At 43.5% G+C, this 288,358-nt stretch overlaps 1 protein-coding gene across 1 annotated transcript; it reads left to right on the top strand.

The window, feature by feature from the left end:
• The first annotated feature begins 265,331 nt into the window (after positions 1-265,331).
• ADRB2 (adrenoceptor beta 2) lies at positions 265,332-268,649 on the top strand. The gene has a single exon (XM_077472755.1). It carries the CDS (start codon positions 265,704-265,706, stop codon positions 266,922-266,924), a length of 1,221 nt encoding a protein of 406 aa, XP_077328881.1. The 5' UTR covers positions 265,332-265,703; the 3' UTR covers positions 266,925-268,649.
• The last annotated feature ends 19,709 nt before the right edge of the window (positions 268,650-288,358 follow it).

The following is a 288,358-nucleotide window of genomic DNA, read 5'->3' as shown; positions in this document are numbered from 1 at the left end:
TTGGATGAGTGTTGTGAATTAAGCTAGCTCTCTATGTAGTTCCAATTGTGCTTTACACTCTGACGTCTGCTTATTGATCCCACTCATTTTCCTTTGTTTTCGCTTAATCAAAAATTGTAATGCTTCCAAACCTTTTCATTAAAGAATTTATACCACCCATCCACTGAGTCTTTATCAAGGACACTGTCATTGAGAGGGACTTCCCACCTAAGTCTTCTTCGGACAATTTGTTCTTTAATATATTGCTCATAAGATCCTACCACAGGCTCACCTTCTTTTCCAATATCCTGACTGGGCGTCATATGACATCCTCAGGATATTAAGCGGATATGAGCCCCCGGCTTAAGGTCCACCCTGTCTTGCATGTCACCCTGTTGAAACCTGCTATCCCAGATCCTTTCCCTGAATGGAGTACTGGTCCACCGGAGCCTGTAATGATCAATGGTGAGGAGGAATTTGAAGTGCAAACAATCCTGGACTGCAGGAAAAGATACAATCAGATTCAACATTTGATTAAATGGAAGGGTTATGGGCCACAAGATAACTCTTGAGAGCCTGAAAGCAATAACCATGCCCAAGAATTGATGCAATCTTTAGAAAGATCCTATGATGTGAAGTTAGCCCAGTTGGGCATCCGGAGGCTGCCCTTAAGGAGGCAGTAATTTCAGAAAGTGCCCAGTGGAAAACACAATGCTGCTGCCTGAGTTGGTGCACGTCTGTGTGTGCTGGTGCGCGTGTGTGCTCGTGTGATTCTCTGAGCCAAACGGCCTATTTAAACAGGATATGCAGACAGGACCAGTGCTGTCTGATCTGCAGCTTCCTGTGACCCCTGCTCCTGTTAATCTGCTCCTGTGATCAACTTCCTAAATGACCCAGCTTGCCTTTGGACTTCCATTGCTTTCTGCCTGTACCTGACCCCGGCTCACCTTTGACTTTGATCTTGCCTGCTCCTTTGAATACCGCATTCTCCGACAGTTACCAACCCGGCCTGTGATCCAACCTACTTGCTTTTTGCACTTGCTCCAGCATACCCTGTCTGTGCGGAGATCTAGTCTGCCTGCAGATCCTGCCTGTATCCACACCCCTTTAGACTTATCAACTATATGCCAGCCTCTGCATCTGGGTGTGTTTGTGTCCAGATATTGGGTGATCCAGTTTCCAGACTGTCTGCTGTTCTGATCCTCCTCCCTGCTGGTCCTCATCCCTGCAGCATCAGGAATCTCGGAGTGGCCTTTCTAGCAGCTGACCCGCCAGGCACCCATACCATTCTGCACTCCCATGCCACCTGTTTGCTCTACCAGAGGCCAAGAGTCAGATACATAAGGGAGGCCTTCCTCTGCACTCATCTGTCAGGCCTTCCTCGGGCTCATCTGTCAGGTACGTAGGACAGTGTATGAGAACTACAGCTGCAACCACTTAGTCTATGAGACATCTATTTCTATATAAACTGATTTTTATTTGGGCTTTTTTTACACTATATTTTAGTTTATTTTATTTTTAGATTGTATGTTAACGGCACATTTTATTGAATAAGCGCACCACTCCCCCCTTCTTTTTTAATTTGTTTATGCAGTGATTTTGAGTACACTACTAAGTGGTTGCAGCTGTTCACATTCATTATATATTTTTGTTGAGTTTATTCTGATTTTATATTTCACTATATCCATTGGAGTTTGATGTTCTATTTTCACTTTTAACTATACATAGTAGCATGCAAGTTTCATCCCTATAACACATATCACTTTACCCCTGCACCACTTGTGCTGCAGTTATGGATGTTTTTACATTTATTAATAACTGCACAGTTAATCTAGAAGAATTTGTTTCCACTAATTCTAATTCAGAAACTGGAGATATGGAAAGTATTTTTAGAAAATGTGGCCACCTTATGGAAAAGAAGGTGAGCTTGTTGTGGGATCTTATCACCTATGAGCAAGTTATTAAAGAACAAATTGTCCCAATAAGACTTAGGTTCCTCCTCACCATTGATCATTATAGGCTCCGGTGGACCAGTACTCCATTCAGGGAAAGGATCTGGGATAGCAGGCTTCAACAGGGTGACATGCAAGACAGGGTGGACCTTAAGCCAGGGGCTCGTATAGGCTTAATATCCTGAGGATGTCATACGACGCCCAGTCTGGATATTGGATATTGGAAAAGAAGGTGAGCCTGTGGTGGGATCTTATCACCCATGAGCAATATATTAAAGAACAAAACTGTTCGAAGAAGACTTAGGTGGGAAGTCCCTCTCAATGACAGTGTCCTTGATAAAGACTCAGTGGGTGGGTGGTATAAATTCTTTAACGAAAAGGTTTGGAAGTATTACAATTTTTTGATTAAGAGAAAACAAAGGAAAATGAGTGGGATCAATAAGCAGATAGCACAGTGTAAAGCATAATTGGAACCACATAGAGAGCTAGCTTAATTCACAACACTCATCCAAAAACTGAATAGGGTGTTGGAACAAAAGGATCATGAAGTGAAACAGAGAAAAAAGAAAAATATCTGAGAGATACAAATGACTATAAGCAGGACCAGGTACTGTATTTAAATGACAACTCCAATTAAAAGATGGTAATCTCACATCTACAAATACCACACCTGAAAGAAAGGTTTGGATCACCTCTCCCCAAAGAGATCAAGAACTGAGGACACGGATTCGTACTCCTCGCTTGGAATTTAGGGGTGATCATCAAGCCCCAAGAATCCTTAAACCTTGGTGGCAAAATAAGGGAAACCAAAAACCTTGGTTTAAATCACCAAGAAGACCGAATGGTTACAACCATGGAAACCAATATGGAAACTATGGGAACAATAGTGGTAATTACCATGGGAACCAATATGGCCCCAATGGTAACGGACAATAAGGTAATAATTATGGAAATAATAATGAAAATTGGTATCAGAACAGAACTTGTAATAGACCTAGAAACCCATAACCCAACTATTACAACAAATATGGGAACCAGCCGAATTAATATGATGATTCAAGGAGAAGCCCAATTCCTACCCATAATAGTTTTGAGCCACTAAGGAACTATTATGAAGAAGGTCCACGAGACCTTTTTTAGACCAATGGAGACATGAAAGGTCTTCCAAATCAAAGAGGGGCTGTCGAGCTGAACGCAAGGCTCAAAAGAAAAAGAGACCATTAGGAGAGGGTGTTTTTAACCTAAGTGGATCTGAACTAACCCTAAACTAATTAAAAGTACTGGACACTCTGAAATAAGGTATACAGGTACATAGTTTTTATATAGAATATACGCTGGAGCACATAACTTCATGGAAGATAAGGGACACTATTAACCACTTCAGCCCTGCACCATTTGGCTGCCCAAAGACCAGAGAATTTTTTGTGATTCGGCACTGCATCACCAAATAGAGATTTCTTTTGGTGGTATTTGATCACCTCTGTGGTTTTTATTTTTTGTTTTTATTTTTGTTTTTATTTTTTGCGCTATAAACAAGAAAAGAGCGACAGTTTTGAAAAAAACACAATATATTTCACTTTTTTAATAAATATCCCAAAAAAATATATATAGAAACATTTTTTTTCCTCGGTTTAGGCCGATATGTATTCTTCTACATAATTTTGGTAAGAAAATCGCATTAAGCATTTATAGATTGGTTTGAGCAAAAATTATAGCGTCTACAAAATAGGGGATAGTTTAGTTTTAGTTTGGCATTTTTATTAATATTTTTTTTTTACTAGTAATGGTGGCGATCTGTGATTTTTATCATGACTGTAACATTATGGTGGACACACTTTTGGCGCTATTTTGGGACCATTCACATTTATACAGCGATCAGTGCGATTAAAAATGCTTGAATGTTTGAATAATAAAATAAAATGTTTTTTTAGATATTCCTATTTCCAATATAATTTTTTATTATTATTATGCTCTTGTAGACCTACTATACTTACCATACATATTCATATACTACTTCCAAGCTTATTAATACCTTTTAATTATATGTCTAATTATCGCTTATTCATACATCCGATTTCAGACACCACTGTTCGCTGACCCATACACCAGCACTGCCAGTACACAGCGCTCACCCTCACACCCAGACATTTTCCACTCCAACCGATGCTGCTAAATACGCCTCCTCAGCACCTGTGGGGGTGATTTGTGCCTCCGACTCACCATGTGCCAGTTGCTGTTTGCTGCGCTCACTGCCAGGGTCGGTAGATATGCTTGGCCAATCTATTTTTTAAGCACTTTATATATTGTATTTATTCCCCTCTATATAGAGTGTGGTTTACCATATCTGTGCATTTTACAGGAATCTGTCTCATCTGCTCCTGATGAGTGGAGATACATCCACGCAGCGCGTTGAGCTATACTGGATGCTACAGTGATATCTATTATGTCCCAATGATGTCATCAATATTAATTGAGTATATTGTGTTTATACTATGAGATTATAGACACAGGTACCAGGCATGCCGCCTAAAGCCGCGTACACACGGGGCGGACTGTCTGGCCAACTTAGTCCGTCAGACAATCCGACGGACAGTCCGTCATACTTTCGAATGAACGGACTTGCCCACACACGGCACTTTTTGAGCGGACTAATACGGCGTACTAAGTCCGCCATACTATCCGCCCTACTTTTGAAATGAACGGACTCGCCCACACACGCAGAGGAAAGTCCGCTCATTTCGAGCGCGTCTCCAGGTAGGCGGGGCCCGCGAAGGAGACGTCGCTGGCCCCGCCGCCTGGTATGGACTTAAAGGGGAACCCCAACGCCGAACAAAATCGGCGTGGGGGTCCCCCCCAAGTCCACAACAGACCCTTGTCCGAGCACGCTACCCGGCCGGCCAGGAAAGGGGGGCGAGCGAGCGCCCCCCCTCCTGAGCCGTACCAGGCACCAAAGCACCTTGTCCCCATGTTGATGAGGACAAGGGCCTCTTCCCGACAACCCTGGCCGTTGGTTGTCGGGGTCTGCGGGCGGGGGGCTTATCGGAATCCGGGAGCCCCCTTTAATAAGGGGGCCCCCGGATACCGGCCCCCCACCCTATGTGAATGAGTATGGGGTACAATGTACCCCTACCCATTCACCTGTAAAATAAAAGTACAAAAAAAACACAACACATGAGATAAAATACTTTGTTGCACAGCTCTGGGGGTCTTCCGTCTTCGGGGGTCTTCTCGCCGGACTCCTCCGCTATCTTCTTGTAGCTCTTTTGCTAGCGGAGGAGTCCGGCTTTCTTCCTCGCCGCCGGCCTCTTCTCCCGACTTCGGGGGTCTTGTCCCCCTCTTCGGTTCTTCTGCCGGGCCACTGCGCCTTCTTATAGCTCTTTTACAGGCGGTGGCCCGGTCTTCTGTCGCCGCCGTCACCGCCGCCTTCCGTTCTTCTTCTTCTTCTTCTTCTTCTCCAGGAGATGTTGCCTCGACGATCTCTCCGGCCGGAATGCCAGGGACGCACTGCGTGGCCACTTATATAGGGACAAGGGGCGGTGTCACATGGCTTTATGCCACATGGGTTGGTGTCACATGGTGACCCCGCCCCCTTACGATGTCATAGTCCCCATGTGACATCAACCCATGTGACCAACCCATGTGACATAAAGCCATGTGACACTGCCCCATTGTCCCTATATAAGTGGCCGCGCAGTGCGTCCCTGGCATTCCGGCCGGAGAGATCGTCGAGGCAACATCTCCTGGAGAAGAAGAAGAAGAAGAAGAAGAACGGCCCCCCCTTCCCCAAGGCACCCCCCAATGTTGAGGGCACGCGGCCTGGTACGGCTCAGGAGGGGGGGCGCTCGCTCGCCCCCCTTTCCTGGCCGGCCGGGTAGCATGCTCGGACAAGGGTCTGTTGTAGACTTGTGGGGGGAACCCCACGCCGATTTTTTTCGGCGTTGGGGTTCCCCTTTAAGTCCATACCAGACGGCGGGGCCAGCGACGTCTCCTTCGCGGGCCCCGCCTACCTGGATACCCGCTCGAAATGAGCGGACTTTTCTCCGGGCGGGAAAAGTCCGTTCATTTCAAAAGTACGGCGGACTGGCACACACACGGGCGGATTGTCCGCCGAAATGAGAGTCCGACGGACAGTATTACGGAAATTCCGAAATACTTAGTCCGCCAGACTGCACGCTGAAAAAGTCAGCTGAAGCCCACACACGAGCGGACTGTCCGCTGAAATGTGTTTCAGCGGACTAAGTAGGCCAGACAGTCCGCCCGTGTTTACGCGGCTTTAGGCACGCCGCCTTAGGCACTTGCAGGCCACACTACTGCCCTATGTACCATCTATTGTTTATATATGCATCTTGATTGATGCGTTTTTACATATACCTTGATATTATTATGAACATATCTTGTGCTAAATAGATGTACATGTAGGTATATATATGATTTTATTCTTTATATTGGAACAAATTAAATTAAATACTTTTTCTACCTCTACCTCCGCACTTCAGCCGCTTCATTTGAAGTCCCAACCTCCTTTTTAAATTTACCTAATACCGTGATGGAGGCGCTAACCCGTGCCTCATTTAAAGTCCCAAACTGTTCTTTATTTAGTTGTATTCATGCTTTATAGGAACAGGATCATTTCTTTTTTTTTTAGGGTTACAATCGCTTTAACTTGGTATCTGTCTCTTGCAGCCCACTTTGCAGCAATGGGGGTGGGAGAAGCAGAATAGGGAGCTAGTCAGCTCTACAGTATAAGAAGCTTGCTGATAGGAGGAGAAAGCAGAATGACAGAGATGAGCTCATTGGTGTTCTGCTTCTCCCTTCATTGTCCAATCACAGGCCAAGAGTGGGGAGGATACCTGTAATGCCGTATACACACGATTGGATTATCCAGCGGACCAGAGTCCTCCGGACAATCCGCCCATGTGTGGGCTCCGGCCGACTTTTTCTTCCCAAAAGTCCGGCAGACTTAGAAAGAAGTCTTGACTCAAAATTGTCTGCCAGACTTGGCATTCCAGCGGACAATCCGCCCGTCTGTGGACTTTTGAAATGAACGGACTTGCCCACACACGGAGTAAAGTCAGTTCATTTTGAACGTGACTTCAGGTAGACGGAACTAGCGAAGGAAGTGAATGTCTCCGGCTCCATCGGCGAGATTGACATCTCGCTAGTCCCGTCACCTGGTATGGATTTAAAGGGGAACCCCTACGCAGAAAAAACGTCATGGGGGTCCCCCCAAAGTACATAGCAGACCCTTATCCGAGCACGCAGCTCGGCTGGTGAGGAAAGAGGGGGGGGAAAAGCGCCGCGCCCCCCCCTCCTGAGCTGTACCAGGCCGCATGCCCTCAACACACCCCAAAGCACCTTGTCACCATGTTGATGAGGACAAGGGCTTCTTACTGACAACCCTGGCCGTTAGTTGTCGGGGTCTGCAGGCGGGGGCTTATCAGAATCCGGGAGCCCTCTTTAATAAGGGGCCCCAGATTCCGGCCCCCCACCCTATGTGAATGAGTATGGGGTAAGATGAACCCCTACCCATTCACCTGGGGGAAAAAAAGGGTCTTCTTCCGTCTTCGGGGGTCAGAGTCCCGGAGGATGCTGGGACTGTGACATCATAAGGGGCAAGGTCATGTGACATCACCCAGTGACCCCGCCCCTTATCCCTATATAAGTCGCTGCACAACAAGTCCCTGCCATTATGGCCAGAGAGAGCATCGTGTCAACATCGGAAGAAGAGAAGAAGAAGGAAGAAGAAGCAGGAAGAAGTAGAAGAAGCAGAAGGCGGCGGCGACAGTGACAGAAGACCGGGCCAATTCTAGTAAAAGAGCTGGAAGAAGAAAGCGGAGGCCCAGCAAGAAGAACCAAAGACCCCCAAAGTCTGAAGAAGACCCCCGAAGTAGGACAAAGACCCCTGGACGGCAGCGGCGATGAAGGAGAAAGCCGGGCTCCTCCCCTATTAAAAGAGCTAGCAAAAGAGCAGAAGATAGAGGAGTCCGGCGAGAAGACCTCCGAAGACTTAAGAAGACCCCCGGAGCTGTCTAATAAAGTATTATAAAAACATGTGTTGTGTTTTTTATTAACACTTTTTTCCCCCAAGTGAATGGGTAGGGGTACATTGTACCCCATACTCATTCACATAGGGTGGGGGGCCTGAATCTGGGGGCCCCTTATTAAAGGGGGCTCCCGGATTCTGATAAGCCCCCCGCCGCCAGACCCCGACAACCAATGGCCAGGGTTGTCGGGAAGAGGCCCTTGTCCTCAACACGCCGTAGGGTGCCCCCTTCCCCAATGCACCCCCCCATGTTGAGGGCACGCGGCCTGGTACGGCTCAGGAGGTGGGGGTGCTTACTCGTCCCCACCCCCTTTCCTGGCCGGCTGAGCTGCGTGCTCAGATAAGGGTCTGCTATGAACTTTGGGGGGACCCCACACCATTTTTTCGGCATAGGGGTTCCCCTTTAAGTCCATACCAGGTGATGGGGCTAGCGAGGCGTCAATGTCGCCGATGGAGGCGGTGACATTCACTTCCTTCGCTAGTTCCGTCTGCCTGGAGTCACATTCAAAATGAGCGGACTTTACTCCGCGTGTGGGCAAGTCCGTTAATTTCAAAAGTCCGGCAGATCCCCACCATAGTCCGACGGCTTGTCCGCCAGACCTAGTCCACCGGAAAAGTCCAGTCGTGTGTGGGCAGGTCCGCTCGTTCGGAAAGTCCGGAGGACCTCCGCTGCAAAGTCCTGCAGGTTTTCTGCCGGACTAAGTCCGCCGGATAGTCTGATTGTGGCATAATGCCCCGTACACACGAGCGGACTTTTCAACATCCAAAGTCCGTCAGACCGAGTCCGTCAGACTATCCGATCGTGTGTGGGCTGCAACGGACTTTAGCTTCGCAAAAGTCTGACGGACTTTAGAAATGAAGCATGCTTCAAATTTTCCCGACGGAACTCCGCCGGACCCGGTCCCCTTCGAAAAATCCGCTCGTGTGTATGCTACTCCGACGGACTAAAACCGACGCTAGGGCAGCTATTGGCTACTGGCTATGAACTTCCTTATTCGAGTCGGGTCGTACGTCATCACGTTCGAATCCGTCGGAGTTTAGTGTGATCGTGTGTGGCCAAGTCCGTTCGGCCGAAAAGTCTGTCAGAACTCCGGCGGAATTCCGGCGGAACTCCTTTGGAAGTCTGTCGGACATAAGTCCTCTCGTGTGTACGGGGCATAAGTGTTCCTGAACTTCAGAGAAAATCAGGGCTCATGTCCTGCCAGAACTATGAGTTAGCTGTGAGAATCTTAGGCCGCGTACACACACGCGGACTGTTCGCCCAACTTTGTCCGTCAAACAGTTTCGTCAAACAGTCCGCTCAAACTTAGCATGGACGGACATGGCCACACACGACGGACGAACAGTTTGCTGAAACCGTGCGCGATGACGTGAACGGCACGTACGACGGGACGAAAAATACGACGTCCTATACACTGCATTATAACTTTTGGCGTGTAAATCCTTTCTGAGCATGCGCGGAACTTAGTTTGACGAACAAGCCTACACACGAGCGGACTGTTCGCTGAAACAAGGTTTCAGCGGACAGTTTTTCGGAAATTCCGTAAAACCTTGTTCGTCAAACTGTCCGCTGAAACTGTCCGCTGAAAGCCCACACACGAGCGGACTGTCCGCCCAAACACTGTTCAGCGGACAAAGTTGGGCGAACAGTCCGCCCGTGTGTACGCGGCCTTAGAGCCTTATGGACAGAAATACAAAGCTTTTGGAGAGTAAAACATCTCTCATATATTAATTTAATTTGTGTATTTAGGTGTTTGCCTGGGGTTAAGCTTTACATTATCAGCTTACTGTCATTGTGCAGTGTATGAATTAGACAGAAAAGTATTTTGTTTACTTGTAAGTGGGCTGAAGAACTGATTAGAGAACTCACTGGTGTCAAACTATCAAAGCTCTCTCTCAGAGCCAGGGTAAACATGAATGCATACCCTGTTTATGCCCAGAGAAGGTTCCTTTGTGAATGGCATGGTATGCCACTATTGCTTGCGTGAATTTCAGTAGTGGTGTTCAGTCACATGTCTTCATGCTGACATTCCTTATGCCTGATCTGGAATGTCTGCTGTCTTTTATTTCTTTTGCATTACCAGCCTGCCTTCTGTGACTCTTCCTGGCATCCATGCCAGCTTTAAGGCCACCTGCACACATTCTCAGAATAAATAAAGCTTAGAGTCACTTAACCGGTTCTTTTCCACAATCCTTTTGGGAATCCACAGTTACTAGTTGCTTTTATGAAATCATACTAGAAGAAGCTTAACCCTCTAAAGACCAGTGCTTGTTTGTTTATTAGGGGATCAAGGTGCCCTACCAACTGCTGTCTAGAATAGATCATAGGAAGTTTACACAGGATTCAATAACGTAAAAGAAAAATACAACCTTTCTGGATGAGCAGAGGCAGTAAAAAGACATTTGTGACAACATCTTTTACTCAAAACAACCTTGCTTAAAGGGTAACTCCACTTTTGTGGGGAAAAAATAGCAAATCAAATTTTTCTTTGTAGCATATATAGTTGTGGCTGAAGCCATATTGTTATCGAATGTTATTAAAAATTACCTTTCCTTTTCAATCAGCAGCTCTGTAATTTTATGGAATTGCAATGCAATATGGCTATCTGGAGGTATTCTGTACACAGATTGTATACAGAACGCCCCCCAGAAACATAATTCCCTGCTAGAGTGATTGACCAATTTTCCCAGAAGTCTGCATTTAAAGCGGGAGTAAACCCGCTGACTTTTTTTTTCTACTTCTGTAAGGGAAAAGGCATAATGAGCTAGTATGCCCCTCATACTAGCTCATTATGAGATACTTACCTTAGAACGAGGCGCCAGCATCTCACTCAGTCCATGCCGAGGGAGCTGACATGTTCCCATGTGGGAGTTTTCTTCCCGGCAGGGTCTGGCGTCTGCCGGACTTTCAGCCGAGAATCCCTGGAGCGCATGTGCCGCTGAAGTCAGCGGCTCATTGCGAGGGGAATATCTCCTAAACCGTACAGGTTTAGGAGATATTCTTTTTACCTACAGGTAAGCCTATAATAAGGCTTACCTTTAGGTAAAAAGAATATCTCCTAAAAGTTAAAAATATGACTACACAACCACTTTAAGATACAAGTCAGACATCAAGCATCCCCTGCAACACAAATGTCATTTTTGGTTAGATACTTCCAATAAGAAATTACATCTAAAGGGAGACCCTTTAAAATTGTTCTCATTAGAGCCCTGCAGGTGCAGCAGCTGATTTCTAACTATGAAACCACTCCTGTTAGATTCACTTTCCATGTGGACACAGACAAACACACAGGGATTTCTTAAGAATAACAAAAGGTAGGAATCTGCAACAAGATTTGTTAAAATCCTTGTAAAGAACAGCACGGAGCCGGGACCAAAGGGTAGGCAGAGGGCTGGCATGAGTGTAGGGAACTGAGCGCAGGGATTGGGCAAACAATGGTAGGGGGCGGAGTCAGTGCGAGGATGCGAGCACGCTATATGCCCCAGCGTCAGTTGGCGAGGTGAAGATTTAGGGAGGAACGTGGCGTCGTCACTGGGGGATCTCATGCAGCAGATGCGGGGCGCGGCGGCGGCGAACGGTGATCGGTGGCTGCGGGAGCAGGTGGAATCTGTCCTTGGGGGCAAGCGAGACAGTGGCAGGACATCCCTGGGGGAATCGTTTCTCCCCAGACTCCCCCAGGGCTCCTCCTCATCGCCAGGCGGGGAAGGCTGGCGCCACCACCCACGAGCCTCCAGCAAAACGGCCGGCCCTACAGGCAGAGGCGGCCTCAGGGCACAACTGGGACGGTGGCGCAGCACCTCACGGCCGTCAGCCAGACCGGCGACGGCCTCAGGCAGACCGGACATGCTGAGGGAGGAAGATTCGGGCCTTGCCCCTGGTGCGGCCAAAGCGGGGGCGGGGCTCCGCCGGAGGAGACGCACAGACACCGCTGCTGGGCCTTCTAATGCGCCTAGTATTGCTGACAGGCTTCTGGAAGGGTGGCAGGCAGCACCCAGCACACCGGTGCGAGCAGAGGAGGTCGGCGGCAAGGGTCGGGGAAAAGCAGCGAAGGAAGTCGGTCACGGTGCGGAGAAGGGGACGGCCCAAGCGCAGCTCGCCAGCAGCCCAGGCAAGGCCACCAGGACGGCTGTCGCGAGGAGATGGCAAGGAGAGACCAGACCGGTCCGAAGGGGAACTGTCCTTGTCAGAGGAGGAGGTACCGAGTGGCGTTCGGAAGAGGAACGGTGGCTGGAGGGAATTCTTCCAGGTGGCCCGGCAAGTCTTCTGGGGTCATTGGGGTGGGAGGGGCAGGAGGGGCCGGGTAGTGGGGGGGAGTGGGACGCAGGGGTTTCTCGCGGCGGGGGTGTCCCCCCGCACACCCTCCCTCTGGCCCAGCGGGTCATTAACTGCACCCCAGCGGATGGGGGGTTAGCGGGCTTCCTGGCGGGGCTAAAGGAGCTGCTGGGTAGGTTTGAGTCGGGCGGTGCTGGGCTGGGGGGGTCAGTTGGGGGCACACACCATTCCCGGTGCGGCAGGTGTAGCGCTGCCAGTGGACGGGGAGACACAGTGGTAGCGACTCCGCCAGCTGCATCCGCAGAGGTTACAGGTCCCGGCACGGGGGACTTGGTGGTGGCTGCTACATCCGCTGTGCCACCGGGGTCCTCGGGGGATAAAGCGGGGGCGGCGGGGGACACGGGCAAAAAACAGGACGTGGTCAGACTGGCGGGTGCAGCGCGGTGGGAAGTGTATGTGTGCTTCGAGGGGCCGCTGGGAGCACATTTAAAACAGGAGGTTAGGGAGAAGATCTGGAAAGGGGAATACGTGGAGATATTTTCTCTGTTGCCCCTCTGTTGCCCCTGGAAAAGTTCAATTTGGACAGGGTTAAGCCGGAGGACAACAAAAAGGAGGACGAGGAGAAGAGGCGATACCGGTTGATCCCGCGGACGTTCCAGAACTGGCTACAGGCGTTTGCAATTCTCACCAGCGTGATAGGGGAGAAGAACCCGGAGCATTGTTCAGCACTTTTGTGCTACTTGGACGCGATCGGGGAGGTGCACAGAGTCTACGGGGGATTGGCTTGGCTGAGATATGATGAACAAATTCGGCAACGGAGGGTGATCCGAGCTGCTCTTCGCTGCGATCATAAGGACATCAGCCTTTGGATGCGCTTGATGTCATCGTCAAGGGTGCCGAATCAGGGGGGGGGGGGGGGGCGATGGATCAGGGGCTTCCGGTCAATCAGCTGCTAGAAAGAAGGGAGCCTACTGGCAGTACAACGAAGGGAGTTGTAGATTTGTGGGGAGCTGCAACGAGTGCTCCGGCTGTGGGGGAGCCCACCCGGTTTCTTGGTGTTTCAAGCAAGTAAAAGGCAGGGCTGGGGAGCCTGCAAACAAGAGGCATGACGCCGGTGAGGCTGGAAAGGATGCGTCCTTTTCTAGATCGATATCCAGATAGGGAGGCAGCTTTGATTTTGGGACTGGGGTTTGCGGAGGGGTTTCGGATCCCGGCAGTCCTAGAGGTGGCCCCTCTGGTGTCAAGAAATTTGCGGTCCACCATGCTACATCCGGAGGTGGTTTTCGGTGAAACTACAAAAGGAGGTTGCGTTGGGGCGGATCGGGGGCCCGTTTTCGGATATGCCCATACCAGATCTGGTGATGTCGCCTTTAGGGGTAGTACCCAAGAAGGAACCGGGTAAGTATCGGCTAATCCATCGCCTGTCCTATCCAAAAGGGGAATCAGTTAACAATGCCATCGACCCTTGGCTGAGTGCGGTGTCCTACATGTCCTTTGATGCGGCGGTGTTTTGGGTAAGGCGCTATGGTCAGGGGGCATTGATGGCCAAAACTGACATCGAGGCGGCCTTTCGCTTGCTTCCGGTACACCCCGAGAGTTTTCGGGTCTTGGGCTGTCATTAGCAGGACGAGTACTATGTCGACAAGTGCTTGCCCATGTGATGCTCCATCTCATGTGCGTTTCAGTTCCTTCGTGGAATGGGTGGTCAGGGACGTCTGCGGGAGTGAATTCGGTCATCCACTATCTGGATGATTTCCTGTGCGTGGGTCCGGCCTTGTCGGTGGTATGTGCGGTGCTGTTGACAACGCTGGAACGAGTGGCGGAGAGTTTTGGTATCCCTCTGGCCCCTGAGAAAACCGAAAGGCCGACTACGGTGATCAGTTTTTTGGGCATCGTGTTGGATTCGTTGAAGGCAGACATACGCGGGTTGGTGGGCATGCGTAAGGTACAGCTCAGGACTCTTCAGTCTGTGTTGGGGAAATTGAACTTTGCATGTCGGATAATACCCATGGGCAGGGTTTTCTGTCGGCGGCTGGCGGCCAGCACGGGGGGGGGGTGGATTCCCCGAGACACGTTGTGAGATTGTCGAAGCATCATCGGGAGGATCTACGGATTTGGCATGTGTTCTTGGAACATTTCAACGGGAGGGCGTTGTGGATGGCTGGGTCGGTGAGCAACTTCGATTTGGAGCTCTATACGGATGCGGCTGGGTCCATGGGGTTCGGGGCCTTTTTCCAGGGAAAATGGAGTGCGGACCCCTGGCCCGCCTCCTGGAGAGCAGGTGGGTTGCTGAGGAACATGGTGCTTCTGAAGCTCTTTCCGGTGGTGCTGGCAGTGGAGCTTTGGGGGGAATCCTTCAGGGACCAGAAGGTTCGCTTTCATGGGGACAATTTGGGAGTGGTGCAGGTCCTCAATCGGGTATCGGCGGCGTCACTGCCGATGGTGAGAATGCTGAGGCATTTGGTCCTCCGATGCATGCAATTGAACATCTTTATACATGTGGTGCACTTGCCTGGGGTTGAGAACGTTGTAGCTGATGCACTGTCTCGCTTTCAGTGGGGCAGGTTCCGGGAGCTGGCACCGTTGGCGGATGCTTACGGGGTCCCCTGCCCAGAGGAATTGTGGAAGATTGCATTGGACGAGTCTCAGACTGGATCAGACGGTCGGTGAGTGAAGGTACTTAGTCGGCATATGAGAAAATATGCGCGGAATGGGAGGCTTTAGGGTTACAGGTGGGGGCAGAGTTCGGGATCGTCGGTTGATGGTACTATACTTTGTGTCAAGGAACTTGGAGAATGGCGTTTCGATTTCCCGCATGGGGCAAAAATTGGCCGGTTTGGCGTTTTGGTTCAAACTGAGGGGGGAGCAAGACTTCACAAAAGATTTTTGGGTGCGGCAAGCGGTGAAGGGTTATTGGAGGGGATGACAGGTAAAAGATAACAGGAGACTGGTGTCTTTTGATCTGTTGGGCAGGCTTTGTGATCGGCTGAGGGTGGTGTGTTTTTCGGTATACGAAAGAATTTTGTTTAAAGCTGCGTTTGTTTTGGTGTTTTTTGGTGCTTTCCGGATAGGGGAATTGGTCAGCCCTTCTAAGAAGGGGCAGGGAGGGTTGCTTTTAGAGGAGGTGACCTGTATGGGCGACCGGTTGAAAAACAGATCAGGCTGGCAAGGGCAAGGAAGTTGTGGTGTTCGCAATTCCTGACTGCAAGCTTTGCCCTGTTTTCGTGTTACGTGAATTCTTGGACATTCGGCCGACGGGTCCGGGCCCATTGTTGATACATGTGAATGGGGAATTTTTATCGAGATATCAGTTTACAGGGGTTTTTAGGAAATGCCTAAAGGCATTGGGTTTGGAAGGGGAAAAGTTTTCCTCCCACTCTTTCAGGATTGGGGCCGCGACGGAGGCGGTAAGGTGGGGGTTGGATGAGGAGTCGGTGAAGAGGATTGGCCGCTGGGAGTCTAGGAGGTTTAAATCGTACGTTCAGCTGGAATTGGTGGGCATTTAGTTGGGGCTGGAAGTTTTGACATGGAGATGTGTTACAACTGTACAGTTACTGTTATTTTGGTATGTGTTTTTTCTTTCTTTCAGGTGCTCCATCTGGGTTGGTCTAGATAATGGGTCACTCATACGTCTGCTGGGGAGCTAGGAGGGGTGATATTAGGCCGGAAGGTAGACAACTAGGCATTTCCAGGCTAGAGGCGTGCTTGAAATGGTTTGGTTTCCCAGGCATGCTTTGGAGCAGGATGGTGCAGGAGGTGCCCCGTTTTGTGGGGTTTGACAGGCCCCCGGATGTTTTGGTTTTGCACGTGGGGGGTAACGATTTGGGTCTCCGCACTAAGTTGGATATTACGTGGGACATCAAATATGATTTCCTGCACCTTCGTGCGGCCTTTCTCGGGGATGATCATAGTGTGGTCAGACATGATTGCCAGGACCGCGTGGAGGTTTGCAAGGTCAGTGGACAGGATTAACAAGGCCAGGAGGAAGGTGAACCAGGAGATCAGCCGTTTTGTAGTGCGTAATGGGGGGTTGGCGGTCAGACATTTGGAGTTGGATATAGACACCTGGCGGTACCTGAGAGATGACGGGGTGCACCTTAATGCAGTGGGCATTGATCTGTGGGCGTTAGGCCTCCAGGATGGGATTGAGCGAGCCTTGAAGGTGTAGTGGTGCGCTCAAGGATAAGGTTTTATCCTTGCTTGCTATGGCGGGTGTTGGTCGGTGCAGGTAAAGGAAGATAACCCCTCCCCACAGAGAAGTTGATGTGGGACCCATTGGAGATATGGGCTCATTGCTGATATGCCATATAGTGATGGTTGATATGGAAGCTGGTGAATGGGTGCACTGCGGTCAAGAGTTGGGTGTCTTTGAGCTAGCATGTCAGCTTGAGGCCTAGTTACAGTAATATGACCGCAGTGCCTGTTTGATTGATATGCTAATGGCATGGGGAGGGGGAATGTCCTGCAGAAGACCAACGCATTCAGTTGTTTCAGTTAACTGATGTTTTATTTATGTTTTGGTTTTTATATGTTAATTATTATTTTGATTAATAAAGGGGCTGCTACGGCCACTAATTACTCCAAAAGAAGGTGTGGTCTCCTTTAATGGGAAGGGGCAAGGTATGGAGTGGGGTGGTCTTTTCAGAAGCAGTGCAACATCAGTTATACTATAGTCATGTACATAGATTACCCAGAGGAGAATGTTTTTTTCTCATCAAAAGTGCAGTTACTTTGTAACATGTCAGACACTGAATTTACCCTCTGCTCAGTTATCAGTCACACTAAACATCACAACTCATTTAACCCTCTCGTCCCACCTTTAATTGACCCCCACTCCTCCAGAACACACAGTATGTTTTAAAACAAGCATCTACTTTGGCCATGAACAGTAATGACTTTCCTAAGTGCATGTTCAGAACTAAAAACAAACTATTTTTTAGAACGACCTAGTGCATGTAGAGATTATTGGGAGTGTCAGAATTTAGTTACAGTAACTCCCTGTCCACAGCGCTCCTACCGGACTAAGCTGCAATTTCTATTGCTGCTACCAGTGAATGGAGGAGTGTCTGTGTGGGGAGGAGGAGAGAGAGGATAGAAAACATCTTGCTAGGGCTGCATTTGCAGCCACAACTGCTTTGGACAGCATTGGACACTGTGAGTGGCTGCTGTGCAGCCAAGGAGAGAAAACAGACTGCTGGGAGCTGCCTGGAACTATGGAGGGTTGTAGTCCACATGAGACAGTGGCGGGTGGCAGGCAGCGTGGTGCAGCGGCTTGACTCCGAGTGTCCTCTCCTCCATGGCAGCTTCAAGCTCCTCCCCTCCTCCTTGGCTTCCAATAGGATACCTGACTGGTATCAAAACCCACTTCTGTGTCAAAACCTGCTTCCAGATTGGCCAGGAGGAGGATCAGGGTTACAACAGCGAATATTGATTTGCTGTTGTAACACAACTGGGGGGGGGGGGGGCTCGGAGTGCACTCTCTGCGACCTGAGCCCATCCTATATTGAAGCCTAATAGAGCCTCTGCCTCTAATAGGTGCTTCAAAAAAATAGCCCCTCCACATTGTAATCCATGCGCCAATGTCCTGAAAGGGGCCGACGCATGTAGAGGAAGTGGCGATGGACAGAGGGGGGGGTGGCGCCCCTGGGGCAGAGACTGGGCTGCTGAGTTGGACAGCTGCCTGCCCTGAGAGTTTGGTGTCAGAGAGAGACTGGGCTTCTACATCTGTGTGGAGGGCACAGTTGGAGAGATGCCGTGAACTGAAGGAAAGGAGTGCCACCGGTTCAATAAGACATCATCATAACAGCATTCTGCCACTGCCAGTGTCACCCATTTCTGATGTCAGAGAGCCAGATTAGACTTAACAACAGACTGAATAGTGGTGAGATAGCACAGACCACTACTTCCTTGTCTTAAAGGGACAGTGACACCTTGCCTTGGGATACAATTTGGATAATTACGCCTTGTACCATGGTTATCTACTTAAGCCATTCTGTATGCTGTATTGTGGGCAGTATTTCTCAATATAAAACCTCTTTCTTTAGCTTTAGCATGGCAGAGGGTGTGGCATTGTCAGAAATGTCATTGTTATCCAGAATCAGAGGACCCATACATCAGTGGCTCCTTCAAAGCATATGTGCAACAATACATTGCAGGTCAGGCAGTGTAAACTTTGTGAAATTAATCCAGGGAGTTGCATGAAAGGTGCACTTATCATGTAAGCCTTTAAGCTTCTAACAAGGTCCAAGTAACATAACTACATAATAATTGTTGTATATCCTAAAGCAATTGCCTTACTTAAATACTAATATTTGTTTGTGGAAATTAGATCTCACATTCACGTCTTGTTTATGTACACTAAAATTATGAAGTTTTCTTTGGAAGTTGGCGATTCTTATTTACACAAGGAATTTTGAAGAACGTAAGGTCTCAAGGTCAAAACACATTTAAACACCCCCCACCTCACCCTACAAAGTAAATATCTAAGACCTCTGAAGTTGAAGTTTCATTGCCAGAGTATGCCTCCAGAATGCCCAGTATGCTTAGAAACTTATGTTTTGGCCATGAAGAACAATAGCTAGTTTGAGTGCATGCAGAAGCTGTCATATTTTTTTATGGCCATACCTGATGTATGTGTACATTGTGTTTTATCAGCTCTGAGCAAGTGTAAAAATGTACATTATTATTTGTCCTATTTGAAAATGTACATTGAAGGAACTTTATTCAGGGCGTTGCATTAAAGGTGCATCTGTCATTTAAAGCTATAAGCCTATAACAAGTTGCAAGTTAAATGTAACTACATAATTGTTGTAAATCCTAAAGCAGTCTCTATACTTAAAATACTAATATGTGTTTGTGGAAATTAAATCTCATGGTCACGTCATGGGTTTGTTCATCCAATTCCCTCAAATGGGTGTACCAATATGTCCTTGGGATTCGGTAGTTCTGTGGGCTGCTGTCATGACCCCAGTATCAATCTTTTCAGTCTATGCTAAATAAAGTAAAAGTAATCCAAGTGACTAAATAGCTGCTGGATCACTTTTACATACAGTGGAATGGGGTCTCCTTTTGCCTCCTTCTGGCTCTCCCGTCTCATCAGAGGGTTTTGGCTGACCATTCAGTTGGCTTACAATAGAGATGAATGATAATCCCTGATCATCTCTTTGATCTAAGAAACTGGAAATGACAAGTATTTTGTCACTTCCGGTTTAAGCCTAATCTAAGCGGTCTGTTACCTGCTTGGTTTGATCAGATGCTTTTAAGGGCTGAGAAAAAATCTGGGATCTAATAGACGGTTGATGGATCAGTAAAGAGAACCTGTTACTGCCCATGCTATCACAAAAGAATGTTGTTCAGTTGTGATAGCAAAAATTAAATTGAAATAAAACTAATAGCAAAATGTTAAAAAATTTAGAGCATCCCTTTCTCCCCAGTACTCATGCCCAAAGGCGAATATACACATAGGTGGACCATATTGCCACAAACATTATAGCGAGAGCAATAATTCTACCACCAGACCTCCTGTGTAACTGTAAACTGGTAACCTGTCAAGGCTTTTAAATGCTGCCTATGGATATTTTTAAGCAATGTAGTTTGCCGCCATTCCATGATTAGTGTGACATGTTAGGTATCTATTCACTCAGCATAACATCATCTTTTAGATTTTACCAAACTATTGGTATTATATTGTGTTCTTGTACAATAAAATTCATTAACCACTTAAATACAGAGCACTTTCGTCCTCCTTCCATCCCAGACCAATTTTCAGCTTTCAGTGCTCTCGCACTTTGAATGACAATTGCATGATCGTGCAACACTGTACCCAAATGATCCCAAAGGTGTTCTCAACTCTGTGCAGGCCAGTCAAGTTCCTCCACCCCAAATTCATTTATCCATGTCTTTATGGACTTTGCTTTGTGCACTGGTGTGCAGTCATGTAGGAACAGGAAGGGGCCATCTCAAACTGTTCCCACAAAGTTGGGAGCATGAAATTGTCCAAAATGTCCTGGTATGCTAACTCCTTAAGTTTTCCCTTCACTGGACCTAAGAGGCCAAGCCCAACACCTGAAAAACAACCCCACACCTGTTACATGGACATAGACAAACATAGGCACACTCCTAAACTTTGTGGACAGCCTTCCCAGAAGTGTTGAAGCTGTTATAGCTGCAAAGGGTGGGCTAACCCACTATTGAACTCTACGGACCAAGACTGGGATGTCATCTTCAGCATGCAGTCCGGTTTCCGATAATAGTGGTTTCTGGATGCGAATTCGCTGCAAGATCACTTTTATTGGCGTGGGAGAGGGCCCCCCCCCCCTTCTTGCAGCCCTGCTCCGCTTACTGGAGCCATCAGTATCGGCGGAGGCGATCTGATGCTTCTCCTTCCTGGGTATAGAGACAAGTGAGGGGAAGATGGCCCCCACTTATCTCCATACCATTGCAGGGCAGAAGTGATGTCAAAACGTCACTTCCGCCCAATACTCTTAAAGGGTCATTTTTTTTATTGCATTATAGTGTAAATATGAGATCAGAGGTCTCTTTGACCCCATATCTTATATTTAAGAGGTAATGTCATGCTTTTTTTCTATTATAAGGGATGTTTACATTCCTTGTAATAGGAATAAAAGTGACACCATTTTATTTTTAAAGAGCAGTGTAAAAAAATAAAATAAAAGGTAAAATAAATAAGAAAAAAAAATTTAAACTCGCCCTGTCCCATTGAGCTTGTGTGCAGAGGTGAACGCATACGTGAGTAGCGCCCGCATCTGAAAACGGTGTTCAAACCACACACGTGAGGTATCGCCGCAATTGGTAGAGCAAGAGCAATAATTCTAGCCTTAGACCTCCTCTGTAACTCAAAACATGCAACCTGTAGAATTTTTTAAACGTCGCCTATGGAGATTTTTAAGGGTAAAAGTGTGTCGCCATTCCACAAGCGGGCAAAATTTTGAAGCATTACATGTTGGGTATCAATTTACTTGGCGTAATATTATCTTTCACAATATAAAAAAAAATTGGGCTAACTTTACTGATGTTTAATTTTTTAATTTCAAAAAGTATTTTTTCCCCAAAAAAATGTGCTTGTAAGACCGCTACGCAAATACGGTGTGACAGAAAGTATTGCAACGACCACCATTTTATTCTCTAGGGTGTTAGGAATAAAATGTTTTGGGGTTCTAAGTAATTTTCCAGCAAAATAAACAGATTTTTACATTTATGTGAGAAGTGTCAGAATAGGCTTGACAAGTTAGTGGTTATATAAACTAAAAGTGAAGTTTTGTTTATAAAATACCTACTTATAACAGGAATGTTGTAGACCAAAAAGCCCGAAGGTCACCTTCTCCCCAAACCTCACCCTACAAAGTAAATATCCAAAAGTTGAAATTACAATGCCAGTATGCCCTGCATGCTTTAAAACTTGTGCATCCATCTACTTTGACAATAGAGAATAATAGCTTTTTAAATGCATACACGGCAATAAAAACAGACGCAGGCATTATTGTTTATTGACAGACCTGATGCATGTGTGGATTATTGAGAGCATCAGAGTTTATGGACGTTTTATCAGCACTGAGCAGGTGTACATTTTGTGTATGTTGCAGGCATGTGGTCCTATTTGAAAATGTACAGTGAAGGAACTAAATCCAGGGAGTTGCATTAAAGGTGCACCTTCCGTTTAAGCCTATAAGCCCATAACAAGTACATTTTAACTACACAATAATTGCTGTAAATACTAAAATTGTCACCTTATTTAAATACTAATATTTGTTTGTGGAAATTAAATCTCATGGTTACATTTTATGTATATATACACTAAAGCTCTGGGTTTTTGTATTCATAAATGACCTAGAAGATGGGATAAACAGCTCAATCTCAGTATTTGCGGATGCTACAAAGCTAAGCAGGGCAATAACTTCTACGCACAATGTGGACATCTTACAAGAAGACTAAACAAAATAATGGGGTGGGCAACTACATGGCAAATGAATAGTATTGATTAATGTTGAAAAATGTAAGGTAATGCAACCATCAAGTTGTTAGAGAGGGTCAACTTTAATGGCTATTTCCTGTTAGTCACTGCTGATGTAGCAGCCTTATATACTTGTATACCTCACAATTTAAGGATGATGGCACTACGATACTACGTTTCTAAAGATAATGGTTTAGCCATGGCCCAAAAGGATTTCATTATGGAACTTTTTAGAATTTGCCACTAGGGATGAGCTTGATGTTTGTCCCTCGCCACACAGCGAATATTATGGGGCGTTTGTGGGACATTTGAGCGCAATGGAATGCCCCATAAATCACTGTGAGATCACACTGCATTGCTGATTGATGATTGGCCAAAGCATGCACCTGACCTGCATGCTTTGGCCAATCACAGTACGCTCTGCTAAGGGAGCCATAATTGGCTCAGGGAGATGCCCCACACTATATAAGGCTTCTTACATAGCGGTTGTGTACAGTGTCAGGACGGAGATACATTGAGCTAGATTAGGCAGGCAGGTTAGTTAGTGGCGTGTAGGCAGTGCAGAATATATATTCTGCATTAAGTGTAGACTAGATACTTAGTATAGATTCCATATTCAGTCAGTGCAGGCAGTGTAGTTTATATAACACAGTGTATTGAAGTGGTTAAGGAGAACCCTGTGCCAAAAATAAAAATAAAAAAATGGTGTAGGGGGCCCCCCAAAATCCATACCAGGTCCTTCAGGTCTGGAATTTAAGGGGAACCCCATGCCAATTTCATTTTTAAAAATGACGTGGGGGGCCCCCAAAATCCACACCAGACCCTTATACAAGCATGAAACATGGCAGGCCACAGAAAAAAAAGGGGGGGCCCTCCTGAACCATACCAAGCCACATGCCCTCAACATGGGGAGTGTGCTTTGGGGTCCTCCCCAAAGCACCTTGTCCCCATGTTGATGGAGACAAAGGCTTCATCCCCACAACCCTTGCCCTTGAACTGGAGTGTTCTGAAGTTTTGCAGCTATATAATATCATGTTGTGAACAACTTTATTGCTGTCTCTCTAATTGTGAGTGATCTTGTGCATTTAAGTAAATTGTTAATACAATCGACCCAGTTTTCTGTGGACATATAAGGAAGTTTTTTCTTGACTATCAATGTTAATCAGATTTCAATATATCTCAGATGTCAATCTTGCACCTCTTGGTGATCTAAAACATATGTTTTCATAACATGTGCGTAAGCTTGTTTCTGTTATTTGAAAATATGAGTTGTAAAAGTTTCTTATTTGGAGGAATCTCCTGAGTTCATTTTTGGGGATCTTGTATTTGGTTTTTAGTGAAGAGAATGAGGTAAAAGTGGTGTTTTCTATAAGATATATGAGGGTGGTTAGGTTGTTGTTAATCCACCATGTGAATTCCCCTGTATCTTGGAGGATTGATAAAAATTTGGGATCTCCTATAAAAGAAGCGTGTGGGGGTGTGGTGGAAATACATTTAAATTCCTTATTGTGTAGCCTCCAAAGTCTAAAATATGGTTTGAAACTTTATTGCTCCATGAAAGACCAGCAATAGAATACAAAAGGGGTGAATCTTTTTTTAATTTGACCCATGGGATCTTATGGTTGTGGATATGCCATTGGGCTATTTGGGACCATCTGGCAGCTAAATAATATAATCAGAAATCTTATCTAGTTATCACGATTTTATTTAGTCTAACAGTCGTTATTCTGCCTAAAAATTATATATTGAAAGATTTCCATAATTTCATCATCATTCTTAACTTTTGCAACAAAGGTAGGTAGTTTTTAGAGGATAAATTATTAATATCCGGGGTGAGATAGATGCCTAGATAAGGGAGAGTCTCTATTGTTCACGTGGAATTGAATAAGGTGCGAATGGTATCTAATTGAGATTGGGGTATGTTTATTGGCATGCCTATAGATTTTGATACATTCACTGATAACCCTGACAGTGAAGAGACTGTTTTTAGTGTATGCTATAGGTTTGGTAATGCTATGTTGGGTTGTATAAGGAATGATATGTCATCTACATACATACTTAGTTTATATGTATTGTTGTTTGATGTGTAACCTTTGATGTCTGGGTGTTGTAATATTGCTGCAGCTAAAGATTCAATCACTAGGGTGAATAGTAAAGGTGAAAGGGGACATCCCTGACATGTGCCCTTTCCTACCTTGAAAAAAACCTGGTAACCTTATCCTGGTGGATGGGTTGTGATAAAGTGCATGGAAGGCATGGATGAATTCTCCTTTAAATCCATATTTTTGCAACACTATATTTAGGTAACTCCATGTTACATTGTCAAATGCCTAATTAACCACTTCCCTACCAGCTGCCTCAGTTTTACTGCAGCAGGTTTGCTCCCCTGGGTGTGCCATTGTAGCTATACGTCGGCTTGCTTTCAGACCACTAGGGGGCACATGTGCTCGGCGGCCGCGATGACCACCGGACACCCGTGATTGCTCCACACAGAGACAGAACGGAGATCTGTCAATGTACACAGACAGATCTCTATGCTGTCAGGGGATAGGAGACTGATCAGTTGTTCATACTAAGAATGAACAACAATTGGTCTCCTCACCCGGCAGTCCCATCCCACCACAGTTAGAATCACTCTCTAGGACACACAGTTAACCCCTTGATCATCCAATACTGTTAACCCCTTCCCTGCCAGTGTAATTTAGGAATCAGTGCATTTTTAAAGCACTGATCTCTGTATAAATATCAATGGTCCCAAAAAAGTGTGAAAAATTTCCGATCTGTCCCCCACCAGGTCGGAGTCCCAATAAAAATCGCAGACCACCGTCATTACTAGTAAAAAAAAATTATAATAAAAATTTCATAAATATAACCCCTATTTGGTTAACTACGCTATAACTTTTGATCAAATCAATCAATATACCCTTATTGCCATTTTTTTTTACCAAAAGTATGTAGAAGTATACATATTGGCCTAAACTGAGGAAGACTTTTTTTTTTTATTTGGGGGATATTTATTATGGCAAAAAGTAAAAAAATATTGTTTTTTTGTTTATAGCCTAAAGCAGAGGCAATCAATTACTGCCAAAAGAAAGATATATTTGGGGGGAAAAAATGACATCAATCTTTCTTTTGTACAAAGTCGCACTCCTGCGCAATTGTCAGTTAAAAGCAGTGCCGAATCACACAAAATGGCCTGGTCATTAAGGTGGCAAATCTTCCGGGGCTGAAGTGGTTAATATCGAGTAATATTGAGGCTTAATAACAGTACTGGTTAGGATTTGATATTTGCGTCCAGAATTATGTTCGTTATTAATCAAATGTTGTCAGTGATTTGTTTGCCTGGGATGACTCCAGATTGGTACAGGGATAGCAGAGAGGTTATTATCAATACTAATCAATTGGCTAACAATCTGCTAAAAATCTTGAGGTCATTGTTTATAACTGAAATTGGCCTGTAGTTTTGGGGTAATGTATGGTCTTTATTTGGTTTTCGGGAATAAGGACATGCTAGCTAGTAACATCTCTTCTGGAAACTGATCCCCTTTCAAAATGTTGTTGTATAATTTTGTTAAAATTGGGGTTAAAAGTTTTTGAAATTTTTTATAATAGCGGAGAACTCATCTGGACCAGGGGCTGAGCCTCTTTTAAGAGATTTAATAATTTAAAGAATTCCTTCTTCAGTGCATGGAGCATTCAATTTGTCTATCTGTGTAGGGATTAGTGTAGGTATAGGTAATTCGTCTAACGAAGCTAGTGCAGGGGGTGGGATTGAGGAAGATGGTTTGGAGAGGAGGTCTGAATAACATTTTGTAAACATGGATAGTATTTCTTGAGGGTGAGCGATCAGTTGGTTAGCATTATTTTTGAGTTTGTAGATGTGAGTGGGCTCACACAATTTTTTTTTATCTGTTCACATGTTCTGGTGCATGCAAACCAAACTAGGGAGTGTTCAGCTCATCCCTATTTGCCACCAAACATGACTATTTTTGGTTTAATAATAAGTTTTTCTTGCAAGAAAGAGGTGTGGCCATGGGAGTCAAATTTGCCCCTAGTTTGAACAATTTATTTATGGTCAAGTGGTAGGAGGGTGTCGTCTATGCCCAGGATAGAACAGAATTGGGCACAATATATAGACGGCATCCTCCTCTTATGGAATGGTGACCATGACTCACTGTGTGATTTCATTTAATTTTTAAATACCAATGATAGTGCGATTTCTTTATCCTATGAAACCAATAGAGATACAATTAATTTCTTAGATTTGGGGATATCAATCGTAAACGAACAGTTGGAAATAAAAACCTTTCAAACCTACAGGCCGAAATGGATACATTCCGTTAGACAGTCGTCACCTCAATGTGTGGTTGAAATCTGTCCCTCAAAGTCAAATGGTATGGTTGCCACGTAATTGTACCAACACTTCAAATTTTTGCCATCAAGCTCAGATTCTTAAACAGAGATTTGTGAAGAAGGGCTGAAGCACAGTTATGATTGATTCAGAAATAGACAAAGCTTACCATTTAGATAGAAATTGCTTACTGTTGGATAAACCCCATCAAGTGGATGATCCAAACAAATTCAAATGGCCTGTGATTGGAGGGGGAGTAGTAAATCACAGACACCCTTGGAGATGTTTGGATGCCAGGACGTGTCTCCATGTGGCTGTTCTTTGTTCACTAGGTAAGACGTTATGGAATACTATTGTTGCACTCAGATACTCTTCTCCTATCATTACCTGCATTGTTACTGTCTGCTTCAGTGGTGACAATATATAATTACACCACACATATTTATAAAGCTAAATATTCTTACTATTTTTACTCTGAAGGGGTTTAAATGATATGGCTATTATACATCACAATCTTATAGCAAGATGAACAATAGGGCCAGTTAATTATGGGGTTGTCTACATAGTTATAGTGATTGGTTTTGTATATTCAGACTTATTCATGTATATGTGTAGATACATATAAATCCTACTATAGATATTCAATGTATAACACATTTTATCATGTTTGAAGTCTCATTGACTTTCAAACATCAACAAATAAAGATAATTACTATATTGAACTAAAATAAAACATAGACATTTACATGCATACCCACATAACTGACCTATTGTCATGCATCTGTCAATTTTTCAGCATATACCAGCTGTACGTCTTGTCAGGGCTGGGCTCAGCCCTTCCTTCTCTGAGCTGGCTGCTCAGTTGTTGGTTAATCGCCAGCTCCTTTCGCTCCACAGTGACTCACCTGTTGATGATATCTTGCTTGTCAGTCCTGCATATTTAAGTCATCCAGCCCAGAAGATCTCTACCTTCGCCTTGGTCACATCTCTAGAGACGCTCATCTGTGTTCCTGTTAAAAACTTGCTTGGTTGACATACCTTCTGGCTCCGGATCCTGCTTGCTGTTCTACCACGCTCATCTCTGGCTCCCTGATGTTTTGGCTTGTCTGACTATCCGTTCCGGTTCCTGAACTCTGGCTATGTTTTGACTATGTTTACTCTGTTTACCTTGTTTTATTATTATTAAACAAATGAAATTTAACTGTACTTCTGTCTCGGGCTGATTCATGGTTTCTGACACAGCTTTATACTATTTTTGCACCAGTAACTTGCTCCCATCTGACACAGGTATGATATAATACACAAATTTCTTCTTATTTTTTTATTTTTCCTTATATATATTTTTTCAGTTTATACAATATACACATAGCAACAATTTTAGTCTGATGTAGTCTAAAAATCCTGCTCATTACTTTATATTCTCTACCTCCTTCATTCACAGGGCAACTCCCTCTATTGGCTTCAGTGTTTCTATCTATCCAATGCCCCCTGTGGGAGCCCAGCATCATTCACATTTTATCTTTTTTTCAACATCAGTGTATGCTGTCAAGACCAGTTACTTCAAACTGGCAAATTTTGGAGACACAGTTCCCCCTATGTTATTTGTTTTTAAATATGTCCATTGGAATGTTTAATTTGTGACACCATCACAATATACGTGAGTTTGCATAATATATATTGAAACACATAATGATATATTGTTGATTATTGTACATTCTTTTTTCTGACCTACTGTAACCACTATATTGTAGATTTGTGATTGATCTCTTCATAACACCCCTGAAGAAAGAGACATTGATACTCTGAAACGCATTGGGTGGATCACGAGAATCTCATTTGCAATCTTTGTAGTGACTCTGTATTTTGTACATAGCAACTGTTAATCATTCCAATATATTCTGGTTTTATCTCTTTGTTTATTATGTGTAATAAATTATACTTTTTCAAATAAATTATTCTAGTGCCTTTAAAGTCCACTTAGGGGATATCCTCGTTTTGCTAAGATAGTTTGGATGTGGCACCCCATTGGGACACGACCACCGATATCAATCATTGTGTTGTATACAGGTTTGTTTAATTATTATTGGTTATTGAGTGTATATTATTGCACAGTGCATGGATGTGAACTCATACCCTAGTTGAAATCTTTGTAGATGAAACGCATCATGTTTCTTGAGTCCTTTCCTTGCCATTGCACCTTTTTAAATTGTATGCTTTTGTGATCACAGATGAGATTTTTTACTTGATGCAATACATCTTGGAATCTATGTAAATCCCTTTTATTCTAAATAAACTCATAACCATACAGTTTTTTAATATGTGGAGGCTTTCTGTTGTTTTTTTGGATGCTGTTATCCATAAACCCACCAAATGGTTCTGTGGTAGAAGGAGATTTTTTTATCATCTGTGACAATTTTGAAAAAAAAAGCAAATATGTTTTACTTTTTGCTATACTAAAAATCTCCAAAAGGTTTTTTAAAAAACAAATTTCTTCATAAGTTTAGGACAATATATATTTTTCTACATGTTTTTGGTAAAAAAAATCGCAATAAGCATATATTGATTGGTTTTCGCAAAAGTTATATCGTCTACAAACTATGGGAAAGATTTATGGCATTTCTATAGCATTTTTATTATTATTATTATTTTTTTTACTAGTAATGGCAATGATCTGCTTTTTTTAACAGCACTGCAACCATGTGACAGAGAGATCGGACACTTTTGACACATTTTGGGACCATTGACATGTACACAGCGATCAGTGCTATAAATATGCACTGATTACTGTGCAAATGTCACTGGTAGGGAAGGGATTAACACTAGCGGGCAATCAGTGGGGTAAATGTGTGTTCCCTAGATGTATTCTAACTGTATGAGGATAGGACTGACTGGAAGAGGAGACATATCGTTGTTCCTACTTAGTAGGATCAAACCATATGTCTCCTCTCCCCTGACAGAACTGGCTCTCGTGCATGGCCAGTGGCAAAGGCACCCATCGGCCACGTGCAGGGTCACAACACAACAGAACATAATCAGGCCATTTTTTGTTTTTCAGCACTGATACTTTAACTGAAAATTGTGCGGTCATGCAACACTGTATGCAACCTTTGGCAGCTCTTAAAAGGGAAAGCCTTACCGGTACAGTGTTTCGCCCAGGAGAGACATTCTGCAGCAGTATATCTACATGAACTGGTCAGAAACTGGTTAAAAAGACATACAGCCATTCACTAAAATTGGAAGAGAAGTGGTTTAACTTAAGAGGGTTCTTTACTATCAGAGCGAAAGGATGTGGAATTCTCCACAAATAGTGGTATCAGCAGGGAGTGACAATAGTTTCAAAAAACTATTAGATGAGCGAGTACCTTAACAACCACAACATACAGGGGTATACGATATACTATTGACATAAGCACATACACACACACACATCATAGGTTGAACTGGATATACTGATGTCTTTTTTCTTTTTTTTCTTTTTTTTTTTGAATGTAACCCAACCCAAAATATTGCTGTTACAGTTATCTTTCCTGTAACAGCAATGAAAGTGTAAAAATTCCCTGCTCACCAAACCCCCCCAAGTCACTTTGACCACTCTGGTGAAAGTATGTAAAAATGGTAAAAAAAAGTGTTATTTATTTTATTTTTTTTAAAGCTAAACAAATGGATTTTTTTTTCCTTAATATATGGTTACCAGTCATTATCACTGGTCACCGCAACACCAATCAGATGCTGTACTTCACTGGTGACAGTGAAGTAAAAAAAATAATTGTAAAAAAAAAAAAAAAACTAATTTTATTTTTATTTCTTCATTTTCCAAAAAATGATTAAAAAAATACAACTTCAAAAAGCTCTCCATGCCTCTTACTAAATACCTCAGACTGTTTACTTTCCAAAATGGGTGATTTGGGGGTTTTGTAGTGTTCTGGCATTTTAAGGGACTTCAAAAATGAGATAGTTTGTCAGTACATCAGGATTGATCAATTTTCAAAAACATATACCATAGTTTGTAGACGCTATAACTTTCACGCAAACCAATTAACATAAAGACATGTAGCAGAATACATTTTGGCCTAAATATATCAAGAAATTAGATTTTATTGGACATGTTTTATAACAGAAATTTATAAAACATGTCGTAGATTTTCAAGATTTTCAGTCTTTTTTTGTTTTTATTGCAATAAAAAAAAAAAAACTAGTGGTGATCAAATACCACCAAAAGAAAGCTTATTTGTGTAAAAAAATTCTATAAATGTAATTTGCGTACAGTGGTGAATGACCGCACAATTTCCAGTTAAAGTATCAGTGCTGAAAAACAAAAAATTGCCTGATTATGTTCTGTTGCGAGCCATAAATGGACTAATGGATGTTTTGGAATGCAGCTAAATGTTGGTAATTGTAGCAGATGCCCTCCTTGGATTATAGCCAGGGACAGAAAGGGGTGACTGCTGCTAAAACAAATGTCATCAATGGCTGCAGGGTTGTCTTTAATATTGACTGGACCCTGAGCAAACATTTTCTTGGGCCTCCACTTGCTCTTAGACATACAATAAATAGCAGATAGACTCAAAATCAGTTTACTGAATCAGTTCAGACAGCGATTGTGATTGGTTTCCAGAGGTTACAGTGTATCATTACCGCTCACTGACTGGCTGCTAGAGGTTACAGCACACATTATGGCTCGCTGTTTATTTTCTAAAGGGTTACAGCACATGACTTCTGCTTGATGATAGATTGCTAGAGAATACTGTACATCAATACTGCTCACTAATTGGTTGCTAGACATTACTGCACATTATTACTGCTCACTGATTGGTTCCTAGATTACTGCATATCCTTACCGCTCAATGATTGGTTGCAAGAGGTTAGTCACAGCATTACTGCTCACTGATTGATTGCTAAAGGTTACAGCACATCATCTCCTCACTGTCTGCACACCATAAACTGGGGAGGTGAGGGGACCATTTATTGTTAATGACACCCTCATGCATCGGCTGTGATGTGCGTATTCACATACACCAAAATTCAGGTTGCTGTGGCACCATGTTTTTTTGAAGAAGGGCTCCACCTCCAATTTGCTTACCTCTGCGGAACAGGCTGATGTTGTGCTGAATGACCACAGTTGTAGGCAGGATTTTCAAGCATGCTCATTTACCTCTCCAGTGGGCAGCATTCAGCAGAAGTGATGGTAGATATGACCTCAGGGGGACATGTTATACATATGAATGCCGCCTCTATTTACATATCAATACAATGGTCCCTGACTTTTTAAATATTAATACTGCCGGTATTTACTTATCAATGCCGGTTATTTTCATATAAACAGAAAGTCTGCAGGTGACTCATCTTTACATGGCAATAGGGCAGAGCTGGCCAGCAGCAACAGAAATTTACAGTGAGATATCAGGACACAGCACGGGACTAAAACTTCACGGGATAAGTGAATTTAAACTGGGATATTTGACAAGTATGAAGCAGCTGCTTTGGGCCCCACAACAATGATGGGGCCCAGGGCAGCTGCCCTTTTTTGCCCTACCTTATAAACGGTCCTGTATGGCTGACTTATACATTTCAGACAACAAGGCTGTGCTGTGTCTTCACACACAAGTTTTGAGGTGCCCAGTTCTCATTATCATCACACCTTGGGTCTTCTAGTCAGAGTCTTCTTATCCAGTGTATGATCCTATAGACATACCTTTGTCTTCCCTAAACTTTTATTCAGATTTTTGTACACCCAGTTGTAATACTTTTGAATTATGTTGGCGGAATAATTTAGTGAAAAGCTGGCATTTTTAATTATTTAATGATCCAAAATGAATTACAAGTTTCTATGCTTACATGTCATATATATATATATATAAGAATCACCAACAAGTGGGACACAATTGTGAAGTGATACGAAATCTATTGGATTTTTGAAACTATTTTAACTAATAAAAAAAATGAAAAGTGGGGCGTGCAAAATTATTCGGCCCCCTTGCGTTAATACTTTGTAGAGCCACCTTTTGCTGCGATTACAGCTGCAAGTCGCTTGGGGTATGTCTCTATCAGTTTTGCACATCGAGAGACTGAAATTCTTGCCCATTCTTGCTTGCAAAACAGCTTGAGCTCAGTGAGGTTGGATGGAGAGCGTTTGTGAACAGCAGTTTTCAGCTCTTTCCACAGATTCTCGATTGGATTCAGGTCTGGACTTTGACTTGGCCATTCTAACACCTGGATACGTTTATTTGTGAACCATTCCTTTGTAGATTTTGCTGTATGTTTGGGATCATTGTCTTGTTGGAAGATAAATCTCCGTCCCAGTTTCAGATCTTTTGCAGACTTCAACAGGTTTTCATCCAGAATGGTCCTGTATTTGGCTGCATCCATCTTCCCCTCAATTTTAATCTTCCCTGTCCCTGCTGAAGAAAAGCAGGCCCAAACCATGATGCTGCCACCACCATGTTTGACAGTGGGGATGGTGTGTTGAGGGTGATGAGCTGTGTTGCTTTTACGCCAAACATATAGTTTTGCATTGTGGGCAAAAAGTTCGATTTTGGTTTCATCTGACCAGAGCACCTTCTTCCACATGTTTGGTGTGTCTCCCAGGTGGCTTGTGGCAAACTTTAGACAAGACTTTTTATGGATATCTTTGAGAAATGGCTTTCTTCTTGCCACTCTTCCATAAAGGCCAGATTTGTGCAGTGTACGACTGATTGTTGTCCTATGGACAGACTCTCCCACCTCAGCTGTAGTTCTCTGCAGTTCATCCAGAGTGATCATGGGCCTCTTGGCTGCATCTCTGATCAGTCTTCTCCTTGTCTGAGCTGAAAGTTTAGAGGGACAGCCAGGTCTTGGTAGATTTGCAGTGGTCTGATAGTCCTTCCATTTCAAAATGATCGCTTGCACAGTGCTCCTTGGGATGTTTAAAGCTTGGGAAATCTTTTTGTATCCAAATCCGGCTTTAAACTTCTCCACAACAGTATTACGGACCTGCCTGGTGTGTTCCTTGGTCTTCATGATGCTCTCTGCGCTTTCAACAGAACCCTGAGACTATCACAGAGCAGGTGCATTTATACAGAGACTTGATTACACACAGGTGGATTCTATTTATCACCATCAGTCATTTAGGACAACATTGGATCATTCAGAGATTCTCGCTGAACTTCTGGAGTGAGTTTGCTGCACTGAAAGTAAAGGGGCCGAATAATTTTGCACGCACCACTTTTCAGTTTTTTATTTGCTAAAAAAGTTTAAACTATCCAATAGATTTCGTTCCACTTCACAATTGTGTCCCACTTGTTGGTGATTCTTCACAAAAAATTAAAATGTTATATCTTTATGTTTGAAGCCTGAAATGTGGCAAAAGTTTGAAAAGTTCAAGGGGGCCAAATACTTTTGCAAGGCACTGTATATATAAACCCCGTTGAATTGTTTTATGCCAGTCTTATTGAGAAGAATTATAGTATAGTATAATGTTTTTAAAGGTAACTTGGTTTTTAAATTATAAACATCTTAGCCCTTGTACACACGGTCGGAGAATCCGTCGGAATGTGTCCTATCGGACCGTGTTGTCGGATTATCCGACTGTGTGTGGTATGCATCGGACTGATTCCGTCGGAATATCCGTCAGACACAATTTTCCAACTTGTTGGAAATATTTCCCGACCAACTGGTTCGATCGGACATACTCCGATCATGTGTAGAGAATTTTGATCGGACCAAGTGCCATGCATGCTCAAATCAAATTCCTACATCAAAGCTATTGGCTACTAGCCTGAACGTAGTCCCATCGTAACGAAATTACGTCATCACGTTCTGAATAATCAGGCTTTTCGACAACTTAGTCCGACCGTGTGTATGCAACAGTTTCGGACACAATCCGACGGACAAAATCCGACGGATTTGGTTGTCGAAATCTCTGACGGTGTGTACAGGGGCTAATACTTATCCGCTTTGTGCAATGGAATTGTACAGAGTGGCCCATAACCTTCTCATCTAGGGTCCCCCACTGATGCTCTCTGCGCCTCCTTTTCAGTGTCTGGCCCTAAAGCAAAATGCTTACTATGGGGGCAGACATGTGGGCTTGATCCCAAGTCAGGTTGTGTGCATCCATAGACAAACAGAGCAGCTCTTTCACCCCCCCCCCCCCCCCGCTTCTACCTCACAGCATTTGATTGACAGCCAATGGCTCTTGCTGCTGCCATATGCCCTGTGAGTAGAGGAAGAGAGGAGAGAAGAGATGCCTCCAGGCACATTGATGGATTGACTGAGACCTCAGGTAAGTATATAGGAGGTTGGGGGGGCATAGCAAGTTGTAAAAAAATATATTTATTTTACCCTAATGCAGGGAACCCATTGAAGTTAAAAAAAAAGTTTTAGCTTGAGAATAACTTTAACTTTCTGTCCCCCAGAAACAAAAGAGTGAAAAGAGGGTAGAAAATATTATCTTAGCCTTAGACCAGGGTCTGTCCCAAAGACTTTTTTGTAATTTCAGTGAAAGGCATTTTCAAGTAAAGTTGAAATAATGTAGAACTATACTTTAAAGCTGACATTTAAAAAGGAAGTAAACTCTGGTGGGTTTTTCTTCCTTTCTTCTTCCCTGCAAAAAAAAATAAAGGCATAATGTGCTAGCATGCATCGCATACTAGCACATTATGTGACCCTTACCTGCAAATGAAACCCGCTTCCTCCCCATCCATCTTCACCTATCATCCTTCCGGGGCTGCGGACTCCGGCTCTGTGACTGGCCAGAGCTGCATGATGTCACTTCGTACATGCACCACTTACATCATTGGTGCAGTAAACAGTAAATATCTCCTGAAAGGCTCACCTTTAGGCAATATTTACAGTACCTATAGGTAAGCCAATATTCTTTAAGTATGGATATTTTGGCATAGTTACATTGGTCCAATCTCCATTCTTGAACCAATGTATGTTGTATGCATGCATGTTTTGTACCTGGAGAATCCCCATGGAAGCTTGAAATCACTGCATAGTGAACACAGACATAAACATACCTCCACTTAGATTTACTGTATATACAGTGTTATCAATTAGCAAATGCATGGTTCAAACTTCATCTCAATACGTCTAGAATGAAAAAAAACTCAAAAACCTAATGGCAGCTACACCACATGATCACATGAAAACACTTAAAGGAATGAGCAGACGTGTCAATCTTAATAAATTAATGTTTTCAAAGTGTTAAAGAAGTTTTAACAGACTACTAACACTTTAAGGGTACAGGTAACAAGACCCACAGCAGGGTTTGGCTGCCAATTTTACTTACTAAGATTAGCAGATCTAACTGAAAATAACAAATGTCATGTTATTATTCCGCTATATTGAATGCTTTTGATGTCACTTAGCACTTAGACAAAATGCTTTCTAAATGCATTAAATGAACTTAGAATTTAATAATCATTTGTAGAGTAATTGCTGTATCCTAATGCCCCATACACACGATTGTAATTTTGGTCGGAAAAAACTCTGATGGTTTTCTCAACGGAATTCGCTCAAGCTTTCTTGCATACACACAGTCACACCAAATTCCGACCGTCAAGAACGTGGTGACGTACAACACATAGTTCAATAGCCAGTAGCCAATAGCTTCTGTCTCATAGTTGAATCTGAGCATGCTTGAGTTTTTGTGTGCTGGAATTGCATACACACGATCGAAATTTCTGACGAAAAGCTCTCATCTGTCTTTTGCTGGCTGAAATTCCAACCGTGTGTACGTGACATAAGGCCTTATGGACACTGGATGTTATATTAACATTATAAAAACACCAGTAGCTTTGCAGTGAGTTTTACAACATTTTTGTAATAGCGTTTCCTAGAATTTTTTTTTTATGCATCAAAAACATTAAAAAACACTGGTGAGCCATGTTTTTGAGCGTTTATCTGCGTTTTTAGATGTCAGACATTTTTAAAGCTGAAAAACGCCTATAGAACCCACTGACTTTTGGGATTTTTTTCCATCCCAAAAACGTCCAAGCCAAAAACAGTTGATAACAGCTTATGTGTGCATGGACACATAGGATAACATGCTGGAGAGTTAATTGACTGTGGAAAAAAATGTCTGAAGCCAAAAACAGCAGCTGTAAAAATGTCCAAAAATATCCAGTGTACATGAGGCCTGATACTTACATACCCGAGTCTTCTGATTTAGCTTTATTCAATTTCATTGGATCCTTCTTTTACTCCTTGTTTTTGTGTAAATGGCGATGCTCTTTTGCATCAATGTTTACCCACTTGTGTGTAATGCCTCATACACATGATCGGACTTTCCGGCAGACTTGGTCCGGCAGACCAGAATCCGTAGGACAATTCGATCGTGTGTGGGCTCCATCTGACTTTTTCTTCCCAAAAGTCAGACGGACCTAGAAATAGAAATAGAAATAAAACATGTTTTAAATCTTCCTGCTGGAAGTCCGCCGGACCCAGTTCCTATCAGGAAGCCCGTTCGTCTGTATGCTGGTTCGATGGACTAAATACGACACGCGGGCAGCTACAGCACCTGCCCGCAATAATGTTTCCAGCGCGATCCTATCACGCTGTTTCTCGGCTGCAGGATACTGTACATCTCACGGTCGCTGCAATAGGAAAAACAAATTTTCCTATTGCAGTGAGCGCGAGAGATAAGCGGCAGTGTCCCTTAGGTCTGGTATGGATTTTAAGGGGAACCCCTATGGCGATAAAATGGCGTGGGGGTCCCCCCAAAGTCCATACCAGGCCCTGATCGGAGCACGCAGCCCGGCCAGTCAGGAAAAGGGGTGGCGACGAGCGAGCCGACCCCCCTCCTGAACCGTACCAGGCCGCATGCCCTCAACATGGGGGGGTGGGTGCTTTGGGGAAGTGGGGTGCCCTGCGGGCCCTACCACCCCAAAGCACCTTGTCCCTATGTTGATGAGGACAAGGGCCTCTTCCCGACAACCCTGGCCATTGGTTGTTGGGGTCTGTGGGCGGGGGCTTATTGGAATCTAGGAGCCCCCTTTAATAAGGGGGCCCCCAGATCCCGGAACCCCATGAGTTAATAAGTATGGGGTACATCGTACCCTTACCCATTCACCTGGGGGAAAAAGTTTCAATAAAAAAACACACTACACAAGTTTTTAAAATAATTTATTACGCAGCTCCGGGGGTCTTTTTCCGTCTTCGGGGGTCTCTTCCGACTTCTCCACGCTTTACTGTTCTTCTCCCGCCTCTCTCTGGCCTCTTCTCCCACTCTCCAGTTCTTCTGCCGGGCTCCTCCGCTATCTTCTGCTCTTTTGCCACTCTTTTCCTAGCAGTGGCCCGGCTTTCTCCTTCGTTGTTGCCGTCGCCATCTTCTTCCTTCCTCTGTACTTCCGATGTTGACACAACACTCTCTCCCGCTGTATTGCCATGGACACGGTGCGTGACAATGTATATAGGCATAAGGGGTGGGGTCACCGGGTGATGTCAACAGGTGACCCTGCCCCTAATGATGTCACAGCCCCGAGGCATGCTGGGACTGTGACATCATAAGGGGCGGGGGTCACCAGGTGACATCACCAAGTGACTCCGCCCATTGTGCCTATATAAGTCGTCAGCACCGTGTCCACAGCATTACAGCAGTAGAGAGCATCGTGTCAACATCGAAAGAACAGAAGAAGGAAGAAGAACAAAGAAGAAGATGGCAACGATGAAGGAGAAAGCCGGGCCACCACTAGCAAAAGAGCGGCAAAAGAGAGTAGCGGAGGAGCCCGACAGAAGAACCGGAGACGGGGGAAGAGGCCAGAGAGTGTAAGAAGAACCTGCAGAGAAGTCGGGAGAGACCCCCCGAAGTCGGAAGAAGACCCCCGGAGCTGCCTAATAAACTACTTTAAAAACCTGTGTACTGTGTTTTTTTATTGACACTTTTTCCCCCAGGTGAATGGGTAAGGGTACGATGTACCTCATACTTATTCACATAGGGTGGGGGGCCAGAATCTGGGGGCCCCCTTATTAAAGAGGGCTCCCGGATTCCGGTAACCCCCCCGCCCGCAGACCCCGACAAGCAACGGTCAGGGGTGTCGGGAAGAGGCCCTTGTCCTCATCAACATGGGGACAAGGTGCTTTGGGTTGGAGGGGCCGCAGGGCTCTATATAAAGATGGCCTAGGCTATAAAAGGATTGCTAAGACCCTGAAACTGAGCTGCAGCATGGTGGCCAAGACCATACAGTGGTTTAATAGGACAGGTTCCACTTAGAACAGGCCACACCATGGTCAACCAAAGAAGTTGAGTGCACATGCTCAGCATCATATCCAGAGGTTGTATTTGGGAAATAGACGTATGAGTGCTGCCAGCCTTGCTGCAGATGTTGATGGGGTGGGGGGCCAGCCTGTCAGTGCTCAGACCATATGCCGCACACTGGATCAAATTGGTCTGCATCGCTGTCATCCCAGAAGGAAGCCTCTTCTAAAGGTGATGCACAAAAAAGCCGCAAACAGTTTGCTCAAGACAAGCAGATTAAGGACATTTATTACTGGAACCATGTCCTGTGGTCTGATTAGACAAAGATAAACTTATTTGGTTCAGATGGTGTCAAGCATGTGTAGCGGAAACCAGGTGAGGAGAACAAAGACAAGTGTGTCTTGCCTACAGTCAAGCATGGTGGTGGGAGTGTCATGGTCTGCATGAGTGCTGCCGACACTGGGGAGCTACAGTTCATTGAAGGAACCATGAATGCCAACATGTACTGTGACATACTGAAGCAGAGCAGGATCCCCTCCCTTCGGAAGACTGGGCAGTATTCCAACATGATAATGACCCCAAACACACCTCCCACTGCCTTGCTAAAGAAGCTGAGGGTAAAGGTGATGGACTGGCCAAGCACATCTCCAGACCTAAACCCCATTGAGCATCCCCAAATGGAAGGTGGAGGAGCACAAGGTCTCTAACATCCACCAGCTCTGCGATTTCATCACGGAGGAGTGGAAGAGTACTCCAGTGGCAACCTGTGAAGCTCTGGTGAACTCCATGCCTAAGAGGGTTTAAGGCAGTGCTAGAAAATAATGGTGGCCACACAAAATAGTGACACTTTGGGTCCAATTTGGACATTTTCACTTAGGGGTGTACTCACTTTTGTTGCCAGCGGTAGGGATGAGCCAAACGCCACCCCAGTTCGGTTTGCAGCAGAACATGGGAACACCATTGACCACTTACAGACCGGACTATTTTGCTGGTCAAAGACCAGACCACTTTTTGCGATTCGGCACTGCGATGCTTTAACTGACAATTGCGCGGTTGTGCGACGTGGCTCCCAAACAAAATTGAGGTATTTTTTTCTCACAAATAGAGCTTTCTTTTGGTGGTATTTGATCACCCCTGCAATTTTTATTTTTTGCGCTATAAACAAAAATAGAGCGGCAATTTTGAAAAAAACGCATTATTTTTTACTTTTTGTTATAATAAATATCCCCCAAAAAAATATAAAAACATTTTTTTTCCCTCAGTTTAGGCTGATACGTATTCTTCTACATATTTTTGGTAAAAAAAAAATCGCAATAAGCGATTATTGGTTGGTTTGCGCAAAAGTTATAGCGTTTACAAAATAGGGATAGTTTTATGGCATTTTTATTAATAATTTTTTATTATTTTTGTTTTACTAGTAATGGTGGTGATCAGCGATTTTTATTGTGACTGCGACATTGTGGCGGACACATCGGACATTTTTGACAAATTTTTGGGACCATTGTCATTTATACAGTAATCACTGCTATATAAATGCAGTGATTCCTGTGTAAATGACACTGGTAGTGAAGGGGTTAACCAGTGGGTGGCAGTGTAGGGGTTAAGTGTTCCTAGGGGTGTGTTACTAACTGTGGGGGGGTTGGGCTTTCATTTAGTGAACACTGATCTCTGCTCCAATCACATGGAGCAGAGATCAGCGTCACTAGTTGCTAGGCAGAATGGAGAAATGCTGTTTACACGGCATTTCCTCCATTCAGCCGTCCCGTGAGACGATCGCGGGTATGCCCGCGGCGATCGAGTCAGCGGGACCCACGACCGGACTCACGGGGGTCGCTCGCGATGGCAGGGCGGCATTGAAGATTGGACGTACCTGTACGCCAATATGCCTGCCCGTGCCATTCTGCCGACGTACATTGGCGTGTGCTGGTCGGGAACCAGTTAAAGTCTATGGGACACGAACATGAAAAATCAAAAGTGCTAATTTTAAAGGCTTATATGCAAGTTATTGTCATAAAAAAAAAAGTGACTGACCTGCCTCTATGGCCCCGTCCCCTCTGACACTATGGGAAAGCCACGGGGATGTCCACATATGTCAAAGGGGAGAGGGGTCACACGGTGATGTCTGAGCAAGAGAGGAAGAACATTTTGTGGGACAGTTTTATTTTTTAATGATAGGGGTACATTTGTAGCCCGTTACCGTTACCATTTCACACAGGAGGGGAGGCCGGAATCTGGGGGTCCCCTTGTTAAACGGGGCTTCCAGATTACGCTGAGCCCCCTGCCCATAGACACCCACAACCACCGGGCAGGGGTTGTGGGGATGAGGCCCTTGTCCCCATATTGAGGGCATGTGGCCTGGTACAGTGCATGGAGAACAAAGGACACTTTAGAGAAAAGAAAAAAATGCTGCACACCCCGATTAGTAATAGAAAAAAGGGAATTGTCCCCCAAAGTGGGGTTTTCTAGGCAGCAACAAATTAGAAAAAAATATATATCACTGTGTTTAGTTTTATATATTGTGACATTGGGGTGTTTAGCTCAAGTGGTTAGATGCATTTTCAGTCCACATCAGGCAGGCATTTATAGTTAAGGGCCTGGTAGCCCACGTTTATTAAAGGAAAAAACAAAGCAATAGTCCATCCAGGAATCCCACGCAGGGGATAAACTTCATTCAGCACAGAAACGAAAACATACCAAGCCACCTGGCTCTCAATTGTCAGCAGTTCCTCTGCTTGCTCCCAACAGATTTATCAATTCTTTCCAGCCCCCTGGACTCACTGGCTTCCTTAGTCTTCCTGACTCTCAAGGCTGTTAGCCTTTCCCAGTCCCTTACACAGACTACAGTCTCCCCACAGGGCAGACCACTCTCCAAACACAGGCTTGTCTTCAAGCAGCAGCAGCAAGCTGCTCACACTCCACCATCCTCCACACTCTACTTCCAACAGCCCCTCGTTATATGGGCTGTGTGCAACTGGGCACACACCCTGCTCGCTATCGTCAAGACCCGGACACAGGGTTGGAGATCCCGTCCCACCCATGACTCTCAGGGATCTCCAAACTACAGAATCCCATCCAAAACTAGCAAAACCTGGAGAAAACTGGACAGAGCAGTTTTCTCCATTTAAACGCTACACTCTGTAGTCTTGCAGTCCGCAGATATGCAAACTCTGTGTCTGTGTCTCTTTTTCCTCCAATTTCATAAGGGCAGAGCCTCGCTCTGTCACAATATGCTGTTTTGCTGTTACCTCCTGGATCATAGCTCATAATTTACTACTATTGTCATTCCTGATACTTATATGTCCTATTAAAGCTTTTTCTATTTTTAAACATTGATATATACTGTATATATATTTTTCGAATTTGTTGCTGCCTAGAAAAACCCCACTTTGTGGGACAATTTCCTTTTTTCTATTAACTTAATGGAGAAAGCCCTTCAATGGATAAATGGATGGAGACGCTTTCTCGCCCCCCCTTTTCCTTCCTTATAGCCGTACTTTTAAATTACTTTTTTCCTTTAGAAATGTCATTTTTCTCTTGGACTGTTTTATACATGGGAAACATGCGCCACTTTACAAGCATACTATAGACACCCCCCAGGTATGAAATTTAAAGGAATATTTCACTTTTGTTTCACTTTAAGCATTATTAAAATCACTGCTCCTGAAAAAACTGCAATTTTTAAAACTTTTTTTTGCATTGATACATGTTCCCTGGGGCAGGACCCAGGTCCCACTTTTTATGACAATATCATGCATATAAGCCTTTAAAATTAGCACTTTTGATTTCTCCCATAGACTTTTAAAGGGTGTTCCACAGCTTTCGAATTTTCAGCAAACACCCCAAACTGTTCACTATTTGACGAACGGGCAAATAGCCAATGTTCGAGTCGAATTCATGTTCGACCCAAACATAAAGCCCATCCCTATGAACAAATTAAATAGGATTGGTCCCCACACAGAACCTTGGGGGACCCCACTTTCCACCCCTGACCATTCCGAGTACTCCCCATTTATCATCACTCCCTGAACTCACCCTTGTAGCTAGTTTTCAATCCATGTACTCACCCTATGGTCCATGCCAATGACCTTAATTTGTACAGTAAAGGTTTATGGGGAACTGTGTCAAATGCTTTTGCAAAATCCAGATACACTCCCGTCTACGGGCCTCCCCTTATCTAGATGGCAGCTCACCTCCTCATAGAAGGTTAATAGATTGGTTTGGCAAGAACGATTCTTCATTAAACCATGCTGAATACTGTTAATGATACAGTTTTCATTACTAAAATCTTGTATATAGTCCCTTATCCTCCTCTCCAAGTTCTTGCATACTAATGATGTTAGGCTAACTGCTCTTTAATTCCCAGGGATGTATTTCAGCCTTTTTTTAAATATTGGTGCTATATTGGCTTTTCACACTGAGATGGGTTAAGGGAGAGTTGAGCATCTGCTATTTTGAAGGCAAAAGTGTCAAACTTTCTCCAATTCGGAGCAATATGTGAGCATTTCCAGAAAAGATGGAGAAATGAGTGGCAACCCCTAAAGCAGGGGTGCCCAACCTTTTGAAGAGCGAGGGCCACTTAAGCGACTTAGTAACCAGTTGCGGGCCACAATGAGCCAAGCGAGCGGATGACAGGTCTGTGTCCACTCTGCATATGCAGAGTGGACACAGACATAGCTCACTCTACTCTATGGGCCCTCTGATCCGATCAGATGGAAGGGGATGGATCCACTTCCGTTTTTGTAGAAGATCGGATCTGTTCATCTGCTGCTCCATATAGGTGAATAGAGCGTCCGATTGGGTTGGACCAATCATGTAAAAGGGGCCTAAGGCAGCTTTTACACTGACGCCGCAAGTGCAGCACAGCTCACCTGTGGTTTTCTTGTGGATTAGCTGTACTTTACCATATAATTCTGTTATATCCTGTGGGTTTGGTGCACTTTCTGAAAGCGCCCCAACCCGCAGGTAAAACCAGAAGTCTGTGGCTCAGAGCATGTAACCCGCAGGTGCACCTGTGGATCAGTTTGAAAGCAGCGCAGTAGCCACTGCAGAACAGATATGCCCTTACATACACTGTGATTTTAGTAAGTTCCATTCAATTATCACCAGCTGGTGCTGTCCCAGGCAGAGTGCATTTGGTATCACTCCGACTATGACATGAGCCGGCGCTATACAGGAAGCTTGGCTTATGCAACTCTGCTCTGCAGGTGCTTCCTCTACCGTCAGCTTCGTTCACAACACTGATGCTCTGGGATGGCGGGTCGGCAACCTGCAATCTGGGCTTGCCAACCTGCCATCCCAGGGCAAGAGCTCGCGGGCCACATCAGAGGGCCACTGGTTGGGCACCCCTGCCCTAAAGCATAGTGGTGACACTGGGAAAAATAGAATGGATTTTAACTGGGGTTTGATACCATCCTCTATGGAGTTTCAGAGCCATTTCTCGGATGATAAGAGACCTTGTACATTTCTTCAGATTGTTTATACAGTCATTCAAGTTGAAGGGACCCTGCTCCAGTGAGCACTCAGATTCCCATCCACCCTCCATTTTCAGCCCCAAATCCTCTTGGAGCACTTTCCCTACTGCTTTTTTTTCAAACCTTTACTTAATGGTTCTTCAGTCCAGTTTAGTGACATCATAGGTCCTCTCTCTCCTCTTCTTCCTCTGATGGTGGATATGTACTAAATGCTGCAGAGAAACGACTGTGCAATCATGTTGCTCCATGCTGAAAGAGCACAGTTTTTTCAACTAACAAAGGTATTTAATTTTTACAAAAAAAAAAAACTGAAGATGAGGTTTTAGAAAATCATGCAGATATTAAGGCTATATTAAAATTGTTTTGCAACCAATCTTGATTACTACATTAGTACATTAGTTCTGCTGTTTAAAAATTCACAGAAAGTGTAGAGAATTTTCTGAAAAAAATAATGTTATTTTAACCCTTTTCCACACTATTTTGCTGTCTATGTCTCCAGTGGAGAGATTTCTATAACTTTTTGTCCCAATACAGGAAGTGAGGGAAATAAGAGAGGCCTGTAGAGGCCCAGACATCAGTAGAGGAGTAGTAGCAGTCAAGTCCAACTGGTCTAGATTTAGAAGATTACGGTACATACAGGCTCACTTTACATACACTCGCGAGTTAGGAAAAATACCCACAAGTATAGGTGAAGTGGCTCGCAAGTACAGCCATTCCCACACCAGCCAGCCACAGTATGGCCTGGGAGAGTTGGAGTTGCCGCCTGGAGTTGTCACCAGGCAAGAGGCCCCAAGTAAAGAGGCAAAGTTTCTGCCTGCCAGCCAGCCCAGAGTTGCTGCCTAAACATAAGTGGATTACTGTACAGTACTATAAACTTTACTCCTTGAACGCCCACAACAGCCCATGGTCCTCCACTGTAGGCCCAGATCCCCCCACTACAGCACCTGACACCCCCACTACAGCCCCTGACCCCCCCAGAAGTGAAAAAAGGTATTTCTTCAATTTAAGTACATTTTCGTTTTACATACATGCTCTGGTCCCATTGTGTACTTAAAAATGGGGTATGCCTGTATAACAAAGCGTGCAAAAGAGGCTATTACTTCCTAATAAATAACAAAACAGTTTTAAAAAACAAACAAAAAAACATCAATAAATAAATTAATTTAATGATGTTTAATTTCTAAATGTAATGCCTATTATTTATATAATATATTGTATGTAAAGTATATGCACGAGGTTATAGCAATTAATATTAGAGTGCATGGACAGTTTAAGTTATTTTTCCTTTTTTCACATGTATTTTGTGAATTTGAAAGATATTTGTTGACATTATCTCATGTCTATTTGCAAGGTCTAAAACTGGCAAAAATTGTCACTGGGATGTTTTGTTTTTCCGGGCATTGTTTTGTTCTAGTTTTAAATTTGCATTAAGACAGGATGTACCTTTAAGCTACAGTACAGGATAAAACACGTGCTCAGGTGTATTTCATATATTTTGTATTTGTAATTCATACTTTCTCCATAGTTCATTTAAAAGTGACCTTTTGCAAAAGGGTGCTGTATGTCAATAGTACTACAGATAGAACTTTACTAGCAACGGTTCAGAGCAGAAACAGATAGAAAGTTTATAAACGCATTAAGGAGGCATTAAGTGGGCTTAATGCTCTAAGGTTTTGTCAGCCTTCATTTTATTTAGTTCCTCTGTTATTTTATTTTAGGCTTTACATTCTTCGTGACATATTCTGTCAAGCTCCAGTATATATGCAAACAGACCATAAACACTGTTCAGTTATTGACATTTATATGCTTCATTAAGCAGCTCAAAGAGCAGCTGGCTTAAAATCTTTAAAAGCTTTAATGTCTTTCACAGTCTAAAAACCTGGATATTATTGCAGATTGAGGCTTAGCTTCCAAACAGCAGTTACTGCATACTGCAGTATGTACCGACAAGGGTAGACTTTTATGCATTGTTTTCATACAATACCTTGCTTTCTTGGGCCGCTTAGGAAGCTCCTCTGAGTCCCACCTACATCAGGGTATACATGCACTGGGCTCTTCAAAACATCCAAATACAAACATCAAAATAATAAGAATATCTATGGGGTTCAATAAACCCTTAAAGCATTATTAAACCTAAAAACAAACATTTATTATATTGCAGCTTACCAATTCTTAGATGTGGTGGCTGCATTCATTTTCTTTTTTTGGGCTCTCTTTCTTCTAGTTTGATTTGATGATCCAGTGAAAAAGTCTGTTTTTTCAAAAGAACAAGCTCTCTTGCAGATGTATCAGTTACAGGGATGAGACAAAGCATTTATCATGTACTTGTGGAGGCCTCTTGTACCTCCTGACCAACACTCCTGAAAGTGGAGACAGAGTGTGAGGACAGGGAGTGGTATGAGTGCCAGTGTAGCTGGCTGGTGAAGGCTGCTCTTAGTTCGAAAAAAAAAAGCTGGGGGTTGCAGCCTAAGAACAGGATACTGAAACAGCTTGGTACTGGAGCAGAAGATGATAGAGTCAGTACAGTATGCAGGCAGTAACCAGCGGCAGCTGGGCAAAAAGGGACCAAGTCAGCAGACAGAGCAAGTCCAGGAAGCAGGCCAAGGTCAGTAACAGCCAGGCAGCGTAGCACAGAATCAGCAAGCAAAGACGAGTCCAGTAAACAGGCCAAGGTCAGCGAGATCAGGTTAAGGTTAAGGCAAGGTTAAGGTTAGGCAAGGTTAATGCAGGAGCAAAGGCAAAGTCCAGGAAAAAGCCGGGTCTTACACAGGCAAGCAGGTTCAATGGATCAGGTGACAGGAATACAGGTACAAGCTGAAGACCATTCAGCAACAGCTCATAGTGACAGGCCAATTTAAATAGGCTACTAGGCACCAAGTATGCACTCTAATAGACAAATTTATTTGTTTTCATTTCATACATTTTTCGTTTTTTTCGGAAATGTGAAAATTCTGAACTTCGAAAAATTCAAACAAATTGAATATTCATAAATTTGGAATTCGAAAATTCTGAAATTCTAAAATTTTAAATCTGAAAATAACAAAGGAAAATCAGAAAATTCGAAAGAACAAAAATCTGAAAATCCAACCATTCAAAATAACTAAATATTAAATTATAGGTATTGGAATTTCCTTTCAAATTTGGCTGTTAGTAAACGTAACGAATACAAATTTATCCAAAGTTACAAATTATCTGAAATAAAGAATGCCGCATCTAAACAAATGGAACGGAATGAAATAATAATAAATAATAAGTGTTTTATTATTATTATTATTATTTAGTTTTATTAATTTGGTACGTTCCATTCGTTTGGTTAGGAATTCGTTATTAACGGATCATTCATTACTTCGGATGAATTCATATTCGTTACATTTACTAACAGCCAAATTTGAAAGGAAATTCCAATACCTATAATGTAATAGTTAGTAATAGTTAAGTTATTATTAGTTAGTTATTTCAGATTTTAGAATTTTTGGTTTTTCATTCTTATTTTTGATTTTAGATCTTTTGAATCTTCATTCTTATTTTTGAATGTCCAAATTTTTGAATTTCAAATTTCCAAATTTCATAAACTGAGAGCAGCTTGTTGCAGTTGAGGATCACAAATCTTTATTCAAGTTTCAGGCTACAGGAAACAGAAATTTGACTGGTTACACTTGGTTATCAGATACACCTTGCCCATCATATTTTCTTTATACTACATAATAGGATAAGCTGGAGGTTCCATTGTATTCCTAAACTATAATGTTTGATTTAGATTTTTCAGACCTGAGCTTTTAGTCTTATGTACATATCAAAGTGTCAACCATTTATTTTTATTTTACAGATTAATGTTAGTAACCACTTTAATAGAACATCAAGATTGTGTTATTTCTGTTACAAAGGTTTTATGAGAAGGAATGCATTCGTATTAATTAACCAGACTATTACCAATCCCAGAAGGGATTTATTACCATGGTACCATTGATATAACAGCTGATAAGTGCTTTTGATAAGAGCTGGTAAATAATTTGGAAATGGTGTTGCACATCTGCTTTAAATACCTTAGAGATGAACATATTTCAATATTGACTGCATTGAGGTTCAAGTACCACTGAAGTACTTAAGATTGAAACCGTACCCTTCTGTTAATTAGATAAGGCCGGCTTACAGTGAGTATCCTATTCATACAATGAAACTGATGTTCGTGCATTGAATCTTAACTGCATTTTATTGAATGGAGATGTGACAACAAAAATATGTAAATAATAACCACTGTGTTCATCTTTCTCTGGATAATAATCAATTTAAAAAGTGTTTTTCTTCCAGTACCAGTATAAGGATGTTCCATAAAAAATAGCACCAGGTGTACCCCTATATTTTGTGTAAATCATCAACACACATTTGTATCCTCAAATCCATCATTTTGAGAAAATACACTGTCCAGTGAAATGTGCAGTTTAAAGAGGAGCTCCAATCTTGGGAGCGTCCCAAGCCGATTCGTCAATTGACTTTGGGTGCAGGCGCTGGCATTGCAAGTAAGGGAAACCAGCAGTGAACCCTTCAGGCTTCTGGGTGGAGCTTCACTTTAAAGGTTGTCATTAACTTTTAAATACTGATTTTCAGATGTAATTTCTTCCTGGTTACACTGTACCCTTGTTAGATAATATTGTTAAATGGTGTGATAACATAATAATTGTGTGCCTTATATAAGATACTACTTATATACACATGTGCTTATTAATGCATATGTCATAGTCCTACTAACCAGAGGATTTAAAAGCAGATCGCCAGCCAGCAAAAAAATTACCAAACATAAGATTGCAGTTTATCAGAGCTAGGACATTTACAGAGCCACGTACCAGTGATATCATTTAAAACTTTTTTTAACTCATCTAATCATTTTTGAAGTTTATTTACAAAGCTTGAAATCTTGCCTTATACCTTTAATCCCCAGGTGTTATGCCCCATACACACTATCAGTCTTTCTGCTGAGTTTTTCCTTCAGATTTACCAAAATCATAAAATATAAGGTCAAAACTTGGAGTTTCAATTTGTATGCAATGAAGCAGGCCCTTGCACTACATGGTTTTGGTACACCTGAAGGAAAAACTCAGCAGAAGCACTGATAGTGTGTATGGGGCTTCACATTATCTACATGGAGTTTATATGTTTTCTCCATATTTGTGTATTTCCTTTAGGTACTCAGATTTCTTCCCACAATCCTGTAGTATTAATTGGTTTCCTCCCATATCTGGCCCTACTGAGTATATGAAATATGCGAGGATTCCCCAATACTAGTGTAAGTTCTCCCCCCAAATCCCCATCCTAGTACAAATATTCCCCTCCAATTCCCCCCTCCTAGCACAGATCTCCTCAGATCCATCCTCTTAGCACACCCCCCTCCAAATTACCCTTCCCAGCACAAATCCCTGCTCCCCCATTCTCCCCTTCTAGCAGAAATCTTCCCCAATTCTGCTCCCTAACACATACGTTTACCCTCATTCCTTCTTCTAACAAAAATCACGCCCCCCCCCCAAATCCTTCCAAGCACAAGCAGCCCCCCCTCCAATTTTACAAATGTAGTGAGCTGACTCTCCCCCCCCCCCAGGTCGGCCCCCCATGAACATTGTACCTATGCCCGCTGAAAGTCCAGACAGGAGAAGTGTCAGCAAGGAGAGAGCTGGGATAACAGTGCTCTTCCATGCAACAGGTAACACAGGATCCTCGTTAGATCAGACAGTACACAACTTGATTACCCATCTGCTACCTCCTCCAAGGACTGCTCATCTCCCGGAAAAGTGTGTAGGGGGCTTGTAATCAAGCTGAGTACTATGAGATCAAAGAGGATCCTGTGTAATCTGCTGTATGGAGGAGCGCTCCACTGACCGGAGCAGGGAGAGCACAGAAAGCCCACACCCGCTGTCTACTTGCTGACAATTTTCCTGTCTGGACTTGCAGCGGGTGTGGGTACAATGTTCATGAGGGGGCAGCCTGGGGGAGCACAACAGAAATCTGGAGGGGCTCAACCCCCCCAGCACCCCCCTAGACCCGGTCATGTACAGATGGAAGCCCCTCTTTGAATGGCTCCTGTAGGCACATACCTACAGTGCCTAATTTGGAATCCAGCCCTGACTGTAAATATGTACCTGTAAATTAGTTATAGCTAATCTGTTTCTTTTTGTTACTTAGGGAGATTGATTTAAAGCAGCGAATGTGATTTTCACCAAACAGTCACTGGTGGTGAATCATTCACCGTCATTCAAAACACATGCCAGAAAGATTAGCCTGCAATGAATCTAATGAATGCCATATTCATCGTATTCACTGTCTTATGTGTCCCTTATTGTCTATACTTAAAGAGGAGGGCCGGTTTAAAAAAACAATTAAAAGTCAGCAGCTGCAAACACTGACTTAATAAACACACTTACCTGTCCAGGGCGCCCGCGATGTCGGCCGCCCGAGGCTGACCCGTCCCTCGGCTCTCGGGTCCCGGCGTCACCATTTCAATTAAGGGAAACAGGTAGTGGAGCCTTGCAGCTTCACTGCCCATTTCCTACTGTGCATGCGCGAGTCGCGCAGCGCTTTGTGAATTGGGGGCATTGTGTTCTGGGACACACAGTTCCCAGAACACAGCGTGACCCATTACCCAGAAGACGCCGCACGGAGGAGAGAAGAAAGAAGATCTCCGCGGAGGAGGAAGAGGCAGATTAGGATGATGTGCCTAGCAACAGGCATTTCTGGTAAGTCCAAAAAAAAAATTTTTTTTCATTTTTTTTTTTAATGATTTATTTTTTATTTTTAATGTATTTTTTTTTTCAGGGTGGCCCTCCACTTTAAGTTTTTTCCATGGAATGCTGGTCCTTCATTGTATGTAACAACATCAGAGTGTCTACTACCAATGGTGCACTGCAAAAATAAAAAATCTATGAATGGAGGATGGCCAGAAAAAAGAATAATGAATATTCTCTATTCATAGATCCTATTTCATTCATTGAAGCTATAGTAGAGCCAGTGATGGAACAAGGGCATCCAGCACCCAGGGCAAGGATGCCAAACTGCGTCCCCCCTCCCTTCCCTTGTGATTAGGGTCAGGGGGACCTCCCATCCCTGCAATAAATCATTGTGCCCAGGGCAGCTGGCCCTTCTGCTTACCCCTTGTCCCAGAGTAAAGGTCCTATGAATGGAGGAGCTGGGTGAAAAGGGTGGCCTGTCACATGTCCAGAAGATTACAATGGCAGGGGTAAAGGGGATAAGAGGAAAAAAATGTCAGCTAATGCAGGAGCCAGCAGCACACTGGACACATCTTATTGACTGTAAGTAATACCCCATTTGCTAATTTTTGTCTTTTAATTTTTGACTAAATTTAAGCCTTAATGTGATTGCTGTAATATTTTCCACACATTATTTTGGGCAAACACTGAAAATCTGGAAACCTTTATGTGTGAGCTTCTGAAACCACAATGTGATGTCTGCATAAGATGTTAAGTGCAAACTTTTACATTTTATAAATACGCTGTATAACATTATCTCACAATCCAGATGAGTAACTGTTTAAAATCTGTTCAGTCTGTAGGTTCAGATAAGTCTGATTCTGGGCATGTGTTTCAATCAGGTCACACAAATCTACCAATTAAAATATTTGCAAGGACATGAGTAATTGTATGAAAATCTGTCCTGTCTGCCGATTGTTTGGTTCACCTTTAATGATCACATGAGGTTATTATCACTGGAGCATTTCCTTATGACAAGTCATTTACATAACCACTGAGACTATTACCATAGCACGGAGGAGGTGGACAGCTATAAATGTGTTTGCTGTTATTATCGGTATGTACAGTAATTACTGACTGCCAGAGGCATATCTAGTGAAAATGGTGCCTATGGCAAGCACTGAAACTGCGCCCCTGTCAAAACAAAAAACAAAACAAAACAAATCTACAAGTCGTGCTCATTAATCGTTCAATTAACAAATTATGGATTGACACTACATAAAGTGCCCAAGTGCCCGATGGGTCAGTCTGCCCCTGCTCATTAAATGATCTAAATTCAGTGAAAGTTCATGTACTGCAAAGTTTTCAGTACATGAACTTTCACTGAATGTGGACTGTTTAACCACTTAAGCCCCGAACCATTTAGCTAGCCAAAGACCAGAGCACTTTTTGCGATTCAGCACTGCATCACTTTAACTGACAATCCCAAACAAAAATTGTGTCCTTTTTTTCCCCACAAATAGAGTTTTCTTTCAGGGGTATTTGATCACCTCTGCAGTTTTTATTTTTTTCTCTATAAACAAAAAAATAGCGACAATTTTGAAAAAAACTCATTATTATTTACTTTTTGCTATAATAAATATCCCCCAAAAATATATAAAAAAAATGTTTTCCTCAGTTTAGGCAGATATGTATTCTTCTACATATTTTTGGTAAAAAAAATCGCAATAAGCGTTTATTGATTGGTTTGTGCAAAAGTTATAGCATCTACAAAATAGGGGATATTTTTATGGCATTTTTTTATTTTTATTTTTACTAGTAATGGCAGCGATCAGCGTTTTTTATTGGGACTGCGGCATTATGGCGGACACACCGGACACTTTTGGTGTGATTTTGGGCCATTCACATTTATACAGCGATCAGTGCATATAAAAATGCATTAATTACGGTATAAATGTGACTGGCAGTGAAGGGGTTAACCACTAGGTGGCGCTGTAGGGGTTAAGTGTGTCCTAGGGAGTGATTCTAACTGGGGGGGCACGGTGTGTGACATGACAGTGATCACAGCTCCCGATCACAGGGAGCTGTGATCAGTGTCCGTGTCATTAGGCAGAATGGGGAAATGCTTGTTTACATTACCATTTCCCCATTATTTCTCTCCGTGAGACGATCACGGGTATCCTCGTGGACATCCCGCGATCACGCTCATGGAGCTAGCGGCACGCACGTGCTTGCCTGCAAGACGCCTTTTAAAGGGCAGCATACAGGTACGTTAATCTGCCTGTACGCGCCCTTCTGCCTCAGTATATCTGCATGAGGCGGTTGGGAAGTGGTTAATGAGCTTGTTGCACAATTCACTTTACACACTCACTTTATTACACTTTATTTATGATATCTATTTATTTAATCCATATTGAGCACTATATGTGATTGGCTGCTTTTGCTTGGCACAAACGCACAATCGCACATGATGATGACTTTTAAGTCATCACCATGTGCGATTGTGCGTGTGTCCCAGGCCCAAGCAGAAGCAAGCAGCCAATCAAATATAGTGCCCAATATGGATTCAATAAATATGCATAGCCATAGATATCATAAATAAAGTGTAATAAACGGATTTGTGCAGTGCAACAGCGGGTACTACTTTTAAGTAGAATGCAGATGCGTCTAGAGATGATCAGACAGTGAATGCGTCTACAGATGACCAGACTGCGCATGCGACTACAGGAGATGACCAGACTGTGGATGTGACTACAGGAGATGACCAGACTGCGGATGCAACTACAGGAGATGACCAGAGACTGCGAAAGTGACTACAGGAAATGACCATATTGCGGATACGACTACAAGAGATGACCAGAGACTGTGAAAGCAACTACAGGAAATAACCAGACTGTGAATGCGACTACAGATGACCAGACTGTGGATGCGACTACAGCAGATGATCAGACTGTGAATGCGACTACAGAAAATAACCAGACTATAAATGCGACTACAGATGACCAGAGACTGCAGTTGCAACTACAGGAGATAACCAGAGACTGCGGATGTGACTACAAGTAGCCATTTTTTAAATTCTAACTTTTAGCAATGCACAGCTATACAGGGGGGAAACAACATTGTCAGGGAGGTTTTAACATAACAGTGAGTCTACAGGCTGTGTATATTGGCAGAAAGACCCACCTGGCCAGCCGGGCTTACCTCTCGCTCTTAGAGGTCGGGGGCGGAGCTTTCGGCAGTTGGGAATGGGGTTTTCGGCGGTAGGGAGGGGGATTTTCGCGGCAAAGGGTGGGGCTCTCAGAAATTCAGTAGAGGTGATCTCAGCGCTCCCACTCTGCTCTGAGCACAGACTATATGGGGCACGTGGGGCAGGGCAGGGTCAGAGCATCAGTGGAGCTCCCGGCTCCACCCATCTAGCCCCAAAGCTGTGGCTTACTCCCTGCTAGCTCCAGCAACAATGACCCAGTGCAGGAAAACAGCTGGACGGCTGTAAAAGCTGGGGGACATCTACCCGTCCCATGGAGCAGGTCCTGTCCAAGATGGCACCTGCGCGGCATGGAGTTCACCACACCTAATGCAGGGAGACCAAACACAGGACCACAGGCTGGCATTCCCTCTCTATTGGGGGGTGACCCTGGCAAGTTCTCTCCTCCCGCATCTCCCACATCCCGCAACCCCATGAAATATAGGCCCCCGGGTGGAAGGCCTTGCTCAGGACACTGCACCTGCATCCCTCCCCTCCCCCATGCCTGCTCTGCAGCTCCAATCTGCCATTGATTCATTCCCTGCCACTGACCAGCCAGTGTCAGAATTGGCCATGAAAAATATGCTACTATCCTTGAGACACAATGCACACTGATCTATCTGCAGTCTTAGCTTCTCTCTCTAATACAGTGCAGGAGCATAAACAGAGACTGACACATATTCAGGGCCATTCCTGGGTGGGTGCACGGGTTGCACTGTGCCCGGTGCAGCAAGCTGCTGCAGAGGAGGGGTGCCCAAGCTGTGGCACTCACTTGACTTATCAGGGGCACCGCCTCCAGACCCAGTTGTCCTGTCCACACTCCAATGCCTGCCCTGGCTGGCTGTCCCTGCTTTGCGCTGCGCTGATTGCTAGAATCACCTGCCTCCTGGCGACTAGCAACCAGTGATGTCAGAGGCTGCGGCCACCCAGCATTCAGAGCGCTCTGCGCCTAGTAAACTAGCTCCACCCACCCCTTCAATGTTCTTCAGACAGCGTGGCTCAGAGCCAGAGGGAGAGGTGCACATCTGAAGAGAGCTGCCTACCTGTGAGTGACTGAGCTGAGCATCCGTCCACCTGCACTGCACCAGCATAGCACCCGTCGGCTGCTGCTGCCTGAGCCTGATGTTGCAGTCTGAACACTGTCTGTTCTGGAGGCTCAGAATTGATCCTTGGCCTCACCCTATCCATTCTGCCACCAGGCTGATGGGACAACTTACTTGTAGAACAAACGCAGCCAGGTTGCCCATTAAATGCTGCCACTGTGCCCATCAAACGCTGCCACTGTGCCCCATCAAATGCTGCCACATCAAATGCTGTCACTGTGGCCATCAAATAGTGCCACATCAAAGGCTGTCACTGTGCCCATCAAATAGTGCCACATCAAATGCTGTCACTGTGCCCATAAAATAGTGCCACTGTGACCCCCCGCCAAAGGGGAGGAGTTAGTAAGATGACCACGCCCATGTGGGGTTGCCAGAATAATTCTGCACCCGGGCACCTGTGACCCTAGGATACTTAGGCATTAATCTAACACCCTCAACTACTCAACTATTCAAATGTAACCTCAAACCACTATCACAGTCCCTATCCTACTGTCCTTTTGATCATTTGGCATGTCCAAATTAGGACGAATCTCAGTAGTCAAAATGTTCATACTCCCTAAACAGTTATACCTGTTTAGGACCCTTCTTATCCCTTTCCCCTCCCCAAATAAACCGATATGTGTAAGTGTCCTAGGTGCTCCTCTCACCTCCTACACCAACCAGGGAAAATAGGTGGAACCGGTTTCCCTCATGCATGCCTCTATTACAAAGCTACATTACTCGGCCAGATATATTTCTGGTTGCACCCAATCAGGGAAAAAAATGTGGTCGCTGATGGAACCTCCATTATTCTAACCACTTACCCCACGTAACCTTCTCCTGAGATCTGCATACTCTAAACACCATACCTTAAACCACCCATGCATTAAGGCATCCCTTGAAGCATGGTCCTCACTATTGAAACACAAATTCCCAGAACTTAGATCATTAGCTCTACCCGTTGAGATACTTACAGTGGTGTGAAAAAGTGTTTGCCCCCTTCCTCATTTCCTGTTCCTTTGCATGTTTGTCACACTTAAGTGTTTCGGAACATCAAACCAATTTAAACAATAGTCAAGGACAACACAAGTAAACACAAAATGCAATTTGTAAATGAAGGTGTTTATTATTAAAGGTGAAAAAAAATCCAAACCATCATGGCCCTGTGTGAAAAAGTGATTGCCCCCCTTGTTAAAACATACTATAACTGTGGTTGTCCACACTTGAGTTCAATTTCTCTAGCCACACCCAGGCCTGATTATTGCCACACCTGTTCACAATCAAGGCATCACTTAAATAGGAGCTGCTTGACACAGTAAGGTCCACCAGAAGATCCTTAAAAGCTACATATCATGCCGAGACCCAAAGAAATTCAGGAACAATTGAGAAAGAAAGTAATTGAGATCTATCAGTCTGGAAAGGGTTATAAAGCCATTTCCAAAGCTTTGGGAATCCAGCGAACCACAGTGAGAGCCATTATCCACAAATGGCGAAGTCATGGAACAGTGGTGAACCTTCCCAGGAGTGGCCGGCCGCCCAAAATTACCCCAAGAGCGCAGCGACGACTCATCCAAGAGGTCACAAAAGACCCCACAACAACGTCCAAGGAACTGCAGGCCTCACTTGCCTCAGTTAAGGTCAGCGTTCATGCCTCCACCATCAGGAAAAGACTGGGCAAAAATGGCCTGCATGGCAGAGTTCAAAGGAGAAAACCACTGCTGAGCAAAAAGAACATCAAAGCTCGTCTCAATTTCTCCACAACACATCTTGATGATCCCCAAGACTTTTGGGACAACATTCTGTGGACCGATGAGACAAAAGTGGAACTCTTTGGAAGGTGTGTGTCCAAGTATATCTGACGTAGAAGGACCACTGCATTTCATAAAAAGAACATTATACCAACAGTAAAATATGGTGGTGGTAGTGTGATGGTCTGGGGCTGTTTTGCTGCTTCAGGACCTGGAAGACTTGCCGTGATAAAGGGAACTATGAATTCTGCTGTCTACCAAGAGATCCTGAAGGAGAATGTCCGACCATCTGTTCGTGTACTCAAGCTGAAACGAACTTGGGTTCTGCAGCAGGACAATGATCCTAAACACACCAGCAAGTCCACCACCGAATGGCTGAAGAAAAACAAAATTAAGACTTTGGAGTGGCCTAGCCAAAGTCCTGACCTGAATCCTATTGAGATGTTGTGGTATGACCTTAAAAAGGCCGTTCATGCTCAAAAACCCTCTAATGTAACTGAATTAGGACAATTCTGCAAAGATGAGTGGGCCAAAATTCCTCCAGGACACTGTAAAAGCCTCATTGCACGTTATCGCAAACGCTTGGTTGCAGTTGTTGCTGCTAAGGGTGGCCCAACCAGTTATTAGGTTTAGGGGGCAATCACTTTTTCACACAGGGCCATGATGGTTTGGATTTTTTTTCACCTTTAATAATAAACACCTTCATTTACAAATTGCATTTTGTGTTTACTTGTGTTGTCCTTGACTATTGTTTAAATTGGTTTGATGTTCCGAAACACTTAAGTGTGACAAACATGCAAAGGAACAGGAAATGAGGAAGGGGGCAAACACTTTTTCACACCACTGTAAAACTATGTTACCTGACCTAAATCTAACACCCTGGGCAAACAATGAGATCCATACACTACAAGACCTCCATAGAGGTGATAAATTACTACCCTTCAGAGCCTTGTAAAATATCGGTGCCCTATTTACCTCTGAATTTTATATGTATATAAGGATTTATCACTGTTTATGTACCTGCGCAATCCCTCCTAACACGGCTCTTTCAGCCCCTATTCTGCAGTTTTATGACAATCCCAATTATTTGAGACATGGAATATCATTATTTTATTCCTATGCTGATAATTAATTCAACACTAGAGTAATAAACGCTGCAGAAACTGTTGGCGATATATAAATCCTGTATAATAATAATAATTATAATATGTATACACTTGCATTATACTAGACTGGTACACTGTTTACCCGATCATCTTAACCCTCTCTTCCTCCCTTTGTCATTCCTCCCTCTTCCCTGATCCCATTCCCTATCTCTACTTCCCAATCCAACTTCTCTTTGAGTTCATGATCTCCACTGTTAACCTGACACATGTCCATAGTCCACATACTTTTTTTTTATGTTGTATGCCTAACACAAGCCTCTTATGGAAACATCTGTACTATCTATAAGTGGTTAACTCATGTACTTACCATGTTCATGTTTCGATTCAAAACTTCATAAAAACTACTTAACCACTTCCCGACCAGCGCACGACGATGTACGTCGACAGAATGGCAAGGGCAGGCATATTGGCGTACAGGTACGTCCAATATTCAATGCCGCCCTGCCATCGGGAGCGCCCCGCCGGCAGCGCGCTCCCGCGCTGGTCGGGACCCCCGTGAGTCCGGTCGCGGGACCCGCGGACTCGATCGCCGTGGGCATCCCCGCGATCGTCTCACGGAGCGGCCGAATGGAGGAAATGCTGTGTAAACAAAATTTTTCCATTCTGCCTAGCAACTAGTGACGCTGATCTCTGCTCCATGTGATTGGAGCAGAGATCAGTGTACACTAAATGAAAGCCCAACCCCCCCCCCCCCCACAGTTAGTAACACACCCCTAGGAACACTTAACCCCTACACTGCCACCCACTGGTTAACCCCTTCACTGCCAGTGTCATTTACACAGGAATCACTGCATTTATATAGCAGTGATTACTGTATAAATGACAATGGTCCCAAAAATGTGTCAAAAATGTCCGATGGGTCCCCCACAATGTCGCAGTCACAATGAAAATCGCAGATCGCCGCCATTACTAGTAAAAAAAAAAAATAATAAAAAATTATTAATAAAAATGCTATAAAACTATCCCTATTTTGTAAACGCTATAACTTTTGCGCAAACCAATCAATAATCGCTTATTGTGATTTTTTTGACCAAAAATATGTAGAAGAATACGTATCGGCCTAAACTGAGGGAAAAAAATGTTTTTTTATATATTTTTGGGGGATATTTATTATAACAAAAAGTAAAAAATAATGCGTTTTTTTCAAAATTGTCGCTCTATTTTTGTTTATAGAGCAAAAAATAAAAACCGCAGGGGTGATCAAATACTACCAAAAGAAAGCTCTATTTGTGGGAAAAAAAGGACGTCAATTTTGTTTGGGAGCCACGTCGCACGACCGCGCAATTGTCAGCTAAAGCGACGCAGTGCCAAATCGCAAAAAGTGGTCTGGTCTTTGACCAGCAAATTGGTCCGGTCTGAAAGTGGTTAAAATATATTTTAAAAAAGTTGATTGTTCACTTGCTGAAGGAGCCTATTGAAAAATTGTTGTCCAATCAGATGCAGGCACTATTTGGTTCTGACAGCATGTGTGCCCAATCTATGTTTCACTTACTGCCACCCCAGTGTCCAGTGAGTGCACCACAATTGCCACTCAGGCACTCTCGTTGGACTGTGGAATGGCAGTTTGTAGAGCTTAGGCTGAAATCTGAGTAAAGTCAAACCCCATTAAAAAAAAGGACATTTTAATCAAAAATAAGTTTTTCTGGATAACTAATAACAGACATCTTGTGGTATTTCAACTACATAGGATGCTTACTTTTAAACTTTAATCTGACTGCAACAGAAGACTCCTGATCCTTGCCTTTCCAGTGATCAGTCCTTGCTTTGCTCTCTTCAAAAGCTATGGTCTCCAAGAGAAACTTCAACATTCAACCTATTTGAGAGTGTCAGATATTAGCGGTCCCTATATAACCACTATATAACCACAGAACACACCAGGGTACTAGGCAGCCCCCATGTCAATACAGGACCAGGCATCTTACACACCCAGTGTTTCAGCTGTGAGGATTCTATGCTGCCAGTGGATATAGCTTTTGGAAACACTGAAGTAAAGATACGCTGCCCAATGGAGAGTGTCTTCATTTGCAAGTATTTTTTTCAGGTGGCAGTATCACTTTAAAATAGAATACTGGTTAACATTATAGTATATGTAAACCCAATAAAATGTTCTATAAGCCTAAACATGTTAAGCTAGCTATACTTTAGCCAGCTTGGTGGTGGGTGGCCTTTTGGCCACCATCTACTTAACATCTCTAGATTAAAAAAAATAAAAGGAGCCAGGTGGAAAATTGCTACCCTAATAGCACCTGTATTCAATCATGCGAAGACATATTTAGGTATTTTGACAGCTGGCAGGGCTGGTTGGCAAAAAATAGCCACAGCAGGAGATTTGTCCAACTGTGCTGTGTAGTGTGGACTAATGCCGCGTACACACGAGCGGACTGTATGGCGTACTTAGTTCGTCATACAATCCGACGGACAGTCCGTCGTACTTTCGACTGAACGGACTTGACCACACACGGATGCACAAACAGTCCGTCGAAAGCTTGCGCGATGACGTGTACAGCACGTACGACGGGACTAGAAATAGGAAGTCCAAGACACAGCAAAGCACCCTTCCGCCGTGTAAATCCTTTCTGGGCATGCGCCATTCTTAGTCCGTCGAACTAGCATACTGACGAGCGGATTGTCCGCTGAAACCAAAGTACGACGGACAGAATTTAGAAAAATCCGAAATTCTTAGTACGCCGGACTGCACGCTGAAAGAGTCAGCTGAAGCCCACACACGAGCGGATTGTCCGCTGAAATGTGTTTCGACGGACTAAGTACGCCATACAGTCCGCCCGTGTGTACGCGGCATAAGAAACTGTTACCCAGGCATCTTGTTAGTAACAGAACTTTCTATTTTAGGCGGACAGCACTAGGCCATTGCATTACAAGTTGCAACAGTGTTTTCAGCCTACTGTGCATGCTACTTCAGTTGGCCATTGAGCTATGCATGCTTTCTGTAGACCTGATGGGCAGCCCGATGGCCAACTAGAGGGGTACACACAGCCGGCCAACAATGCTGTTATTAATTACAAGAACATGTGCTGTCAGCCTGAAAAGGGATGTGGTGTTAAGAATTAACAGAAAATGATTTGCCTAACAAAACATTGTAGATTAAGACATGATGTTACACATTCTGAAAAACAGTTGTGGTGTTAAGAATAATGGGAAATAATATAGAGAAGAATTGAAAGTATATATGTAGATTAACAAGGTTTTAAAGCCACTATGTATAGTAAATAGATATACTGCATAGTATAAATTGAGCTTATGAATTAAACATTTACAATAAGATTAAGCTAATGTATAGGTTGTATTTTGCACTCTATAGTTTCTGCTTTTCTTGTTCAAATATGGTAGAGCAACAAGAACAAGATGACAATGCAGTAAAAAGCTGTGTACCATTACCAGTCTACAACAAATGTCTGGAATGGGCACATGGATTATCACCCAACATTCACAGCCTGTCTTAGTCACAGATGCCTGTCATGCCTATGTCACCTTATGAGTATCCGCTCTTTCACTTTTTGCTCCTCACATACTACAGTTCTGAACATTTCATTCTTAAGTTGATATTACATTGTCATCTAAAACAGTACTTGTCCTGACTTCAAACCACGCTTCAGAAGTCTACAGTGACAGAATATTCATATCCTCAGGAGACAGTTTGTACTCTAGTGCATTCCATTGTATTCACTTTCACAGGACACTCAACAAATCAGCTTGATAAGAAATGCCAGTAGCCATAGATTCAACTAAAAGATTATAGTTTTTTTTTCATGCTAGAAAAAGTCACTGGGTTTCATTAAACAAGAACAGAAATGTATTAAATGTAGTGATTTATTTTTCATGCTACCATCAGGACCAAATGTACACTCCCTGCACTCCTAGTCCAACTGCCTTGTGCTACCTCCTTCCTAGTCTTATTATCACACTAATAAGATCACACATTATATCTCCAACAGGTACACTGAGGCTGGGGATGGAGACAGTTTGTCCTCTCAGCCTCAGTGAATCTAGAACTGACAATTTGAAGCCTAGAACAAACTGTCATTCTACTCTGCTAGCAGTTTAGTTCTAGATGTACAGAGTGAACACTAAGGCCTCTTTCACATGAGCGGCTGTTCTGCCGCTGTAAAATCATGTTTTGTTATTTTGAAATTCCAAGACTCCAGGCACAGCAATCACTTGCAGTTGTGCATTTTGATTAGCAGCGTTTGCGCTGCGTTTAGCTGTGGTGGGACATTCTTGCCATTTCTGATGTGCTTCCTCGTTGCCGCTGCTATCCGCAGGTGAAATAATACACTGCGATTACCTGTGGTTATGTGCAGATAGCTGCGCTAAATTGGTCCTGAACGCAGTCAAATTAATTTTCTCTAATCGCACAAAACCCTATGTACCTAAACCGTTGCTAAATACAGTGTGTTAATAGGGCCATAGGAAAGCATTGTGTGAGTTTAGATGCGGTAGATAACTTCATCTATCCACAGATAAAAGCTAAATTGTATCCGCCCGTGTGAAAGGGGCCTAAGACATACTGAGGCAGTTTGCAGGTGTTTTAGCACTAAAAATAGTGTCTGAAAACTGCCTCTCATGCCTCCCCAGTGTGAAAGCCCGAGTGTTTTCACACTGGGGTGGTGCGCTTGCGGGACGGGAAAAAGAGTCCTTTAAGCAGCATCTTTGGGGCGGTGTAGGAACCCTGTATACAGCACTCCCACACCGCCCCTGACCATTAAAAGGCATGGGCAGTGCTTCCAAAGCACCTGAAAAGCTATTCGGAAGTGCCGCAACATGGGCTCTTTTAACCCCCTTCTTTGGCCACTAGTGGGGGTTAAAAGCATTCCACTAGCGGCTGAAAAGCGCTGCTAAAATGAGCGGCGATTTACAGTCAACTCGGCCGCAGTGTGAAAGCAGCCTAAGTACACTCTTCACTATTTTACCAAGAAAATGCACAGACTGTGCAGGGGCAATGAGGATTCATGGGATAGCACTGGAAGGTAGGGTGGCAATTTGGACCCTTTTATTAGAAATGAGGATGTGTTACTGATGGTCAGCAACAAGATTGGTGGGTGACTGTGTGTCACCACATGCAGAACTGCTGTCCTAAATTACAGTCTATATTGACCATGTAGAGATCTGGCCTTGACAAGACATGTGCAGTTTGTTTCGTTCCTAATTGAAATTCAGACATATTTTAGTTTTTCGGAAATTCGGATGTATTCAAATTTCCAAATTACAATAGTACCGAATTTCAACAAATCCAAAATAACGAGTCTATGCCACTGTGTTATAGACTCAGTAAGACTCAGTAAGATGGCGGGTGACGTTCACAGCGAAGCTCCTCATGCCGTCTTACTGAGTCTATATCACAGTAGCACCTTGTGGTTATGCTTTAGCATTTCGTGCTAACTTTGGATTTATATTGCACATGCACTTTCTGACTGTTCAGCGACCTTTGTACATTTTATTGAGCCCATTAATTTTTACTGATTTTAATGAATAAATATGAATAGTATTTAAAGCTACACTTAAATCTTTTTTTTCACATTGAGGATCTTTTTTGCTGCTGGAGTGTCTACCAAGCAATTTGCTAACTGGACTTGCTCATTTACTTTTTGAGCCTGTGAATACTGAAGTGCATCAATATATTAGAACACTGAGGGGTTCATTGGATGTCATGGTTTCGTACCGTTGTAAGTGTTTCATCTGATTGCATCTTGTGCTTATCCATGGATTGATGTTGCTGGATCCATTTTCCATCAGATGTGTGAGATTAAGCCCATTTGACCATTTGAGTATTCAGTGGTCCACCAGATCCGGTAAGAGTACCCTTTTTTGAAGGTGGAAGAATCTGTCACTTTGAACACTTATTGAAAGATCACGTTCATCACGCGGTGGCCTCATCCCTCCCCCCCCCTGTTTCTTTTTGTCTATTCATTATTTGTATATATACTGTATGAACCTCATTTTGCGCTGCACCATTTTCTTATTTTAATCTGTATTTGAGGTGTTGTGATTTGCTCCTTCAAGTGTTCAGCTTGTAATTATTTGTTATTTTGTGTGTGTGTGCTGATTGTTCCTTTATTATTGTAATAGAATAGAAAAAAAATGAAAAGAATATAACAGAAAATAAAAGAATAGAATAGGGTAAAACAGAATAAAATAGAAAATAAAAGAACAGAATAGAATAAAAAATAATTGAACAGAATAAAAAGAATATAACTATCTTCTGAAATTCAAATTTCAAATAGAATACATTTTAATACATAAGAAAAGAAAATAATAAAAAAAGAATAGATTAGAATAAATAAATAAATAGGAGAGTCAAGAGAAAGGGGAATAGAAGGGATGAGGGGGCCAGCTAAGACTAGTTTAGAACAAGTTTTAGAGGGGAAGGGAGGGAGTAGAGGAGGGGGGAGGGGAGGTATATTTTGTATCATGTTTTTGGTATCTGGTTTATCATTGTGTAATATATTATAAAATAATATAAATTTGAATAGAACAGAAAAGGATAGAATATAAAATAAAACAGAATAGAAAATAGAATAGAATTAAACAAATAGAAAATAGAATAGAATTTAAAAAAATAGAATAGTATAGAAAGAATATAACCATTTCCCAAAATTCAAATATAATCAATGTGTTTTGAATAGAATAGAAAATACTAGATTACAATAGGAAGATTGTTATATTATATTCAATTTTGTTCTATACTATTGTTATGTTCTATTCTAATCTATTATTTTCTATTCAAATTTCTATTTTATTTTTTATGAATTATATTATTTTCTATTCTATTCTTTTCTAATTGCATTTCAGAAGATGGTAATATTCTATTTTATTCTAATTTTTTATTTACTATTCAATTTTTTCTGTTTTACTCTATTCTATTCTATTCCTTTATTTTCTATGCTATTTTATTCTCTTTGGAAATCAGAAAACTAGTTTAATACTATTTGAAAATTAATTTTAAAACTATTCTAAATTAGTTTGAAAACTATTCAAATTTGAATTGTATAAACAAAACAAATTAAACAGGTTAAACTAGGTTAAACTAATTTAACTAAACAAATTTATGTAACGAATCGAAGCGAAGCTAAACGAAACAAATTACAAAATACTATTGGTATTGTGGTGCGAGTCTTATTTGTATTATAGTCACTCAGTGGTTGTATTTGGGATGCCACAGGCAGTTAGGGTGGCAGTTTGGAGCCTTTTACTATAAATTGTATTTGATACTGATGGTCAGCAACAAGATTGGGGGGTGGCTTTGTGTCACCACTTGCAGGCCTGCTGTCCTACGGCACAGTCTATATTGACCATGCGGAGGTCTGGCCTTGACTACTATGGTGCGAGTCTTACTTGCATTATATTCACTCAGTGACTTTATTTGTCTACACTAAAGCCTCATATGCACAATCTGATTTTCTGCAGACAAAACCTTGGACTTTTGTTAGTAGAAGTTTGGTGTGCGTTGATTCGTGCTTTTCGTTTCGCACTTTTCAGTTCGTTTTCGTGACCAATTATGTAATATGCCTTTGCTGCGGGAGCGACTCTTGCCATTGTTGGCCCTCTATATTAAGAAGCCAGACACATTTTATTTTATTTTATTTTTTGGTTGAATAATGATTTGATTTGGTATATTTTCTATATTTTTGGATGCATAGAATGCACCTTTTGGTTAAGTTCTATTAGCAGATAGCATGTCTAATTTTATTTGTTTTCTTTTTTTAATGCACAATAAACAAATTGTGGAGAATAATACTTGGCTATGTGTTTTTCCTTCAAATGACAGTTTGAGAGTAGGCAGTTACATTTTAAAAAATACAATGTAAAATTAACAAGGGGTACCAAGTTTTATCTTTGATCTTAAAATCTACAGAATAATGGTGTTTTGGTAGCTTGCACTAAAAAAAATAATTAAAAAATAACAAGCATAATAATATTATTCTTGATATCACTAGAAAAAAAAGCCTTTGAAAATTTGTTTGCAATAACTTCATCAGTATCACCACCAAAGCAGCTTCCTTATTATCCCATTAAAGAAGAAGAGAATGTGCTCTGCATTTTGAGATTTCATAATTTGCCACATCACGAAGGTTAATGCTGCATTATGAGTGCTAGTTTACAAGACCGACCGTTTCTGGCTCGTCCTTGCTTCCGAGCATGCGTGTTTGAACTTTAGACTTTTGTCAGATGGAAAATCCGACAATAGACATCTGTCCTCGGAAAATTGTAAAGCCCGTCACCCAACATTTGTCTGTGGAAAATTCGACAACAATTGTCCGATAAAACATACGCACGGTCGGATTTTCTGCCAACAGCCTGTCATCACACATTTCCCGTCGGAAAATACGATTGTGTGTACGAGACTTTAGACTTTTTGCTCAGTTGTTAAAAAATTCTATTTAGACAAGTTCGGTAAATATGAAAGATTGCAAAAAAAATAAAAAATAATTATATATTTACATTGCCAGTCAGCAGGTAAAGCTTCAGGTTCCTTTTCACATGTTTACTGTGCTATCCTTAACTGTGTTACTGAAAAAAAATGGTTTTACTTTACAGTCTTAAAGAGGGATTCCACCAAAAAAAAAAAATATTAAAAGCCAGCAGCTATAAATACTACAGCTGCTGACTTTTAATAAATGGACATTCACCTGTCCCGGGTTCCAGCGATGCCGGCAGCCGAGGCCGATCGATCGCTCGGCTCTTGGCTGCTGCCGCCACCATTCTAGGTGAGGGAATCAGGAAGTGAAGCGAATCGGCTTCACTTCCCGGTTCCCTACTGCGCATGCGCGAGTCGCGCCGCGCAATAGGAAATCTCTGCGCTGTCACTGGGACCCGTGTGTGTTCCAGCAGACAGCGCGGCAGGGCAGGAAATGGCGTAGACTCCCACGGGAGTCTATGCCCGGAAGTGGGTGTAAATACCTGTCTTTGACAGGTATCTCCACCCCCCTCCCCTCTGAAAGGTGTCAATTGGGACACCGGAGGGGGGGAGGGATCCGATCAGCGGAGGTTCCACTTTAGGGTGGAATCCCGCTTTAAATAACTCAAGCATGGCTTCCTGACGACGTCATTACGACGAAACGTACGTCAAGGCATACCCGATCACGTGCTATTTCCGGACACTTCCGGTTTTCAGCTGATCAGCCAGTGGAACGCGTGTCGTTCGCTACAAGTGAGAGCAAGCAGCACGGTGGCTCCATACTTCACCTGACACTGCTGAGCCTGTTACCTCCAGTGCCGAGGATAGGCACTTACAAAGTAAGTGGCCACTTAGCCTGTTGTTTTTATATATTTTTTTTATAATAAATGGAATCACACTATGGTATCACTTTTTCTACCTTTTTCTGAAATTCTGGCGGAGCCCTTTTTTCCTGAATTATCCACCTGACACCAGTAAAGACCACAGACCGTGTTCATACAAAGCCCCACCTGACCTATCTTTTTAATTAAAGAGGTCATAGTGGTTTGGTAAGTAGGATACTTACCTATACTCACCGGGTGTTGTTCTATCTAAAAGTCGGTAACTGGCAGTAGTGATGGTGTGAAAGATCAGATTACCTCACATAATATATGGATGTTTTGTTCCTTTTTCTGTCTGTTTTCTGATGCACATTGCACTTTCGTAATTGTTTTTGTCCAGTGATCATTTATGCCTAAAAATGATGCATATGATGGTTTAGCAGTCCAGAATACTTTACACAATCTGTGGATGCTTGGTTTGATGCATTTGCAGGCAGTGTGTGTTATGTCTGCTAGGAGCACCACATATATGCTGGCTGTTTACTGATGCACATTATACTCACCATTGTTTTCCATTAATTTATGATTACATTTGTACAGTATTGTTCACATTTGATTATGAAATACTAAGCACAAGCACTTTATTATTATATCTATATATCATCAGTTCCCCCCTTATCACTATACAGTGCCTTGCGAAAGTATTCGGCCCCCTTGAACTTTTCAACTTTTTGCCACATTTCAGGCTTCAAACATAAAGATATAAAATTTTAATTTTTTGTGAAGAATCACCAACGAGTGGAACACAATTGTGAAGTGGAACGAAATCTATTGGATATTTTAAACTTTTTTAGCAAATAAAAAAATGAAAAGTGGTGCGTGCAAAAATTATTCGGCCCCTTTACTTTCAGTGCAGCAAACTCACTCCAGAAGTTAAGCAAGGATCTCTGAATGATCCAATGTTGTCCTAAATGACTGATGGTGATAAATAGAATCCACCTGTGTGTAATCAAGTCTCTGTATAAATGCACCTGCTCTGTGATAGTCTCAGGGTTCTGTTGAAAGCGCAGAGAGCATCATGAAGACCAAGGAACACACCAGGCAGGTCCATAATACTGTTGTGGAGAAGTTTAAAGCCGGATTTGGATACAAAAGGATTTCCCAAGCTTTAAACATCCCAAGGAGCACTGTGCAAGCGATCATTTTGAAATGGAAGGAGTATCAGACCACTGCAAATCTACCAAGACCTGGCCGTCCCTCTAAACTTTCAGCTCAGACAAGGAGAAGACTGATCAGAGATGCAGCCAAGAGGCCCATGATCACTCTGGATGAACTGCAGAGAACTACAGCTGAGGTGGGAGAGTCTGTCCATAGGACAACAATCAGTCGTACACTGCACAAAACTGGCCTTTATGGAAGAGTGGCAAGAAGAAAGCCATTTCTCAAAGATATCCATAAAAAGTCTTGTCTAAAGTTTGCCACAAGCCACCTGGGAGACACACCAAACATGTGGAAGAAGGTGCTCTGGTCAGATGAAACCAAAATCAAACTTTTTGCCCACAATGCAAAACGATATGTTTGGTGTAAAAGCAACACAGCTCATCACCCTCAACACACCATCCCCACTGTCAAACATGGTGGTGGCAGCATCATGGTTTGGGCCTGCTTTTCTTCAGCAAGGACAGGGAAGATGGTTAAAATTGAGGGGAAGATGGATGCAGCCAAATACAGGACCATTCTGGATGAAAACCTGTTGGAGTCTGCAAAAGACCTGAAACTGGGACTGAGATTTATCTTCCAACAAGACAATGATCCCAAACATACAGCAAAATCTACGAAGGAATGGTTCACAAATAAAGGTATCCAGGTGTTAGAATGGCCAAGTCAAAGTCCAGACCTGAATCCAATCGAGAATCTGTGGAAAGAGCTGAAAACTGCTGTTCACAAACGCTCTCCATCCAACCTCACTGAGCTCGAGCTGTTTTGCAAGGAAGAATGGGCAAGAATTTCAATCTCTCGATGTGCAAAACTGATAGAGACATACCCCAAGCGACTTGCAGCTGTAATCGCAGCAAAAGGTGGCTCTACAAAGTATTAACGCAAGGGGGCCGAATAATTTTGCATGCCCCACTTTTCATTTTTTTATTAGTTAAAAAAGTTTCAAAAATCCAATAGATTTTGTTCCACTTCACAATTGTGTCCCACTTGTTGGTGATTCTTCACAAAAAATTTAAATTTTATATCTTTATGTTTGAAGCCTAAAATGTGGCAAAAGGTTGCAAAGTTCAAGGGGGCCGAATACTTTCGCAAGGTACTGTACATCCCCCACAAGTTCAAAGCCTGCTCATCGAGCACTTTGAGGAGAGCAGCTTTTATTCATATTTTCAATTCAATTCACTTGTAATTTTCACTCATAGCGCGGAGTTCTTCTTTTTTATTTTCTCACATAAAGGTACAGTGCCTTGAAAAAGTATTCATACTCCTTGAACATTTTCCACATTTTGTCATGGTACAACCAAAAACTTAAATGTATTTTATTGGGATTTTATGTGTTAGCCCTTGTACAAACGGTCGGACATTCCGACAGAAAATGTCCGATCGGACCGTGTTGTCGGATAATCCAACCATGTGTGGGCTCCATCTGACTTTTTCCGTCGGAATTTCCGACCAACAAAGTTTGAAAGATGGATATACAATTTTCTGACAACATGATCCGATGGGACTTCGTCCGATCGCTTGTAGAGAATTCCGATCGCACGAAGTGCCACGCATGCTCAGATCAAAGTACGAGAGCAAAGCTATCGGATTTTCCGTCAACTTTGTCCGACCGTGTGTATGCAACACCAGTTTCGGACAAAATCCGTCGGAAAAAATCAGACGGATTTTGTGGTCGGAATTTCCGACCGTGTGTACAAGGGCATAGACCAACACAAAGTGGCACATAATGACAAAGTGGCACAAAGTGACATGCATTTACATTCAGCCCCCGAGTCAATATTTTGTAGAACCATCTTTCACTGAAATTACAGCTGCAAATCTTTTTGGGTATGTCTCTACCAGCTTTACACGTTTAGAGTGACATTTTTGCCCATTCTTCTTTGCAAAATAGCTCAAGCTCTGTCAGATTGGATGGAGAGCGTCTGTGAACAGCAATTTTAAAGTCTTGCCACAGATTCTCAATTGGATTTAGGTCTGGACTTTGACTGGGCCATTCTAACACACGAATATGCTTTGATCTAAACCATTCCATTGTAGCACTGTATGTTTAGAGTCATTGCTCTGCTGGAAGGTGAACCTCCTACCTAGTTTCAAGTATTTTGCAGAGTCTAACAGGTTTTCTTCTAAGATTGCCCTGTATTTGGCTTCATCCATCTTCCCATCAACTCTGACCAGCTTCCCTGTCTCTGTTGAAGAAAAGCATCCCCACCATAGGATGCTTCCACCACCATGTTTCACGGTGGCGAGGGTGTGTTCAGGGTGATGTGCAGTGTTAGTCACATAGCATTTTGCTTTTAGGCCAAAACATTCAATTTTGGTCTCATATGGCTGGAGCACCTTCTTCCACATGTTTGCTGTGTCCCCCACATGGCTTCTCACAAACTGTAAATGGGACTTCTTATGGCTTTCTTTCAAACAATGGCTTTCTTCTTGCCACACTGCTATAAAGGCCAGTTTTGTGGCGTGCACAGCTAATAGTTGTCCTGTGGGCAGATTCCCCACCTGAGCTGTGGATCTCTGCAGCTCCACCAGAGTTACCATGGGCCTATTTGTTGCTTCTCTGATTAATGCTCTCTTTGACTGACCTGTCAGTTTAGGTGGACGGCCAGGTTCACACTGAGCTGCAGAAATGAAGCTGTGCGAGCTCAGCTGAACTCACACAATTTCACTGCCGCATGTCTGTACCGTTTTCGGCCGCAATTTCACAGACATCTATGCGGGTATCTGCCCAGATGTCAATGGAAATCAGGCCCCAGAATCACAAAAAGTAGTACAAAAATAACTTTTTGAAATTGGTGCGGCGCTGCCAATGCAGTGAAGCACTGATTAGGCTGGTGCCATTGCTGGCAATTGCTGCTGATTTTACATGTCAAATCACACCAATGTTAACCAGGACTTAAACTTCTCCACAACTTTATCCCTGGCCTGTCTGGTGTGTTCCTTGGCGTTCATGATGCTGTTTGTTTACTAAGGTTCTCTAACAAACCTCTGAGAGCTCCACAGACCAGCTGTATTTATACTAAGATTAAATTACACACAGGTGGACTCTATTTACTAATTAGGCGATTTCTGAAGGCAATTGGTTCTACTAGATTTTAGTTAGGGGTTTCAGAGAAAAGGGGTCTGAATACAAATGCACACCACACTTTTTAGATATTTATTTGTAAAACATTGGTAATACCATTTATAATTTTCCTTCCATTTCACAATTATGTGCCACTTTGTGTTGGTCTATCGCATAAAATATCAATAAAATACCGTATTTATCAGCGTATAACACACATTTTCTTCCCCTGAAAATAGAGGGTAAACAGCGCCTGTGTGTTATACGCCGATAATTTTTTTTTTAACAACGCGATCCGCCCCGGGTGCCACACATTGGGGGGGGGGGTGTCAGGCTGGCCGCCCCGCCTCTCCTGGCCCTGGGACAGCATTGGCTGCATAGTGTAAACCTGAGAAAAAAATCACTTGTCAGCCCCTTCTCCTACACTGCTTCTCCTGTGTCACTGTCATTGTAAAACAAAGCTTCTAAATACTTTAATAGCTCTATTTTTTCTGACTGCTCTCCTCCTCCCACTTCTTCTCCTCCTCCTCTGAGTGTAGCTTTAGATTGGACATGACCATCTATGAAATGTCCGAGGAGAGCAGTCATGTGACTGCGTCATTGAAAGAACAGAGCTAATGAGGTATTTAGAAGCTTTGTTTTACAATGACACACGGGGAGCACTGTACAAGAGTCTGCCACTTAACTGTAGAGAGTATGCTGGCAGTGCTGTCCCAGGAGACTGGGGGTCTCCTGGGAGTGCAGGGGGGCTGTGTACTGTGCAGGAGGAGGGGGGCTGTGTACTGTGCAGGTGGAGGGGCTGTATACCGTGCAGGTAGAGAAGGGCCGTGTACCATGCAGGGGGAGAAGGGCCGTGTAGCGTGCATGGGGAGAAGTGCTGTGTACCGTGCAGGGGGAGAAGGGTTGTGTACCGTGCAGGGGGAGAAGGGTTGTGTACCGTGCAGGGGGAGAAGGGTTGTGTACCGTGCAGGGGGAGAAGGGTTGTGTACCGTGCAGGGGGAGAAGGGTTGTGTACCGTGCAGGGGGAGAAGGGTTGTGTACCGTGCAGGGGGAGAAGGGTTGTGTACCGTGCAGGGGGAGAAGGGTTGTGTACCGTGCAGGGGGAAGAGGGGTTGTGTACCGTGCAGGGGGAAGAGGGGTTGTGTACCGTGCAGGGGGAGAAGGGCTGTGTACCCTGCAGGGGGAGAAGGGCTGTGTACCATGTAGGGGGAGAAGGGCTGTGTACCCTGCAGGGGGAGAAGGGCTGTGTACCCTGCCGGGGGAGAAGGGCTGTGTAGCGTGCAGGGGGAGAAGGGCTGTGTACCCTGCAGGGGGAGAAGGGCTGTGTACCATGTAGGGGGAGAAGGGCTGTGTACCCTGCAGGGGGAGAAGGGCTGTGTACCCTGCCGGGGGAGAAGGGCTGTGTAGCGTGCAGGGGGAGAAGGGCTGTGTAGCGTGCAGGGGGAGAAGGGCTGTGTAGCGTGCAGGGGGAGAAGGGCTGTGTACCGTGCAGGGGGTGAAGGGCTGTGTACCGTGCAGGGGGTGAAGGGCTGTGTACCGTGCAGGGGGTGAAGGGCTGTGTACCGTGCAGGGGGTGAAGGGCTGTGTACCGTGCAGGGGGTGAAGGGCTGTGTACCGTGCAGGGGGTGAAGGGCTGTGTACTGTAAAGGGGCTGTGAAAACATTATTTCCAAGTATCAAATTTGCGAAAAATAAAGAATTTATAGAAAAAAAAAAAAAATAACATTATTTCCTTAAACTTCGCTCTTAAAATTGGGGTGCATGTTATACGCCGATGAATACATTTAGGTTTTTGGTTGTAACATGACAAAATGTGGAAAATTTCAAGGGGTATGGATACTTTTTCAAGGCACTGTACACAAACAGCTGAATGAGTCCTACTGCCTGCCTACTCTGTTCAGACAGAGCATATGAAGATTCATTAGGAGAAAAAAACTAAAAACAGCTGCTTCTATGCTTTCTCTTTAGAAAACGTTTAATGTTTTTGAATCCTCAGCGATGGTGTACTTTGTACTAAATGTTTATTAGTGCATTAAAGATTTTTATGTAAATATAGTGATATTGGGGGCTGTTAGCTCAGTGGTAAAAGCATTTGTAATGATTCGATGCCAGTCTGAACTGTAGTTTAAAGCTTGCCAGCCCGCTTTTACAAAACAAAACTTCTCTTTTCACTGGTCCCTCTCACCCAGCTCTCCTAACCTTCTGGATTCTCCTAGCTCACTCAGCATCCTGCTGCATGGACCGTTTCCTTGGCCTCTCAGTAGAGGATCTTCTGGAACCCCCGACATTCTCAATCCTCCGAGAACTCTAGATTCCATCAGTCCCCTGGACTCGCCTTGTTGCCCTGGCTTCCGCAATCCCCTGGACCCACTATTACCCTCTCACTGTTGTGGGTAAGGAATCTCTACTTCTGAACGAAGTCCTGTCTCTTTAATGGAACACCTTGTATAAGGAGCCCATACCTAACAAGAGCACACCTGTCTCCTGGGTGGAGCACACACCTGTCTTCTGAAGGGAGCCTTGAACTATGGCCAAGACTGGTATTTTAAAGGCTGTGTACACCTCGACACACGCCCTGTTGGTCTTCAGCAAGACATGGACACTGGAAAGGAGATTTCTCCCATTCCACAGCATTTTGAAATCTCCAAACTCCAGAGCCCCATCTGGGAATACCAAAACCCAGAGAAAGCTGTGAAAACAGTCACAATATTAAGAAAAGCACATTTCTTCATCACATTCAGAGCTTGTTTCTGGAACCACATAATAGAGTCTTTAGCTTAATTTTAAGCCCTTGGCTGGACACTTGTTTGGTTTAAGAGGAGTAAAACCTTTAACCAATAAAAAATGTTACATAGAGGTTAAAATGTTGATTTTTAATAAATGTTCTATTTGCCACAGGGTAATTAGTAGTGGATAATCTCCCTCCTCAGCTTTATATACCTTCACTATATGGTTGAACAAAAAAAGTGACAAGTGTATCCAGGGCTGGTGCAAGGATCGTTGACACCCTAGGCGAAACCTAATTTTGCCACCCCCCCCCCCCGGCTGCGCCCATGACTCCACCTTACCCTGCCCTTGCTACACATGACCTATCTGACCCCTACACTGACCCCTTGACACATAAACTAATCCACCTGACTCCTACTTCCTGCACTACTCACATCACACTGACCCCTACACTGACCTACCTGATAATTACACCGACCTACCTGGCACCTACACTAACCCACCTGACACCTACACTGCCAATTACACTGACACTGACCATCACGCTGACACATACCCTGACACCTACCCTGACACCTACACTGACCTTCACGCTGACACATACCCTGACAATCACACTGACACCTACCCTGACACATACACTGACACCTACCCTGACAACACATACACTGACACCTACCCTGACAACACATACACTGACACATACCCTGACAACACATACACTGACACATACCCTGACAACACATACACTGACACCACATACACTGACACATACCCTGACAACACATACCCTGACAACACATACCCTGACAACACATACCCTGACACATCACACTGACACATCACACTGACACATACCCTGAAAACACATACCCTGAAAACACATACCCTGAAAACACATACACTGACACATACCCTGACTCTGACACATCACACATACACGTACACTGACACTGACACATACACGTACACTGACACATACACTGACACTGACACATACACTGACACTGACACATACAATGACACTGGCACTGACACATACACTGACACATACACTAACACATACAATGGCACTGACACTGACACATACACTGACACTGGCACTGACACATACACTGACACATGCACCGACACTGACACATACACTGACCATCACACTGACGCATACACTGACCATCACACTGACCCTCACACTGACGCATACAATGACGCATACAATGACGCATACACTGACGCATACACTGACGCATACACTGATGCATCGCACTGACACATACACTGGCACTGACACATACACTGACACATACACTGACCATCACACTGACACCTACACTGACGCATACACTGATCATCACACTGACGCATACACTGACCATCACACTGACGCATACACTGACCATCACACTGACCCATACACTGACCCTCACACTGACACATACACTGACCCTCACACTGACCCTCACACTGACGCATACACTGACGCATACACTGACCCATTGCACTGACCCTCACACTGACGCATACAATGACGCATACAATGACGCATACACTGACCCATCACACTGACACATCGCACTGACCATCACACTGACGCATACACTGACGCATACTGTGACACTGACACATCACACTGACACATACACATACCATGACACATCACACTGACACATACACTGGCACTGACACATACACTGACACATACACTGACGCATACACTGACGCATATACTGACGCATACACTGACCCTCACACTGACGCATACACTGACACATACAATGACCCATCACACTGACCATCATACTGACCATCGCACTGACACATCGCACTGACACATCACACTGACGCATACACTGACACATACACTGACACATACTGTGACACTGACACATCACACTGACACATACACATACCATGACACATCACACTGACACATACACTGGCACTGACACATACACTAACACATACACATGCACTGACACTGACACATACACTGACACATACACTGACACATACACTGACCATCACACTGACGCATACACTGACCATCACACTGACGCATACACTGACCATCACACTGACGCATACACTGACGCATCACACTGACACATACACTGACCCTCACACTGACCCTCACACTGACCCTCACACTGACGCATACACTGACGCATACACTGACCCATCACACTGACCCATCACACTGACCATCGCACTGACCATCGCCCTGACACATCGCACTGACCATCACACTGACGCATACACTGACGCATACACTGACGCATACACTGACCCATCACACTGACACATACTGTGACACTGACACATCACACTGACACATACACATACCATGACACATCACACTGACACATACACTGGCACTGACACTGACACATACACTGACACTGACACCTACACTGACCATCACACTGACGCATACACTGACGCATACACTGACGCATACACTGACCATCACACTGACGCATACACTGACGCATACACTGACGCATCACACTGACACATTAACATACACTGACACATACACTGGCACTGACACTGACACATACACTGGCACTGACACATACACTGACACACATCACACTGACACACATCACACTGACCTACCTGACTCCTACTTCCTGCATTACTCACACACAAACCCCCTCCATACAGCTCAATGGATCCATTCTCCTCCTTACCTCTGCTCTTTGATGCTGCCTTCAGCGACCATCATCCGGGCCTCTCAGACTACTCCGCACTGGGTGTGCAGAATTCCACACCCACTCCGCCGGGGAACACAGAACACCCACTCCGCTGGGACCAGGCCAGCGCCGTCCACCCCGCTCCACGATGTCCCCGCCGGGCAGGAGGTCAGCTGACCAACCTCTCAATGCTCCCATCTCCGCCGAGCCCCGCCCCTCCGCTGCACTCACACAGACACAGCGCCGCTCCAGAGGGACAGGCTGGAGCAAAGGAGTCCCGGAGCGGCGCTGTGTGATAAACACATGTGAGCACGGTGGGGCGCTCAGCGGGAAACATGGGGGATTGGTGGCGCCGGCGGCCCACTACAGGGGGGGCGAGAGATCAGAAGAGGAGCCCGACAGAGGCCGTGGTTGCGCCCTAGGTGGTAGTGCGCCCTAGGCGGCTGCCTACTTCGCCTAGTGGTAGCGCCGGCCCTGAGTGTATCAAAACAGTGCAACTTTCCAAAGCACACAGTTTGAACATCCACCCCGTGAAAATGGCTCTGTGCACAATATACTATTTTGATTAATCAAAATGGCCTGGGGATTTCACCAGGCTTGATAACAGACCAAAATGCTTCATCAAATACAATAATTAGTTGCTACCAATGGTTGGGGCACAGATGCATTTTTCTCTTTACATATCAAAGAGGCGTATTCCTACTTCCAGATTTTCAAAGACATGGTTAACTTTGCTGGCCCCTCACTGATGGGTAAACTCAAATTTTAGCTTTAGCTAAAAGAATTTAATTGACATTTCTCAAGGGGTTTTTTTTTGGTACAGATACCTAAGGCTGGGTTTCACATGTCAGCCTGCAGCAGCTCACAGCAGGAGTCCAATGCATCTCCATTCACCCTTTCAGGTCCAATTTCAGCACAAATTTTTGGCTGAATTCGGATGTGAAATGGACCAAAAGACGCACAGGGCTCCTGTTCAAATTGCACCAGATCGGCTGCGGAGATGTGTGAACTGGCTCCATAGAGAGCTAGTCACTGCTGTGCGAATTGCATGTGGGGACTAGTGTGAACCCAGCCTAAGTGTTTCTAAAATAAAAGTGAACGTAATTCTGTTTTTTGTTTTTACAGTTTATGATAAAAAATTGAAATCGTATATTCATTTCCATTGTATTTCAATTATTTCTGCTATTAATCTGAAGAACCTTGAAGATTGTAAAATGACTTTGTGAAGAAATTTTTTCCCCTTGAATTCACTATACCCTTTGAGTAGACACTGCTGTGTCACACATTTCACAGAGCCTACCTTCTGAACTACTTTTTTACTTTTACAACCCCTTTAATACCACAATGGCAGCACTAGACATTCTTTCACCCGGGGCAAAGACTCAGTTCAGCTCTCCCCCCTCCAAAGACGACCGTATCAGCGATGTGATGCATACTAGAACATTATGATATTGCCTTGCAGGAATTTTTTTAACCACCACTTCTTTAAGGGCCCTTTTTTACTGCAGCGTATGTATTTTTTTTAATTTTATTTTTTTATTGCAGTGCTTTTAAAACATACTGGGGGTTATTTACTAAAGGCAAATCCACTTTACACTACAAGTGCAATCTTCAAGTGAAAAGTGCACTTGAAATTTCACTGAAAGTGCACTTGGAAGTGCAGTCGCTGTAGATCCGAGGGGGACATACAAGTGTAGCACTTACCCCCAAAGGAGCTGCTGGTTTTGATTGGGCCTGCACTCTACCTAGAAACCCCACTGACTTGACTCAATCCCCTTGGCACAGCTGTGCTGCAATGTAATACAGTACAATATACAACAATGCAAAGTACCTATATTGTACCCTCAGGATCCACTGGCTCCACCTGGTAGGGAAAAACAATACGCCAAACTGGATAATTAACCAGAAATATTGTTTACTGTAAAATATTTCAATAGGTGGTTACAGTAATTGTGCTGTCATCCCAACAGAGACGACAGCACAATATATTTTAATATAACAGAGTATAACAGATGTATATAAATGTATTTATATGAACCTGGGAGCTCCCCTTGCTTTAAAGGCTATAAGTGAGGCCTCACTAAAGTACTTTAATTACTTTTCTTTTCTTCGCTAGCACAAGTCACTCCTTTGTATTTGTAATCCAAAGTAAGGTGGAAGATTAAGCTGAAATGCTCCTGGTGTAATTCCAGTAACTTATTTACATATGCTGAGGCACCAAAGGAAATAGGCCTCAATCCTGCTCAGTGTCAGTGGCTCTGCTACACCTCCGTGGAACTGCAGATTCCAGTGAGGCCTGTACGTGAGTCTAACTGCATGCAAAAGTTAACAAACGATGGGCCCTAGCCCGTTCACCAACTGGATCTGAGTTCCGTGTGAACACTTAGGTCCAGTGACAGTAGCTTGTCTTTCCGTCAGCTAGGCCAGATGCTCTGTATCGCTCAGCTGAATCGATCCGGTTCTCCGCCAAGTGCCTTTGGACCTTCTCAATCCGACTACCGTCTTTCAGGCTCCGTCAGGTCACCTCGCAAGCAGTCTCGCGCTCTGCAATAGCTGTTAGCCGCTGCCTCTCAGGACACCCCTCCACAGATCCGCACAGGCAGGTAACGTGGTCCCAAGAGGCCTAAAATGGCCGCCGCTGTCCCTTATATCCCCTACCCAGCATGCACTGCGTAAGAGAGTGTTCATGGGTAGGTCACACACGGACTCCTGGGTAATGAGGTCAACCTTCAGAATCCAAACAAACAGTCACTTCCTATACAAGTCTTTAGGTTGGTCTGAGATAAAAGATAAACATGTGCATTACCCCTATTTGGCCACTAGATGTCTCTAGTGCGAAACCACAGTAATGTCCATATACCTCACATTAAAGCATGCATAATCACATCAATAAACCAGGATGTCAGCACTACACAAGGAAAATAAAAAACAGCATTTTAGCTTGTACCTGATTGGATGATAAAATCAGCAGAGCTTTCCCTCATTTCAGATCTACCCCTCAGATTTATGGTGATTGCACTTCCAAGTGCACTTTCAGTGAAATTATAAGTGCACTTTGCACTTGTAGTTTGCGCTTGTAGTGCAAATTGGACTTGCCTTTCGTAAATAACCCCACTATGCATTCAAAAAAATGCTTAGCATGTTTTAAAGTGGTTGTAAACCCTTACAAACCACTTTGACCTACAGGTAAGCCTAGATTAAGGCTTACCTGTAGGTCCAAGCAATATCTCCTAAACCTATATGGTTTAGGAGATATTTGCCCGAAAACAGGCACCGCTGTCTACGGCGCATGCGCCGTAGACAGCGGCGTGCAGGCGCACTGAGCGCGGCATTCTCAGCGACGGAGCTGCCGCGCGTGTCGGCTCCCGTGCGCATGCGTGGGAGTGACGTCATCGCGGCTTCGTCGAATGACAGCGGCGGAGCTGCGAGACCCCACCAACAAGATGGATGTGGCGGACTACAGGGGACAGCGGCGACTTCGCTGGCTCCTGTGTCAGGTAAGTGACACATAATGGGCTACTATGCGATGCATAGTAGTCCATTATGCTTTGCCTTTGCAGGGAATGAAAGAGGAAGTAAACTCATCAGGGTTTACTTCCTCTTTAAATGCGTTGAAGGCAACAGTGGAGGGGGAAGGAGGCAGAGAGACAGCGGGCAGAATAGTAGGGAGCATTGGCTCCCAGAATCTGAGGGGAGGAGGCAGGGGAAGGCTGGCCCAAGCTACTGTTGAGCACCAATGGGACTGTGGGAGGGGGGAACACTGTTGATATCGCCGCTGATTATTATGGAAGCATGTGCCTGCTCCTTAACAAGCTTAGCTTTTCACTGGTTGTTTAGCATGCCGCTCCTTAACAACCAGCAAAGCCTCACCTAAAACACACCCTGGATGCAGCATGCTGGACTTTTCAAACCACAGCACAAACGCAGAGCAAATGCAAGGCAGCAATGTGAAAAGTCTCATAGGCTTTAAAGGCAAATCATTTTTAATGCGCTTTTGTCCTGGTGGAAAGGTGTGTTCCAGCATGGCAAAAACGCATCAGTGGGAAAGGGCCATAAAGGAACCACAGCCCAAACAATGGTGACATATATCTACTTTCCAAAATCCATCCCTGGTGTCCTGTACAGTACCAAATAAATGCTGGTAATGTAGTGTAAATTAGTTTTTCCCGCTGGGCTGTGATTTTTTATTTATTTATTTTTTTAGACTTGCTTTACATCTATCCACACCTGTGTTTACTAGGCATCATTGTGCACCATACCATGTGCACCTCAATGCACAAAAAAAGCAACTGCAATACAGTACATCACAATGCACACAGCATGTGTTATTTTGCCCTGCATTAAGAAAATCCAGCAGGTCTAGTATTTTATTTATTGATGTGTTGGCAGGCTATTTAAAATTAATTGGAATGCAAGATAAAATGTAGATTAGAGCACGTTAATGGACTGCAAAGGTCTCAAGGGGCACTTAGACAATTTTTTAAGTGCTAGTAAAAAATTTTTGGTGCCAGACAAACTAAAATATTTCTAACTATGTTTGCATCAGACAATTACAGCAGCTCATACCTTATAGCCACTCATTTTTATACTAAACATTGGTTAATTCAGTACTGATTATTTATGCAGTTATAGTATATTGCTGAATTGCAAATACTGTATCTCAGAACAGGACTTTTTGTCCTGGAAGTGCCATTGACTTTCTAGTTATAGGACTGTATGGACAAATCAAATGCAACAGCTTGCATACAGTGTATGTACTCTAAATTATCTAATTAAATAAGCATGTTTGTTTTGTATGCGTTAACACACTAAAATGGTTTATGGATGGAACAGCGTGCATCGAACAGTGATGCATAATCTTTTACGAATTAACCACATACATGTAGACAGAACAGAAACTGCAAAAGAAAACAAAATGTGTGTATGTACAGTAAACTGATCTTTACACATGTAAGGACAGTTTGTTCTCAATCATCAGTTTAATCCGAAGGCTCAATTACGTGAGTGAGAGATCATATTCAGGAAACTGCAAGTTCCGGGTTACTCACGTGTGATTATTTAAATAAAAACTGTGTGCAAACACTGAGCTAAATGCTCACTTCCTACATCTTGTAAATACTGCATTAAATTAATACATAAATATGTCATTATTCATTTCTCATAACTTCCTTACAAGGGTCTGAGCTGTCTAAAATAAATATTTTCTATCATTGTAACATTGAACTTCAGGTGGAAAAAAAATAAGTCAATGCAGTCATATATATTATTTACAGTGCCTTTAAAAAGTATTCATACCCCTTGACATTTTCCATATTTTGTCGTGTTACAACCCAAAACGTAAATGTATTTTATTGGAATTTTATACCCAACGTAAAGCGGCACATACTTGTGAAGTGGAAGGAAAATGATAAATGGCTTTCAACATGTTTTACAAATTAATATCTCAAAAGTGTCCCGTGCATTTTGTAACATGAAAAAATTTTGAATTTTTCAAGGGGTAAGAATACTTTTTCAAGGCACTGTATATACAAGGATTCTTCAAAAATATTCCGCACTTTTTTTAAACTCAATTAAATATAAAAAAGTGCAGAAACTTTTTGAAGACCCCTTGTATAATCATGATAAAACATCTTGCTTTCAGTGAAAAGTTTGTGTCCCCCTCCCCAGGATATCATGCTGATTGATGAGAAGCTTATACAGAAGAGACTTTGTTGTTGCTATTATAATCATTATTTTCCATAATGACCCTTGGAAATATTAATAAAAAAGTTACCTATCTCAATTGTTATGGCAAATGACACATGCGTTAAGCTTGTTAAATTTATTGATTGTAAACAGTCATCTTGTAAAACAACCCATTCAGTTTAAAAAATAAATGAAAGGCAAACAATTTTTGTACAGATATATAAAAAATATTATAAATACCTTTTTTGTTCCCTTTTTATAAGTGATCACATTCCATCTGTTCTAAGCTGCATGAGAGCTGGGGGGAGGAGAAGCAGCAGCACACTAAGATTCCCTGTGACAGGCTGCGCAGCGGGGGCATGTCAAGACAAGTCTGATCATTGGAAGAGAGAAGGCTGAGTTCCCAGCACAACTAGGGACCTGACCACTGTCTGCTCTCCTGCATAGTGTGGTCATATTTTAATAGGAAAGCAGAAGAACTGGCAGGAACACCAGGGATTTCACACAAAGAAAGCAATACAAAGAGAACAAGATGCTTTCTCATACAAATACATGGTATAGCAGGCGCATATCAGGAATATGAAATGTTGGGGTAACAAACACTTTAAGTCTCTTCTCACATATGGGGCGAAGTGACCACACATAATTTATTTATTGGTTTATTATATATTCTAAGTGTCTCTTTATTCTAAAGTGAACTTGTTGACAGGCCAATCAAGTACTAACATATTCTAAAAAAACAGTAGATGAGCTTTAAAACAAACCTTCACTAATCTCTGTAGCTGTAGGCACTGTAGAGCAATCCACCTTCAAATTTTTCAGGAGACACTCCTAAGGCTACAGTAAGGTGGGGGTTAAAAATAATTCAGTTACAGTAGGAGGAGGTCTGAACTTAAAGCGATACGTCATTGGAGGATAGTGGGGTGTGGCAGGGTTGGGTTGGGTGGTCCTTAGGGGTTTCTAGGAAGTATGTGGGGATTCTAGAATCATTTGTCTTGGGACAGAAACCAGCAACATTCTCCTGCCCGCCCGCCCACCCCTTTTTTGTGCAGGTCATGGATGGTGTTTGTTGTTGCATGTTGTTTCTAGTGACAGGGTCATTTTGGATGTCGTAGCAGCTGGCAGTGGTCATAGGGTTTTTGAAGGCGGGGGATGGTAACGTTATTTGGCATGGGGTTATTTGGAGAACGATGGGCTGGGCCCATCACAGAGATGAGTGGACCTGCCCTAATGAGGGCAGAAGTAAGAGGTGGCTGTATCGGCTGGTGAGTTTTGCCAAATGAATTGTCCCTGTGCTGGCGTAAGTCACGGCTAGGGGTCGGGAAAGAGGCAAGGTGGTGCCGGATACAGATAGTGAAGTCAATAGTGCCTTCAAAAATCCTAGGCAGTTATGTTACCAGATGATTACGGATGTTTTAAATGCTTTAAAATGTTTTTCTGTTATGTTTTTGTGAATAAAAGGCTGCTATGGCCATTTAAACCCAAAAGGTGTCTGGTTTTATTTACTGGTATGTTATGGGTAACGGGGAAATGGCATTCAGCCTGGAATTGGACAATACCGCAGACATGAATAAATCCAGGTAACAACAATGTCTGGGGAATGCCCAGGAAAAAACCAAAGCCTACTTACCACCAGCTCGCAGACAACCAAATTAACCTGTCTAACAGTATGCGTTAAAAACAGGGGTTTAGTCCGCACGCATTTGCAAACGCATGCGTGAGCCACAGAGCTACGTCAAGGTCCTAACACTAACATATAAGTGTCCCCGCAGTGGAGGCACATGCATTCTGATAGTTAGATGAGAGCAGGTGGACTGAAGGGGAGCCATCCCTCCTTAAAGGTACAGGAGCACACCAAACACCCAGCGAGAGCACAATGGTAGCAAAGGTGTTGGTGCACTGCTGTACCAATACAAACACTACCATGTTAACAAAAACTTGCCACCGCCCTCATCTATAGCTGGCTATCGCAGTAAGCAGCTTTGGAAGGCTAAACAACAGGTAACAACAATGTCTGGGGAATGCCCAGGAAAAAACCAAAGCCTACTTACCACCAGCTCGCAGACAACCAAATGAACCTGTATAACAGTATGCGTTAAAAACAGGGGTTTAGTCTGAACGCATTTGCAAAAACATGCGTGAGCCACAGAGCCACGTCAAGGCACCCTGGTATCTGTGGTCCTAACACTAACATATAAGTGTACCCACAGTGGAGGCACAACAGTGTATTTGTGGTTCATTGATAATATTCACTGCAGTGTACTTCATCACCAGTCACACCATCTGCTTACCTATAGATATTGACCTTGCCCTTTATTTGGGCCTTCTCCACCTCCAGGTTTCACCAAATGTTCACTCATCCAGAGTTTCTTCTGTATGGTCACACAGAGATTAGAAGGCTGGAAGACACTGATGGGAGGGTGCAGCAAAATCAGCTGTACTGCTGAATTTTAAAGTGCTGTCAATTTCGGGGATTCATTTCTCCACAGTGCTTAGAGCTACAGAGATCTGCGAAGGCTTGTTTTAAAGTTCATTGACTGCTTACTATGTACATTTTTGAATATTAATAGCCTGGCTACAGTTGCACTAATATTCCAGTTCCTGGGAAACTTTAAAATTATGCTTTGCCGTGGAATTGTGCCTGCATTGTAAGGGTTGTTTGTTCACTTAGGTCTAGGGCAGGGATATTCTATTAGCGGACCTCCAGCTGTTGCACAATTACAAGTCCCATGAGGCATAGCAAGACTCTGACAGCCACAAGCATGAAGCATGACACCCAGAGGCAGAGGCATGATGGGACTTGTAGTTTTGTAACAGCTGGAGGCCTGCTAATTGCATATCCCTGGTCTAGGGGATACAGAAAAGACTTACATACTCAATCCCCTGCACTGCTACACAGCTACAGTGTCTTCTCCCTTATGCTCCAGCAATCTAAGGTCCTGACATCATCAAGACCAATGTAACGTCCATGGCCCTGCACTGAATGTGATGATGCCAAGGGACAGTCCATCACTAAAGTGCGGGGTAGCACTGCCTGCTGGGAGAGCAGTGGAATGGGCTCTACTCCTCTCCCTTAGACAAACTGAGCACAGCCCCACTGCAGGGGATAATTTTAAAGCTTCTGGAAGTTGGGTTTTGAAGGGTGCTATCATTGGATAGTAAGACGATTGGTGGCTAGTGCTTCTAACTGGATGGGGGGGTTAGAAAGTGTTTTTTTGGTTTACAAAGATAAAGTAGATAACCTGCACCGCCTTTTTGTTAAGCAAGACTTTTGTTTTAAAATTGCAAACAGGTTCTTCCTAAAGCGGAGCTCCAGCCCCCACACCAAAGAAATAAAATTCAGCAGCTACAGATACTGTAGCTGCTGAATTTTACTATTAGGACACTTACCTGTCCAGGGATCCTGCTGTGTCCTCACCCAAGCCGATGGTGTAGGTGCTGCCATTTTGGGTAAGGTAAACTGGCAGTTTCATAGTTAGTAAGGTTGAATAAAGACACCAGTCTATCCAGTTCAACCTGAGTGAGTGTCTACCCCTATCCCTGTACATTCCACACTCAAATTGGTCCCTACCCTCAAGGAGCCCACAATCTAAGGTCCCCATTCATATACTAAGGCCAATTTTTGGACCGAAGCCAATTAACCTACCTGCATGTCTTTGGAGTGTGGGAGGAAACCGGAGTACCCGGAGGAAACCCACACAGGCACAGGGAGAACATGCAAACTCCAGGCAGGTAGTGTCGTGGTTGGGATCCGAACCAGTGACCCTTTTTACTGCTAGGTGAGAGTGCTAACCACTACACCACTGTGAAGCCCTTCACAGCCAGTTTCCTGCTGCGCATGTGCAAATTTGCCGGGACTTTCTCAATGGGTCGGCTGCAGCGAGGGCTGAACTTCCGGCAGAGTTTGATGGAGCAGCTGTCAGAACCAGGTACCCACTCCCCCCAAAGGTGTCAAATGTGGGGGGGGGGGGCAGACAAGCAGAGCTTCCCCTTTAAATGAAATCTTTCAAGAAGAAAAATCTTAAAATATTTGAAGGGTTTAGTTCTGCTTTGCCTTCTATCTCTAAGCTAAAGATAAGGCAAACTTGTTGGATTTAGTCAGAATGATCTGTCTGTTATAGAAATTCTCTTTCATTTATATTTACTTAATAGAGAAACTAACCGTAACAGACTGACAACTTTACCCACTCTTAACGGAACAGTTATTGTGCTGTACAGTGATGTACAGCACATACAGAGTTGTACATTTGTTAACTGTACTGTTTACTGTTGCATAACACTTTCCACATTTACACCTCAATCATTAACTATTTGAAGCTTTAATTTCCTTACTCGTAGTAAAAGTATTTGCTAAAGGTTACGTAAATGTAGGTATACCTTTACTGAATAGAGATCGATAGCAAGCTGTCACTCTCAAGAATTGTGGTGTTAAAAGAAAAGCAGTATAGTTTTAGAACAAGGAACTTAGTAAATCACTACATCAGTATCTCTATAATACGTTTACTATTTGTCCTGTCTGAACGTAGAAAATATAGTGTAGTGCCTTACACCATTGAAAATGTGTTGATCCCAGCCTTCCCATCACGTGACTGCTGAGAAGCTTAGTCTTGTATTAACCCCCACTTATTTAAACCACAATAAAACCTAATACCAATTGCTGGAAAGGTAAAATCACTAAGGAAGCTGTGACGAACACACAACGGGCGGGTGGGTGGCTAACTCTTGTGACGTCAACTTCTATTGAAGTAGTGGGACGTGCCTCTGCCTAGCCTTTTCTAGAGTTCCGGCTCCACCCAGTCACCACGTGCCATTGTAGCCAATCCCAACAAAGCCACTCCGACTCCCTGATTAGGTTGACACAATGCTTGGTTGCCAAGCATCCAGTGGTCAAGGCTCCCTTTCCTTAGAGTGGGAAGGTTCAAGGGGCCTACCTCATGCTGACTGGCCACAGAGATTAAGGATAGCAAAGAGCCTCTATTGCATCAGATCCATGCCTATTTTTCAAAGGTAAAGCTGTTTATCTATGACATAAGGAAGAAGATCTGGGGGGGTCTATTTTTGTAAATACATACTTGTGCCTGATTTGTATAAGGCCCACTTACTTTCTTAGGGCTAATTTACACTTGCTTCAAAACATGGCTGCAGACACACTTTGTTAAAGGTCTCTGAACACCAGTCAAAGTCCCTGTCACTAACTAAAATAGTTAGCTTACAGTCCTATTTACACCTTGCTTTTGCTTGGTGCTTCAATGAGGCTTCGATTAGGCTTTGGTGGAGCTTTGATGGGGCTTCAATGAGACTTTAGTGCGGATTCGTTAAGGCTTCCTGGGGCTTTCGAGGAGGCTTCAGTGGGGCTTTAGTGGGGCTTCAAGTGAGCTTTGCCATAGACTTCTATGGAGGCTTTGAAGATGCTTTGAAGCACCACTAAAGCTACATGGGGTAACATTTTTGAAGTGAAGCCAAAGCAAAGCAAAGCAAAAGCAAGGTGTAAACAGGATTGTAAGCTAACTATTTTATTTAGTGACAGGAGCTTTGACTAGCATTCAGAGAGCTTTAAAAAAGCCTATCATAAGCCTTGTTTTGAAGCAAGTGTAAAGAAGAGATAGAAGTGCCACTAAGTGTAGTATTAGGTACAATTTATTATAGCCCAAATATTGGGTTACTCACAAGAGGTAGATATAATACGGGCTCTTTATCAAGGTAATTGCTGGGGGGATGTCTCACGCTGTGGGGAAATGGAGCTTGTGGGTGGGGGAAGTCCTCTGAAGCCCTCTCACTGTTCCAGAATCCAAGAAGGACCGTAGCATGGATCACAGCGTAGTGCAAATGGTATCAAGGGGTGCGAGTCACAGGTCACAGAATGATGTGCGACACGTTTTTGGAGCATGCGCCATGGCGGTGTATGAGCATGTGCACCCCTTTGTCAAGCTAGAGATAGGACAGGGAGCCTGGTGTTTATAGTTATGGAGCCAGAAGTAGCAGCCACATATAAGCAGGTTATGTAATTCAACTCGGGTTTGTTGCAGCACATCAAGAAGCAGAATATTAATAAATAAAATAATGTATATAGAAATAAAATTAAATTAATTTAAAAAAAAATATATATATATATACACATATATATATATATATATATATATATATATATATATATATATATATATATATATATATATATATATGCAAATACAATTATATAGAACTTTAAAAATATATAACAAAATATGTAAATAATAAATAGTCGAAAAATGGAAAAAAAATTAAACCCAATATATGTAGAAATTAGTATACGTTGGATCATGTTATATACCATCCTAATACTATCTGATAGTTATATAGGGTCAAGTGTACAGTAGTACATATCTATATATTGGAGCAACTCAAACACTATACATATGGGTGTTTTTGATACCATGTGAATATTAATTTGGTGGTATAAAACACCCTTTTAGGGAAAATATATATTGATTATTGAGCACCAATTGAACTTATATTTGGATATTTTAATTAATAAGAATATATATAACTAAATGCTCAACTAAAACATGAATATAACATGTATATAATAAGATGTAAAATGAACTAGAATTGATGTTAAAATGGATTTATCAATAAAAGATCAGTTATTAAATCTTGAAAATTAATTTGTACGCATAAGTAGTTATTAGATCATTATGGAATATATATTTTTTTTTTATCATTATCAATTTACTTACTGGTGTTGAGGTCCCGACCACCCCCAAACACAGTTTTATGTGTATATATAAAAAGAGAAAAGAATAATTCCTGTGTGTTGGAAAAGAAAAATAAAAAAAGTAAAAAATTTAAAGATTGATCAAGGGCGTGTATATTGTATTATAGCTTAGTATATATATATATATATATATATATATATATATATATATATATATTGATTTATTATGGAAATTAAGAAAGTGTTGTGGAACAATATGTTCATCATTCCCTTTTTCTATATACCGGCGCTGATCTCCAAATCTCTGGCGTAATGGTCTGATGGTGCGACCTATATCATATAGGCCACATGGGCAAGTTAAACAATATACTACAAAATCTGTAGAGCAATAGAAAAAATCCTTGATGTTATAGGTTTTTCCTTTTATGACTTATTGTTGTTTGCAATGCTCTACAAATTTACATGTTTTACATAATGGTTTTCGGCATTGGTACATGTCTGTTAAGGGAATTAGACAGGGTGTAATATAAATTTTTTGTGTTTTTAATTTACTAGGTGCTATTTTCTTTTTAAGGATAGGGGCTCTCCTAAACATTATTTTAGGTTTGCTTTGTGTAAATTTTGCAGTTGAGGATCTGACAACAGTATATCCCAATGTTTGTGCACAATAGATTAAATATATATTTTTTTTTAATAACATTTTTATTCAAAGTATTGTCATATAAAGTTTATGTGCATTGCATAGTCAATATGTTATAACTTTAGCATTCTTTTTCATCTTACAGAGTTACATTACTTCTCAAACATATATTTCCTGTTTCTCTAGGCACCGTGTTCTCACCAGAGCAAGTCAAGTTAGGTTGACTAATACACATGAGTCAATATCAAACAAATACTATAACTCGCTTAATAGATTAGAAACTTGAGTCTCAAGAAAAGTCTTAGTTAAAAGAGATGGAAAGAATAGAAGGGGGAAAAAAGGAGAGAGAAGGGAGGGTGAGGGGAAAGAAGGGAAGGGAGGGAAGGGATGGGTTGTCGTCAAATTGGGTTTGGCTCCGGATTTTGTTGTTCCTCCCGGCAGTGCCACAGCTCCCAGACTCCATTAGCTCAACATCTTTAACCCTAGCATATAGGGCCTCTTCCGGGGGGGGGGGGGGGGGGGGGGGAATCGACGTTTCCAGTTCCGTGCCACCAGGCAGCGCGCCGCCATAAGGACATGCCTAACTAGTTTCTTATGCTGGGACTTTCAATGGCATAAGGCCCAGAAAGAAAAGTTTGGGGGCAACGGGGACCACTCTTTCCAGAAGCTATGCTCCAAAAAGGGACTATCTGCGGGCATTCCCAGTAGATGTGGAGTAATGTGCCTCTAGCTCCTAAACAACGCCAGCAGCAGTCTGAAATGGACGGGTAGATATCATGCAGTAAATCTGGTGTCATGTACCAAAAAAAATTGTATTTTATAGGAATTTTCCTTATATAACATACACATCGAGCTCTTGGATGCCTGGGTCCATATGGCCCTCCATTGATCCAGGGGTATCTCCTCCTCCAATGCCCTCTCCCACTTAAGCATGTAGGCATGTTTGCCCATCGTTTCCACAGGTCTCGCGTTTAGCATTTTGTATATGTCAGAGATTTGACCTCTCTGGGCATTGCCCGCCAGGATGAGAGTCTCAAACGGAGTTGGAGGGGAGAATTGTAAATGTGGGGCAAATGTCAGGGCGTAGTGGCGGATTTTACCCATAGAATGCCTGTCTTGGTAAACCATGTTTGGCTTGTATATCTGCAAACAGCAGCAATTTACGCGTACGTAGGTCCACCAAGCTGCCATAGTGGAATAGGTTTCTCGAAGCCCAGGGGGAGGATATCCGATGCTTTAGGCTAACTGGCATTTTGGGATTGCAAGCAAAGGAGGTCAGGAGTGAGCTGTTTGATGACAGGTTGTGCTGTAATAGATTCCATTTTACGGTGTTTACTGTTGAATTGAGTAATGAACCTAACAGACATTATCCCTATGGAATCTAGGTGTTATCTCTTTATTTTGTTTATGGAAAAGTCCCAGACATAAGGAATCATTTTGAACCAATAAATGTGGAGATATCACCCACAGAAAGTAAAGGATGCAGCAAAGGATGTTACCACAATCTGCTCTTCAGTCAAGCAGAGGAGGCTTTGTATGTATTAATAAAAGTGCAAAGCTTCCTTTGAATGGCCGAGAAGCACTCAGCTTGACTCGATTATATTTCAGCAACAGACGGGAAGCCTCAGGGGATGATGCTGGAAAAACAATTCTCTAAACTGTATACTGTACTTAGCCCTATGGAATCTAGGTGCTATCTCTTTATTTTGCTTTTGGCAAAGTTCCAGACAAAATAAATAATTTTGAACCAATAAATGTGGAGATATCACCCATGGAAAACATTCACATTCCAGCTGCCACCCCTTCTTAGCAGATTAGAAAATAGAAGCAAATATTTAATCTGCTATGAGCAACACTTCTTCTTTCCGTTCCACAATTTTTTATAAACGATCCTTAATGAGGTTAGCTGGCTTATCCAAGCAAGCTGATCAATGTTTCCTGAGACCAGCTGGCAAGTGATATCTGTTGCTAACCATAAATATCAGATTGCAGTGGTACAACTAGTTGTTTTGATGCCCAAGAAGAAGTCATCAAATGTATTTGTGATTCTCAGCACAGTATGCCCAATGATAATTTGACTCATAAAACTTGGAAACCATTTAATGATGTTATAGACTGTGCTAATATATTCCCAGGTTTCCTAATTCTCAGCATAAACCAAAAATCATTTTCAGATTCAACATTTACTTCCCAGTCCAAACTACAATGCACAATTCCTTAATGTATAATAAAAACACTGTGGGGTCCCCACTCTGATAGACAGGAGACCAAATGTCATTGTTGTAAATAATTCCATACAATAATGTCATTAGAAAACTACAGTTATTACAGCAGATACAAACTCAGTCACAAAAATCTCATATAATGTTATATCATTTCAAGCCATTTTATTTTTTTAGTCTGCTGCTTTCATTACAATAATACCTGGCGATCCTTCCGTAATAGTATTTGTTCAGGCACTTCCTGTTATAGGTTGACAACCTTGGTCCCTGTCTCCCAATTGTTCTTTTGAGTTGTCACCCTGTCACTGGGGCTACCAATAGAGAATACATGTAGCCATTTCAACACATATTGAGCAGGTATGACCCATTGTTGTCCCCTTCAGGAAACCTGCCCTCAGAAATGCCATGCAGCTGGAGTTCATGCATGTAGACAGAATTCTACTACACAAAGAGGCTGCAGGAGCTTAGCATCACTGAGATGCAACAAAGGATGAAAAAAGGTGAAAATTAATTATTTTGTTATATAACGAATGACAATTATCTATGATATACAGTTCTCTATTCTAGCAAAGTAGATTTAATTAATAAAGGGTTTACATCTACTTTAATGAGTAAAAGTGATTCAACCTGTGCTTGACTATTTGCTTCATTTAGTTTTTAATGAAGTAGATGTTCAAAGTGTTTGCCCTGAAATATCAAGCTCTGTTATTAGAATATACATTTACATTGTATCTTGGGAGAAAAGTGATAATAATAATAGAAATGCAGTTTCTACAGTAAGTATAGTCTGCTAATTGGAATGAACAAAATGATTCTTAAGAGCCAGGATCTCCAGCCCATTTTCCTTTCAATAATGTTCATGGACAATAAGTATCCACGGTGTAAAAATGTGTGCCATTCTCTTAAGCAGACAGGCATTTGTTGACTCATTGGCCACCCCAAACCTCCATAATCCCTGGCATTCTGTTTGACTCATGAAGTAGCTTATTTAACTCTGGCAACAGTCGATCAAAAGGGGTCAGGGGAATGGGTCCTCCATCCACATAAAAACCTAGCAAACAGGTACAGCTACTATATTATATGTTGTGTGGGGAGGCAAAAGGTGGGAAAGGTAGGCAGGCAGTTGGCAGAGTACAAGCGCGTACACGCCCTCACTTTTTATATTTTATTTTTAGAAACAAAGAGTTGTCAGTATATTCAAACTATTAGGTTAAATTTACACGGATGAGGGGTTGTGGGGGTTGGGGGAATAGGAGGTGTCTATAAAATAGGTGGCTTATCAACCCCTGACTCATGGCGGTCGGAGGGGTGAGTACACTTTTTTTAACCCAGCATAATAAGTTTGACAGGTTTAAACTTGTCTACTGAAGTCAACAGGACCACGCTGAAATCACATGTCAAATGCAGCTACATTAGTTGGTGGATGTCAGGGCCCAGATCTGAACCAGAAAACTGTTGTGTTTTGCAATGTCTCTTCTTTCTGAGCCACCTGGAATGCTGGAATGCTCCCTGGACAATTCCTTCAAGACTCCCTGCACAAAGATCCTGCCTTGAACCTTGTTTTTCCATAATCTTAAACCCTTTGCCTCTCCCATGAACTTCCTAATAAAGCCATGCCTTTGCACTTCCTGTTTGCCAGATTATTGTGCTCCATCTAGAAAATATCTTGCTTTTGTCACTTCTGCTGCCGTCCGTATCTTTGCTACCACTCGTTACCGACCTTTGGCTTGTTTACTGACTATTCTTCTGCTTTTCCCTACCTGCTATATCTTCTTCTGGACCCTGGTTGCTCACCTCATGGTGGGGCAATCCTGAGGACCATGACCTGGCACTAACACACAACAAAACCCACCTCCGCCATCAAAAGCTCTGGAGTACACCAGTTAGTACCTCAGGTGAGCCTGTGTCATCCGCCCGGGGTGTCCTACTTCTGTATTTATCTAGCTGGTTGGTAGATGGCTCACTACTGCTATAGCTACTGGCCTCCAAGCCTGACTCCAGATTGTGACAGTAGGTCAATGTATAATCCCCATTGGGATAGGACAAAATCCCCCTGGAGATCAATCAAACAGGCATGCAGGAAAAAATGGTTTTGCTTCCTGTATGCCTGCAAACCAGCCTTCAAATGCGGTTGGCAAAGTCCTGGATGTGAGGCCGGATTGCAGAGAGGGCCCCCCTTGCGGCTAAGTGCAGCATAACCTCGGGGATAATACAGGGAGTACGGTGCCCAAAGTTGCACGGTTGCCGAGTGCTATTGCTGGGTAGCTGGTAGCAGGCGCTGCTGGGGTGCACAGGTGTGGTTGGTAGGGCAACTGTGCGAGGCAAGATCCCAGGTATGGAGCCGCGGAGCAACCAGGAATGGAGTCAGAGCCAGGCCAGGGGTCCTATATAACAGGAATCAGTCCGAGATGAATGTACATCAGGATAATCAGGAACGGAGTCGGTAGCCAAGCCAGGGGTCAAACACTAGAGGACGATCAAGGTACAGGTGCAGAGCAGGAGAGTAGTCAGGTCCAAGCCGGGGTCAAATGCAGGCGGAAAACAGGAGCAGTCAGGCAAGCCAGGTGATAACAGGAAGCAGATAAACAATAGGAGCAGGAGACACAGGAAGCTAACAATAATCCAGCAACCAGCATATACCAGCAGCAGGCTTAAATGGACCAGGGGGCGCGTGCTCCCGCTGTTGCACATCTGTGTGCGCCTGTCGTGTGCACCTACATGCGCACATGCACACAGAGATGCACCTGGTGCAACCATGAAATGTACTGGCAGAATTCCCTGTCCTACGGCCATCACCCTGACAGCGGTCTGAAAAGTGATGCGCTGTGGATTTGTTTTTAAAGAGGGGTAAAATCTGTCACCAGTGCGAAAGAGGCCTTAGACAGGATGAAGTAGTAGAAGGTTGTCATGGTTATTATAAGAGGATTGGAAATAGGGGTGTTTGTATGCTAGTTCAAACTAACCTTAGCAGGAAGCTATCACTGTACTGGGCCAGTCTTCTGTGAAAGTGGCATTTTAGGAAAATACAAGGGGGTGTGCTGGGTGGAGAATGCCTTGGCCACTAATGATTGACCCAGTACCGTGAAAACATCCTGGTGATAGTTCAGACTAAGATCTAAGCAGTGGCGGACCTACCAGGGTTGCAAAAGTCACACTTATGACTGGGCTCTGGCATTCCACCACTGTCAGGGGGCACTGATAGGCACTGATGGGCACTGATAGGTGGCATTGAGGAGCACTGCTAGGCGACACTGATAGGCAGCACTGATAGGCGGCATTTATGAGGACTGCTAGATGGTACTGATAGACAGCACTAATGAGCACTGATTGTGCTGCACTGATTATCAGTGTAAACAATGTACTGACAGTCTTGCCAATTAATGGCTCTTTTTTCCTCACACAGACACAGCATGGAAGGAAAGTACTTCCAATAACCAGCAAGTCTGTTTACATGTGATCATCTGATCACATGGTAAAGGGTCGCTGTAATTGGTCCTTTACCATGATCTGTGATCAGCTGAGACACAGCAGTCTGAATGCATGCACCCAGGGGGCACACAGGAGGCAGGATCCTGGGAGGATGTTCATGGACAACCTCCCAAAACTGTAAGCCCAGGGCTCAGATGGAAGGGGGGGGGTCAGGGGGGCTCTCCATTGTTTCTTGCACTGGAGCCCTGAAGGTTCCAGTTACGCCTCTGGCTCTAAGCACACAGCACACCCTGAGCTCATGCCTAATTGGGAACCTTTTGTGTGGATATAAATTCAACCAATTACTATAGTATATCCCTTTAATGTTAAAGACAAATTCATGTGTGCTTAGGAAAGTCTGCTATTCAAATTACGTCATGGTAGCAGAGTGATCGGTGACCATGACAAAAAGTGGGTTTATTATGGCAGTCATTTTGCAAAATACCATTGTTTTTCCAACAAGAGTTGTGACAATCTATTTCCACAGTCAAGGCTGTTAAAACTGCTTGGCATTTTTCTATTAGTATATAATGCTTGACAAAATTCCCTGCTGTTTAAATCTTAGGAGGCGATAATCATTTTCCAAACTTGTACAAAGAGCAGCACTTGCTTGGGGAAATAGGGTTTGACAAACTATATTGAGGTTTTAGCACCAGAAGCTAACAGTCTATTCCTAAACTCTGTGTAGTAAAAGATGCATTTTTGAGAAATGTGTTTATAAAATACATTGCTTTTTAAGTAATGGAGCTGACAATTTATTTCCAGACTCAGTGTACATATGCATTATTCACTCACCTACAAGCATGCATATTTTATACTCACACTGCTGGCAGAGGTGTAACTAGAAATTGCTGAGTTCCATGAAAAATTTTATTGGCCGTCCACCACAGCTAATAGTTTCCATATTATAACAATTTCTACAATATTTAATTATTACAAGGAATGTGCTATAATTTATATATTTAATTATATCACTTGAAACCTAGAATTTAAGGGTTACGCTGCATAGTTAATGTTCAGAACATCTTGGTCAGGACAAACAGTAAATCTGTAAATGAAAATACAATCTAACCCCTTTTCTCCGGCCCATCATGGCCCTTTAAGGGATTTCAGAAGCCTGGAGGCAGACAGGGTTTATGATTATGTGATCACCGTGATTGGCTGTTATGGCAGTCACATGATCAGAAAGCTCCCAATCGCAAGAAGTGATTGGGAGCTTTCCATTAGCTGTCATCAACTGGGCCAGGAGCGTGCAGGGAGTGCACTCAAGGCACAGTTGTATCTGCAAGTTGGTATGCAAATATGACACCTCTTGCCACCAAGGTTATCTGAGTGCCCTTAATTTAAATGTACCATTCTATAATTTTGGTCACATTAGGGTTATTAGTTTTTCCAACCTGCTGGAGCATTCTTTACTGAAAAAACATGGGGAATTTACTGACAGAGCACATTTTTTTACTGGCAACCTGAAAAATGATATGAAAAATGAATAAAATCAATATTTAGACAGTGGAAACACAATAGGAAAACACTGACAATTCCCATAACAAGTAGTTTGATTGGTTTACACTTACAATAGTCAACACAACATGAAAAATTATCAGACCCTAATATTTACAGACAGTTGTAAAAATGACAGATATATTTACTGACGGTTGGCAACCATGAGGGATATGTGATTAGTCTATATCTCAACTGCCTAGTTCTAGTTGTTATCTTCTTCACACACAACATGCCTCTGTATATCACAAATCAGGACTATTTATAACTTCAGGCGCTAGTCAGTACATACGCTTAGTTTTCCTATGATGCTTGTCATGTGCTGATTCCAGGGTGTAATTTTGTGATATTACCAACAGCAATGAGCATGTTAATTAACAAATCGAATGAACACTGTTTTCAAGTCTCACTATTATCTTGTATAATGTCTAGTGAGGTGAAACTTTCTCCTTCTGGTTTTGTTATTAGGCACTTAAAGTGGACATTTCAGTCATTTTACTATAAATTAGTAATTTCTCAGTAAAGCTCTATCTTTATCATTAAAAAATGCCTAGCTGAGATTATGCCATTGGTCTTCTGCAGGCAGGAGGATGCATTTCCTTAGCCTCCTTTATCCCAGTGATCAGATTGCAATTGAAATTTTGCAGCAAATTACAAGGTGAGAGACTGCAGCCTGTATTAGGCATGTAAGAACACAGCAAAGATCTGCATGGGCAGTAGGATTTACATGACTGTTTCATCCCTGAGCCAGTATCTCGTTCCAGGAAGTAGATGCTGAGGCTAGATAATGCTTGATCAAAGATGGTATCTCTGGACAGGAAAACAGATTAAGACAATGTCATATGCACATTATTTAGTAAGCATGCACTTGATATTAAAAAATATACTGTATGTTAGGTCCAAGTTAACAAATAATCATTGCTGTAGAGGAATTCTTTCTATAAGCTCACTGGTAATATCTAGCATCATTTCACATCGATGAGAGCTTCTACCATTAGAATGAATGACATTTAAAAAATGATAGGTTTCCCACATACATTGAAAGTATATCTAAACCCAACAACAAATATATAATACATTGCAGCTTACCAGGGGCGTAACTAATATCAGGCATGTGGAATACGTTGACACTCTTCCTTAGCTATGTGCTGCAGATCTGACTGGCAGTAGGTGAAGACCAGAGTTGGCAGCTGAGTGTACACCCAACCCCCGGGGTGTGCAGTGAGTTTATTTACAGCTACACGCTGAGCCCGTGGAGATGGTTGTGAGGGCAGCAGATTTAAATGGCTGCTTATTACTGACTTTAGTTGTCTAGGGCCAGCCATACATGGATCGAAATGTGGCTGGTTCAGCAGAGACTGGCTGAATTTCAATCACTGTATTGGCAGGCCGATTAAACAGAAGTTCCTCTATCAAACGACTTTTGTACAACCAGCCTGACTGAGCACTGACAACCATCAGGTTTCTCTCGAATGATGCTGCTAGGTAAAACTGGTGTAGCGGCGGCTCCTGAAGAGCATGCGCTATGCGTTTTTTCAAAGTTAAACCTTTGCCTGAACTGCAGTTTGGTTTGGGCACAATTGTATAAATTTAAATTTCTGTCTGATTTCAGTCTGACTGGACTGTGAGATGTTCAGCCTAGCCACAGGGGGCACTGTCTCTTCTGGCAGGCATAGAACTATGGTCTGGTTAGGTGCTTAAGTTACTCTCTCTCGGAGCCCACCCAGTGGGAGTGGCGCTCTCGCTGTGTTTTCTGGGAGAGGGTATTTAAGATGCGGACGTCACGTGGTTTGGGGTTCTGGTCCAGAATGATGTACTGACTTCATGGTCCTGGTCCTCCTGACCAGCCCCCAGGCTTGGCCTGGGGTGCGGATCCACCGGATTTTGATGTCTCGGGGCTGGCTAGCCCGAGGCAAGGAAACTAAAGGAGGATTCTGAGGTGGTTGGGTGCCCTCTCCGTTTTGGGAGAGACCCAGTGACTTCAAGCATTCCAGGGGAGGAGTCTTCAGAAGAAGACCACGTACGGGTTGGTTTCTTAGTAAGAGCCTGGAAGGGCTGAAGTACCCAAGAGAATATGGTCTCATGGATATCGACAAGCTGACTGAGAGATCCAGGTATCCTACGAGTATTCTTCAAGTTTAGCTTCCCTACGTGTTTTAGAACAACGTCTGTGGCAGAGGCATTATCTTGTATGTTCTACAACAACGTCTATGGCAGAGACCTGTTCCTGAGTAAGCACCTTGTTGGCTGCTAGGCCTTGGGAGAGAGGGACTGTCCAACTTGAGTGAACATCCAGTTGCGAATGGCTATTCTCTGGATGCAGTCAAAGTAAGCAAGTTCTTCAACATTTTGACTTTGACACTAAGAGTACCTGAACTTCCTGTCCAACCCTCTGATCCCAAGTTAAGAGACTGTTCATTGTCTACGTTTTGCAAATAAAATCCATTCAAGTGGATCTGTTGTCTGTTGCTGTCTCTCGAGTTACTGGGCCATCTACCAAGGGACACACTTAGATGTGAAACGGGGAGAACAGAAGGTAACGGTAAGCCCAAATCTAACCAGCAGCTCCTTCGGGGGTAGTGCTTAGTGATGGACGAACTTCCGACGGGACGTTTCGCGAACGCGATCCGCAAACGTGACCAAATGGCAGGCGAACCTTAAAAACCTCCAGGTCATATTTTCAGCCACAAAATACTTACTAGCTGTGCACACATAGTCCCACAACATGGACACTGACATACCAGAAGTATTAAGTGAATCTGGGATCGACAATGACAAGCATTCTTTTTTTATCTGTGAAATTTTGTCAATTCAGGAGTGCATGAAGGCCATGGAGGAGAATCAAGGTCAGGCCAGGCTATGAAAGGGGTGCAGGAGATGATCAGTGCCACAGTCAGGGCAGCGCAGTCCTGTGTCAGTGTCCCAGTGTGCCAACCTGTGCTTGAGCCCTTGACCCCTCCCTCTACCCGGCCCTTACCCCCACTTATGCAGGGCTCCACTGCGGCGGTCCGGAGGTGCCAGTCCAGTGCTGATCCTCAGCCATGGTGCTGGCACTGCCTGCTGATTGGCTTCTCCGCTGCTATCTCCCTCACTGACACCAGCACTTAGATAGAACACTGACACCAGCACCGCGATAGAGACTGAGCACTGACACCAGCACCGAGATAGAGAGCACTGACACCAGCACCGTGATAGAGAGCACTGACACCAGCACCGTGATAGAGAGCACTGACACCAGCACCGAGATAGAGAGCACTGACACCAGCACCGAGATAGAGAGCACTGACACCAGCACCGTAATAGAGAGCACTGACAACAGCACCGTGATAGAGAGCACTGACACCAGCACCAAGATAGAGAGCACTGACACCAGCACCAAGATAGAGAGCACTGACACCAGCACTGAGATAGAGAGCACTGACACCAGCCCCGTGATAGAGAGCCCTGACACCAGCACCGAGATAGAGAGCACTGACACCAGCACTGAGATAGAGAGCACTGACACCAGCACCGTGATAGAGAGCACTGACACCAGCACCGAGATAGAAAGCACTGACACCAGCACTGTGATAGAGAGCACTGACACCAGCACCGTGATAGAGAGCACTGACACCAGCACCGAGATAGAGAGCACTGATACCACACCAGCACCGTGATAGAGAGCACTGACACCAGCACTGATACCAGCAACTCGCTGCGGGACCCAAAAATATGACACCGCTCAACCTCTATAAACAGGAGGGTATGGGCATATAGTACGGTGTGCTTTTTTTGTACAAGTGAGCCAAAGGAAGAAAAAAGGTCCTAGTGCTAGATTATATAAATCGTTTATAGAGTTATACATATACATGATCTACTGGCCACATGTGTTGAATTCCTCCAAGATCCATGCCTCATTCATTTTTAGAAATGTGAGGTAGTCAACACTGTCGTGAGCTAGGCGAGTATGCTTATCGGTCACGATCCCCCCTGCTGCACTGAACGTCCTTTCGGACAGGACATTGGACGAGGGGCAAGCCAACAGTTCCATTGCAAATTGGGCAAGCACTGGCCAGAGGTCAAGCCTGCCCACCCAGTAGTCCATCACTTCTCAGTGCGTCCACATCGGCCGTTAACCCGATGTAGTCAGACACCTGTCGGTCTAGGCGTTCCCTGATGCTGGATCCAGATGACACCTGTCGATGGGTCAGCTGAAAGAATGATGTCATATCAGAAGTGACCAACACATCTTCAAACCGCCCTCTTCTTGCAGGTGCTGTTGGAATGGTACCCGCAATTCTTTCTCTGGGAGTGGGAATTCCTCCTCTGCCAGCGCACGCAAAAGCAGAATGCAGCATTTCTCTAAGCAAGGCCTGTAAGTGCTCCATTCTGACAGCCCTCTGTGATGGTGGTTAGGGATGGCCGAACGGTTCGCCCGGCGGTCGTTTCGCGGCAAATTTTGGCTGTTCGCGGTCCGCCTGACCGGACTATTGCCGCCGTTCGCCCGGCGGACTTCCGTGTTTACTGTGTAAAAGAACTTTGACCTATAATGACACATCCATCATGGGGTACAGGACAGCCAATTGAGACATCACAGCACATGGACAGTAGGACATTCCCCCTAACTTATAAATAGCCCCGATCCGGCGGCCATTTTACATTCTTTCGTATGCCACTATAGGGAGAGGTTGCTGCGTGGAGCAGGGAGAGATTGCAGTGACCCAAATTGCTAGCTATTTGGTCCACAAAAGTTCTTTTCAGGACTGGTATAGGTGTTAGGTGTAGTTCAGGATATAGGTTTGAGGCACTGCTGTGCTACTGATTGTTGCAGCAGCCTGTCTCTCGTCAATGTAGAGAGAGGGACAGTACGCTGTGTGCTGCAGGGACAGTCAGTTTAATCATTAGCTGTTACTATTAGGTCCACAAAAGTGCTATTCAAGTTATTGTTCCAGCAGCCTCTGTTTTGTCAGTTTAAATAGGGACAGGCAGGAAGCTGTGTGTGAGGCAGTGAGGGACAGTCAGTTTAATCAGTAGCTGTTACTATTAGGTCCACAAAGGTTCTTTTCAGGACTGGTATGGTAATAGGCTTGTACACGTATAATATTCTTTCTTCCAAATATAGAAAGAATATTATACTTGACTGCTGCCCTTCTGCTGCAGTAGTCCTTTGAGTGAGGTACAGTCTGCTATTCCTTAAGGACTGGTATAGGTCCACAATACATAGGGTTGAGGTGCACTACCGCTGACTGCTGCCCTATACTGCACCAGTCCTTTATCAGTATAGGGACTGAGGTACAGTCTGCTAATCATTCACAACCTACTTGTTCCACAAAGGTCCTTATAAGGACTGGTAAGGTCTAGGGTGCTACAGTACATAGGGTTGAGTGAGGTACAGTCTGCTATTCCTTAAGGACTGGTATAGGTCCACAATACATAGGGTTGAGGTGCACTACCGCTGACTGCTGCCCTATACTGCAGCAGTCCTTTATCAGTATAGGGACTGAGGTACAGTCTGCTAATCATTCACAACCTACTTGTTTCACAAAGGTCCTTATAAGGACTGGTAAGGTCTAGGGTGCTACAGTACATAGGGTTGAGTGAGGTACAGTCTGATATTCCTTAAGGACTGGTATAGGTCCACAATACATAGGGTTGAGGTGCACTACTGCTGACTGCTGCCCTGTACTGCAGCAGTCCTTTATCAGTATAGGGACTGAGAGTTTTGTCACAGGGTCATTTAAAAAATGACAGGCAGAGGAAGAGGCAGGCCCTTCCGCAGGGGTGGTAGGGGTAGGGCAGGAGCAACAGGCTTGAGCCAAAGTGGGAAGTTGCAGAAGGTGCATTCAATTACTTTAAAGGACGCACCAGACTTGGTTGAGTGGCTCACTCAGCCTTACTCTTCTGCACCCTCCTCATCCTCTCGATCTTCCCCCTCTTCTTCACTCTCTGCTATGTGCACCCCCAAAGACACTACCACCAACAACACCACCACCACCACATACCTTCCGCTTGAGTCACAGGAATTATTTTCCGATCCATATCAAGACATTTCTGATGCGCAGCCACTCTTGGTATTGGATCAGGAAGAGGAGGTAGCAACAACCGCTACTCAGCAGTCTGACGACAGTACCCAGATCAGCCCCAAGGAGGAGGTTGGTCCCCGGTGTTGCTGCCTACTCCGAGATCTCTACTTATAGCGGTGGGGAAGGTGACGTTGATGATGACGTGTCTAGTGATGTCACGTGGGTGCCCACAAGAGAGGAAGAGGAGGGGAGTTCAGAGGGAGATATCTACCAGCAGATAGGGAGGAGAAGCAGGAATAACTTACATTGCACAGGAGGGACAAAGCAGACTGCAAATGTATCAGGAGCGAGTCATCGACCATGTACGGTCACATCTGGTGCTCCCACCGGCACATGGCTCCGCAGTGTGGGCTTTCTTTAACGTGTCCGCTGCTGACAAAAGCGTTGCCATCTGCAATCTTTGCAGTCAACGCATTAGTCACGGTAAGCCCAACACTCACCTAGGGACGACCGCCTTAAGAAGGCATATGAGCAGCCATCACCGAGCCCAGTGGGAGCAACGGAACACACAAAGCCACACTCCAGGCTCTCACCGTCCAGCCTCGTCTTCTACTTCTCCTTCTCCTCTCTCCTCACAATTGTCCTCCACTCCACCTTCCATCACGCCAAGCTCACGTTTTTCTGCAAAAAGGCAGGCTTCCGTGGGCCTAATGTTCGAGTGTAAAAAAATGATGACGCAATCCGTGGTGGTAAAACCAAATCTACACAGGTGCCACGGGTTACATGCTTGACGGCCATCAGAAGGTTCACCCAGTGGGCAGTAAAAGTTATATACCTTCCCTGCCCGTGTTTGCTAGACCACGTGTCTGTGGTCAGATGTATCTTGGCACCAACACTGTGTGCCAGAGATACATTCACTTGCCGCTGAACATGTCCGTATAGCTCTGGGATGCCCTTCTGTGAGAAATACTTCCTTCCTGGGACCTTCCATTGTGGTGTTCCAATGGCCACCAATTTTCTAAAGGCCTCCGAGTCCACCAGTTTATATGGCAGTAGTTGGCGGGCTAACAGTTCTGACAAGCCAGCGGTCAACCATTGGGCAAGAGGGTTATCCAGTGTCAACATTTTTTTGACGCTCGAACATTTGGCCCACGGAAGCCTGCCTTTTTCCAGAAAAAACGTGAGGACGGCATGATCGAAGGTGGAGTGGAGGACAATTCTGAGGAGAGAGGAGAAGAAGAAGTAGAAGAGGCTGGACGGTGAGAGACTGGAGTGTGGCTTTGTGGGTTCCGTTGCTCCCACTGGGGTCAGTGATGGCAGCTCATGTGCCTTCTTAAGGCGGTCATCCCTAGGTGAGTGTTGGGCTTACCGCTACTTATGCGTTGACTGCAAAAGCTGCAGATGGCAACACTATTGTCAGCAGCGGACACGCTGAAAAAAGCCCACACTGCGGAGCCATGTGCCATCGTCCTGGGAGCACCAGATGTGACCGTACATGGTTGATGCCTCGCTCCTGATACATTAGCAGTCTGATTTGTCCCTCCTGTGCAATCTAAGTTCTGCCTGCTTCTCCTCCCTATCTGCTGGTCCATATCTCCCTCTGAACTCCCCTCCTCTTCCACTCTTGTGGGCACCCACGTGACATCACTAGACACGTCATCATCAACGTCACCTTCCCCACCACTATAATTAGAGATCTCGGAGTAGGCAGCAACACCGGGGACCAACCTCCTCCTTGGGCTGATCTGGGTACTGTCGTCAGACTGCTGAGTGGCGGTTGTTGTTACCTCCTCTTCCTGATCCAATGCCAAGAGTGGCTGCGCATCGGCAATGTCTTGTGATGGATCAGAAAATAATTCCTGTGACTCAAGCGGAGGGTATATGGTGGTGGTGGTGTTGGTGGTAGTGTCTTTGGGGGTGCACACAGCAGAGAGTGAAGAAGAGGGTGCAGATCGGGAGGATGAGGAGGGTGCAGAAGAGTAAGGCTGAGTGAGCCACTCAACCAAGTCCGGTGCGTCCTTTGACGTAATCGCACGCACCTTCTGCAATTTGCCACTTTGGCTCAAGCCTGTTGCTCCTGCCCTACCCCTACCACCCCTGCGGAAGGGCCTGCCTCTTCCTCTGCCTGTCAGTTTTTTAAATTACCCTGTGACAAAAGTCTCCAGAGAAGTGCAGTATATGTGGAAGAAGGTATATAACACTTCGCTTCAATCTGTCGTTTTGGGGGCCCACTGGTCTATCACACCAGTTATAATACTTTTTTCTAATTGCGTTTGTCACTCTTTGTAGTATCGCTGCAGAACCGCTCAGCAGTCACAATTCTGCACAGTGGAAATGCACTATACTATGCTTATATTTGAAAGTATTTTATACGTGTATTACACCCCTATATACTGCACACCAAATAGTACACCTATACCAGTCCTTAAAGGGACCTTTGTGGACCTAATAGTAGATAGCTAGTAGCTAGTGAATTGGAGACTGTCCCTGCTCCAAAAGCCAAACTGTCCCTCCCTACACTGAGAAACGACAGCTGCAGAATCAGTCAGCAGCACAGCAGTGCAGTGAACTATAATATGCTTTCTATATTTGAAAGAAAGTATATTATACGTGTATTACAACCCTATATACTGTACACCTATACCAGTCCTTAAAAGGACCTTTGTGGACCTAGTAGTAGCTAGCTAGTAGCTAGTGAATTGCAGACTGTCCCTGCTCCAAACACCAAACTATCCCTCCCTACACTGAGAAACGACAGCTGCAGAATCGGTCAGCAGCACAGCAGTGCAGTATAATATGCTTTCTATATTTGAAAGAAAGTATATTATACGTGTATTACAACCCTATATACTGTACACCTATACCAGTCCTTAAAAGGACCTTTCTGGACCTAGTAGCTAGTGAATTGCAGACTGTCCTTGCTCCAAACACCAAACTGTCCTTCCCTACACTGATAGAAGACAGCCGCAGAATAGGTCAGCACTCAGCAGCACAGCAATGCACAATAATATACTTTCTATATTTGAAATAAAGTATATAATAAGTGTATTACAACCATATATACTGTATACCTATACCAGTCCTTAAAAGGACTTTTGTGGACCTAATAGTAATAGCTAGTGATTAGACTGACTGTCCCTGCTCCACACAGCGTCCTTTCCCTTCACTGACAAAAGACAGAATGTAAAATGGCCGTCAGATCAGGTCTATTTATAAGGTAGGGAAGAAACAGTAGTAAACTTGAATACACATTTGTATGGGCAAAATCCCAGGTAAATGGATACAGTATTTTGAACAACTTATACAAATACAAAGGCATAGTAAAAGGAATAAGGTGTGTGGTTATGGGTGCTAGCTATATATCAGAGCTGTTAATATTTCCTGAATTGACATGAGTTGTTGGTTTCTTAGCTCGACTATAGGATAGTGACGTCTGTTCTCAGTTTATCAAAGGAAATACTGTGGGGAGGGTAGGGGAGGAGGTTATTTTTCCTTCTTCATTCATGCTGTAAGTTGCTATGTCAGGCCGAGTTGTGAGGACTGTGTTCGTTTGTAGGTGAGATGATATGTGGGTCCCTTAATCCCCGTAGGGATGCAGGAGGGACCAGTGTGGGTACTTTCACAAAAAGTGTTTGTTGGATTTTTATTTTACCTTAGATCTAGTATTAATGTTCTGTCGTAGGGTTTTCAGCAGAGTTCTTGAAGCGTTTCCAACTGTACTACGTGGATGTGAATTTGGATACTTTTTCTTGGGAGATGCTAATAAGTTCTTAGATTTTTTCTATATTGTTTAGTCTGTTGAACCACTCATCTCTCGTCGAGGCCAAAGGAGATCTCCGGCGGCATGGGCATGCATTGTCTGGCAGAGTTTATCATGAACATGGTCAAAGATTTGAAATATTGCTTCTTTGGTATGTTTGTGTAGTGGAACAAGTAAACAGCGGGTGTAAATTTTATTTTACTAGAGGTAAGCCAAAATTTTTGTATCACTGCGCATGACCACCATATGTGGAGATTAGTTCCTTCTTCCACATTACATCTCCAGCAGTTGCTGGTGATGGAATTTGAGAATTTGTGGAGAATTGTTGGTGTTCTAAACCATCTTGTGATGATCTTATATCCATATTCTTGTGTGGCCACGTTGAGGGAGCCTTTGTGTATATAGGAGCACAATAGTTCCCATTCTGGAGTTGTGAGGGTTATATTTAAGTCTTTTTCCCAAGCGCGGAATGACTTACTGGAGAACGCTGAACTATCTTTAAGTAAGGATATATAGAGGGTTGATATGAGGTGTCGTTGGGGTATTTTTTTGGAGCACAGGTCTTCAAGGGTGGATAGTTCCCTTATTCAATGTTGCCTAGTTGTCTTCCTGGTGAGGAAGTGTTTCATTTGGGTATATGTCCAGTAGGGTATTCTATTGGGGGCTAATTTCGCATTTAATTCCTCGACTGTTAATAGGGTTTTTTTGTTGAACGTATGTTTGGCTTAATATGTCTTTGTCGGGCCATATGGATGTGAGGAAATTTGTATTTGTTCTTGGGGGGAATTCCGGATTTGCATGCAATGGGGTGAGTGGGCTCATCCATGGGGTAGAATTTGTCTTTTTGTAGCTAGATATATTGCCAGTGTGAAGCCTATTAAGGGGTGTTTCTTGGTTTGAGGGAGAATATGTTTGGGTTGGATCCATGGGAGGGATCTTAAGCATTGAGGAGTAATGAAATGTTCTAAAGTGACCCAGTTTTTGACTTTCTGATGTATGTTCCAGTCAACAATCCTTGTAAGGTGCTTCACCCAATAGTATCATTTCAGATCTGGGAGGGCTATACCTCCTTTGTCTTTTGGGAGGGTGAGATGTTCGAACTTGATTCTTGGGGGTTTATTTTTCCATATGAATGCTGTGCAGGCTTGTCGGAAAGAATTAAGGAAGGAAGTCGGAATTTGTATGGGTATGGTTTGTAGAAGTTACAGGAAGCGGGGGAGAATGGTCATTTTGAAGAGTGAGGTTCTTCCGAACCAAGATACATTGAGGACGTTCCATCTTTTTAAGTCTTCTTTTGTTTCTTTTAAGGCCGGAATAAAAGTGAGCTGAAAAAGGTTTGAAAGGGATCTTGGTATTTTAATAACGAGGTAAGTGATGTAGTCTTTGGCCCATGTGAAAGGAAAGTTGTTTTGGCATTGTGCTAAGGTCTCTGGTTGCAAGGTAATGTTTAAGGCATTGGATTTGGCATAGGTGATCTTTAAATTGGAAAGCGCTTGAAAGTGTTTCAAATCTTTTAATACGTTTGGTATCGAATTGTGAGGATCTGTTAGAAAGAGTAGAAGGTCATCGGCAAATGCGGCAATTTTATGTTTGTTCTTGAATTGTGATTCCTTTGATGTCCGGGTTGAGTCTTATTTTGTTAAGCAGAGGTTCAAGGGTAAGGACAAACAAAATGGGTGATGGGGGCATCCTTGTCTCGTACCGTTATGAAGCTGGAAGGCATTCGACAGGCGGCCGCTTTACGCGTACTCTAGCCGTGGGTGAGAAGTATAACGCTTTAATATATGATAGCATTAGGTTGGGAATTGCAATCGCATCTAGAACTAAATCTAAGTAGTCCCAGGCCACCCTGTCGAATGTGCCTTCTCTGCGTCCAAAGAAAGGAAGAAGCCTTGTTTGCTATGTGCATTGAGCCAGTAGTGAATGTTCAGAGTCTTGATAGTGTTGTCCCTACCTTCTCTGAAGGATATAAACCCTACCTGGTCAAGAGAAATTAGTGAGGTGAGGAGGGGTATTAAATGGTTGGCCAGAATTTTAGAGTACATTTTTATATCAACATTTATAAGAGAAATGGGCCAATAATTTGTTACCAATGAAAAGTGTTTTCCTTCTTTTGGAATTAATGTTATGTGTGCTTCCAACATGTGTGGAGGGAGTAATGTACTGGTTTCCAGGGTTCGGAAAGTGGAAAGAAAACAGGGTTTCAGAATGTCCTGAAAGGTTTTGAAGTATTGTAGCGGTAGACCGTCAGGTCCTGGAGATTTACCTACTTTAATTTCCTTAATTGCTCTTTCAAATTCTTCCTCTGAGAGGAGTACATTTAATTTTTGGGCTAATTCAGGAGAAATTGGTGTAGGACCATACTTAGAAAGGAAATCCTGTATGTTGAGTTTTCTTTTGTCTGGGATGTGAGTACTTTTAGTATTGGGGGATATGTTATATAGAGTCTTGTAGTAATTTTCGAATTGGAGAGCTACATCCTCATTTGAGGAGTGTAGTGTCCCTTGTTTGTCTTTTATATGATGTATGTTGGTGTTGCATTTCTTATTTTGAACTGCCTTGGCAAGGAGTCTGCCACTTTTGTTTTCTTGTTCGTAAAATATTTAATGCCTTAAAATAAACTTTGGTCTTCATGTTTAGTTCCTCTAGGAGGAGTAGTCTCACTTGGATCAGGTCTTGTAGTGTTGTAGCTGCTAGATTTTGCTTGTGTGTTGTTTCTAATGAGCGTATATGAGCCATGAGTGAAGAGATTTTAGCTTGATGCTCTTTTTTGATTCTGGATGCCAATTTTATGAACTCCCCTCTGATGACACATTTGTGTGCCTCCCATTGGGTTAGTTTGGATACTTCCGTTGTATTGTTTGTTAAGGGAGAAGTAGTCAGTGAGACATTTTTTTAATTTTTCAATGTTTGCTGGGTCGTTTAATAGGGATGTATTTAGTCTCCAGATTTTTGTTTTGGAGGAGATTTCCGGAAAGGTTAGGAGAATGGTTATTGGGTGGTGGTCTGCAATTGTCATAGGTTCTATTGTTGTTTTAGTCAGTAATGGAATGTCAGGTTGGGAGATAAAAAAAAGCAATTGATTCAAGAATATTTTTGGTGTAGGGGTGAAAAATATATATAATCTTTGCCTTGTGGATTCAGCATTCTCCAGGAGTCATGCAGAAGAAGGTTTTTTAGTTGCAGTTTGATCTGCTTGAGTGCTCTGTAAGGTAAGGCTGAGGTACCTGAGGAGGTGTCAAGGAGTGGGTTAAGAGGGACATTAAAGTCTCCACCAAGAATTAGAATACCTGTTGCGAAGATGGCTAAGTGGTCATATATCTGGTGAAAGAAGGCGACTTGTTTCATATTAGGTGCATAAATGTTAGCTAATGTAATGGGGTTGGATTAAATTTTCCCTTTGATAAATATGTATCTTCCTTCTTGGTCGCATAGAGAATCTGTTACTTCAAAAGGTGTGTTTTTAGAAATCAGGATAGTAACACCCTTCGTCTTGGAGTCTTTATTTGTAGAGTGGAATGCATGCATGACATTTTTGTCTGTTATTTAGGGAATCTTCCCTGTCATGAAGTGAGTTTCTTGGATAAAGTTCACATTGGCTCTGAGTTTGTGACATTCCCTGAGGAGCTGGGATCTTTTTTGAGGAGTGTTTAATCCTTTGGCGTTTATTTATACAATTTTCAGCAAGAGAGGAGTGGAGTACGTTTCTGTTGCAGACATGATATGTTGGGTACAGTTGGATCGTTTATGCTGATATGTTAATTCCACACTTAAAATGTAGCTTCTGTTCAGGTGTTATTTTCCTAGTTACAGCAAAGTTAAGTTCTTTTAATGATCGGGGGGGTTCGGGATAATCAGAGGGAGGCGGGGGTTTAGAGATGTAGTGGGTGTATTGTGGGTGTGCTAGTGCTCAATCACGTGTTTGGTGGGGGGAAAAGTTAGGTAGACCGGTGGAAGATGTAGACCTGCTGTTCTTCCAATAGGGTATATTTAATCTGGATGGGTCAGAGAGGGATTGATTATTCTCTCTGTGTGGGCTCGAGGTTGGGCTGTATGTAGTGTGTTTATAGAGTGATGTGTCCTACACTTTCCTGGAGCCTTGTTATTGTATAATATGAGGAGGGAGATCTTGGGGGTTGGTCTAATCTATTAGGGTGAGTATATTTTATTTTCTGGTGGGGAGGGTTGCTTTTTGTATTTATTTATTTGGATTTATTTTCCAGAGTTCGATGCCTTCATGGGAGAATAGCGGTTTAAATTGTGGTGTCTGCTCCTATCTTGTTATTGGAGGGGGTTTAATGAATGGGTACACAATCATAAAGGCTTGAAACAAAAGTATAGAGGTGGGTGTTTCAAGTTTGTTGTTTACTAAGTGGAGAAGGGTGTCGTGACCTGCTGGATGTGAACCTTGGTTGAGGTAAGTATCATATAGGAAAATGTTGCAAGACTAAATCTTTCGTTAAGTTTAGCCCCATGTAAAGGATTTGTTGAAGGAGACTAGAGTTATTTATATTTAACTTCGTGTTTCCATGTTTAGATTCTAAGTTTCTAGAAGGGTACAGTAGTGGGGTGATTTTATCTTAGACCTGATTTATAGCCTATCCCTGATAAATGTGATAGACCATAAGTTATAGTCGGGTCCGTGAATCCGATACTGATTAAACTATGTGTTTGGGATGCTTTTTTGATGGTTGTTAACGTGTAGTGTCACACTAATTTATCTGTATGGCCCATTTGTGGCAGGATGAGCTTGATGTCAGCTATCGATATCTCGTCACTTTTCCAGCCTACCAATAGGTATTTGTTCTTTTGTAGAGCTGGGTTATCTCTTTAAATAGGAGGGTAACAAGAGTGGGTCCTAATATAGGTTGATCTCTGGTACAGCTTTATGGCTCATGTTGAGTGTTTTTCCTGCCCTCTTCTTTCCCTCTCCTTCCTTTTGTTTATGGTCAGGTTATGTTTTATATTCTGTTGTGATGTTGTAGTGTATAGTATATGATACTGTATGCTACCAAATTTAAGTTCTATTGCAGTTTTCTAGTGAAGAAATGCTAACTACTTGTACTTTACTAGGCTCAAGGTGGTGAGAAAAGAACAAAAACAAAAACAGCAACACACAAAATATTGTATATATGTAAGAGTGAAGTAATTTGTCTTCCCATTAGATGCAGGAATGTATACTGCGTTTCTAAACAAATGCTAGGGCATTAATGGTCTTGGAGATCTCGTGACCTAGTCATAAAGTGAGAACTGTTCTAAAATCAAAACAACACAGTCCAATAATAAGAGATATTGATATGATCTTTATACTTGCTGCGGATATGATGTGTTAATTACAGGCTGGTTAAGGCGGTATAGGTCCCTCTTTGTTAACCCCGTTTGGCTAGGGTGGTCATCTTGAGCAGCAAATCTGATGTTGACTCTGTAAGAGGCTAACTGGAGAAAGAACATAAAGTTAACGACTGTAAAACTTTCTATAACTGGTTGGCACATGTGGCCAAGGTGGACTCTGAAGAGTCTTTAACTGAGTGTTAGGTTTCCTTTAAAAGGACAAAGACCCTGTCTTAGAGGAGGGCTAGTAAGCCATGCTGATAGTCAGAGCTTAAGTTCAGGTGTCCATGCGATCCCTTCTCCTAGGAGGGGAGAGACCTGGGCTCCAGGGGTTGTCTCCTCTGCGGTTTGGAGTGCTGTTTGAAGAGGACAAGTTGTTTCTGTTTCTCCGTTCTCTTTGTCCTCTTGGGGTGCTGTCGTTGGCAACTTCTATCCATGCTTCTGTGATGGAGAAGGAGCTGTACCACTCTGGGACTGCTGTTAGTGGGATATTCAGCATGTCACAGAGGGATTGCAGATCGTCGGGTGTTCGCAGATTAGCTGTGTGACCTCTCCAGGTGGCAGATATGCAGAAGGGGAACTTCCACCTACAAGGAATTCCTCTTGCATGCAGCACGTCTAGAAGCGGTCGCAGGGCTCTTCTATGCTGGAGGGTTATGGTGGAAAGATCCTGGAAAATTTGACTTCAGTTCCATTTAGTAAAACTTGTGTTCCCTTGCTTTTCTGAGAATTGCCTCTTTTAATGGGAAGTTGACAAGGCAGCATATTATATCCCTAGGGGGGTCGCTTTCGGGAGCTCTAGGTTTGAGCGCTTTGTGCATTCTTTCATATTCTATAGGAGAATCCGCCGGTCTATCCAGGAGATCGTTAAATATTCCTGTGACAGTTTGTTCAATGTGCTGCTGTTCCACAGACTCTGGGATTCCTCTTATACAAATGTTATGGCGGCTCCCCCTATTATTGAGGTCCTCCAAATGTCTGTGGATCTCTAGTATGTGGGATAGATTTTTATCTGAGGTGCGCTGAACTTGCCTTATTGCGTCTGCCTGGTGGGATACAGAATGCTCCACTGTCCAAATCCGCGCCATTATGGATTGTACTTCCATCTTGAGCTCCGTGATGGCCGTTGCCAGCGTCGATTTAATATCTGCCGCTACCATCTGTAGATCGGGGAGGCTTAAGGAGTGGATAGCTGTAGCAAGTAAGCCTCCTTCCGCTCTCTGTTTTGCAGTGTGTGAGCTGGAGGGCATGCTTGTTCCGTGCCTGAGGCCGCGTGTCCTTCTCCTGCCGCCATTCAGAAAATTGCAGGTATGTTTCCCGTGGACTGCGGGACATGATCTCTGCTGTTTGGAGATGTTGCCAGCATTTGGTCATTCTTCCCCATTTTGTGTGTAGGTCTGTGGCTTGTTCGTTCCCTCTAGGGCAAAATATAGGCTCCGTAGTGTAGGAGAGATCTCTCTAGGTGACCATCGCTGAGCGGAGCCAAACCACGCCCCCCCATATGTAATATTGTTCTGCCAGGTGATGGTATAACCACTTCAGGACCGCCGTATTGCCATTTTACGTCAGCACAATGGCACAGGCAGGCACAATCACGTACATCTACGTGATTGCCTTCCAGCGGGTGGGGGGTCCGATCGGACCCCCTCCCGCTGTTTACGGCGGTCCGATTCGGTCCAGGAGCGCTCCGTGATGAGGGGATGGCCGTTGGTTTTCGGCCACCCCCTCTGGATCGCTCCTGGCCAATGAGAAGCTTCCTCCCCTGTGTATTGTTTACACAGGAAGGAGGAAGTGATGTCATTCTCCTCGGGGCGGTCTTTTTGACCGGACTACGAGGAGAAGACTAAAAGTAAGTGTGCACCAACACTACACTGACATGTAGGTACACACAGGCACACAAACCCCCCCCCGATCCCCCCCCCGATCGCCCCCCGATCCCCCCCCGCCCCCCCTCCCCCCCCAGTCACAGTGTCACTGATTGCATTGATCATTTCTTTACTGATCAATGCATTCAGTGTCAGTTGTGACAGTAAAAACTGTCAGGACAGTTAGTGTTAGGTCCAGGGTAGCCCCCTATCACCCCCCAATAAAGATTTAACCCCCTGATTGCCCCTAGAGTTAACCCTTTCACCCCCTTTTGCCAGTGTCACTAAGCGATCGTTTTTCTGATCGCTGCATGTGTCGCTAGGTAGCTAGTTATTTTTTTAGGTTCACCGCCAGGTTTTTATATCGCTAGGTACCCCGATATACTACCCAATAATGTTTTTAACCCCCTGATTGCCGCTAGTTAACCCTTTCACCCCCTTTTGCCAGTGTCACTAAGCGATCGTTTTTCTGATCGCTGCATTAGTGTCGCTACAGTCGCTAGGTAGCTAGTTATTTTTTTAGGTTCACCGCCAGGTTTTTATAGCGCTAGGTACCCCGATATACTACCCAATAATGGTTTTAACCCCCTGATTGCCGCTAGTTAACCCTTTCACCCCCTTTTGCCAGTGTCACTAAGCGATCATTTTTCTGATCGCTGCATGTGTCGCTAGGTAGCTAGTTATTTTTTTAGGTTCACTGCCAGGTTTTTATATCGCTAGGTACCCCGATATACTACCCAATAATGGTTTTAACCCCCTGATTGCCGCTAGTTAACCCTTTCACCCCCTTTTGCCAGTGTCACTAAGCGATCGTTTTTCTGATCGCTGCATTAGTGTCGCTACAGTCGCTAGGTAGCTAGTTATTTTTTTAGGTTCACCGCCAGGTTTTTATAGCGCTAGGTACCCCGATATACTACCCAATAATGGTTTTAACCCCCTGATTTCCGCTAGTTAACCCTTTCACCCCCTTTTGCCAGTGTCACTAAGCGATAATTTTTCTGAGCGCTGCATCAGTGTCGCTAGTGTCGCTAGGTAGCTAGTTATTTTTTTAGGTTCACCGCCAGGTTTTTATAGCGCTAGGTACCCCGATATACTACCCAATAATGGTTTTAACCCCCTGATTGCTGCTAGTTAACCCTTTCACCCCCTTTCACCAGCGATCACAGTATAAGTGTCACTGGTGACGCTGGTTAGCCAGTTAGTTATTTAGGTTCCCCGTCAGGTTTTTATATAGCGCCAGGGACCCCCATATACTACCTAATAAAAATTTGAACCCCCTGATTGCCCCTAGTTAACCCTTTCACCACTAATCACCGTATAAGTGTTACGGGTGACTCTGGTTAGTTTGTTTTTTATAGCATTTTATATTCAAATCCGGAAGGCAGTGCTTGGTTTTCGGGGTCCCGTACGTGGCTAGGCTCCCAAAAAGTCCCCCACATGTGGTATCCCCGTACTCGGGAGAAGCAGCAGAATTTATTTTGGGGTGTAATTTGACTTCTGCCCATAGCATGTGTGAGCAATATATCATTTAGTGACAACTTTGTGCAAAAAAAAAAAAAGTTTGTAATATTCCCGCAACTTTTGGCAAAATATAAAATATTCCATGGACTCAACATGCCTCTCAGTAAATAGCTTGGGGTGTCTACTTTCCAAAATGGGGTCATTTGGGGGGGTTTTGTGCTATTTTGGCATTTTATGGCCTTCGAAACTGTGATAGGTAGTGAGGAGTTAAATCAAAAATTTGCACCCTTAGAAATCCTGAAGGTGGTGATTGGTTTTCGGGGTGCCGTGCGCGACTAGACTCCCAAAAAGTCCCACACATGTGGTATCCCCGTACTCGGGAGAAGCAGCAGAATGTATTTTGGGGTGTCATTTCACATATGCCCATAGCATGTGTGAGCAATATATCATTTAGTGACAACTTGGTGCAAAAAAAAAAAAGTTTGTAATATTCCCGCAACTTGTGGCAAATTATAAAATATTCCATGGACTCAACATGCCTCTCAGTAAATAGCTTGGGGTGTCTACTTTCCAAAATGGGGTCATTTTGGGGGGTTTTGTGCTATTTTGGCATTTTATGGCCTTCGAAACTGTGAAAGGTAGTGAGGAGTTAAATCAAAAATTTTCACCCTTAGAAATCCTGAAGGTGGTGATTGGTTTTCGGGGTGCCGTGCGCGACTAGACTCCCAAAAAGTCCCACACATGTGGTATCCCCATACTCGGGAGAAGTAGCGGAATATATTTTGGGGTGCAATTCCACATATAACCATGGCATGTGTGAGCAATATATCATTTAGTGACATTTTTTTGTAAAAAAAAATTTTTTTTTTTTTTTTGTCATTATTCAATCCCTTAGGACAAAAAAAATAAATATTCAATGGGCTCAACATACCCATCAGCAATTTCCTTGGGGTGTCTACTTTCCAAAATGGGGTCATTTGGGGGGGATTTGTACTGCCCTGCCATTTTAGCACCTCAAGAAATGAGATCGGCAGTCATAAATTAAAAGCTGTGTAAATTCCAGAAAATGTACTCTAGTTTGTAGACGCTATAACTTTTGCGCAAACCAAAAAATATACGCTTATTGACATTTTTTTTTTACTAAAGACATGTGGCTGAATAAATTTTGCCCTCAATGTATGACTAAAATTTAGTTTATTCGATTTTTCTTATAACAAAAAGAAGAAAATATCTTTTTTTTTTCAAAATTTTCGCTCTTTTTCCATTTATATCGCAAAAAAAAAAAATCGCAGAGGCAATCAAATACCATCAAAAGAAAGCTCTATTTGTGGGAAGAAAAGGACGCAAATTTCGTTTGGGTGCAATATTGCATGACCGCGCAATTACCAGTTAAAGCAGCGCAGTGCGAAATTGCAAAAAGACCTCTGGTCCTTAAGGTGTTTATTGGTCCGGAGCTGAAGTGGATAATCAGAATTTCGGCTAAAGTTCAATCAGTGTATGAAAAGCTTTAGTTGGCTATAACTAACAGTTTTAAAGTTATGGGTTGCTAATCACTTTGTGCTTCAGTGACAATGTTCAACAGGACTAGTAGAGAGGGTGAAGATCCCTAGCAAAGGCAAAGATAGCATTAATAACCTTCAATTATGTAGGTAGATGGTCCTGGATCTTAAATTGTCTTAGTTTCTTTAGAGTGAGGGTATGTTCATACTGTGGAGCACAATAACTTTGGCTAGGCTGCTCTCTAACATGAAGGCATCACAGATGAACAAAAGATGATGTAGGAGAAAGAGTGCCACACCAAATGTTTTGGAGTCCAAGTATATTTATTCCATATTAGAAGATAACAGAGATGGCAATCTAATGCAATTTGGGGACTACAAAGTCCTCCTTCATCAGAGCTTAAACTGCTGTTTTTTTTACTTTTATAAGTCCATCGAGGGTATAAGATTTAGTTCCAAAGGGAAAGCTTCCCAGGAACTTAGTCTGCTCAGAATAATATGCAGAGCCCACACTGCAAAGGTTAATCGGCCATTTGGGAGATGCAGAAAAAAAGACTCCCCCAATCCTCCACTCCTCCACACTGCTAGACCAAGACCAATGCATCATCAAGACCAATGTAGGGTTCATAGCTCAGCACTGGACATGATGATGCCGAGGGACAGCCAGTGGGGAGAAAGGAGGATTGCTTAAGTAAAATTGCTTCTCCTCTCTGCTAAAATAGAGCAGTTAATGAGGAATAGTTATGTTTCCCAGAGATGGGTTTTACCCTTATCGCATACAACTACAAAGTTTAAAATGGATTTCTTAGGAAAATTATCTTACTCAGTTTGTGCCTATTTTTACTGGTGGATTTTGATTGATCAGTTAGACAGTTCTGCTTTAATCCTGAACAGTGGAAAGAAAAAGAAATGTGGTGCTTCTATTTACATAAAATAATGTGGTTAGCTCAATCAGATCTTTTTCTTCCCTGGCAGTTCCCATATTCCCTATTGTCCTTTTTACAAAAGATATTGCTTTATGAATTACCAAGGAATCAACACTGGATCATTTGAAACAAAAGCTTGCCATTCATCATGTCTTTGTTCACGTTCTAAAAAGCTGCAAAGCATGATGTGCTTAATGACATATAATGTAGAGTACTGTTTAATGATAATATGCTTGATAATGAGAAAAAAGTGCTAATGAGATCTCATCATGTCATCAAAGCAATTAATAGACCATTCAGTTTACAAACCACATTGTTATCACAAAATTTGACCCCCAAGCAATAATAAAATGTTATAGATCCCTATTTTAACTAACAAGTTAAAGGTATAGTAACACTTTTTTTGAGAGGGGACACAAGCAGGATGGACAAGCTCACATTAGCTATGAAAAAAATAAGGTGTTACTAAACCCAGGAGGACCCTGCTTTTACTATATTTGGTCTCCTACAGTACACAGAACATGGATGGACAAGCTCACATTAGCTGTGAAAAAAATTATGTGTTACTAAACCCAGGAGGACCCTGTTTTTACTATATTTGGTCTCCTACAGCAGTGATCATCAACCCTGTCCTCAGGGCCCACTAACAGACCAGGTGTTATGTATTACCATGGGGAGATGCAGACTAGAATACTGCAATCACTGAGCAGTAAATTATTTCACCTGTGATGTATTTCAGTTATCTTGCAAACCTGGCCTGTTAGTGGGCCTTGAGGACAGGGTTGATGACCACTGTCCTACAGTACACAGAACATGGAAATGCAATTATTTTATTAAATATAAACTGCTAAATACCTATTCTCATCAGTAGTTAGAGCAGTCTTATGACTTCCATCAGTGTATGGTTAAAGCTTGTAGGAGGAGATTTCATTCTACTCTGACTGTCCTATGGAGCTGCAGGACCCTTGACCCTCTGTCTGGACAGTGCTAAATGGAATGTACCCTCCGAAGAAAAAAAAAACTCTCTAGCAATACACACCAAACTGGGCATGTGCAGAGTGACTCCAGAGTCATATCAGGAGATGGATTGGGGACAGTGGAAGAAGGGGAGGGTCAGAGAAGACAGGATCAAACAGCCTTTTTACACAATGCAGAGGATTAACCCCTTAGGTTAAACAGTAAGTATAACAAGCATGCTTTGCTGCATATACAGACTGATTTTACTGTTGTGGGTTTAGTAAAAAAAGGTGTTTCACTGCATGCCTGCTCTGAAGCCTTGGACCTCTCTGAGAACTTCTTACATGCAGACAGGTCAGTGAAGCAAACTAAAATGTTTAATAGTAAATGGCAAAGACTGTGAACAAGCTATAGCCAGGGCTGGTGGTATGCAAGAAGAATCTCTAGAGGTGGAGAATCATCCCTAAGGACAGCCTACCAGTTTTAAGGAACACTGCTGCTTTTGTTAAGAGTTTGGCATTTACAGCCTGTTAGTTGTATACATCATACACAAGGACAATGTCATATCTGCTGTTCAGCAGGCTTTTGTGGGAATAGACTGATACCTCTCTACAAACCTAATAGGTTAAAGAGGAAGTAAACCCTGATGGGTTTACTTCCTCTTTGATTCCCTGCAAAGGTAAAGCATAATGGACTACTATGCATCGCATAGTAGTCCATTATGTGTCACTTACCTGACACAGGAGCCAGTGAAGTCACCGCTGTCCCCTGTAGTTCCGAGCATCCATCTTCTTGGTGGGTCTCCGTGGGTCTCGCTGCTCCGGCGCTGTGATTCGCCAGAGCAGCGATGACGTCACTCCCGCACATGCGCATGGGAGCCAACACTAGCGGCATATCGCCGAGATCTGCGGCTTACCCAGTGCACCTGCGTGCCACTGTCTACAGCGCATGCGCCGTAGACAGCGGTGGCTGTCTTCAGGTAAATATCTCCTAAACCGTATAGGTTTAGGAGATATTTCTTGGACCTACAGGTAAGCTTTAATCTAGGCTTACCTGTAGGTCAAAGTGGTTTGTAAGGGTTTACAACCACTTTAAGCATACCTCTCAACTTTCTGGGATGAGAAGGAGGGACACCTATTAGCAAAAGTATGTAGGTACCACGCCCCTTTAAAAGAGAATTGTGAAGAAAAAATGATTGGTTAAACCCACAAGTGCTTTTTTTACAACTACAATTCTTTAGCTTTTGGAATTTACTTTGTCTGTTCATATGCAGCTTTGAATCAGAAGTGCAAGAAGACAGTATGGCCATGTCCCAGTTTCTTTCTTCAGTATCATGGCAGGTGCAAAAATAATAGGCTTTAATATAATACTATATCTTATGTCTATTTTCCGACAACAAATGTTGGATGTGAGCTTGTTGGTGGAAAGTCTGACCGTGTGTATGCTCCATTGAACATTTGTTGTCAGACTTTCTGCCAAAAAATGTTGGCTAGCAGGTTCTCAAATTTTCAGCCAACAAATGTTTGTTGTCAGAATTTCCGATTGTGCGTACACAAGTCCATCAGACAAAAGTCCACGCATGCTCAGAATCAAGTACGAGCTAGAGATAGAGATAGAGATATAACTAGTGTTTGTAATGGAGATATCACGTACGTCTTCTACGTTCATAATTGTTAGCCAATGTTTGTGTGACCATGTGTATGCAAGACAAGCTGGAGCCGACAAAAATCCACGGTTTGTTGTTGGTAAGTCCGATCGTGTGTACGGGGCATTATGCCCTGTACACATGGTCAGACTTTCTGACAGAAAATGTACAATCGGACTATGTTGTCGGAAATTGATGTCTCGGGATGGCTAGCCGAGGCAAGGAAACTAAAGGAGGATTCTGAGGTGGTTGGGTGCCCTCTCCATTTTGGGAGAGACCCAGTGACTTCAAGCATTCCAGGGGAGGACTCTTCAGAAGAAGACCACATATGGGTTGGTTTTCTTAGCAAGAGCCTTCTTATGGATATCGCCAAGCAGGCTGAAAGATCCAGGTATCCTACAAGTGTTCTAAAGCTTAGTTTTCCTATGGGGTTTTACAACAATGTCTGTGGCAAAGACTTGTTCCTGAGTACCACAGGACATCCCCTAGACGTGCAACAAGGAGAACGGAAGGTAACGGTAAGTCTAAAAATAACCAGCAGCTCCTTCGGGGATTAGTGCTATATACTTGTTCCACAATTCCCCACAATTCCAATATGAAAAAGGCAGACATTTATGCAGACTAGTTGACAACCATGGCTCCCTTGATAGATGCAGCGGAGGAGTGAACGTAGCCACCCTAGGACAGGTAGTGTGGTAGTATGTTATTTGTAGTATTACTAGGTAAGAATTAAGGGAAAAAGTCAAAGAAAAGAAAGCAAATGCAGCCATCACATCTAAGGACTGGTAAGCTGCAGTATATTAAATTGTTGCTTCAGTTTTAGATATGCTTTCATTTTTTAATCACCAATTAAGTACCATGATAAAATTAAAAAAAAATAGGGATTTAGATTCACTTTTCAGGTACTAAGATAAAATGTTAGTTTAGTGAATATTCGGCATAGGGAGATTTTTAAGGGCACACTTCCCACACTCTATAAATAGACTGGTATAATTGCAGTGCTTGCCAAATTGCATGATGCTGAAGATGACAGGAGCCATTGTTCAAGCTTGTTATAGTCATTGTCAAAGAGGAGGAGCTGAGCTGTTTAGGTAACGTCTCACACCCTGAGAGTGGTTAGTACACACTCTCTACAATTTCAGTTCTTTCTAATTGCAGGTATTACCAGTGGTTTACAGAACAGCAAGACACAGGAAAACTTCACATAATGCATCCTTTATTAGTTGCTTTTTCACTTACACAATCTACCCGAGTTTCTTTTATGCTGTTTTCTATAGAAAGAGTTAGAAACAACCAGTACATAATAAAAGATCACAGTGGCGCTCATCCATGATTATTTTATTTTCCACAGATTATTATAGTGCAACAAACAAAAAACATTTATGAACCTGAATAGGGAGGATGAGGCCCTCATGTCGGATCAAATTCAACCTATAATACATTGTATGTTAAGAGGGGAAGTGGTTCTTTCTTTCTTTTTTCCTTTTTTTTTCTTCTTCTTTCTCTTTTTTTCTGAATATAATATCTTGAGATATAGGGTATATAGGGTTTTAATATGAAGTAAATCCTATATATGAACACATATTTCTGTCCTTAATTGATTGTTAAGCTGAATTCTAATAAAATAATAAAATACAATTTAGTTATGATAAAAATATAAACATTATAGAATATGAAAATATATGTAAAGTATGAAATATTGTAGAAAATTGGATAAAGTCCAATTTTATAATATGCAAACACAATAACTATCCACAGTGCTAGCTATTTAATTCTTATTTATGTACGTTAAAACTGATATCTAAATTTGAAAAGGGCGTATATCATTTATGTTGTCTGTACACAAACCACAATGATTACCTACATATACTTTATAGCTATCAGCATTCAATCTCTGGGTGATCCTATCCTTTAATTGGGCAAAGTGCTAGCAGGAAAGTAGGGGAGGTTAGAGCTGTAAGAGAGGTAGCCATATATATGGGTCACAACAAGTTCTAGTACAGGCAGGGGTGCATCATCCAAATCAGTGGGCCCGTGTGCAAGATCCCAAATGGACGTGGCTTAAACTGCACTAAATATTGGGCAGGGCTTAAATGGGTGTGATTAAAGAGTCTGAGATAAAGGGCGAGAGAGAGAGAGAGAGAGAGAGAGGAAGAGGGGGATAGAGGGGAAAAGATAAAAGAAGAGGGAGGGATAAAGGGAGAGGGAGAGATAAAGGGAGAAGGAGAGAGCCAGAGAGGGGGGAGAGGAAGAGGGGGAGGGAAACAGGGGGAGAGATAAAGGGAGAGGGATAGCTAAAGGGAGAGGGAGAGAGCAAGAGAGAGGGGGAGAGGAAGAGGGGGGAGGGAAACAGGGGGAGAGATAAAGGGAGAGGGATAGCTAAAGGGAGAGGGAGAGATAAAGGGAGAGGGAGAGAGGGGGGGGAGAGGAAGAGGGGGAGGGAAACAGGGGGAGAGATAAAGGGAGAGGGAGAGATAAAGGGAGAGGGAGATATAGAGGGAGAGGGAGAGATAAAGAAGGAGAGGCAGAGGGAAAGATAAAGAGAGAGAGGGAGAGTTAAAAAGGGAGAGGGAGAGATAAAGAGGGAGAGGGAGACATAACGAGGGAGTGGGAGAGATAAAGAGGGAGAGATAACGAGGGAGAGATAAAGAGGGAGCGATAAAGAGGGAGCGATAACGAGGGAGTGGGAGAGATAAAGAGGGAGAGATAAAGAGGTAGAGGGAGAGATAAAGAGGGAGAGATAAAGAGGGAGAGGGAGAGATAAAGAGGGAGAGATAAAGAGGGAGAGCGAGAGATAAAGAGAGGGAGAGGAAGAGATAAAGAGAGAGAGGGAGAGATAAAGAAGGAAAGGGAGAGATAAAGAGGGAGAGATAAAGAGGGAGAGATAAAGAGGGAGTGGGAGAGATAAAGAGGGAGAGATAAAAAGGGAGAGGGAGAGATAAAGAGGGAGTGGGAGATATAAAGAGGGATAGGGAGAGATAAAGAGGGAGAGGGAAAGATAAAGAGGGAGTGGAAGAGATAAAGAGGGAGTGGGAGAGATAAAGAGGGAGAGATAAAGAGGGAGTGGGAGAGATAAAGAGGGAGAGATAAAGAGGGAGTGGGAGAGATAAAGAGGGAGAGGGAGAGATGAGGAAGTTGGAGATATAAAGAGGGAGAGGGAGACATAAAGAGGGAGAGATAAAGAGGGAGTGGAAGAGATAAAGACGGGGAGATAAAGAGGAAGAGATAAAGAGGGAGTGGGAGAGATAAAGAGGGAGAGGGAGAGATAAAGAGGGAGAGATAAAGAGGGAGTAGGAGAAATAAAAGAGGGAGAGATAAAGAGGGAGAGGGAGAAGGAGAGATAAAGAGGGAGAGATAAATAGGGAGAGAGAGAGAGAGAGAGAGAGATATAGAGAGCAAATGATGTAAAGACAGCTATAGAGAGAGCTAAAGGGAGAGAAAGATAAAGAGAAAGAAAGACAGAGGGAGTGAGAGAGAGCGTAAGAGAGAGAGAGAGAGAGAGAGAAAGATAAAGAGAGAGAGAGAGTCAGATAAAAAGAGAGAGAGAGAAGTGAGGAGTGTGCAGAATGCCTCGTTTCTCTTACCAATCTACTAAGTGCATTAGGTGAAGCACGGTGTGTCTGTGTAAGGCTCGGTTCGGCAACGGCTGCAGGGCATTAGTTCACTTCAGCATCCCCTCCTCTCCTGAATGCAGCCTGCACAGAATCCAGCACCTCCTTCAGCTCCTCAACCATTCTCCCGTACTGCAAAGCCCCGCCCTTAGAATTTATAGAGTTTGGGTACTGCACTCCAAGGCATTTCTCTCCGCGAGGCACCAGCCGCCAGTTGCAATGGAGTGGGCGGTGCTGCCTTCTTGTAAAATAAAATGTCCCAAAGCTCTAGCCTGTACGCCCACTTGGGACCATAAAAATTATCGCGATTTTTTTTTCCTACTCCATGTGTGCAAAGTGTAACAGGGCACAGTGGGCCCCCCGGCCATGGGGGTCCTGTGTAACAAATACCCTGCACACATGGATGATACGCCACTGAGTACAGGCAAAATTGCTGGTGCAAATGCTGAAACTGTTGTTTGTATACCACTGCCTGTACATATCTACAGGTCCTTCTCAAAAAATTAGCATATTGTGATAAAGTTCATTATTTTCTGTAATGTACTGATAAACATTAGACTTTCATATATTTTAGATTCATTACACACAACTGAAGTAGTTCAAGCCTTTTCTTGTTTTAATATTGATGATTTTGGCATACAGCTCATGAAAACCCAAAATTCCTATCTCAAAAAATTAGCAAATCATGAAAAGGTTCTCTAAACAAGCTATTAACCTAATCATCTGAATCAACTAATTAACTCTAAACACCTGCAAAAGATTCCTGAGGCTTTTAAAAACTCCCAGCCTGGTTCATTACTCAAAACCGCAAACATGGGTAAGACTGCCGACCTGACTGCTGTCCAGAAGGCCATCATTGACACCCTCAAGCAAGAGGGTAAGACACAGAAAGAAATTTCTGAACGAGTAGGCTGTTCCCAGAGTGCTGTATCAAGGCACCTCAGTGGGAAGTCTGTGGGAAGGAAAAAGTGTGGCAGAAAACGCTGCACAACGAGAAGAGGTGACCGGACCCTGAAGAAGATTGTGGAGAAGGACCGATTCCAGACCTTGGAGGACCTGCGGAAGCAGTGGACTGAGTCTGGAGTAGAAACATCCAGAGCCACCGTGAACAGGCGTGTGCAGGAAATGGGCTACAGGTGCCGCATTCCCCAGGTCAAGCCACTTTTGAACCAGAAACAGCGGCAGAAGCGCCTGACCTGGGCTACAGAGAAGCAGCACTGGACTGTTGCTCAGTGGTCCAAAGTACTTTTTTCGGATGAAAGCAAATTTTGCATGTCATTCGGAAATCAAGGTGCCAGAGTCTGGAGGAAGACTGGGGAGAGGGAAACGCCAAAATGCCTGAGGTCCAGTGTCAAGTACCCACAGTCAGTGATGGTCTGGGGTGCCATGTCAGCTGCTGGTGTTGGTCCTCTGTGTTTTATCAAGGGCAGGGTCAATGCAGCTAGCTATCAGGAGATTTTGGAGCACTTCATGCTTCCATCTGCTGAAAAGCTTTATGGAGATGAAGATTTCATTTTTCAGCACGACCTGGCACCTGCTCACAGTGCCAAAACCACTGGTAAATGGTTTACTGACCATGGTATTACTGTGCTCAATTGGCCTGCCAACTCTCCTGACCTGAACCCCATAGAGAATCTGTGGGATATTGGGAAGAGAAAGTTGAGAGACGCAAGACCCAACACTCTGGATTAGTGATGGACGAACTTCCGACGGGACGTTTCGCGAAAGCGAAATGCGAACGGACCCAAACGTTCGCGAAACCGAACGTTCGCCGCGGGCCCCATTGACTTCAATGGGAGGCGAACTTTGCAAACCTTCATGTCGAATTTGCGGCCACGTGGTAATTATTAGGGGGTAAAACGTAGTCCCACCATCTGGACAATGACATAATACATGTATGAGGTGAATTTGGGATCGATAACTACAAGCATTTTTATTTTATTTGGGAAATTGTTCTAACAATTCAGGACTATGGAGCTAATGAAGGCAATGGAGGAGAGGGAAGGTCAGGGACCAGGGTAGGCAAAGAAGAGGGTGCAGGAGATGATCACCAGCAGCGTGACATACCGGAATGACACATGCACCGTGATAGAGGCATCTGACAGCAGCACCGTAATACAGAGCACTGACAGCAGCACCGTGACATACAGCGCTGACAGCAGCACCGTGACATACAGCGCTGACAGCAGCACCGTGACATACAGCGCTGACAGCAGCACCGTGACATACAGCACTGACAGCAGCACCGTGACATACAGCGCTGACAGCAGCACCGTGACATACAGCACTGACAGCAGCACCGTAAGCAGCCCCAGGAGGAAGTCAGCACAGCACAGGGATGGTGTGATCCCCTCATAATAAGAACCCCCAGGAGGAAGTCAGCACAGCACAGGGATAGTGTGATCCCTTCATAATAAGAACCCCCAGGAGGAAGTCAGCACAGCACAGGGATATCATAAGCAGCCCCAGTAGAAATATGACACCGCTCAACCTCTTCAAAGAGGAGGGTAGGGGCATATAGTACGGTGTGCTTTTTTGGGTCAAGGAAGTGAGCCAAATGAATTAAGAAGGTCTGTGTGCTTGATTAAAAAAATAGTTTATAGACATATACATGGTCTACTGGTCACATGTGTTGAATTCCTCCGAGATCCATGCCTCATTCATTTTTAGAAATGTGAGGTAGTTAACACTGTCGTGAGCTAGGCGAGTACGCTTATCGGTCACAATCCCCCCTGCTGCGCTGAACGTCCTTTCGGACAGGACACTGGATGAGGGGCAAGCCAACAGTTCGATTGCAAATTGGGCAAGCTCTGGCCAGAGGTCAAGCCTGCCCACCCAGTAGTCTAGGGGTTCATCACTCCTCAGAGCGTCCACATCGGCCGTTAACCCAATGTAGTCGGACACCTGACGGTCTAGGCGTTCCCTGATGCTGGATCCGGATGACACCTGTCGATGGGTCGGCTGAAAGAATGACCTCATATCCGAAGTCACCAACACATCTTCAAACCGGCCTCTTCTTGCAGGCGCTGTTGGATTGGTACCCGCAAATCCTTCTCTGGGAGTGGGAATTGCTCCTCTGCCAGCGCACGCAAAAGCAGAATGCAGCATTTCTCGAAGCAAGGCCTGGAAGTGCTGCATTCTGACAGCCCTCTGCGACGGCGGTAACATTTCCGCCATTTTGTGTTTGTACCGGGGGTCTAAGTACGTTGCCACCCAGTACTGGTCCTTGACCCTCATGCTTTTTATACGGGGGTCCCTATTAAAACACTGGAGCATGAAGGCCCCCATTTGCACTAAAGTGGAAGCGGTGTGGTGGCCTGGCTCCTGCTCATCATCCAGGATAATGTCGTCCTCTTCATTCTCCTCTCCCCATCCTCGCACAACAGGGATCCCAGAAAGGTTTAAAGCATGCTCTTCTTGCTCCTGCTCATCCGCCCCGGCACCATCCTCCTCTGACTCCTCATCAGACTCCTGTTGTTGACTTGTCTCAGATAGAGTAGCCCCCCCTGGGAATTCATCCAGCATTGCGACTTCCTCATCTTCCCGCTCCTGCTCCTCCACAGCCTGATCAATGACACGACGCAATGCACGCTCCAGAAAGAAGGCATAAGGTACCATGTCACTGATGGCGCCATGGCTGCGACTGACCAGTTTGGTGATCTCCTCAAATGGCCGCAGAAGTCTGCATGTGTCGCGCATGAGCAGCCACTGGCGCGGTGAAAAAAAACCCAGCTCCCCAGAACCGTTTCTTTCGCAGAGTTCATACAGGTAGACGTTAACTGCACGTTTCTGCTGGAGCAGCCTATCAAGCATATAGAAGGTTGAGTTCCATCGCGTCGGGCAATCGCAAATAAGACGTCTGACCGGCAGATGGTGTCGCCGCTGAATGTCAGCAAGGCGAGCCATGGCCGTGTAAGATCTTCTGAAATGGGCCGAGATTTTCCTTGCCTGCCGCAAGATGTCCTGGACCCCAGGGTATTTGACAAGGAATCGCTGCACGACCAAGTTTAAGACGTGTGCCATGCACGGCACGTGCGTGATTTTGCCCTGTTTCAATGCGCTAAGCAGATTGGCACCGTTGTCACACACCACTTTACCAACTGTCAAATTGAGCGGTGTTAGCCACTCATCTGCCTGTGAACGCAAAGCTGAAAGGAGTGCCGGGCCAGTGTGGCTCTTTGCTTCCAGGCACAACAGACGCAGCACGGCATGGCAACGTCTCACCTGGCATGTGGAATAGGTTCTGGGGAGCTTGGGCGGTGCAGCGGAAGAGACGCTAGCAGCGGAAAAGGAGGAGGCAGCTGAGGAGGAGAGGGAGGAGGATGGAGTAGGAGGAGGAGAAGAAGAGTCAGGCCTGCATGCAATCCGTGGCGGTAAAACCAAATCTACACGGGTGCCACGGGTTACATGCTTGACGGCCGTCAGAAGGTTCACCCAGTGGGCAGTAAAACTGATATACCTTCCCTGCCCGTGTTTGCTAGACCACGTGTCTGTGGTCAGATGTATCTTGGCACCGACACTGTGTGCCAGAGATACATTCACTTGCCGCTGAACATGGCCATATAGCTCTGGGATGCCCTTCTCTGAGAAATACTTCCTTCCTGGGACCTTCCATTGTGGTGTTCCAATGGCCACAAATTTGCGAAAGGCCTCCGAGTCCACCAGTTTATATGGCAGTAGTTGGCGGGCTATGAGTTCTGACAAGCCAGCCGCCAACCGTTGGGCAAGAGGGTTATCCGGCGTCATCATTTTTTTACGCTCAAACATTAGGCCCACGGAAGCCTGCCTTTTTGCAGAAAAATGTGAGCTTGGCGTGATGGAAGGTGGAGTGGAGGACAATTGTGAGGAGAGAGGAGAAGGAGAAGTAGAAGACGAGGCTGGACGGTGAGAGCCTGCAGTGTGGCTTTGTGTGTTCCGTTGCTCCCACTGGGCTCGGTGATGGCTGCTCATGTGCCTTCTTAAGGCGGTCGTCCCTAGGTGAGTATTGGGCTTACCGCGACTAACGCGTTGACTGCAAAGATTGCAGATGGCAACGCTATTGTCAGCAGCGGACACGTTAAAAAAAGCCCACACTGCGGAGCCATGTGCCGGTGTCCTGGGAGCGCCAGATGTGACCGTACATGGTCGATGACTCGCTCCTGATACATTTGCAGTCTGCTTTGTCCCTCCTGTGCAATGTAAGTTATTCCTGCTTCTCCTCCCTATCTGCTGGTCCATATCTCCCTCTGAACTCCCCTCCTCTTCCTCTCTTGTGGGCACCCACGTGACATCACTAGACACGTCATCATCAACGTCACCTTCCCCACCGCTATAAGTAGAGATCTCGGAGTAGGCAGCAACACCGGGGACCAACCTCCTCCTTGGGCTGATCTGGGTACTGTCGTCAGACTGCTGAGTAGCGCTTGTTGCTACCTCCTCTTCCTGATCCAATACCAAGAGTGGCTGCGCATCAGAAATGTCCTCTTGATATGGATCGGAAAATAATTCCAGTGACTCAAGCGGAAGGTATGTGGTGGTGGTGGTGGTGGTCGTGTTGTTGGTGGTAGTGTCTTTGGGGGTGCACATAGCAGAGAGTGAAGAAGAGGGTGCAGATCGAGAGGATGAGGAGGGTGCAGAAGAGTAAGGCTGAGCGAGCCACTCAACCAAGTCTGGTGCATCCTTTAAAGTAATTGAACGCACCTTCTGCAACTTCCCACTTTGGCTCAAGCCTGTTGCTCCTGCCCTACCCCTACCACCCCTGCGGAAGGGCCTGCCTCTTCCTCTGCCTGTCATTTTTTAAATGACCCTGTGACAAAACTCTTAGTCCCTATACCGATGAAGGACTGCTGCAGTATAGGGCAGCGGTCAGCAGTGGTGCACGTCAACCCTATCTATTGTGGACCGATAGCGGTCCTTACAGAACAGCAGACTGTACCGCACTCAAGCCTATGTACCGTAGCACCCTATACCAAGTTACCAGTCCTTATAAGAACTTTTGTGGAACAAGCAGGTTGTGTGTTAGTGATTAGCAGACTGTACGTCAGTCCCTATACCGCTGAAGGACTGCTGCAGTATAGGGCAGCGGTCAGCAGTGGTGCACGTCAACCCTATCTATTGTGGACCGATAGCGGTCCTTACAGAACAGCAGACTGTACCGCACTCAAGCCTATGTACCGTAGCACCCTATACCAAGTTACCAGTCCTTATAAGAACTTTTGTGGAACAAGCAGGTTGTGTGTTAGTGATTAGCAGACTGTACGTCAGTCCCTATACCGCTGAAGGACTGCTGCAGTATAGGGCAGCGGTCAGCAGTGGTGCACGTCAACCCTATCTATTGTGGACCGATAGCGGTCCTTACAGAACAGCAGACTGTACCGCACTCAAGCCTATGTACCGTAGCACCCTATACCAAGTTACCAGTCCTTATAAGAACTTTTGTGGAACAAGCAGGTTGTGTGTTAGTGATTAGCAGACTGTACGTCAGTCCCTATACCGCTGAAGGACTGCTGCAGTATAGGGCAGCGGTCAGCAGTGGTGCACGTCAACCCTATCTATTGTGGACCGATAGCGGTCCTTACAGAACAGCAGACTGTACCGCACTCAAGCCTATGTACCGTAGCACCCTATACCAAGTTACCAGTCCTTATAAGAACTTTTGTGGAACAAGCAGGTTGTGTGTTAGTGATTAGCAGACTGTACGTCAGTCCCTATACCGCTGAAGGACTGCTGCAGTATAGGGCAGCGGTCAGCAGTGGTGCACGTCAACCCTATCTATTGTGGACCGATAGCGGTCCTTACAGAACAGCAGACTGTACCGCACTCAAGCCTATGTACCGTAGCACCCTATACCAAGTTACCAGTCCTTATAAGAACTTTTGTGGAACAAGCAGGTTGTGTGTTAGTGATTAGCAGACTGTACGTCAGTCCCTATACCGCTGAAGGACTGCTGCAGTATAGGGCAGCGGTCAGCAGTGGTGCACGTCAACCCTATCTATTGTGGACCGATAGCGGTCCTTACAGAACAGCAGACTGTACCGCACTCAAGCCTATGTACCGTAGCACCCTATACCAAGTTACCAGTCCTTATAAGAACTTTTGTGGAACAAGTGAGTTGTGAATGTTTAGCAGACTGCAGCAGAAGGGCAGCAGTCAAGTATAATATCCTTTCTATATTTGGAAGAAAGAATATTATACATGTACAAGCCTATTACTGTACCACTGATACCAGTCCTGAAAAGAACCTTTGTGGAACTAATAATAACAGCAAGTCTTTAAAATTACCCTCACTGCCTGACAACACTGCTTCCTTCCTGTCCCTATACAAATTGGCAAAAAAAGAGAACGATTAGTGGTTACTGGAACAGCTCTTTTGTGGACCTTGATAGTAACAGCTAATGATGATGATGATGATGATGAAAGACTAATCTGGCTGTCCCTGTAGCATACACCGTCCTTTCCCTTTCTCTAAACTAACAAAAGACACTCAGGCTGCTGCAAGAATCAGCAGCACAGCAAACCTATCAACACCTAACACCTATACCAGTCCTGAAAAGAACTTTTGTGTACCAAATAGCTAGTGGTTTATCTCTCCCTACTCCACACAGGAACCTGTCCCTATCGTAACAGAAGAAAGAATGTAAAATGGCCACCGGATCGGGTGTATTTATAGGTTAGGGGGAATGTCCAAGTGTCCATGTGCTGTCATGTCTCAATTGGCTGTCCTGTATCACATGATAAACGTGTCACCAAAGGTTAAAGTTCTTGTATACATTAAACACGTAAGTCCGCCGCGGCGAACGATGGAAAAAGGCGTTCGAACGTGCGGACCGCGAATGTCGGAAATTCGCCGCGAAACGACCGCCGGGCGAAACGTTCGTCCATCACTACTCTGGATGAGCTTAAGGCCGCTATCGAAGCATCCTGGGCCTCCATAACACCTCAGCAGTGCCACAGGCTGGTTGCCTCCATGCCACGCCGCATTGAAGTAGTCATTTCTGCAAAAGGATTCCCGACCAAGTATTGAGTGCATAACTGAACATAATTATTTGAAGGTTGACTTTTTTTGTATTAAAAACACTTTTCTTTTATTGGTCGGATGAAATATGCTAATTTTTTGAGATAGGATTTTTGGGTTTTCAGGAGCTGTATGCCAAAATCATCAATATTAAAACAAGAAAAGGCTTGAACTACTTCAGTTGTGTGTAATGAATCTAAAATATATGAAAGTCTAATGTTTATCAGTACATTACAGAAAATAATGAACTTTATCACAATATGCTAATTTTTTGAGAAGGACCTGTATATCTAAGGATACACACATTAATAGAAGACCAGTAAGATCACTGCCACTTCCTGTCAAGATTCATAGAAGAGACCTGCAGTGCAAGGAAGACTATTTGAGCTTTTATGGTGATAGTTTTGAATCATGTTTCTAAAAAAATAAAATCATAAGTTTTAGACTGTGTTTCAACAGCAGGATCTTGAAAATATCTTGGACAGACATGGTCACGATTGAAGAGATGCTGCAAAGAGCAAATTAAGCAAAGCCAGGTCATTTTAAAGAAAATATGCAGATTATTTGCCAACAAAGAGAAAGGGAAAAGAAAAACAAAGTTGATGAATGACCTCCAGAATATGACAAACAGCCAAGATGTAAGTCAGATTTTTTTACCTAGCAAAGTATAGGGCCAAATGGGAAGCAATGGTGAACACGGGCCCCAATTTGCAGTTAACCTAAGAGAAGTCATAGTAGTGGTAATGATCATTTTCATGTGAATGTTAAAGGGATTGTAAAGGGAGGTTTTTTTATCCTCTTGTATTCTATGCATTAAGATAAAAAAAAAACTTCTGTGTGCAGCAGCACCCCTATTACCCTATTACTTACCTGACCCGGACTCCCCTCCTCATTGGCTGAGACAACAGTGTGGTGTGATTGGCTCAATCAAAGTCAGTCAGCCAATCAGGAGACAGAGGGGGTGGGGTTGGGTCATGGCACAGGGAGCTGTGGCTTGGGCTCAGGTTCCCCCATAGCAAGCTGCTTGCTGTGGGAGCATTCAACAGGAGGGAGGGGCCAGGAACACAGAAGAGAGACCCGAGAGGAGGAGGATTCCGGGCTGCTTTGTGCAAAAACCAACTGCATAGAGCAGGTAAGTATAACATGTTTGTTATTTTTATAGTAAAAAAAATCTAGACTTTACAATCACTTTAACATTCTTTTTAATTAAAACAACTTGTTGTTGAATACAACAACATCTTTTCCTTTATATTTAGTTACATCAATCAAGTTTTCTGTGGATGTCCCCCTTATTACGTTGTAATTTGTTGCCCTTTATTGAACTCTTTTTAGTTCGAGGACGTCCTTTCTGTGGATTGGTGACTGAAACTAAACTTCAAGATGAGACTGAACCTGTGTATTGTAAAGGTTAGAATTATTGATTTACCTCTTTAATGTATGCGATTTGTAAGTGTGTGGGAGTAAACAAGGCCCCTCAAATATTTTTTACATTACTTATTTTTACCAGAGAAGTCCCTGCTAATGAATATTTTGCATGTGTATTCTTGGCACCCAAGTGAATAACTTTACATTTTTCAATATAATTCTTTTTTAGCCATTTAGCCATCCATCCCCCTATTTGTCAAGATCTTCTTGAAAAATTACTACATCCTGTGCCAGAGGTATTTCCAGCATGATTAGCACAAAGAAAATTGTATTATATTACAGTGTAGTATATTATGCTTACATACTTTATATGATTATTGGTATTATGAGTGACAACCGTAGCTTGTAAAGGTTTGCATTGGTCAGGAATGCTTTGGGAAAGCAATAAAACTATCAAGTCTATAACAGAAAATGCAAGAAGTCACAGAATGTGTCTGTTTGTGCTTGTTGTAAGGTATGTACCCAGTGTTTCATTGCCCTAAGTATCTTAGGAAAATAGGAACTGAAAATAGGCGTAGCTCATAGAGTTCATAAAAAGGATACTGTACACATACATAGTCAGTCATTACGTTGTAATGATTCAACTGCTAAACTATCTTTCCGTAGATATCACTAGACCTGAGCACCTGGGGAACATACCTTAAGAATCTTGCCTTGTGACCCAGGGCTAGCACAAGAGTGACATGTTTAGCTGTATCATACCTGCCAATTTTTTGAGATGGGAATGAGGGACACCTATCAGCAAAAGTAGGCAGGCATAGAACACACACCTTGCCACACCCCCTTAAAGGAGAATTGTACAAAAAACAAGATTGGTTAAACTCACAAGTGCATTTTTTACCACTGCTATTCTTTTATATTGGCTTTTGGAATTCAGCAATTTAGAAATCAGATGAAAGGATTAGAGCTGGAAAACACTTTTTGATAGATAAAAAGTGAATTTTATATACATCTGTATAGATCAGACCAAAATGAGGGACAAATGAGGAGCAATGAGGGACAGAGGGACTTTGTTCCAAATCAGGGACAGTCCCTCGAAACCAGGGACAGTTGGGAGCTATGGCTGTGTGCAGTCAACAGTGGGTGGAGTGATATACAGTACAACAGTACCTGCCTAGTTCTGACATATTGTCACTCCGGAGGCAGTGCTCAAGAACAAGGAGTCCAGGAAGTGATGGTTTGTCTCCCACAGAGCCTTGATCTCAACATCGAGTCTGCCCGGGAGTACAAGAAAAAACAGAGGCAGCCTGCATCCACAGAAGATCTGTAGTTTGTTCTCCATTATGTTTGTAACAACCTACCTGCTGAGTTCCTTCAAAAACTGTGTGCAAGTGTATTTAGAAGAATTTAAAGAGGAAGTAAACCCTGATGGGTTTACTTCCTCTTTGATTCCATGCAAAGGTAAAGCATAATGGACTACTATGCATCGCATAGTAGTCCATTATGTGTCACTTACCTGACACAGGAGCCAGCGAAGTCACCACTGTCCCCTGTAGTCCGGAGCATCCATCTTCTCGGTGGGTCTCGCGGCTCCGCCGCTGTCATTAGATGAAGCCGCGATGACGTCACTCCCGCGCATGCGCACGGGAGCCGCCACTCGCGGCATATCGCCGTTGACAGCGGCGCGCTCAGTGCGCCTGCACGCGGCTGTCTACGGCGCATGCGCCGTAAACAGCGGTGCCTGTCTTTCGGCAAATATCTCCTAAACCATGTAGGTTTAGGAGATATTTCTTGGACCTACAGGTAAGCCTTAATCTAGGCTTACCTGTAGGTCAAAGTGGTTTGTAAAGGTTTACAACCACTTTAATGCGGGTTTTATGCCAAAGGGTGGTCACAACAAATATTGATTTGATTTAGATTTTTCTGTTCACTCACTTTTTTTTTACACTTGCCTAAAACCTTTGCACAGTACTGTGAATATGTGTGTGTAATCAGGGCATTTCTTTCTTTCAGGGAATTTTCAGCCCTTTGTTATTTTTATTTTTTTTTATTTTTTTTATTAATTTGCAAGTAAAACAATAAAACAACCTACAGCCTATTGGGCATACCCAGGCTGATTATTACAAAAACCCCCCTGAGTCAAACAATCAGGGAACAACCAAATAACCCTCCCCCTCCCCCCACCCGATACACCGCCACCGGCGTGTGCATCCAAACAGAAAAAAGAAAAACCCCCCCCTCCCCCCGTACGCTCCAGCACCACTGCACATTACTCAGGACAGTTACTTAATTCGCCCATGCTCCACCGCAGTCCACACTCAGACCCAGGATAAAATATGCAAGCATCACCCTTCACCTACCAATCCCCTATTGCCCACCTAAATAATGACCCAAGGTTACATGAATATCACACAACTTAGAACTCTTCCACTAGTCACTAATGAAACTCCATCAGTCCGGATTCAAGTCAGCGTTGGTGTCACGCAACTCCGTCCAAATGCCCCATACTTTATGAAATTTAGTGCCACACCCTCGCGAAAGGTAGGTGGCCCTGTAAAGAGGGAGAGCCGTATTCACTAAGTGCTTCCAAAAATTTATAGAGGGGGCTACCGGGGCCTTCCATTTGAGAACAATCGACTTACGGGCATAGTACAGCAATAAGCCCAGGAGTGTTCTGAGCGCTCGGCGTGGAGCCAGCGGCTCGACCAGTCCTAAGAGGCATATCTCGACCAATAAAGGTATGTTAACGGTGGTAACCGCCAGAATAAAATTAGTCACCTCCACCCAGAACCCAGCTATCTGAGGACAGCTCCAGAACATGTGTATGAAATCCGCCGAAAGTGAGTTGCATCTCCAACAAGAATCAGGGACAGATGGATAGATTCTGTGAAGACGTTGCGGAGTGTAATAAACCCTATGCACTATTTTGAATTGCACCAATCTATCTCTGGCTGACACTAACTGTAGGAAAGGATACTCCCATACATCTTCCCAGTCCTCCGTATCCAAGGAGGGAAAATCAGCTTCCCACCTTGCCCTTTGGAGTTCCAAACCGGTATGGACACCTGGGAGTAATACCTTGTAGATAGCAGACAACGGTTTGGACAGATCAACATCTCTGAGCAGAGATTCCAACCTTGAGGTGTAAAATGCGACGGGGGCATTTCCAAACTGCGTTCGAAAGGCATGATTAAGTTGTAAGTATCTGAATAAGTGTGAGTTGGGCAGTGTATACTGTTGTTTCAGCCTGTCAAAGGTCTGTATTTTGCCCTCAACACAGAGTTGATCAATATATTTGATACCCCTGCTTGCCCATACACTAGGGTCGGGAATAGAGCCAAATTCCGGTAAATTCGGGTTGAACCAAAGAGGACTATGCGGGGAGATGTGTCCCGAGGGTACGGGGCGCATCAGATTGGCAGCCTTCCATGCCCTTATAACCGCCCTCATCGCAGCAGTAAGAGGAAAAGGGGCTCGTAGACCGCGATACACCAAGTGTCTTAGTGCCTCAAACGACCCCAACCACGCCGCTTCCAGGACCACCGCCGCATTGGACTCGTCTGAAACCAGCCAATTATGAGCATGGGACAGAAGAGCCGCCACATAGTAGGAGTGCAAATCCGGGCAAGCTAATCCACCCTCCCCCCAAGGCCTCTGCAATACCGTGAGCTTAAACCGTGGCTGACCAGCGCCCCAGAGAAAGGACACCAAAAGAGAATTTATCGTGCGAAATATTTTTTTAGGAATCCAGACTGGAGCATGTCTGAGAACATAGAGAAAAGCAGGCAAAAGCTTCATCTTAAATAAATTAATTCTCCCAATCAAGGTGAGAGGGAGATGCGACCATGCCTTCAGTCTAGTCCTCATCCTCCGCACCAGTGGATCCAGATTGAGGGCACAAAAATCAGAGGTAGAGGGGGAAATGTAAATCCCCAAATATTTCATTGTATCTGTCCACATGAGTGGCAGGTTGGGATCCGCAGCTGCCTTGGCTTCCCTATCTATTGACATAATTTGAGATTTATCCCAGTTTACCTTAAGCCCTGAACAGTCAGTGAAGTGAGAAAGAATAAGTAGCGTCTCCCTGAGAGACTGGGCCGGGTCACTTAAAAAGAGTATGAGGTCATCTGCATATAAGGCTACCTTCTCCTGTATGGAACCCACCTGTATCCCTCTAACTCAGCCCTTTGTTATTTTAACTGACAATTGCATGGTCATGCAACAAAAACGAAAAAAGACTGAAAATTTTGTAGAAAATAAAATATTTTCTACTTTCTGTTATAAAACAAAGCCAACAAAATCAAATTTCATATATGTAGACCAAAATGTCTTTTGTAAAAAATAAACCAATAAGTGTATATTAATGGGTTTGTGTAAAAGTTGTAGCGTCTACAAACTATGGTATATATATATCTGAAAATTGATCAGTCCTAATGTACTTACCATCTATCTCATATCTTGAGGCCCTTAAATGCCAGGACAGAATATCCCCAAATTGCCGCTGTGATCTCGTGGTAGGAGCGGTGGCAATCTATGTAAGTTTTGTTCGGCTTACTTTCATTTGTATGCTGAAGTTTGATATGTATTGTGATTTTAATAAATACTACACTATATGAGCATTATTTGGGCTCCTGCTGGTGAGCTTTCTTTGCACAGTGCCAGTTTCTTGTGAGGTCCTCCTAACCCCCTACAGTTTTGGATATGATGTCACCAGGTTCAATGGAAGTGGTTCAAGGCTTATAATGTCTTATCGTCTGGTGAGTGTATAGAATGGTGGGGGGCTATCATGGATAAGGAGCACTGTGTAACACTTTATAGTAAGAATTTTCACTATATTGAGATGAAAGCTGGTGGGAGTAGGATAAGGAGGTGAATGGGTTTGTAAGCAGAAGGATCACATAGTCAGCAAAGAGGTGGTATTTCCAATATGAATGCCTGTGATTTGGGGTGGGAGTAGATGGATTCTGCCAGAGGTTCAATTAATAAGTTAAATATGGTGGGATAGTGGGCACCCAGTGGGTTCATCAGTAATCTCAAAAGTTGTGGATAGTAAATTAGACGTGTATACCTGAGCATATAGACAGGAGTATAGGGTCAGTATGGCAGAGAACATAGACCCTTGAAAACTGAATTTCAAGAGCACGAGACCTATAGAATCCCAGTGGATTCCATTGAATGCCTTCTCTGCATCCAATGAGAGGAGCAGAGAAGGTGTCCGATGAGTCTCAGCATAGTGAAGGAGGCTAATTATCCTTCTAGTGGCATCAGACACCAGTCTCCTTTTGGTGAATCCCATTTGGTCAGCTTTAACCAGTTCCCATCCAGCCTGTAGGGAATTGACGGCTGGGCAGGATCTTCATCAATGCTTTTAGCTTAGAAACTTCTTTCCAGGTGAACGATCGTTTGGCAGGTTGGTTCGATCCTCAAAGAGAAGTGTTTAAGGAGACAATCCCATGGTGAGAAAAAATCAGGACAGAGATAGAAGTAATCCGATGTCTTAGAATGTCTGGGGGTTTTGGTAGATCATAAGCTCAATAATAGCATGCAATGCCAAGCTGCTGTTTCCAAAGCGAGCAAAGTCCTTTCTTGTATTAACAGAGGTATGGACTCTAAAGAGAGAGATATCATTTTGCCCCTGTTCAAATCATTAGTAAGACCTCACCTGGACTATGCAGTTCAGTTTTGGGCACCAGTTCTCAAAAAGGATATCGGGGAACTGGAGAAAGTGCAGAGAAGGGCAACCAAACTGATAAGAGGCATGAAGGAACTCAGCTATGAGGAAAGATTAGAGGAACTGAATTTATTCACTCTTGATAAGAGGAGAATAAGGGGGGATATGATCAACATGTTCAAATATATTAGGGGTCCATATAGTGAACTTGGTGTTGAGTTGTTCTCTGTACGATCAACCCAGAGGACAAGGGGGCACTCTTTACGTCTAGAGGAAAAGAGATTTCATCTTCAAGTACGGAAAGGTTTCTTCACAGTTAGAGCTGTGAAAATGTGGAATAGACTCCCGCCAGAGGTGGTTCTGGCCAGCTCAGTAGATTGCTTTAAGAAAGGCCTGGATACTTTCCTGAATGTACATAATATAACTGGGTACTAAGATAGGTAAAGCCTCTTGGGGGATCAGGAAGGAATTTTTTTCCCCTGCTGTAGCAAATTGGAGCATGCTCTGCATGGGTTTTTTTTCGCCTTCCTCTGGATCAATTGTGGGCATAAAATTGGGTATTTGGATTGTACGATTATTTTTTTTTTTATTTATTTGTTTTTAAGGTTGAACTGGATGGACTTGTGTCTTTTTTCAACCTGACTAACTATGTAACTATGTAACTATGTAACTATGTAAATGAGTATTGTGCATGCTGTGTAGAAGGAAGTTTGTGATAGACATGTGCAATTAGTTTCGTATGAATCGAAAATTCGTGCGAATTTCTGGAAATTCGTACATTCGTATGAATCCAAAATACAATTTTTTATGCATACGAATTCTGTACGAAATGCGAAAATTTTGTTTAAGAATTTCAGATCCAAATTAATAACGAAAATTCGTAATTGTTACGAAAAGTTAACAAACCTAAAATTAAAACCCCAGGAAGTCAGCACAGCACAGGGATGGTGGGAGCCCCTCATAATGATAAATTCATCATAACGAACTTTCGCTATTTTAACAAAAAGTTTACGAATTTTGGACACAAATTATGAAATACGATTTTTTTTAATTACGAAACGGAACGAAACGAAAAAAAAAATTTGACAGCGCCCATGTCTAGTTTATGAGTGTGCCAGGACTGGGGATATGGCGATCGTGCCTACAGTAGGAGCTAGTATCAAGCATTTAAGGGGGTAAAAAAATGCAACTGGTGCAGTATCGCACAGGTAACCAAGTCGTAGGACTGCCATGATGAGTCTACAAGGGTCCAAGGAATTGTGCATAGTACGAGCTACAGGAGGAGCAGAGGAAGGAGGCTGCTGCACCAGGATAAGGTGTTGAAGCAAAGAAGGAAACAAAATGATGAAAACACGTATCCAGTGCCGGGACAAGCAGAATCAAAGACTTTCAGAGACTGTGCTAGGCTGCATTATGGTGACAGACAAGATAAAAGTGAACTGGTATGGAAACTGTGACAGACAGATGGGTGTATGGACTACTAGTGTGCAATGCCCAGAGCTGAAAGTTATCAGCAGGCATATTTTATGAATTTGACATATCAAATTTTAATGCTTACTTGAAAAATATGTTATTTGTATTTCAGAACCCAAGCAAGCTGGGAAGACAGCACACAGGGTTTGCCACCGGAAGATGAGTCAGAGGAAGCTGCTGCTGCGGAGGAGGAAGAACAATTCCAAGACATTGTTGACCAGGAACTGTTCGTAGATGAATCAAGGTCGGCAACAAACTCAGCGAATGAGGAGGATGCAGAATCAGGGCCTAGCAATGTCTCTAGACCTTTACAAAGATCTTCAAGGGGAAGTGCTAGGGCTGGGAAACCCATGGATAAAATCTTAGATGTAGTCAGTCAGATGTACACTAAAATGGCTGAAAACCAGTGTGAAGACACAGCATTTCTCACTGTAATATTAGGCATATGCAAACAGGTCCCCAGAGAGAGAAAAAATATGCACTCAGAATGGCTTTGATGTCAACTGCTCAATCCTTTGCGGGTGAGGAGCCAACAACATCCTCAGCATATATGCAAACCCCCCCCCCCCATATCGACCTTATAAACTATACCCTCACTTTCAAAGTACACAGTATGCTCTACCAAGAAACCAGCCATACTGCGACCAGTATGGTAATATGCTGAATTCCTCAGGGCCTAGCAATGTCTCTAGACCTTTGCAAAGATCTTCAAGCGGAAGTGCCAGGGCTGGGAAACCCATGGATAAAATCTTAGATGTAGTCAGTCAGATGTCCACTAAAATGGCTGAAAACCAGTGTGAAGACACAGCATTTCTCACTGTAATTTTAGGCATATGTAAACAGGTCCCCCGAGAGAGAAAAAATGCTGTTAAAAAAGATTAAGATTATATATTTTATTTTTTGTATGACTTTTATTTTGGTGTTTTTCAAATTGATATATGTTTTTTTTTAATTCTTTGTTGTGGTTGTTTAAAATAAAAAAACAGCAAATGGTGTAGTTCACCCAAAAAAATTATTCTAGTTACATGCGCGTTATACTTATCCATTTTTATAATTTTTTTTAAAGACCTGTTATTCATTATTTGTATGCAATTAAACATAACAGACATATAAATAATAATAAAATAAAAAATGCATGACATACATTATGCAATGGCATCCTGCTGCCAGGGGACAGAACCAGCAACAGACATAAAAAACAATGTGAATCCCTCACGCACAGTGACACCATTGGTGGTGCCTCTACTGGCCCTCCATTGTGCACCTTCCAGATCGTGCATGAGGGAATCTTCAAAAAGATAGCCATCACAAATTCTTACAAAATTATGAAGCACACATGCTGCTTTTACTGCCGATATTGCATTCTCAAGTTTTAAATTCATAGGTGTTTGTAGCAAACACCACTTGTTTGCTTAAATGCCAAATGAACATTCTATCACTCGTCTTACCCTCATTAACCGGTAATTGAAGATTTGCTTCTCTTCATTCAGACACCTATTGAAATAAGGCCTTAATAGATGCTCACTGAGAGCAAAGGCCTCATCCCCAACATGCACAAATACCATTGGGGGCCAATTTGTTCCTGGCAAAGGACAGTCCTGTGGCAGGTCTAGGCCATTTTCCCTCAACATTCTTCCAAAAGATAATCTTTGGAAAATACTGGAGTCTAAGGCCGCGTACACACGGGCGGACTGTCTGACGGACTTGGTCCGCTGAAACGTGTTTCAGCGGACAATCCGCTCGTGTGTGGGCTTCAGCTGACTTTTTCAGCGGACAGTCTGGCGGACTAAGTCTTTCGGAATTTCCGTAATATTGTCCGTCCAAACTTGGTTTCAGCGGACAGTCCGCTCGTGAGTAGGCAAGTTGGACGGACTAAGTATGGCGCATGCTCAGAAAGGATTTACACGGCCGAAGGTTGCATTGCAGTGTATTGGACGTCGTATTTCTAGTCCCGTCGTACGTGCTGTACACGTCATCGCGCAAGCTTTCGGCGGACTGTCTGTTCATCGTGTGTGGTCAAGTCCGTTCATTCGAAAGTAGGACGGACTGTCTGTCGGATTGTCTGACGGACTTAGTTGGACGGACAGTCCGCCCGTGTGTACGCGGCCTGAGCTGCTGCCATACAATCCCATGTCTATATAGCTAAATCAATAATTGGCATCAGCCACTGCTAGTAATACAAAATAAAAAAAAGTTTGTAGTTAAAGTATTTTGTTCCACTGTTAATGGGCATCACTACCCTCATATGTTTTCCGTCAATTGCCCCGACACAATTCGGGAAATTGCATCGGTCCCAGAAAACTTCAGATATCTTGCACCAATCTTCGCGAGTGGGCTTCTTCAGGTCCAAATCCCTAAGGACATTCCAGATGTCTCTGCAGGTATCATGGACAATATTTCTGACAGTATTTTTGCCAACCAAAAAATCAAAATGCAAATTTGCAAAGGAATGTCCAGATGCCAGGTACCTAAAATGGAACAGAAAATACAGTTTATTAGAATGATACACAGGGCTTTTTTTCTGCCGGAACTCGGCGGAATGCAGTTCCGGCACCTCTGACAGGCTGCTTTCTCTGCTCTGACCTGTCATGTATCTCTCATGGTTACTTTTGAGGGAAAACTTGATGGGGGAAGACCAGGGAAATTTGCTGGGGAACAGTAAGACTGGGGCGGTTGTGGGCGTTAGTTGTAAAGTGCTAAAACTTGTGGCACTTTACTGCTGTTATAGCAGTGCTTTGGCACCACTAGTGGGGCGCTTTTAACCCCCACAAAAGGGTTAAAAGTGACCACTTAGCACTACATTCAAACTGCTTTTGAGGAGATTTGAAAGCATGGCCCATTCATTTCAATGTCAGGAGCGGTGGAGGAGGGGTGTATATACCCCTCCCCCACCGCTCCAAAGATGCTGCTTGTAGGACTTTTTTTTTCCTGTCCTGCAAATGCACCGCCCCAGTGTGAAAGCACTTGGACTTTCACACTGGGCCTGTAGAAGAAGCAGTTTACAGGTGCTATTTTTATCTCAAAAACGCATGTAAAGCGCCTCAGTGTGAAAGGGGTCTAAAGCATACAGAGTTAGTGACCAAGAGTATGTAATGTATAGCACAGAGTGCAGGGTCCAGTGGTGTGAATTTTGTAACACCTTATACATTACATACTCAGAACCACTATACTCTGTATGCTGTGCTGTATGTTGTTAAATATAAAGTGTAAGCGCTAAATCTATGATGCCACAATAATCAAATGAAAAGTGAAAACAGAAAAAATCGATAAATATAAAAAAGTGAACAACCTATATGTTGAAAAGGATATAAGAAACCCTATACAGTGTATTCATATAACCATGAATTTTTTTGTGAGATATCAACCCAAATGGTAATTAAGTGGAGTCCATATCTTGTAATAATGGATACATAAATATAAGTCCCAACAAAGTGTGGTGAAAACAGGAATCCAAATCAGATGTGACCATAAAAATTCCACCGCAGTGCGAATCCCACCACCATAAGAAGCGCAGGCTTACCAGATGGACATGACCCGAATAGACATATATCTAAGGGGTCACAAATCGCTTATAATTCCAAATACTGAGGCACTGGTTCAGTGTTCTATGGTTGTATGGATCCCAAGACGGATGGCTCTTTCGATGTATTTGACTGTATATGGTAACAGCTTTTAAAGAGACAGCTCTGACATCAACCCAGAAATGTAATGGAAGGATAAAGCCAGGATGGTGTAATAACGTTTGCAAAAAAATTTTTTTAATAAAAATAAAATATCAAACTCATACTCCAGTAGTTAATAGCGAACATGTCAGATAAAATAGGCAGTGGTAGAGTCTTCCCAAAGCGTTTTGTCCTACTATCATCTGGGGTGAACTACTACCACTGCTGCACTGCCTTATATAGGTTACATACCATAGTACAATGAGGTTCAATTGGAATCAACCCCTCTGTGTCACAGGTGTCCACTTCCAGTTTAAAGGAAAATGGCAGCCGGGCGTGCGTTCCACGCCTCTATCTCATAAAGTAAACTGCGTTCCACCTGAGACACTCGTATTGGTCAAACCTTATATTTAAAACTACAACCTAAATAATATATCTCAAATTAATATAGCGACCTAGAATATGACAAAAGTATGATGCATCCAAAATATGCCAAACCGCAAATTTATATAATCCAATTTGCGTATCAGGCCTCAAAAAAGACCTGTGTAGTGATAACACTACATAATTTCCGGTGGTGCCGAAACCGGAAGTAAACAAACGTCAGCTGTATGTTACATATCTAAGGCCTCGGCATGGTACCCCTGAATGCTGTACTCTGTTCGCTGAGCTCCATGTTACATGTTCCTGACCCCTGTACTCTGTACACAGGGCTATAAGCTCCATATTTCTGAGAACAAGAGATGCTTTGCATTGAATGTAAGTACTATCCTTTTTGCTGTTTGTTTTTTTCTGCACCCTGTGTGATATGCACTGCTCACAATTGCACAATACACACTCCTGAACCATATGTGTTATAAAGTCCTGTACTTTGTGTGTTACACATTCCTGAACTATGTGTGATACAAAGTTCTAAGGCCTCACTTATTACAGTTATTTTATGCCACTGTACATCTCTCCTCTAAGGAAGGTGTGTCTGTGGGTGGAGTTTGGGTGTGGTTTGGAGTGGAGTTTGGGCGTGGTTTGGGGGTGGGGTTTGGGCGTGGTTGTAGGTGGGGATTTGGGCTGGGAGTTCCTGCACCTATTTTCTGAGAAAAAAAAGCCCTGATGATACATATTAACAATAAGCTACTTCTATATTAGGTCAAAAAATGTGCTTGGAAGGAGGTGCCTGAGGAAGTGAAGGAAGAAGAGGAGCAGGAGAAAGACACTGGTGATGTAGAGGGAAAATGAATATTGTAAAAACAATCCCACCCACAATTATTTCATTTCATGTAAAGAGGATGAAAGAATGATGCAGATATCCAAAGGCCACATATGAGGTAAGAAGAAGAAAAAGTAGGTATGAAAACTTAACCTCAATTTTATGAGTCTTTCAACAGCTGGAATACTCATTTGGAGATTGGTGTTTTGTCGCTCTGGATGGCTAGAGAGCAAAGCCAACAAAATTCATCAAAACTGTAAATAGAAAATGTATGGCCATTACACTGACCATGTAAAAATCAAACATTTAAAAATCTAGTTACATTTTTTTAACAATTTGATCAGGTTATAGTTAACACTTCTAGCTATTCAAAGCTAAAAATTAGAAAAAGAATCATACTGACCAGGCATATACACATTTTCATAAATATATCTTGGAACATTTGCAAGTTGACATCAAAAAATGTTCTCACCTTCTAATTGACATCCGTGTGTAGTTGAAGAATTTGTCTTCATGATGACGGAGGTCATTGTAAAGGACCCCAAACTGGCCTCTCCCTTCCCTTTGGGTGATGATGGGATGGATCCAAAATCTATGCCTTCTCCTCCTCCGGTTACCCCCTTCTTCTTCATCTATTGATGACTTCTGACCCAACATATTGCATAGCCAACATGTTTGCTAACCAACATACAACACGTGACAACAGAAGAGGAAAGGGAAATAACTAAGCAGGATAAGGAATTGCATCACTATGACTAAATCACAGAACATCAAAGTAGTTTTTAAAGTTGTATCAAATCGCAACAAAATCGCACAGCAAAGTCAGTGTAAATTGCGCGACTTTGGGGACGCAATAGTGAAAACATAGCCTTATGCTGCACTAGGATAAATGATAGTGTTTTAGTCCTGCACTACCACTGGTGATCTATCAAATGTCAGGGGCTGCTGCTACTACCGGAATGGATCACACCGTATCCACTTAATATGAAACTAAAGATATGTTGGTATTGCGCTGCCCCTATATTAAATAACCCTCCGAGGGTGATAAGTATCAACATAAATCAATCGTGTAATATAAAAAAATATATATAAATATATATATAAATGTCTACTGAATATCAAAAATCCCCTGATGAAGTCATGTGATGTGATGTCACGCGTAGGGACGGGAAGGACGCTGACTGTGGATGCACTTTCTGCTGATTACTAGAAAAAGGCTTTTTTCTATCTATTAATGTGTGAGTACCCTGTGTATGAACATTTTTAATAAATGCTATTTGTGAAATACTACACTATGGTATTCCCTCTCTATTAATCTATTGGGTCCTATGGAGCAATAAGAATAAAATTTAAAGGAGAAGGTGACCGAATTTACCAGGAGAGAAGACATATAAAGAAATCTATATACCTCTATGCGAATCCCTCCTTGCTATAGGTAAGGGGCCACTGCCCACTAAAGTGTGATCACAGCGGGATTAAGCACTGGGAGACCCACACCTCAGTTGAATTTGCACAAGTTTGCACAAAGCACTTGCACTTAAAGGAGACTGTTGTTTATTTATGGACTTGAATATTTATATCTTTTTATTTTTTTATTTTTGATGGATTTCAATATGTATATTTAATCTATGGAGGCCGGATTCATTCTGATATAACGTATGTTACAGCCGGCTCTGTAGTGCGTTTACTACTATATATATTTTTTGTTTCATTTTAAAGTTTATTTCCATGTGATCAGGAGAGGGTACCCTCTTTTTGGTCTAGGTACCGTATATACTCGAGTATAAGCCGAGATTTTCAGCCCCTTTTTTTAGTCTGAAAGTGCCCCCCTCGGCTTATACTCGAGTCACGCAGATCAGGTAGGCAGACGGCAGGCCATTCCACTATTCAAAAGCCGCGCCTCCCTGTCTGTGATAGGCGGAACACTCAATTTCCCAGCAGTCAGTGTTCCGCCTATCACGGACATCCGCTCATTCTCATACTACGGACGAGGATGAGAGGATGTCCGTGATAGGCGGAACACTGACTGCTGGGAAATTGAGTGTTCCGCCTATCACAGACAGAGAGGCGCGGCTTTTGAACAGTGGAATGGCCGCCGTCTGTCAGACGAGGAGGAGAGGTGCGGCATGGCACACAGAGGCTGCAGAAGGACAAAGAGGCTGCAGATTGGCACAGGTAGGCTGCAATGGACACAGGGATGGACGGGACACAGGGATGGACACAGGGAGGGACGGGACACAGGGATGGACACAGGGATGGACAGGACACAGGGATGGACACAGGGATGGACGGGACACAGGGATGGACGGGACACAGGGATGGACGGGACACAGGGATGGACACAGGGATGGACACAGGGATGGACACAGGGAGGGACACAGGGATGGACACAGGGAGGTATGCAGCTGCAGATGGGCATTGTTGACCCTCTTTTCCACTCTTTTAAGCTGTAACAGTAGCTGCTGCATGTCTCACCCTCGGCTTATACACGAGTCAATAAGTTTTCCCAGTTTTTTTGTGGTAAATTAGGGGCCTCGGCTTATATTCGGATCGACCTATACTCGAGTATATACGGTATACTCTTTCTTACTTTCTTGTATATCATTTGTTTATTATTAGGGTGGTTCACTTATATCACCTCTGGAGAGTGTTTACTTATTTTCACATTTATAAGAGGCACTTGGCACTTTATGATCAATTCACTGTTTTTTGGCTTTGCACTCAATTGAAGCAGTTGTGTTTCCGTGGAGGTTTTCAATTGACTCTGTAGTGCATTTACTTTTTTTATTTTTTGCATTTTCTCTGCACTTTATCAAATTAGTAATTTTTTAAGAGACTGTTTTTAGTTACTTACCTTTGTTCACTTGATTTTCATTTATTTGGATTCTATTACCTCTGTGGTGTGTTTATTTTATTTTATTTAATGTAGCACTTTGCACTTTTTGATATTATTCAGTAGACATTTATATATATATTTTTATATTACACTATTGATTTATGTAACTAGGCATTATACTTATCCCCCTCGGAGGGTTATTTAATATAGGGGCAGCGCAATACCAACATATCTTTAGTATGCTGCACTAGGACCTTGCCCTATGGTCTACAGCACTCTGCTACCTGTTCCTGTGTTTGTTCTCCTGTTGCCATTCAGATCCGTCTGACTACGCTTGCACTCTGCCTAAATGACAACTGGCTTGCTCTTTGACCACGTTTCTGCCTGATCCCTCTGTCTGTTTATTTTGTTGCCAACTCCAGCCTGAACCTGACTACGCTGCTGCCTGTTGCTCTGTACCTGACCTGTCTGCTAGTTACCAACTAAGCCTTCTGAACCCTACCCGCCAAGTACCTGCTGTCTGCTACCTGCCAGCCTGCCCAGTACCTGCTGTCTGTAATCTATCAGCCTGCCAAGTGCCTGCTGATTGTCAACCAGCCTTCTGTGCCTGCTGTCCAAGTCACGATCCAGCCTGCATCCAAGTATGCACAGACCTCTCATCTGCAGCTACCATCACCTGAACTGCCAGGTACTCGTGCCACTCCAGGCTTTCGTCCCTCCTGTTACTTTACCAGGGGTACCAAGCTGAAGGTGTAAGAGATAACCTATCTCCCCACCTCGGGCTCACCAGGTACATGACAAGAAAGCTGCATACAGGCAGTCCCATAATTACAAACATTCGACTTACAAACGACTCCTACTTACAAACGGAGGGAGACAACAGGAAGTGAGAGGAAATTTACCCCATGGAAGGGAAATTCATTCCTGTAAGAGTTATTATGGAAAAAAGGTGTCTCCACTGATGCTTTACCACCAGTCCATGTTTCCCTAACAGCCCAAAATTTTCAAAATCCAATTGTCATTGGGACAGAAAGTAAGGTGAAATCTTCTGAACAGGGGCACAGACAGCAAAACAAATGTTACAGGGGTGATGATAACCCTTCCCTATGCTATCCAAAAAGCTTAAAAATAGATTTTTTGTTTGGAGCTACACTTAAAAAATGGACCTGTTCCGACTTACAAGCAGATTCAACTTAAGAACAAACCTATAGTCCCTATCTTTTTGTAACCCGGGGCTGCCTGTAATGTGTAAGCACATATTTATCTGAGGGGAGCAGATAGCAGAAGGAGAAGAGCTGGACCAAATAAGAGTGAATTTAACAGTAAAGAAGGTGAAGTGACCACAGAAAGAAAGCTAGCTGACAGCTGAAATATTGCCTAGTGAAGGAAAGTGATTAATAGTTGCAGAAGTAGAAGAGATAAGACATATTTGGAGTGGCTGCCATAGAGGAGTTGGGTAATTGTCATCTGTGCAGATATATGAAGGAAAATGAAAGTCAATCTGCTCAGTGAGGAAGGAGAAGCAGTGGAAGCTACCAGTGTGCCATCCTCACCATGGATTAAGACTGTGCCTAGGGCAGGAGCCTCTTCTGCCCACCATAGTTACGGCATGTGACATATGAAAGGAGGTTAAAAAGTAACAGGTCCGGAGAAGAAATTTGTGCAGAAAAATTGCTGAAAGATTGGGGGGGGGGGGGGGACCTGAGTGAATGTCCTCCTAGCCTGGGCACTGTAGGATTTTTGATGTACTATATTAGGGAATGTCATAGCCCACCATGAGATTGTTTATCGGACTAACTTTTGCAGGAGACCATTTGACAATCAGAAGAGATTTCATGAGGAGCCCTGGATTCAGGTGGTGATAGTAGGTCTTCTGGGACAATGTACCATTTGTGTAGTAGGTGGAGATTTTCTTCCAGGGAGGTTGCAGTGGCAGTTTCTACATTGTGCATGATGACAAGGGCAACAGTACTGCCAGTGATGCAGGATTTTGTGGTTCCTGAGAGCCTTGGTGATTGTCACTAGGTTTCTGTGCCTTTGGGGAGTGTATTTTGACAGGTTAGAAAGCAGCTGCAGCCTGAGAAACCAATTTGGGAGCTTGTTTGCATGGTGAAAAGCAGTGAGAATTGTTTATTTAAGTTGGTATATATATATATATATATATATATATATATATATATATATATTATATATAGGTTTCGGGATACAATGGTGAGATCATCCTGTGTCAGAGAGGGTGCTACATATTTAAACAGGTCTTGTACATAATGGGGAAGTTGTTTAACAGATTTAGGAATGACTTGAATCTTAAGGTTGTCATGACCTGTCTTCCAGGTAAGCTACTTTCGCTTTCAGCAACTCCAGATCACCGACTGGTGTGGTGCCTGGGCAGAATGACATGCGGTGGGTCTGATGTGAGCTCATTTTCCCAGCTAATCTCAATCAGTGGCCATTAACCAGCTCAGTCGCCACACCCCCAGGCATAGTGAATCTTTGGAAAAAAAAATGTTGCCACACATTTTTGGAAAATGTAGGAAATTAAATGAAAATGTATTTTTTTTTTGTTTTTTGTTTTTTTTTACACAAAGTTGTCAATAAGATATTTCTAACACAGTGCATAGGAATACTTAGAACTGGTGGTACTACGTGTGAGACTTTTTCACAGCCTATTCACATAGAGAGGCCCACAAATCCTAACAGTACTTTCATGTGTTCCAGGCAGGGCCGGCGCTACCACTAGGCGGACTAGGCAACCGCCTAGGGCGCACTGCCGCCTAGGGCGCAGCCATGGCCTGTCACCTCCTCATCCCCGCTGGATGTAACTTATGGATCCGCTGTCCCCGTGTGGCGGATCTGCAGGAGTGTGTCCGGAGGAGGAGAGGGAATGTCTGTTGCCAGGGATGGTGCAGGGGCGCGGGGAGGGAACTATCGCATGTATTACACTGACAGATCCATCCCCCGGCTCCCCCAGCTGCAGAGCTGTTCGGCGGCTCAGGGCTCTGATTGATACCGAGGAGTTGGCCCACCTCCTTCATTGTCACTGGTCAGGACTTGTGAGGGGGTGTGGCCAGCAAGGGGATGATCCCACATGTCACTGGGGGACGGGGGACAGGGGGCGGAGCAGCCAGCCTCAGGGATGATCGCAGGTCCTTCTGGGCAGAGCATCATGGAGGTAAAAAAAGGCTCTAAAAATTCTGTTTTGTTTGTTTATGCAACCACTGGACTGGGAGAAATTGGGTTGAAATCTGCTCTGCCAGATATCTCACAGTCAAGACACTGCTACAGGAAAGAGCAGATATCATCTTGGTCTTTGTCAACTTTATTATTTCTATCTTTAGACTTTTAAACATAAGTAAAAAAGTGACAAAGATCAAGATGATATCTGGTCTTTCCTGTAGCAGTGTCTTGACTGAGATATTAGGCAGAGCAGTTTTCAACCCAATTTCACCCAGTCCTTTGCCCTGCTGTCACCCAGCCCCCTGCAGACACCCAGCCCCCTACTGTCACCCAGTCCTCTGCCCTGCTGTCACCCAGTCCTCTGCCCTGCTGTCACCCAGCCCTGCTGTCACCCAGTCCTCTGCCCTGCTGTCACCCAGCCCTGCTGTCACCCACTCCTCTGCCCTGCTGTCACCCAGCCCTCTGCCCTGCCGTCACCCAGCCCTGCTGTCACCCAGTCCTCTGCCCTGCTGTCACCCAGCCCCCTGTTGTCACCCAGCCCTCTGCCCTGCTGTCACCCAGCCCCCTGCAGACACCCAGTTCCCTGTTGTCACCCAGTCATCTGCCCTGCTGTCACCCAGCCCTGCTGTCACCCAGTCCTCTGCCCTGCTGTCACCCAGTCCTCTGCCCTGCTGTCACCCAGCCTTGCTGTCCCCCAGTCCTCTGCCCTGCTGTCACCCAGTCCTCTGCCCTGCTGTCACCCAGCCCTGCTGTCACCAAGTCCTCTGCCCCGCTGTCACCCAGTCCTCTTCCCTGCTGTCACCCAGTCCTCTGCCCTGCTGTCACCCAGCCCTCTGCCCTGCTGTCACCCAGTCCTCTGCCCTGTTGTCACCCAGCCCCCTGTTGTCACCCAGCCCTCTGCCCTGCTGTCACCCAGCCCTCTGCCTTTCTGTCACCCAGTCCTCTGCGCTGCGTTCACCCAGTCCTCTGCTGTCACCCAGTTCCCTGTTGTCGCTCAGTCCTCTGCCCTGCGTTCACCCTGTCCTCTGAACTGCTGTCACCTAGCCCTCTGCTGTCACCCAGTCCCCTGTTGTCTCCCATTCGTCTGCCTATCACCCAGTCCCCTGATCTGCGTTCACCCAGTCCTCTGCCTGCTGTCACCCAGTCCTTGGCCCTGCTGTCACCCAGCCCCCTGTTGTCACCCAGCCCTCTGCCTTGCTGTCACCCAGCCCTCTGCCCTGCTGTCACCCAGACCTCTGCCCTGTTGTCACCCAGCCCTCTGCCCTGCTGTCACCCAGCACTATGCTCGCTGTGTACAACAGGTCAATGGGGGGGCAATAAACATCACAGGGGGGTATAGATAGGGCCGGTGCTAGACTATTTTGCGCCCATTCTATACCGTATAGAGGTATATAAATTATATTTTAGCGGTTCAGAAGTTTTTTGTTTTTGGGGGGGGGGGGGGGGCGCAAGTAGCTGGCCTTGCCTAGGGCGCAAAATAGTCTAGCACCAGCCCTGGTTCCAGGGGTATAATTTATGCATCTACTTTGCTGACTATCTATCACATTTTAGAGCAGGACAGTGGCAACACCTACAAAATTACCACACTCTGGTATTTTTTTAAGAGGCATGGTGAGTATTTTGAGGCCTTTTTTGCCATAAGTATTTCGCAAATGGGAAAAGAAAATTAAACTTTCATCTTTTTTACACAAAGTTGTAATTTTAATAAGATATTTCTCACATATTTCGAATTGCACCCCAAAAAACATTCTACTACCATGGTGATATCACGTGTGTGAGACTTTTTCAGTGTCTGGAAAGATTATGTACCAAACAATGTATCTTGTGTATCACACAAATCAAATTTTTTTTCAAAACTAATGTCCTGTAATGGTCGCTTCAGTATGACTGATCAGGGAATATAGCTTAGTGTATCGTCACCTATAGCTGTCACACATCCTCTAAGCCAAGCAAGCCTAGCCTACTGGTATGTAGCTTCCCCCAGGAAAGCCATGTTCAGTGATTAGGAAGTACAGGATATTCTTTTTTTTTCTTTTTTTTCTTTTTATTCTTTATTGCTTCCTTACTTATGTCACAGCTCTTTCTAGATACCTAGATATCAGCTGCGAAAACTCTGTGTACACATTGAGGGGAATTTACTAAGACCGGAGCAGCCAGAATCTGAAGTAGCTATGCATGGCAACCAATCGTCTTCTGTCTTTCATTTCAACAAAGCTTAACTAAACAAACTGAAGATAGAAACCTAATGGTTGCTATGCACAGATGCTCTAGATTCTGGCTGCTCCAGTTTTAGTAAATTCCCCCATGAACTTTACTTTTAGAAATCGGATGTAGAGAGTGCCTGTGTAGTATGTAGAATAACATGTGCTCTTCTCCAGGAAAAAATAAATAAATCCATAATGCTTTGGAAATCCTTTAAAATGTATGAAATATGTATTGTAAAATAAGATAATATACTATATGTAATTTAAAACATAAAAAAACATATACACCTTGAAAGAATAATATTTGCCCAAAAGCATGATAGTTTATAGAATGTAAAGTAAGCACAAAGCTGAAAAAATGGACTTAAAGTGGTTGTTAACCCACTTTCAGAAATTTCCATACTCCGTTCTGTCTCTAAGCCCTTGTACATACGGTCGGAGATTCCAACAACCAAATCCGTCGGAGTAATTCCGATGGATTAATTCCAGAAGAGGTCCGGAAGTGATGTTGCATACACACGGTTGGACTAAGTTGTCGGAAAATCCAATTGTACATAACGTGATGACGTTATTTCGTTACAACGAGACTACGTTCAGGCTAGTAGCCAATAGCTTTGGTCTAGGAATTTGATCTGAGCATGCATGGCACTTTTTCCGTCGGAGTAGGCTACACATGATCGGAGTATGTCCGATCGGAGCATTTTGTCGGAAAATTTTACCGGCAAATTGGAAAAATTGGAAACAGTCCGATGCAGACCACACACAGTCGGAATATCCGACAAAATGGTTCGATAGGAAACATTCCAACGGAATCTCCGACCGTGTGTACAAGGGCTAATGCAGTGTGTCCTGTCTCTGTGTTTCATTAAAAAAAAAAAAACCTCCTTCACCGTATCTCACGGAAGCTCCTGTAACCGGCTGTGTCTCCTCTCTGCCGGTCTTGCAGAAGCAGCAAGCGGGGCCGCGATTTCCCCGCTGATGTCAGCGGGATGTGAGGAGGAGAGGAGAGAGGAGACATGGCTGGTCGCATGATCGCCAGGAGCCACCGTGAGATACTGCGAAAAAGATATTTTTTAAATAAAACACAGAGACGGAGGCGGGGGCACTGTATTAAGATACAGAACGGATAGTATACAAATCTATATGTTATTCCTGCAGCAGGAGGAGAATGGGGTGGCACTGCCAATAGGTGACATGCAAAGAGGGGAGGGAGGGAGGAATAAAGGGGAAACAGAACCAGAAGAGCAAACTGCGGATGACCAAGGAACGCAAACAGACCACGGTATCAGGGGCTCAGCAGTCATGATTATCATGGTCTGTTTACAGAGAGTAGGGTATAGCCAGGCAGGATCAGACATGTATTACAGGTATTACAGGGTGCCAAATTATACAGCACAAGCACTGTGCTGTATAATATGATTTAAAGGAACAGAATCTGTTTTTTTTATTTTTTTTAGGGGTAACATACACTTTAATAGCTATATTCTGATTTTATAACCCCAGAGGACATACTATCTTCTGTAGCTCCACCCTATATTTTTAGTAGTACAATACATTTAACTTTTTAATTTACTTTTGAACACATGAACATAAATATTCTTTGGGAGTCCGAGTTGATGCCATCACTTTAAGTGAGAACAATATTGACATTTCACACATTATTTATAGTAGATTTATTATCTGAGTTAATTAGGTGTTTAGATGTATTACCTGGCCAGATAGTGCTGACAGCAACATTCTCTGTTTCCTCTGTTGGCACATTCTGCTTCAATAAAATCACAGGAAGTATACTGCAGATAATTTCAGGTACAGTAAAGCTGTAGAACCAGGATGCCCCATTACACACAGGTATGGAGCACGTTGGCCATCCACACCCTAACCCAATTATATAACAAGCCTGATGCTTGTGTCACGCCAAGCCCTTGTTACTAATTGATTATATGGCTCAGATGAACCATTTTTAGCATTTGCGCAGCCAGTTTCCTCACCTGACACAGGTGTTTTCCAGTGTTTACTGTACTGTACACACTGCAAATCATGTTAGCTACAAAGAATGGCCCACATTTGTGGACAGGAAGAAAATTATCAGCCCATTTCATAAAGCTCCCATGACACTGAGAAATTCTAATTGCAAACAGAGCAAAGTACTCACTTGAAATGCCTTTGCTTGGAGATAATCATAGCTTTAGCTTTGGAATCTTAGACACGCTTAAAGGAAAATCATAGCTAGGATGCACATCCCTGCTATCTGCCTGACTTGTTAGATACACATATATATTAGTTTAGATTGTTTTGATTATAGCAGACATACAAACATGTTCTTGGGGAAAGTAATATAACAATTAATTATGTTTTTTTCACTCTTACTTTAAGTACTTGCTCAGTTGTTGGAGAAAGCAAATTGCGCTGCATATTGATACAATGGTACTGTACATGAAATAAATCATTGGTAACAAAAACAATACAATGTAAAGCTTTGAAGCAGATATACGATTAAAACAATAATAGTAATAATATTATTAATAATAATAATAACAGCCCTGGGAGAGCTCTTCTCCTAGTGATCGCCGCCCACAGGAAGAGAGAGCCGGGCGGATTATCAGTGCAGAACATCGCTGTAACAGCTTTCATTTCAATTGCCATGTGTTCCCCACACTCACTGTCACATACAGCCCTGCCTTCTGACCCGGGTACTTTTATAGACAGAACACCCATCCAATCCTGGGACTTGTGACGTATATCAAAGTCCCTGGGCCAGGAGGCGGGGCTGTAGCTGACAGCGAGCACTAGGAACACACAGCAATTGTAACGAAAGCTGTTACAGCGATGTTCCTCAGCGCTCTGATGATCTGGCCAGCAATCATCTTTCTCTCCTCTTGTGCCCTGCACAGTTAGGCTGCATTGTTGGGCACAGGTAGGCTGCATTGATGGACACATGCTGCATTGTTGGACACAGGTGGGCTGCATTGTTGAACACAGGTAGGCTGTATTGTTGGACACAGGTAGGCTGTATTGTTGGACACAGGTAGGCTGCATTGTAGGGCACAGGTGAGGCAGAATTGATGGACATAAGTAGGCTACATTGATGAACACAGGTAGGTTGCATTGATGGGCACAGGTAGGCTGCATTGTTGGGCACAGGTGAGGTAGCATTGATGGAAACAGGTAGGCTGCATTGTCGGGCAGAGGTAGGCTGCATTGATAGAAACAGGTAGGCTACATTGATAGACACAGGTAGGCTGCATTGATGGACTCAGGTAGGCTGCATTGATGGACTCAGGTAGGCTGCATTGATGGCCTCAGGTAGGCTACATTGTTGGGCACAGATGAAGTGACATTGATGGACACAGATGAGGCTGCACTGATGGGCACTGATAAAGTTGTTAATATTTATTTTTATAATTTAATTCTGCATAAAACTTTTAAGTGTCATTTCATGAAATAATTTATGAGGGCGTGTTTAGGGGGGGAATTAGGAGCGGGGCAGGTTAGGGTTGGGCAACTGGTGGCGAGTAACCCTTGAGCCCTTGTTATTATTATTTCATATAATAAACTCCTACATTAATGCATGAAAACATATATAAAGAACACAATTTTAGGGACTTTTAAGGTGTCAGATACAACAATGTACTACATCATAATTTAAAATCCATATCAAATTTTATTGGGTACATTAAAAATACTTTGTTTTAAAAGAAGATTTGAATAAAGATCACATGCAATCCAGGTATATGGTACAGCGATTTTTGCTCAACATGTTTTGCCAAAAGGTGGCTTCTTCAGGAGACTTCTTAATTACTGTACAAGATATTCACTGTGGACAGAAAAAATACACATTTAGAAACAGTTTAACAAGGGGTCATGAGCCCTATTGTTAATTTTCATTCACAATTAATTAATTGTAACTTCGATGTATGCACAATTAATTCATTGTAATTTCAATGTATATGAATTAATTGTGCATGAAAATTATCAATAGGGCTGTACTGTTTCTAAATGTGTATTTTTTCTGTCCATGGTAAATATCTTGTACAGTAATTAATAAGACTCCTGAAGAAGCCATCTTTTGGAGAAACATGTTGGGTAAAAATCGCTGTACTATATACCTGGATCACATGTGATCTTTATTTAAATCTTCTTTTAAAACAAAGTATTTTTAATGTATCCAATACAATTTGATATGGATTTTAAATTATGACATAGTTCATTGTTGTATCTGGCACCTTGAAAGTCCCTAAAATTGTGTTCTTACACAATTTTATTTGTACCCAAATAAAATGTATGTCATTTTTGTTCCAGATCTTTGTTAGAGATTTCTTTTGGTGGTATTTGATCACCGCAGTGGTTTTTATTTCTTGCGCTATAAACCAAAAAAAAAACTGACAATTTTGAAAAAATATATATTTTTTTATATTCTGCTATAAAAATTCAAAAATCTAATTTCTTCATAAATTTAGGTCTGCTAAATCCCAATAAGCATATATTGATGACGGGTATTCTGACACTAATGCCACGTACACATGACCATTTTTTCCATCAGAATAAACTCTCACATTTTTTAAGACGGAGTTGCGCTGAAACAGTTTTGCCTACACACGATCACACCGTCCGATAGTCAAGAATGCGGTGACGTACAACACGTACAATGGGACTAGAAAAAGGAAATTCAATAGTCAGTAGCAAATAGCTGCCCTTGCATCGTTTTTGGTCCGTCGGAACAGCATACAGACAAACGGTTTTCCCGATAGGAATTGATTCCGTCGGAAAGATTTAAAACATGTTCTATTTCTAGGTCCGTCAGAATTTTCGAAAAAAAAAAAAGTCTGATAAGGCCCACAAACGATCGGAATATCCGATGAAAAGATTCCGTCTGACTTTTTCTGCCTGGAAAGTCTGACCGTGTGCAGGGGCGGACTGACAACTCATGGGGCCCCCGGGCAATAGGAGATTATGGGGCCCCCAGGCAATCAGAGATTATGGGGCCACATAGTATACACAAACACACACACAGTATAATATCACACACACAGTACACACAGACATGTTTCTATTGGCTGAGAAGGTACTGGAGAGATGGGGCAACTATAATCTTGGGTTTTACTGAGGCTGGCAACCCTGATGGGGCCCCCTAGTGGCATGGGGCCCTCGGGCAGTGCCCGAGTAGCCCAATGGTCAGTCCGCCCCTGACCGTGTGTACATGGCATTACTGACACTTGTAGCAGAGCGTCCCAGAGAAAGCCAGGAAAAGTCCTGTTCTGGGTTTATACCTCTCCCAGGCTCCTCTCATACATGTTCAGAGATCTGTGATCCATGATCCAGCTCAGATCTTGGTCCTTCTCCCCAGGCTAATTTATTCTCACCTGAGAAGACAGCCTTTGCTCTCTGCCTGGGACATTCACACACAGTAGGTCTGTGAAGAGAAGTAAGGTTGGTAAAACCTGTTAAGCAGTTCTTTGTAGAGACTGACAAGCAGTAGGCTTGTTCAGCCTGGTAGTGAGGGCCTGCAGACTGTATAGCTAGAGCTGTGACATGGCTAGGTTTTGCTACTTTGCCCTTTATTTTTCTTTTGGAGCACTGTACAGCACCTGTATATGGACTTGTATATATCACAAATAAACACAGCACTGTTGGTCACTTCATTTCTGGACTTGGTATCTGTGCCTGAGAAACTGCTCATCCCAGGGAGCTTTATACCTGCTACCTGTCCCCCAGGTTACACACTTTTAAGAGTCCTGTATGATTTTTGGGTCTAGTTCAGGTGCAATTTCATGTAAAAATTCACACCTGAACCGGTGAACAGAAATGCACTGGACTCCCACACTAAAACCGTGGCCATATGAGTGAACCCAGTCGGGAACAGGTTTTTCTGTGACTGCTGTACAGAGCCTGGGAGCTGGAACTGTGCTGTGTGTACAGAGCTCAGGGCTGCAAGAAGGCACAGGACTAGTTGTTGTTGTGAGCTGCTGACCGCATGCAACTGCCAGAGAATCTGTTCTGCCAATGCATTTAGCGGACCTCCAGCTGTTGCAAATCTACAAGACCCATCATGCCTCTGCCTCTGAGTATCATGCTTGTGGCAGTAAGAGTCTTGCTATGCCTCATGGGACTTGTAGTTCTGGAACAGCTGGAGGTCTGCTAATTGCATATCCCTGCAATAGAGGTTTGTTGCACCTGAATTTCACTCTGAAATGTGTGCATGGACCAGGCTAGGGGCTGGTGCTATTCTGAGAGCTACTGTATGCAGTAAAGAGACTGTACTAATGTTTCAGTGTGTTCCAGGGGTGCCTGGTTCACTAGACAAGCTACAAAGACAACTTCCAACAGGTACAGGCTGACTCCATCTTGCCTGGATTCACCCAAAATCCGACCTGGGTGAGAAGGCCTTTCTTACTGCACCGCTGGCCCAGGTGAAAGTACTTTGCTGTTTCCCCTTCCAGTAGTGGCTGTTCACAAAACGCTAACACACCAATCTTATACGAGTCCATTTTTTTGTATTCTTTGTTTCTATTTAATAAAGTGTTTCACTGCGCAGGATTTGTGCTTCCCTTTGCTTGTTTTTTCCTAAAAGCTTTGTCATTGTTGACAGGGAATCTGGCAAATTCAGTAAAATTTCAAGGACAATATACTACTAAGGACTATTTAACCGCTTCAGCCCCAGAAGATTTTACCCCCTTCCTGACCAGAGCACTTTTTGCGATTCGGTACTGCGTCGCTTTAACTGACAATTGTGCAGTGGTGCGATGTTGTACCCAAACAAAATTGACGTCGTTTTTTTTGTTTTTTTTTTCCCCACAAATGGAGCTTTCTTTTGGTGGTATTTGATCACCTCTGCGGTTTTTGCGCTATAAACAATATTTTGAAAAAAAGCAATATTTTTTTTACATTTTGCTATAATAAATACTCCCCGAAAATATATATATATATAAAAAAAAATGTTTTTCCTCAGTTTACATATATTTGGTTAAAAAAAATCACAATAAGCGTATATTGATTGGTTTTTCACAAAAGTTATAGTGTCTACAAAATAGGGGATAGGTTTATTGCATTTTTATGAATTTTTTTTTTTATTAGTATTGGCGGTGATCTGCGATTTATTTTTTATTTTTTATTTTTTTTTTTATTTTTTTTTTATTTTTTCATGACTGCAATATTATGGCGGACACTTTTGACACTATTTTGGGACCATTGTCATTTATACAGCAATCAGTACTATAAAAATGCACTGATTACTGTGTAAATTACACTGGCAGGGAAGGGGTTAAACACTAGGGGGCGATGAAGGGGTTAAGTGTGTCCTAGGGAGTGATTGTAACTGGGGATGGGCTACAACTCGCATGACAGCGATCAATGCTCCCAATGACGGAGAGCAGGGATCTCTGTCTTGTCACTAGGCAGAACGGGGAAATGCCTTGTTTACTTCCCCAATCTGCAGCTCCGTGACATGATCGCCAGGACACCGGCAGACACGGAGTCCATCAGTCCCACGGTCAGGGTCACACTGCATGTGGCGGCGCGCGCGTGCTTGCCCCGCCATTTAAAGGGGACTTGGTTACGCCCATTTGCCCACTGCTGCCATTGTGCCGGTGTATATTGGCGAACAGCTGCTGGCAAGTGGTCAAAGTGGATCTTCACTCCATCTGAGCACCACAAACCAACAACACTATTTAAATACTTTTTATTATTCAAAGCAAACTCCCCCATTCATTTGTGTCTCTTTGCTTTATTCTGTTGAAGAATCGCTTTGAAAAACACCCCCCTAGGATTTTTGCTTGTGGCCATCTTAAGTAAGGGAAAATGATTCAAGTAGAAATTGCTTCCCACAATCCATGTGCCCTTAGCTCAGGCATGCATGCAGGAGAGTGTGCTTAGCTGAGAAAACCCCTCCTCCTCTCCTCCCCCTCTGTAGACTCCTGGGATTTATTACCTCATTTGCCTGGACAAGAAACCAGGATGTAACTGAAGAAATGTAAACAAAAAAAAAAAAAAAAAAGTTTTAAAACAAGTAAATGACAAACTTTATTTACTAATGCTAGCAGCAAGAGGATTAAAAATAATCAATGTTGATTGGGAGAGTGAAGTTCCACTTTAATGAGAGTTGCTATTGAACCTTATATAGCATGGATGCATGTTCTTGTAGCTGAAAATAAATAAATAAAACAATCATCTGTAGATCTTTTCACTGATATAGCACTTTTATCTGTTAATTAGCCACTTGTCTGATTAACTGGAAGTTCATTAGGATCTTAAGGTTTCATAACATATAGCATTATCTCAATTCATGCAAAGGAGCATTTCCCCTAACTTGGTTGAGAAAACCAGTACAAACATGTAATAAATAGCTGTAACTATCCTAAATAACAGATTGGTACCCTGTCAGAGAACAAAATGGCTTTAGGTTATGTAAGTGTTCTGTGTTTTTTTTTTTTTTCAAAAGTGAAATAGTCCATAGACGTAAGGCCTGCTATTTATAAAGCTAGGTTTCTTTGGAAAGGATCTACCAGTACAATATATGAACACTAAACTCTGTATTAAAGGCTTAGATGGGTACAATACTGGAAAAGATTAGAAAAACAACCACGCTAAAAGTCTTGCCCAGGGGAAGCTGAAAGCTTTATTTTGATGTTCAAAGGGAGCAGTTTTAGATACTGAAAGACCTTGGTAAACATCCCCATGTGGTAGTATGTGTTTGACTCATTGAATCAATGCTAAGTCATATATTTGGTGACATTGACATGGAACGGTCTGATCCTTCTTCGATCTTGTAAGTCAGGATTATCATGACAAATTATTTTGTTGAAAAATACAGATCAATTCATGTTCACTATATAACCAAAATCTGCTTTTTCTTTTTTTGTCCTTGCTCATGCTTACGCTGGAAGTGATTGCCAAAATTGCATATTAATATGTACTGTATGTCTATATGTATATCTGTACAAGTCCAGATCTTTACCATCACGTATAGCTTAATCGTTGATTCATTAATCACGAATTCAAGTACATCTCCCAAACTTGAGTTTGAAAACTCTGGCATGCAAGTGCCAGGAATTAGTGATATCTATGTGAATTATTAAGGAATCCCACTTAATATGTCTACTACGAGGAAGTGCATTCTCTAAATATTAGTAGTGCTGCATAGTAAGATATGCTAACCACAGAAAGCTCCTATGGAGGCGCAGTCCTTCACACCTGTGTACTGGTATTCACAAAGTGTTAGCAGCCTAAGGTCATTTAACACTTTCTGGATCATGTATGAACTGTCATTACTTCTTCCTTGTGGCAAAAATTTGTTTTTAAGCTCCTACCTATGTGAGAAGTGTAAGTGAAGCTTGGTGCACTACCACTGTATAAAGATGGTGGTTGGTCAGCACGTGGTTAAAAATACACTATATTGTCAAAGATATTGGGACGCCTGCCTTTACAGGCACATGAACTTTAATCCCTCGCCAACTCAATATTGAACCCTATGGACTAAGACTGGGTTGCTAAAATATTTATGTGCGTATAAAGGCAGGTGTAACAATACTTTTCAAAATATAGTGTATATCTAAAGCCAACACTTTTTTTATTTTTTTCCTTTTGAGTAATTGGACATTTATTGATGTCTGTGTTCCCAATTGTGAAATTCATACACTCAATTTGGCCTAAAAATAAGGTGAAATCCAACATTTAGAGCTATTACCAGAACAGGTGTACCGGTGCCCCGTAGGGGCTGCTGAGTGATGTGGCCAACTTGTCCTAGCCAGAATTCACTTCCAGACACTCCAAGACAATGAACAAGTCCATCAGCTTTGTTTTTGAATTTTATTGAGGGATTAGAATTTGGATGGGGTAAAGGAATTAATGGTATGCCCAGAAAACGATTCTTGCATGGCAGAGGCTTAGCTAGAACCTTCAGGGCCCTGGTGCAAGAAACCATGAAGGGCCCCCCTGACTCCCAGATGGGGTCCCTTCTCATGAGCCTGGGACCCTTCCCCCGAAGCCCAGTGGCGGAACGCAAGTGTTTTTTTTTTTTTTTTTTTTTTTTTTTACATTTTTGTTTAGGAGCCCAATTGGGGGGCTTTGGTAAGATATCAAGGGTCTAAACAGACCACTGTTGAGCTCCCAATCTCCTTCTCTGCAACCTCAGCTGCACAGAATCTTCCCTTCCCTCATTCACAAACTAAAGCATAGTTAATAGGGTTGTAAAGGTTTGCATTTTTTCACCTTAATGCATCCTATGCATTAAGGTGAAAAAACATCTGACCATACCGCCCCCCCCCCCCCTTTTACTTACCTAAGCCCGTTCAGCTGCTGCACTGGCCCTGATGTCCTCTTCGCCACTTAGCCTGGCTATTAATTGGCTAGAGTGGATGGATTGAAAGCAGCACAGCCATTGGCTCATGCTGCTGTCAATCACATCCAATGACATGGTGCGCGTGGGCGGGGCCGAGTGATACAGTGAGCGGCTATAGCCGCCAGCCGTATCACGGAAGCGTGCCCGCAAGAACTAACTACCATGCAAAAGAGCTTGCATGAAAGTGGTTAGTTCTTGCGGAGAGCAGCTGAGACAGCGGCTGAGGGACCCTAGAAGATAAGATTCAGGGCCACTCTGTGCAAAACGAGCTTCACAGTGGAGGTAAGTATAACATGTTTGGTTAGGTGTACATTGGAGCATGGGCCCCCATAGAGCATGAGGCCAGATCACAACTGTAACCCCTGTAGTTATGCCCCCTGGTGGCAGTGCTGTGTGGGGGGTGGGACAAAGCGCTGCTAGGGTGGATGGGATCAGTGGCAGTGCTGGTGATAATGTGATCAGTGGTGATGCTGGAGGGAAGGGAGCTTGATCAGGGGCAGTGCTGGGAGAGAAGGGGTGGACTAATCACTGGCAGATACTGGGGAGGGGGGGTTAGGATCACTGTCAGATTCTGAAGGTGGGGTGTGGTTGGCACATCTGGCTGCTAAGCTGTCTGAGGGCCTATCCAGAAACAAAAGAGCCATGCAAGGTTGGGACTGCAGCTTGCAGTCCAACCAGAAGTGATGGTTCTGCCGGCCGGAGAACCTGCCATTGTCAGAGGTAGAAAGAAATCTGTTGCCACTAAGGGACCATCCACCTTGTCACCAGGGACCATAGTGAGTAACTGAAGCAAGTACTGGAGCAGTATTCTCACCAAATGGGGACGATGAAGAATCGAGAAACTTCAGTGGGTATCAAGCCAGGGACCCAGCCATTGGAGGTGACGCTTGCAGAGCAGCTTTGTGTGTCAAGCCAGGGACCGAGCAGGCCAGTGGGGTGAAGCTTGAAAGGTATCTTGAGTGCCAAGCTAGGGACCAAGCAGAGAAACGGAGTGACGCTTGAGGAAGATACTACCGTGAAAATTGGAGGAGCTCAAGGTATTCAGTGACAGTGAATTAGCGGGTCTAGTGAGAGACCGAGAGTTCAGTGGGCTGAAGAACTACAAGGAGTGATTGTAGTGGGATAGAAATGAACTGTTAAGCTTTGTGTTAGGAACTGTTAAAGACTGTTGCCATAGGAGACAGCATTCCTGCACATGCAGATGTGGTATTTTGCTGGATGCCTTTCCCTGCATGGCTGTCCTCCTATCATAGTCTCTGAGTCTGCCAATTGAACTTGCAACTACCGAAGGTTGCCCTGGCCCTTACCCTCTTTCCCCCAAGACTTTGTTAAGAGAAATAAATTCTATTTGGCATTCAAGAAGTGTCTGGCACCCAATGTCTTTAATCATCTTGCACCCATCATGCCTCACAACCCACTATACACAGAATGTAGCATAAATCCCAACTGTCTGTGATTTTGAAGGACTGTCCCTGATTTGGAGCAATGTCCCTCTGTCCCTCTTGGCTCCCCATTTGTCCTTCATTTTGGTGTGATCTATATAGAATGCACTTTTTATCTCACACAGTATTTCACAGTGTTAAACCTTTCATCCAGTCTCTAAATTGCTCCATTTGTAAATTCCATAAGCTAATATAATGGCATAGTAGTGGTAAAAAAAGCACTTGTGGGTTTAACCAATCCTTTTTTTTTTTTTTTTTTTTTTGTTGTACAATTCTCCTTTAAGGGACGTGAAAGAGCGTGTGTCTTATGCCTACATACTTTTGCTGATAGTTGTCCCTTGTTCCAATCTCAGGAACTTGGGAGGGAAAATGTCAGCTATCTCTGGCCCTGGAGGTTCTCATTAGACCGAAGGAGGCCTGGGACCTTGCAACACTTGTATTAAATTCAGCTGTTTGAAAAGTTTGTTTGTGCTGTAAAGCAGAACAGAGAAGTCACCAGCAATGCAGAAGATGCCCATTCCTCAGCGTGTATTATACCATGTCCAATGGCAGATTTTCAGATGATGCTAATTAGTTACGTGTACCTGCAGTTTCAGCATGGGAAAAAAAGCAAGATGTAAACATTTTCAAATAGGGAACAGGACATTTGCAGTATCTAAGGGAAAAACATGTTGTGTTTTTTTTTTTTTTTTTTTTTTCTATTTTTCGGGTTCCATGTTTTCTATTTACCAGGACTTTAATGTCCTACAAATGCAGGCACTATCAGGGATTGGTTCTTGCAATCTATTCACCATTCAGGTCTGGTATAGATTTATGAAACAAAATGAAAAAACAGCATAGCTCCCCCCCCCCCCCCCCCCAAAAAATCTATTTCAGACCTTCATCCAGGCATTCAGCTTGGCTTGCAAGGAAAGTGGAGGGCAATGAGTGTGTGCCCCCATTCCTGAAGCATACCAGGCCATATGCCCTATACATTGGGAAAGTACCTTGCCTTGTGCTCCATCCTTTCAAATATCTCCTGCTATCTCTCATTGGCTGGCAAAACAGGCAAGCTCATGCAAACCTGTTGTTAGCTGTTATGCAAAAATGAAATAAAACAGCTACATTGAAATGTATTTTAGAAGACATCTAACCGTGCAATTATGAACAATTTATATTCACCAGAGGCAATATGTTAGGATAGAAGGCTGTTGGCTAGCACTACTAAAGACAAAGTTAATATAGTGCATAAGCTTAGCACGTTTTAATGTTGCACTGACACTTAGATATTTGTTTTATGATTTGCATGCACACAGTACAGTATCTGCATTGCAATGAAATAGTATCTGCTTTGAGTAAACACAAATAAAGCATGGGTTTACATCTAGGTTTAACAATGTGACACAGATCACTTCAAAATGAGTCATTTTTCACATTTTAACTCATGTATGTGTAGTTGTTGGAAACAGATTATTAATGGAAATTTCCATGAGATATCTACACAGATAACATATCTTTATCTGCTCTGCATACAGTTTTATTCCTTATATGCATTACTTTTTCTGTATTGTATTTTATTTTATATTTTGTTCTTATCTAGACTATGTGTTATTTTTTTAGCAATGCCTCCATTTTACCAGCTTTAACGAGAGCTTAAAAAAGCAGGATGCATAAATAAGCTAGGGATTTAAGTATGCTTTTTTAGTAGGTGACACAATACAATTAGCAAAGGATTAATGTATATCAGTATCCAAAACTTTTTTAGTCTTCCATTAGAGTGGGAAAACCAGGTTAGAACCTTTGTCACCTTTATTGTTGCCTAGTGGGGATTCACCCATCTGTCTGTCCTGAAGACCATTATCATAGAATAGAAAATTATGGGAAATACAACATTTTACAGTTACACTCTGGAACGGGGTGAAGGGGGATTTCCCAATGGGGACGCTTAACAATTTTTTTCCCAGTTGCTGTTGTGTCTCTGGAACCAGATGTGAAGAAAAATCTCCCCAGTAGCATGCACACAGAAAAAAAAAATACCCTATCCAAATATTAAGAAAAAGTTTTAGTCCCCTTTCACAAAGGACCATTTGTCAGTTTTTCATTCATCCATTGCATCATTGCATTCCTATGGAAAAAACGGATGTAGTGCCGGTACTCCTAAGGAGTACGCGCTATATGTTTAAATTTAGTTTTTGCTCAAAACTGTAATGAGTTTTGGGACTAATTGTGCTAAATTGTACTTTGGCATCAGTTTGGCTGGGCTGTATAGAAGTTCTGCCTGGTCACAGGTGGGGTTGTACACCTGTGGGAGACTATAGAACGCAGTCTGGTTGGACGCATTGGATACAAATCCCTATCTTGTAACCAATCAGTGGTCACGTTTGTCTCACTGCGTAATCCGGGAAGGGGTACTTAAGGTGCCGAAGTCATGTGGTTCGGGGTTTCCGGTCCAGAAGTTGTTGCTGACTTCGTGGTCCTGGTCCTCCTGGCCAGTCCCCAGGGCCCTCATGGCCTGGAATGTGGATCCATCCATTTCCATGCCTCAGAACTGGCTAGTTCGAGGCACAGTAACTGGAAGGAGGATTCTAAGGTGTTTCGGGTCCATTTCAGGTTTTGGGGAGGACTCTTCAGTAAGAGGGCCACGCACAAGGCTGGCTGCTCAGTAAGAGCCTGGAAGCTGAGCTGCCATGGACATTGATTGAATCCACAATTCTTACAGTATCGCCAGACTGGCTGAAAGATTCTGGTACAGTAAGAAAAGTTCCTACTTCTACCCTTCCAGTTGTAACAAAGTTTCCAACCAAGTCTGTGTGAGAGACTTTGAATGCTAGAATTACCTGTTGGCTGCTAAACCCAAACTTGAGGATTTATCCAACAGTTAAAGAATCCAGTTGCGAGCTGCTGTTCCCTGGATTGTGTACATAGAGAGAGAGACTTTTATTGAAGTCAGCAGTTCCAAGCACCTTAGCTAAACTCTACCCCGATACCCTCTATTCACACCTTAGAGACTGAGTTTGTTCAATAGTTTTATGCAAAATAAAAATCCTAACAAGGAATTCAAGTGTCAGTCTCTACAGTTACTGGTTTATCAACCCTGGGAACCCCTAGACAAGGACAATGAGTACGAGCTGGAGGAGGTAATCGGTAAGCCCAGAAAAATTCAGCAGCTCCTTCAGGGGTTAGTGCTACATGTACGACAACGGAAGATCATCTATTTTCATCCTTGGGTATACACTGTAAGGCATGATCAAACCCTAAATTGAAAATTTCTTATATTGCAGCTTATCAGTCCTTGGACATGGTGGCGCCATTTGTTTTCTTATCCATCTGGTGATTCTGCCAGTAACACATTTTCTCACTTAGGGATCACTTTGCAATACTCATACTGTATGATATGAGGACAGCAGAAACAGGAAGAACTAAAATAACCTCCCCTGCGCCACTTTTTTATTACATATAGAGGTGGGGTTCTGTAGCCCTGGGAGACGGCTAGGAATAGAAAAGCTCAAGCAAAACAAAAGATAAGGTGTAACAGTTATCTAGTTACATTTAAAGTGGATGTCATAATGTAGAGTATACAATTTCCTATCATTTGAGCCCAGTCTTTCCAGAGTTAATCCAGCTCTGAGCAATCCTCTTTTTTATTGTTCAGTGGGATAAATCTTGGTAAACAGAGAAAAACTTTGTCAAATCCTCCCCCTTGCTGTGAGTGACAGGCGATTTACATATATCGTGCACTAGCATTATTTTTTAATTCCCTCCCACTCCTTTCTTCTGCTGCTCTGCAAGGATTGGCTGTTCCCCCACCTCAGCATGATTTGGCATGCTGAAGTCATGTGGGGACTTTTCTGGGTTTTGACTGGTTGTTAGTGAACATAGCAGAAGTTCAATATAAGAAATACACAGGAGAAAATGCATGTTAAGGGGAGTGTAGAGGTGGGCGGGGTCCCTACTGACATCATGGCTCCTCCCACTGATCCCTGGAAAACAGTCCCACCCACAAAATCTGCAGTTTTTCGGGTCTCATAGCAGACAGAGGGGAGACATTTGACAGATAAGTATAAATGCAGGAGGCATGTATATCCTTCTAGATAACCAATATTGTAGTAGTCTAGAAAAAATTAGAGTGGGTTTACATCCACTTTAACCCTATATACCACACACAATGAAGTGTTAATAGTGTAGTCATACTTCCAAAGCACAAAAAAAAAAAAAAAAAACCTTTATAAGGAGACAAGGGCAACACAGTAGCTATTCCAATGATAAAAAGAACCGTGGTTGGGTTATGATAAATTTATTTAGTGGTAAAGTTTCAAAGTATCAAAATTCTTCCAAAAATAAAACTGAGGGAAGTATAAACCTCCAATCTCAGAGGATACACATAGACCCAGTTAGGGTACATACAAATGTGCATACCAACCAAAGAAACAAACATATTAAATATAACACACATTTCAAAAACGCCAAGTCATTCAGCCACATAGGGTTGTACCACAGCAATATCACTGTTTAAAAGTAATTTACTTATCAAAGTCTCAATGGTAAATGTTTTTTGAAATTAGTGTTATATGTATTCTGTTTTTGTTTGTTTGGTATGCATGTTTGTATGCATCCTAAATTGGTCTGTGTGTCCTCTGAGGTTGGAGTTGTATGCTTCCCTTGTTTTTATTTTTGGTAGAATTTTGATACTTAATAAACTTTACCAAAAATTAACTATATTATAAACCAGCCACAGTACTTTTTATCATTGGAATAACTAATGTGTTGCCCTTGTCTCTTTATACAAGTGTTGTTTTTTTTTTTTTTTTTTTTTTTTTATGCTTAGTTAGAAATAACAGTAATCAACAACAGTCAGTGCAGGCAGAAAGGTAGACTGGATCAAAAAGCATTTTGTGGATGTACCGAACACCTCCCCAGTTTGGTGCGCACCAGAACCTGCGAACAGACAAAGAATTTGTACGAACATGCAAACACCATTAAAGTCTATGGGACACGAATGTGAGAATTCAAAAGTGCTAATTTTAAAGGCTTATATGCAAGTTCTTGCCATAAAAAGTGTTTGGAGACCTGGATACTGCCCCAGGGGACATTTATCAATGCAAAAAAAAGTTTTTAAAACGGACATTTTTTTTCAGGAGCAGTGGTAGCGCAATTTTCCCATGTTTAGAAAAGTTAGAATGACATTTCTTTTTTTAATACAAACGTTTTTATTGGGGATGAAGAAAAGATACTTCGGGATGCAATCCAGGTGTAAACAAAAACAAGGTACAAAGATAAATACATTTTGTATGGTTTACAGCTTACAATATCAGTGCAAAAATAGGTGTACTGGAAAGAATTAACTTCTGGTGCGTCTTTTCAGCTTTTGCATTGGAAAAAAAAAAAAAATACAAAAAATACAAAAAACAAACCGAACCAGAACAGTGGTGCATAATCCCAGCTCCATGTGTTAATAGAGTTAAATCTAGTTAGCTGGGTAAGGTAGAGAATGTTGCCAACGTCCCATTTTCCTTAATTACGATTTGATCCCACTCGTAGGCTGCAATATTTTCTAAGGGTGGTACATCTACCTTAGGGAGGGGAGAGATGGAAAGCAAATATAACGGGGCTACGTTTAAAGTGGCTCCCCAAAAGATGACCAGTTAGCCCATTTGTTGGAGAATATGGGCATAATATCCATAATTGTGTGGTGGAGTCGGATAGTTTACATCCTCTGCAGCACCTGAGGCCAAATTACTGACTGAGATCGCCAATTTAAAGCTATGGCCCACTGAATAGCAACAAACCGGGTGTTAACCAGTTTCTGGGTAAGGGTGCTAATTCTGGGATCGGTGTGAATAATAGGCATATTGGTGCTGTCAGTGTGATCAAAGAACCAGTAATCTGTGCTACTTTGGAAGCTGCTTGGCTCCATAGGTGTTGAAGATGAGGGCAGCTCCAGAACATGTGCGTAAGGTGCCAGGCATGCCCCAAAGCACCTACCCGGAACAACGGGGTAAAATTTGTGGACCCTGTCTGGGGTAAGATATCACTGTGTGTGTAATTTGACCACCGTTTCTTTCACAGCCATGGAAGTCAGATTCCCACCGGGTCATTGCTGAAGATATCTCTGGTAAGTGTAAGTTGTTAAGGTATTTATAGATAGTAGCGATAGTTCCTTTCTCTCTAGGACTATGCTGACATATTGACTCGTATGGGGTTAGAATGGAGTTGGCATTAAGCGTGTATAGGGATTCAAAGAAGTGTCTGATTTAAAGAAATTTATAAAACTCTTCTCTTGGGATGTCAAACTGCTCCTGGAGTTGATTGGAGGAGTAAAATGATCTGCCACGTGTTAGTGCGTTTAATGTGGCCGGAGACTTTTGATCCCACCAAACAAATTTTCTGGGTGAATCAAAAGCTGGGGGGAATCTCCTGTCTCCCATAAATGAAGTCGGGGGGGGGGGGGGCTCTATAAGAACAAAGTTTAAAACTTTGGCGGTATAGGGACCATAAATGAATAGTTTGGTCTACAATGTTAAGTGCTCTAAGCTCTCTAGGGTAGGGGTTTACCAGCCATAGAAGACCCGGGATGTGGAAAGGGCGGATAGAGGTGATCTCAAATTGAAGCCAGGGGGTCCTATCTAGGGTAGCATGCCATTGGGCTGTCCGAGCCAATCTGGCTGATAGGTAGTAGAGCCAGACATCGGGTAGACCAAGACCTCCCTGAGGCATAGGTCTGTGTTTGAGATGCTTACCATACCTGGGGTGTTTGTTATTCCATATACATTTTTTGATGTCTCGTTGGATCAGAACTAGGGTTTGACGGGACACGTAAAGGGGAAGGGCCCTAAAGAGATACAATAATTTCGGGAGTATAGACATTTTTGATAACCGTTATTCTTCCTAATAATGAAATATGGAATGAAGACCAGAGTCTTAGCCATTGTTTGACCTTAGTTAAAGCTTGTGCGTAATTGGCGTTGTACATTGCACAGAGGGAGGGGGCCAACCGCACCTCTAGGTATTGGAGGGTGTTATTTGAGAGAGAGAGAGAAGCCAAACGTGTCTTTAAGGTTAGAGGAAATGTGTGCAGGGATATTGATAGGGAGAGCCAAACATTTTGCTAGATTAACGCCGAGTCCCGAAAAGGTGTGGAATAATTTTAGCATGTTGAGTAAGTTAGGAAGGGAAACTATTGGATCAGGAACATAAGCACATTGTCTGCATATAAACTCAGCTTAAATTCCTCTTCACCCTTCCGATATCCTTTGATGTAGAAAATAAAATTTCTAAAGGAAAAAATGTTATACGGCTGTAATGTATTGCCAGATCCCAGCAATATACCCTGCACTACACTGAGTGCACTATATACGCTGAACTGCAGTATATATACTATACGGACTGCACTCTGCTGAAAAATTGGACCATAGGTGTTAGTGGTGGCAGAACACGGTAACCCCTCACAGTTATTCTTGTTGGACGCAGGAACAGTCCCTGCTGTTAAATATTATTTAAAAAATTGTAATTACATGCTCCTGTTAAACGGGGGCAGAAACATTGGGCCTTAGGTGTTGGTGGTGCTAGAACACTGTAACCCCTTACAGTTACTCTTGTTGGCTGCAGGAATGGTCCCTGCTTTTAAATATTATTTCAAAGGCTGCCTGCCCTCTTTTAGTGGCCTGTGAGCGTCTGCCTCTCCTTGGAGGCCTTTCGGACATGTTGGTTATTTGTTTTAACACCGCACTACACTGTATTATATACTGTGTACACCACCTGCACTGTATTAGAAACTGTACACTGCCGAATGCACTGTATATATAGGCTACACTGAATGCAGAAAAAAAAAATATATATATATATATATATATATATATATATATATATATATATATATATATATATATATATATATATATATATATATATATACACTGCCACTAACTAACCTGCCTGCCTACTTTAGCTCTATCTCCATCTACTATAACATACTATACGGGCGCTGTGTAAGCAGCCTTATATAGTGTGGGGCGTGGATTTAATCCCCCTGAGTCATGAGGAGGAACGTGCTGTGATTGGCCAATGCATGCAGGTTAGGTGTATGCTTTGGCCAATCATCATATAGCAATGCACTGTGGTCTTGCACTGCATTATGGGGCACTGGAATTTGCTGCAAACGGTCCATAAAATTTGCTGTTCGGCGAACGAGTGAACACCCGATGTTCGAGTCGAACTTGCATTTGACTCAAAGCTCATCCCTAATTATTTGCACTTAACAGATGTAGGAAAACATTTTCAGAAGAAAAAAGAACAGATTAGAGAGGTTCATTGTTTTACATATACTTTAATAGTAAAAAATTATATATATGGCCTTCTTTTAAAAAACATCCAGGGCTCATGGATGGCTCCTTGGTTGAACTTTTTTTACATTAAAAGCAAGACATGTTTTTTTATTTTTCCTGGCAAATTGTGTTTTTATTTATAGGGCGTTACGCGAAGAAGGTGTGATACAATTAACAGAGCACAGTCAGGAACAAAATCACTGGTAAGCTTACATAATCACAGGTTAATGCATGTAATAGGCAGGGGAGGCTAGGGTGGTGTAGAACACAGGCACAAAGAAAAACATTCACAAGCAGTGGCTCTGGTGTACTGCATAACAAGATAAAGCAAAGTCTGCCCTGAGTGGTATACTCACAAAGCTAAATGTTTCTTATACGCAGTGGTTTGCTATCAGCCAAGTACTGCTAAAAATGTAGGGCCTCATGCACACTGGATGTTATTACAGCTGCTGTTTTTGTCTTCAAATGTTTTTTTTCTGCAGTCAATAAACTTCCCAGAATGTTATTCTATGTGTCCACGCACACATAGGCTGTTATCAGTGTTTTTTTGCAGGGGCGTTTTCTGGCTGGGAAAAAACCCCAGAACTAGTGGGCTTTAAGAGGAGTTTTTCAGCTGTAAAAATGCTCTAAACCTGATAAATGCTGAAAAATACTAAATAAAAAAACTAGTGTCTATTTGAAGTTTTTCAGCGGTTTTGAGTCATAAGCTTTTGTGGGAGTATAGTTTTCCTAATAAACGCTACTTAAATAAAAAAAAGAAAAAAAATGTTCTTTAAGTGCACTGTGTTCGGGCGCCGGACACAGTGCACTATGGGAAGTGCCACATCAAATCACAAGATTGCAGACGAGGCGCTTCGTTTGCAGACTTTTGACCTGCTTTGTGGCACATTCCAAAGCGGCGAACAGCTTCTTCCCATAGTATTATTTAGAGGCAGGAGCTTTGTTCCAGTTTCCCTGTTCCACAGGGCAGCTTCATGGAATGCACGGCCTGAGCGGAACTGCCTGTAAGGTAAGTGAGGCTGCATTTGATGGGGCACAGTGAGGCTGCATTTGATGGGGCACAGTGAGGCTGCATTTGATGGGGCACAGTGAGGCTGCATTTGATGGGGCACAGTGAGGCTGCATTTGATGGGGCACAGTGAGGCTGCATTTGATGGGGCACAGTGAGGCTGCATATGATGGGGCACAGCGAGGCTGCATATGATGGGGCACAGCGAGGCTGCATATGATGGGGCACAGCGAGGCTGCATATGATGGGGCACAGCGAGGCTGCATATGATGGGGCACAGCGAGGCTGCATATGATGGGGCACAGCGAGGCTGTGTTTGGTGGTACAGTGGCAGCAATTCATGGCCACAGTGGCTGTGTTTGATGGGCACAGTGGCTGTGTTTGATGGGCACAGTGGCTGTGTTTGATGGGCACAGTGGCTGTGTTTGATGGGCACAGTGGCTGTGTTTGATGGGCACAGTGGCTGTGATTGATGGCACAGTGAGGCTGCAATTGATGGGGTTTTTTTCAGAATTTTTCAATTTGTTTGCGCCCTCCCCCCAAAATTTTTTAGCACCAGCTGCCACTGTTCATGGAAGTGCATCGAAGTCCCGCATGTTGCCTTTTTCATGCGCTTTCAGAAAACACAGTCTAATAGAAGTCAAAGAAAGTGCACCCAAAACTGTGTGTAAAATGTGCATACAATTGAGCTGCAATCAAACTGCAGCTCACCAATGTGAAAAAGACGGTCGTACTGTCCTTTGCAGCTAAACAACTCCAGAAACCCATAAACTTTGGATGGGTAAAACATGAGCAAAGTGTTCCTGTACAACATACTTAAGTCGGCATGTCCCAACTCGCTTAATAGCTGCAGAATTGTTACCTGACTTTTGTAACACTCTGCTTTGTACACACAGGCATACTTAAACATACCCCCATGTGAGTGCCCTGTTTTGCCTGCATGGGAGACACATTTGTTCTGTGCATCTGCATGCAGATAGTCCCATGTATGTAAATTGGGATGCAGCAGCTGCACAGACATAGTCACTTCTCCCAATTTGACATCTGTGTGGTGCAGGTACGTGTAGGTGCATTTCCCCAAACTCACACCATCTGCATTTGTGAACCTGCACCCACTTAAATGTCAAATTGGGAGCAGCAGCTGTATCCATTTGGCCATTGCATCTCAACTGACACCAATGGGACTGCCTACACGGGGATGCACAGAACACCTGTACATCTTGTGCAAGCAAAACATGGTCCTCACATGTGATCAAATGAGTAGGCACATGCCAAGTTAAACACCTTGTACAGCAACAATCTGCGGTTTCCTGTGCACATGGGCTCTGGGTCTTTCCTAGCAGGGGATTGCTCCAAGCTGGGGGAGAGGCTCTGCCTCCCCTGGCACTTTCTGCCTTGAGGGCCTGAAGTCTGTGCGGCTGACCCAGGTCCTACCATAGCTGACAGAGGGAGAGTCTTTAGTGAATCTGGTCTGTTATCACAGATACAGAAGGCTGCCGGTAGTGTTTAAGGAGCCTTGTGAGTACAGACACCCTAAGGAGCCTTAGACAGTTAACTCTCTTGTGTTCTAAGTCAGCTGAGGGTTCACACAAAGAAAACACTGAATAGTGTTCTTGGAGCTTTAGCCAGGACTGTCCATTACTTTACTAAGGGACATTGCTTAGTTCTGCATTCAGTTTTCTCTGGCTGTGAATAGGTCTTTGTCTGTCTTCTGCAAAAACTTCAGCCAAGTTTCACTAGGAAAGGAAGTTGGATATATATCACTATAACCCTTACCCTATCCAAGTTCTCCAATAAAACAGCAAAATAAACCCCCCTAAACTGGTCATTGCATTAATGAGTGGAAGTGAGAGTATGAACCAGGCTGTGTGAAGCGATCTTGAGCCTAGCTGCGAGCAAAAGTGGGGAAGACCCATGCAACCATCTAGCAGTTTCTGAGGGGGGGGGGGGGGGGTAGCGCTATACATGGTTGCAGTTTTGTCTGCTGATAGCTACATCTCTCATTAGTTTTATTAGAAATCTCTGCCCTGTTATATGTTGTCTTCTTAGATTTGTATATTGTAGAATGTTTAGTGTGTATTGTGTTTCTCAACCTATTTATTCCAGAGGAACCCTTGAAATAATTCAGGTCTCAGGGAACCCTTGTGAAAACCAATTCATCACTGGCTTGTGGATGAAATGATCCTTACATTAATGGCAATTGGAAAGATTGCCTCCCTTACAGTAGCGGTCAGAATGAAACCTCAACAGATGCCAAAAAAGATCATTGGTTTCATGCAGCTGGCTCTTCCAAGTGACCTTGACCCCAGAACTCAGGCACCATCAGATTGGAAGTCAATCAGCCACAGATCAAGGAACCCCTATCAACCTCAGGTGGAACCCTAAGTTCTGATGAACCCTGGTTAAGCATGTTAGCCTTACAGTGATTAACATTGGTAACAGATTCTCATATTGACAGCAGAAGATAGTATGGTCATCATGTGGTCTTGATGAAGGGACCCTGCATATTATTTGACTGATGTGACATTGCACTAATAAAAGTGTCTAACATTGCAATGGAGTTCTGGTGTTGCATCATTCTACAATATAAAAGAGTGATCTCTATATTTGTATGTTTGGACTCACTGTTTGACTTTGTATTACATAGAGTTACTTTATATTTTTTGATACAAAAAATTGGCATTGACTGTTCTTAGTTTGGTCGGTGATATAATATACAACTGCTAGGTGATATCAGTTTGCTAATGCTAAGTGGTAAATTATACAGATGAATAATATACTATGATGATGCTGATGCCGTTCTATTTTGCTGCTGGGTAAATAAACAGTATGTTGTTGCTGGTTGATATACTGTAATTTGTGATTGTTATCAGATCTCCTATACAAGATATAATTTGAGCCCTTTAACGCAGATACATTATAGGCAAAATATAACTCTTTAGTGAAATTATCTAAACGTTTAAAGGCCTGTCCCTATAATCACCCTACACATTTTATCCACACGTATGATGCTTTTTCCTATAGATGCCCCAGGTTGTTTAGCATTTTAGTAATGTTACTGTTAGTAACATTACTGGAATGTTACTGTTAGTAAGCAGTGCAACGAGGGATGCAGTGAGTACAATTTCCTGCAGGCCACAGGAAACAATTGGAATTCACGTACAAAAGTGAGACTTTAAAGCATAGATTCTGAATGGATCCTGTAGGCCAGGGGTCTCAAACTGGTGACCCTCCAGCTGTTGCAGAATAGGAAGCAAAGTCCCATTATGCCTCTACCTGTGGGAGTCATGCTTGTAACTGTCGGCCTTGCAATGCCTCACAGGAGTTGTAGTTTTGCAACAGCTGGAGGGCTGCCAGTTTGAGACCCCTGCTGTAGGCACTGCTCTCTGCATTGGATAACCACATGTCATATTTTCACCACTTACCTATCTAATTATAATGACGTTCTCTGAGACATTACTGTAATGAGATTAAAGGGGAACTGGAGAGAAAGTGCAGAGAAGGGCAACCAAACTGATAAGAGGCATAGAGGAGCTCAGCTATGAGAAAAGATTAGAGTAACTAAATTTATTCACTCTTGAGAAGAGGAGAATAAGGGGGGATATGATCAATATGTTCAAATATATAAGGACTCCATATAGTGAACTTTGTGTTGAGTTATTCTCTGTACGGTCAACCCAGAGGACAGGGGGGCACTCTTTACGTCTAGAGGAAAAGAGATTTCATCTTCAAATAAGGAAAGGTTTCTTCACAGTAAGAGATGTGGAATAGACTCCCGCCAGAGGTGGTTCTGGCCTGCTCAGTAGATTGCTTTAAGAAAGGCTTTCCTGAATGTACATAATATAACTGGGTACTAACATTTATAGGTAAAGTTGATCCAGGGAAAATCCGATTGCCTCTTGGGGGATCAGGAAGGAATTTTTTTCCCCTGCTGTAGCAAATTGGAGCATGCTCTGCTGGGGTTTTTTTTTTTTTTTTTTTTTTTTTTGCCTTCCTCTGGATCAATTGTGGGCATAAAATTGGGTATATTGGATTGTACGATTATTTTTTATTTATTTGTTTTTAAGGTTGAACTGGATGGACTTGTGTCTTTTTTTCAACCTGACTAACTATGTAACTATGTAAAGGCCACCTGTAAAAAATAAATGCATATATTTTTGCAAGGCAAAATGGAAATCCATGGATGCAATGCCAGGCTCCTGCAGGTCCTTCTTTCAGCTCTCTGTCCATACCAAGGTACACGCTTTCATTTGGAGAGCTGGAGGAAGTGTGGACAGACTATAAGTCTGGTAATCACAGCAGTAAAATGATGAGATGTCACCAGCATTCTGAGTGCAATCTTCTCCATTGATTCCTGGCAATCACTGTGTATTCCGGTGAGAACTACAAGTGGATAGAGCCCCACACGGTGGCTGTGGGGGATAATCCTGACCTGAGGGTTTGTGGGGGTGGGGGGAAAATCCACTTGGCACCCTGTTGCTCCGTAAAAACGAGTTTTACATTTAACATGGTATGAAACATGGATTTAACCTTTAAAGCTGAACTCTGGGATAAGCAAATGTCTAAATACAAGGGCCATGTGTATTCTTATTTGAAACTTATGCCTCGTACATACGATCGGGCTTTCCACCAACAAAACCCTGCAATTTTGTCCGAAGGGCGTTGGCTCAAACTTGTCTTGCATACACATGATCACAAAAATTTTGGCCAACAATTACGAACGTGGTGATGTACTAGACCTACTACGGGGTTTTTCGGCTCTTTAGTGCCACCCTTTGGGCTCCTTCTGCTAATTTCATGTAAGTAGAAGTTTGGAGAGTGTTGATTTGCACTTTTATTTTCACGCTTTTCATTTCGTGCTTTTCAGTTAGTTTCCAGACATGTTGCGGAATGGGAGGAGATAACATGTTATTTATTATTGGCCTTGGAGTTATTGCTTTGACTTTTTTTTTGGTTGAATAATGATTTGATTTGGTATATTTTTTGGATGCATAGAATGCACATTTTGGTTAAGCTCTATTGGCAGATAGCATGTCTATTTATTTTTTTATGCACAATAAAAAATTGTGGAGAATAATACTTGGCTATGTGTTTTACTTCAAATGACAGTTTGAGAGTAGACAGTTAGATTTAAAAAAATATAATGTAAAATTGACAAGGGGCACCAAGATAGTTGTACATTTGATCTTATAAACTATGAGATAATGGTGTTGTGGTAACTTGCACAAATAATAAAAAAAAAAAACATAATATTATCCTTTATCACTAGAAAAAAAAAAAAAGCCTTTGAAAATTTGTTTGCAATAACTCCATCAGTATCACCAGCAAAGCAGCTTCATTATTATCCCATTAAAGAAGAAAATTGTGCGCTGCATTTGGAGATTTCATAATTTGTCACGTCACAAATGTTAATTCTTCATTACGAATGCTAGTTTATAAGACTGACTGCTTCCGAGCATGCCTGTTTGTACTTTGGACTTTTGTCTGATGGACTTGTGTACACACAATCAGAAAATCCGACAACACACACTTGTTGGTGGAAAATTTCGAAAACATGCTAGCCAACATTTGTTGGTGGAAATTCCAACAATTGTCTGATGGAGAATACATACGGTTGGATTTTCTGGGAACAGCCAGACATCCAACATTTCCCGTCGGTAAGTCCGAACGTGTGTCTGGGATTCAGCTTTAAAGTGACATTAAATGTTTGGTTTTTTGTTGCTGTTTTTTTTTAAATAAATAACGAGCATGTGATACTTACCTGCTCTTTGCTAAGACTTTGCATAAAGCAGCTCTGATCCTACTCTTCTTGGGTCCTTGCTGGTACTCAAGTCCCCGCCAGGCAGCTTGCTATGGGGGGACACAAGCAGGCTTGCTCCCGAACCACTGCTCCATGTATTCTTTCAAACACAGAGTGTGGCTTGGCTCCACCCCATTCTTTTTTCATTGGCTCAAGGGCTACAGCTGCTGTCTCAGCCAATGAGGAAGGATTGGGGTAATCGCAATCACAGTGGCCCTTTATCATCATCAGCCCTTTCCTCATGTACTGTGTCTGTATAAGGTAAGGAGTGCCGATAACCGAAAAAGGCTGCCAGCACACTGTTTACACTGATAGTCAGGGCTTTTAGTCCCGCCTATCAATGCCCATCAGTGCAGAGTCATCAGTGCCCATCATTGCAGCTTATAAGTGCCCATAAGTGTTGCCACATCAGTGCCATTTCTCCAGTTTCCCATCAGTGCAGCCTATCAGTGCCCATTATGTAAAAAGAGACAAGATGCGCCAATCTAAGTGCAGTATCAAAAACAACTTTAATAGGTAATGGTGGCCAAATGACTACTCACAATTACTCAATAAGCCTTAGGCATGTAAACTGTCCATAGGCGATCCACAGCTATTTACAGTGGGGCATCCCAAGAATATGGAGAGAGCTATCCAAAAAGTGATGGTACACAGTCTGTGGTCTGTAATCTTCAGCCAGTGGGAGCGCTGTCGTGGGGGGTACAGGAGAGCACGGGTGTCAGCAAAGGCTGCCCGCCGCCCGTTTCAAACACTGGAAACCAAATCCGGAAGAGGACCAGTGTGGAACGCACACCTCACTGGAAGCTAGACAGCTGAAATGACGTCTGGACGTGTCAGATGAAGCGTTTCAATGCATCCATGTTTCAATGCATCCGCATTTGCTTCAGGTCTTTTATCATAATTTTTTTCATTTTTTTTTTCATCATTACCATTTGGGACTCTCTCTTCTCTTTCTTTGTGTGTGTGTGTGTGTGTGTGTGTGTGTGTGTGTGTGTGTGTGTGTATATATATATATATATATATATATATATATATATATATATTGATATATATTATGTATATATATATAATTACGGTTCTATACCATGTGTGTTCATAAATATTGAATTATTATTATGTATACATAGTTTTTTGCTCTCAATGTCTGATCGGTAATTACACCATTTTCCTATCAGTGGCCATTAGTGCAGCCTCATCAGTGCACCTCAGTAAAGAGGAAAAATTACTTATTTGAAAATGTTTGCAACAAATGAAGAAAAACTTTTTTTGTTTGTTTGTTTTTTTTCTGCCTTTTTTTCATTTGTTTGGCAAAAAATAAAAAAGCCCAATGGTGATTAAATACAACCAAAAGAAAGCTCTGTCTCAAAAATATTGATTGGGTACAGCATAGTAGGAAGGGGGGGGGGTGCCTCGTATTAAAGCCTTTAAGCAGCAAAATCATTCTATTAGTTCAACATTTTAGCAACTATGGATTTGTGACATTCAGAATTTCAGGTGTACAAAATGCAAACCACATTGCTATGTGACATTCTGACGTTTTGTTAATGGTACAAAACCTTCTGGTTCACTTCATAATAATCTTCCCTTTCATAATGATTCAACAAATGCCTGTCATTTGTGATGATATTTTTAGAACTAGAACACTGAACTAGAACGGAAACCATATATGCAAAGCTACTAGATAAAGAAAAATAAATAAAGTACCTTCCTCCTAAAACTGAATAGAGAAATTGTAAATTGTGTAGGCAATATGGACTTTCATGGTACAGTATAGACTTACACAGTAGTGTTACAAAAATATAAATGTATTATCCAAATACATACAATGTTAAAAACATAGACATATAGATACTAAATTGTATGTGGAAATATGGACTGTGCTAACCTTACCAAAAAAATTTATAAATATTATTCCTCTTACCAGAGAAAATTATACATATTTTTCCTCTGCAATGTGCTCCAAAACAATATGTGCAAATTCAATAAATACCATCAGTGCCATTCAATGAATAACTAATTGACAAATAAAAATGCAATAAATGCTATAATATTAATCAATCATTCTCATTGTGTTACAATGCATAAATAAGTCAGTTTATAATGCGATCTAATATTAGTGACAATTTTTTAGACCCAAAATTAAAAACAAGCGGAAAAAAAAAGAAGAAAAAAAAATGGAATCCCTTCAATGGAGTCCAAAATGAATAAATATTCTCAGTGAACAATCACCAACTTCTATTTGTTCCTGTGCCATGCCTGCACCAAGAAATAAAAATTGACCCTTGTTTGCCACCGCCACCTTACGAAATGGCCACTCACCAGATACAGGTGAATGATCACCTTTGGTTCATTATATGGATAACCACTCCTTAAAATCAGTCACTCGTTCACTCTTCAAACACTAAGCTACTGGATGATTTGGCTAGTGCTCATAGGAAAATATATCAAGCCATCATAGTGTAATATGCTTAAACTCGTTTAATAAAACAATTACAAAGAGGTTGCACTCCCATGTTATGGTGTCAGTAAGCCGAAACCAAGCTTATCCAGTCATATATGCGGGATCCGCTATACCGCCGTGTAATCTCCAGGATTTTTCCCTATGCTATATTTGCTCCAAGCCTCACTATCTTGCGGCAAGCATCCACATCATAAAAAGTCCCAGCAGCCTCTATGCATTTCGCAAATCACACTTGCGTCATCAGGAAGCTGCTGGACACATGCCTCCATCATATGTATATCCTTATTAATTGATAAATTGAATCTCTATGCCCTGTTGTGTACAGTCCTCCTTTCGTTTTCCCTCGTATTGGCGGAAGTGGTGGATCCGCCATCTTTATTCCGAAGTTGCGGGTCTGTCATCTTAACTCCTGGCAACCGATAATATAAACATACATTCTTCCTTACATTACCGGAAGTGGCGTATCCACCATCTTAATTCCGGAAATCGCGGGTCCACCATTTTAACTGCTGTCAGTCATGGTAAATAAACCTTTAGACTACTCTGCATCATACCCACCCCTGGAACCAAAGAATCCTCCACTCTCTGCACTAGCCCATCCTCGCTGTTACCCCTCTAACATACCAAATCAATCCTACTTATGTTATTATAGGGAATCTGAGGACAATGTCCATACAATGTGCGGTTCATACATTCATTTTTCCCTTCCTTTACTATAGTCACTATGAATTTTTTTGCCAGTAGTGTGGTGTTCCCACACACATAGCTGGACAAACTTTCACATCTTTCATTTTTATAGCATAAACATTACATAAAAATATATATATTAATACCATAACTAAAATACTCATATTTAAAAATGCCACATCAATTTTCAACATGAACATTGCATAATCAATCTATTCAGTACATATATTTGTTAAAAATGATGTTAAAAAAAAAAGTAAAAAATTCTCAAAAATCCTCTATGAAACAATTTACATCAAGTTCCACATTCAGTCCCAATGGCCTCATTGTATTTAACTTGTATATCCAGTAAGTTTCATTACGTGAAACCTCTCACCTTAAATTTGAGTTTCTCCAATCCCACTCTATTTTATCAATGGCATAAAACGTCAAAATATCGTAGGTCTCTATTGTGTACCTCTCTGAAATGTTTAGAAACCCTATGATGCTTGTAACCTTTCCTAATGTTCCTAATATGTTCACCTATACAGACGGAAAATGCCCTTGTTGTCCTTCCCACATACTGTAAGCCGCAGCTACACTCCATGACATAAGTCACATGGGTACTGCAGCAAGTAATCAACTTAATAATCTTAAACTTCTGTTTTGTTGAATATGATTGAAATTCTAATGTTTTCCTTGTTTCCTTGTTAGTAAGCCTGCAAGGCTTACATTTGCCACAACGGAAGAACCCTTTCTGATCAAAAAAAGTGGTAATTTTCTTTGGGAGTCGGGGACATTCTTGACGATTTGGTCCCTTAAACTTCTCGCCCTCCTGTATATAAATATTGGTCTGGAGGGGAGAATTTTATTCAAATGGGGGTCATTGCATATAATGGGCCATTGCTTTTTAACGGCTCTCTCTAATATTTTGTATTGTTTATTGAAACCTGTAATAAACAGGATGCTATTCAAATTTTGGGGGGTTCTATTTTTATCTAATAAAAGGGTTTCTCTACTATAATGCCCTATTTTGTCCCTAATTCTCTCCAATTCCACACTGTTGTACCCCTTGTCCACAAACCTCTCAACCAGAATCCCTGTCTGTGTATAATCAGCCAATAAGTTACAATTGCATCTGATCCTAATGAATTGTACCTTGGGGATTGCTTTTTTCCAATGAGGATGATGGCAGCTGCTAAATGGTATATAACCATTTCTATCAGTATCTTTAAAATGCGTTTTAGTGTGGAGGCTGTCCTTATTTTTGAAAATTTCTAGATCCAAAAAACTGATATTACTCTGATGTACATTCACCGTAATTGCCATATTGGTTTCCACCTATATGCTGTAAAAACTTATCCAAATCCTTCTGATCTCCCTCCCACACTATCAAGATGTCATCTATAAATCGTTTGTAAGTCACCAACTGTGGCCAACGCCTTCTGAAAATCTCCTCATCCTCCCATTTATTCAGGAAGATGTTGGGCACACTGGGAGCATACTTATTTCCCATCCCCACCCCTTTAATTTGTTTGTAGTATTTATGATTAAACCAAAAATAGTTATTGCCCATAGGCATCCTCAATCCCTCCAGTATGAACCTCCTTTGTTTTAACCTTAAAATTTGAAAATCACTTCATGGCCCATGCAAATGCCACTAGGGCATCCGTTTGTTTGAGATTGGTGTACAATGACTCCACATCTATTGTTACCAACAGTGTGGAATCATTCACCTTAATGTCCCTAAGTAATTTCATTACATCTTTGCTATCTTTTATAAAGGCCTCCCCCTTACTTTCTAGAGGTTGGAGAAAAGTATCAAAATATTCTCCTAATCTGGAATGCACTGAGCCAATCCCACATATAATGGTTCTCCCTGGTGGTTTAGTTTTGTTTTTGTGGACTTTGGGTACCTGATATATAATTGGTACTTTTGGCACTTCCAGTAACAAATATCTTGCCTCTCTTTTATTTAATATTTTATCTGCAATGCCCCCATTTAAAAACTCCCTTAATCTAGGGGGAAAACCCCTGTCCATTTTATGAAACCCCTAAAAAAATGATTTCATACAATGCGAATAAGCTTCTGGTTTCAGTTGTAGAGAAATCGTGGAGGCAATATGGACTTTCATGGTATAATATAGACTTACACAGTAGGGTTACAAAAATATAAATTTATTATACAAAAAAAAACATTAAACACATAGACATATAGATACTAAACACCGGATGCTACTTTTTAGGGAGCACCCAATTCTCTGAAGCAGTCTGGGAAAAGAAAGATCAAACAAATTCTGCGATAATATACACAGAAACAATTCTCCAGTTGCAAACTCTACATGTTTCCCGGTGACCCGCTTCCTCGGGAGTATACTTGTCAGAGAATGATTTACAAAAGAAACCTTGATAAACCAACATATACAATTTGGGATAAATAATCATGATCAGATAGCAGACATAAAACGAGTCACCAACCAACATGGTGAGACGTCATATATTTTTATAGCAGCGAAGTAAAGAGAGTCATACGCTTGGGCGGGCATACACATGCATATAATATACGTGTGTGTGTGTGTATATATTATTATATATATATATATATATATATATATATATATATATATTATTACACAAGGGTCCCCAAAGCCCCCTCATTACACCAGGGTCACCAGAGAGCTTGTCACGTCACCTGCCACCAGATGTGGATTGTGTATACAGAGAGGCTGGGTATATACAGAGAGGCTGGGTATACAGAGAGGCTGGGTATATATAGAAGATAGACTGGTTACATATAGAGAGGCTGGTTATACAGAAGATAGTCTGGGTATACAGAAGATAGGCTGGGTATATAAAGAGAGGCTGGGTATACAGACCGTCACATATCCTCCCTCTCTGCTCAAGCCCCTGCGGCTGAGAAATTATCCCAAACATACAGTACATGCGGGAGAGGGCATCTGCATTGTTTTGGAGCTTGCCCAGTCTATGTTTTACTGTAAATTTAAAGGGCTGTAACACCAGGAACCACCTTATCATGTGGCAATTTTTATCTCTGTTGTCACACATCCACTTTAGGGGAGCATGGTCGGTGACAAGTAATACTTCAGGGAGTCTAAGGCCCATTTAATAGCAAGACATTCCTTTTCGACAATGACATAGTTTTTTTTCGTGCTTGTTCAGTTTCCAGCTCAGGTATACAACCAGGTGTTCCTCCACATCTCTGTTCTGGGATAGTACAGCCCCTAGTCCTATCTCATAGGCGTCCGTCTGTACTACAAACTCCTTTGTGAAGTCCGGGGTCACTAGCACCGGTAGTACACAAAGGGCTTGCTTTAATTTCTGGAACGCTTCATCGGCTTCAGGATTCCATTTAACCGTGACGACCCTCTACCCTTCGTCAGGTCGGCCAGAGGGGCGGCAATGGTGGCAAAGTTGGGTATAAACCGTCTGTAATGACCCGTAATGCCCAGGAAGGCCCAACCTTGTTTTTTTAATTGCCTCAACCTGATTGATCTGAGGCTTGACCAGTCCCCGGCCAATAATGTACCCAAGGTATTTGGCCTCCTCCAGGCCTAGGACACTTTTTTTTGGGTTGGTCGTGAGACCTGCTTTCCTAAGGGAATCTACCACCGCTTCCACTCAGGGCAAGTGTGATTCCCAATCTGGGCTGTGGATGACTACATCATCCAAATAAGCAGCGGCATACGGACAATGTGGTCTCAAAGTTTTGTCCATAATTCGCTGGAATGATGTAGAAGCTCCATGCAGACCAAAAGGCACCCGCTTGTACTGAAACAAGCACTGAGGAGTGGAAAATGCAGTCTTCTCCTTGGCCAATTGAGTTAGCGGTATTTGCCAATAGCCTTTTCGTTAGGTCTAGGGTTGTTATGTAGCGAGCCTTTCCCAACCTGTCCACAAATTCGTCAACCCAAAGTATCGGGTATGCATTGAACTTAGACACACTGTTGAGTTTCCTAAAGTCGTTACAAAACCTTATAGTGCCATCAGGTTTTGGGACCAGTACTATGGGGCTCGACCACTCACTGTGGGACTCTTCTATCATGTCCAACTCTAACGTATTTTTGATTTCCTTCATGACTGCCTCTCGCCTGGCTTCTGGGATTCTATATGGCTTTACATTTACGCGAACCCCAGGTTCCGTCACTGTGTCATGCTGGATCACGTTGGTCAGTCTGGGTAAGCGGGAGAAAAAGTCTCTATTTTTGTACACAAACGCTCTAACGTCACTTTGTTGTGCCATGGACAGGAAATCCGTTATGGGGGTGTCAGGTGTCACCGGTGCCCAGTCTGTGGGAGGCGGGGATGCGGCCAGTAAAGTCTCTCTGTCCTTCCAGGGCTTTAAGAGATTCACATGATAAATTTGGTGTGATTTCCTTTTCCCTGGCTGGTAGACTTTGTAGTTTATAACCCCCACCCTCTGGACAACTTCAAAGGGACCCTATCACTTGGCTAGGAACTTGCTTTCCACCGTGGACACCAATACCCACACTCTGTCCCCGGGGCTGAAAGTATGGACCTTGGCACCCCAATCATAGACCCTCCTCTGGGCCTCCTGGGCTCACTCCATATATTCTCGCACCAGGGACAGGACAGCTGCAATTCGATCCTGCATCAAGGAGGCATACGCTATGATGCTTCTATATGGGGTAGCCTCTCCTTCCCATGTTTATTTGGTGAAAACTAGTAGCCCCCTGGGATGTGGACCATATAAGAGCTCAAAGGGGGATTAGCCTGTGGATGCCTGTGGAACCTCACATATGTCAAACTGAGATAAGGTAGCAAAAAAAAAACTGTTTCTCCCATATTTGTCTACCACCCTTTTCAGCATACTTTTCAAAGATTTTTTAAATCTTTTGACAAGACCATTTGTTTGGGAGTGGTAGACAGAGGTACGGGGATGGGAGATTTTGTATAGCTTACACAGTTCCTTGGTAACCCTGGACATAAATGGTGTGTCCTGACCGGTTAAGACCTCGTTTGGGATCCCCACTCGACTAAACACCTGGACTAGATCCTTGGCGATAGCTTTAGCCGAGGTGTTACACAAGTGAATGGCCTCAGGATAGCGCATTGCATAGTCCAAGATTTCCAAAATATGCTGGGGACCCCGGGCAGACTTCACTAACGGCCCCACCAGATCCATGCCAATTCTCTCAAATGGGACCTCGATTATTGGTAGAGGAACAAGGGGACTGCGAAAATGTGGTGAGGGTGCCAATATTTGGCACTCTTGGCACGATTTACAGTACTCCGACATCTGCAAACAACCCGGACCAGAAAAATCTCTGGGCAATTCTCTCCTTGGTCTTTTCAATACCAAGATGTCCCCCCATTGCATGACCATGGGCCAAGTCTAGCACCACCCTACAGAAGAGTTTGGGTATCGCTAGCTGTTCTACCACATCCTCTCCCCATTTTAACACCTTATCAGTAAGTCGTTTTTAAGGGCCATGTAGGGGTGAGATCCACCGGTTCTCCATCCACCATCTTAATGTTTTCTCATGCGGTTGGCATCCCAGAGTTGCTTGGTACAGGAATCCTCTCTCCTGACCTCTAAGTCAGGTACCAGATTCTGGCTACTCTCATTGTTAGGGTCAGAGGTGTTCTCCTGTTCATTACCCTCAGGCTGGGAGCTAGCTTCCAGGTTCTCCAGCTCCCCAGCCATGATAGGGAAAGGAAGAGGATCTCTGTCTTCCTTGATCCCACCAACAGCATCCCTGGGTTCACCAAGTCCTCAGTAGCAATGTACCATTCCACTAGGTCCAACAACTGGGTTGTAGTTTTGGGATCCCCCTGTCCGACCCACTTCCTCAGAGCAGCAGGGAGTGCACTCAAGTACCGGTCCATCACCATATGCTCCACGATCTGAGGGCCTGTCAAGGTCTCCAGCTGCAACCACTTCCTGGTGAGGTGAAGCAGGTCGAACATTTGAGAATGGGTTAGCTGGGTGCTGGATTAGGTCCACTCATGCACGCGTTGGGCCCAGACTGCCATAGTGACACCCAAGCGTGTGAGCATCTCTGACTTCAGAGTCTCAAAGTCCTGGGCCTTATCCGGTGCCAGATCAAAATAGGCCTTTTGAGATTCTCCTGTCATAAATTTGGCCAACAGACCCGACCACTGCTCTTTTGCCCATCCTTCGCGGACAGCGACTCTCTGAAAAGTCGCAAGGTATGCCTCAACATCATCGGCAGGTGTCATTTTCTGTAGGCGGTAGGAGGCATCTTTGGTTTCACTGGCCCAGTTCCACTAGATCCTCTGCGAACTAATGGTTCATCTCCTGCCGGGCTGCCTGTTGAGCTGCAGGGACTGCCTGTTGTGCTGCAGTGGCCTCTGCAAATTTAGCGGTTGGTTTCCCGCTGAGTTGCATTGGCCTGTAGCAGGGCATTTATCATTTCCTCCATCTTCAGAAATTGCCCACTGAATCTACCACGTGTGGGGAGATTAGCTCCTGGGGATCAACTTTTTTTGAAATGAAGGTCAGCGTACAGGCAGTTTCTTTAAAATCTGGCGGGTTGCCAGCTTTATTTACAGGTGGTGTGCAAAGTCAAAAAAATGAACAAAACAGTAAACCAAATCCTTACCATCCGGCACTAAACTAAACAGTACACTGCTCTCTATACGGTGTGGGGCTGGTCCCCGTCACCCACAAAACAAGAGGTAAAGCAAACCTTTGTTTCAATCCAAACAAACATGGCTCCTCTCTCTCAGATTCCCTTCTGAGTCTCAGGCCAGAGCACTGCTGTGCTCTCTTCCTGTTCATTTAAAGTCCACCTGAGCATGGACTTAAGTGGACCACAGGACCCGGACCGGAACCAAGCCTGCCACAGAGGCTGGAAAAATCTGGGCTGGATTCCAGTTCAGTCTCTGACAATGGAACAAATGCAAGGTGAAATATACTGATTATTGATGACCTCACCTCGCATAACGTCAGAGTATATACAGAGAGGCTGGGTATACAGAAGAGAGGCTGGGTATACAGAAAATAGGCTGAGTATATACAGAGAGGCTGGGTATACAGAAGATAGGCTGAGTATATACAGAGAGGCTAGGTATATACAGAGAGGCTGGATATATACAGAGAGGCTGGATATATACAGAGAGGCTGGATATATACAGAGGGGCTGGGTATATACAGAGGGGCTGGGTATATACAGAGGGGCTGGGTATATACAGAGGGGCTGGGTATATACAGAGGGGCTGGGTATATACAGAGGGGCTGGGTATATACAGAGGGGCTGGGTATATACAGAGAGGCCGGGTATGCAGAAGATAAGCTGGGTATATACAGAAGATGAGCTGGGTATATACAGAAGATGAGCTGGGTATATACAGAAGATGAGCTGGGTATATACAGAAGATGAGCTGGGTATATACAGAAGATGAGCTGGGTATATACAGAAGATGAGCTGGGTATATACAGAAGATGAGCTGGGTATATACAGAAGATAGGTTGGGTAAATATACAGAGAGGCTGGGTATATACAGAAGATAGGCTGGGTATACAGAAAATAGGCTGGGTATATACAGAGGGGCTGGTATATACAGATAGCCTAGTTATATACAGAGAGACTGGGTATACAGGAGATAGGCTGGGTATATACAGAGATGCTGATATATACAGAGTTTCCCCCATGGTCAGGAGAGATTTGTGTGGGAAAGTTCCTCCGCACTCTATTATATGGGCGGAGCAAGGGAGGAGACCAACTCTCACACTTGATCTCCTGGCTCTGGCTGTGTTACTGAGTGCAGACTCATTGAGAGTGCCACGGCTGTGCGGGAATCGCTGTGTCCGGCAGACTGCGACTCTCTCTCGGTAGGACCGACCCTGGACTTGGGGATTTTGGGTCCCCAGATTCTGGGCTCTAGCCTCAATAGTCACCCCTTAACGACGCCACTGGTGAGACGAAATATATCTGTATGCTAAGGTTTACATGGAAACCATAGTATAACCCCTTCAAGGCGACCCCCAGTAATAAGGATAAGACCCAATAGGAATGTACTTGGGACTCACCCAAATGGCCAGCACCAATATGCTTAGGTGTCACAAAGCCTGTAAAGGCAATCTCCTGGGTGAGTGCGGAAACCAGGGAAAAAATAGGATTTTTATATACAGCTTACCTGTAAAATCCTTTTCTTGAGAGTACATCACGGGACACAGGAGTTTCATTACATAGTGGGTTATATAGGCACCTTCAGTGATTGGACACTGGCTAACCCCAATTAAGGAGAATTCCTCCCCTATAAAACCCCTCCCATATGGGAGGCACCTCAGTTTTGTAGCAAAGCAATAAGAAACCATGTAAAACCCAAGAAGGGCGGGAGCTCTGTGTCCCGTGATGTACTCTCAAGAAAAGGATTTTACAGGTAAGCTGTATATAAAAATCCTATTTTCTTGATCATACATCACGGGACACAGGAGCTTCATTACATAGTGGGATGTTCCAAAGCAATGCTCAGTTTGAGGGGAGGGAGACATAGATCAGAATTATAGACTGCCATGGACCAGAGGAACTAAACTGCAGCCTGCAGTACACTGCGCCCAAAGGCGATATCCTCTTGCCCTCTGACATCCACCTGATAAAATCTGGTGAATGTATGGACTGATGACCAAGTCCCAGCCTTACAGATCTGAGCCAGGGAGGCCTGGTGATGCACTGCCCAAGAAGCACTTACAGCCCTAGTTGAGTGTGCTTTCATTTGAAAAGGAGGAATATTCCCCTTTACACTATAGGCCTGAAGAATAACTTGTCTAATCCATCTTGAGATAGTGGATTTCGATGCCACCTGGCCCCTTTTAGGGCCTTCTGTCAAAATAAATAAACAATCAGTCTTTCTTATCTGAGCAGTTGCCTGGAGATAGATACTGATTGCCCTAACCAAATCTAGAGTGTGCAAAGACTCTTCTTCTGCGGACTGTGGATCTGGAAAAAAAGATGGTAGACCATTTGAATCATCTTGAATCCCGAAACCACCTTGGGTAGAAAGGACCTATTAGGACACATCACTACTCGGTCCTTACGAATAATTAGATAAGGTTCCTTGCTTGAAAGAGCTGCCAGCTCTGACACTCTTCTAGCCGAGGATATGGCTATCAAGAAGACTAATTTTTTAGTCAAAAGAACTAATGAAGCCTGATGCAATGGTTCAAATGGTTGTCCCTGCAATGCCGAGAGAACCAAATTCAGATCCCATGGGCATACTGGAGGTTTGACTGGCGGCTTTAACCACATGGCCCCCTGAATGAAAGCCCGGACAAGAGAATGTGATGCAAGTGGCTTCTGGAAAAACACTGACAAGGGCGAAAGCTGAACCTTGATAGTGCCTACGGCCAAATTCATTTGTAGGCCTTACTGGAGGAAGGCCAAGATCCTGCTAACGACATACTTTCTAGGATGCCCTCCCCTGGGTTCACACCAGGAAACATATGCCTTCCAGATTTTGTAGTAAATAAGCCTGGAGGCCGGCTTTCTGGCATTGACCAGAGTAGAAAGGACTGACTCCAAGAGTCCACGGTCTTTCAGAATGTGGGTCTCAGCAGCCAAACCATTAAATTCAGACTCTGTAAAGCAGGATGGTAGATTGGACCCTGCAAGAGCAGATCTGTCCGGAGAGGAAGGATCCAAGGCCTGCCTACTGCCATTTTCATGATCTCTGCGTACCAAGGTCGCCTGGGCCAAGCCGGGGCTACCAATAGAACCAACTTTGTTTCCCTCTTGACTCTTCCCAGGAACCGTGACAGAAGCGGGTATGGCGGGAAGGCATAGATTCGATTGTACCGATCCCAGGGAATTGTCAGAGCATCGGACCCCTGAGCAAGTACGTCCCTTGTCCTTGACACAAACTTGTCCAGCTTCCTATTGGATCTGGACGCAAACCTATCTACATCTGGAGTGCCCCATTTGCGACATATGGTTTGAAATATGTCGGGGTGTAGAGCCCATTCTCCTGGGCATAACTGTTGGCGGCTTATAAACTCTGCTTGCCAATTTTCCACTCCTGGAATGAAGACTGCAGAAAGGCACGGAACATACCTCTCCGCCCAAGCAAGTATGCGATTCACCTCTCTTTGTGCATCCAGACTCCTGGTGCCACCCTGGTGATTGATATAAGCCACAGCTGTGGCATTGTCGGACTGTATTTGAACAGGGTGACCCTGTAGTCTGTAGGACCAGTCCATGAGGGCCATTTAAACTGCCCGAATTTCCAGAATATTTATGGGCAGGAGTTTTTTTGGTCGCAGACCATTTCCCCTGCGTGCATACCTCTTCCAACACTGCTCCCCAGCCTGTCAGGCTGGCATCTGTAGTTACAATCTTCCATGGAAGGGGAAGAAAAGTTTTGCCTTTCAGCAGATTCTTGGTCTGTAACCACCAAATGAGACTCCTGCGTATCCCTGGGGATAAACACATAGGAAGATCCAAGGCCTGGGGCTTCTTGTTCCAAGCCGCAAGGATTCATCTCTGCAAAGGCTTTGAGTAAAACTGGGCGAATGGAACGGCCTCGAAGGAGGAGACCATTTTCCCTAACAGTCTCATACACAGCAGAATGGGGGAAGTCCTTCTGCTCAGTATTAGGCGAACTAGAACCCCCTATAGCCATGGCCTTTGGCCTTGGTAGAAACATCCTGCCCTGAGCGGTGTCTATGATCATGCCAAGATACTCCAACCTGGTAGCAGGCTGCAGGGATGACTTTTCTAGGTTTATAATCCAACCAAGGTTTTTCAGGTGTTCTAATGTTTTGATAACACTGTGGTTCAAGAGCGCTACTGTCTGCTCTAAGAGTAGCAAATCGTCTAGATAAGCTATCACGGTTATGCCCTGAGCTCTTAGGTTTGCCAAGAGAGGGTCTAGAATCTTTGTGAAGACTCGAGGAGCTGTAGCGAGACCAAACGGCAGGGCCACAAATTGAAAATGGCGCTGATCTACCACGAACCTTAGATATTTTTGGTGTGCAGGAAATATTGGCACATTAGGATATGCATCCTTGATATCTATTGATGCCATAAACTCTCCCCCTTGCATGGAAGAGACCACAGAGTGTATTGACTGCATTCGGAAAGACCGAATGTGCAAAAACTGGTTCAAATCCTTTAGATCCAAGATAGGTCTGGCATCTCCATTTGGCTTTGGAACGGTAAAGAGATTTGAGTAAAACCCTGAACCCTGTTCTTTTGGGTCCACTTCCACTATCACCCCCTGGGATAGTAAGTGATCTAAGGCCAGAAGTAGTGGTCTTTGCTTTACTGGATCCTTGATGATCCCTGACCTTAGGAAGCGAGTTGGTGGAATCTCCTGGAACTCAAGTTTGTAGCCCAGAGATATTGAGGAGGTTACCCATTTGTCCCGAATCTCTTCCCGCCAGGCTTCTGCAAACTGCAGGAGCCTTCCCCCCCCACTCGGCCGAGTGGGGGCACCCCTTCACACGGAAACCTTTGGGCTCTGCTTGGCAGGGTTTCGCCCCCAAGTCTTTTTCTGCCCCTGGGCATGACCTTGGGCCTTTCCTCTTGAGGGAGGTTGGGAAGGCCGTCGCCACTGCTTAGAGCTTGTTACTCCAGGAGAAAGAGAACGCCTAAATGATGGACGTTTGTTCTTTTTGATTGGTAGGAGAGAAGATTTACCTCCTGTAATCTTTTGGTCGAATTTATCCAAGATCTCCCCAAATAAGCATTCCCCTTTAAACTGGAACCCAGTCAAATATCTTTTACATGACAGCTCAGCTGCCCAATTTTTGAGCCACAGGGCCCTTCGCATTTACAAACGAGATGCTTGTTGGACAGAATCCAAAATTGCATCAATCATGAAATACAGAATTTGAGGAAGTTCTGCATAATTCTCCACTTCCTCACTGGGAAGGAGGCCAAGCATCTGCTTAACCTGTTCCTTGAGGAACTGACACAACCCCACAGTTGCGACTGTAGGTTGCACTACAGCGCCAGCCATGGAAAAGGAAAGGAGGCTTTCAATAACGTTTCCAGCTTCTTATCAGTTGGATTTTTAAATACCTGAGCATTATCCAAAGAACAGGTCAGGTTTTTATTCACAAAAGAAACAGCCGCATCAACTGATGGGACCCCCCATTTCCTGGTGAAACTTTCCTCCAGAGGAGCATTGAAAACCTTTTAGGAGGAGGAAACAGTTTATTGGGATGTCCCCAATCCTCATACAACAATTTATCCATGAACTGGAAAAGAAAAGGCAGTCTGTGGGATTCTCCTGACCCCCAGGGAAGAAACAGAGAATGTAGTGGCCTCAGCAGCAGACATTCTGAAAGTGGTACGCACCAATTTAGTGTAATATTGAACCTGCTTTCTGAGTGCCTGGGAGGAGGAGACTCTTTGGACTCTGATTAATCCGACTGCTCTTGATCCCTATCCCATGATAGGGATCCTTCCTCATTGTCAGTGGTGTCACCTGAAAGAGGAATTTCAGCAGAGGGAGGGGATCTACCCCTTTTTCTGCTATCTTTCAGGGAAGCTGAAATAAAATTCATAATTCCTTCAAAACCCTCCAATGTAGCCTTAAGGGAGTCTTCAGTGACTTATGCTGGGGCTGAAACAATAGGAGAGGCTGCAAAACCTGACAGGGGCACTGACTCATCCTGTGAGGATGGCCGCAGTCTTGCAGGGGGGGACGGTAACCTAAAGGCATCTTTAGGACCCCTAGACCTAGGCGGTGATTTTCCAGTGCCCCTGTTATCTCCCCCTGAGACCCTACGGGGAGACATAGTCCTAAGCTACAAAGCAGAGGTACTAGTACAAAAGTGCAATCACTGTTGTGCTACAAGTCTCACAATAAACATGTATGCTTAAACTGCACAACCTGATGCTGAGTAGGTGTCTTAGGATTGCCTCCTGGATCCGACCCCTTAGGATGCTTACTGCCCACAGCTCTGTGTCATCTGCTTACAGATCCCTGGTGTTCTGGGCTCTTTAAATTTGCCGCTTTGGTGCCTGTGCAGCGTGCATGGCCCCGAAACCACACCCCCTTCGTTTTACTATAGGAGCACACCCAGCATGCATGAGAGGACTGCCGGCATCTGAGGGGGAGGAAGAGGACCACCTGCTGATCTGCGTGGGACCCCCAGACTACGTGGGACCTCTCTTTTACCTTTTTTGTGGCAGAGCCTGCAGCGGAGGATGTGAGCCATCCGAAGACTGGCTTCACTGAGCGTGTATCCTGGAAAGGCATGTAAGTATACACCGGGCTGCTCTTTTCTCCCTCTAGTGGTGGAAACCAGGTAAGACATACAACTACTCACATGAAGAAATCCATAATATATGATTTATATAGGATTACCTTCTCTTACCTGTCCCCACCGCAGGAACTGCTGAAACAGACAGATTCCAACCTTCACCCATCACGGCGGGCAGAGTTGTGCCAACCTTCAGGATTTTTTGGGTTCCTTCTTAGAGTAACCTCTTACCTGGACCTTGTAAAAGACTCTGCCAGAAACTTTCGTGCCACTGTTTAAATAGTACACCAAGTCTGGTTTTCCCAAAGCCCAGTCTTCCAAAGGAGAGGACTTACAGGCAAAACCTTGTTTCTTCGGATGACGAGGCCCGGGTACCAAATCATCTTGGGAGTCAAAATATCAGCCCGAGATATAGATCCAGTTATCATAGCCCTTAGACCCCTTGCAGGGACCTGTATAGAGCTTTCTCCATAGCACATGCTTTACGTGACCAACTACCTTAGACACTGGTGAAAAAAACTGAGGTGCCTCCCATATGGGAGGGGTTATATAGGGGAGGAATTCTCCTTAATTGGGGTTAGCCAGTGTCCAATCACCGAAGGTGCCTATATTATGTAATGTAATGAAGCTCCTGTGTCCCGTGATGTATGATCAAGAAATAAACATTTGTGTGTATATATATATATATATATATATATAATATATATATATATATATTATACACACACACACACACACACACACACACACACACACACACACACACACACACACACACACATACATACATACATACATACACACACACACACACACACACACACACACACACACACACACACACACACACACACACACACACACACATAGAAAAATGTGTATCATATTAGAATTGATTCCCAGAGTTTAGGGGTTTATGGGGCAGAAATAAGGATCTCTCACCCACTCCTATTGGGGTAGTCAATAGTAAAACATTTTGTATATATAAAGAATATAGAAATGTAGAACAAAGAAAAAGAAGAGGTTTATATTACACACCTATAATACCTTTACAAAAATATGAAGCCAGACAGGGAGTGTGGATTGTCCAGGAGGGCACTATATGCCAATGTGGATGGTGGTTGCCTAAAATCAATATAAAGATTCTGTATAGGGTAAGCAAAAGAAAAACACCAAGGAGTAAAGATAGTTAAAGCATCTATGCTTAGTGTCATATACATCAGAATCATCCAATGTATGACTGAAAAGAAGCACTCACCTATTCAAGGATGTCGAATTGGATGGAATCACAATTTCTTGTGCTGTGTACACACAGCCAGACTTTTTGACAGGAAAGGTCAGACGGAACGAATCCGTCGGACAATTCGATCACGTGTGGGCTTCATCGGACCTTTGCTGTCCAAAAATCAGATGGCCTTTAGATTTAGAACATGTTTCAAATCTTCCCAACAGACTCGAGCCCGGACGAAAAATCAGTTCATCTGTATGCTAGTCCGATGGACGAAAACCGACGCTAGGGCAGCTATTGGCTACTGGCTATGACCTTCCTTATTCTAGTCCGGTCGTACGTCATCACAGTCGAATCCGTCGGACTTTGGTGTTATTGTGTGTGTGTCCAACTCCGTTCATTCGTAAAGTCCGTCGGAAATCCCCCGAAAGTCCGTTGGGAAGACCGTTGGACCTAGTATGCCAGAAAGTCTGGTCGTGTGCACAGGGCATTAGTGTTGGGGTCAGAGATAGATAAAGTGACCCACCACCAAAGACTCCAGCAGGAGCCCAGTACTTAATAATCACAAGCATAAAAACCATCAGGCAGCAATTCCAAGAACAGAGCAGGTCTAGCAAAATACCTAAGTTCGACAAACATACCCATCAAACATGCTGGTATATAGTTGATACAATAATACTCATATACAAACAGCTGAGATAAGGGTTAAGCATACCAATCAAGCCACTCCAAAAGACCTTTCCACCGCCATGCAGACTATCACAAGGAAAGTTTAGGGAGAACCAGCTCCCATTAAATACAGGCATGTACACCTGATTAGTATCCACATGACAATCACAGCAATGTGCCGAGGCACCTCTGAATGACATCACCGGACACGATCCCAGACCGTGCATGTGCACACACAAGGGTGGCGCATGTGCAGTACCGCAAAATGGCCTCTTAGTATGAAAAACACAGGAAAGGGCCATCCGCCCATCCTAACATAGAATGGCACCAATGGCACCATCTAGTGGACACACCGAGGATGCCAAAAGGAAGGGAGATCACGTACTCGCCCAGGAAGATTAGACACCCAGCACAGGGGGCCAACAATGGGAGTACATCAATCCTATTCCAAAGAATCTCATCTAACACTGAGAAATGCCAAATGCAAGTACAAAACAAACAAAAACAAGCTCAACAGAAGGAAACAATATAGTGCCCTCCTGGACAATCCACAATCCCCGCCTTGCTTCATATTTTTGTAAAGATGCTATAGGTGTGTAATATAAACCTCTTCTTTTTCTTTGTTCTCTATTTCTATATTATTTATACATACAAAATGTTTTACTATTGACTACCCTAATAGGAGAGGGTGAGAGATCCTTATATCTTCCCAATAAACCCCTAAACTCTGGGAATCAGTTCTAATATGATACACTTTTTTCTATATGTGTGTGTGTGTGTGTGTGTGTGTGTGTATGTATGTATATGTATATATATATATATATATATATATATATATATATATATATATATATATATATATATACACACACACACACACACACACACACACACACACACACACACATTTTTATCTTTTGAAACAGTGTTTTTACGCATCTTTATTTTACCTGGTTCCCACACTCGCCCAAGAGATTGCCTTTACAGGCTTTGTGACACCTAAGTATTTTGGTGCTGGCTATTTGGGTGAGTCACTTTTGCTTCTATAAGTACATTCCTATTGGGTCTTATCCTTAAAACTGGGGGTGGTCTTGAAGGGGTTATACTATGGTTCCCATATAAACCTTAGCGTAAAAATATATGACGTCTCACCATGTTGGTTGGTGACTCGTTTTATGTCTGCTATCGGATCATGATTATTTATCCCAAATTGTATGTGTTGGATTAGCTATGTTTCTTTTGTAGATCATTCTCTGACAAGAATACTCCTGAGGAAGCGGGTCACTGTGAAACATGTAGAGTTTGCAACTGGAGAATTGTTTCCATGTATATATTGCAGAATTTGTTTGATCTTTCCTTTACCAGATTGCGTCAGAGAATTGGGTGCTCCCTAAAAAGTAGCATCCGGTGTTTAGTATCTATATGACTATGTTTTTAATGTTTTTATATGACTTTGGATAATAAATTTATATTTTTGTAACCCTACTGTGTAAGTCTATACTGTACCATGAAAGTCCATATTGCCTCCACGATTTCTTTACAACTGAAACCAGAAGCTTATTCACATTTTATGTAATCATTTTTTTTTAGGGATTTCATAAACTGAACAGTGGTTTTCAGAGGGCTGTGTTTTTTTAAAACAAAAAAGTTGGGCTGTACTACCAGTTTTCGAATGAGTAGAACCATTAGTTCTCATTTTCGTTGGCACATCTCTCCATATCTAATGAACTTCCCCTTTGTTAACTTTGCTACATATTGCATGTTATACAACTTTTATTGACTGGCCTGTAGTTTTTAATCAGTGCTAAAATCTAGTTTCTCCAAGATGTACTGTGCACACATGCTGGCTCTAATCAGAAGTGCTGCAGTTAGCACAACAGTATATTTTTTAGTATTTGTTGGCTTTATGTATGTTGCAATCAGACTGTGTTTATCTGCCTAGATGCTTTAGAAGCAAGCTGAAAGGATTATAGGTAATAATTACATCACTTAACTTCAAAAGATCAAGAACCTGCAGTTAGAATGTGTAGCAAATGACTGACCCTGTATGCAGTATGCACATTAAGTTTAAATAATGTAGTCCTTCTCTGCATATCTATCATGTTTGCAATGGTTCTTTTACCTGTCGTAGACATTACTTACCCAACCATGGGGTTCCCAACAGTGGTGTAGCATGGGTAGTCAGCACCTGGGACAAGGCAAATAATTTGCGCCCCCTACCCCATGGACTTTTAGATACCCCCACTCTGATTACACCCCCAGATATTTCACCCCCCCCCCCCCCCCCCCAGATTACTCCCTGTGACTGACACTAAAGATTAGGATTTTGTACTTGCTGACTTTAATTTTTTTCAAGAAATGACTGAAGAAACTATTTAAATATGCATCTTGTCTTTTTAATGCAGTGTTTTTAAAATGTATGTAACACAAGGTGGTCATGTGACTATAAAAGCACACTAATTAAAATGCATATTGCGTTTTTATTGTGTTACCATTAACTGTAATGTAACATGCATTTTTCCAAAAGTGCACAAAAAATGCAGCAAGTAATAGCTAGCAAAATGTACCAACACTGTTCAGTCAAGCAACACAATGATGAAGAGCTACATAGATTGTTATGGAAGCTTTTTTCTCTGTGAATTTGAACCATGCTAAAAAATCCTACCATATTTACAATGCAGTGGTTTGTTTGTGTTACCAACACCAAGGCTATGTTCACACTGGGGAGCTGCGGTTTGGCCGCAGCATGGGTGAATCGTCAGGTTTCATGCATTTTACTCACATTATTAGCCACGGTTCCTTAGGCCGCGTACACACGCGCGGACTGTTTGCCCAACCTTGTTCGTCAAACAGTTTCGGCAAACAGTCCGCTCAAAATTTGCATGAGCGGACTTGACCACACACGAGCGGACTGTTTCAGCAAACTGTTTGCCAAACAGTTCGCTCAACTTTTGAAATGAACGGACTCGCCCACGTAAGGAGGAGGCAAATCCGCCCATTTCGAGCGCGTGTACAGGTAGGCGGGGCCCGCGAAGGAGACGTCGCGGGCTCCGCCGCCTGGAATGGGCTTAAAGGGGAACCCCAACGCCGAAAAAAATCGGCGTGGGGGTTCCCCCAAAGTCCACACCAGACCCTTGTTCGAGCACGCTACCCGGCCGGCCAGGAAAGGGGGGCGAGCGAGCGCGCCCCCCCTCCTGAGCCGTACCAGGCCGCGTGCCCTCAACATGGGGGGGTGCCTTGGGGAAGGGGGGGCCGCGCGGCCCCCCCACCCCAAAGCACCTTGTCCCCATGTTGATGAGGACAAGGGCCTCTTCCCGACAACCCTGGCCGTTGGTTGTCGGGGTCTGCGGGCGGGGGGCTTATCGGAATCCGGGAGCCCCCTTTAAGAAGGGGGCCCCCGGATACCGGCCCCCCACCCTATGTGAATGAGTATGGGGTACAATGTACCCCTACCCATTCACCTGTGAAATAAAGTACAAAAAAAAACACAACACAGGGAAAAAATATTTTATTGCACAGCTCCGGGGGGTCTTCCGTCTTCGGGGGTCTTCTCGCCGGACTCCTCCGATATCTGTGTGTAGCTCTTTTACTAGCGGAGGAGTCCGGCTTTCTTCCTCCCCGCCGCCGGCCTCTTCTCCCGACTTCGGGGGTCTTGTCCCCCTCTTCGGTTCTTCTGCCGGGCCACCGCGCCTTCTTGTAGCTCTTTTACAGGCGGTGGCCCGGTCTTCTGTCGCCGCTGCCTTCCGTTCTTCTGTCGCCGCCTTCGGTTCTTCTGCCGGGCCACCGCGCCTTCTTGTAGCTCTTTTACAGGTGGTGGCCCGGTCTTCTGTCGCCGCTGTCGTCGTCGTCGCCGCCGCCGCCGCCTTCCGTTCTTGTTCTTCTTCTTGTTCTTCTTCTTCTTCTCCTGGAGATGTTGACTCGACGAGCTCTCCGGCCGGAATGCCAGGGCCGCGCTGTGCGGTCACTTATATAGTGACAATGGGGCGGTGTCACATGGTATATGTCACATGGGTTGGTCACATGGGTTGATGTCACATGGGGACTATGACATCGTAAGGGGGCGGGGTCACCATGTGACCAACCCATGTGACATATACCATGTGACACCGCCCCATTGTCACTATATAAGTGGCAGCGGAGCGTGTCCCTGGCATTCCGGCCGGAGAGCTCGTCGAGTCAACATCTCCAGGAGAAGAAGAAGAAGAAGAACAAGAACGGAAGGCGGCGGCGGCGACGACGACAGCGGCGACAGAAGACCGGGCCACCGCCTGTAAAAGAGCTACAAGAAGGCGCGGTGGCCCGGCAGAAGAACCGAAGAGGGGGACAAGACCCCCGAAGTCGGGAAAAGAGGCCGGCGGCGGGGAGGAAGAAAGCCGGACTCCTCCGCTAGTAAAAGAGCTACACACAGATAGCGGAGGAGTCCGGCGAGAAGACCCCCGAAGACGGAAGACCCCCCGGAGCTGTGCAATAAAATATTTTTTCCCTGTGTTGTGTTTTTTTTTGTACTTTATTTCACAGGTGAATGGGTAGGGGTACATTGTACCCCATACTCATTCACATAGGGTGGGGGGCCGGTATCCGGGGGCCCCCTTCTTAAAGGGGGCTCCCGGATTCCGATAAGCCCCCCGCCCGCAGACCCCGACAATCAACGGCCAGGGTTGTCGGGAAGAGGCCCTTGTCCTCATCAACATGGGGACAAGGTGCTTTGGGTTGGGGGGGCCGCGCGGCCCCCCCTTCCCCAAGGCACCCCCCCATGTTGAGGGCACGCGGCCTGGTACGGCTCAGGAGGGGGGGCGCGCTCGCTCGCCCCCCTTTCCTGGCCGGCCGGGTAGCGTGCTCGGACAAGGGTCTGGTGTGGACTTTGGGGGAACCCCCACGCCGATTTTTTTCGGCGTTGGGGTTCCCCTTTAAGCCCATTCCAGGCGGCGGAGCCCGCGACGTCTCCTTCGCGGGCCCCGCCTACCTGTACACGCGCTCGAAATGGGCGGACTTTCCGAGCGGGAACAGTCCGCTCATTTCGAAAGTACAGCGGACAGGCCCACACACGGGCGGACTGTTCGCTCAAACACAGTTTCAGCGGACAGTTTTTCGGAATTTCCGAAAGACTTTGTCCGTCCAACTGTCCGCTGAAACTGTCCGCTGAAAGCCCACACACGAGCGGACTGTCCGCCCAAACACTGTTCAGCGGACAAGGTTGGGCGAACAGTCCGCCCGTGTGTACGCGGCCTTAGACTTCTATCAGGTTGCACATTTTTTCTGCATTTTCTGAAAGTGCACCAAAGATGCAGCATTTAGGACTTTTGGTGCGCTTTCAACACATCAAAAATGTGTAATCAAATAGTCTATGTGACTGTGGCTAGAAATGTGGGTAAAACACATTAAAACTTCACATTTACCAGTGCTGCGGAAAAAACACAGTATACCAGTGTGAACCCGGCCTAACTGTCTTTGGCCAATTATGTCTCTCTCAGCAGAGCACCCTGCGATTGACCAAAGCATGCAGGTCAGGTGCATGCTTTGGCCAATCATCATACAGCAATGCACTGCGATCTCGCGGTGAATTATGGGGAGTTCTGCGGCGCTCAAATTTCCCATGAGCGCCCCATAATATTCTCTGGCGAATGGGCGAACACCTGTTTGAGCTCATCCCTAACAGCAGTGACCGGAAAGCACAGGGCAGCACTGTAGGTGGCGAAACTCCACCCCTGGTGATTGATCACAGACAAACTAAGCAGGGTGCCCCCCCGCCAAAAAAACCAGCCACCACTGGTATATATTTGTGTGTGTATATATATATATATATATATATAAACACCTTACAAAAGTGAGTACACCCCCATATTTTTGTAAATATTTTATTACATCTTTTTCATGTTGACAACGCTGAAGAAATTACACTTTGCTACAATATAAATTAGTGCGTGTACAGCTTGTATAACAGTGTAAATTTGCTGTCCCCTCAAAATAACTCAACGCATTAATGTCTAAACCGCTGGCAACAAAAGTGAGTACACCCCTAAGTGAAAATGTCCAAATTGCACCTAAAGTGTCAATATTTTGTGTGGCCGCCATTATTTTCCAGCACTGCCTTAACCCTCTAGGGCATGGAGTTCACCAGAGCTTCACAGGTTGCCACTGGAGTCCTCTTCCACTCCTCCATGATGACATCACGGAGCTGGTGGATGTTAGAGACCTTGCGCTCTTCCACCTTCTGTTTGAGGATGCCCCACAGATGCTCAATAGGGTTTAGGTCTGGTGACGTGCTTGATCAGTCCATCATCTTTACCCTCAGCTTCTTTAGCAAGGCAGTGGTCATCTTGGAGGTGTGTTTGGTCATTATCACGTTGAAACACTGCCCTGCAGCCCAGTCTCCAAAGGAAGAATCATGCTCTGCTTTAATATGTCACAGTACATGTTGGCTTTCATGGTTCCCTCAATGAACTGTAGTTCTGCAGTGCCAGCAGCACTCATGTAGCCCCACACCATGATACTCCCACCACCATGCTTGACTGTAGGCAAGACACACTTGTCTTTGTATTGTCCCCACACACGCTTGACAACAACTGAACCAAATAAATTTATCTTGATCTCATATATATATGAAAAGCTATGACAGGAATGCTACCCTCAAAAGCTACGACAGAAATGCTGTGAACGATGACTGATGCTGACAGATTGAAAAATCCAGCAAGATCACCAAGCAGATCTAGAATTAACGTCTGTCATACAGTTGTGTACTCAGAGCACTGCTGCTAAAGGTACTACAGAAATGCTACGAATGAAAACCTACAAACGAAAACCTGCGACATGAAACACATGCTGGACAGAAACCCCATGACAGAAAACGCTATGACAGAAGAAATGCTATGACAGAAGAAACACTATGACAGGAAAACGCTGTGACAGAAAAGCTATGGTGAACCCACTGTGACAGAACCGCTATGACAGGACCGCAGATCACACTGACAAGAACTGCTGTGACCGATCTGCTATGACAGGAAAATGCCATGCAACAAACGGAGGTAGACTCTGGACTGCCGCACTCTTGAGAACATTTTTTTTTTTTGCCTTTCTTTATTAAAAAATCACATCAAAAAACCCAACAAACACAGCAGGCAAAAAAACGCTGACGTTTCGCACTAGCAGTACTGCTTAATCATACCTGAAAATGCCATGACTGAACCACTGGGACTGACCCGCTGTGTCTGGAACCCACTGACGCCAGCACCAGTTATGACTGCACATGCAGTGACAGGAACACTATGACTTGATGCCTGCTGCCAGCACCTAAGATGACAGTACAAAAAAAAGAAAAATTATTTCAGAAACTCCAAAGTTTGACTAGGGAGAAGAGGGAGGACGGAAGCCACCCCCCTCCCCTCGGAGTGAGCACCGGGGAAAGCAGTTGGGTGCCCCCTTGAAGATGCTGGATAGAGCATGTGAACGTGGGCATATATACATAGATAGATAGATAGATAGATATAGATGTGTGTGTGTATATATATATATATATATATATATATATATATAATATTAAAGTGGTAATCAAGTTCTGGAGCTAGCTAAGTCCATACAAGTTCACGTGTAAAACTTTGTACTGAGCTCCATCCAGTATATAGATAATGGAAGTCACAAGAGTGGATCAATATTACCCAGTAGCATGGTAATTCAGTACCAGAGGGACCCTGCAGTGATGACAGTATCCACGCTTGCAGCCTTGCATGTGATGGTGGAAGGAATGGACGGGGCTGGCTAGGGACCTGATTAGAATACCACATTCCTTGGGTCTTGAGTCAACTATCTCAGAGGGTGTAGCTGTAGGAATGGCTGAGGATTAGAAAGCCTGATGCAGGTTCAATGGAACATTATGTTTCAGTCTGAGATGTTAATGATGTTGAACAGATTTTATACAAACATACAAACAATATTTAAATCCATAGTAACAGAACTAAAGTTAGAAAGAGAGGAACACAGTGGTATTTATTAAAACTGGAGAGTGTACAATCTGGTGCAGCTGTGCATGGTAGCCAATCAGCTTCCAGTTTTTTTTTCTCAAAGCTTAATTGAACAAGCTAAAGTTAGAAGCTGATTGACTACCATGCACAGCTACACCAGATTTGGCACTCTCTAGTTTTAGTAAATCAACCCCACTGTGTATTTATTTATTAGGTACTTACTGTGTATAGCGTTGTCAATTTACGTAGCGCTTTACCCATATAATATTGTGCACTCACATCAGTCCCTGCCCTTAAAGTGCTTGTAAACCCAGATAACAAAAATTGAACATTTTAGCTAAATCAGCAACTCAGTTGTGCACATGATTAGTGTAGCCCAGATTTCCCCACTCTTTTACTGTTACCAACCCTTTATACTCCCTCCCCCCTTATAAACCTTGAATAAAAAAACACAGTTCTTATGGAGTATAATGGCCATAACAGCCTTTAGTAAACAATCTGAATAAAACTCCAAATAACCTTAAATATAAACAACATATATAAACCACAGAGAAACAACATGTTTTAACCCCAATCTGTTGGTCAATGATGGAGCTACCTCCTTTTTCCACCATATATATCACCAGTACACTGCGGGACCTTTTACCAAACACCATAGGCCTCCAGCTGTACCGCTCAGAGACAACCCCCTTTCCTCCAGTGCAACCAAACCAGTATTCCATCAACCTTTTGATGGAATACACCGGAGGGGCCATACTACCGATGAGCCCCCCACCCCTTTTACCACATCTGTTACTGCTACCGTCACTGACCAACAAACAAACACCGCCATAGCCTGAAAGGATGAAACCGCAACCTTGAGAGCCCCTCCAAACCTGCAGGCCGCCTGAATCCCCTCCTGAAGTCCCATGGCCCACAGGTCAATCCAGGCCCAAAGTTTAACTTGCCCAACAATGATTGTAACATTCGCAACTGAACTTTTTTTAAACCATGGACCTCCCGAATCTCTTTCTGTAAGTCCCTTAACTTCTCTTCTGGTAACCTACACTCCATAGCCATGGAATCAATCACAATGCCTAGGAAGCTCAGCTCTGTTCATGGGCACTTCGTTTTTTCGGCTGCCAAGGGCACTCCGAACCTCTTTGCAATGTGGTGCAACGTTGAAAGCAGAATCGCACACACATTTGAAGAAGGGGGGCCCACACAAAGAAAGTCATCCAAATATTGGATGACCGAGTCCACTCCTGCAACGTCCCTAACAACCCACTCTAAAAAGGAACTAAACACCTCACACAGTGCAGGAAATGGAACAACCCATGGAAAAACACGTGTCCACATAAAACTGTTCTTGCCAGCAACAACCCAGCAAACGAAAACTCTCAGGGTGGACTGGAAGGAGCCTAAACGCCGACTCTGTATCCGATTTTGCCATTAAGGCACCTTGGACATACTGCCTGACCCACCTAACAGCTGCATCAAATGACGTATAGGACACCGTATAGGCCTCAGGGTCAATGAAATCATTCACAGAGCCCCCCTTTGGGAAAGATAAGTGGTGTATTAACCAAAACTTATTTGGCTCCTTTTTTGAAACGCCCCCCAACGGGGACACTACTAAATTCAATAATGTTTTTTCAGATAATGGCCCTCCCATGTGTCTCACCTCTATAGACAACTTGTCCCTAACCACCTCAGGGTGTTGTAAAGCAGATTTAAATTTTTTCCCATTGGAGGTACTACCGTCAAATCACACGGAATCTTGAACCCCTGCTTAAATCCTGCAGTGAGTAATTCTGCAGCAGCCCTATCTGGGTACCTACTTAGGAAAGATTGCATCCTTTCCCACTTCACCGGAGTCGTTGCTCTTGTGAGTAGGTACGCTTTCCTTTTTTGAAGCACCTGGTGAGTGTGTTGGTTCCCTCACACCCTGAGCACTGCCAGCACACTCCCCATTTCTTCCCGGCTGGCAGTCCCAAGGAGTGGCTACCCCCCCCCCCCCCCCCGAAATAACTGAGACGGGGCCCTTGCCGACATCATAAGCCTCATCCAGAGGCTAATGTCTTTATGATCCCATGAAGAGCAGGGCGAACCACCCTGCGTTGGCGGAACTGCTAGTCATAACACAGCCAAGCAGAACCTCCATAAACCCTGTGCACCTCCCCGATGGCATCCATATAGCAAAACAACGCCGAACAATGCTCGGGATTTTTTTTGCCTATGACGCTCGCCATAATGGCGAACGCTTGCAACCAGTTGGCAAAGGTCCGCGGTATTAATCGATATCTCCTCTTCTCATCTTCATTCTTAGGGTTGTCTGGCTTGACCCTATCCAGGTTAAACTTCTCAAGAGGTAACAAGGAGGAAATCTCCACGTATTCCCCTTTGCAAATTTGATCCCTTACCTCCTGTTTCAGCTTCCAGCAGGCCCTTGATACAGACATATAACTCACATTTCACAGCATCTGCAATCCACATGACGTCAGACCTTGCAGCCGCCTCCGTGGACCCTTTGTCGCTGGGCTTCTCCTTGTCCATCCCCACAACCGCTGTAGTGGCAGGCAGGGCCACCGGGCCGCCGTGACCTCTTCTCCCCTGGGGGACACCCCCCAGCATCTCTGACTGCCCCCCTGCTGGTTACCCCTCATGCCCCAAATGGGGATTGCCCTTGCCCTTCACTGAAGTGCCCCACCAATACCCTGACCCCACACTGGCAGGCCTGCTCCCAGCCCGCAGTTGGTCATCAGTCATCAGTCCCCAACCGCGGCGTGGGAGGAACCACCCCCGCTCCGCCTGAAGACACTGCCCCCAATAAACATTGCAAAGCATTTGTAAAAGCAACATTGTAACATGACTTACCGGGCTGACCGGGCGCCTTCCCCACAGCCACCATGCTGACCTCCCACGACGGCACCTGTTGTCTTGGTTCTTCCTCATCTTCCGACACCTCCCCTTCGGATCTGCTTTTCTCCTCCTGTTCAGACACAAATGGAAGCCCCCAGGAGAGGAGCTCCTGGATGCTATGCGACCATGCTCTGCAACTCTTTTCCCTGCAGCCATTCCGCTTCCAGTCTGAGCCCCTTGCTGCCCTGATTCCTGTCCTGCCGGGCTGGCCTGGGCAATGCTCTGGCCTTGTGACCCCTTCTGTTAACTGCCAGGTGGCGCCTGTGTCCTTGTCCCTCGCCTGTCCTCCCCCCTCGGCTCGTGTAGAGCTGCTGGGGGGACTGTAACAGCAGCATGCCCGGCTGAGATGGCCACTCTCCCTACGTTTCCAGCTGCTGCCCAAATTCCAGTCTCCTGCCTGTCCCCCCCTCGACTCGTGCAGAGCTGCTGGGGGGACTGTAGCTGCCGAAAGTCCTGACAAACTGGCCACTCTCCCTGTCTTTTGTGCCGCTGATCAATGCCTGGTCTCCCGCCCGTTCACCCCCTCAGCTCTTGCAGAGCTGCTAGGGGGACTGGAGATGAAGGAAGGCCTCCTAAGATAGCCAGGGAAGCAACGCCCTGCCGGCCCTGCCCACCATGTTAGGCCTGTGCCGTGCAGGCCGTCTAGGCCCAGCCATGGGTGATCTCTGACTGCGCTTTACTGGGGGGTCCGATTGCTCCCCCCTTGGGCTCCTTGCAACCCTCGACCCCGGAGAATACCTTGATGGCAGCCTGGATTTGCGCCCCTGCGCTGCCTCGCCTCTGTCCACCACTCGACTGGAACTTTCTGCCAGCACGGCCGCAACCTGGCTCTGCAGACAGTCGGGCCCTCTTGAAAATCCCCAATGTCCGCCATGTTGCTGCGACTCGAAAAAAACAAGGAGCAGTGAAAAAACTGCCTCCTCGCGTGGACTCTCCTAAGACTGCCCGGACTAGGCTCCACCCCCTATATATATATGGCTGTTCCTACCGCTCCGGCCCCGCCCCATGCTCCGCCTACCATTACTCCCCTATCCTATGTGTGTTACTGGATGCACCGGCATGTCCGGCCCTCTGCTATGCTCCCCTATGGTGCGCTATCGCTCCGGTCCTCTCTGTCTGACAGGGATTCGAGCAGCCTGTCATCTATAACAGTGGTCATCAACCCTATCCTCAGGGCCAACTAACAGGCCAGGTTTGCAAGATAACTGAAATACATCACAGGTGATATCATTTGCTGTGATTTCAGTATTCTAGTCGGCATCTCCCCAAGGTAATACATAAAACCTGGCCTGTTAGTGGGCCCTGAGGACAGGGTTGATGATCACTGATCTATAATACTCCCCGCTTTGCTACTTGAAAAAAATCTGACACATGCAGAAAATATGTGTCACCACGCCACCTCTACTTTGACTGGCAGACATTCAGAGGAGACTCATGCAGGAACATGAGTCTCCTTCTGCCCCAGGCCGAGTAAAAGACTGTTTAGTTTTTAAGTGATTGTAAACCTCTTATGCATAATTTCTCCAATACATGCACCACTGTATAATTTGTTATGTAAAAATTCAAACCGCTGTAGTATTACCTCTGTCTTCTCATCTCTAAGCCTATCACAGCTCTTTGGAAATCTCTGATCCAAGGGCAGTGGAGTCATGACATGACTGGCCCCACCTCCCAAATGTACAACCCAACTTCCAGCAGGGAGTGACGTGTGCGTACACTTCCACCATCGAGCATGCGTTTAAGCCGGTGCTAGTGTGTGAGTGTACAGCAGGAATGTGGGGTCAGGATGTCATGACTCCACATCCCAAGCTCCAGTTCATAGACACACCCATGGATCAGAGATTTCCAGAGGCTTACAGATAAAAATACAGAGGTTTGGATTTTTTCAAAACAAAAAAATCTAATGGTGCATATGAGGTTTTAATCCAATTTAAGAAACTTACAGTCTAAGGTCCCTAACTCTCATTCATACATACACATACCAGGGCCAATTTAGACAAGAGTAAATAAACCTACCAGCATGCCTGTGGAGGGTGGGAGGAAACCAGAGTACCTAGAGGAAACGTACGCATGCACAGGGAGAACATCCACATGGGTAGTGCCATGGTTGGGATTCAAACCCTAATGCTGCTAGGTGGAAGTGCCAACCATTTAGCCACTGTACTAAGCCAAAGTAAACTAGTTTGGAAAAGCAATGTATAATACATTTAGCTATTTAAGACAAAGTTTATTGCATGATTAAATTCTGGCTTTTTACAGAAATGATGTCTCAAGCATTCTAGAGTTTTCATCAATATATCAGCCTCTACTTCCTCATTTACTTGATGAAGGATAGTAAAGCTGATATAATTGGTGTTATCTTGTTGTTCGAGAAAGAAATGTCTAGCAACAGGGAAGCGTAAATTTCATGTTGCAATGTTATATATGTGATCTCTGATAGTAGTAGTGGTAATATATAGTATATACAGTATCTCACAAAAGTGAGTACACACCTCACATTTTTGTAAATATTTTATTATATCTTTTCATGTGACAACACTGAAGAAATGACACTTTGCTACAATGAAAATTAGTGAGTGTACAGCTTGTATAACAGTGTAAACTTGCCGTCCCTTCAAAATAACTCAACACACAGCCATTAATGTCTAAACCGCTGGCAACAAAAGTGAGTACACCCCTAAGTGAAAATGTCCAAATTGGGCCCAAAGTGTCAATATTTTGTGTGGCCACAATTATTTTTTAGCACTGCCTTAACCCTCTTGGCATGGAGTTCACCAGAGCTTCACAGGTTGCCACTGGAGTCCTCTTCCATTCCTCCATAACAACATCACGGAGCTGGTGGATGTTGGAGACATTGCGCTGCCCCACCTTGCGTTTGAGGATGCCCCACAGATGCTCAATAGGATTTAGGTCTGGAGAGAAGACATGCTTGGCCAGTCCATCACCTTCACCCTCAGCTTCTTAGCTTCTTAGCAAGGCAGTGGTCATCTTGGAGGTGTGTTTGGGGTTGTAATCATGTTGGAATACTGCCCTGTGGCCCAGTCTCTGAAGGGAGGGGATCATGCTCTGCTTCAATATGTCGCAGTACATGTTGGCATTCATGGTTCCCTCAATGAACTGTAGCTCCCCAGTGCCGGCAACACTCATACAGCCCCAGACCATGATACTTCCAGCACCATGCTTGACTGTAGGCAAGACGGACTTGTACCCCTGTACCCCTCACCTGGTTGCTGCCACATACGCTTCACACTATCTGAACCAAATAAGTTCATCTTGATCTTATCAGATCGCAGAACATGTTTCCAGTAATCCATGTCCTTAGTCTGCTTTTCTTCAGCAAACTGTGGGTTTTCTTGTGCATCATCTTTAGAAGAGACTTCCTTCTTCCACGCAGACCAATTTGATGCAGTGTGCAGTGTATGGTCTAAGCACTAACAGCCTGACCCCCCACCCCTTCAACTTCTGCAGCAATGCTGGCAGCACTCATATGTCTATTTCCCAAAGAAAACCTCTGGATATGAAGCTGAACACATGCACTCAACTTCTTTGGTTGACCATGGTGAGGCCTGTTCTTAGTGGAATCTGTCCTCATAAACTGCTGTATGGTCTTGGCAATCATACTGCAGCTAAGTTTCATGGTCTTGGCAATCTTCTTATAACATAGGCCATCTTTATGTGGAGCAACAATATCCTTTTTTCAGATCCTCAGAGAGTTCTTTGCCATGAGGTGCCATGTTGAACTTCCAGTGACAAGTATGAGATAGTGAGAGCAATAACACCAAATGTATCACACCTGCTCCCCATATACACCTGAGACCTTGTAACACTAACAAGTCACATGACACCGGGGAGAGAAAATGGCTAATTGGGCCCAATTTGGACATTTTCACTTAGGGGTGTACTCACTGTTGTTGCCAGCAGTTTACACATTAAAGGGATATTAAAGGTTAGTTTAAAAAAAAAAACAGAAAAAAACAATCATGTCATACTTACCTCTACTGTGCAGTTCATTTTGCACAGAGTGGCCCGATCATCCCCTTCTGGGGTCCTGCGGCGGCTCCCTGCAAGAGCTAACCCCCTATGGGAAGCTCTCCCGAGGGCGTTACCATGCAGGCGTGCTCCCGTGTGTCACACTCGACAGCCATAGCCACCAAGTGTATGACTCGGCCCCGCCCCTTGGCGCGCCATGTCATTGATTTGATTGACAGCATCGGGAGTTACGCTGCTATCAATCATCCAATTGAAGAGCCGACTAGAGCTCGGGGAAAGCAATGCGGAATCGCGCCTAAGGAGATTCAGGTCTCAGGTAAGTAAAACGGGGGCTCAGGGGGGCAAGGTGTTTTTTCACCTTAATGCATCCTTAAAGCTTTACAACTCCTTTAATGGCTGTGTGTTATTTTGAGGGGACAGTAAATTTACACTGTTATGCAAGCTATACACTCACTACTTTACATTGTAGCAAAGTGTCATTTCTTCAGTGTTGTCACATGAAAAGATATAATAAAAATTTACAAAAATGTGAGGGTGTACTCACTTTTGTGAGATACTGTATATAATACCACTAACTTTCTACCATAGCTGGCATAGTACCTTGTACAGGATAGTTTGTGACCTGGAATATGTACAGCTCTTACTGTTTGAACTAATCTACAAAAATGTCAAGATTGGCAAAATTATGTTAAAGGCGCATTGAACCAACTGATTCTTGAGTGGGAATGCTTTCATATATGTGATAAAATGTCTACTAGAGATGAATTTGGAAACATTTTCAGAACTTTACCAATATTTCTCCAAAATAATGTGCACCTGATTAAGTTGTTGAGAATATTATAGAATAACCCTGACTGTCTCCTGATCATCTCTTTCAGATACATTTTCCATGCATGTGACATTGGATTGGTCTACTTGCGCACTTTCACTCTTTTGTACTCTTTTCTTAAATATTTGTTCTTATATCCTCTATTTCTCAATCGTAATTAAAGATCTCTTCCTGCCTTCTCAAAGTCTTGCTCTCTCATACAATTTCTATGTATGTGGAGACACGGACCAACTGGTATCCCCAAACAAGAGGAACTGGGTGGCATGCTTCCAAGATTGTATTCCCGAGATAGACTTTCATTATGGAATCGCTAAATACTATCATCTTCAATAAAGAAAATACATTTCAAGCTGACAGAACTGTTTAGGTGCCCAACAAATTCACAGAATAAATCACTGGATACAGTGCAAGAAATGGAAGACACGCTCTATGTATCTGTGCAATGAAAGAATGTGACACAGATAAACATCAATGCTCAAATAACTGAAAAGATCCTGCTACCATCCCCACAAGTAGTGTTTAACAATGTCCCCTGTACCTCGAAGTTGGCATAACCATCGAACTTAAAGCTATTGTGATGAAGCAGTAAATCCAATAACCTAATGAATCCCCACTGCTCCACACCTAGCTGGTTATTAAACTTTGTGATGGTATCTATGCCTTTGTCATGAGTAATGGAAGAATAGAATTCCTTGATGTGTCATATGTGTAGGACAATCGCTGTTTGCGTGCATGCGGGACCGACACGAGCGTTCACTTTTGCGTGTGAGCATGGGAGGATGGGGGCACTTAAATTTATTTTTTTGCACTTTTATTGCTGTCAAAAGGAATGTACACATCCTTGTGATAGCAATAGGCAGTGACGGGTACTCTTTATGGAGACCCCAAATCCCTCCTCTGCTATTAAAAGCATTCAAAACACCAAGATCTGTGTTTTTGAATGTTTAAAATTTTTCAAAACTGACGCAGATGGTTCCTGAGTAAACCGTAAGTGGTGTCATTGCTTCAGGTTTACTTTTAGGAAAGCCCTGGAGAGCTGCGGAAGCCGGCGGGAGGGGGGACCTCCCACTGCTTGTAATAGCAATCGAGCAGCTAGTAAGCCGCTCTGATTGCTATTACAAGAGAGCCGACAGCCAGCTCTAAAAAACAATACCAGTCCATATTCCAAATTCCCCCCCCCCCCCCCCGCCAAAAAAATGTCTTGTTCAATACACCCCTGGATCCCTGCCTTGATTCATTGTTCCTGTTACCGACTCAGCCTGCCACTGATCTCCCGTTGTGACCACTGATTGTATCAATATAGTAGCTGCTTGGTCTAATTAGGAAAACTAAGCACTGGAAAACTGACCCTGTTTACTTCAAGTTTGAATTACTCAGACTTGTTGAAGACTTTTTCTCTACCAGATGGTGTTTGACAGCAGATGTTAACGCATTTTTTATCTTTATGCATCACCTCCACTTTGCCCCACCTTGTCTGATGGTTTAATAGTCAAACATGTATGTTTTTAAAGGACATCAAAGCCCTTTAATGCCTGGGGTCTAAATGACCATGTTTCCTTCTAGGAATTGTGAGCTGCTCAATTTGTTTCCAACCTTTTTTTTTTTTAAAGAATATGTTAGAAATACAAATCACGGAAGAGAATTCATCTGATATATTCTTTAAAAGGGTAGCTTGAGTCAAACAAGTATTTCTTTGCTATTGTTTTTGCCAACGCTAAAACTGGACAATCTTTTGCATCCAACACAAGGGAATGATGCTTAATAAATTTTAGGTTCTGTATTAGAGGAAGTGACTTGTTTATTGTAGCTTGTGTGCTTGTCTTACATGGGATGTGGATTTTCTTTTGCAGAAGTAGGTTTCAGAGTTGTTCTGTTTATCTATTTTAATAACCACAGCCAAAACAAGAAAGGAATTTGGTAGGCTTAGAACCGGGTTTTTATTTCTTTCTGTGTGCCTGGTATGGAGTGTGCTGGATCGGGGATTGGAAAGTTAGATTATTGTGACATTTGCCATTCGTTTTATGTTTCTTTTAATTTTTTTAATTTAAATTATTATATTTTTTTAAACATATACTGTATATCACTGCATTTGCTATTCCGAACTACCTGCATATTTTCCAGATAAAGCTTCCTTTAGAATCAACTGTGATGATTGAAGGAACTGGCAGGAATCATGCCATCCTCCCTATTTATAACAGTGATTGTTGCATTTTGCTTTAAAGATTTAGAAGTGAGAGAACTGAGGCTAAATGACTGGTATGGCACACCATATGTCACAACTTCTCCAGAGCTAGACTGCTTATTTGTGTGTTATGCAGAGCAATAGTTAAAGTGGATGTAAACCCTCACATATACCCAGTGAAGTGAACAGCCTCAGATGTTACACAGAGATAAAACAAATCTCCCTACATAGGTTTTACATGTATATCTGCTGTCTTCAGCTTTCTACATTCTTTAGAAAGTGAACATTGCGTTCGAAATTTTTCTTCCTGTTTCAGCAGTGGTTGCGGAGTCTGGGCATACACTGTGTGTGACAGCTGATTGGAGGAAAGGCACAAACCCCCTCTACTTCCACAGAGGAATGAAGAAACTTGCAGAGCTGTACACTGAATAGACACGCTCCTTGCTTATCTACTTCTAAATTCCCTCCCCGACACAAACTTTCAGCTGCTTTTATCTCCTGTGTCGGAGAGTTATCATGCTGATAACAGAAGAACGGAGCAGCAGAAAGACACAGCACTTAGGGCTTTGGAGAGAACGATAAGTAAACACTACATATATATGTGTCCAGGTCAGATTTCATTCATTTCGTTTACATCCACTTTAAAGCAAGACTAATTTATCTCCTTTGATGCAAACATTCTTAAATTGCATGTTAAAAACTGTGCATGCAAACCTGTGTTTCTTTTGCATTATCCATTATTCATTTTATCCACATGCTATCTCGCCTGGTCTATTCATCAGAATTAGCAGAAATCATTCTCTTACAGGGAATTCTCTGCAGGAACTATTTTCTTTCATTGCAAGTGTTCTTGCATGCACTATTTTTAACTTGCAATTAAAGACCATGTGCTTTAAAGAAATAAAAACTTTAGTTCTACTTTACCACTACCAGGCCCTGATCTCCATTTTTCATCCTAAGTAGTGAGACCATTTCTGAGAGTTTGTAAAAGCTTCCCCCCATTCATCTATTTTCATTTTTAGGCACCATTTACAGCTGAGCAATGTTAGAACATTTTTAATGCACTTTTTGTAGTGACACGATTCACTGCAATTAGCTTCTCTTTGCTCCAAGAATGTACCAAAGTAGCTCCAATACCCTTTTTTGGAGCAGACTTTGGCATTTTTTTGAACAGCACATTTTTCAGGCGCTTTGTAGCACAAGAAAATGCCTGTTTCCTCAGCGTGGCATAAACGTTGAATGCCACCAAAATGCATGCTGCACAATTTGGTATATTTTTAGCATGTTCCAGAACTGATGCCAGAATCGTGTGATTCTGCCATGATTCTGCTATGCTCAGATGCTCTTCGTAGGTCCCGTGAGAGTTGCACAAATGTTTATCCAAATTCTATTTATGATAAAAATACACTATAAATCTTTATTGGCAGACACAAACACAACACAACTGACAAAATTGAAGCATAAAACGTTATTGAGCTAATAAAAAAAAAACATATTTGTAAATTTGAAAACAGGCATTTTTGCAAAGAGGTGCAATTTGCAAAATTTTATTTTCTGTGTGGAATTACGACTAATTACATCCGGCACCTCATCCCTGATTAGTAAATAGGGGGCAACAGGTTTTTTTTTAATGGGATTACAACAGTGCAACAAAATAGAGAGAAGTGCTTACGTATAAAAAAAATATAACGTTTATGTACACAATTTAAATTCAAAAAGAATGTAAAAGATTTTTTACACATATTAATACAGTGGTCAAAAAGTTTCCTTTGTGTGGGTGGTCATAAGTTGGTGTCTAGTCCCAACATGTTTGGGACTAGACACCACCTTATAACCACCCACACAAAGTTCTGCTACAAATTGGGGAAAACAGTGACAGAGACACATGAAATGTTGGTGCGATTGCATTGGGATGGAAGCAGTGAGCAAAAATGGGTGTTTACGAGTGGTTCAAACGCTTTGGAGATGGAAAGGAAATGACTGAGGATGAGCCAAGTTCAGGATGGCCGTCGAAAAGCAGAATCCCAGACATGATCAAGCGAGTGAGACAACTTTTGGCATGAGATTGTCGACTGACTTTATAATTGATGGTCAGTGAATTGGGTATTAGCGAGAACGTGGTGCACTACATTGTCCATGAAGATTTGGGGAAGCAGGAGATCTATTCCAGGTTTGTGCTGCACAAGCTGACAGAACAGCAAAATGGATGGAAACATCTGGAGATTTCATTACCAAGTGTGACCAGGATCCATCCTTTCTGCAAACCATCGTCAGAGGGGATGAGACCTGGTGTTACCAGTTTGATCTGGAATCCAAGTAGCAATTGATAGAATGGCAGTCACCATCTTCCCCGCGATCCTGCTCACTTCTTTCTGTTTCCCCACCTCAAGAGTGTCATGAGAGGCGCACATTTCGTGGACATCCAAGAATATGTGACAGCAGTTCTGCAATTGCTTCCTAAAGGAGGCCTTTGCTGACAGTTTCCATAAGCTTTACGAACACTGCCAAAAGTGTGTTGTGAAGGATGGCAATTATTTTGAAGGATAATAAAGGTAATTTGTTTGTATCTTCTGTTTTGTTTGCTTTTTGATACCATCCACCAAACTTTTTAGATACACGGCGTATAAACAGTACCAATTCACCAACTGTGACAGGTACTCTTTGAAGACATATCGGGACTAAAAAATAAAACACTGACGTTTCTCCTCTGTGATATCACAGATCAGGCACACAGATTCTACATTCTCCTTTCCTGTTGTCCAGCATTTTCTAAGTTTCTTAGTTGGTGGATTTTTCCCTAACTTCCTGCTCTGGTGCCAACCCTAAATGTTTGGACTTCCCATTGCTTACTCACCAGACTTTAAATAAAACTTAAAATAGAACTATAGGCAAACCATTATTATTATAATTTTTTTGGATAGAGCAAGGGAGGATTATAACCCCTGTGTCCCGTTGTGTAGACCTCCCTTCACTTCCTGTGACATAGCCAAACAGGAAGTCAGGGTAAATACCTGCAAATTACTTGGGAACCCCCAGGTCACCAGAACTAGTGCCCCCATTGGAAGATTTCCTCTCTATTACTTTTATGAGGACAACCCAAAATTGTGGGGACTTTCTTATACTTTCATGTGCAATGATAATGGTGAACAGGACAAATAGAGAAGCGAATCCCCTTAAAGCTGACACAGACAGCAATAAAAACTGAAATGTGTTCTAATCTAAAACTAAAAAGAAAAATGTTTTGCCTTTAGTTATACTTTAAAGTACTGTATTTTGACACTGTTCTACAATCGGCACCTTTCGGGGGGGGGGGGGGGTGCAGTTACCTGGATAATCCAGGTATTTGCACCCACTTCCGGGACAGACCGCCGCAGACCGCCGACAGAAATGAAGAAAACCCTTCTTTTTTTTTTTAAATGTTCAGTCTTTTTTTTAGGAAAAGATAAAAAACCTAGAAGGGATTAAATACCACCAAAAGAAAGCTCTATTTGTGTGAAGGAAATGATAAAAATTTCACATGGTTACAGTGTAGCAGGACCGTGCAATTCTCATTCAAAGTGTGACAGCGCTGAAAGCTGAAAAATGGCCTGGGCAGGAAGGGGATGTAAGTGCCCTGTATTGAAGTGGTTAAATCCTAATTTTATTTTGAATGTACTAGTTGTTTTGATTCTGCTGCTATGTGAGTGGGGCATTAAAGTAGAACTAATTGCAATTAGAAGAGGTGTGTTCTGCCTTGTAACTTGACCACTCTATATGGCTTTAAGGAGCATTTCAGTCTTTTGACTGCATTCCGTAAGCAGAGAGCTGCAGACTGTCAGTCACAGCTCTCTGCTCTTCTCCTTCGCACTCACTGTAACGCTGAGCTGTGGAGGGGGCGGAGAGACCGTCTCAGGCACATAATGGCTTACTGAGAGGCTTAGATGGGTGTCAGTCCAGGCACCTGGCGGATCCAGACTTTATTGTGGCGATGACGCGGTGCCTGGACTAATATCCATGATGCCAGCAGAGAGCAGACTTCAGCCCGCCTCTGCTGAAAATGGGTCACAGAAGTGCAAAACAAATTGCACTCCTGTGATCTATAGGAGAAGTACAGCCAAACAAGCTTTGGCTGGACTTCTCCTTTAATATACTATAATGTAATAAATTCATGGAAAAAGTTTTTAAGAGACAAATTAACTTTCTTGGTATCAACTTAGGGCATTGCAGCATGTAAATAATAAAAAATTAATATTTAATACAAAGTTAATCATTAAAAAATGACTTAAAAGCATTATTGCAAAGAATCAAGAATTACTCTCTTATAGCTAGGCTATAGCTTCCAAAACAATAGTCTCCAGCACCATAGAATAGTTAGTGCAGCATGAAAGTAAATAAATAGCCAGCTCTTCTCAACATTTAGGGGTCCTGAGGATGCACTAGAGTGTGAAACGCGTTGGATGGAACCAAGAGTGCTGACATCAAGCCGTGTGGCAGCCATCTTTATAAGTTTTTGTTATTTACTTTTAAACTGATGTTTGCTAAAACCTTTTAATAAAATCACTGCTCTCTGTGAGTATTTCTGGCTCCTGTGGTGAGTACTTCTTCGATATAGCTCACTGTACAGCTGCTAGCCCTGAAAGTGATAGGTTACCAATGTCACTACCAGAGAGTCATTAGCCTTAAAGGCTTCTAATGATAAGAAGCTATGACCCGTTCTTTTGGGAAATATAATGCCTCTGTGCTGTCTATAGCTTAAGCAGCCACATCTTCTGGTGAGTGCAGTGTGTTGGTGGTGGTTCACATGGTGGAGAAGTGTACTATTGGACCAGAACTAATCTGGATATATACATTTAAGGGATACATGGACAAATGTTTTTCACTTCATTTTATCACTTTTAACTCTTTTACATATGGAGCAATTATGTGATAAATGGATGAACTGAAGTGCATCTTTGCTATTCCATGTAATTTAAAGGGGCATTTGTCATTACTATACTTTTAAATTTTTCAGTTGATTGACACTTATGCCACGTACACACGACCGAATTGTCCGGCGGACTTAGTCCGCCAAACAATCTGGCAAACAATCCGCCAGACTTTCTAACGAACGGACTTGGCCACACAGGGACACTCCGAAAGTCCGGCGATTTCTAACGCGATGACGTACAGCATGTACGTCGGGACTAGAAAAAGGAAGTTCAATAGCCAGTAGCCAATATTTTCCTTCTCATACTTGCTTCTGATAATGCGTCATTCTTAGTCCGCCGGACTAGCACACTGATGAACGGATTGTCCGCTGAAAGCCAAGTCCGGCGGACAAATTTTGAGTCAAAACTACTTTCTAAGTCCGCCGGACTTTATGATGAAAAAGTCCGCTGGAACCCACACACGATCGAATTGTCCGGCGTAATGTGGTCCGCCGGTTTCGGTTGTGTGTATGTGGCATTACTTTTGGTTTGAGCACTGCCGTATTTTTACTTTTTTTCCACTTTATTTTATCACCTTTATTTCTTTTACATATGGAACAATTATGTGATATATTGATGAACTGAGCTGAATATTTACTGTTCCATGGTATTTACAGTGACACTTTTTATTGCTACACTTAGTTATTTGCTTGGTTGATATTTAATTTGGTGTTGAAGCACTGGATTGTTTTTACTTTTACTGCTTTGTTTTTTCCCGCTAAGTGCTGACTTTATCCTTTTTACTATATAATTATGGAAAGCCTATAATCAAACCAAAGCTCACTCCAGAACATCTCTACTTCATGATACCATTACCAAAAAAGATACAGGTACAGTCAAACATTATGAGCTATTCAGTGCATGAACAACCTCTGTGCTCTATCATTTCTAAACATTGGCAACTATTGAAAGATGAATATACACTGTTTAAGTATGTATGGCCTGCTCAGGAACTGGTCTTTAGGCTAGGTTCACACCGGAGCGATGCGGGAACGCCGCAAATCTGCGGCGTTTTCCCGCATTGCATGCCTCCCGCTGGCAGTTCACACTGCCCTATGCGGACTGCTGGGAGTGTCAATGAAATCTTAATGACACCCCCAGATCAGTCCGCATATCGCAGTGCGATCTGCAAACTCCACCATGCGATCCGATTCTGCTGCGGACCAAAAAAGGGTCCCGTGCGAGTTTGCGGCGGGTGCGATGCGAATTCAGCCATACTATCTGTATGGCTGAACTCGCATCGCACAGAAATCGGATGTGATTTGCACTGCAGTGCGGTGCGAATCACATCCGGTTCTCTCTGCCGCAGCAGTGTGAACCCAGCCTTACACAGGCTACTTCCCTACGAGACCGCTTGACATCTAGCCACTATTGTGGCAATGAAAATATTGTCCCTTCATCTTGTGATCCTTATTTCTGTGGTGGTTGTCAACATTGTCCATGGGTGACTGAGGGCCCGAGCATCTATTTACGTGGCAGTAGCATAAATCCCGCACATTTGGGGATTGTACAATGCAGGGAGTTTTCTATTTCATTTTTTTGCTATTGCCAGGTGTTATATGTTGGCAAAACAATACGTCAATTTGGACAAAGAATTGGAGACCATGTTTACTATTCTGGACTGGTGATATACTCACCCTGGTTTCAAGACATATACTGTAGATATGACAATACTGTGGTGTCATATTTTGTCCTGGAGGTTGTCCCGCCAGACCCATGGGGAGGTGATTGGGACTAATGTATTTTACAGTGTGAAACGCTCTGGATAGAGCAATTAAATGCTATGGCCCCCTCTGGATTAAAGAGATGATCATATACAAGCCTTTTCCATGATACCTGTTCAAAAGCTGTGTTACCGCATAATTTTTGACTTGGAGTATTGTGGACTTTTATCACTTTCTTTTTTATTACTTCTTTTTTTTTTTTTTGCTGTTTGCTCATTGGTTTTTGATGCTCTTCCCTATAGGAGGCATTGGCTTTGGAGATCCAAGTTCATTGTATATAAAAAAAGTTTTTCTGATTGTTTTCATGCCAATTTCTTTGTAATTAGTTTTTGTGTGTATTGATGTGCTTGTATTTTGTCAACTGTGACATGCTAGTACTGTGGAATCTGTGACTTGCTCTGACCATATGGGGGCTCTGGGAGCTTGACTCCTCCGGTGGATGTGTGATCTCTGGGGTGGTGAGTATGTCTGTGGTGCCTTTATTATACTTCATCTTATCTCCAGATCTCTCCTTTGATCTGACCTGCTGTATATACAACCCTGATGAAAGGATGATATCCTGAAACGCATTGGGTGCTTGTAAGGGACTATTACTGGATAAATCACTATTGGATCACATTCCATTGTGTATTTACAGTGTACCATACTGTTCTTGTATGCCTTGCTTTTACTGTTTATGCTGTATGAATATCAGCCATACCTGTTTTTTTAACTATTGTTCTCAACAAAATTTGTAATACTTTTTATATATAATAATTTTGTATTTGGTACATTCAGGCCTCAAAAGTCCCCAGTGGGGAATTTTTTTCTTCTTCTGTTGTTATACTTCAGGCAGCTCCTCCCACTGGCTTACTGGCAGCCGAGGGGTGCATTCTACCCCTCCTCTTAGCAGCCTCTGTTCATGCCACCACACGTGCGTCGATCATTAAGCTCGTATAAAGGCAGAGATCGGGCCTGGTGATATCACCTCCTGGCTAGGCCGGCTTCGTGTGACGCACCAGGGTGGAGCATATAAAATGTTCCACATCCAACGGGATTGCATAGCAGTGGACAGATGCTGTGTAGGATCCATTTCAAGGTGAGTTGGAACTCCATGTGGTCCTGCAGTGATTGTTTTGTGAGATTTTTTCACCTGATGTCTGGTGTCTTGGCTTCTGTTTAGGGATAACTCTTGATTCTGGTGACCTGGATGTATGGTGTAACTTACTTCAAAAGGATTCAGATACTTGGATATCTCTCCACCCCTTGTGACTGTTGGGTATAGGGCAGACTTTATTGTTTTTAATACCTTGCAACTCATATTTGGATATGGTGGTACATATCTACAGACACTATACCTCCTTTGTTATGCTCTATGATTTCTATTCATCCCTGGGCCATTGGAATTGGCTTACTCACATATTAGTTGTATGTCATCACTGTCAACCTGCCTACCTTGAATCTTGGGACTTTTTCTTGGTTGGTATGTATGCATACCAGATACATATGTGCATATCTTTATAGGGAAGTTATATCATTATGCTGGTAACGATTAATTTTGGACATTTTATATGGTTTTCTTATATACAGATATGAGTTTTCCCCTCATATATTGCTCCCATACCAGTGTGTGCTGGTTTCCCATATGCCTGCCTGGTTCCTCTGGGTAAGCCATCCTTTTTTCCTTTTCTTTAGTTATTTTGTACTGCACTTCAATAATGATAGTAAAGCTTGCTTGTTCTACACATAGCATTGTTTACTGTATATATGTTATGTTATACTTATTTTTCTATAAGGAATTTACTCCCTCCAAAACACCCCTCAAGAAGCAAATGAACCACAAATGTTGAGAAGAGCTGTCTATTTACTCATGTTCCTGCTGCTCTAACTATTCTATGGTGCTGTAGAGTATTGTTGCAAACTATAGTCATTTGTGATTTTCTGCAATAATGCTTTTAAGTCATTCTTAATTATGAACTTTGTAATAAATATTATTTTTTAATTATTAAAATTTTTTAAAATTTCAGGACCCTAAAAGTCTCACATGTTTTCTACTCATGTTATCCGTGCTGTAGAACTAAATGCAAAACATTTTTTTTATTCAATTTTGGATAGAGTAGGGGAGGATCAGAGACAATTCTAGGCTTTATGAGGCCTCAAGCAAAACTTAGACATGAGGCCCCACTCACGCCCATAATGGGAAAAAAAATTCACGCAAGAAAAATGGCTGCACGGATCTAGCACACAGCTGATCAGCACCACTTCCAGGGCACCCTCCTCACTCATCAGACATATGCAGCCAATACAACATCTGGGATATCTAACCAGGCACCTGGTCCCGGTCCTCCATGCTGTGGTCTCTGTCCATTCAGCTCCCGGGGGAGATGTCCTCCGCTAGCCCTACCTCAGGATCAGTCCTTGAGGCTAACTGCCTGACAAGTAAGTTTAACGCATGACGTTATGGGCGGAGGCTGCGGCGGATGTCCGGGCTTTTAAGCGGGGGCTCTTGGCATTGCAAACTTTTGTCTTATTCTGTCCCGTCAACACATATTTGAAAGGTCTACCCACACTGGTAAGCACGTTGTCATACTTTGTACACATATATATTATTACATCACTAGCACACTTACTCATTTCCATACACGCACTTCATGGCAATTCATTCACATCTCATTCCATTTTATTTTTTCATCATTATTTCAAGAGGGTTTTTTTTTTTCTCCTTCTGTCTTCCTCACACCATCTTCCTCCAATGCCTTGCAGGACACCTCTGAACATCTTGTACTGTGCAGATAATCTTATACTTTTAGGACAGACTTATACTAATATACTAATTACATAGTAAGTATGCTCTTATACTTTAGGACACTGTTATTTCAGATACTCATACCTATACTATATACATTTCACACAGTGAGTACGCCCTGCAAGTCTATGGGAGAAGTTTGGGCTCACACAAGAAGAACCGAAGAGGGGGACAAGACCCCCTAAGTCGGAAGAAGGGGCGACGGAGACGGAAGACCAGGCCTCCGCTAGTAAAAGAGCTAAAGGAAGAAAGCGGAGGCCCGGCAAGAAGAACCGAAGAGGGGGACAAGACCCCCAAAGTCGGAAGAAGACCCCCAGGCAGCGGCGAAGAAGAAAGCCGGGCTGCCCCGCTAGTAAAAGAGCTAGTAAAAGAGCAGAAGATGGCGGAGGAGTCCGGCAAGAAGACCCCTAAGATGGAAGACCCCCGGAGCTGTGCAATAAATTATTTTTAAACCTTGTGTGTTGTGTTTTTTTTTACATTTTTTTTCACAGGTGAATGGGTAGGGGTACATTGTACCCCATACTCATTCACATAGGGTGGGGGGCCGGGATCCGGGGGCCCCCTTATTAAAGGGGGCTCCTGGATTCTGATAAGCCCCCCGCCCGCAGACCCCGACAACCAATGGCCAGGGTTGTCGGGAAGAGGCCCTTGTCCTCATCAACATGGGCACAAGGTGCTTTGGGGTGGGGGGCCGCAGGGCGCCCCCCTTCCCCCAAAGCACCCACCCCCCCATGTTGAGGGCATGTGGCCTGGTACGGTTCAGGAGCGGGGGGCACTCGCTCGTCCCCATCCCCTTTCCTGACCGGCCGGGCTGTGTGCTCAGATAGGGGTCTGGTATGGATTTTGGGGGGACCCCACACCGTTTTTTTCGGCGTAGGGGATTCCCCTTAAAATCCCTACTGGACTTAAGGGCCTGGTATGCCTTCGGAGGGGGAACCCATGCCTTTTTTTTTTAAATTTGGCGTGGAGGCGAACAGGCAAGGTTTGAGTCGAACATGAGTTTGACTCGAACTCCAAGCTCATCCCTAGATACCACACATTTGAGACTTTTACACAGGTGTTCTAAGAGCATAATTTATGCATTTCATTTTATGACGACCTATCACACTTTTGAAGGCCCTGGAGCACCAGGACAATGGAAACACCCACAAAATTACCCTATTTTGGAAAGAAAACACCCAACATATAATCTGAGACATAATGAATCTTTTGAACATGTCATTTTTTTTCCAGACATTTTTGGAAAATGTGGAAAGAAAATGAAAACGTATTTTTTTTACACAAAGTTGTCCATTTATAAGATATTTCTAACACATAGCATGTACTTACCAAAAATGACACCCCAAATTACATTCTGCTACTCCTCCTGAGTATGGTGATACCACATGTGTGATCCTGGACACATACAGAGGCCCAATATCCAAGAAACCCCTTCAGGCGTTCTAGAAGCATAAATTGCACATATAATTTCATGATGACCCATCACACTTTTGAAGGACCTGGAGCAGCAGGACAATGGAAACACCAACAAAATTACCCAAGTTTGGAAAGCAAACACCCCAACATAAATTTTATGAGGCATTATGAGTCTTTTGTATGAATATTTTTTTTCCACAAATTTTCAGAAAACATGGAAAGAAAACATATACTTATACAAAGTTGTCAATTTATATGATATTTCCAACACACAGCATGTACATAGAAAAACATCTGAAAATACATTCTGCTACTCCTCCTGAGTATGACCATACCACATGTGTGAGACTTTTGCACAGCCTGTCCACATACAGAGGCCCAACATCCAAGTAGCACCTCCAGGCGTTCTAGGAGCATAAATTACACATCTCATTTCTCAACCATGACACTACCTGCCTGGAGTTTGCAGGTTCTCCCTGTGCCTGCGTGGGTTTCCTCCAGGTACTCCGGTTTCCTCCCACAATCCAAAGACATGCAGGTAGGTTAATTGGCTTCTGTCTAAAAGTGGCCCTAGTATATTAATGGGGACCTTGGATTGTGGGCTCCTTGAGGGTAGGGATGTGTCTTTATTCAACCTTACTAACTATGAAACTATGAAATCACCCATTACACTTCTGAAGGCCCTGGAGCACCAGGACAATGGAAACGCCCACAAAATGACCCTATTTTGGAAATAAAACACCCCAACATATAATCTATGAGACATAATGAATCTTTTGAACATGTCATTTTTTTTCCAGACATTTTTGGAAAATGTGGAAAGAAAATGAAAACTTATTTTGTTTACACAAAGTTGTCCATTTATAAGATATTTTCAACACATAGCATGTACATAGAAAACATTACACCCCAATACATTCTGCTACTCCTCCTGAGTATGATGATACCACATGTGTGAGACTTTTCCACAGCTTGGCCACATACAGAGGCCCAACATTGAAGTAGCACCTCCAGGCGTTCTAGGAGCATAAATTACACATATAATTTTCTGACTACCGATTACATTTTTGAAGGCCCTTCATATGGTCCACAGATGAGAGCATCGGTGGTCCACAGATGAGAGCATCGGTGGTCCACAGAGGAGAGCATCAGTCTAGGCAAAAGGCAGGGATGTGGTCAACGACAGCAAAAGGAGTCTTCCAGGCAACATGCAGGCATACTGTCCATAGTTAGTACAAGCAGAGATACTGTCAGCACAGCCAAAGCATTGGCCCATGTAGCAGGCAGAGATGTGGTCAGCAGCAGCAAAAGGAATCAGCCAGGCAGAAATACTGTCCATAGTCAGTAGGGGCAGCAGGCAGAGATATGGTCAACACAGCCAAAGTATTGGTCCAGGCAGCAGGACGAAACATGGTCCATAAATTCCTGGGTCATTACAGGCAGCGATATGGTCAGCACAGCCAAAGTCTTGGTCTAGGCAGCAGGAAGGACCATCAAGCTTATGGCCAGGGGGACAAGAGTAGAGGCTTCTCCCACCAAAATCTCTTTGAAACCTCTGGACTCCAGACCCTGTTCTGGAAACATGGAAAACCAAAAACTGATTTTTTCTACTCAGAACGCTATTCTGAAGCCCCTCACATATGTGAGCCCTGTGTACTAAAGCAGAAGGCAAAGGATCTGTCCAAGTGGCAGGCAAAAAAACATGGTCAATTAACAGTGCATGTGGAAGTCAGAAACGTGGTTTAAAAAGGCAGGCAAAAGCATTGTTAGTAAACAGGCCAGGGTCAGTTAACGGAGAAGGCAGAAACATGGTAGCAGGCAAATGATCCAGACAGGTATTTGAAACGGGGAAATGGCAATCTGTTAAAAATAAGGGGAACTAATTTTTTTATGTATGTTTGATAACTTCTGAAGCAATCTCCGATGCATAGGCTAGGTTGGGAGGGACAATAATAACTGGTAGCTCTTCTAACTCCTCCTCTAATGCGTACACATTTCTTTTGGCGTCTTCTTCCTGATTCTGTGGGGGGAATGTTATAGGGAATATGCAGAGTGAACACTTCCTGGGGCAGGTCCTTGCTGGTAAATCAGGGCAGTGACAATGTCTTCAATATATTTGAGGTAGGTGATGGGTTGGTTTTCGGTTGATTTTTGGTTTCAGATATACGAATTAAACATGGCCATATGAAATAGATATAATGCAATTTTTTTATACCAGTAATGGGACTTTTAGGTGGATAAATATGGTTTTAGCATCTAGTCATTGAACCAATTTTAATTGTGGACACATTCAGGCTTGGCTTTACAATGGGGCGGCGTCTTCTCTGAATCTCCACCAAGGTGTCATTATGGATGGTAGAGAGGATGTGAACATCTTTCTTGTCCCTCCACTTCATGACCAACACTTCCTCATTCCTCATAAATGCAGATCCCCGCTTTGTAGCCTTTTTGATAATACATTTTGTGGGAAGCCCTTTCTGTTTTTTCTGGCACAGCAGACCAGGATTTTTTCACTGTACAGGTGACAAAAAAGGAGCAAGCTTGTATAATAATTGTCCACATATAAATGATATCCTTTTTTTGAACAGGGGATATGCTAGCTCCCACACAATTTTCCCACTGGTTCCGATATACTGTATGTGGGGCAATTAGGGGGCTGGAGCTGGGAGCCTTTACCTTCATAAATGTGGAAGGTGTACACATATCCAGTGGCTCTATCACAAAGTTTGTTTAGTTTTAACCTGTACCTAGCTCTCTTACTGGGAATATACTGTTTGAAATACAGTTGACCAGTAAAGTGGATAAGGGATTCTTCCACACAAAGATTTTGGTCTGGGACACTTCAGCAAATCGCTTGGAAAAATAATTTATTAGGGGGCGTATTTTGTACAATTTGTAATGGTTAGGATGATTTCAGGGAGGGCACTGCGGATAATCATGTCATAGCATGTCCTGGATATGACATCAGAATATATCGGCATTTGGTCGAGGGGGGTGGGGGGACCAGTAGGCGGCATGCAGTTCGTTCTTCATTGTAAGCCCCATATTAAACATCTAGTGGGTAATGTCCCCAATGGAACATATGGGCGTAGGATGAATTGGGGTTGGAGGCAATAAATTGCTCCACATAGAGATTTGTTTGGTCCACCATATACTGCAACAAATCTTCTGGGGAAAATAAATAAAAAAATCTAACTGCGAAAAATTTGTAGTGTTGGGCTGCACACCTGGCTGTGTGGTGAAAGGGGGGATTATAGCTGACACTGAACAGGCAGCCAACCATAAGGGATTTGCTAGGGCATCAGGAAGGTAGGACTGGGCCAGGATTCTTTGGGTTGGGTGTGTAATTCGGTCTCCGATCCACTACCCTCTTCTGGCTCGTATTCTGAACCAGAGTCGAATGATGGGAGCTCCCCGCTGCTCTCATCATCCGACATAGTAAGCATGGTATATGCCTCCTCAGGTGTAAAAAATCTTTTAGCCATAATGATGGTACTGATGGTGGGCCTGTGTGATGGTACTGATGGCAGTACTGATGGTGGGCCTGTGTGACTGTACTGTAGGTGGTACTGACAGGTCATTGATGATGGGCCTGAGTGACGGTACTGATGGCAGTAGTGATGGTGGGCCTGTGTGGCTGTACTGATGGTGGTACCGATGGCAGTAATGGTGGCAGGCCTGCGTGACAGATACAGATGGACTGTGTGACAGATGGGCTGTGTGACAGATCCAGATGGACTTTTGACAGATCCAAATGGACTGTGTGACAGTACTATGGGGACAGGCTCTATTTATTGGGGGGGGGGGGGGTGCACAGTAAGGTGTAAAATACTCAGGCAGACAGTGATCAACTCACTGATCAATGTGTGAGGAGAAGCAGGAATCTCCTAGTTACCACTGTGTTGTTTACATCTGTCACCAGCTGTGATTGTACACAGCCAATCATGTGGTACACAGCCAATTTCATTGGTTGTTTACCCTGATCGGGGATGGGCTATGTCCGAGGGACACGCACCATCCCTAATCCCTGCGGTGCATGCCTCCGGGGGGTGTGCATCTGGCGTGCATCCTCTACTGTTGACAAATGTTTTTTTTTCATTGGCTGTTTACCCTCTTTAGGGATGGGCTATGTCCGAGGGACATGCTCCGTCTCCGAACACGGGCGCTAACGGGATGTCATATGACACCCTGGATGTCATATGACACCCAGTCAGGATAACGCAACCACTTTCCTGTCATCATTTTGCTATATGGCGAACAGGAAGTGGTCAAAAAAAGTATCTTTTCAGCAGCAGCAGATTCTCCCTCTTAACTGTGTGAGAAAAACATGGGATTATGTGTAAACCTTATGCCCATAAACCCATGTTTTGTCCTTGTAGTTAAGAGGGCTGGGCTGGAAGGGAGCATGTGTCTTTTAGACACATGCCCCCTTCTATGACACGGCAGTGAGAGGTGAGCCTCCACTGCAGCTTTTTGTATTGGACAGCTTGGACCAATGGTGCTTTACCATTGGTCCAAGGCTCCAAGCTGCCCATTGAGCTCAGTGCCTCTGACAAGAAGTGAGGAGAGGCACTGTGATCTCATCCTCTCAATCTGCTGCAAACAGAGTGTGCCAGCTTGTATTTAAACTGGCCGCACTGTATGTAGCTTCTGACAGGCTGCGCAAGGAGCCCTGTATCTCTGGAATCATAGGTCCCAGGAACCCCAAATTTTGACCAGTGGTGGGGTACGACCATCAAAGCTTGATCTTTTTTTGTTTTATGTTATGCCTCACCTGCCTCCCCTGACTGCACATCTTTGGTTGTGCAGAGATCAGAAGTGCATGGTGTAAAGAGTACAGATTTCAGAAGTGTTCTACATACAGTATGCTGAGTTAGGGTGCATGATATGTACAGAAGACACAGTTCAGGACTGCATTTCTCACTAGCCACTTTAAATATAAAATGACCCCCCCCCCCCCCCAAATCCTCATCCTACAGAGGATTGACATTCCTCTTACAGCAAAAGTCCCCCCCCCCCCCCCTTCTATAAACCATCTTTTCCTGCCATAAATCATTTTGTCTCTCCTCCCTCATAAATGTCCCAACACGGATACAATTTGGGCTCAGGCTCTATGCAAGCGAGAGATGTTCTTTCCCCCTGGCTCCTCCTCGTGTGGTCTGTCATATAACATGTCATAGTTGAGAAGGAGCCTGGGGAAAGCGTCCTTGGCTCTGTTTTTGTGATTCGGCACTGTTTTGCTTTAACAATTGACAATGACAATTGCGCAGTCATGTGACGTGGTTGCCAAAAAAAATTGACGTCCTTTTTTACCCACAAATAGAGTAGAGCTTTCTTTTGGTGGTAATTGATCACCTCTTTTATTTTTTGCGATATAAACAAAAAATTTGCGACAATTTTGTTATAATACATATCTCCAAAAAATATATAAAAAAATTTTTTTTTCCTCAGTTAGGCCGATATGTATTCTTCTACATATTTTTGGTAAAATAAATTGCATTAAGCGTTTATTGCTTGGTTTGCTCAATGGTATTATTTACTAGTAATGGCGGTGATCAGCGATTTTTATCGGGACTGTGACATTATGGCAGACAGATCGGACACTTTTGGTGCTATTTTGGGACCATTCATATTTATACAGCAATCAGTGCGATTAAAAATGCATTGATTACTGTGTAAATATAACTGGCAGTGAATGGGGTTAACCAGGAGGGGGTACTGCAGGGGTTAAGTGTGTCCTAGGGATGTGTTATAACAGTAGGGGGAATGGGATACGTGTGTCACAACACTGATCAGCGCTCCGGATCACAGGGAGCTGTGATCAGTGTCCTGTCACTAGGAAGAATGGGGAAATGCATTCATCAGCATTTCTCCATTCTTCCTCTACGTGAGACGTTCGCGGGTACCCTCGCGGACATCGAGTCCGCTGGACCTGCGATCGCACTCATGGAGCTCGTGGAAGGGTCGCTCGTGTAAATGTTAGTGCAGCAGTTGGAAAGTGGTTAACCACTTCAATACTGGGCACTTATACACCTTGCTGCCCAGATGAATTTTGAGCTTTCAGCACTGTCGCATTGAAGGACAATTGAAGGACGATTGCGCGGTCATGCTACACTGTACCCAAATTAAATTTTTATCATTTTGTTCCCACAAATAGAGCTTTATTTTGGTGCTATTTGATCTCCTCTGGGATTTTTATTTTCTGCTAAACAAATAAAAAAAGACCGAAAATTTTCTCCTTCACTGATGGGCACTGACGGGGCTGCAGTGATGGGCAATGATAAGGCGACACTGATGGGCACCGATGATGTGGCATCAATGAAGTGGCACTGATAGGCTGCACCGATAGGTGGCTCTGATATGCGACACAGATAGACACTGATAGGTGGCACAAATAGGCACTGATAGGTGGCACGGATTGCCATGGATAGGTGGCATGGATTGGCATGGATGGGCAGCATGGATAGGTGGCATGGATAGGCATGGATAGGCGGCACGGGTGGGCATGGATGGGCACTGATAGGTGGCATGGATGGGCACTGATAGGCGGCACGGATGGGCACTGATAGGCAGCACGGATGGGCACTGATAGGCGGCATGGATGGGCACTGATAGGCGGCACAGATGGGCACCGATAGGCAGCACGGATGGGCACTGATAGGCGGCATTGTAGCGTACAGTATTGTAGGGATGGATGCCAATCAGTGCCAAACAAAAATGCATGGCAATCAGTGAAGCCCATTGTGGCATCCCTGGTGGTCTAGGGGGGCATACCTGGTGCTGGGCATCCCTGGCGGTCTGGTGGCTTCCCTGGTGGTCCAGTGTGGGCATCCTCGGGGGGGGGGGGCTGCGCTGATAATCGATCAGCCCAGACCCCCTCCCCCCTGTCTGACAGACGCGATTGAGGAAAAGCCGATCACCGCCTCTTCCTATTTACACTGTGATCAGCCGTGATTGGACATGGCTGATCACATGGTAAAGTCTCTTTACCGAGATCATAGTTGTGGTGTGTCAGACTGACACCCCACAACAACAATCATCGCGATGCTTTCTTGCGAGGTTGCTTTTAACAGACCTGTGCAAGCCTGGTAGTTACTTCAGTGCTTGTGTGGTGTCATTTGTCATTTTCTATACTGTAAAATACCTGGTTGATCTTGCCTGATCCTGCCCCCCCCCCCCCCATGTGAACTGACCACGGTAAGCATGGCTGCTGTTCCATGATAATGTGGTCAGTTTTCCTGCCTCCAACACCCCGCTCTTTGCTCTCTTCTGTGAGTCTCCCTCTCCTTTCTTGCCTGTCAGTTCCTAGTGAGTGTGTGACTCAATCTTCAAACCGACAACAATTACTGCCAGCCCCTTTATAATATCAAGTTATATTAAACCACGTCTGTTTTTTTGAATTTATGCAGCTAAATACCTTAGTCAAATGACCTCCCGGCTGATATCAGAGGGGAATCTCAGACCTCCCCCCTGATGTAGTCCTCACATTGGGGAAGGAGAGTGGTGGAATCTCACGTTACTGCACAGCGGTGCTCTGAAATAAGGTATTTAGCTGCATAAGTTTAAAAAAATAAATATATATATATATATATATATATATATATATATATATATATATATATATATATAGTAAACTGTGCAACAAAGCTTGTTATAACAGAGGGGCTGGCAGTAATTGTAATTGCTGACTTTACAATCACTGCCAAAAATATATACAGCATATAGTATATGTGGACAGTAGAAAATATGGACACATATAAACACTGTTGGGCAATTGATAGAATGTAACTATATTTTAATATTAAAAAAGCATATGTTGCTGTTTTTTCAAATTTTTAAAAGAAAAAATCAATTTTTAATCCTGGCTCTGTGCAAGTGATACTTTTTTATATATAAAGAAGCATAAACTTTCGTGCTTCTTCTGGCTGAAATATGTCTACACAATTGGTAACCTTTGAATGCCTGGGCCTACCTTTTCCAAATTGAAACAGCAATAATGTACACCTACCCTTAGCAACCAATCAGACTTCAGCTTTCAAAAAATTAGTGCAAAATAGTGAAATATTATTTCTTGTTTGACCACTCTTGGAAACTTTCCTTTGCATATAATTGGCAGAGGTTTTTTTTTTGTAGAATAAAGCATTAGAGACAAAATCATTAGTGACTAATCCAAATTGTTGAAGGAAAAAAATAAATGTATTACATTGTGTGATCCGCGTGTACATATGCATTTTGCAACAATGTGTTGATGTTCTATTTCGAAACGCTTTCAAAACCACCAAAAGGAAGGAAAAATGTTTTTCTCTCTGTGCTACCACTTCACATAGGTCTAGTTATTAGTACATTGTGTGTGGTCCAGCCATTTGACTACAGTGGTAGATCTAAATGTCAGAAACATTTGAAAAATATATTGGTGACTTATTACAAAAATAATTTAACACTGACTAACCAAGCTAGCATTACCTGGAAACAAGGAGATTAAAACAGCACTCCACTTAAATTTATGTTTTTTTTTTTTCTTTAAATGGAGAGCTGTCATCATTAAAGCAAACTTGACTTGGGATTAAATGTTTGTAAAGTTACAAAAGTGCTCATATGCAGGCATCTTATGGTGCCTGTAAGTGCATGTGTTAATGTTGGAAGGCAACATGGTTTAATACCATATATTTCTGGAGTTTTACTGCCTGGTTGATACAGGCATTTGCCTATGGTGGAAATTGTCATCTTGGAATGCCAGTACAGAAAGTTTACCCCAAAGGGTGTTCGTGACAAGGAGTCATAAATGGGAGACCAGATAGGATGTTCTCACATAGGCCTCCTGATGTGATGTATAAGGGTAGAGGAGCAGCAGATAAGATAAAGGGAGGTTGCACCAACATCAAAGATCTTCCCCCACGCTTCGTCATCAGCAGACATTTTCAATGGAGAATGTCTGCTGATGACAAAACGCGTCTGGAGGAAGGCACGTAGTGACATCACCACGCGATCTGACTAGGAGGATGGGCTCTGTTTGTGCCGGCCGGCCGGCATTCTTTTTATGCATGATACTACTTTTTAACTGTAAGTGCAATACTTTGTTTAACCACTTGCTTACTGGGCACTTAAACCCCCCTCAGTCCCAGACCAATTTTCAGCTTTCAGCGCTGATGCACTTTGAATGACAATTGCGCGGGCATACAACACTGTACCCAAATGAAATTTTTATCATTTTTTTCCCACAAATAGAGCTTTCTTTTGGTGGTATTTAGTTACAGCTCGGAGTTTTATTTTTTGCTAAACAAACAAAAAAAGATGCAAAAAAAAAATAAAAAATCATGTTTTAATAGTTTATTATAAAATTTTGCAAACGGGTCATTTTTCTCCTTCATTGAAGTGCGCTGATTAGGCGGCACTGATAGGCTGCATTGGTGGGCACTGATGGGCTGCATTGGTGGGCACTGATAGGCTGCATTGGTGGGCACTGATAGGCATAGTTAAGGCGGCACTAATAGGCACAGATAAGGCTGCACCGATGGGCACAGATAAGGCGGCACTGATGGGCAAAGATGGGCACAGATAAGATGGCACGGATGGGTGGCACGGATGGGTGGCACGGATGGGCACTGATAGGTACCACTGATAGATGGGACTGATGGGCACTGATAGGTGGCACTGATAGGTGGCTCTGATAGGTGGCACTGTTGGGCACTGATGGGCGGCACTGCTGGGCACTGGTAGATGACACTGATGGGCACGGATATGTGGCACTGGGGTGCAGCACCTTTGAGGCAGATTGTGGGCACTGTGGGTGGCACTGTGGGTGGCACTGCTGGGTGGTACTGTGGGCACTGCTGGGTGGCACTGTGGGCACTGCTGGGTGGCACTATGGGCACTGCTGGGTGGCACTGAGGGGGGCACTTACTTTTAATAAGTGGCATTGCAGGGGGCAGGTGGGCACTGGCAGGGGGCAGGTGGGCGCTAGCAGGGCTGGCCGTGATCGGGACTGATGTCCCGATCACGGCCGCCGGTAATCGGCTTTTTTTTTTCTCCTCGCGCTGTCAGCGCGAGGAGGAATAATAGCAGATTACCGGCTCCGTTATATCACATGATCAGCTGTCATTGGCTGACAGCTGATCACGTGATAAGGGGTCGGGATCGACCCCTTGCACGGATCGGTGATCAGGCGAGTCTCATGGACTCGCCGATCACAGAGCGCGCCGCGCGCCCCTCAGGGGGCGCGCAGGCCGCTCGTACACGGCACTACGTCTATTGACGTCGTCCCGGAAAAGGAGATCCGCGCTGTAGCCGTCATTTGGCTATAGCGCGGATCTCAAGTGGTTAAATAAATCTGGAATTGTAGACTATATTACACTATGGGCAGTTTCTTCTCTTTCTGAGCACCCATTGAGTATACACAGACACTCTAGTGGGGTAGAGGGAGCGATCAGTACCATCCAATACCACTGTCAATGTGGTCATCTGCAAGCTTAAAAGCCTAACCAAATGCTTAATTGATTTGCTTGCTAGTATGCTAGTTTCTGTGGACTCAATACTTTGAGACTCTGTAGCGCAGCTTTCCAAACTTTATTAGATTTTTCTGTGTTATCGCACTGTATGCTGCTGATTTTTTGCCCATTTGTTTTTACTATTTTTCAAGCGCGGTATTATCCCCCCTCGTTTTTATCAATGACTTTTATGTGTATTGCCGGGAAAGACAATAGCCGCGAGTACTTTTAAATGACTTTTTTTCCTTTAGAAATGTCATTTTGTGCAGGGACAGTTGTAAACACAGGCAACTTTACAGGCATACTATAGACACCCCTCAGGTGAGAAATTTAAAGGAATATTTCACTTTTATTATTACACTTTAAGCATTATTAAAATCACTGCTCCCGAAAAAACGGAATTTTTTAAAACTTTTTTTTACATTGATATATGTCTCCTGGGACAGGACCTGGATCCTCAAACACTTTTTATGACAATACCATGCATATAAGCCTTTAAAATTAGTACTTTTGATTTCTCCCATACACTTTTAAAGGGTGTTCCGTGGCTTTCGAATTTGTCGCGAACACTCCAAATTGTTCACTACTCGGCGAACAGACAAACACGTGATGTTCGAGTCGAACGTAAGTTCAACTCGAACATCGGGCTCATCCCAAGTCATAAATGAAGGTTACCTTTAATTTTACTTAGCTTAAATCCAACATCACTTTTTCTTTCACTTTTTTAAGGCATTTGCGTTTATTGAAAGTAAGGTTTATGAGACACAAAATACCTGACATTACTTATGTTAAAAAAGCAAAGAAAATATAGTGCTAGTGCAAAGTCTATTCTATTTGTACTGTAGCCCTAAGCTAGACTCTTTTCTTGCTCCTTGATTATTTTTCTTTAGATTCCCAGGGCTGTATTTGCCACATAGGCATACGAAGAATGCATTGCAACAGAATTCTTCAAAGGGGGGAGTATTGTTGAGTAATGACAGCAGAATATGTTTTGTTTTCTTTTTCAATCGACACCATCATTTATTTTTTTTATTTTTTTATACAGTATCATCTATAATATATATTTTTATTAATGCTATAAATAAATAAATAAACATTTTACACAGGATGCTTCCAGATTGCTTTGTTTTAAGAAATTTTGGACTCCTAATTAGGGATGAGCCGAACACCCCCCGGTTCGGTTCGCAGCAGAACTTTCGAATGGACCCCAAATTCGTACGAACGTTAGAACCCCATTGAAGTCTATGGGACTCGAACGTTTGAAAATTAAAAGTGCTAATTTTAACAGCTAATATACAAGATACTGTCCCAAAAAGGGTTTGGGGACCTGGCTCCTGCCCCAGGGGACATGGGTCAATGCAAAAAAAAGTTTTAAAAATGGCCGTTTTGGCGGGAGCACTGATTTTAATGACGATTAAAGTGAAAAAAAAGTGAAATATTCCTTTAAATATCATGCCTGGGGGGTGTCTGTAGTATGCCTGTGAAGTGCCACGTGTTTCCCGTGTTTAGAACAGTCCCTGCACAAAATGACATTTAACGGAAATAATGTCATTTAAAACTGCTTGCGGTTTTAATGTTATATCTGGTTCCTGCAATATGGTTGAAAATCATTGAGAAAAATGGCATGGGTAGCCCTCCCTGCCCATTACCAGCCCCTTTGGGTCTTGTACGGATATTAAGGGGAACCCCGTACCCATATTAAAAAAAGGAAATGCGTGTGGCCCCCAGGCCCTATATACTCAGAACAGCAGTATACAGGCGGTGCAAACAAGACAGGGACTATGTAGGTTTGTTGTGTTAAGTTGAATCTGTTTGTAATTTTCAACTGGTACATTTTTAAAGTGTAGCTCCAGTCAAAAAAACTATTTTTAAGCTTTTTGGAAAACATAGGGAAGGGTTATCACCCCTGTATAATTTGTTTTGACGTCCGTCTTTTTCAGAGCACGCAGACAGCACGCACAATCTCCTACCGCTGATTGCAAGCTCTATTTAAAACGAGCAAGATAGTTAGCTATATAGGTGGATATAGCGGTGTATACTGCGTTCAGAGCACGCAGACAGCACGAACAATCTCCTAACACTGACTGAAAGCTCTATTTAAAAAGAGCAAGATAGTTAGCTATATAGGTGGATATAGCGGTGTATACTGCATTCAGAGCACGCAGACAGCACGCACAATCTCTTAACACTGACTGAAAGCTCTATTTAAAACGAGCAAGATATTTAGCTATATAGGTGGATATTGCGGTGTATACTGCGTTCAGAGCACGCAGACAGCACACACAATCTCCTAGCACTGACTGAAAGCTCTATTTAAAACGAGCAAGATAGTTAGCTATATAGGTGGATATAGCAGTGTATACTGCGTTCAGAGCACGCAGACAGCACACACAATCTCCTAACACTGACTGACAGCTCTACTTAAAAAGAGCAAGATAGTTAGCTATATAGGTGGATATAGCGGTGTATACTGCGTTCAGAGCACGCAGACAGCACGCACAATCTCCTAACACTGACTGCAAGCTCTATTATAAAAGATAGATATATCGCTAGCTATATAGGTGAATATAGCGGTGCATACTGCCGTCAGGGCACGCAGACAACAACCACTACAGAAGAGCAAGAACGAAAAATCGGCCGATAACGATCGGTGTATACTGTGTTGAAGGTACACAGAACACCCGCTAACTGCTACAGATGCCAACACACTACACAAGGCCGCCGCGCTGGCGGCCTTATGTAGTGTGGGGCGTGTACTACACAGCCTGAGCTATGATGGCTCTCCTCGCTGCCGGCGCTGTGATTGGCCAAGCATGCGGGGTCACAGTGCATGCTTGGCCAATCATGAGCCAGCAATGCACTGCGCCATCGCAGTGCATTGTGGGCCGTGAGCGCCACACGAATTTGGCGCGAACGGCCCATAACGTTCGGAATTCGCCGAACGGGCGAACAGCTGATGTTCGAGTCGAATGTATGTTCAACTCGAACACGAAGCTCATCCCTACTCCTAATAAGAAAGTCCAGCACTGCCTGGTCACCTGTTGGCTACTTAACCGATTGCCAATCAGCCATCATCATTATACGGAGGCAGGTTGGCACGATCCCGCGAACCGTCGTAGCTATACGTCGGCTCGTGGGATCGGGATAGCAGGTGAGCTGCACAGCTGGGGTGCCGATGCTTGTGGCCAATGACTGCAATGACCGCTGGCTATGAGCAAGCGCAAGCAGGAGAGGCAGAACAGGGATGAGTGTGTGTAAACACATACTTCCCTGTTCTGTTCTGAGAGGAGTGACAGATCGTGAATTCCTATTAGCTAGGAACCACGATCCTTCACTTCCTCTAGTCAGTCCCTTTCCCCTCCAGTTAGAAACACAAACAGGGAACACAGTTAACCCCTTGATCGCCCCTTAGTGTTAACCCCTTCCCTGCCAGCGACATTTTTACAGTAATCAGTGCATTTTTATAGCACTGATCACTGCATAAATGCCAATGGTCCCAAAAATGTGTCAAAAGTGTCCGCCATAATGTTGCAGTCCTGATAAAATCGCAGATCGCCGCCATTACTGGTAAAAAAAAAATAATACTAATAAAAATGCTATAAGTCTATCCCCTATTTTGTAGATGCTATAATTTATGCACAAACCAATCAATATACGCTTATTGTGATTTTTTACCAAAAATATGTAGAAGAATACATATTGGCCTAAACTGAGAAAAAAATAGCTTTTTTATTATAGCTTTTATTTATTTTAGCAAAAAGTACAAAATATTTTTTTTTTCAAAATTTACGCTCTTTTTTTTTATAGCGCAACAAAAAATAACGCAGAGATGATCAAATACCACCAAAAGAAAGCTCTATTTGTGGGAAAAAAAGGATGTCAATTTAAAATGACGCAGTGCTGAATTGCAAAAAATGGCCTGGTCATTCAGCAGCCAAATCTTCCGGGGCTGAAGTGGTTAAATGCTACTGAAATAAGGATAGAAGGGTGCGGGGAATGTGAGAGATGTAAATAAGGTAGTTTAGGTGTGCATTATTCTTGCACTTTATTTTTCTTTCAAACAATGTAAAAAAAAAAAAAAAAACTTTTAATAGACTGTCAGCAACAACTGCATGATGTGCTCTAATTACCCCAAGCATAATGTTATCATCATTTTAAAAATAGTTGACCAATGAATAGTTCGTTTTCAGCCAGTTGTTGCAGACAGATATTGGTCATTGAAAGCATACAGATCTGTGTACACAGTCCGAGCACAGTCAGAGCACATAAGGAAATGTACCCCAGCACAAGTACACAAGCATAGTTAAGTTTGTATGCCGCGTACACACGACCGGACTTTTTGTCGGACTTGGTTCCAGCGGACTGAAGCCAACGGACAATTTGATCTTGTGTGGGCTCCAGGGGACTTTTTCTTCCCAAAAGTCCTTGCTTCAAATCTTTCCGAGGCCAGTCAAAAATCCGGTCGTCTGTGTGCTAGTCCGATGGACTAAAACCGACGCTAGGGCAGCTATTGGCTACTGGCTATGAACTTCCTTATTCTATGTCATCATGTTCGAATCCGTCTAAATTTTGGAGTGATCGTGTGTGGCCAAGTCCGTTCGTTTGAAAGTCCGGCGGACCTCAGCTGCAAAGTTCGTCGAATTGTCCGCCGGACCAAGTCCGTCAAAGTCTGGTCATGTGTATGCGGCATTAGGCTTCTTTCACACTGCCAGTGTTAAGGGTAAAGTGCTGCTTGCTTTAGCAGTGCTTTACCGCTGTTACAGCAGCGCTTCAGCACCACTTTTTAAGTGGCAGCGGGTCGCTTTCTACCCGCAAAAAGGGTTTAAAAAGAGTGATGTGCCCATTCAATGGGCTAGGACAGTGTGGGAGTGGTGTGTACACCTCAAAGATGCTGCTTGCAGGACTTTCTTTCATGCCCTGCAAGCGCACCGCCCCAGTGTAAAAGCCCCTATTTTTGTTTTGTTTTTTCTGTATCCATGTGGGAAAGTGAGTCTAATGGGCGTGATTTCATAATTATTAACCAGTTGTGCACCTGCAGGGCTCTAATGGAGAAAGCTGCTGGGCCTACGTCCCTTTAGACCTCATTTCCTATTGGGAGCATCTAACCAATAATTACATTTTTGTTGCAGAGGATGCCTGAAATCTTACTTGTATCTTAGGGAAGACTTCTGGGAAAATTGATGAGTCAATCACACAAGCACACACATTTTATTTTTATTTTTTTTGGGGGGGTGTTCTGTACACACATTCTGTGTACTGAACACCTTCAGGTAGCCATATTGATCTGACTAGGAGGATGGGCTCTGTTTGTGCCGGCCGGCCGGCATTCTTTTTATGCATGATACTACTTTTTAACTGTAAGTGCAATACTTTGTTTAACCACTTGCTTACTGGGCACTTAAACCCCCCTCAGTCCCAGACCAATTTTCAGCTTTCAGCGCTGATGCACTTTGAATGACAATTGCGTGGGCATACAACACTGTACCCAAATGAAATTTTTATCATTTTTTTCCCACAAATAGAGCTTTCTTTTGGTGGTATTTAGTTACAGCTCGGAGTTTTATTTTTTGCTAAACAAACAAAAAAAGATGCAAAAAAAAAATAAAAAATCATGTTTTAATAGTTTATTATAAAATTTTGCAAACGGGTCATTTTTCTCCTTCATTGAAGTGCGCTGATTAGGCGGCACTGATAGGCTGCATTGGTGGGCACTGATGGGCTGCATTGGTGGGCACTGATAGGCTGCATGGGTGGGCACTGATAGGCATAGTTAAGGCGGCACTAATAGGCACAGATAAGGCTGCACCGATGGGCACAGATAAGGCAGCACTGATGGGCAAAGATGGGCACAGATAAGATGGCACGGATGGGTGGCACGGATGGGTGGCACGGATGGGCACTGATAGGTACCACTGATAGATGGGACTGATGGGCACTGATAGGTGGCACTGATAGGTGGCTCTGATAGGTGGCACTGCTGGGCACTGATGGGCGGCACTGCTGGGCACTGGTAGATGACACTGATGGGCACGGATATGTGGCACTGGGGTGCAGCACCTTTGAGGCAGATTGTGGGCACTGTGGGTGGCACTGTGGGTGGCACTGCTGGGTGGTACTGTGGGCACTGCTGGGTGGCACTGTGGGCACTGCTGGGTGGCACTATGGGCACTGCTGGGTGGCACTGAGGGGGGCACTTACTTTTAATAAGTGGCATTGCAGGGGGCAGGTGGGCACTGGCAGGGGGCAGGTGGGCGCTAGCAGGGCTGGCCGTGATCGGGACTGATGTCCCGATCACGGCCGCCGGTGATCGGCTTTTTTTTTTCTCCTCGCGCTGTCAGCGCGAGGAGGAATAATAGCAGATTACCGGCTCCGTTATATCACATGATCAGCTGTCATTGGCTGACAGCTGATCACGTGATAAGGGGTCGGGATCGACCCCTTGCACAGATCGGTGATCAGGCGAGTCTCATGGACTCGCCGATCACAGAGCGCGCCGCGCGCGCCCCTCAGGGGGCGCGCAGGCCGCTCGTACACGGCACTACGTCTATTGACGTCGTCCCGGAAAAGGAGATCCGCGCTGTAGCCGTCATTTGGCTATAGCGCGGATCTCAAGTGGTTAAATAAATCTGGAATTGTAGACTATATTACACTATGGGCAGTTTCTTCTCTTTCTGAGCACCCATTGAGTATACACAGACACTCTAGTGGGGTAGAGGGAGCGATCAGTACCATCCAATACCACTGTCAATGTGGTCATCTGCAAGCTTAAAAGCCTAACCAAATGCTTAATTGATTTGCTTGCTAGTATGCTAGTTTCAGTGGACTCAATACTTTGAGACTCTGTAGCGCAGCTTTCCAAACTTTATTAGATTTTTCTGTGTTATCGCACTGTATGCTGCTGATTTTTTGCCCATTTGTTTTTACTATTTTTCAAGCGCGGTATTATCCCCCCTCGTTTTTATCAATGACTTTTATGTGTATTGCCGGGAAAGACAATTCATTATAGCCGCGAGTACTTTTAAATGACTTTTTTTCCTTTAGAAATGTCATTTTGTGCAGGGACAGTTGTAAACACAGGCAACTTTACAGGCATACTATAGACACCCCTCAGGTGAGAAATTTAAAGGAATATTTCACTTTTATTATTACACTTTAAGCATTATTAAAATCACTGCTCCCGAAAAAACTGAATTTTTTAAAACTTTTTTTTACATTGATATATGTCTCCTGGGACAGGACCTGGATCCTCAAACACTTTTTATGACAATACCATGCATATAAGCCTTTAAAATTAGTACTTTTGATTTCTCCCATACACTTTTAAAGGGTGTTCCGTGGCTTTCGAATTTGTCGCGAACACTCCAAATTGTTCACTACTCGGCGAACAGACAAACACGTGATGTTCGAGTCGAACGTAAGTTCAACTCGAACATCGGGCTCATCCCAAGTCATAAATGAAGGTTACCTTTAATTTTACTTAGCTTAAATCCAACATCACTTTTTCTTTCACTTTTTTAAGGCATTTGCGTTTATTGAAAGTAAGGTTTATGAGACACAAAATACCTGACATTACTTATGTTAAAAAAGCAAAGAAAATATAGTGCTAGTGCAAAGCATTACCAGCAAACAAGTTCTGTCTATTCTATTTGTACTGTAGCCCTAAGCTAGACTCTTTTCTTGCTCCTTGATTATTTTTCTTTAGATTCCCAGGGCTGTATTTGCCACATAGGCATACGAAGAATGCATTGCAACAGAATTCTTCAAAGGGGGGAGTATTGTTGAGTAATGACAGCAGAATATGTTTTGTTTTCTTTTTCAATCGACACCATCATTTATTTTTTTTATTTTTTTATACAGTATCATCTATAATATATATTTTTATTAATGCTATAAATAAATAAATAAACATTTTACACAGGATGCTTCCAGATTGCTTTGTTTTAAGAAATTTTGGACTCCTAATTAGGGATGAGCCGAACACCCCCCGGTTCGGTTCGCAGCAGAACTTTCGAATGGACCCCAAATTCGTACGAACGTTAGAACCCCATTGAAGTCTATGGGACTCGAACGTTTGAAAATTAAAAGTGCTAATTTTAACAGCTAATATACAAGATACTGTCCCAAAAAGGGTTTGGGGACCTGGCTCCTGCCCCAGGGGACATGGGTCAATGCAAAAAAAAGTTTTAAAAATGGCCGTTTTGGCGGGAGCACTGATTTTAATGACGATTAAAGTGAAAAAAAAGTGAAATATTCCTTTAAATATCATGCCTGGGGGGTGTCTGTAGTATGCCTGTGAAGTGCCACGTGTTTCCCGTGTTTAGAACAGTCCCTGCACAAAATGACATTTAACGGAAATAATGTCATTTAAAACTGCTTTGGTTCCTGCAATATGGTTGAAAATCATTGAGAAAAATGGCATGGGTAGCCCTCCCTGCCCATTACCAGCCCCTTTGGGTCTTGTACAGATATTAAGGGGAACCCCGTACCCATATTAAAAAAAGGAAATACGTGTGGCCCCCAGGCCCTATATACTCAGAACAGCAGTATACAGGCGGTGCAAACAAGACAGGGACTATGTAGGTTTGTTGTGTTAAGTTGAATCTGTTTGTAATTTTCAACTGGTACATTTTTAAAGTGTAGCTCCAGTCAAAAAAACTATTTTTAAGCTTTTTGGAAAACATAGGGAAGGGTTATCACCCCTGTATAATTTGTTTTGACGTCCGTCTTTTTCAGAGCATGCAGACAGCACGCACAATCTCCTACCGCTGACTGCAAGCTCTATTTAAAACGAGCAAGATAGTTAGCTATATAGGTGGATATAGCGGTGTATACTGCGTTCAGAGCACGCAGACAGCACGAACAATCTCCTAACACTGACTGAAAGCTCTATTTAAAAAGAGCAAGATAGTTAGCTATATAGGTGGATATAGCGGTGTATACTGCGTTCAGAGCACGCAGACAGCACGCACAATCTCTTAACACTGACTGAAAGCTCTATTTAAAACGAGCAAGATATTTAGCTATATAGGTGGATATTGCGGTGTATACTGCGTTCAGAGCACGCAGACAGCACGCACAATCTCCTAACACTGACTGCAAGCTCTATTATAAAAGATAGATATATCGCTAGCTATATAGGTGAATATAGCGGTGTATACTGCCGTCAGGGCACGCAGACAACAACCACTACAGAAGAGCAAGAACGAAAAATCGGCCGATAACGATCGGTGTATACTGTGTTGAAGGTACACAGAACACCCGCTAACTGCTACAGATGCCAACACACTACACAAGGCCGCCGCGCTGGCGGTCTTATGTAGTGTGGGGCGTGTACTACACAGCCTGAGCTATGATGGCTCTCCTCGCTGCCGGCGCTGTGATTGGCCAAGCATGCGGGGTCACAGTGCATGCTTGGCCAATCATGAGCCAGCAATGCACTGCACCATCGCAGTGCATTGTGGGCCGTGAGCGCCACACGAATTTGGCGCGAACGGCCCATAACGTTCGGAATTCGCCGAACGGGCGAACAGCTGATGTTCGAGTCGAATGTATGTTCAACTCGAACACGAAGCTCATCCCTACTCCTAATAAGAAAGTCCAGCACTGCCTGGTCACCTGTTGGCTACTTAACCGATTGCCAATCAGCCATCATCATTATACGGAGGCAGGTTGGCACGATCCCGCGAACCGTCGTAGCTATACGTCGGCTCGTGGGATCGGGATAGCAGGTGAGCTGCACAGCTGGGGTGCCGATGCTTGTGGCCAATGACTGCAATGACCGCTGGCTATGAGCAAGCGCAAGCAGGAGAGGCAGAACAGGGATGAGTGTGTGTAAACACATACTTCCCTGTTCTGTTCTGAGAGGAGTGACAGATCGTGAATTCCTATTAGCTAGGAACCACGATCCTTCACTTCCTCTAGTCAGTCCCTTTCCCCTCCAGTTAGAAACACAAACAGGGAACACAGTTAACCCCTTGATCGCCCCTTAGTGTTAACCCCTTCCCTGCCAGCGACATTTTTACAGTAATCAGTGCATTTTTATAGCACTGATCACTGCATAAATGCCAATGGTCCCAAAAATGTGTCAAAAGTGTCCGCCATAATGTTGCAGTCCTGATAAAATCGCAGATCGCCGCCATTACTGGTAAAAAAAAAATAATACTAATAAAAATGCTATAAGTCTATCCCCTATTTTGTAGATGCTATAATTTATGCACAAACCAATCAATATACGCTTATTGTGATTTTTTACCAAAAATATGTAGAAGAATACATATTGGCCTAAACTGAGAAAAAAATAGCTTTTTTATTATAGCTTTTATTTATTTTAGCAAAAAGTACAAAATATTATTTTTTTCAAAATTTACGCTCTTTTTTTTTTATAGCGCAACAAAAAATAACGCAGAGATGATCAAATACCACCAAAAGAAAGCTCTATTTGTGGGAAAAAAAGGATGTCAATTTAAAATGACGCAGTGCTGAATTGCAAAAAATGGCCTGGTCATTCAGCAGCCAAATCTTCCGGGGCTGAAGTGGTTAAATGCTACTGAAATAAGGATAGAAGGGTGCGGGGAATGTGAGAGATGTAAATAAGGTAGTTTAGGTGTGCATTATTCTTGCACTTTATTTTTCTTTCAAACAATGTAAAAAAAAAAAAAAAAAATTTTTAATAGACTGTCAGCAACAACTGCATGATGTGCTCTAATTACCCCAAGCATAATGTTATCATCATTTTAAAAAATTAAGTTAAAAGACCCAATTTATAAGAAAAATAGTTTACCAATGAATAGTTAGTTTTCAGCCAGTTGTTGCAGACAGATATTGGTCATTGAAAGCATACAGATCTGTGTACACAGTCAGAGCACATAAGGAAATGTACCCCAGCACAAGTACACAAGCATAGTTAAGTTTGTATGCCGCGTACACACGACCGGACTTTTTGTCGGACTTGGTTCCAGCGGACTGAATCCAACGGAAAATTTGATCTTGTGTGGGCTCCAGTGGACTTTTTCTTCCCAAAAGTCTTTGCTTCAAATCTTTCCGAGGCCGGTCAAAAATCCAGTCGTCTGTGTGCTAGTCCGATGGACTAAAACCGACTCTAGGGCAGCTATTGGCTACTGGCTATGAACTTCCTTATTCTACGTCATCATGTTCGAATCCGTCTGACTTTTGGAGTGATCGTGTGTGGCCAAGTCCGTTCGTTTGAAAGTCCGGCGGACCTCAGCTGCAAAGTTCGTCAGATTGTCCGCCGGACCAAGTCCGTCGAAAAGTCCGGTCATGTGTATGCGGCATTAGGCTTCTTTCACACTGCCAGTGTTAAGGGTAAAGTGCTGCTTGCTTTAGCAGTGCTTTACCGCTGTTACAGCAGCGCTTCAGCACCACTTTTTAAGTGGCAGCGGGTCGCTTTCAACCCGCAAAAAGGGTTTAAAAAGAGTGATGTGCCCATTCAATGGGCAGGGACAGTGTGGGAGTGGTGTGTACACCTCAAAGATGCTGCTTGCAGGACTTTCTTTCATGCCCTGCAAGCGCACCGCCCCAGTGTGAAAGCCCCTATTTTTGTTTTGTTTTTTCTGTATCCATGTGGGAAAGTGAGTCTAATGGGCGTGATTTCATAATTATTAACCAGTTGTGCACCTGCAGGGCTCTAATGGAGAAAGCTGCTGGGCCTACGTCCCTTTAGACCTCATTTCCTATTGGGAGCATGTAACCAATAATTACATTTTTGTTGCAGATGATGCCTGAAATCTGACTTGTATCTTAGGGCAGACTTCTGGGAAAATTGATGAGTCAATCACACAAGCACACAAATTTTTTTTTTTTTGGGGGGGGGGGGGTGTTCTGTACACACATTCTGTGTACTGAACACCTTCAGGTAGCCATATTGCATTTCATTTTCAGAAAATGACAGAGCTTCTGGCCATATCTATAAAAGTGTGATTTTTTTCTTTCTGCTACACTGTTTTGTTCAGGAGTGTATGGTGTGATTGTCTGGTGTATTTCTTGTCTCTTCAAGTATGAGACCACTTTGCTTATGTATTCTCCCACATTGTCAGGGCGTATTATTGACGGTTTATATTGGAATTTTCTGCTAGACATGGCAAAATACTCTTGACGTTTTTCTGATGTTTCATTCTTGTGTTTCATCAGGTAAGTAGTTGTGTATCTGGAAAAAAATATCAATAAAAGTCTCATTATCAATGAAAGCAGATATCTGTTCCCACCCGACGTGGGAGTTTTCATTGGACCGCATACATCACTCTGTGTATGAGCTGCAGGGGGTGGGTAGTTTTTCTTTGAGATGCCTGTGGAAGGGGAGCATGTGTGGCTTTTGCTTCAATACAGCACTTTCATGAGCACTTTGCAAGACATTATTATCAAATCTACTGATAAACCTCTCTGTCCTGTATAGCTTCTGGACTTCTTTGCCCCAGCCACTTGTGCCATAAGTGAATACATTTGTTGTGTAGGTCATTAAGGGCTATATTAGCTTGCTGGTTTCGTGAGGATTCGCTTATCATTGTGAATTGTGCATTCATCAGCCTGGAACTTAACTGTGAGACCGTTGTTTTCAAGACTTTTCATTGATAGAAGGCTGCCTTCTGGTTCTGGAGCAAACAGCACTTTCTTTACAAGGATACTGTGGTGACCTCCTTGTTGTGGATTAATGTAGTTCAGGAAGCCCTGGCCATTGTCTTCGGCAGTGATGCTTTTCCCGTTTGCTAGGAAAACGTCTTTTGCACTGTAATCAATGTTGGTGAAGAAGGTCTCATCGCTAGTCATGTAGCCAGTGGTTGGTGGTGCTCAAAATTTTTTGGGGGGGGTGCAAAGAACCTGAAAAATATTGAAACCCCCCCCCCCCATCAATTGCAACCTCACTGTGCCCATCAAATGCAGCCATTGTGCCCCTTATATGCAGCCACTTGTGCCCATCAAATGCAGTCATTGTGCCGATCAAACACAGCCACTTGTGCCCATCAAATGCGGCCATTGTGCTCATCAGACGCAGCCATTGTGCCCATCAAATGTGGCTACTTGCCCATCAAAGCAGCCACTGTGCCCATTGTATGCAGCCACTTGCCCATCAAATGCAGCCACTTGTGCCAATCAAATGCAGCCACTTGCCATACAAATGAAGCCACTTGTTCCCATAAAACACAGCAACTTGTGCCCATCAAACGCAGACACTGTGCCCATTATGTGCAGCCACTTGCCCATCAAATGCAGCCACATGTGCCCATAAAACGCAGCCACTGTGATCATCAAACACAGCCATTGTCCCCAACAAATTCAGCCACCTGTGCCCATCATATGCAGCCACCTATGCCCATCAAATGCCGCTACTTCTGCCAATCAAATGCAGCCACTTTTGCCCATTAAATGCAGCCACTTGCCCAACAAATTAAGCCTCCTGTACCCATCAAATTCAGCCACTGTGCCCATCAAATGCAGCCACTTGTGCCCATTAAATGCAGTCACTTGTCCATCAAATTCACCCACCTGTACCCATCAAATGCAGCTACGTTTGCCCATTAAATGCAGCCACGTATCTATCAAATTTAGCCACCTATACCCATCAAATTCAGCAACCTGTGCCCATCAAAGGCACCCACTTGTGCCCATTAAATGCAGCTACTTTTCCATCAGATTCAGCCACCTGTGCCCATCAGATTCAGCCAACTGTGCCCATTAAATGCAGCCACTTGTCTATCAAATTCAGCCACCTGTACCCATCAAATCCAGCAACCTGTGCCCATCAAAGGCACCCACTTGTGCTCATTAAATGCAGCCACTTGCCCATCAAGTTAAGCCAACTGTACCCATCAAATTCAGCCACCTGTGCCCATCAAATGCAGCCACTTGTGCCCATTAAATGCAGTCACTTGTCCATCAAATTCACCCACCTGTACCTATCAAATGCAGCTACGTGTGCCTATTAAATGCAGCCACCTATACCCATCAAATTCAGCAACCTGTACCTATCAAAGGCACCCACTTGTGCCCATTAAATGCAGCCACTTGCCCATCAAGTTAAGCCACCTGTACCCATCAAATTCAGCCACCTGTGTCCATCAAATGCAGCCACTTGTGCCCATTAAATGCAGTCACTTGTCCATCAAATTCACCCACCTGTACCCATCAAATGCAGCTACGTGTGCCCATTAAATGCAGCCACTTGTCCATCAAATTCAGCCACCTGTGCCCATCAGATTCAGCCAACTGTGCCCATTAAATGCAGCCACATGTCTATCAAATTCAGCCACCTGTACCCATCAAATCCAGCAACCTGTGCCCATCAAAGGCAACCACTTGTGCCCATTAAATGCAGCCACTTGTCCATCAAATTCAGCCACCTGTGCCCATCAGATTCAGCCAACTGTGCCCATTAAATGCAGCCACATGTCTATCAAATTCAGCCACTTGTACCCATCAAATTCAGCAACTTGTGCCCATCAAAGGCACCCACTTGTGCCCATTAAATGCGGCCGCTTGTCCATCAAATTCAGCCACCTGTGCCCATCAGATTCAGCCAACTGTGCCCATCAAATGCAGCCACTTGTGCCCATTAAATGCAGTCACTTGTCCATCAAATTCACCCACCTGTACCCATCAAATGCAGCTTTGTGTGCCTATTAAATGCAGCCACTTATCTATCAGATTCAGCCACCTATACCTATCAAAGGCACCCACTTGTGCCCATTAAATGCAGCCACTTGCCCATCAAGTTAAGCCACCTGTACCCATCAAATTCAGCCACCTGTGTCCATCAAATGCAGCCACTTGTGCCCATTAAATGCAGTCACTTGTCCATCAAATTCACCCACCTGTACCCATCAAATGCAGCTACGTGTGCCCATTAAATGCAGCCACTTGTCCATCAAATTCAGCCACCTGTGCCCATCAGATTCAGCCAACTGTGCCCATTAAATGCAGCCACATGTCTATCAAATTCAGCCACCTGTACCCATCAAATCCAGCAACCTGTGCCCATCAAAGGCAACCACTTGTGCCCATTAAATGCAGCCACTTGTCCATCAAATTCAGCCACCTGTGCCCATCAGATTCAGCCAACTGTGCCCATTAAATGCAGCCACATGTCTATCAAATTCAGCCACTTGTACCCATCAAATTCAGCAACTTGTGCCCATCAAAGGCACCCACTTGTGCCCATTAAATGCGGCCGCTTGTCCATCAAATTCAGCCACCTGTGCCCATCAGATTCAGCCAACTGTGCCCATCAAATGCAGCCACTTGTGCCCATTAAATGCAGTCACTTGTCCATCAAATTCACCCACCTGTACCCATCAAATGCAGCTTTGTGTGCCTATTAAATGCAGCCACTTATCTATCAGATTCAGCCACCTATACCCATCAAATTCAGCAACCTGTGCCCATCAAAGGCACCCACTTGTGCCCATTAAATGCAGCCACTTGGACATCAAGTTAAGCCACCTGTACCCATCAAATTCAACCACCTGTGCCCATCAAATGCAGCCACTTGTGCCCATTAAATGCAGTCACTTGTCCATCAAATTCACCCACCTGTACCCATCAAATGCAGCTACGTGTGCCCATTAAATGCAGCCACTTATCTATCAAATTCAGCCACCTATACCCATCAAATTCAGCAACTTGTGCCCATCAAAGGCAGCCACTTGTCCACCAAATTCAGCCACCTGTGCCCATCAGATTCAGCCAACTGTGCCCATTAAATGCAGCCACATGTCAATCAAATTCAGCCACCTGTACCCATCAAATTCAGCAACTTGTGCCCATCAAAGGCACCCACTTGTGCCCATTAAATGCAGCCACTTGTCCATCAAATTCAGCCACCTGGGCCCATCAGATTCAGCCAACTGTGCCCATTAAATGCAGCCACTTATCTATCAAATTCAGCCACATATACCCATCAAATTCAGCAACTTGTGCCCATCAAAGGCACCCACTTGTGGCCATTAAATGCAGCCACTTGTCCATCAAATTCAGTCACCTGTGCCCATCAGATTCTGCCAACTGTGCCCATTAAATGCAGCCACTTGCCCATAAAATTCAGCCACCTGTACACATAAAATTCAGCCACTTGTGCCCATTAAATGCAACCACTTGCCCATCAAATTCAGCCACTTGCCCATCAAATTCAGCCACCTGTGCCCATAGAAAATGCAGCCGCTGTGCCCCCCAAGTAATGCAGTAGAGGGGACTTACCTCTCTGCTCCAGCACGAGTCTCCTCGCTCCTCTTCCTAAGTGCCAGGCATCCAATAGGGTGACCTGGTGCTTTGGGCAATCAGGAAGCAGGTCTGATGTCCTGCCTCCTGATCAGTGGGGAGGAGGGTTAGTGTGAAAATAGCAAAAATGTATTTGCTATTTTCACACAAATGGGTAGAGTCCACCCTATTTTGAAGCTCTAATCAAGTGCTTCAAAATGTACCAGCCCCTCCTACCCCCGCAATAGGAATCCATGCGTCTGGCATCCTGAAAGGGGCCGGATGCATGGATGGGGGGGCACCTCCCGTACACCCACAGTGCACAGGCCGCCGCTGCATGTAGCTTGTCGCACCTGAGTCTATGCACCAGCTGCGTGGCTTGCCGCTTTGTGTTACTTTAAAAGTGCCAATCCATAATGTATCTTCAGTTTCCTTTGTGGCTGCTTTAACTCTTTCTTTTGTGGATAGCTCTTTCACTGCTCGGCTTTCCAGATATAACAGTCTTTTTTTAAATGACCAGTCATTTTTTTTACAATGAAAACAGGCTCTGCTTTCTTTGTTGCACTTTGTGCCTTTGTACATCCTAAGAGCTTTGACATCATGGTGTGTAATTTCTTTCCTTCTGTCATATTAATCAATTAATTTCCCTTTGACATATTCCAGTGTCAGTTCCTGCTCGGGTCTGGTTTCTAAAGCCTCATACACACGATAGGACTTTGTACAAACTTTCCCTTGGATTTTTGTACAAAGGGCGTCGGCCCTGAACTTGTATTGCATACACACAGCAGGACTTTTTCAGCCAACTTTCACCAAATCATGTGGTTTTTCTGCTCTTTACCGCCACCTTTGGTCAACTTCTGTATTGTTGTCTGATCTTTTGCATTGGTTCTGAGCATGCCTGTTTGTACAAAAGTCCTATGGTTTTCTGTACACACGATCAGACTTTGCTCCATCGGACTTTTGTTGCCAGAAAGTTTGTCCGTTCGCACAGCCAACAAAAGTCCGATGAAAACCAAAAAAGTTTGTCCGATGGAGCGTACACATGGTCGGATGTTGCTCCAAAACAACTAATTTGCATGTTTGTTGTCAAAAAGTCTGATCGTGTGTATGGGCCTTAACGTGTTAATAAGAGCAGCATATGTCTCTGGAAGGTTTCATAGCAGCAGGGGAACAATATGAATATCTTTGATGTCTTCTCTGATGTCACACAGCTGCTCTATGATCTCTAGCGTAGCTTTCACGTGGTTACACATTTGCTGGCCTTCTTTTAGTCTCATTGTATATAGCTTCCTTAGCAAAAACAGTTTGCTGTTGAGACTTGAATACTCATGCAGCTTTTGTAATGAAGTCCACATACCTTTGGCTGTTTTCTCTGTTTTTATATGGATAAGCTGGTCATCTTCCACTAGTAAGCTTATAATTGCTTTTGCCTGTCTGTCCTTCCTATCCCAGTCCTCCATCTCTCCGTCTGTGGGTCTGTCATATTCAGCACTTGCCACAAGTTATCCTTGGTGAGAAACACTTCAATTTTAAACTTCCACAGCTGGTAATTGCCATTGTTCAGCTTTGCTATTGCATACTTCAAATCTGAACAGCTTGCCATCTTTTAGCTGCTTGCATACAGTATTCACAGACTTACTGTACTCACTGAGTTGCAGAATTCTCTTTCTAGTGCCTGGGTGTTTTTAGTATTCTCTCCAATTCCTCTGGATGCTGCTGGGTGCCTGGGACCCATAACCTATTAGCAGGTTATTGAATCATGCGCTTGGACGCTTGTTGTATGTGGAGAATACTTTGCATTCATGGAGGATAAGCAATGCATGTCTTACAGCATTAGGAAACATGACACAGAAAACAGGAATATACAAGCACATGCACTTAACATAGACAGAACATCCTGTTATTACTTTACCATAGAATAACACACTGTCATACTGCAGTGCCACCTGCTGGATAGAAAGGAATAATGCATATACATAGTCACAGTATGTAAGCAGATTGCTGTTGTTCTTCCAACACAAAATATTATATGTATTGAGTTGTCCGGTATTAAAGGGGTTATAAACCCTTGTGTTTTTTTCACCTTAATGCATTCTATGCATTAAGGTGAAAAACCTTCTATAGTGCAGGACCCCAGACCCCCCTTTTACTCACCTGAGTCCGGTTTTTCCAGCGTCAAGAATGAGCACACCAGCTCCAGCTTGTATCTTAGGTCCTGATTGGATAGATTGATAGCAGGCCAGCTATTGGCTCCCACTGCTGTCAAACAAATCCAATTATGCAGGAGTTGGGGGTGGGCCTAGTCCTGCTGCCTGTGTCAACAGACACAGCAGCAGGACATGGGAGCATGCCCGTACTTGTGGCCTGAGGGAAAGTGCTTCTCCAACGGGGCATTCGAGAAGAGGTGGAGCCAGGGGCACCGCTGAGGGACCCCAGAAGAGAAGGATCGGACCACTCTGTGCAAAGCCACCTGCACAGAGAAGGTAAGTATGAATTTTTTTTATTTTTAAGTGTGTATTGTTTTTAATATACAGTATATGTAATTTTTATTTTTATTTTTTAAATATAGAATGATATATGAGTGTTTGTGTTACGTTCTGTGTAGAACTATGCCCGAAGTTCATTGTATGATCTATGATCTGGGATTGCTTAATGACAATACATTTTTTGAATCCTTGAACCTTTTGATTGGACAGTGTAGCAGCAGCTCATTGAGGAGTCATCAATCACTCTGCTTACTATTTTGTCCTGTCAGCTGTTTCACTGCCAGCACATGTGCACTGCAGTAGAGTCCGATTGGCTTTAATGCAAAACCCTCCTTTTTCCAGTTTGAGTGCTGTTGGGCAAGAGATGACAGAAACTAATATCAATAGGAGCTCAGGTAGTTACTCTACTTGCTTTAAAAAATATATTTATATTATTTTAACAAATACATACGTACATTTACTTTTTTTTTTTTGTTGTTGTTGTTGTTGATCTTTTTTTTTTTTTTAGATCTGGCTAAATTTCTGTTTTAACATGAGAAGAATAAGGTATCTAAATAGTACTGGTGAACATTTTTGCAACAGGTGAATAAGTCAGTGACAGTAAACATGCTTTTAGAATTTTGGTAGATATGGTAAATCTTGAGAATTAATACCATTGTAAAAGCTCCACCATATGTGTTCCCTATTACATAATCTCTAGACATTTTGATCATCTGAACAATTCTATACACTTCAAAAGACTTCTAGTTTCCCAAATCTCATGCCTCCAAAATATACTGCTTCATTGGTTTTCCCACAGGTAGAAATGTAGGGTGTAATAGCTACAAACAGAGATTCCAGTGCTACTTCCCATATGGTCCACCATCAGCAGAGCTCACAGGTGCCTATCAATCCACAGTTGCCTATCTGTGAGCAATAGCTGCCTTACATATTTATCTCAATTTTTTTACAATGGTAGTACCTACGTGGAATTTGTAACTCATCCTTTTTTGCTCCAACAGATGGATTCTTTATGATATCTAAAAAAATGTCTGTGAGTTCTTAAAGTGGAATTAAACTCACTTTTTTTCTTTTAACCAGTTGACAGGTAGAGTTTTTATTACAAAAGAGACTCTAGTGGTCTCTTCTGTCATAAATTCTCCTTGCCTCGGTCAGACGTAATGTACATTGATCCTTACATGCGCAGTCCAGAGTATATTTATGGCACCGCATTGTGCCATGATGAAGTTACTCCTTAGCAGGCCAGGCCATTCAAGCAGCTGAACAAAGTGAACCCAGAAGGAAGATCGGGAGAAGAAGGACCTGCTTGGGACCAGCTGGAGCGCTGACACTGCAGCATTGGAGGGCTTTGTGTTTATCCTGTTCTAATTCATACTGGTCATTAGGCATTCTATATTTTGTGGTATATGCTGCCATAGAGCAAGAATAGAATCTATCTATCATCTTCGTATGTATGTATGTAGCTATCTATCATGTATATATGTATGTATATATCTATCTATAGTGCTTAAAAAAAGTATTCATACCCCTTGACATTTTCCACAGCTTGTCATGTTACAAAAAATATAAATGTATTTTATTGTCATTTTATGTGATAGAACAACACAAAGTGGCACATAATTGTGAAGTGGAAGGAAAAAGATAAATGGTTTGCAATTTTTTTTACAAATAAATATGTGAAAAGTGTGGCGTGCATTTGTATTCAGCCCCCCTGAGTCAATACTTTGTAGAACCACCTTTCTCTGCAATTACAGCCGCAAGTCTTTTTGGGGATGTCTCTACCAGCTTTGCACATCTAGAGAGTGAAGTTGGCCCATTCTTCTTTGCAAAATAGTTCAAGCTCTGTCAGATTGGACCGAATTTTCAAGTCTTGCCACAGATTCTTAATTGGATTTAGGTCTGGACTTTGACTGGGCCATTCTAACACATGAATATGCTCTGATCTAAGCAATTCCATTGTAGCTCTGGCTGTATGTTTACGCTGCTTTCACACTGAGGTGCTTTACAGGAACTATAACGCTAAAAATAGCGCCTGCAAAGTGCCTTGAAAGAGCCTCTCCTCTCACTCCAATGTGAAAGGCTGAGGGCTTCCACACTGGAGCCGCGTGCTGGCAGGACGGTTAAAAAGGCCCTGCAAGCCGCATCTTTGCAGTGCCATAGGAGCGGTGAAATCAATGGGCAGCGGCACTTTGCCGGCAGTTTTAACCCTTTTTCGGCTGCTATCGGGGGTTAAAACCTCCCAGCTAGAGGCCGAAAACCTCTGCAAAAAAGAATGGTAAAGCGCCGCTAAAGATAGCAGCGCTTTACCACTGACGCCCCCAACGCCCCAGTGTGAAAGTAGCCTTAGGATTGTTGTCCTGCTGGAAGGTGAACCTCCCCAGTCTCAATTCCTTTGCAGGCTCTAACAGGTTTTCTTCTAAAACTGCCCTGTATTTGGCTCTATTCATCTTCCCACCAACTCTGACCAGCTTCCCTGTCCCTGTTGAAGAAAAACATCCCCACAACATGATGCTGCCACCACCATTTTTTTATGGTGGGGATGGTGTGTTCAGGGTGATGTGCAGTGTTAGTTTTCCGTTTTGCTTTCAGGCCAAAAAGTTAAATTTTGGTCTCATCTAACCAGAGCTCCTTCTTCCACATGTTTGCTGTGTCCCCCACATGGCTTCTTGCAAACTACAAACTGGACTTCTTATGGCTTTCTTTTAACAATGGCTTTCTTCTTGACTTTCTTCCATAAAGGGCAGATTTGTGGAGTGCACAACTAATAGTTGTCCTGTGGACAGTTTCTCCCACCTGAGCTGTGGATCTGTGCAGCTCCTCCAGAGTTACCATGAACCTCTTTGTTGCTTCTATGATTAATGCTCTCCTTGCCCGGCCTGTCAGTTTAGCTGGATGGTCATGTCTTGGTAGGTTTCCAGTTGTGCTATACTCTTTCCATTTACAGATGATGGATTGAACAGTGCTCCGTGAGATGTTCAAATCTTGGGATATTTTTTTCTAACCTAACCCTGCTTTAAACTTCTCCACAACTCCATCCCTGACCTGTCTAGAGTGTTCCTTGGCCTTCATGATGCTGATTGTTCACTAAGGTTCTCTATCAAACCTCTGAGGGCTTCACAGCTGTGGTTATTCTCAGATTAAATTACACACAGGTGATTGGTGAAGACTTCTGAAGGCAATTGGTTCCACTAGATTTTAGTTAGGGGTATCAGAGTAAAGGGGGCTGAATACAAATGCACACCACACTTTTCATATATTTATTTGAAATCTATCTCTCTATCTATCTATCTATCTATCTATCTATCTATCTATCTATCTATCTATCTATCTATCTATCTATCTATCTATCTATCATCTATGTAGGTATGTGTGCATGTATGCTCATAAATGTATGTATGTATGTATGTTTGTATCTATCTGTCATTTATGTATGTACAGTATGTATTTATCCATCTATCATCAATCTATGTATGTATGCATGTATCTATCATCTACTGTATGTACGCATGCATGCATTGTACATAGCACCTGGAATGGGTCCCGAATGGCAAGTACCTTGTTTCCTTGAAAATAAGACCGGGTCTTATATTAATTTTGGATACAAAAAACAAACTAGGGCTTATTTTCAGGGGATGTTTTGTTTATTTACAGTATGTACAATGATGATCTTAAAGTGGTTGTAACCCTAAAAAATATATATATATATCCTGATCCTTTAAAAAGCATGATAGAAAACACAGTGCTTGTGCTGTCTCATTTACCCCTCTCTATATTCTAAAAAAAACTGGAATAAAACAATAACATGTTTTTATAAAGTTCCTGTGTCCCCTGTCTTCTCTCCCCGTCAGCTCAGTCAGTATTATGACATTCTGTAATCCCAAAAATAAATCTTAGTTAAAGTCATTGTAAAATTATGTAATTTGTTTTGTAAAAAGATTATATAATGTGTAGTATGTCTCCTTTTTGTAACTTTATTGTGGGAAACACCTTATTTACAGAACCGCAGGGTGCTCACGTGACCCGTCAGAGCTCTTCTTTCCTGCTCCAAATACTGCAGAGGGAGGGGCCGAGATTCCCGCTGATGTCAGCCCCAGAAGGTGAGAAAGGAGAGAAGATCTGGCGGCGCTGTAAAAAAGGTATTTTCCACAATAAAATTACAAAGAGACACAATGCACATTATATAATCTTTTTACGAAAACTGATTACATGTTTTTACAAGGACTTTAACTGTGGCTTATTTTTGGGGTAAGGCTTATATTGCAGCCATCCCCAAAAATCATGCTAGGTTTTAGTTTCAGGGTTGGGAAAACATTGTATATTCCCTCAATATTTGAGTTGGCGTCCCTTTAATGAGGACATTTTGAATACATTGTTGAATACTACTTAGGGGTTCTCACCCATGCAGGATGAAATGCTCTAGGGTAGTCTGGCTGGAAAGGAGAGGACTGTTTTTTACTACACTTTGGATTTCTAAATACTAAAAGTGGGAGATTAATCCATCCACACAGTTTAGCTAACAGATAATCTATAGGTGTATGGCCAGTTTAAGCGATGAACACCTCCTCCTTGGGACCCCTGAAGCCAACAAGAAATCCCAGAACCACAGAGTGGGACTGCTATGGTGGTGGTGCACCTTTAACTACTTTGGCAATTTCGAACCAGATTATGGACTATTTTGTGTTCTTTGTTTAGAACCTGTTCACACTTATGCGTGATGCGAGATCGCATTTGATTGACAGACATCGCAGTGCAAATTACATGCGATGTCTGTGCGATGCATTTTCAGCCAGATAGCATGACTAAAATCGCATCGCATTCAGACCAAAGTCCCACTGGTCCAGGGTTGCCAATCTCCCACAGCATTTTTTACTGACAAAACATGGAAAATTTACTGGCGGAACACATTTTTTACTGGCAACCTAAAAAAAATGACAGAACTCCTATTGAAAACTAATACAGTAAATATTTGAAAAGTATAAACATGATATGAAAACATTGACAATACCTATAACAAACTTGCTTGCTTTACACTTAAAAAGTCAACACAGCATGAAGTTGCCAGCCCTTAATATTTACTGGCAGTGATTTTTACAAACTGTCAGTAAATTTACTGGCGGTTGACAACAATGCACAGGAACCTTTTTTTGGTCCGCAGCAGATTCGTGTGAACACCCAATGCGATCCGATTCATGTCCGAACTGTCAGTTCGCAGTGCGATATGCCATTAAACTTAACCTAGAATTAATTGTGGAAGCAGCATACGAGGGTCCTCATATTACTAGTACGTCTCTGTGTTCACTTACTGTTTACTTTAGTTGCTCAGCTCCCTTTCAGGCATTCTATATCACTTCCCCACCCCTCAATGTTCTTCCTCTGCAAGTAATCTTTTCCACCATGGCTGTCTAGGAATTTCCTCAAGGATAGAGGCACACCTGCTGTTCAATACATCAAGAAAAAGGCAATTACAAGAAAAGCCTGTAGGATAGCCTACTAGACACAACTAGACTTCTGCCAATCCGGTATCACTATTCTCCTAATAGTTACAGGATATAATGTCCCTGGCAATCAGATCCATATATGTTATCAGTGACTTTATTCCAGGCTAGAGGCTGTGAATGAAAAGCCAAGGCTTGCACTTGTCGGATTCTGCTGCCTCCCAGTGCACTCTCCTTCCTACTGTTCTGCTGCCTGCTAATCATATCATTTCCTTCATCACAATCTCTAGTAGAGCTGGAAACATTGTAGAGGCACAAGTTACTGGATACAGTCTGTTGTCCTCTAGTCTGATTAACCTCTGAGGATCCTCTGCATGACTAATGATCCAGCAATGTGTCCTAGATCACTTACACCTGAGCATCAGGAATAGCTTGTCCGAGGGCTATTGGGGCACACAATGTATGGAGATGTGGAACTTCTTTTATCCACTCATCATAATAAAACGAGTGGCCTTTGTGAAATCTGAGAGATGGAGAGGACAGAATAATGACAGCTGTTCTCTACAGCGACCAATCAAAGGCCTGGAGTCATGTAATCAGTGCAGTGAGAAATCCCAGCTGGAATGGAACTATATGTTATAGTTTTGTTAATTATATATATATAAACACATCTTTGTCACAGGCTAAGCAGCTCCATATACATCATACGTAAACTAGAACTATGACTTTACAAGTGTTATGGTGATGTAACCAGGATGGATTAGCAATATGAAGGCTGGTCAGGGGTGGACTGACAAGTCATGGGGGCCCCCCGGGCAATAGGAGATTATGGGGCCCCCAGGTAATCAGAGATTATGGGGCCACACAGTATGCACACACACAGTATACAATCACACAGTATACACATACATTTACACACAGTATACACACACACAGTATACAATCACACAGTATACACATACATGTACACACAGTATACACAGACATGTTTCTATTAGCTAAGAAGGTACTGGAGAGGTGGCACAGCTATAATCTTGTGAATATTAGACCAAAAGGATGTCGGTAAGGGACATTTCAAACACAGATTTTTACATACTGTCCCTGGTTTTACTGAGGCTGGCAACCCTGATGGGGCCCCCTAGTGGCTCGGGGCCCTCGGGCAGTGCCAGAGTGGCCGAATGGTCAGTCCGCCCCTGAGGCTGGTTATTGTAGTTCCACAACTAGAGGCTGTCAGCTTTCCTAGAACTGCTCTACACTGTACATAGTATGTTGTGGATAAACCCAAGCAAAGCCAAATAATGCTGATAGATAGATAGATAGTTCTACAGACAGATAGTTGATAGATATATAGATGCAATCATGGATAGTTAGATAGATAATGGATAGATAGATGCATTGATAGATAGTTGATTAATAGATAGATAGATATATAGATAATGAATAGATAGATACATAATGAATAGATAGATGCATTCATGGATAGATAGTTAGATAGATAATAGATAGATGCATTGATAGATAGTTGATTAGTAGATAGATAAATGCATAGATAGAACGCTGATAGATAGATAGATAGATAATGAATAGATAGATATATAGATAGGTAGATAGATAGTTAATGAATAGATAGATAGATAGATAGATAGATAGATAGATAGATAAATAGATGGATATATAGATAGATATTGAATAGATAGATAGATAGATAGATAGATAGATAGATAGATAGATAGATAGATAGTCAATGAATAGATAGATAGATAGATAACAAATAGATAGATATTTAGATAGATAATGGATAGATAGATGCATTGATAGATAGTTGATTAATAGATAGATAGATATATAGATAATGAATAGATAGATAGATAATGAATAGATAGATGCATTGATACATAGTTGATTGGTAGATAGATAAATGCATAGATAGAACGTTGATAGATAGATAGATAGATAGATAGATAATGAATATATAGATATATAGATAGATAGCTAGATAGCTAGATAGATAGATAGTTAATGAATAGATATATAGATAGATAAATAGATGGATATATAGATAGATAATGAATACATAGATATATAGATAGATAGATAGTTAATGAATAGATATATAGATAGATAATGTAGATAGATAGATAGATAGATAGATAACAAATAGATAGATATTTAGATAGATAATAAATAGAAAGATAGACAGATAGATAGATAGATAGATAGATAGATAGATAGATAGATAGATAGATAGAGTGCATTGAAAAAGTATTCATACCCCTTGATATTTTCCACATGTTGTCATGTTACAACCAAAAACGTAAATGTATTTTATTGGGATTTTATCGGATAATTGTGAAGTGGAAGGAAAATTATAAACGGTTTTCAATTTTTTAATCAGCCCCCTTTACTCTGATACCCCTAACTAAAATCTAGTGGAACCAACTGCCTTCTGAAGCCAACTAATTAGTAAATAGAGTCCACCTGTGTGTAAAGTTAATCTCACTATAAATACAGCTGTTCTGTGAAGCCCTCAGAGGTTTCTTTGAGAACCTTAGTGAACAAACAGCATCATGAAGGCCAAGGAACACAGCAGACAGATAAAGAATGAATAGATGGATGCATAGATAGAAAGTAGATGTATAGGTAAATAATGGATCGATAGATAATGAATGGATAGATGCATAGACAGATGTAGATCTGATGATAGGAGGTATTGTAGATCCTGGATGAATATATATATATATGTTTATAGAAGTAGGTGGTAAGGCTAGGCAGGGCGGTGAAGAGAGATCCTGTACTTGTTGCACACATGGAGGGAGTAGAGTCCTCCCCAGGCTGTATATTGTGGCAGAGGTGTGGGGAGGGGCGGACACCTGTCTGTGTGTTTGTGTGTCTGTGTGTGTGTGTCTATGGCCGGAGTACATAGACACAGTACAGAGAAGCCGGCGATCGCTGTGAAAACTTGTACACTAACTTCATGACAGCGAATGACAGTGCCGCCGCGGCTCTCCGGGGATTGGCCTTCGGGAGGTGACGTCACGAGGGGTGTTATTAAAGGCAGCTGTAGGGGAGATGAGTTTAGAAGTGGCAGGGACTGTCTTTGGGACGGGAGCGCTGCGCATCCTCCAGCCAGCCAGCCAGCCAGCCAGCCGGCGTCAGATGTACGATACGGGGCAACAACGCCTCCCATACGGGTGAGAGGATCGGGGCCACCCAGGCAGCTACATGCAGGAGGACACTGGCCACAGCGCTGGACGAGCAAGCCAACTGAGCCGCTTTAAGGAATAAGACAGAAGAACAAGTTCACCGCTATGGATCTACTGCTCACCCCCAGCCCAGCTCCGAACTTCACCAGACCACAGAACAGCACCAAGCCTAGTGATGCCTGGATGGTAGGCATGGGCATCTTGATGTCCATCATCGTCCTGATCATCGTGTTAGGGAATATCATGGTGATCACGGCTATAGCCAAGTTCCAGAGACTTCAGACAGTCACTAACTACTTCATCACCTCCTTAGCCTGTGCCGACCTGGTGATGGGCTTGATGGTGGTGCCCTTCGGAGCAGGTATCATCATCATGGATTCGTGGGAGTTTGGCAACTTTTGGTGTGAGTTTTTCATATCAGTAGACATCCTGTGTGTTACTGCCAGCATAGAGACGTTGTGTGTGATAGCACTGGACAGGTATTTCGCTATCACCTCTCCATTCAAGTATCAAAGCCTGCTGACCAAGTGCAAAGCCAGAATGGTCATCCTCATAGTTTGGGTTGTGTCAATCCTCACCTCCTTCCTCCCCATCTACATGCACTGGTATAGAACTTTGGAGAGCAAAGCTGTGGATTGCTACGCCGATGAGACCTGCTGTTACTTTAACACCAACCCTGCCTATGCCATTTCATCATCCATCATCTCTTTTTACCTACCCCTGGTGATCATGATCTTTGTCTACGCTAGAGTCTTTCAGGAGGCCAAGAAACAACTGAAGAAGATAGACAAAAGTGAGGGGAGGTTTTATCAGCAAGATGCCAATGGCAAAGTGGGCAACAGGAGGACATCCAAGTTCTGCTTGAAAGAGCACAAAGCACTGAAGACACTGGGCATTATCATGGGCACCTTCACTTTGTGTTGGCTCCCTTTCTTCATAGTCAACATAGTTCAGGTGATGCACAAGGAGATCATCCCTGCGCAGGTTTACACCTTCTTGAACTGGGTGGGCTATGTCAACTCTGCCTTCAACCCACTCATCTACTGCAGGAGTCCAGACTTCAGATACGCTTTCCAGGAGCTACTTTGTTTGAAGAAGTCAAGCACCAAGCTCTACACCAATGGATACCCCCAAAGCAATGGGAACAGTGTGTACAACGAAGAAAGTGATGTTGCTCAGATGGGCAAGGAGAGAACTAATGAGGTCTTCTTCAAGGAGGAGAAGACCCCAAGTCCATCCCTACTGAGATGTGAAGGTACTGTGGTGGACTACAGAATGGATCCCCTGGGCAAGAATCACAACACGCAGGGTGATTGCTTATTATAGGATCCCCCCTTTTTGTTTTTTTAAAGAAACACTGATGACAAACTGGATGCTTTGCAATACAAGGGTCAATCAGATCTTTCTCTAATGTATTGACATGAAGGATATGGAGGTTTTTCTTTATATTAAAGTTAAATTGCAGCTGGGCGGTGCCCATGATTTGCAGGATGTATACTTTTTTTTTCTATTAGGCAAGTGTTATGTTTTTTTTTTTTTTTTTCTGTATAGTTTCACTTCCTAAATTAAGGTAAGAAGACATTCACTAAAGCATTAAGGCTTTTTGATTGTGTTGCTGTCTTATATATTTAGCAAAACTAGAAGAATCTACCTCATGGATCTGAAAAAAAAGAGAAAAGTTATGTTCTTGTGTTTTTAGAATTTTATCTTTTTTTTTTTTTTTTTATGTCTTGCATATTTTATGTTATATTTTGTGTCCTGTTACATGTTGTGATTGCAATATGAACACTTGTTTGCTGGAGTGGCTGGTCTCTCCAGCAGTGGATAGGTTAATTTGGCGGATGTCAATCCCAGATTTATGTATAAAACAAACATAGGAAAAGACAGCGCAGAACGTGTGTGAGAAACCCATTTCTGAAAGCTGAAACTCAACGCCATTAACCCCTTCATCCTGAGATCCAGGATCAAACAGCATGTTGGAGGGACATTACTATACTGTGGGCAAGTGACACACCATATTCAGGGTTGCCAACTGTCAGTAAATTTACGAACAGTTTGAAAAAAAAATCTTAATTTTTGCATCTGTCCGTGGACGTCCGTAACGGACATTCACGGGCAGATGCAAAAATGACAGATTTTACAAACAGTTCATAAATTTACTGACAGTTGTCCGTAACGGACATTTACTGACAGATGCAAAAATGACAGATTTTACAAACTGTTCATAAATTTACTGCCAGTTGTCCGTAACGGACATTCACGGACAGATGCGAAAAAGTTACGGATTTTACAAGCTGTTCGTAAATTTACTGACAGTTGGCAACCCTACCCATATTTTGGGCACTGACAGTAGTTGAATGGACGACCTTCATGTGAAGGATTCCCCCAGGCATGAAGGGGTTTAAAGTTATTTTGAGTTCACTTAATTTTAGCAGGAAAGCCCATACGGAGAACCCATCCCCCTTCAAGAGACCTGTGGACTATGACAGTCGAAGGGTGATTTATTACATGCAGTTTTATGAGAAGCCCTGTTGGCTTCAAATGCAAAAATGTAGGAGTTGACTTATGGTGACTGTCCACTGGAGTGTCATATGGTAGGTTTAAAGGGCCACTATTGTGAAAAATAACACATTTTAACTGTATGTTATTTATAGATAAAATAATAGTATTCATTGTGTTTTTCATTATTTTTTTAAATTAGATTTTTATTTTTTCTCCACATTTATGTGCCAACCAACTGTCCAGATGGCATACATTGATACAAACTATGACATTGGCAGAGATACTTGGGCAGTTGCAGATTTTTTTTTTATTTTTTATAAAGATTCAAACTATATGAATAAAAGGTGACTGTTGCAAGCAGCCCAGAAAGTGTTCTACCCATATAACGTCCACGCTTGCGGGACAATTTGGTCTGCATGCGAAGGAGGGGATAAACTAAATCTATAAAGCAAGTAAATTGTAAACTATACTGAATTCTATTATTATATCTACTAACATACAGTTATATATGTGTGTATATATATATATATATATATATATATATATATATATATAAAATTTTATTATATATATATATATATATATATATATATATATATATACACATATAAATTTTTATATATTTTTGGCAATAGTGGCCCTTTAATAACCAGTCCAATACTGAATGTATAAATGTAAACTTGTGTTGGTCTGCTTTTCTAGTTACCATATAACAAGCCGTACAGGTCTTTCCAGATGGAGAAGAACAGATGTTCCCCCACGACCTGCTCACTGTGGAAGTTAATCAATTAACTGACGCAGTCCTGCTGATTCAGACAGGTTTCTAGCCAGAAACTCGTCACTAATCAATTTTTGCTTTCGCCATATCCAGTTTAACTAATACTGCTGAATAAATAGTGTAAAAATCTAAAAGATTTAAGTAGCCTGTGATGAGGTCCATAAGCTGCAGAATTGGTTTTCCATCGCAGAGCATGCTCAGGTAATAGGGAGAGCGTTGGAAATAAATGAGAGGATTTCCTAGATCCTGCTGGAAGCATGCTGAGTTAATCAATTACCGAATCTGGAAAAAATAGAAAAGATGGGATGACTTTTTCTTAATGATTGACTGGGGAAAAAAAAAAAACGTCTTCTAGCGGAGTCTATAATATAGGGGGATGAGTTCTCCTGGTTAGTTAAACGCTCGGGCTTGTTTAATAAGATAAAATAAAGCGCATAACCCATAGCAACCAGATTTCCTTTTTTTTCTCACTTGGTCACATTTACGTAAAATAACCTTGGTTGCTGTGTGTTATGGCACTTTGCACCTTTATTGTAGTTTGCACAATCTTACTAACAAAAGCCCGCAATCAGCTTGTTTAATACTACAGTGCAAAGAGTAATAGTGTATTGTGAAATTGGCCACAAATGTTACACCCTGATCGTGCAACTCTTCTTTGGCTTTGCCACCAACTATATGGTATGAAGGACTTTCTAAGCAATCCCCTTTATTTATGTCTAAGCTGGTAGACCCTTCAACTGCATAGTTGTTGGCAACTCCTACGGTCACCATATACACATTGCAATCTGACTGTACAACCTTTCCACAATCATCTTCAGATTTACCAACACCCTGTAATATGAGGAACTACCTAAACTGTCCAATCAATGTATGTCGAATCAGGCAGGCTCTTGCACTAAATAGTTGTTGGTAGATCTAAAGGGGATTGTAAAATCAGAATGTAATGTGTGTGTTGAGCTTTAGGGAGATTGTACAATCAAATTGTAAAGTGTGGGGCCAGGTTTGGTGTAACCAGACTAATGAAAGCTAATGGTTTCTGTTTGAGTACAGTACATAATTACTCTTTGCTTCATGTTACTTAATGATGGCCATTGTGATTAAGCATGACTACAGGTATTCCTGTCCACTTCACTGCATGCAGGGCCACCAGCAGATCAGCTCCTTTGCACATTTCCAAGCCGTACAGTATTGTATGCTGCTCGCAATTAAAGGTCATTGTACTATGAGTCCAAGTTGTTTGTGTTTTTATATTGTTTACATTTTTTGATGTTGGGTAAGCGTTGGGTCTGGAGATGTAAATAGATTCAAGAGGCAGAAAATATACATGACATGTTACTTTATATAGAGGGACTTAAAATACATTGATGGATTTTTATACAAAGGTTCTTTTATCTGTACAGAAATCAAGTCATTTGACATTGGAGTTGACTAATACTATTAAAACTAATGGGGTTGTTTTCACCCTTGCCTGTGGTCAAATAACCGGTGCAGAACAGGAAGTTTCGATTTTTAATTTCAAATTCCCTGGATCCTGATTAAAATTTGAAGTGAACTCACACAAGGGTAAAAATGACTTCTTTAGTCCTTTAAAATCAGTTCACAAACTTTACGCACCAAGATAATATATATATATATATAAAAGTTGCAGTTGTTTCTAACTACAAATTATTTGAAGATGACAGTCACATAGCTAAAGGAAAAATTGGCATTCTTATTTTTAAGCTTTGCGACTTGAGCCTATTGTGGTTAAGAAGACACTGTGAGGTCGATTTACTAAAGCTGAAGAGTGTAAAATATGGTGCAGCGCTGCATAGAAACCAATCAGCTTTCAGCTTATTTTGTCAAAGCTTAATTGAACAAACTGAATTAAGAAGCTGATTGGCTACCATGCAGAGCTGCACCAGATTTCCAAGTGCTCCAGCTTCCTGTGGGGTTGATTTACTAAAACTGGAGAGTTCAAAATCTGGTGCAGCTGTGCATAGAAACCAATCAGCTTCCAGTTCATTAGTTGTCAAAGCCTAAAGCGGAGTCCCCCCCAGCAAGAAATGAAAAATCAGCAGCTACACATACTGTAGCTGCTGACTTTTAATATTAGGACACTTACCTGTCCTGGAATCCAGCCACTGCAACTGATGTTTCCATTGGTGCTGCTGCAGTAAGGGGACCGGTGGCAGCACCCTGTAAGGGAAACTGACAGTGAAGCCTTGTGAAATCTATTGCGCATGCACAAAGCACACTGTACTTTCGGAATGGCCGATGGCGGGGGAAGGAGAAGGGGGGGGGCAAACTTCCGAGTGATCTTGCCGAAAGGTGCCAAATTTGGCACCAGAGGTGGGGAAGGGGCAGAAAAACTTTGGGTGCCATGCCACTTTAATTGAACACGCTGATATTAGAAGCTGATTGTCTACCATGCATACACAGCTGCACCAGATTCTGATCAACCTGCGGGGTAGATACTAAAACTAGAGAGTGCAACATCTGGTGCAGCTCTGCTTCCAGATTATTTTGTCAAAGCTTAAAGTGACACTAAAGGTACAGTTTTAAAAAAAAAAATAACAAACATGCCATACTCCTCTGCGCAGTTTATTTTGCACAGAGTGGACCCCGGTCCACCTGTTCTGGGGTCCCACGGCGGATCTCGCAGCTCCGCCCCGCAATAGATAACCCCCTCTTGGAAGCTCTCTTATCTTGCGGGTGCACTCCCGTGTCATACACTGTGCGTCCATAGCCACCGAATGTATGACTCGGCCCCACCCCCCGACATCCGTGTCATTGGGTTTGATTGACAGCAGTGGGAGCAAATGGCTGCGCTGCTATCAATCTATCCCATGAAGAGCCGAGAAGCCACAGAGAGAGCAATGCGGGATAGTGGCCATGGAAATTCAGGGCTCAGGGAAGTAAAAAGGTGGTGGGGGGGTGGGGGGTGGGGGGGGGGCAGACACTGCAGGGTGTTTTTTCACCTTAATGTGTAAGTGAAAAAATACAACCCCTTTAATTGAAGAAGCTGAAGTGAAGCTGATTGGCTATCATGCAGAGCTGCACCAAATTCTGATCAGCCTGTGAGGTTGATCTACTAATGCCTGGTACACACGATCCGATTATAGGACAAATGCATTTTTTTGCATGCTAATCTCACGTCAAATCTGATAAGTTTACTAAAGTCACAAATTTTCGTACAACAGAATAAAAAATCGGAAGTGATATCATGTGTTATAATACATTTGTATTGCATTTTTGAATGACAGCTGTACTGGTTAAAAGAAAATGTCCAATAGAATAATATCGGATGAACTGTCCTGATTGGCTCTCGAAAGCTCTGTACTAACGATCCGATTATCGTATGATCATTTCGAAAGCGGCATTTTTCATACGATTTTCGGGTCATGTGTACAGGACTTTAAACTAGAGTGCAAAATCTGGTGTAGCGTTGCATAGAAACCAATCAGCTTCCAGATTATTATGTCAAAGCTTAATTGAACAAGCTGAAGTTAGAAGCTGATTGGCTACCATGCACAGCTGCACTAGATTCTGGGTGCTCCAGTTTTAGTAAATCACCTCCTACAGGCTCTACTCACAAAGGGGGTTATTTACAAAAGGCAAATCCACTTTGCACTACAAGTGCAAACTAGAAGTGCACTTGGAAGTGCAGTCACTCTAAATCTGAGGGGTAGATCTGAAATGAGGGGAAGCTCTGCTGATTTTATCATCCAATCATGTGCAAGCTAAAATGTTTTTTATTTTCCTTGCATGTCCCCCTCGGATCTACAGCGACTTTACTTCCAAGTGCACTTTCAGTGCAAAGTGGATTTTCCTTTAGTAAATAACCCCCAAAGTCAACACACCCGGATAAGTTTACTTACGCTAAGAAAGTAACATTTTCAGTTGATTGCGATGAGATTTGAAAATGGCATTCACATGGTTAAATTAAAGAACCTTATCTTTGTGTTAAAGCTTTGTGAATTGAGCCTATTGTGTTGTTTACCCTTTTGCTCTACAGCCAGTTGTTAAAATGACAGTTGGTATAACACGTGACATGTGATTCCAGATCTGCCAGTCAATGTTTTGTAGCAAAACATCTTTCCCAAAAATACCACCCTTATCTCAAATGCACTCAGTGCTGATAAGCTCCTGAACATTTGCAAAATGTGTCTGTGAACATTTATTAAAAGCTCTTTGAACTATACCAACCTCTAACTTCTGCTTGTATGTTCTATTTTTATGTTTACTTTTATACAAATACTGCTACATAGATTAGTGATTCATTCCTGGGCGCTCCCCCCCAATCTGGCAGTGCCCCTGCCCGTTTTGCAGCTCTGAGTGTTACAGCGCTGTGCCACCCTCAATGACTGGGCAGAATGATTGCATTTACTATAAAGAGAAGCCTGTGTAATACAGTGGCGGTGCTGTCATTGGGCTTTGTGCAGTAAGCGTTGGAGGTGCATTCCTCGCTTGCAGTGCCTACAGATCCTGTGCAGAGTAGTTTGGTCAGAGGACTGTGTGCCCGGGTGCTGCTGTCAGTGTGACATACACCCTAACAGGTGCTCCACTGACTCATGTCCTAATCGGCGCACAGACACAAGCATAGAAACTTCACTTGTATTTGTTTATGATAATGTTCCCAGAAATATTTTTTATATCGTAATGGCAAAAAGCAGAACGGAGCCCTTGCACTTTACACTTAGCAATGTATAGATCCTACACTGAGCTTTTGTAGAATTCATCGGTGTGAACTATTTTAGAACTTTTTGTTTGTTATTTTGTTTTTGTTAAAAGTTAGGGTTTAGCCCTATATTATTGTTCCATATGGGAAATTATTTTGTAAATGAAGTGAAAAGTTTTAAAGTTTTGAGGAAGCTTAGCTGATGTTCGGCATGTGTAAACTGCGGTATATGATATAACCTTTATTGCCTCGAACCATATGGCACGTACAATATGTTCGGCACCCAGGTCACATTTATTCAAAGGAAACAAATGTGTTTGCGGGTGAATGTCAGTACTCAGGGCAGCTAAATTAAGAGATTTTTATGTAATTGATTTGCATTCAGCTTGTGTTATGGTAATAGAGAACTGTTTATACTTTTCTTGCCATATGCTAAAATTAAAAAAGGGTTGTGACATCATAGTTCCTATCAATAAAGACAAAGTAACTTAAAGCGGACCTTCAGTCATTTGTTTCAACTTTCCATCTATTAAATATTCTGCCCTTGTACAGGAATACCCCACTTTTAAATACACAATGGGGTTTATTTACTAAAGCTGGGAAGTGCAAAATCAGGCTCACTTCTGCATAGAAACCAATGAGCTTCTAACTTCAGTTTGTTTAACCCCCCTAGCGGGATTCCCGAGTCTGGCTCGGGTTGGGATTTTAATTACAGGAGCGGTAACCCCGAGCCAGACTCGGGATCGCTTCGCTCAATGCAGGGGAGGACACAGGGAGAGTTACTCACCTTGTCCCCTGGATCCAGCGATGTCCACCGCGCTGTGTGATCGAGCCGTCCTGCGCTCGATTCAAAGTGCCGAATGCCGCCGAGCTCCGTTCCCTACGACGTTACGGCGCACGGGAGCGGAGAACGGCGGCAAATTCAAAAATGTAAAAGTACACAAAACACACACAGCACTGTAATCTTACAGATTACAGTGCTGTATTAAAAAATACACACCCCCTTTGTCCCTAGTGGTCTGTGCTGTGCCCTGCATGCACTTTTATATTATAAATACTGTTTTTTTCTGCCTGGAATTTGGAGATTGTCCATAGCAACCAAAAAGTGTCCCTTTTTCAGTGTTTTAGGATTTGATTACATTATTGAATATTTTTTATTATTCTTTATTATATTATAAACTTTATCATACCCGGGATGTCTGCTAGACTCTGGTTTGAACAGATTTAAGAGCGTTATTCCTAAGAATTACAGGACTACAAAATAAAACGCCAGATTTCCATGCAAAATAATTGTACCGCTTTCAGCACCTTATTCCAGACTGAATCATACCGCCAGGGAGGTTAATTAAGCTTTGGTAATAAAACCTGGAAGCTCATTGGTTTCTATGCAGAAGTGAGCCTGATTTTGCACTTTTCAGCTTTAGTAAATAAACCTCATTGTGTACTTAAAAGTGGGGTATGCCTGTATTAACTTTGGATAGTAAAACATTTTTTTTGTTGTTGCCAGTAAATACCTTATACCAGGGATCTCAAACTGGCGGCCCGCTGCGAAACTACAAGTCCTATCATGCCTCTGCCTATGGGAGTCATGCTTGTAACTGTCAGACTTGCAATGCCTCATAGGACTTGTAGTTTTGCAACAGCTGGAGGGCCTCCAGTTTGAGACCCCTGCCTTATACAGTCCACTTCCTGTTTTTTGTCTGGTCATTAGTCTACGCTTATGACATCATGCACTCTCTTGTGAGAGTTTGCCAGGAAGGGGGGGGGGGGGGGTCATAAGAGGGCCAAAGAGAGCTGCAGAGCTGGAGGTGTGCCTCTGTGTAAATCCAGAAAGTGAACAAGCAGCACAGTTAAAATGGCTGCAGCCAGACTTAGTGGAGGGATATTTCTGCAGTATATTTGGCAAGTACGGAATCGCAGAGGGGGTTATATACGAAAGGCAAATCCACTTTGCACTGAAAGTGCACTTGGAATTGCAGTCACTGTAATCCTAAGGGCTAGATCTGAAATGAGTGGAAGCTCTGCTGATTTTATCATCCAATCCTGTGGAAGCTAAAATGCTGTTTTTTATTTTTTCCTTGCATGTCCCCTTCAGATCTACAGCGACTGCACTTCCAAGTGCACTTGCGGAGCAAAGTGGATTTTCCTTTAGTAAATAACCTCCAGTATGTATAAAATAATATGCAAAGTGGTTGGAGGGAAGCTTCAAAATGACAAAGATGTTTTTATTATAAATTATGTGAGGAGACTGCAGTTCCTCTTTAAAGTGGTGTTGCCATCAAAAAAAAAAATAGCTTAAAATTCATAATTAAAAATAATAATTGGAAATTTTTTTTTATACTCACCTCTAAATGCCTGTTGCTAGGGGGTTCCTCGTAGTCTGCCTTCTTCAATGCCCGGGCTGGTGACATCACTTCCCCTCGCTCCGCACAGTCATCTGGGACCTGTCACGTGTCCCAGATGACTGTGCGGCGTATCATGGCGCCCGGGGTCGCTTGCACATGCGCAGTGGATGCCTGGCTGGGAAGCCACATCTGGGTGCCTACAGTAAGAATTCCAGGGCCGCGATCGGAGCGGGGAACAAGGGGGTAGTTTATGTGTCGTTGGATCAGTCAGGGCAGCCTCCCAAAGAACCAAAAAGCAGGGTTCCAGTACGCTAGAAAAAACAAGGAAACAGGGGGCGCCTCTGAGTATATATCATAAAACAAATTTATTATAACAGCAATATCCACTCACATGGGGGAAAAAGATGTCGCGTTCATATCCTGTATACTGGGCTGAGGAGATGGTTGTAGACCTGCAGGTCACAGCAGATCTATTCAGGCTAGCCTCACATCAGAACAGGCTGGGGTGGCTGAGCATGGTGCTGACTTTCTAAACAAATGGTCAGTTTACTGTGCTTTGGTCCTTAGGGGGGCAGACTTTGGCCAGCGGGAATATAATTTTTTATTTTTTTTGCCATCAGTGGGAGTAAGCAGGTCCCTATCTTTGGTATTAGGGTGAGGAATAGTGCCCCATAGTTGGTGTCAGTGGGAGAAATAGTACCCCCACTTTGATGCCAGTGGCAGGAAATATGCCCCATTGTTGGTGTGATGTGCAGAATAGTGTTATATCCGTGTGTGGGATAAAGGCAAGCAAAGGGCCACAGTCTGGAGACCCCTGCTATAGACGTATATATCTTTGTACTCCTGGAGGTTACCAGTTCTTTTTCAGGCTTGCCCTTCTAATGATCTTTTCTATTTTAGAATTTTTTGTCATTTTTCCTAGACATGACTCTCCTTTTTTTACTATACATTTTTTAAAGTGTTTGCAAATGATCACCTTGTAAAACAACCTATTCAGTCTAACTGCTTTGGGACCGCCCATGGTAGATATACTGCGACAGCGTGGCCGCTCTGTGCCAGATCATGTACCTAGTAGGGAGCGCGCACGTGTGCCCCTTCTGCCCTGGCTGTGCTGCGATTGGATGCAGAACTAAATAGCACCCGATGATTGGCTCCCGACATTACCAAAGAGAGCCCTGTGTAGGTGAACAAGCACAGGGCTTTCTTCTGACAATAGTTTCTTCTGTACTAAGTTTCTGTGTGTGAACTGGCCCTTAAAGAGGTTGTAAGTCAGAAGGTTTTTCTAATCTTTATGCATTCTTTGCATTAAGATAAAAAGTCTTCTGTGTGCAGCTCCCCTCAGCCCCCTAACACATACCTGAGGTCCCTTTCTGTCCAGCGATATCCACAAGTGTCTCAGCCATCCGAGATTCTCCTTCCTGATTGACTGAGACACAGCAGTGGTGCCATTGGCTCCCACCACTGTCAATCAAAATCAGCTAGCCAATCAGGTGAGAGCTGGGTGGGGCCAGGTTGGGGCTCCGTGTCTGAATGGACACAGGGAGCTGTGACTCAGCCCGGGTGCCCCCCTAGCAAGCTGCTTGCTAGGGGGGCACTGAACAGGAGGGAGGGGCCAGGAGCAGAGAAGAGGGACCTGAGTAGGGAAGGATCTGGGCTGTTCTTTACAAATCCATTGCAACAGAGCATGTTAAGTATAACGTGTGTTAATTTTATAGGAAAAAAATTTGACTTTACAATCACTTTAAATAAATAAAAATATCTAACAGTGAGAGTGGGGTCCCCGATAATGGGTGTGGCTTATGCAAAGTCCAAGGAATTTAAGCGGAGATATTCTACCAATAGCATCCCCAAAAAATATAAGAAGTGATCTGGTGATTAAAAATGTATGGAGATCTTAACCCCTAATGAGCTTCTCTTATTTATTTTGTTAAATATACCATTGGAACATTTTGTTAAAACTGTTAGACCTATGCAGAAAAAAAAAAAGAGAAAAGGTCAGCACTGGGCAATGTACACTTCTTGTGTTATTTTAAACAGCCCTTCTAGTTTTCACGATCGGATTTTCGGCAGGGAATTGTGTGATGACAGACTGTTTGCCTAAAATCCGACTGTTAGTACGCTCCTTCAGACAATTGTTGTCCAACTTTATGCCAAATTTTGGATAGAACCGAAAAGTGCAACAATTGGTGCAGCTGTACTCTGTAGCCAATCAGCTTTTAACTTCAGCTTGTTCAATTAAGAATTGACAAAAAAAATGGAAGCTGATTGGTTTTTATGCAGAGCTGTGCCAGACTTTGCACTCTCCGATCTTAGTAAATCAATCCTTGTGTGTACAGTAGACACCTCCATACACTCTTAATGAAAAATTAACACGTAAACCTAATTAGTTCAGTCCACTCTGATCATTGCACAAATCTGATTTTTGTACATACTTTTTAGAATGGACTGCTTAAAATTATTGTTTCATCCAGTGGCGTAACTAGAACCTTCAGGGCCCCGGTGCAAGAAACCATGAAGGGCTCCCTTGAACCCCAGTCAGGGCCCTTCCCTCCGAGTCCGGCGGTGGAACTCCAGGGCGTGGTCACAGGTATGACCTTTGTGAGCCCTGTTGTTCCACCACTGGTATCAGTAGTTTTTTTATTATTTTTATTTTATTTTTAGGTGCCCCATTGGGGGACTGTCCCTAGGCAGGATGGGGTCCCCGTCCCCAGAAGAGATGAGGTCCTTTTCTCCAGGGCAGATGAAGTTACTGTCCCCAGGTGAGAAGGGGTCCCTGTCCCCAGGGGAGGAGGGGTCCCTGTCCCCACATGAGAAGGGGTCCCTGTCCCCAGGGGAGATGGAGGGGGTATGTAATGGTGTGTGGGGGATGGGGTCCTCTCACTCACCATGACCAAGCTGTAGGCCGCGCACTCATCCATGTTGGCCTGGGCTCCATCCAGTGTGCTGGACGGGCAATCAGCATATCTCCCAGAAAGACCTTTCATCATTTGTGTATGACGTGGGAGGAGGGGGGGGGGGGGCTAGCAGACAAGCCTGCAGTGTCCTCCGGGGAGCTCTCATAGGGCTGCACTGCATCTGTGTGCTTTGTTTACCCGGGAGAAGTATGCAGTGCAGTGTGGGCCGGACTGAGCGGCAATGCATGGAGCAGGAGAGGGGTAATCTGAGGAGCCGACCCAGGACACAGGTCATGCGGGGAATGCACAACTAAAGAGCAGCCAGTGTGATAGTCGAGCATGGAGCTCTGCTAGTCACCCTCCACCTCCAGCCACCTGTGTGCATGGTGCACCCCTAGCTGCCTATGCTGCTGCCGGCCATATGTAGAGGGGGCTGCATGGGCCCCCTGCATCACAGGGCCCGGTTGCGGTCGCAACTGCTGCACCCCCTATAGTTACGCCCCTGGTTTCATCCTTCAATGCTCCTTTGCTGATAAAGTGCCAATGCTTGCGCTTTATTCTGGGTAAGATATAGGAAAAGTCAACAGAGAAAGAGAATCCTTCCTATAATGAAAGCTGCAAATGAAAGGAGTCTAAAGAAGCAATACAGGAAAATGGAATATGATTCACCCTTACTGTAGACTATAATTATAAGTAACAAGAGCAGGGTGTTTTTTTATTTTTTTATTGTCCTTTTATATTTTATGGCAATGATTAAAGCTAATATTTATTTGTTAATTATTAATGTAATAATTAACTTCACTTCGATTTATAAGAGATTTTTAACCAGTTCAGCTCTCACACCACTACACCCCCTATGGACCTGAGCAGTTTTTACATTTCTGCTATGAGCCTGTTTATTCGGCAATAACTTTGGCAATACCTAAAAGATAACAGACATTACACACTTTATATATTTTTTTTAGGACAAATGCATCTTTCTTTTGGTGGTATCGTCTTTTGGTTTTATTTTTTATGCTATCCATAGACAAAAAAGGAAAAAAAATAAAAATAAAAAAACTTTTTTTTTTTCACTTTTTTTTTCACTTTTTTGTGTTAGTTTAAAAAACAAGTATTTATGCTGTAGATTAACCACTTGCCGCCTGCCCTATAGGGAATTGACGGTGGCAAAGTGGTTTCATAACCCTGACCGGACGTCATATGACGTGATCAGGATTATGAGCCGCTGCGCTCCCCCGGGGGCGCGCATCGCGGCGATCGTTGTTGCGGGGTGTCAGTCTGACACCCGGCAACTATGATCTCGGTAAAGAGTCTCCGACGGAGACTCTTTACCATGTGATCAGCCGTGTCCAATCACAGCTGATCACAGTGTAAATGGGAAGAGCCGGTGATCGGCTTTCCCTCACTCGCGTCTGTCAGACGCGAGTAGAGGAGAGCCGATCGGCTGCTCCTCTGACAGGGGGGGTCTGTGCTGATCGATTATCAGCACAGCCCCCCCGAGGATGCCCACACTGGACCACCAGGGACGCCACTAGACCACCAGGGAAAAGGTAATAAAGGCCATAATCCTCCCTAGACCACCAGGGATGCCAGTCAGCACAATGGGTGCCAATCAGTGCCCATAATGGATGCCAATCAGTGCCCACAATGGGCATCACTGATTGGCATGCATTATTGTTTGGCACTGATTGGCATCCATTACTATAACACCGATGCCGCCTATGAGTGCCCACCTGTGCCGCCTATGAGTGCCCACCTGTGCCGCCTATGAGTGCCCACCTGTGCCGCCTATCCGTGCCCACCTGTGCCGCCTATCCATGCCCACCTGTGCCGCCTATCCATGCCCATCCGTGCCGCCCATCCGTGCCAGCTATCAGTGCCAATTTGTGCCACCTATCAGTGTCCGTCCGTGTTGCCCATCCGTGTCGCCCATCCGTGTCGCCCATCAGTGCCGCTTATCAGTGCCACTTCATTGGTGCCCATCAGTGCCGCCTTATCAGTGCCCATCAGTGTAGCCCCATCAGTGCCCATCAGTGAAGGAGAAAACGTACTTATTTACAAAGTTTTGAAACTGAAACAAAAAAAAACATTTTTTTTTCAAAATTTTCGGTATTTTTTTATTTGTAGAGCAAAAAATAAAAACCGTAGAGGTGATCAAATACCACCAAAAGAAAGCTCTATTTGTGGGAAAAAAATGATAAAAATTTCATTTGGGTACAGTGTAGCATGACCGCGCAATTGTCATTCAAAGTGCGACAGCGCTGAAAGCTCAAAATTGGTCTGGGCAGGAAGGTGTTTAAGTGCCCTGTATTGAAGTGGTTAAAAAAATACATTTAATTCTAGAATGTTTAAAATTATTCTGGTACAAAAACATTGCAAAGTCATTTATAAATAAAGGCTTTTTTTGTAAATGTTGCTTTTTTTAATGAGTCGTTTTTAATGAGATATTAAAAACCAAAAAAGTTTAAATATTGATAGTTTAAAAATAGAAATAATAATAAAGCAGGAAAATAATAGAAACGGGGACAAATAACACTAGGGGAGCCTCTGAGACATATAGGAAGATGGGATATGATATAGCCCCACAATAGATTATATCGTTTTTTTTTATAATTTGTCATTTGACAATTGCTAATGGCTGAAGAGAAAAAAGAAGATAATTAAGACTGAAAGGTTATTAAGGGATTAAATGTGGTCAAATTGTCTTTAAAAAACAAAACAAAAAACAAAATGGATTAGGGGGACAGCACTCCTGTGACCCTAATGGAGTGCCCGCCACTGGTCTCTTCCATTATTCTAACCTCTTGATTATATTGATGTTATTGAGCTAATTTTATTGTTAGTACAATAGGTTGAAGCACATGCAAAGCCATCAGACACTTAAACTTACATACATGGCTCAGTTTTTTAATTCAACTTGCTGGCTGTACAAAAAAAATTAACCCATTGCCCATCCACACGTGAGATGGATGTGGGAATCCTTCCAGCGGTGTTATTGAATTTTGACAGTGGAGGAGTCAGATGGACTCCTCAGCTGTCAAAATAGACTGATCGGTGCTCCAGGCTATTGGCTGCAGTGCTGATTGAACTAAAGTTTTCCAGCAAGCCCGTTTGTGAGTTGTTAATCAGTAGATCAACTGCTGTCAAACAGGAATGGTCATAGATGGATCTAATTTCAGCTGGTCCCTGCTGAGCCAGACAAATTTCAATCCATATATGGCCAGTTCACACTTTTCCACAAAATTCCACAAAATTCAAAATTCAAACATTTTTGCCACAGGCTCCAGTTATAAAATGTGTACATCTTTGATGAAAGCAGTGTATACCCTGTGTAAAAATATTTTTAAACAGACCCCTTAAAAGTGGAAGTATACTACACCCCATAAAACTCAAAATTGCTCAAGTCCTATAGAATAGCCTGGACTGCTAAAACATAAGACTCCACGATACACATCATAACCCTTCTCCATTGCTATTAGCTAATAAAGATCTAGGAGCTAGGAAAGGGATGGTTGGCACTCAGGATGACATCCACAATAGTATTTTTTAAGTAAACATGCACAAAGCTTTAAAACAGCCTAAGCATTTCAGACGTTAGTTATGTGGGAAGGTTGTAGCACCTATACACCTGTCTTCCAAAAATATATGAGCTAGGTGATGTCATTCCACCGCAGAATAGAACAAATCCCAGCACCTGAAGGATACGTATTTAGTAGTGACTGTGCACATGCCACTTGGAAACCTGACATAGTTAAACAACTGGAATGGAAAATGTTCCCATGAACTACTACTACTCACTGCCTATAGACCTTATGTAAGGAAAGGTTTTGGATGAGACAATCTTTAACCACTTGCCTACTGAGCACTTTTAACCCCTTCCTGCAAAGGCCAATTTTCAGCGCTGTCTTACTTTAAGCCTAGGTTCAAATTGGTCTGATATGGCATGTGATTTGACTTCGTTGGCAAGGCAGTCCGATTTCTAACCCGCAGCAATGTGAACCTAGGCTGAATGACAATGACATGGTCATGCAACACTGTACCCAAACAAAATTTGTATAATTTTTTTCACACAAATAGAGCTTTCTTTTGGTGGTATTTAACCACTTGCTTACTGAGCACTTAAACCCCCCTCATGCCCAGACCAATTTTCAGCTTTCAGCGCTGATGCACTTTGAATGACAATTGCGCGGGCATACAACACTGTACCCAAATGAAATTTTTATCATTTTTTTTCCCACAAATAGAGCTTTCTTTTGGTGGTATTTAATTACAGCTGAGAGTTTTATTTTTTGCTAAACAAACAAAAAAAGATGCAAAAAAAAAAATCATGTTTAATAGTTTGTTATAAAATTTTGCAAACAGGTCATTTTTCTCCTTCATTGAAGTGCGCCGATGAGGCGGCACTGATAGGCTGCACTGGTGGGCACTGATAGGCATAATTAAGGCGGCACTAATAGGCACAGATAAGGCGGCACCAATGGGCACAGATAAGGTGGCACTGATGGGCAAAGATGGGCACAGATAAGATGACACGGATGGGTGGCACGGATGGGTGGCACTAAGGGGCACTGATAGGTACAACTGATAGATGGGACTGATGGGCACTGATAGGTGGCACTGATAGGTGGCTCTGATAGGTGGCACTGCTGGGCACTGATGGGCGGCACTGATGGGCACTGGTAGATGACACTGATGGGCACGGATATGTGGCAATGGGGTGCAGCACCTTTGTTGAGGCAGATTGTGGGCACTGCTGGGTGGCACTGTGGGCACTGCTGGGTGGCACTGCTGGGTGGCACTGTGGGCACTGCTGGGTGGCACTGTGGGCACTGCTGGGTGGCACTGACGGGGGGCACTTATTTTTTATTGAGGTGCCACTGGCAGGGGGCAGGTGGGCACTGGCAGGGGGCAGGTGGGCACTGGCAGGGCTGGCCGTGATCGGGACTGATGTCCCGATCACGGCCGCCGGTGGAGGAGGAATAATCAGAGGAGGAATAATAGCCGGCCCAGTTGTATCACATGATCAGCTGTCGTTGGCTGACAGCTGATCGCGTGATAAGGGGTCGACCCCTTGCTCGGATCGGTGATCAGGCGAGTCTCAAAGACTCGCCGATCACAGGGTGCACAGGCCGCTCGTGCACGTGATGACGTCAATAGACGTCGTCCCGGCAAAGGAGGCCCGCGTTGTAGCCGTCATTCGGCTATAGCGCGGGTCTCAAGTGGTTAATCACCAGAGGTTTTTTTGCCAAATAAACAAGTAAAGACCGGGAAAAAAAACGCTTTCATAGTTTGTTATAAAATTTTGCAAACAGGTGATTTTTCTCCTTCACTGATGTGCGCTGACGAGACTGCACTGATGGAAACTGATGAGGTGGCATTGATGGGCATTAATGGGCACTGATAGACTGTACTGATGGGCACTGTTGAGACGGCACTGGTGGGCACTGATGAGGAGGCAATGATGATACTGCACTGATAGGCGGCAGTGATAGGTGAGTGACACTGATGAGGAGGTACTGATGAGCACTGATTGGCAGCACTGGTGGGCACTGTTGGGACTGCACTGATAATCAGGACACTTATAAGCAGTGCCCTAAATATTGGTGTAGATGTCCCCTTTACAGAAGCCGGTTATCAAACTCTGTTCTCCTTTCCTCAGGCTGTCTGCATGAGGATAGAAGTGCTGATAACCGGCTTCTATTTACATCCGTGATCAGCTGTGATTGGACACAGCTGATAACGTGGTAAAGAGCCACTGATTGGCTCTTTTCCTCAATCTATGATCAGCAGTGTCTGGAGGAGCAGAACACAGTATTGTATTGCTGTTTGTGCCCCCATTATTGAGATTCACCCTCTGTTTGCCCTTTTTACTATTATGACCGAGAGAGAAAATCCCAAGCTTTGGTTTGCACCAGAACAAATGAGAATCTGGGGATTTTCTGGTGATCCTGAATATAACCAGGGATTTCTTTACTTTGTAGATTTTTCGTTTCACTTCCTGTTTTGGCTATGGGACAGGAACTGATAGGAAAATGTCCCCAGGACACGCATGGCAAAAAAAGCTGATGGGGTATACCTTCCCATACACTATCCAAAACGAAAAAAAAAAAAAAGTTTAGTTCTACTTTGTTATCTTCCTTTAAAAAGCGTCTGTAAAAACATCCACGGGCATGAGGCCTAAGTTGAATCTGTTTGTACGTCAGAACAGGTACATTTTTTAAGTGTAGCTCCAGACCAAAAACTATTTTTAAGCTTTTTGGATAGCATAGGGAAGGGTCAACGCCCCTGTAAAGTCTGTTTTGCTATCTGTGCGCCTGTTCAGAAGATTTCACCTCACTTTCTGTCCCAATGACAATTGGATTTTGAGAATTTTGGGTTGTTGTGGAAACAAGGATTGGTGATAAAGCTTCAGTGGAGGTACCCTTACCCTTTTCCCATAATATGTCTTACAGGAGTGAATTTCCCTTCCTAGGGGTAGATTTCCTCTCACTTCCTGATGTCTCCCTCCATTTGTAAGTAGGATGTTTGTAACCAGGGACCGCCTGTAATAGTGTTTGTGGTTGACTGGTACAAAGATGAAGCTACATGTATATCCACATGCATGAAGCCAGTGATTCCCTATATTGCAGAAGTGATTGAAAAGCCACTCGATCACTTCTGCAGGTGGCTGAAGGCCCCCCTCCTGTCGCTGCTGCCATTCCTGGGCTCTGCTGTCTAAACCCCGAGCCTGGAAACTATATAACTGGTGGTGATGGCTGCACAGCACAGAGAAAGAGGAACTGACGTTGTTCCTTCCTCTCTGTGACCCCGGAAACCTCAAGCAATGAGTATGTCGTCACTTCCAGTTCCGCCTCTCTGTTTACCTGCCCATTAGTGGCTAGGAAAGATGCTGATCAGACCGATCTGTATCTGATCAGCTGACTTTGGAGGGCAGAGGAGCGTTATGGGGTCTAATAAAACCCAAATCTCTCCATAAAGAGGACCTGTCACAGCCTATGCTATCAGAAGGCATGTTGTTCACCCCTTGTGATAGCAATAAAGTTAATACAAAATAAAAAGAAAATGAAGACAATGTAAAAAGTTTTGGATAAAATAAATAATAATAATAAATAAAAAAATTGTGACACCCCCCCCCCCCGTGCTTACATGCAAATGCAAACGCATACATTGCTTATGCACGCATATGAGGTATTGTTGCGAACGTCAGCGTGAGACCGTTAATTCTAGCACCACCTGTGTATCTGTAAACTGGTAGCCTGTAAAGGCGTTTAAAGCGTCGCCTATGGAGAATTTTAAGTACTGAAGTTTGCTGCCATTCCATGGGCACACGCACTTTTAAAGTGTGACATGTTAGGTATCTAGTCACTCGGCATACCATCAGCTTTTAATTTTGACAAAAAATATAGGTATTATTTTGTGTTTTTGTGAATTAAAATTCGTTCCATGCCATAGCCAAAAAACGGCTGCACCGCGGTCAGATAACTCTGGGTATTATAACGTCCTCCCAGAATCGCGCTCCTGCATGCCCCCTGGGGCGCGCACCCGGGAATGTCCATGACCATCAGGTCTCCCAGACTTGGCATGTCACAGATTGGGGTAAAGGGCCAATGACAGCGGCCCTTTACCACGTAATCACTCCTTCCAATGACAAAGCATGTCCGGTTCGGCTCCTACCCTCTCCTCACGCTGATCAGTATAGTGTGTGAGGAGATGAGGGGAGGGAGCCGGTGCAGCAGTGCAGTGGGCTGGATCTAAAGTGTCCACAGCGCTGATCTGTGCCATCCCTGGCTCATCCATCCATTCCTGGCTCATCCATCCTCATTCATGCTCATCCATGCTCCATCCCTCACTCATCCAGCCATCCATCCCTGGCTCATCCATCCTCATTTATGCTCCATCCCTGGATCATCCATCCTCATTCATGCTCAGCCATGCTTCATCCCTGGCTCACCTATCCTCATTCATGCTCATCCATGCTCCATCCCTGGATCATCCATCCTCATCTATGCTCATCCATGCTCCATACCTGGCTCATCCATCAACATTCATGCTCATCCATGGTCCATCCCTGGCTCATCCATCCTCAATGATGCTCCATCCATGGATCATCCATCCTCATTCATGCTCCATCCCTGGCTCATCCATCCACATTCATGCTCATCTATGCTCCATCCATGGCTCATCCATGCTCCATCCCTGGCTCATCCATCCATCCATCCCTGGCTCAACTATCCACATTCATGCTCATCCATGCTCCATCCCTGGCTCATCCATCCACATTCATGCTCAGCCATGCTCCATCCCTGGCTCATCCATGCTCATACATCCCCATCTATGTCACATCAGTAATCACCCGTGCCACGTCCATGCCATATCAGTACTCATCCGTGCCACATCAGTGACCATCCATGCCACATCAGTGCTCATCTGTGCCACATCATTGATAATATGTGCCACATCCATGCCACATCAGTGATCGTCCGTGCCATATACATGCCACATCAGTGCTCATCTGTGCCACATCAGTGATCATCCGTGCCTTATCCATGCCACATCAGTGATCATCCGTGCCACATCACTGGTCATCCATGCCAAATCAATGCTCATCCATGCCACATCAGTGCTTATCCATGCCACACCAGTTCTCATCTGTGCCACATCAGTATTCATTCTTGCCACATCCATGCCACATCAGTGCTCATCCATGCCACATCAGTGACCATCCATGCCACATCAGTGCTCATCTGTGCCACATCATTGATAATATGTGCCACATCCATGCCATATCAGTGATCGTCCGTGCCATATACATGCCACGTCAGTGCTCATCTGTGCCACATCAGTGCTCATCTGTGCCACATCCATGCCACATCAATGCTCATCCATGCCACATCAGTGATCGTCTGTGCCATATACATGCCACATCAGTGCTCATCCGTGCCACATCCATGCCACATCAGTGCTCATCCATGCCACTTCCATACCACATCAGCAATCATCCATGCCACATCAATGCCCATCCATGCCACATCAGTTATCATCCATGCCATATCAGTGATCATCCGTGACACTTCCATGCCACATCAGTGCTCATCCAGGCCACATCAGTGCACATTCATGCCACATCAATACTCATCCATGCCACATCAGTGCTCATCCATGCCACATCCGTGCCACATGAGTGCTCATGGGTGCCACATCAGTTCTCATCTGTGCCACATCAGTGCTCATCCATGCCACTTCAGTACTCATTCTTGCCACATCCATGCCACATCAGTGCTCATCCATGCCACATCAGTGTCCATCCATGCTACATCTATGCCACATCAGTGCTCATCCGTGCCACATCAGTGCCCATCCATGCCACATCAATGCTCATCCATGCCACATTAGTGACCATCAGCGCCACATCCATGCCACATCAGTGCTCATCTGTGCGACATCAGTGATCATCCGTGCCACATCCATGCTACATCAGTGATCATCCGTGCCACATCCATGCCACATCTGTGCCACATACATGCCATATCAGTGCTCATCCATGCAACATCCATGACACCTTAGTGATCACCCGTGCCTCA

This window comes from Lithobates pipiens, unplaced genomic scaffold, assembly GCF_037356315.1.
Source record: "Lithobates pipiens isolate NorthernLeopardFrog02 unplaced genomic scaffold, aLitPip1_a1.2 Scaffold_8, whole genome shotgun sequence".
NCBI lineage: Eukaryota > Metazoa > Chordata > Amphibia > Anura > Ranidae > Lithobates > Lithobates pipiens.
Note: the sequence above shows the minus strand (reverse complement) of the source record. Positions and strands in the feature narration are given on the sequence as shown.

Excerpts from the sequence above, each read along its gene's own strand:
- ADRB2 (XM_077472755.1), top strand. The coding sequence starts at position 265,704 with ATGGATCTACTGCTCACCCCCAGCCCAGCTCCGAACTTCACCAGACCA.